The sequence below is a fragment of the Lycorma delicatula genome, chromosome 1, assembly GCF_047948215.1.
Source record: "Lycorma delicatula isolate Av1 chromosome 1, ASM4794821v1, whole genome shotgun sequence".
Lineage (NCBI taxonomy): Eukaryota > Metazoa > Arthropoda > Insecta > Hemiptera > Fulgoridae > Lycorma > Lycorma delicatula.
The window spans coordinates 257,693,480-257,920,604 of record NC_134455.1 but is presented as its reverse complement, the minus strand read 5'-3'; the positions used below and the strand labels follow the sequence as shown (position 1 = coordinate 257,920,604).

Genomic DNA, 227,125 nt, shown 5'->3' with positions numbered 1-227,125 from the left:
AAAACAAAGTAGATTGAAAATCTACATGATAGATTCAAAATGACAGTTGCATCATACAATATATCGCCACATAGATAGGCATATCAAAAGAATGAGTAGGACACATTTATTGCGTAATTGACTACTGTAAAATCTGTTCATAGTAGTGGATACCATGCAAACTCGCAGAAAAGAAAAAATGTTGTGATGGTAGACAAAACTTGGATACATCATTATAATTCAGAAGGAAAATAGAATAGCACGTAATACCAGCCCTATTGTTCACCATAATAAAAAAATTCAAAACAAAACCCTCTGCAAAAAAGTCCTCTTGTGGGACAGCGTGGTGGGATTCCAAATACATGTACCTGGAAGGTGGGTTGACTGTATATCTGTATGATGCATAGAGAGATGTTGGATGATCCATTAACTACTGGATATAAACATAATCAATTTTTTCTAAATAATCCCTTTAGTATCCATTATTAAGTATATAAAACTATAAATACTTTCATAACAAAAAAAATCAATTATTGCTCAGGAATAAAATGGTTCGTTTACATGCACATTTGGCAAAAGCATACAAAAAATGTTTTCTGAAGAATATACTTGTAGTACAACATATGAACAATTTATATTACAACCTTTTTAAAGTGAAAGTAATACAGTTGTAAATTATTTTAATTTGGTTTTTGTATAAAATTTTTTTTTTTTTTGCTCTTTGTTAAATTCTTGAAAACATTTTCAAAGTGTTTACTTCACATTTTATACCAGAAAAAATTACATCTTCATTAAGATTTTTTCACATTCTCTGAAATAACATATCCTATTTGATCATAACAAACACCTGGCCAACGTTATTGACTAGACCACCCTTGGTGGTGAAGGAAAATTATATTTTTTTCTTTATTCTCAGCAATGCTTTGTGGTATTTTTATTTTTTCACTCATCAGTGATTTACTATAATAGAATCGACAGCATTTGTAGACACAGTGGCCACCAACACTTTTTTCCACCCACTCTTAATTCTATAACTTCTAATTCCCATTGTCATGGGAATCAACGCCACCCATACTTTTAGTATATTCTGCTGTCATTAATGTCTGAACAGTAATTGTCCTTTTCTTTCTTTTGGCTGTATCTTTTCATATTTGATAATAGACATATGCCATTCTGTTTTTTCATTTTTTTAACCTCCAGTTAAACAAATAACCTTTGGTTATTCTGGTTTACTGGCAGCTGTCATACTGCATTATCATTCCTTCTACTAGCTGCAAAATTTGTTTTTCCAGTCAAATGTACCTCTATTCATTTTCTGTAATTCTTTACAAGTGTTTAGTGGGCATTTCCTATTTTCTCTGACAATGCCAGTTACAAGCCAGTTTTTTTTAGCTTTATAGTTTTTTTGGTTACTCCATGCATCTGGACTTTTGAACATCAGTATTCTTTTTCAGTATGCAAATGAAACAAACGTACCTGCTATATCAGTTGTACTTGTTGAAGGGGTCTCAGTTAGCAAATTTTCATCAATATCTTAATCAGTAAGTTCATCAACTTTAAGTGGAATATAAGTTGCGTCGATGGCAGTTGCTTGTGAATTATTATCTCCATCTTGCAAAATGCAATGCAATTCTTCAAATGTCAATGGTTTTTCAAAATGCCACATTTTAACAGATTCTTGCACTTCAATAAAATTAATACTTTTAAATATAATTGCACAGGTATCGTAAAGTAAACGCTAATTCACTAACTTATAAAATTAACTGAGCACATAGTTGAAGAAACTGAACATTTTATAAAATGATTTCTATAAAAATAGTACAATCCAAACCAGATGTAATGACTAAAGAAAAGGTTGATTCAATACAATAAAATGGTAGCCAAAACAAAAGTTTTTGTTTTGTAAACAAAACAAACAATTCAAACCTCTATAAGCCAAAGGTGTATCATCGCATCATAACAACCAGTCTGCATTGTCTGTTTTCAAAATAAATAATTTTCATGAATTGATAAATAAAAGCATTCTTGAAATAAGCAAATAAAATAGAAATGTTATTTTTAAAAAGCATATTGCGATCATTATATTACAAGAGGAGTTACACGATCTCATAAAGTACTGCAAGTTAATGTTCAAATAAACTCGCTAATTAAAAATCTATTACCATATAATTTTTTGGGGATTACAACACCTAAGAAAATAAAGGCAAAGTTCCAAAAGTCTTTTTTTCACTTATACAATTAAAGAGGGATATTAAGAGAGTTTTAATTTCACCACAGATGATTAACACAGAAGGATGCAGTGAGGTCATGGATCAATGAAAGACCACCTCCAACATTCTTCATTGATGGAATGATGAAATTGGTTCACCACTGGGAGAAATGTGTAGCTGAAAATGCTGACTATATGGAAAACTACATGTAAAATTTTATAGGAAATAAATTTTATTTTTATGCAATTTTTGATTGATTTGAAAGTTAATGAGCAACTATGCATTATATTTCAGCCATCTCTCACATAATAGGTTTTAAATACAGAAGTACTACAGTTAATACAATAATGAAGTTGCAACTACTGTTTTACACAGATTTTAGAATTATAGTAACTCAATATTTCTAAATAATCACTCGCATTAATATTAATACAAAAAATCAAATATGAAAATATTTGCACAGATTTATAGAAATTATAATTTTTTTAAAATCTGTTACTGTATCCAAAAATTTACATCTCTACTAATTTCTTATCATTCCCTATTAACCCTTTTAATGCCAATGTCTGATTTTTCAGACGTTTACTTTATTTTCAAGAAATGCCAGCATCTGGAAACTCGGACAGTTTTGTAAACTGTGCAAGAAATGGCAACATCCGATTAATTGGAAATCTCAAAAATCGAAGTTTGTAAATAGTTGAATATAATTTTCCCAAATGATTTTTAATTGATAAAATCGGTTGTTCATATGAGCAACATGTGCCCAGTGTGAAATCGATGTATTGAAAGTTTTATTGTTCATAGTTACAAAATACTGATTTCATATGTAACCTCAGTGTCATTTGTTATAGTGTGTCACGTTCTGAAATGTTTAATTCTTATGTTCACTGTTTGATTATTGTGTATCTGTGTTTTTTTATTATAAAACAAAAAGTGCAGTGTCACTTGTTGAGTGTTGATGCAATGAGAAGGAAATTAGAATTGGAATATTTGAGCGACGATTTTGTAAGTGATGTGGGTATAGAAAGTAGTAGAACTTCTTGTATTAATACAATCGAGGACGATACCGATAGATGTTTCTGATAATTTCATCATCGGATACTGATGAAGTCAGGCCTACCAGACTTCTATGCCTATGAGTTGACCCCGTTTCTCTTTACAAATGCCTGCTAATTCAGAGAGTGAATCTGAAGACGGGACGGGTTGGAATACTGTTCAAGAAGTCTAGAAGAATTGTGTTCATGTACACAGTTTTAATTTTGAAGAGGTACTTTTCTTTTTCTGTTTAGCCTGCAGAACCACAGTGGGCTTGAAGAGTTACTTGGTCTCAAGGACTGCCCCACGTAATTCTACATCAGCTGCTTACTTTCAATTGTTTTTTACAACAGCCTGCATGAAATGTTAGTAAAATTTACAAACAATTTATCACTACAAATTGGGACAGATTAAAATCACATAGCTGTGCAAAGCAATGGAAACCAGTTAGTATTATAGAGATACAAGCATTCATTGCAGTATTGATAAATATGGGTATAAAAAAATAACCTACCATTTACAGTTATTGGTGGACAAGTTCCAGCCAATACATACCATGGTTTGCAGAAATGTTTACATGCAATCAGTTCCAGGCTATTTTGCAGTTTTTTATATGACAGACAACACCACACTTGCTAAACCAGGACAGTTGAACTATGTGCATGATTTTCACCAAGTGAACAGACTTTAATTTCTTTTTTTACTCCATCCCAAAACTTATCAGTTGATGAGAGTATGGTGAGCACTAAAACGCATTCACAACGTAGACAATATCTGCCAAAAAAGCACCACAGATGGGGTGTAAAGTTGTGGATACTATGTGATGCTGGTTATGGATTGTATTAACTTTTTTTTTTATAAAGGCTCAAATGGTGATGAAAAGAGAGTTAGAAAAAAGAAAGGATTACGCTACACTGTTGTAGTGAAGCTATTACAGATGGGTGGTTACTAAAAAAAGGATTTCATGTATTTACAGACAATTTTTTCACATCCATGAATCTAGCAAAAGCCTTATACGCCCAATGTACTTTCTTGACTGATACACTTCACTCAAGGTGGAAAGGTATGCCAGAGGAAATGAAACCAAAGTTTGATGATGTGGTAAAGAAATACCTGAGAAACAATTTCATGTTAATGCTCGATTATAGAGAAAAACAGTCACGGAAAAAACAAGTTATTTTACTTTTAAAAAATTCTGTGGTTGTTAATGAAGGGAAAAGGAGGAGTAGCAGTATGTCCATTACTAATAAACCAAATATAATGAGACAATATTATGTTGTTATGGGAGGTGTGGACACAGAGTAGATGCATCAATGCCTAAATGACAGTAAGGCAATAAAATTTTTGAAGAAGGTAACCTTCAACATCTTGAGTAGGATGATCCTCAACACATATATATTATATAAACTGAATACAAATAAGCAGTTATCTAGGCTTCAATAAACAGTGGCTTTAGTGGAAGAACTGTCCAAAGATGTTACACCTTCAGGAAAGCAGACCAACATTGTATACCTCTACAGATATTCTTAGGAATCTGCCAAGTGGTAGCTGTGTGGTGATGCTACCCCACAAGAATTTTTTGAAAAATTACCAAACAGGATGGAGAAAAACTGATGTGTTTGTAGTAAAACAAGCACTCAAACTGGGGATAAACGCAAAAAATCTTGATATATTTTTAAAAAATGCGAGAGAGGTGTCATACTATGTGCTATTCTTTGCATACCTGTTAACTGATTATGTTTTTTAAATCCAAGTGTATATATTTTCTTTTGTTAGTAAGCTACTTTTAGAGATTTTTATTTTTTTCTGAATAATGTGTCTGAAATATGTGTTGGAACTATTAAAATTAGTGTTAGTATGATTTGGTCTTGTAATGGTGAAAGGGGGAAAACAGCATTACAGATTAAATGAAAAAGTACCATAAAAAGTTTATTTTTCATTATAACTAAACAAAATTTTATTCTTTTGCACAAAGATTTCAAGTTTTCAAGGATTTCAATATGGTGTGACTTGTATGCAACTGGCTATTTTTTGGGTGTGTGATTTTTCCCTGCTAACTAAAAAATGTTGAACTAATATTATGTAAGTATCTTTTCTAACTCATAATCAGGGTTTTTACTGTATGGTTGTAAGAAGTAATGCACGTTGTAGAGTAGTTAATTCTGAATAAAATGGTAAAAAAGATTATGTAATTTGGTAAATAAATAACAAAAATATAATCTTTTTTCTAAACTGTTACCAGTTGACTAAAATAAAACTGGCATTTCTTAAGAGTCCAGAGAGGAACATGTCTGGCATTTCTTCATACACCTATGACAGAATGCCTAGTACTGAAAGGTTTAATTGAAATGTAAATAACAATTATTTATATTTTAGTGCTAAGGTGGACTTGTTGCCTTCCTATCTTAGATAAATTTCAAACTTATTTAAACGATTATTTTTGTGACCTGTTCTAAAGTTAGTTTTATACTTAAACAGATTCCAAAAATATAATTTATGTATTGTTAGACTACTACTTTCCTTAAAGACTAATTATAATTTTGTGTAGTACAAATAAATATGATAAATTGCAGTCAACTTTTGCAATAGTCTGCCTCTGTGGGGTGTGAATTCTAGATTAAAATCTGGAATTTACTACTGGGTATATTATCTAGAATTTACAGAGCAGTGTAAAATTTATAGCTTACAAATTTAAGAATGTTACATATATATTTTACATGAAGATCCTTTTTTAAACATTTATCAGCTAATAAGTCAAGGTATTTTTTTTTATGTTGCTTACTTATTCTAAAACTGAATAGTTTTACTATCAACATTGATAAGGTGGGATTTTAATTTCTTGTTTAGATGGGGTTGTCTTGCATTCATTGGGAAATTAATAAATTTAGTTTTATTTATATTTAGAATATAATATTTGCGCCTTATTTTAATCACACAGAGGCCATTTTCAGCTGCTTTAGAAACTTTTTCACCAAGATTCTTGAAAAAATAGAATACTTCAATCATCAACAAAGAAGATATTAATTATAATTAATTTCACTTATATTAAACAAAATAAAATTGGTAATATTGCAATATCTTGTAGTAAATCAATTTCTGAATAGGATTCATTTTACTTAGTTAATTTTTAATAATCAGAATTTGGATGTATTTTCTAAATAGTCTTTCAAAAAGATTAACAAATTCCCCTGAATCCAGTTAAGTTAAGTTTCAGTTGGGAAATTAATTTGATGTGTGGATTTGTATTGAAGGCTTTGGCAATATTAATAATTTATATAAATTATTGATGCTGTTATAAATCTTTATAACTTCCATATTATGTCGGTTGATAATATAGTTGTATAAAAATTATAATTACCTTTTTGTTCCGTTCCACGTTAAGACCTTTGGTGCTGCAATCTAGTGGCTGCTAGTGCTCACTGGAAAGTGAAGCTCATACTAGCATTCTATGTTAGAATCCCGCGCGGTGCGATCGCATTTTTTATTTTGTCCGGATGGTCATCAGTGTTACTCATAGTTACTAGCATTCGGCGCTCGAATCTGATCCAAGGCGGTCACGTCATACTTTTAGTCTAGATGGACTCTATTCTATGTGCAGCGGAATGTTAGCTTTAATGTTTTGTTTAATTTTATATTTTTTATTTTTGTATGTCAAGTTATACGTTATGATGCAATTCATTTCATTAACTGTCAAGATGACAATTTATTAAATCATTATTCAACAAATAAAAAGGCATTGTCTTCATTTATCGTTCCTATGAAAATACAGTCCAACCTCGCTCTAAAATCTACCACTTTTAAAACCATGTTTTCTTTTTAGCCTATTATTTGAAAAGTAATGTAGATTTAGCTTTCTTTAAATAATCAATTCCTGTGCACCAGCTAAAATGTTTTTGGTCGCTGCCTTTACATTTGCATGCCTATACATTTGTTGCTGGCATCATTTTTCTTGGAACTACTTTCACTGATGCTAGAATTTCCTCATTTACTTTCAATCAACATACAGTACTCTGTTATTATGCTCCACTTTTGTGAACGTTGGAAATAGGTTTGATTTTACAAATGTTCGTTACATCTTTTTGCACAAGTGATTTTCTGAACCAACCAGTAACACACTGGTAATCATTAATAGATGAAGAGTTATACATAGCTATGCAGTTTAATATGTAGTCCATTTCCTCACCCAACTTGCAAAATCATTTGTCTTATCTATCGCTTTGGTGATTGGATTGTTTAATATTCTTGGCATCTGCTTTTCATTCCATACATTTCAATCTTCCAAATTCATATATTTTTTAATATTAAACATCTTTGGTATTGAATTTATTATGTCTTAAAATGAATTTTATCCCTTAAATCTGATTATTTCCAAAATACATATCAAACTATAGACACATCATATGGATTAAATTTTTTTATCTAGAATCAGTAAGCAATTTCTTTTATAAAAATAGATAAATTTTATATTGTGCTTTGAGGTGATTGGCACACAGAAGGCTGACTATCCCATAAACAGGTTTCAGCTTCTAAAGATGTTTGCAACTTGTGGATAAGGGTTATTTTTCTAATCTCAGAAAGTTTCAGTTGTAACTATTGCACCTTCTTTCAGAAAAAAAATATATTTATGATAGATTAGGAAGGCATTAATTTATTTATAAAACATTTGTTAATAATTTATAATTTAAGTGTTTCTCAACATTTCAGTATTTGTGACCCAATTTTCAAAACCTAATAAACTTAAATGACATTTGGAAACGCTTCATAGGGAGTATGTTAACAAACCCTGAGAATTTTTTGAATTAAAATTATATGAAAAGCAAACATCATTTAAAAAAACACTTTGCGAATGAAAAACCCTTATTTTCTGTCTTACAAAGTTTCATATAAAATAGTCAGATGTAAAAAACCTCACACCATTGGTGAAGAACTTATTTTGCCAACTGCAATTGAGATTGTAGAAATTACGTTTGGAAATAATTTTGCCAAACCTGTATCAGATATATCATTTGATATGAGCAACATTTGTTGTTGCCCATCGAATTAGTGATATAACTGATCACAAAGATTGATATACCTGATTAAGATATACAGCATCAACTTTTCATGAAGTTGTGTGACAAATTGTTTTCAATTTAGCTTGATGAGGTAACAGTTAGCAATAAAGATTCTCATTTCATTGCCTATGTTCAATTTTGTGATGGTATATAAGCAGTAGAAAAACTACTTTTCTGCAAACCAATAGAACTTAAAGCAACAGCACTCATTATTTGCTATTCTAAATAATTTTATAAACGAGGCAAAACATAGAGTGGAAAAATTCATCAGAATATGCACCAATGGTGTTCGTTTAGTGTCTGGAAGATTCCAGACACAAGTATACAAGCAGTTGTGAAACAAAAATCTTCACAGTGCGTCTGGACACATTGCATGATCCACACAGAAGATCTGGCTTCCAAAGAAATGAGTCCTGATCTAAATATTGTGCTAACAACAGTTTTAACCATAGTAAAAATTAAGACCCCTGATATCAAGAATCTTTTCTGCACTTTGCAAAGGCATGGGTTCAGTACATTCAGCATTACTATTATATTGTAAGGCAAGATGGTTATCACATGGGAAATTTTTGCAACATGTTTTTGAATTAGGAGATGAAATTGCCATTTTTGTAGAAGAGGAAAACCAATCGGAAGCCGAGAAGTTTCAAGTTGGTTTATTTATGATGGAATTGAGCTACTTGGTATATTATAGAAATTAAATACCTTGAATCTTCAACTCCAAGGAGCAAAAATACACATATTTTGCATATGAGTGATAGTTTAGTTAGATAGAAGTTAATTCCTTTTTGTAGAAAATGAAATTGTGGAGCAGAAATTTAAAGCTAAAAAACCTAGAAATATTTCTGAATGTGTTAAAACTTACAAAGCTGAAGAACATGTGAAAGTTGTTTTTGTAACCGTTGAAAATCATTTAGGCATGCTGGCAAAAAATAATAAGAATTTAAAAAAGTATTTTCTTGCTGACGATAACTAGTTAGCAGCAAGTTACGAGTATGTGAAGCATCCATTTCAAAATACTCTTGAAGGGCTTTCAACTGCTGAAGAAGAAATCTTGATAGACTTCATGCAAGTGGTATAATCAAAAGATAATTTAGTAATAGATCACTCTTTGAATTTTGGGCAGATGATTGAATTTTCTGCACTGAAAACAAAAACATTTCATATACTATTACCATTTTCAACATCATACCTTTGCGAAACCAGATTTTCTGTGGTGGCTTCTTTGAAGACAAAATATAGATCTCGGCTAAATGTAGAAAAAGAACTCAGAGTGTCTGTTTCTAATAGTAAATCTTCCTTTGTAAAACTTTGCTCTGTAAGACAGGACCAAGGAAGTCACGTATAATTATTAAACTTGTTTTAGTTTAGTATTGTTAAGTTAATAATTAAATACATTTTGCAGTATTGATATAATTCTATTTATAAATGTAAAGTGTATTTTATTATTTATTATGTCACTTTTGTTTTGCTTTCCTTTCAGTAAATTAATAAATTTTTTTTTTTATTTTCTTTTCGATATGCTCGCGCCCCCCATTTAGTGTTATCACAGCCCTCCAAAGGTGAGAAACACTGACTTAAGCTGTTAATTAATAACTAAGCTTTTACCAAAGGATATTTTAGCTTTATTAATTCTCAGCAATAACTTATTGTGAAATGGAAATATTGTAATTGTAACAATAAAGATATTGTAGTTACTTTACAAGATGCTATCCAAAAGTATGTGAAATTTTAATGTAGGTGCTAGATAATGCAATGTGCACTTGTTACTCAATTGACTGAGTGGATTTCTGTTTCTGTTTTTCATAATGCTGTGCATATGTAATTTTTCGATTCTACAGTGAAGTGGAAATGAATGATATTAAAGAGTTATGAATTTGTAGCAAATGTTAGTTCTAACTTGGGTAGACAGCCTCAGAAATTTACCAAATTCTTAAGCAAGCAAAATTTGTTCCAAGACTGCTCAGTATTGAACAAAAACAGCACACAGTTTAATACACTGAGCTGAAAGAGCAATGGAAAATCCAGTATCAGTGCAGTCAAAAAAAGCAAGTAAGATTCAAAACAACATCAAGCACCAATGTTGATTTTTTTGTTATTCCAAATGAAACTGTGATTGGACAGTTTTACTATAATAGTTTTGAGACAGCTTAAGGAAAACAACCAGTACAAATATCCTGATAAATAGTGCAAAAAATCGTAGTTGTACCATTACAGTGTGGCTGTCCACAGGCGATAAATTTTTAGAGTCTACTAATATGACAGTCATCCCATACCCTCCTTTCTGATTAGATTTTGCTCCATGTAAATTTTTAACAGTTTCCAAAGATGCAGCTGAAGATTAAGGAATGAGTTTCAAGACCACTGAAGAGATCCAGGATATTAATAACAGTATGTTTATTTCAAATTATTTGATAAAAAGAAGGTAAAATAAAATTCTACTATACTTTAATAAAATACTACCATACTTATGGCATGACCTGAAGCTATATTGTAAGAGATAATTAACGCCTTTAAGTGAGATGAATTCCCAGAAGTGTTTCCAATTGTAGAAAAGCTGGTGAGATCGTGCTCTCCATGGAGAAGGGGATGGAAGCCAACAAATTTAAGGCTAATTTGTTTTAGTTAATTAAATTTTAATTTTTTTTAAAAATAATGTAGAAAAGTAACAATGGTCAACATAAAATTTGGAACTGAAAAGGGAGGGAGTAGGTGTTCTATGTAGTATTTTATAGGCTGAATCTGAATATGTATTACAAAACAACCCATCATGTAACGTTCTTAAGTTACAACCCCTTAAATTTATTTGTTCCATCATTTGTGGAACAAACAATACAAATAAGTTAGTATGTCTGTATGCTTACTTATTGACATCTGATTTATATTGTGATGCATCCCATAGACTATATTTGATACATAACAGTCGAATGATGTCATTACATGTCAAGCCAAACAAGTATAGACACGTCAGTGAGTCAAGTAATGACTAATTCAACGTGATGAAATTTTCTTCAATAGAGTTCAGCTCTTGGTATGACCTGCTGTGTTCTTTAGTTGTGGTAGTGGTTTTATCATACATGTATTATAAAGATTGTTTCATAAGTGATGTCATAAATTTAGTGAAAAATTTTTATGACTGAACAACTTTTGGTATTATTTTACTGAACATCAAGATTTGTTAAGTTGTGTGTGTATGTGTGATTCGCACTGTTTTATTGCATTCCATGGTGAAACAATTTTATTAAGTATTTATAAGTTAAAACTTAATTATTTTTATAATTAAGTAAGTATTTCTGTAATATTAAGTTTAAGTTTAAAAATGTTTAATTTTACAATGAATAAGAATCGGGCTTGTAAGAATTTTCCAAATATTTTTTGTTACATTTGCAGAGAATTCGCCATGAAAACTAATATCGAATCTACTGAAAACTGACATTATTCTGACTGTCCCTTGGAAGACCAAGATAAATCCTGGGCTCCACATGTAACATACATCAAATGCTATGTTAAACTAACCTAGTGGTTAAAAGGAGAAAAAAACACTTGCCTTTTGGTATACCTATGATTTGGCAAGAGCCTTCTAACCATTTTGATGAATGCTATTTTTCCTTCACAAATTTTACTGGTTTCATTTCAAACAATAAAAGCAGTACTGCATACCCAAATATTTGTTCAACTATGAGACCATTGTTTCATGGTGTTGATTAACTGATTCAAATTGTTCCAACTTCTTGGAAAGAAATTTCTGATTCCCGAGGAGAATCAAATACTGAACCTCACCTCATCACACAAGCAGAACTGAGCAACCTAATTCATGACTTGTATTTGTCGAAACAACATACAGAACACCTAGGTTTACATCTTAAAGAATGGAACTTATTAAACCAAGGATACCAAAATTTCAGTATACAGAAATCGAAACAAAAATTTACTGAAATACTTTAGAAGTGATGGTTTAATTTGATCCTGCCATGATGTTAGGGGGGTTCAATGTCAACTGGACATTGAATATGTTATTCATTTATTTATAGACTCATCAAAAAGACGCTTAAAGGCAGTATTGTTGCATAACTCAAATAAGTTTTCTTTTATTCCGGTAACACATGCTGTAGGAATGAAAGAAACATAAAGTATGTCAAATATTTTAAAAGCTATTAAGTATTAAGTACTCTAGCGAATCATTACTGAAAGTGATTGGGCTTCTTCTTGGTCTCCAGAGTGGCTTTACAAAATACATGAGTTTCTTGTGTTTGTGGGATAGTTGAGCTACAGATAAACATTATGCAGTTAAAGGCTGGCCAAAAAGAAATCAATTTACCCCAGGAAAGGAAAATGTTATCAATATTCCCCTTGTCAAAGCAGATAGTATTATTTTACCACTTCTACACATAAAATTAGGCTTGATGAATAATTTTTTAAAAGCATTAGATAAAGATAGAAACGGCTTTAAATATTTAGCTGAGTTTTATTCACAATCAAGTGAAACCAAATTAAAAGAAGGAATATTCATTGGGCTACAAATAAGAAAATTAATTCATGAGAATACATTTGACAGCAAACTGAATTCTGTAAAACTAGCAGCATGGAAGTCATTCAAAGATGTCCTTACTGATTTTCTGGGGAAAAAAAAGCTGAAAACCATGATCAGCTTATAAATGAACTCTTAGTATAAAATCACAAAAATTAAGCTGCAGAATGTTATTGAAAATTCATTTTTTACATTCTAATTTTGATTTTTTCCCTTTAAACATGGGTTGTACATTAGTAACAAACAAGACGAAAGGTTCCACCAAGATGTATTGCAGATGGAATAGCATTATCAAGGCAGATGGAATGAATCCATGATGAGCGACTACAGCTGGATGGTAAAAAGAGAGGACTTCACTGAACACAAAAGAAAAATAAGAAAAAATAAATTAAGGTAGACATAAATGTTTGCAAAATAAGGTAGGAATTTTAATTGTAATTATTATATTATTTATTTTTTATTCTATTATTTAAGAAGTTTCTCAGTATTTTAAAGGTCATTACTAAAAATCTGAGGCTGATGAAGAAAAACTGATTTCATTTTACGATTCAACATAAAAAAATACATTCTAATTCACTTACTTTTATCTCTGTTCCACATTATTATTTTTTTTGTGACATTCTTTATAAATGTACAATTTTATTTATTTATTGATTGTACATACTATTGGCCACATCAGTCCAAATTTATTAACTATAAGGTAGCAAATTTGAACAAGAAAAAATAAATTTTTACAATCATTTATTTTATAATGTGCTAAAAACTAATAAAAATTATTCATTAGACAGTACCATATGTTTTATTAAAATTTATGAACTCATTATTCATGATGACATTAAAAATTCAAATAAAAATACCTTTAGCTCATTTTAGGTCGTCAATAACGTCGCCAATAACCTAACACATCTTACATTGACTCTATAGTGAATAACCTCAACTATAATTTTACATAATAGATTTAAACTGTTGCTAGTGATTACTTTAAAGCATACCATGAAGATTCTTTTCTATAACTCTTCAATGAATATCAATAATAATTTTGAATTATTATTATTATCTAGTTTGTGAAGGAGCCGATAAAAAAACATAAATTGTTTGGGAAGTAATCAGCAGGTGCTGATTATTACTGCTAATTAAGTTGCATCAAGTTTCAAACCTTCCTTGAACACAAATAAATTGTTTTAAAAATGTATTTTTCAATAATTTAAAAAAATGGATCAAGGTTTTATCTAATGCCTGTTGTCTGTTTTCTTGCAAATTCTACTAGAAACATACTACTTCACAGGCATTATTTATCTACCATTAGTTGTGATTTACATTAAAGCATGTCCAATGGCTCACTCGACCACAGTGAGATATTTGTAAACAAGTTAATATAGGTTATTGAAGAAAGGTAAAATTATGGTCGCACAGTTTTGAAATAGTACTAAAACAAATGAAATATGTCATTCTGTTCACAATGAAGTGCCTAAGATACTGAATAAAGTAAAATTCTTAAAACAGTTGGAAAATAGTTTCATAACTTTTTTAGCTTCAATCAGAAAAGCTGTGAAATTCTGGCTACCAAGGTCTTTGCCCTAAACAGACTATTTAGGAGGAAAAGTAAGTAAAATATGAAGTATACAAATTAAGCATTATTCACTGTGAGTAAAATTTTGAGATACTGGACTCCATGGTAACTATCTTCCCACCTACTTGATTAATTAATTGTAATCAAATTTAAATGCCATGTCATCAATGACCCTTATTTAGAAGTAATCATAAAAGTTGGTTCCAATGTAAAGATATCAAGCAAAGCAATGAAAAACAATTAAGCATCCCTCATCACTTGAATGAAAATTCCAAAAAACATACAGTGACATACTAATGTAATTGAATCACCGAATTGCTATTAGAGTATGTCTGAGTCCAGAAAAAACAGCAAAAACAGGTATTTTTGTCCCATCCCTTTATGAGGGGTTTGAATTGAGCCAAACATATCAGAAAGTTTCTTAACTATCTTAGTGGCATTAAATTGTGTAAAAATTTATCTACATGTTGGATAAGATTTTGAAGTACCAGATTCATAAAGTTCTTTGCCTACTCTCTTAACCAAAATTAAATGACTAATGCTCTGTATACAGAAATCATCACACTAAATTGGTCCATCCAGTTGGGAGATATTAAACAAAAAACATGTATGTATCATTGCAGAATTTTTCAGTGCTAAAACTGTGATATTTTGATTAGATGGGGGTCATGAAAAATTAAGATCTGCTAAATTTGACTAGATTACCATACTTTTCCTTATTTAGTAAATTATAACTATAGTTGGAAAATAACAGTTACAAGACACTAATAATTATTTTAAAATGTTTAATGTAATTTAGTTTTTATAGAAAATGTTATTTTAGACATACAGATGTATTTTTTTAACAATTTCCTGATGACTTGATACAAAATAAAACATTGTTTCACCTCTGTGACAAGTTAAAATGTAATTATAACCACTTACTTATGGTTAGGGAGGAAATTAAGTGAAATAAAAACATTTTTTCATACAAACTGCTTCGACTTTTTATAAAGATTTCTGTAATAGCACACATACCAATGTCTCTATGAACTTTGGCCCCAGATAAAAGGGTTTATACAGTCAGATAATGTTCTGTGGACTTCAAAAAATTGACTTGTTCTATTTCTGGTATTATAATTATGAACAACTTCTTAAATATGTTTACTTTCAATTGAGTGTCATAAATAAATATTGAAGAAACTGTCATTAATTTTAGATTTTAAAAATAATGTATAGCTTTCATGTTTCTTGACTGTTTATTTGTGTTCTTTTGTAGACCAAAAATAACATATTTAGAGATTGATCTCAAAACATTATTTAGTATTGTATTTAAAAGATTGGTTCACAATATTATCATCTGATCAACACCAACCCTTTAAGTTAAAAAACAAAAACACTATTCTTATCCCAATCTGTACGATATAAATTTTGATTAAAGAAAATACATACATCATGAGACAGACAGAAGGCAACACTTCACAACACATATTTATTTATATTTATGGAAAGCCTTTTTGTTGTATTTCTATGTAAGGAATCCATTCTCAAAGTTTTTGACACCTTTTCAGGTTCACCTTGTGTACACAAACAACACACATTACATATATAACATGAAATCCTGATTAAGAAAAACACTTTTTGATCATTAGAATACTTAAAAAAAATCCCCCTTTTTTTAAATCTGTTGCTGTATAAAAAATATCATCACTGGTTTGAGTATAAATTGTAACTGGAATCAAAGACTGAGATCTAACAACCAAAAGGTCTTTTAATTGACAAGATCTGTTTTATTATACTGTTACGTGGTTCATTTTGTAATATTGAATAAAATAAGTGGATACTATATTAAAATTATGTATGTGTGACTTTTCCTTTGCATTATAATGCCATTAAAAGAACATGAAACAAATATCAGTACCTGATTAAAGTAGCTCTTTCAAATTATTTGATGGTTTCATCAGCTAAAATATTAGATTCCAGTAGTTAACCATAAAGACCACAAAGATCCAAAATCTTGTGTTGTCCATCATGACTGAATTAAAGTAATTTGAAAGAACAATTTCACTGAAGAAGGCAATAAATATATATATATTTTAATATTGTTTTAATCACATAATAGCAGTAAGACATTCCAGAAAATGTTATATTATATAAAAGCTAAATGACATCAAGATGTGCCACTTATAAGGAATGTGGCTTACAGCATGAATGGCAAATGTTTGTATTCTAACTAAAATTAAAATCATCATTTTGATTTCTGATTCCCATGTGTATATGTGTGTGTGTGTAATATATATATATATATTTCTAAAATCAATCTTTCAAGACCCATATCACTCTGCACTAATAATATAAATTCAAATATATATAATTCAACTTAATCCAGCCAAGTACAGATATAAGACAACTCTTACCTTATTTCTATATTTACAATTATTCACAAAAGTACTTTCATGGAATTCGTGCATTATCAGTCATGTGATATTTATAAAATTACATATTAAACGATAAAAGATTAAAATTGCGATCATATATACCAGAGTATATGAAGTCATTAAATAAAATTTATTAAAAACAAACATTTAAACATGTATGTGGCCAGCCAAATACTGCAGTACTGAACTATTTAAATAAATATCTTATGAATTTTTGATTGATTTCATAAGATATTTATTTAAATAGTTCAGTACTGCAGTATTTGGTTGGCCACATACATGTTTAAATGTTTGTTTTTAATAAATTTTATTTAATGACTTCATATACTCTTGTATATGATTGCAATTTTAATTGTTTAATATGTAATTTTATAAATATCATACAACTTATGACGCGGGATTGCGCAAAAGTACTTTTGTGAAAAATTATAAATATAGAAATAAGATAAGAGTTGTCTTATATCTGTACTTGAGTGGATTAATTTGAATTTATATATATATTCCTAATTTGTATTTTATAATATCATAGGGCATTAAATAATTATAGTGTTGCATACGTGATATAATAATACTGTCACAGTACTGATATAATTATGCTAATATAGGAAAAAGTAAAGCCCCCCCAACTAAACCAAAATACAAGTAAACTTAAATCAATCATCTAAAAGAGGTATTTCACACATTGTACTTAATTTATTCCTAAAGTACAAAATGTGTTTTAATTTATATAATATAATAATGTATTTTAATTTTAATTTATAAATTAATGACATAGCATACAAACTAAATGCAAACTATAATCATTGTAATTCTTATTCATATTATTAGAAATATTAATACTATTCATAATTGCAGAAGATTGCTCTTTATCTCAAACTCCTAGGACAGTTGGAGTTTGAGCTTTTATTTCATAAGTAAACAATCTTCATAATCAGTTTTCTTAAAAAGATTTTATATGAAAAAAAAAAACAGGAAAACATAAATGATAATACATAGCAATTTATTTTTTTATATCATCCAGTAATTTCTATCTAGTTCGTATACCATGTAAATAACTTAAATAAGTTTTTAAAGTAATGGTAAATATTAAACAATGCAAGCAGTTCAAAATTTAAATAATGCAGTATATATTTAATATCAATATTTATTTTAACAAATTAAATTATAAGAAAGTATTTTATAATAAAATGTAGTTAACAATATTATCATAATTAATGATTAATATAATGAGCTATTAAAAATGAAAAATAGCATGGTTTTAAAACTACGAAACTTCATGTTTGGATATAATATACAAGAATTTACAATCATTTATGTATAAAATATTATAATTATGTACAACATTATAAAAAATGCAGTTCATTTACTGATAATTTTTTGCATATTACACTAACTGAATAAATAATCAAATTAATCATACTTTTAGAAATTAGTTTTAGCAAATTATGTTTATAATGAATATATATTGTAACAGATTTCTTCCAATTAAGAGAAAGAAAGAGAAAATAATACTGAAAAGGAGAATTTAGAAGGAACTGAAAGGGATTCGTTTCTTAGAAAGTCAGGTCCGTTTAACAATTTGATCTTTGTAATAAAGACAACGGACCTTCAAAAGCTCATGTTCGACCAGGATTACCGGACTTGCCTGTGTAAGAACTTATAGAAAAATATAAAGGCACAGACAATGAAAGTTATTATGCTTCAAAAAATAAATGAACAAGTCGGGTACTGGTTTTGCAGGCCATGAGGATATAAATACTTACAGAGACCAGCGGACATAGTAGTAGTTCTGCCAGGCTCTGTTTAGTACAGTTGTGATAACAAGCAATAACAGTAAGCATGTAGTGCTTACTGTAAAGTAAACATACTTTTCACTTGTATAGTGAAAAGTATGTTATGGGTATACCTGTGTAGACATTGGGCGAGTACAAGAAGTTGTTCGGAGAGTTATTGGTAAACAGTAGTGAAAGTGACAGTATAATATTCATTCATAAACTGTAGAGTAGTTCTTTTATAAACAGTAAAAGTAATAATTCTTGCAAAAATTGAATTGTATGAACTTTAAAATTTTCTACTTTTATCCTGTTGTTAAAGCAATATTAGGTTCTAGCAATCATTATAATGTTTTTAGTAAATTGGACTGTATTCTGGTTTTATAATTTAATTGTCATTAAATAAATCTTGTCTTTTTATCTTAATTACTATTCTGTATGTTATATCTATTTATTGCCATTATTATCATAATTTATTTATTTATTTTCTATGTTTTTGCATTACAGACTGTATTTATAAGAAATTTTTAGTTTGTTAGTCTCTCAGTATCCTTGTCCAACCATGAACACACAACAGTATTCTATGTGATAAATTACAAATTTCTACACAGCGTTAAGACAAAGAAGGAATTTTTTGTTTTAAGAGTAATTTGATTATAAAGTAAGTCAGATGTTGAGTCCTGACAATATCACTTTACTCTTTTTTCTTCTACACTTACTAGCACTGAAATAAAGTTTTTTAACTTTCAAACAGGATGAAGATTGTAAGACATAACTTAAAAGTTAGAAATGGTAAAGGTGGAAAGCATTAATCAAGGTGAAAATTCAGGTGAAACAAAGGAGAAAAGTGCATTAATCAGTCAAACAACTGAAGACAAAAAAAAATTAAATTGCTGTTATCATTTAGAGAACAAAAACTGATGAAATTTATCATAAGACAACAAATATGTTAAAAAATGTCTTGATACAAAATAAATTTTTTTTTTTTTTTTTTTAATTAAGCTAAGACAGTCTTGCTTTAAGTACAGGCCTCATTTGAATAATTACATTTGTAATTATGAATAAAATGTCTAATTCAGATACATATGAATACTGCCTCCATCATACATCTAATTTGAAAGTTCAAAAACGTTATTCGAATTGTCTCGACAGAAATGATATAAAATTCAATTGCAGTAAAATAATTATTTTCTTCAAGATTAAAGAATCTCCTAGTGTGTTTTGCTATATTTCATTATTGGAATTTTTTAAAATTATTATTGTAATGTGGTTTGCCATGTTTCTGTCTATAATAATTGGCAGTTAACAATTTTTGATAAAACTATTCATTTTAATCAGTCTTTATTCATTGTTCTTACTGGTATAAAGAGTTAATTTATGACCTCCCTTTTCAGTTTCATCTGGTTTTGAGAGGAATGTATTGTTTTAATGCCTGATAGAAACTTTTTTTATATATCTCTCATTCAATAATACATGGTCATACTTCAGTTAAAAACAACTTTAAAAAGATTCATTTCAATATTTAATGGTAGAAATATGTAGTTATGAAATTGAAAAGTTCCAATATTGAAACATCAAGATTAACAGGATACATTTTATTAATATTCTGATTATTATTTATATACATGTTTGTAAATAATACACCGTGTATTTTTCAACCAACAGATTCATTTTTATACATTTACGCACACTTTATTTATTCTTGTGTACAAACACATTCTCAAAGTGTGACTTTTTGTAGCACATTTTCAAATTTAAATTGCACTTTGTATTCATTTCCATTTATCAAAAAGGCAATTGCTATTACTGTAATGTATAAATTTATATTTGCTCATACTGTGCTTGTTTATGTGTTATCAATTACACGTATTATTTCTACTCTGATAATTTCCACTATGTTATAATTACACACTATATATACATATCTTGTAGTACATGACTAGATTATTCTTAGATAGTGTTTTGTATTAACTTTAATTTATCATAAATAAAGTTAGATTGGCAAAGAGTTAGAATAGAGACATGGGGAGACAGAAGAGAAAGGTGATTAATCAACTTTTTCCAAACGGTCAGCTAGATAAGGTTCTGTTACAGAACAAAGATGTTTGCTATAAAAATATTTTGGAGCTTCTTGATAATGATGAAAATTTATCTCAAGCTTCAGTGCTGACAGGCATCTCTAAACAATTTGTACAGAGCAAAAAGAGGACATGTTGATGAAGGAGAATATAGATAAATGATTTTTCTGAGTATTCAACATTTTTTCAGTGACAATGTTCAGTTTCGCAGATATTTGTAAAGTAAATAGCCAAACATTAATCTGCCCATTAGTATTAGTTTTTGAGAATAACAAATTTATATTTTGAAAATAAAATCACTTTTAACATGGAATATAGATTATTATGATGGATATTTTTTGTTACAACATGGTCAGCAATAAATGTAAAACGTTTTTTAATGTACATATATAAATTTTTCAGTCTTTATTGCAAATTAAAATAAGTTACTTCTTGTGTAACTTATTAATAATGAACAAGTAAAAGAAAATCATTTAAGTTAATAAATAAATAAATAACAAGGTTATGTATTTTATGTTCAAATTTCTTAATAATATGGTTGTAGATAACTTAATATGAATCATAAGTCATTTCTGAAGATAACAGAGCCAATATCAAGCATAACAATCCTATCAGGTTTACTAAAAAAAGTGAGGAATGGATTGATTGGTTTTACATTGTCTTTTTTACTGAGCTAAATATACTGTTGCATATAAGAATTTCCTGCTCCTCAAAATTCAGGTGATATTTACCCCTACAAGTGTTACCTTCACTTTGATCAATGCCGGGGCTGTTATGAGAACATTGTAATTCTAAGAAAAAAAATTTCTGGTGTGTCTTGTACCTTTACATCTGTCACAGCACCATACAAAAAACTGGGATAGATAGTGTAAAGCAAAGTTAATGTAACCAATCTCTTGTGAAACAGTGTTATGCATTGTTTGAATTCGGCAAGGAAAATTAAAACAGTTATGATATTAAAAAAGAAAACAGATGACATTTTTTAAACACTGCGAATTACCAAAAACAAGACATCATTGGGTAGTGTCCCTGCAGGAAAATGTCTGACACATTTGGCATAGATATCTGGAAAAATTCTGAAAGGATGGCAAACATTACAAATGATGGTGGGCAGCTTAAATTGTCAGAGGAACTCTACTTCAATCAGATTTGATTATACTGATCTTTAATAAATTAGTAGATTTTAGGTGTTCAAAATGTTTTAGTGAAAAAATTATTAGGTATGTAAAGAATGGGATGGTTTAATGATAAAATTAATAGACAGGAAACTGAAAGCTTTAATAAAATTTAGAGAAAATAAATGTAATATAATGCAGTAGAGTATAAGTAAAAAGAAAATAGAACAGTCGGAAATAAAATGTGTTAAAAATTCAAATTGTGAACAAAAAATTGTAAAATGTCAAGATGATAGAAGAGACTGTGGAAAATAAACTATAATGGTAGAATCAAAACAAAACTTACTTACCTTTTGTATGCATGTCATGTCTAGTCATACTGTTGTTATGCTATTAGACACAAGGGACTGCATCAGTTATAATGCATAGTCTTTATTCACAAAATAACATTAGGTTTGACACCATCCAAATTACCTAAGATCTAGCAATCAACAAATAAGTACAGTTATAACATTCCTAGTCAGTTATTGTAAAAACAAAGTTAACTACAGTAGTTCTATACGATTTCTATGGATATTCTCCAACTGTGTTGGAGAATTATTATATTTCTTAATTCACAAGAAGTGAAAATTTTGAATTTCAGTGTTAAATTAATTCTTTCAGCTAAGTTGGACTTATGGTCTTCCAAAATTAACTTAATTTCTTAATTAAATATTCATTTCTTTATAAATCAGAAGTTTGGGCTTTCCTGTTTAGATAACAAATTGAACAGAAAGATATTATTTTGGCCTTGCTCAACCTTGAATTACTTTCTGAGAATGGAGACTTCAGTGGAACCAATTAAATACTTTACATTACTCAATACTTAGAAGGACCATTGATTTAAGGTTCTAATTTTTAATTTTCCTGATTAGACTGCAAAAGTTATTCTGTAAAAATCTTATTTCATTATAAATTGCTCCATAATGCAAACTGGGTTTTTTTTTTTAAACGACCTTGATTTTAATTAGCAAGTATACTATAGCTAGGGATAATTTTATTGGATTCAATTGTTTTGGAAAGGCCTAGTAGGGGATAGGTTTGCAAGCATTCCACGGCATCCAATTTTAGACTTTCTGTACAGTTTTGAAGATAAGTTACAGCATTATCAGTGACTTGGATCAGAAGAGTATCTGTATTTTTGAACAGGCACTGACAAATTGAAATTTTTTTGCCAGTTTAGTAGTAATTTTAAGAAAAATTAAAATTTACATACTCAATAGATGTTTTGTTAGTATACACAATTTAAAACGATAGAGCATTTTTTAATATTATTCAGTATATAATTTAGAGAAAGACATTTCAACAAATCAATAAGTATCCATCTCCTGGCTCATCTTACTTGAACCTTTGTAATGGAACTCTGAACCAATACATCTTTACTACTTTAGCATTAATGTGATATTGATGAATAAGTTTCTTATTTATCAGTTATAATATAATTTGTTATCGAGTTCATTATGAGTTTCATTATAAGTTTTTTAAATTTGAATATTTTTACTGAACTGATATAATGTAAGTTTGGATATATTCAAAGAATATGAATCCTATTTTGTTTAATATTTTTTATTTTATTCTTTGAAACTCATTCTTCTGTGAAAAGAAAAATCTAAAGTAAAATACATAAATAAATATTTAAATATGTATTATCTTAAGCGGGGATAGCAAAGCAGTTTTGATTCTCATCGGCAAAATTATATAATTGATAAATGTTTCTACTACTGTTTTTAGAATTATTCCAATAAAGGCATTACAGATAAATAAAATCCATATTTTTATGTTTTTCTCTATGCGATAAATTTTTTTACATTACTTTACGTGCTGATTACAGATGTGTAATTATTAATTTTTTATTATTTTCAGCAAAAAAAAATAATAAAATCAGTAGCGTCATATACTTGCATTAAAATTTCCTAGATGACATTCTTCTTTTATGGTTAGTCTTTGTGATCCTAAATTAATGGAACATTAATTTGCTGGCATATTATATTAACTTTTTTCATACTTTTCAATCACTGATATATCTTTGCAAAAGCATTCACCATGTTCCATCACTTACTGCTCCAAGGTTTGATATAAAAAAATCCAGATATGAGAAAGTAGGAAATGATTTTTTGCCGAAGTGACATATAACAAATCACTGCTCTTTTTATACACTAAAAAACCCTGACATTTTTGTGATTTATTGATACCTAGAAAAAGTTTTGCAGATATCCAGATGTGAAGTTTAGCTTTACTCACTATACAAAAAGCAAGTTCTGAAGTTAAGCTGATTTACTGTTTCATGTTGAGTCTCAATTCCATTTACAAATAAAATAACAGTATATCAAAAATGCATCCTTAGCAATTACCTTTAAGCCTCCTCACCATAACACAAAAATTTCTAGAACTTATTTCTTCAATAACTGTTTTCATAAGACGTCTCATATTAACACGAACAATTGGTACAAAGGAATTTTTTATCATTATAATAAAAATACTTTAAAACTACACTCGCATAAATCTATACAAGATACTCCTCAGATTTATGAATTAAACCTAATTGTAAGTTATGTCATCAATATCCCTTTAAAAAAAGTATTATCTCTGACAATTATCAAATATTGAAATTTTTGTATCTTTTTAAACTAAATTACACCTTGCAATCCATACTTTTTTTTGAAATCATTTAATTTACCTTATGATATGAGACGGGTCACTGGACTGTATTCCAAAGTCTAAATCAGTAACTCTTCTTTCATAATTCCTACTTCCAGATCACTATTTTTGAATGAGAAGTTTTCTGGAAGCTTGGGAACTTCCAAGGGGCTACATTAATGAGGTACAGATGGGAATGGGGGATATAATACTACATGCTTAGATTTCATAGAAATTTTATTTACATTATAAGAAAAAATAAGCAATTAGTTGGTAATGTGATCTTTTAGTTCATGTCAGACCACAGGAATACCACAAGGAAAAGCTTTTCATCCCGTTTAGCCATCCTTTTAAATAATTGCACAGTTACAGCATACTGTTATTGAAAAGGTTTTTAAATTAAAGTTATCTTTTTAATACCTTTCCCTTTTAAGGCATTAAAGGTATTCTTTCACTGTTACTTTAGATAAATTAACACACAAACAAACACCCGACAAAATTGACATCATTACTCAAAATCATTAATCTGAATTCCACTTCATTACAATATCACTTTAGGTTGTATAAGATTGTGTGAAAAGTAGCAACAAAATAAAAGGATATGCTTGTTTTTAATGTACAACATTTTCATGTATGCTTTATTAAAATGTCATAGTGTGATATTTATGGTATCACTTATAATAAACTTACACTATTAACTTATTTATAATGCTTATAAATGATTTAAAACAATAAATGATAATAAGAAGTTTATAAAATTAACTAGCAATATAATACAGAAAATCATTCTTATATATCCTACTATCAGAAACTTAAATTTTGAAGTTACTACAAAATTAAGGGGGATGTAAAAATGCTGATTTTAGATTTATTTCACAATTAAATAACACATTAATTCATATCATATATGTTAACAAATTTCTGTTAAAAACAAAAATTATGTTTATCAATATTATCTAAAAAAATTATATGTTATCTCTCATTAAAATAATTTATGTTTATTTAAGCTTTTTACAGCATAATAAAGAAGTCTAATCTAGCTTTGTTTTTTTGTAAACTAAATTACAATTTTGAAGCATGCTGTACCTTTTGTAACAATTTTTTTTTCTTGACTCATTTTCTAGTAAAGAAAACAGATCTTAAAGTCATAAATGTATGTTATTCATAACTCTCAGATGAAAAATATTGAAGGTAAAAAATAGAGTTGCAAATCTATCAGAAAACATGCAGACAGTTCATATAAGACCTACACCTATGACAACAAGTTGTTTGATCCTGTATCAAAAGAGTTAATGGTAGTTTTCTTTACGATAAATTCTGGTTAACATGGAAGTAGAAAGGGAATCTGAGTTAATGGAAATTTCTTTGGATATATATATATATATATCCAAGAAATCATTTACATTTAACCTTACCACTTAAAATTCTGTTACTGCACATATACTGGTATTTGGAGTACAGTGTTCCTTCAATATTTTGATAATGCATGAATTAACTTTTTTTTTTGTTAGAATTTAAGTGCTTAGTTAAGTTGATAAAAAAGTTTATTTAACTTAAATTCAAAAAAATAAAAGTAAAAAAAATATTTTAAAATAAAAAAAAACCACTCAAAATCCAAATTACAAAACATTAAAATATAAAATGAAGTATTTCAATATATATATATATATATATATATATACAGTACAGAGCTAACAATTAACAATTAGAAAAGCAAATTGTTCAGTTATAAACAAAGTATTGTTTTACGAATAGAAAAAAGTTAAGAAATTGATATCATCTACATCAGCATTGTTGCTGATAGTTTCATAGACAACAATATGTTGGCTGTGATTTTTGAGGGCATTTCTGCACACATACTGCAAGTGATGTCAGTTTTAATATTTTTATGACTTCTTCCACATAAATATATATTTTTATTGGCAGACAGTATTCTGAGATTCATGTTCTTAGAATTTAGAAAGGAAGATATGTCTTTAAAACGGTACCAGAGTTAAGATCTTTTTTCAAATGTTCTTCTAGAGAGTTCATTCCACAATCATAATCATATTTTCTTGTCGTGCAACCTTTTATGATTAACAGCAAAAAAAAAATGTTTTTACGAATTTATTTTGGCTATGATTCCACCTTCTTGATTTTCTTGTCATTGAACAAAACTGATCCACAGTATCAACTCTACTTTTATTCTTATCTAAAGTTGGGATTAGTTTTTTACTTTTTGAGTACACCTCATTTGTATTATGAAACGGTGATAGTAATAATATTAACTCTTTTTTTTTGTGATGTGAAACAAGTCTTATTATATTGAAATCCAATTATCACTGATCCAACTTCATGTGATTTGTCACAAAATTCAGGTGTTTCCTCTTTTATCTTTTTCAGTGTATACAAAAGAATGTCATAAATATTTTAGCTAATGGGAAGCGGCTATAATAAATATTTTTATATTGCTATGGAATTCTTTAATTAGTTTTTCACAAAAACCAATATGCTTTGCTTGTCTAATTGATGTAAAGTCCTCATTTTGTTTACCAATATTTTATATTGAGGATACACAAAATTTTACTATCATAATTATGTAAAGTTTTATCCCAAATTTTGTGGCAAATTCTGAATAAGTCCTCAATGACTATGAAAAGTAAATAACATTTCATCTATGCTAATGAATTCTTAAAGGCTGTAGCTATTTTAGTAGTTAGTAAGAAATTTTAAACGGAACACATGAAGGGGATAATTATCAGTCAGTCAGGTTCAGATTGTGTTACCACACATCATCAAAAAAAGAAATAATGTACCACTAAAATTCTCTCAAAGGATAGTCATTTGTCCTGTCAGTAGCTCAAAGTTCTAACACATCTGTTTTATAAACAAAAATTAAAAGCAACTTACCAAGAAGAGCTATGATTACAAAATATCATGCCTTTTGTAACAGTCCGCTAACATGTCAAGTGGACTATATTTTGGTTGTATAAATATTTGGAAACTTCCAAGTCTTCAATCATATTAAGGGGGTATAATTAAAAAAAAAATTCAAAACTAGAAATGTGTTAGCTTGCTGAGAAAAATCCTTTTGGACCAGGAAATATTTTAACAAGATTTTTGGAGTGAGTTTTTTATGTTTTCTGAAGCTACAATTTTAAGTTTTGAACCTTGCCAGTGATATATCTGAAGTAATCTCACTCAATATATTTTCTCATTGTCGTTGTAACTGATTGTTTGGACTCACTACTACAAATGACAGTGAATTATTATTTTTTTTGAAGTAAATATCATCGAAACATCATCTCATCTCGTCTCCTAATCATTTACCTCTTCTAAAGTTGACCGATATCTTAATTTTCCAAATTTCTATTAATCTTGATAAAATTAAATAAAAATATAAATGGCTTTTTATTACAAATTAAATTTTAACATTTCTTATAAAAACCTAATTAAAAGAAATCTTATATCACAAACTGAAATATTATTTTCAAATAAAAAATGACTTAGTAATAAAATAAACAATAAATAAATACATATGAATAACATAATAATGCATTAATCGTTTTAAGATAAAATTAACTTGAGATAATAAATGGTAAAACATAGAAATTCAGAGATTATGTGCAAGGTGAAATACAGACTGCTAGGAACAGTGTAACTTTGGTACAGCTTATTTTACAAATGCGTACTGCCCAAACAAAGGCATGCAGGCAGCACAAAAATGCCAGCTTTCAAAAAATTTTAATAAAAGAATAAATAGTCTGCTTGGTCACAAATTTAATCCTGATTTGGTTGAATAAGAAGATATTTAATTATGCAACCTAAACATATAAGTGTTACAAAGTTTAATATACATTTTGTTGTTAATATACATTAAGAACACTTGTTGTTGTTAATATACATTGTTTTTGCAATATTTTGTTCTATTTATGCACTATATAAATAACTAGCCAGTCTGCCTACCCCGAACCTGGACCCTCAGGGGCCTGGTGACCCCAAACCACAGAGCTCGGGCCACAGAGCTCGCTTCGCTTATCATTCCCATGTTGCCAGGGGGACCAGCACCCAATACATCAGCAGAGCTTGCTTCGGTTCCCATTCCTATCTACCCGAAGGGCTCCACCACTTGGACCCCTGCACTGTTCATTATTCTCATGATTGTGAGAATAATACTGATAAATAGCATTTAAAGTATTCAGGCTTTATAAGAAGCCTGAAAAAGAAACTAAATTACAAAAAAAAAGAATAATAGTAACTATGGTAACTAAAGTACACACACCTTGACGATGAAAGATTCATAACTTATTTCTCTGCCATGGTGGCAGAAATATGATAATGAAGTAAAAGATTAATATTTTTTTCCTTAATGAATAACTTTAATTCACAACTTCACCCTCCTTGGGGGTGGAGAAATAATATTTTTAAACACCTTGACCTTCAAAGTAGCTAGGGCCTCAGTCTATGACTTAAAACAACCTTTCCTGGGATGACATGAATGTATCCTGAAAATTTGAAAGCAATCAGTCAATTGGTCCTTGTGTGATGCGAAATTTAAACACATTAATTTCCTTTGATTGCCTTTATAAAATATATGTTTTCATTATTGAACTTTCACATCTAGAATCTAATCATAGATAGTTAACAATAATTGCAGGAGAGATGACAGCACCAAAACAAAATTTATGATGTCTGTTGTTTTGACTGCAGCAATTTCAACTGCTGTAAATTGTTCTTTGTAATCATGTGAATGGTACATAAATATATTTTCTATCTGATCAACCACCTTACACATCAAAATGTTTAAGATAAGATTCACTCAATAAGATAAGATTCATCAAGATGTGTGAGTAAGACAATATGGACCATAACAGTGGGGCTAAAACAGAAGCAAACTATATTGTAACCAAAATCCTTTAGTGCAGCATTCATTAGTCAGCATGCTAGATTTTTAGGGATTACCCTAAAAAAAAAAAAAATCAGTCTTGTTTAATATCATTGTTAAACCACAATTGTTGGCTGAAAATGGAGTACCCTATTATCAAAGAAAACGTTTAGCATTAAAAAAACAATTTTTTTCTTTAAATAAAGATTAAATTGCATTAAGTAGTATATCATATTTACATAAAGATACATTTATTATTTTAAAATATAGAAAGAATCTTTCCTAAAATATAACATACATGAGTCTAGAGGTTTTTTGTATTAAATAAAACTATTAAATTAAAGGGTTTAATTAAAATGCAGTTAATAAAAATAAAATAAAAAAATGTAAGAAGTACAGTCACGTGGCACTGTTTTATCTTATTTAATGTTTTTATGATTCAACAAGGCCACCTGATTTGTCTTTGACTATAATCTTTATATGTATTATTTTTTTTATAAGATACTTTCAATTTCAATTTTAATTTTTTTTTACTTGAAGTTTTCATCACATAAACTTGCAGCTTGTTTGTCTGTTAACTCAGATTTTACCATATTTATATAATTACAGGTATTATCTATATTTACAAAGTCATTCATAATTACTTTTATGTGAAAATATAAACTAATATATATATAAATATAAAATACATTTTTTTTTTTAATTTTGCTAAATGGCAGATACATGAGTAGTGTATCTATCAAAACAACAGTAAGCAACAAAACCAAATATAATAATAAAAATAACAAAAATAAATTTATGATTTATAATATTTCTTGCTACAACAAAGTAGCAGTTTTTAAATAGCAGGGTGAATAAACTGAGTTAATTTTAATGGCATATTCAAAAAGAGTATAGCGTTTAAAATAAAATTTTGAACAAGAATTTATGTAAGCTTAACTCAAGGTCTTACTGTTTTTCTTTTTAAATAATAAATCATAAATTTCATTATAATCACTGTCAAATATATTCATAATATAAACTATTTTACAAATTATATAAATATTTATTTACATTAATCAAACTATTACAAAAAATGAAAAACTGTTTTTAAAAGTGAACCTTATCATTATAAGTAATTACAGAAAATAAACATAATTTCAAATAAGAATTTCAGCTAATGTAAACTAATGTAAATTAGTACTCAACTAATGATTTTCACTAATGGCTAGTGACAGCCTTTATTTTTATATAGTGTTCTTTCTTCTATCAACTTCTAAAAAATAACTTAAGGTACTGACAGAGCTTCTATTATGTAAAATGATTATATTTGGAATATAGTCCATACCTTCAAGAATAAGATAAAACATAATAATACTGAATGTAACAATTCATATTCTTTGTTTTTATGAATGAATCTTTTTAATTTATAAAGAAATAAATCACATAAAAGCTAAGTAAATAACTTAAGACATATTCCACACATGTGCAGAGTGACATTTGATTATGATAAAATAAAAGTTTTCAATTCTTCCTCATTTATATGAGTTTTGGGATTACATTACATTTAATGTGTACAATCAAATATTAGGCTACAAATTCTAAGTGGATTCAGACTCTTAGGTTACAGATTCTAAGTAAACAAGTGATATTTTGCAGCCATCAAAGTACTTTCACAGTGCTTAAAATAATTCATTGTTGGCAGAAAAGTATAACTTACAAAAAAACGTTCCACATGAAATCTACAGATCTCTTACAAACTGCCTTACTTAAAAGCTACTTCTCATTTAATTAATATTACAGAAATCATTCTTTTATCCTTACATTTATCACATTATATAAAATATAATTATTAAACTTTACAGTGAATATGCATTTTCAAGATAATTAACAACCAGTACTGAAGATATTTTCTTGTATAACTACAAATTTCACCTGAGATATGATTTGATTAAAATCTACAAATAAATCTCAAACATTAACAGGTCTCTTGCATGAGCAATATTACATTTTATAGCCGACACTTTAATGAAAAAACAATCAACAAATTGAATAACTCACGAATGTGAATGAGTAATGCAATTACTGTAATGTTTTAAAATATAGATAATTTGTTTTAAAGTCTACAAAAAGAAGTTAAAATCAAAATAAATTCAATTTTGATTGCTAAATTTAAATTAAATAAACGACTTTTGCACCACTGGTAGGTATATAGAAAAATTCAATTTCTAATTAAAAAGTAATAATCAAGTCAGTAAATGCAAAAATGAATCACGTTATATTTAACGTAATCCAAGTATAAATCACATGTCTGGTAATATAGATTCCTCAAGCTCAATCGTTGGTCTGCTAGGTTTAATATCATCAGCTTGTGCATCTCTGGTATCTATCTCTTCCAGAGGACAACTAGCTGTGTTTTCATCATCAAAGTCATCCCAGTCTTGAACGAGTTCATCTTTTGGTTGTTTTTTTGAAGATGACAATAACAATGATGGAGCAGCAGTGTTAACTATAACTGTACTAGAGTTCAAACACTCCACATTATCACCGCCACTGCTAACAGCTTGTACAACACTTTGAACACCTTTGATGGTCGATGACTGTGATGTTACGTTAAAATTTGACTGCTGAATCACAGAAGGTTGTATAATGATACTATCTCGCTCACAAACTTCCATTGGCTAAAAATAAATATGAAATACTATCAGATACATAAAATCTAAACACAAGAATTGATGTAAAAGGAAAAACCTTATATCTATGTTTGTACACATGTACATGTTTTGCTATAATTATTTTCTATGGTTATTAGAGCCTGTAGCATTTGCTTTGGCTCAAAGCAAAACTGCAGTCTAAAACGGTCAGTATTTAGATTTAATACACTTGAATCAAATCATACAGATTCATCTGTTGACTATTTAACCTTTGTCAGATCATGCTATGTGTTGATAGGCAGGTCTTTCCCTTTGACTTAAATGATGGGGGTCAGGTAAATTGTTGGATTCTTGTTTATTGCTCTAAGTTCTTAGTAAGGTTGTATAGTAAAACATACAACAGCCAGTGATTAGTTTTTCTACAGATTTTTTACTAAATTTTAAGAAATTATTTTTTCATATTAATTTTAAATATTTAATTTTATATTTTAACTATTAATAAAATCTTATTTACTTTTCAATTTCTGCACTAATTTCATTTGAAATATTAATATTGGTATATTAAATTAATTTATACCTCTCATAAAAATTCCTTTCTTCTCTCTCTTTTTCATTTGCTTTCTCTGTAACTTCACATTTATTGTCTTTATTTCTGGGACTAATTTAAATATTATGTAGTGTAGAATCATCACAATAATTACACATATTGTGGCAAAAACGTTTAAACAATTATTTTTCCAAACCAATAATTATGCCAGTTTTCCATTTTTGAAAGTTAACATTATATATTTTTTATATAATTTTGACTTCCGCCATTTCACTTCCTGGCCTTGGTTTCTTTATTACCTGGCCTTTCTGTGTTATATATGAATTAGCAATTGCACAACAATTTTTTTTTATAAGAAAATACTCTAAAAAACATTATTTTTTAAATGATCTTTTAATATATTATCTTCTTTAGAACAGATTTCTGATTTTTAGTTCATTTTTAGATGTAATTAACTAAGTTTTATTTATTTTAAAAATCGGTTGCTTAAAGAAAAGAAAGGTTATCACATTTTTTGAGATAACTAAAACAGTCAATATAATGCAGATCAGATTTGGTCTAGTGGAAAAGACAAAGCTGTGGGGGTTATTGTGAGAAACAGATCACATAGATCCATGTAATCCCTCTCTTGGGGTGGAGATTCTGATCAGTGAAAACATTTTTTTCATTTACTATAACTTCCCATTCATAAAAAATATATGCACACATCTAGGATAGTCAATTGTATGCATGGAACAACCATCAAGGTAACGTATGTAACTAAACAAATTATACAAAGTCTGGCCCTTCATAAAAAAAAAAGTCCGGACAAAGCTATCATTGCAGAGGGTGTTAGTCTAGACCAGATGACACTTAAAACCTGTCGACTTGAGAAATTTATGAATATCAAAGTAATTTTTTTTGTGATGCTGCAAAATTCAAGTTCAAGTCCAATTAATAAGATGATTCCTTAAATAAATAAATAAATATACAGGAAGAAAGATATTTATTATTATTTTTAAGTAAATGTTCATTATTTCAAAAAAAGAAAGGAAAGGTAACAAGTTAAACTTAATATGCAGTCATGTATATATTACAGTAGTCTTTTCTATAAGAAAACTAATTTATATGTTAAGTAGAATGTTATATCAAGTAAAAATTCTGTAACACTTTGAAACTTGTAAACTACATACGGCTTGAAAACCTGGATATATTTTACCTTTTATAAAAATATCACTGTTTTAGAGTTACAGGATTGCAGAGTATTTACTTGGAGCATAAAAGAGAATTATCATTTAAAAAAACCATATTTACTCAACAGTAAAATTATCCCACCTTGAAAATCCAATTACAATTCAATAAAAAAAATTACAATTTTGTCAGCAATCTAAAATAATATACCTAATGTAATTTACATAATTTAATACTTGTTAGTCACACTAAAAATCAGTACAAAAAAATTAAACTTCATGTAATATGTTATATAATTTATATATATATATATATATATATATATTTGTTTTATCACATCAGAAAACTCAGTCAACTATATAGTTTTATGAACTATAGGAATTACAGAAAAACAGTAAAAGAGAAACTACAACTAATTTACCAATGATAAAAAGTGTGAAAGAGATAATATGGTAAAACAGTTAGCAGTCCCAGTTTAATTAATATAAAATGCTCACTGTTAAAAGGCAATCTCTTATACTAAGGTAATTTAAACATTAAGTTTAAATGTGTATAAGTATAAATATAGTTTTTTATTAAATCACATTAACCCTTAAATCAGCAACTGTCAAAGAACAGGATGGTAATTCTTGCTTAGTAGTATCACTTCATCAAGTTTGCTACAAGTTTTTTGAATTAAGGAAATTTAATTTAAATTCCATCACAGATTTTTTTACAATATTTTTATAAAAATAATAGATTCATTTTTATGTGTAGTTTGGCAAAATATAACATTAAAAAAAAAAAGAACAAAAAGGATCTGTTTTTTCCCTTTGAGGAAACAACTCATTAAGAGCACATTTCTCTGTTACACTGCTAAGGTATAAGTGATGTTGGTATATACCATGTAAAAGGTACTTTTGGAAAACAAGAACCCACCTATATCAATTCATCATTTGAAAACAGACTCAGTTCATAAAATGTATACTTCCCTCATGTTTTGGCAAATGCTAGATGTCATAATAAGAACAGTAAACTGTCTTTATATTTCATTTTCTGTGTATATGAGAAACAAGTTTGTTACTTGTTTTCTAATAAGATACATAAAACTGACAGAAAATCATAGTCATATAATACATGTGGAGTGTACATTCAAAATGCATGAGTGTTGGAGTAGTGAGAAAATGTGCAAGATGCTGCAAGTAGTGGGTGGTCATCTATGACAGTTTGATAAGATGGACAATTAGTTTTTCTTATTAGATTCTTGTAAAAAGCCTCAGAGCAGTCTCTTACTATAAGATCTTGAAGAAATTGAATTGCATTTAGAACAGAAGAAGACAAAATCTTAGTCACGGCTGCTTTGCAGCAATACTTGATGCAAATCAAGTATAATCTTTATGCTGCTTTGCAGCAATGCTTGGTTGCACACCTGTTTGAACACAACATATTTAATTATTTGATGGGAAACAAATGGACCATTAACCATACAAACCGAACTTAGTATTCAGTGATCTTAATTGTTTCTGTAGTCTACGAAAACTTATTCTTTGACAGGTGGCTTCTTTCTAAGATGAAGAAATGTAAAAATTGGTATTCCATAACAATTAAAAACTTTTGTAACTAGCTATGTAGAAAAATCGTGCAAGGTATGGCAGATATTTTTATGCTCCATAAAAATAAATTTATTAAAAATGATTCATTTTCATATATTATTCAAATTTAACTATCATACTGTGTTCATCTATTAACATAATTTTTTCCTTTCTATTACTGAACTGTTTTTTATTTTAAAGTAAAAAATCTTAGTGATTTTATATTATTTTTAAATAGTCTTTTTTTTTGTAGAAATGTGTGAAACTAACATTATATTTCTCAGTAGAAAATATTTTTCTGTCAAAAACTATACATGAAATCTGAAAACATTTTTTTTTGTTTTTACTTTTCTAAAACATTTTAAAATAATAAAATTGAGCTGAGCTTCATAACTAATTGCATATATGCAAGTATATAGTCATTCATTTTCAAATAAATGTTTAAAAAATTATTACTTTAAATACATCTAGCAGATATTCATTAAATATAGTATAGTAATTATCACCTCAGTACTACTTTTATTTCTAAAGTGATTTTAAACACAAGTAAAAAAAAGATGCTGATGACACGTCCTTTATAATAATCATATTCATCTGATGTATGACAAACAGAATACATTAAACAACTACAGTTATAACCTAAATTTCTAATGGATAATAACAGAGTATACTTTCAGATGAAAGAGTTAACAGAAACTATATTATAAATTTCATCTTTTGACTTTCCCCTCCTTAGGTATATGGGTTAGATACAACTGTCTAAACAGTGTTGAACAAATACACTATTACAATCTATAATTTACTGTTTCCAAATAAATCCAAGCGATAAATTAAAATGCTAATAAATCTAATTATACAACAAACATAAAATACTACCTGGGGAGAAGTATTATTTGTTACATTCTTATCTGCATTACTTGCAGCAAATTGTATAGTTTCAACAGATCTTGATAAGAGCTGATCATCATTCGTTACAATACTAATTGTTTCTTCTTGCTGTTGTACAGTATGATTATCTTGTTGAAGTTCCTCCTCCTGAAGACAAGAATTTTCAGCTGCCTCCATCGAAATGTTACCTTCTATTTCTCTTGCTTCCTAAAAGTAAAAAATATATCAAATTGTAACAGATTATTCAACAATTTTATTTGAGTATGTCTCAGGAATTAGCATTTTATAAAACAAAGAGATAGGATGCAAAGATGAAATTCAAATTTGATATGCTAGCATATATCAACTGAAATAATAATCCTCCAAGTTGGATACAGATCTTAGAGAGTCTGGAAAGCAATTCAGGTATGTAAAAAAATACTTTTGAAAAAAAACTAATAAATTGTTATGATAATATAACTTCATGTTAATTATGCAGCATGGATTGTGACTATGGTGCGACTAATGCATGGGTTAATATTTTTGACAAATGATATGTATATTTTTGTAATATCTAGTAGTATTATAGGTACTTAATTTAATAATTCCTAGATAACTACTTATTATGATGACGTCTAATAAACTTTTAATAAAGTCTGGTTCTACACTTATTTTTATAAATGGTTTTTAAGAAAGATTTATTTTTGAATATACCTTGAGCTCAATCTTCAATAATGCTCAATTATTCTACATGCTGATAAATTCCGTTTTTTGAGTTTCCATCCACTATCATGAAAAGCAATCAGAGTTATGACTCTTGATCATATTTTAATGTGACAAATGTAATTTTCCTTAATTATATATATATATATATATATATATATATATAGTGTTCTTAGCAAAGTAAAATAAATAAATACTTAAAAAAGTTTAAATTCTAGAATGGGTGATATATTATAATCACTTAAACATGACTAAACAAGAGAATCAAAATACTATTTGTGTTTACTCGAACTTATGGAAAATTCATGTTACCAGGAAAGAAGACAATAACGTCATCATAGTTATACATTATCATGTTTATTTTTGTATTTGCGTTTTCAATAAGTCATTCAAGAGACAATTTTATGGGGATTTGTTCGAATTGTTCTGTCAGATTATTTTACCTGTGAACAACTCAAACCTGTTGTTTAGAGGTATTGATTTTTAATCTCTTTCTGGAAACTGAGAATGACACTGAATCAGAAAGGCAAAAATTACAGTGCAATGAAAACCTGTTATAAAAAAAATACTTTAACGGTCTACACCTTTTGAGATATAAAAGAGGCATACTTTCTTTTTTATAAAAAAAAAGAAGTAGGTTTATCAACGTAGAAAAATTTTACAAGGATAAAGAATGAAGTCATATTTATTTGTAGATTTAAACTACAACATAAATAATTTAAAAAAAAATGAATATAGAAAAACCATTATTTTTCAAGAATTAAATTAAAATGACCTATATATTGACATCCACTGCTTTCTAAGATCTTACCTCATTAACTTTATATTTTAATTCCATTCTCTTAGCGTGGGTGTGCTTATAAGGGGTTATCAAAAGGTAGTCAGATTAATTTCTATGTAATTTTCAATATGGTGTTCAACATTAAATCTGACTTTGTCTTCATTTTAATGCAATTCTTATTAAAGTGTAGAAAACTAATTTCTGTCAAATAAATGTGTAGTAGACAATGAGCATGACTCACAGCTATACATTACTTTATTTACAGACCTCGTAGTTGCAATCTCATAATGTAATCAATTAACAGTTTGATGAGACTAGCTTTTTTGGCAGCCAAAGTGGCAAAACTGTAAAGTTACTAGTAAACACATGGTTATATGAACAGCTTATTTAGGTATTAATATTTTTAGTCTACTGTTACCACGTGAGATGTAAACAAATTTTTTGTAAAACAAGTTTTTGTTGTGCGTTACAAAAATGAACAATACTAATTATGAGTGACGTTGTGCAATCAAGTTTTGTATTAAATTCAGTGAGAATGCTACTGAAACTTTTTCAAAATTGAAAAGGGCATATGGAGATGACGCTCTGTGATGAGCCTAAGTTTTAAGGTTGTTTAAAGCATTTTCAGATGGCCAGGAATCACTTGTGGAGGATCCACGCTCTGGAAGACTGTTAACGTTAAAAAGTGACGACAATGTAGAGTGAATCACATACTTGAATTACAACCAGCGATTAACTGTCAGTATGACTGTAGAACAATTGAATTTGAACCATACCACAGTCTATAAAATTCTGACAAACAAATTGGACATAAAAAAAGTTTGTGCAAGATAGGTTCAAAAAAACCTCACTGTTGAACAGAAAAACAACAGGGTGGAAGTGTGCTACGATCTTCTAAGGCGAATTGAAACTAATTCTGATTTTCTAGAAAATGTTATTATTGATGATGAATTTTGCATATTTGAGTATGACTCAGAAACAAAACGCCAGAGCAACGAATGGCACACTTCAAACTCACCATGTCCCAAAAAAAATTGAGCAAATCAAAAATCAAAACCACGCTAATTTGTCTCTTCAATAGTAATGGCATTGTCGATAAGGTGTTTTTGCCTACAGGGCAGACTGTAAATCAATATGTTTACCGAGAAATTCTTGAAAGCCTGCGGAAAAGAGTTGCCCATGTAAGACCAGCCATCAAAGACAACTGGATGCTGCATCATGACAATGCATCTTGTCACACTGCACTCGCAATTAAAGAGTTTTTGACAAAGAAAAACATTCTTGTAGTTCCTCAACCACCTTATTCATCTTACTTGAGTCCCTGCAACTTTTTCCTGTTCCTGACTTTAAAAAACACTCAAAGGGTACCATTTTGTAACAGTATAAAAAAAAAAGTGTAACCGACCATTTGAAGATAGTTTCTGAGTTCCAACACTGCTATGAAAAGTGAAAAAACCGTTTAAAAAAGTGTGGCTTCTCAAGGGAAATGTTTCAAATGTGATAGAGTCCATGTATAATTGGATTTAAATAAAAAGTTTTTCTGAACCAGTCTCATTACTTTATTTAAAGACCTTGTATATATTTTACAAATTTTTTTAATTATTTCTTTTTGTTTTGATTTTTAGTTTTGTTTCTTTTAGCTCTATCAATGTTGTCATCAGATGCACTGACTACCATATTTTCTGAGTGACATTGAAATCAAGAATATATTTCGCAACCTATATATACATCTGTAAGTAAGTTAAGCGTTGACTTCTTAACACATTGATTGCCAACACCATGATTTAACAGGATTATGCTTTACGTATTTTCATAAAAAATAACATTTGGTGACTAGTTTTCAAATCCAACAGTCTGTACCACAGCATTCTTTGCAACTCTAGTTAGAACTACCCTAAACAAGTTCTATACAATACATCAATGTTAGACTACTATAACTGAAAAACAGTATGTCTATAAAAATATGTCGTGATCTGTTTGGAACAATAATGTGTTTTATGTGTACGAATAAAATAAATAAATTTTTGTACTTTATTATTCAGCCTTTATCACAACTTTCAACAACAGATATGTATCATAGTACATATACATCATAACTAATGATTACGTGTTTTTAAAATGTATAGTTTACAACATGATGGAAGAACGTAGTTGCCAGACAAAATAAAATCTATATTTATAAACATTATTTTTTATCTGTTCAGGAACCTACTGGAGACTGTGAAAGAATAAAAATTAAAACCGATAAATATTAACAGTTTGTTTAGCAGAAGTTGAATATATACCTGGATATCTGTCCTTCATGACCAAAACCCACAAAATTATTGCTACTGTATTTCATATGGCTATGATGTAAAGAGACAAATTTAGTCATAATATCTATCCTTTCTGATATTGTAATGAAAATTGAACGCTTAGAGCTTAGGGGAAAACACACAGACGTGAACAAAAATCATACCTGAACCGAGTTATTTTCTATATCTTCATTTTGTTGTGATGATTCATCAGCATAAGTATGATCACTGGAAGGAACATCAGGTGAAATCATGTTATTACATTGCTGTTGCTGCTGATGCCGATTACAAAGAGCTATAGGTACGACTTCGGCAGCTGTTGTTACAACTGGTTGAGATCGAGTTGTAAATACCTGACTAATACTACTTGCATTTGCAATCATTTCTGGAATTATATATTCCTGTACTTCACCTGAAGTTCCATCAGTTATAACAGTTTCAGCCATCACCACAGGATTTCCGCTTTGATCAAACAATAATTCAGAATTGCTGTCAAGAAATATAACAGTCTGATCTGATATTATATTTGATTCATTCAAATTTAATGAAGTAGCAATGCCAGATGCCACATTACTTAAAGCTTCAGATTCAGAAGATGGTAATAAAGGTACAGCTGGTGACTCTGCAAGTATCGTCATACCAGGTGGCAATAGCACAGTTTGTTGTCCTTTCAAATTATTCTGTAAGTTATCAATAACAGGAACTTGAATTACTTGTAGCAAGTTCTGTTGAGGTGTTGGATCTTCTTCATCATAGAGCTTACGAGATTCATCTTTATGTGCAGTACGAATATGAGCTTTAAGATTAATATTTCTATTAAATACTTTATCACAATAATCACACTGGTATTCTTTATTAGGATTATCACTATGTAGACTCGTCTGCATATGGCCCTGAAGGGCACCGTGACTTCTAAATCCTGCATTACACACCTGTACAGAGAAACACACAAAAATCATTTTGTTAGACGTAAGAAATTGAACATTCTATTGCCGTAAGTAAATTAAAGGTCATTCCATAAACTATCAAAAGAAGAGTACATATATATATATGTATATTTATATATATATATTAAGCAATACTGACGTTGGTTGATTGATTGTTTAAAATATTAGACATAAAAAAAACCAACATATCTTCTCTGAAAATGATGCTTATATGTGACCTCACTTCACTAGTTGGGAGGTTAGATCTTCATTACCCCTACAGCCTGTACTCTTTGCAGTGGATAAATAATAAATACCATCTAATCACCAAAATGATAGTCTGGCATATTGTTCAGTAGTTTGAAACAGGCTTGGCTTTGAAACCAGTGTGCTCATAGAAGGAATTAATTACTAACCAGGAATTATAGTTCTTCACTGAGGGACTTCAAAAGCAGGTGGGGGGGGGGGGGAGTTCTATTACAGTGAAATTAAATTAAGTGAAGGGAGGTGATTATGTGAAGCAATGTAGATTTATAATTTACGGAAAACATTTTTTCCCAGTTTCTTGTAGTTTTACCACTCAAAAGTATCTATATCAAACTAATATCTAAAGAATAATATCTACATCTAAAAGAATATTATACTTTCAATCCAGTAATACGTTATAAAAAACTTTATTAGTAAATTTTTACAGGCTATCATAGAGAAGAAAAAAGAGAACTACTGATAGAAAAAATAAAAAACTGAGATCTGTAGTGAAGCATGTTTTTTACTATACACCTCCAGAACATTACAACTAAAAATAATTGTGCACACCTTGGACCACAAAATAATACATTAACATTTATTACACATTTTCAAAATACCACAGAATGAAATGTTAAAATATTTATGCAAGACATGCTAAAAAATAAAAATTGAAAACATCCTTTCTTTGCTATATAGTATATATTTTACAAATACAATATCCACATTTTAACTAGAGACATTCTTCTACTGAATAGAAGAAAAATGTCAAAGTATAAAACAAGTTTTAGACTGAAGTTTTGCTGTATATAAACTAAAATATAAAAAATATACAAAAAACAATCGGACATCTATAGCTCTTGATTTACTCTATAAAAAAAATGACTGGAAGTTTACAAGACAAAAATTCTGATAAACAAAAGAACAAATCTTTTGTTTTGTTTTAGTTTAAAAAGCAAAAATCCTATGCGACCTCATGCTAAATAAAGAATTTTTACATGAAGATTCTAGACAAGTATTTTTTCATAGACTTTAGACTTCATATATAATACCACATTCTCATGTCTGTAGTGTTTCATAAAAAATATGTAAAAGTAACCAGGAAAAGGAACTTTCATCTAAGTGAATAACAATACATGACATTTTTATTATTGATTATATCCGAAGAGAACTAATTCTAATTATTGTTCAGTACAATTTCAACAAAATTTGGGAAATTATTTATCAAGCTTTTGATTTCTATCATCAAATTCTGCCATTAAAAATTTATGTTACTATCCCATGCTAGATTGCGACTCCTCTATCAGAGTACAAGAACGTCATTTCACACCATGTGTTTACAAAGAAATGACAATCAGGGATTTTTAAATTTGAGCTTGTACAAACTGATTGGTTTTCATAATACTGTTACAAAGTTTGAATATGCTTATCAATATGTAAGTATTGTGGTAACATAATGCAGACCTACAAGTTCTGTAATTTTATTACTTATTTGGTAAGTATAATTCCATTTTATTAATGTATCAAGTTTACGACTATTATATTTGAAAAATAAAATCACCTTCAATGTCATATAGGTTAATAACAGTTGGCTTAGTGTTATTTAAATCTTATGTGCCTTATGCTTTTCTGAAAGTACTTAGGGATAATCTAGAAACAAACATACTATAGTTTGGAAGTACTGAGATTACTTAATGAAAGGACATATTGACAGTGATGTGGAAGTATTGAAACCTATAAACCAACCTTGTAACTACATTTCGGCCTGGAGGTCAGACTGTTAACTATTTATGATCATTAACAGACTTCCCTCACTTTTTAAATAAATATCTCCTTAAATACTTGAATAATAAAACTTTTACATTAAAAAAAAAAAAAATCACTCACTGTCAAATAAATTTATAATATAAATATTTTCTTATTCAAACTTGTCGCTGCATTATTTCTTTTACTATATGAAAATTGAATTTTCTTAATGACATATATCTAACTCATTAAAAACAGGCCTACAACATATATCACAAATCACAGTCTCTAATAATTTGTGTTTTTAGCTTTCTTTGTGTTTTGTTAATTTAGACATGCAGTTTTAAATTTCATGACATACTTCTAAATTTTCCATATGATTACTATCAAAATTGTTACTAAAATTTATTGATATTATTTTCCACATACAAGATAAATGAATTATTAAAAAAAAAAAATGAAAATGACACCTTGGAACACTGATTCTAGCTAATAATTGTTATCTAGTTTACTTGTTTAAATTAAAAATGATAAATTTATTTGTTCCTACCAAATTTTGTCTTATTTTATAATTTTCAATGAATTAAAATGTAAAAACTATTTATAAATATTAGAATTCTACATTTATTATTTTTCTTTTCAGATTGTCATTTCTGTACCACCTAAACAAACTTAATTTTTCATTTGGCGCTTTAATCTTCTGCCACCTCTGTCATCATTTTTTTTTATCTTTCTCAGTGTTCTTCTTTAAATCTTTTAACTCATGTAACCTTTTCTTGATAATTTCCCATCTAAAATCTCTTCTTCTCTTATTGCGATTTCTTAGAAATCCTTTCGAATCTCTAAAGACAATTGTTTTACTTTTAAGATAATTTTAAATTTATGCACATATATGTAATTTCCTTTTAGTTATATGAATAAAATAATTTAATTAGCTGTCACAGTTAACTATTTAAGGGTTATGCCAACTTATAATTAATTAATGGATTAAACGTAAGAAAATATTACTGCAGACCACAGAATTTTAAGAATTATGAGGACAATGCCTACAACAGTAGTTAACTAGTTGTTAACCTTCTTCATCTTCCCCTTATCCAGAATCCTCAATTGGGAAATGGATTATAGATCTCCATCTTGTTCTATCCCTCCACCATTACTCTTCCATAACCCTTCCTACCTCTACACCATTATTCATAATAATATCTTTAATTTTATCTAGCCACTTCTTCATGGTTTATTTCCAAGTTTGTTCCCATTTATCATCCAATTCAACATTTTAATGCGTTCTTTCTTTCATGAGAAGTTAGAAGCATTTCAAAGCACTTGGAATATCAGAAATGAATATACTGTACAGAAGAGATGCTAGATTAGGAAAGGAATCAGACTGGGCAGTATCTTGAGACACTAAGAGATATCAATCGATAAAGAATAATTGCACAATCAGGTAATATGAAGATGATAAAAATTTGAGCTTGGAAAGAAGAGGCCATTTATCGAAACCCTACCAGCATGAATAACATCTAGAAAAATGTTGACACCACAGTATTTCTTTTTCAGAGTGATAAGAAAGTCGATACACTGAAGTTGGTGAGTGTTAGAATACTACAACAGCAACTGAATTGGTGGTTTGGGAGAATGCTGATATAAACTAATGAAAGAAGTCTATGAAGTAAAGGTTTCCCAAAGCTTTTAGAGCAGAGTGGCTTTTAAGAAGATATGAAAAAGAATTATTAGATGGTTTTTTGGGCTTATGGATCTCATTTTTACATAGAACTTCCACTGAATTAGTTTGACATTTTAGATAACAGAGCAAAAAAGGGAGGAAATGGACAGAAGTTAACATAAATGAAAGTCATTACTCCAGTAAAAAGAAGAATCCAATATTTCCTGGAGCTGAATTGGCATACCGCACAACCTTGGGACTGTCTAGTGGCCATTCATGGAGTTTGTAGGCTCCAACATCTGCAGGTATATTTGTATATAGAGCTGCTGGGTGAGAATATTCCATTATTATTCATGATGAGGACCTCTTGGAAGTCATTGAGCATGTGATATAGCTACATCAACTGTTGACAACAACGGACATGTAATACTTTTTGTGCAGCAGTTAATTCTAGGATGATTTGCTGTTTATTTGAGTTAAAATACAAATTTTCACAGTATAAAATTTGCTGCATACATCTGTTTTGACAAATTCAAGTGTTGAGAATGCTGCTGCACTGATCAACGTTTGGATTTCTTTACAGGCAGTTCTACAAAGCTCAACATTTTCAAGTGACCAAATGGTGTTTTGAAGAGTACAGACTTTATTATCCTTCACAGATACAGTCTCACACCCAACTGATTTGACTGATATTGACAGTTGCTGTCCCTGAACCGTGGCTTAGCTAATTTTCAGTTATAACTGTAATTGTTGTTAAACTAATGATATAAAAAATTTACATGACTGTAATCCTGAAATTTATAAATGTTTTATCACATAATCTTTTATACTTAAAATTCATGTATATTTATATATGAATTTTTACATTATACATTATAATATTTATCATGTGTAACATGATAAATAATACGAATTATTATCCGCATTGTAGTTATAAATTTTATTGCAATACAGATAGGAAACTTACATGTACATAATTTTTCAACATAGTCCCCTTGCATTTCAACGCACTTGGTCCATCGTTGCACAAGCTTCCTGATGCCCTCATAAAATAAGTTTTTCGGTTGAGCTGCGAGCCAGGAATGCACCGCTTCTTTCACTGTTTCGTCTGAGGTAAATCGATGGCCCCTTAATACCTCTTTGAGTGGTAGTCAGAAGGGGCAACATCAGAGGACTACACAGAGGACGAGCCAGTACTTCAAAGTTGAGTTTCTGGAGAGTTTCTGAAACGCTCCAGAAACTCAACAGCAGTATGTGGATGGGCATTGTCGTGCAACAAAACACCTTTCGACAGCAGTCCTCAGAGTTTGCTTTGAATTGCAGGCTTCAGCTTGGCAGTAAGAATCTCACTGTAACGCACACTGTTTATTATCATGCCCCTCTCCATAATGTTCCAGTACTGCGCCTTGTGAGTACCAAAAAACCAAGCATCAGTTTTCCTTGGATGGTTGGGTCTTGAACCTTTTTTTGCAGGGTGAATTTGGATGTTTCCATTCTATACTCTGCAGTTTACTCTCCGGCTAGTAATGATGGATCCATGTTTCGTCTAATCATGATCTCATGTTTCAATTCTATCTAAGAAGATGTTCGTTACCATAGCGATCCAAATGTTTTTGGCAGACGTCCAAGCGTGTTTATTTATGCAACTGTGAGAATATTTTTGGGACCCATCTTGCACAGACTTTATGAAACCCAAGTCTGTTGTGGATGATTTTTGTAGGCAAACCGTGACTAATTTGCAGACGATGTGCCACTTCATCAATAGTTACTTGTCGGTCTAAGAAAACCATGTCATGTGCACTCTCAACGTTTTCCTCATTAGTGGTGGTAAACGGTAGTCAGGCTACTTCGTCTTGCATAACACTTGTGCGACCATTTTTGAATTTTTCAATCCATTCGTATACACTCTGTTGCGGCAACACACTGTTCCCGTATTGTACCGAAAGTCTTTGCTGAATTTCAGTCCCTGACACACCTTCCAACCACAAAAAACAGATCACTGAACGTTGCTCTTCTTTGGTGCAAACAGAAAGTGGAGCAGCCATGGTTAATGGCAGGGCAGCGATAATGGAACTAACCTAGCAGCATCAAACCTGCACACACATAACAACAATTAAACCACACCTGCGTCATCTACGCAACACGACAGTACTACTAACATAAATAAAAATATAACTAAAATGCGGATAATAATTGACTCACCCTCGTATGATTTAAAAAAAAAATTTGTTTTACCAAAAGGAAAATGAAGGGGAATTACTACTTTTTCACAGAAGATATCTTATTTATATTTATACATAGAATCCAAACAATAATAGACATATTTTTTGTTACACTATGTAACAAAATGTAATCATTAAAAATAATTAATTAAAAGAAATTATATTAAGCATTTAAAACAAATTGGTTCCAACAGGTCTCCCAAGTTACCAACGCAAAGGTTAATTTTGAGTGCAGCACTATGCCTGCATAGGTATTATTAATGCTAATGAACAAAGCAATAGAGGACACAAAAAACACACTCCAGTATCATTTACATTAATCAAACTGCATATTAACAATAAAAATAAAGAATAAAAAGGAAATCTGTAAAGAAACATGAAATAATTAGAATAATATGATTTAAATGAATATAAATACCTTGCAGACATAATCTTTTCCAATGCCAACATGGTTATTCCGATGTTTAATGAGTAAGCTGTCACTAAGAGCTGAAATAAGAAAATAACATTTAAAAATGTTGAAATTTTATTTTATTAACTCTTATTACAATAAAAAAAGTATCATTTTTATTAGTGTGAATTCTATATATATATATATATATATATTTATATATATTCATATATTTTATCATGAAAGTATTCCAAAGCAAAAATTTAAGCTAAGTAATTTGCCATATAATGCAGAGGAATATTTTATTAACAAAAAAAATCTTCCTTGTACTTTAAGTAATAAATGACAGATACCTGATTAACTTGCATAACTGTTACAGATCTCTACAACTTTTCATCACATCCCAAATATTGCATGTACTGTAATATAATTAAATTCACCAACAAATGTTCAAAAAGCTAAGCAATCTTGAATGAAGTGTTTTATCAAGATCATTACTATTTCAACAATTAACAAAGGAAAAAAGTCTATTTTGGCAGCATTTACAATTTTGGAAAAAATAGAAGTAAATTCTAAAGAATGATAATTTAATCAATTAAAATAACTTTTAATCATGAAAAAATCTGAAATAATGGTGCAGCAATTCTTTGCTAATCTGTACTGCTGTATAATCAAAAGCAGTTACATGTGAAAGTATGTAAGATATCATAACTATACAATGGTTGCAAGCTAGCTGGCTCAAAACAGTTAAAATCCAAAACTGGTATAACCATTGTCAACAATAAGTACCATGCCAAACTTCCTAAGCAAAGTAAGGAATGAATGAAGTGGTTTCCTATTGCCTTCCTTACCAAATACTGCTGCAAATAAACATGTCAAGCTCAGTGAGTGCAGATGACTCTTCACCCTAGAAGTGACACTTTCACTCTACTGTAAGGACTTACTATATAATGAATAATACTAACAGACAAAACAACTCCGACTAGTGCCACTTTCTTTCTTTTTCCTGTTTAGCCTCCGGTAATTACCTTTCACAGATAATACTTCAGAGGATGAATGAGGATGATCTGTATGAGTGTAAATGAAGTGTAGTCTTGTACAGTCTCAGTTCGACCATTCCTGAGATGTGTGGTTAATTAAAACCCAACCATTAAAGAACACCGGTATCCATGATTTAGTATTCAAATCTGTGTAAAAATCCAACTAGTGCCACTTGGACATCAGATACTTTACATACATAAGTTACAAGAAGCAGCTATTTAATGACCTCTGTTTGTTATAAAAATTACCTCTTTGTGTTACAATAATGATAAAACAATTATTTATTCAGATTGCCTCAAATCAGTACAAACAAAAACACTTATCAGTAAAATAAATGTTAGCCTAAAAAATGACCTATCTATTGTTTGAATTGCAACACTAGCTAAATAAAAGTTTTTGTTAGCTAATTAATTCGATTAATAAGTTAACATAGTATGATTTCTTTTTCTCAAAATAGTCATTTAAATTTCAGTTTTATTTTAGAATAACATCAAACTGTTTCATAATTTCAAGTTTTCTTACCAATAAGAACAGATTTTTAAAAATAATTTTTTTTTTAATTTAAGATGTAAGATTGCTATTTAGTAAATTTCATGTTCTGATTTATTATTCTTTTTAGTACTGTAAGTGCCATGCATTCAAAATTGTGATCTTATTGAAATACAAAAAAAAGAAAATGCCAAGACCATCATATAGAATATTTTAAAATTAAAAAAATCAACTATGTTTTATCACATTTCAAATTGGACTCCATGTGGTTTTATGCACCTGTTTGGGTTTGACATGACAGTCTCTTCAGTGTTTAATACCAAAATGTACAGAGGTCAAAACTAAAATAATTTAGTTTTTAATCAATAGAGTACACTAGTTTGCATACATAATTTAAATTGAATGAAAACCATCTTTTTTAATACATCTTTATATTGTGTTATAAGCCATATAGCATGTAGTTAATTACTCTGTACTAATAAAAAAAGTGTTTTTTAAGGTTTTAAACTTTTTTAGTAAATATTCTAAATATAAGTTTAAAATATTCATAAACACTCTTTGTTGCTGAAAAACTCCCAGTTATTCAGCAAAAAAGAAGTGCCAATATATTTTTAAATGAGCCAATTGATAAGTGGAAGTAATAGGGTCAAAGTAAAATTAAATTGATGCAGGTATTAATCTCCATCATAATCAGTAATTAAAAAAAAATTTTAAAATATGATAAAAATCAGTGACATATCAAAGCTTAAACGTGAGAGAAAAAAGCTTTCAAAATTTGCTATCCATAACAAAATCATGAATATTCATTTAAACATGTATGTATGATCAATGCTGTTAAATGGTTGAAGGGATCTGACATGATCTCAAGTCGTTTATGAAACTGACATAACATCAAATGCTATGTCATCATATGGGAAAAAAACAACTTCCCAAGTTCAGGCTTACAAGGAAAAGTGAAGCAGTTGTTTTCTTACTGAGCGAAATATATACACTCATATCAGTATTCCATGTTCACAAAAATTATCAAACTACAAGTAAGAACATCTTCACTCAGTTTACCACAGGATCGGACCACCGGTAAGTGAACATCAATACTCTCATAGAAAGTAACTCTGACTAGTTCCTATTATAATTTTGTTGCTTTAAAAGTATCACAGTGGTAAGAAAAAACGGGACAGTATGTATAAAGCAGCAAATTAATACACTCCTTTCAGTTGTGAAACAATCCATTATATTACTGCTTCATACACTAACAGCATAAAATAAAACTATCATTATTATTCTTAACACTCTTTAATTATGATTAATTATTCTTAACTACTCCTCTATGAATCATGAGACCTTGCCGTTGGTGAGGGGGCTTGAGTGCTCAAGGATGCAGAGTAGCTGGACCGAAGGTGCAACCATATCGGAGAGGTATCTGTTGAGAGCCAGACTAAGGAATGATTCCTGAAAGAGGGCAGCAGCTCTTTCAGCAGTTGTTAGGGGCGTGAGTCAGAATGATTTAAACGGCCATATCAACATCACTCAGTACTCTGAGTACTGCGCAGCTGAAAGCAATGGAAAACTACAGCTGCTTTTTTCCAAGAAAATGTGGCTCTGCATTTTCATATAGCAATGATGGAGGCGCCTTCCTTGGTAAAATATTCTGAAGGTAAACTAGTCTCCCTTTCGGATCTCCGGGTGGGGACTACTAAGGAAGGGGTCACCAGAAAATTAAAAAATAACATTCTACGAGTCGGAGCGTGGATTGTTAGAGGTTTATAAAAGGTTGGTAGGCTAGAAAATTTAAAAAGGGAAATGGATAGGATAAATGTAGATGTAGTAGGAATTAGTGAGGTTCGGTGGGAAGAGGAAGGCAACTTTTGATCTGATCAGGTGATTTTAGATTAATTAACTCAGCTTCAAATAATGGGCAGGCAGGAGTAGGGTTCATAATGAACAAGAAGATAGGGAAGAGAGTAGAGTATTTCAAAACGCATAGTGATAGAATCGTTGTAATAAGGATAAAATCAAAACCTAAACCGACAACGATTGTTAACGTCTATATGCCTACAAGCGCCCATCATCGTATACACACTCTACCTCTTTGAGGTTTGTGTGTATACGAAGAGATTGATGAAGCAATTAAACACGTAAAAGGAAATGAAAATTTAATAATAGTTGGAGATTGGAATGCAAGCATTGGAAAAGGCAAGGAAGGAAATAGGGTAGGTGAATACGGGCTGGGCAAAAGGAATGAAAGAGGGGACCGAGTTATAGAGTTTTGCACAAAGTATAATTTAGTAATTGCCAACACTCAATTTAAAAATCATAATAGAAGAATATACACTTGGAAAAAGCCAGGCAATACTGCAAGGTATCAGACAGATTATAACATGGTTAAGCAAAAATTAAGAAATCAACTCATCGACTGCAAAATTTACCCTGGAGCAGTCATTGATAGCGACCATAATTTAGTGATAATGAAACGTAGATTGGGGTTTAAAAGCCTGAAGAAAAAGGTGTCAGATGAATTGGTGGAATTTAGAGAAGCTTGAGGAAGAGGAGTTAAAGAAGATATTGAGGAGGAAATCACAAGAGGTCTGAGTAAAAAAGATAAGGTAGAAAATGCAGAAGAATAATGAGAGAATGTTAAAAAGGAAATTCTTAAATCAGCAGAAGCGAACTTAGATGGAACAAAGAGAACTGGTAGAAACCCTTGGGTTTCAGATGATATATTGCAGCTGATGGATGAACGTAGAAAATATAAGAATGCTAGTGATGAAGAAAGTAAAAGGAACTATCGGCAATTAAGAAATATTATAAACAGGAAGTGCAAACTAGCAAAAGAAGAGTGGATTAAAGAAAAGTGTTCAGACGTGGAAAGAGAAATGAACATTGGTAAAATAGATGAAGCATACAGGAAAGTTAAGGAAAATTTTGGGATACATAAATTAAAATCCATTATGTGTTAAACAAAGATGATACTCCGATTTGTAATACGAAAGGTAAAGTCGATAGGTGGGTGGAATATATTGAAGATTTATACGGAAGAAATGAATTAGAAAATAGTGTTATAGAGGAAGAAGAGGATGAAATGGGAGAAACAATACTGAGATCTGAATTTAAGAGAGCATTAAAAGATTTGAATGGCAGAAAGGCTCCTGGAATAAACGGAATACCTGTAGAATTACTGCGCAGTGTAGGTGAGGAAGCGATTGATAGATTATACAAACTGGTGTGTAATATTTATGAAAAAGGGGAATTTCCATCAGACTTCAAAAAAAGTGTTATAGTCATGATACCAAAGAAAGCAGGGGCAGATAAATCTTAAGAATACAGAACAATTAGTTTAACTAGTCATGCATCAAAAATCTTAACTAGAATTCTATACAGAAGAATTGAGAGGAGAGTGGAAGAAGTGTTAGAAGACCAATTTGGTTTCAGGAAAAGTTTAGGAAAAGGTTTAGGGACAAGGGAAGCAATTTTAGGCCTCAGATTAATAATAGAAGGAAGATTAAAGAAAAACAAACCAACATACTTGGCGTTTATAGACCTAGAAAAGGCATTCGATAACGTAGACTGGAATAAAATGTTCAGCATTTTAAAAAAAATTAGGGTTCAAATACAGAGATAGAAGAACAATTGCTAACATGTACAGGAACCAAACAGCAACAGTAATAATTGAAGAACATAAGAAAGGGAGTCCGACAAGAATGTTCCCTATCTCCGTTACTTTTTAATCTTTACATGGAACTAGCAGTTAATGATGTTAAAGAACAATTTAGATTCGGAGTAACAATACAAGGTGAAAAGATAAAGATGCTACGATTTGCTGATGATATAGTAATACTAGGCGAGAATAAAAAGGATTTAGAAGAAACAACGAACGGCATAGATGAAGTTCTACGCAAGAACTATCGCATGAAAATAAACATGAACAAAACAAAAGTAATGAAATGTAGTAGAATTAACATTGATGGACCACTGAATGTGAAAATAGGAGGAGAAAAGATTATGGAGGTAGAAGAATTTTGTTATTTGGGAAGTAGAATTACTAAAGATGGACGAAGCAGGAGCGATATAAAATGCCGAATAGCATAAGCGAAACGAGCCTGCAGTAAGAAATATAATTTGTTTACATCAAAAATTAATTTAAATGTCAGAAAAAGATTTTTGAAAGTATATGTTTCGAGTGTCGCTTTATATGGAAGTGAAACTTGGACAATCGGAGTATCTGAGAAGAAAAGATTAGAGAAGTTTTTGAAACGTGGTGCTATAGGAGAATGTTAAAAATCAGATGGGTGGATAAAGTGACAAATGAAGAGGTATTGCGGCAAATAGATGAAGAAAGAAACATTTGGAAAAATATAGTTAAAAGAAGAGACAGACTTATAGGCCACATACTAAGGCATCCTGAAATAGTCGCTTTAATATTGGAAGGACAGGTAGAAGGAAAAAATTGTGTAGGCAGGCCATGTTTGGAATATGCAAAACAAATTGTTAGGGATGTAGGATGTAGAGGGTATACTGAAATGAAACAACTAGTACTAGATAGGGAATCTTGGAGAGCTGCATCAAACCAGTCAAATGACTGAAGACAAAAAAAAAACACTTTCAATTACTTCCAAATCTGAATTAAAAAATCTGAATGAGAAGATCTATATATATAAAAAAATATGACAAATTTGTAGTTTAAACAACTAAATAATATATTAGGTATTATATATATATATATATATATATATATATATATATATATATATATATACACAAATGGGATATGTCCAAAGGAGTGCAGCTGTCATTGTTTCACACACATGCAGTGAGTAGCTACATCTATTGGCTTGCTACAGAAGCGATTACACAATTGTAAGTCTTTTTTTTTTTTTTACAGTTTCCTGAGGATGTTTAATATGCCTATAACTACAGAAAGTGCCGCTGACTGTGAAATATGATTATAATTTATTTCTTAAATGCAAGAGGTACAAAAGCAGCTGAAATTCATCGACAGAATACTGTAGCATACAGAGATAACGTATGTCCGACGGAATAGAGAGAAAATGGGTTAGGTCATTTAAAGAGGGCCAAATGTACATGCTGTGGTACAGATAAGGAACCGTCTGTCATTATTAATGACTAGATGCAGAGTTAATGAAAAAGTCTGTGAAAATAGATGGTTTATGATTTCATCACTATGTAATGAATTTCTTTCAATTAAAAAAATGAAAGTTTTTAATGATCACTCGAAACGACAAGTGTCTTAATGAAGGAGGAAGTTATGCAGATTTAGGCTTTCATGTGAATAAGAATCTTTTTAAAAAAAATTTTCTTGGTATTTTTTGTATCAAAATGGTGCTTAATTAAAAACATGGCTTGCATATATATATATATATAAAATATTTCAATATCAATAGAACCATTGTTATTGTTTTCAAAGATATATTAACGTGATTACTGTTAATGCCTGTGTAAAATTGTGTTATATTTTACATAATTCAACTGACAACATTCAGCAAGTTATCAATTATCAATCAATCTTACCTACTTCTTTACACATCTCAATTCCACCCCGAGAGGAGAAGATCCCGCCTCATAGCGTGTCAGGTCACTACACCACCCCCTCTGTTCCTTGCCAGTAATGGCTTTAACGGAGGACATCTTCTTGCCCTCAAACTGATCACATTCCACAGTGTTCAGCCCGGCCACGGTGAGATGCCACCGATGCAGATGCCCCGAGGGACATCTACATCGGTAATCCGCCACGAGAGATAGTAATGAGTTTTGCCTTCCGAAGAAGACAGCTGACACCTAACACTACCATGCTGCCCTCAGGAACTAAGCAAAAGCCTACTCGTTGAGAAGAAGACCCTGCGCATACCACAATCAGCTCTAACTACACTACACCCATAGTGCATAATGCATCAAGCATGCCACGACAGCATATCTATCAGCAAATTCGGTCACCACAAACAGATCGTAAGAATTTAAGCGACTGGAGCACAGCCAACACAATAAACCTAGTCCCAGAGGTCCTCAAGTCTGGTCCGTCGGGAGCTGAGTATAACCTCTAATCTCCCACTACAACTCCAGTTTAGAGGGCCGCTCGGAATACACCCACGTCGATCGCAACCTACTTCTTTACACAGTTATTTTGTTTTATTATCATAACACATGCACACAAATGTGTATAATAATTAAATTACAACCAGAAATAATTACAGCTGATATGAGCCAGGTTGGTTTCTATCTTCTTTTTATTAATTCTAATTGGTACAAAAGGAGTTTTAGTAATGTAATAATTTATTTTATAACTCACCAATATATTCACATTGATCGCATTTTGGAAAATTTATATTTCTAGGTGGTTGAATATTATGTTTAGTGTACAAATGATAAAGATGCAGATTTCTTTTGCTAGATTTATAACCACAATGTTCACATATCCTGGCATCAATTCTTTCCATATGCACATCCTGAAGATGCCTTCTATATAAGTAATATGTATCAAAATTTAGTGGTTCATTATTACTGCCACATGTGTGACAAAACCAAGGCCCTGTTGTATTTTCTGCCCCGCTTGAAGGTGTTGATACAATTAAATTATCCTCTTGTTGATTATTTTGATTACTCAAGTCTGATTTCATGACAACATATGATACCTTTGATTTTGCAGAAATTGCATTTTTGTTTAATGAAGATGTTGTTGCAGGTAATGTAGCTTTAGGTAACCCAATTTTATTATTAGGAGTCATTATTTTTAGTCTAATATTTTTATTGTTTTTAACTAGTTCCGGATATTTTTTTATAACTTCACAAATAATCTTAGCATGATTAGTAGGATTGGTTGCATCAGATTTATTTGTTCCAGGGGTGGGTGTAGTCATCACTTTAGCTGTTATTCCTCCAACATTAGGTAAATTATTTTGTGTTAATAATTGTTTGTCAGATTTTTTATTAGTATTCTCCTTTCCTTCTGATGATAAAGAAAATCTAACTTTCTTTGACTGATTTGTTGATGGTGTTAAATCTGATGTTAATGGTTTTAAAATTGGCTTTGGTGTAGTTACAGTTGTGGTACTGACAGTAACCAATGGGTTTGCAGTGCTAACTGCACTATTACTAGGCACTTCATTAGATTGAACAGAATCATTAGTTTTGTTTAGTCCATGACTTTCACTGCTTTCAGATCTAACAACTCTGACATCTTGACAGTTGGCGTCTTCCTCATCCTCATCATAGTCATCATCATCATCATGATTATGAACAGACTCAAAATGCCCATCATCATAATCATCATCATCATCATCATCATCACTTGGGAGATTAAAGCAACTTTCAGAGTCAGTATTTGGTTTCAGACGTTTTAACTGAAAAAAAAAGATTAAATTATTTAATTGCCCAGTTGAAGACAATCTTAAATTACTTTATTATATTAAAAATATTTTTTCTAACAATTATTTACTGTTGAGGAAATGTTATTCTTCCTCACAAAATAATTGAAATTTTAATATATGTTGAAAGCAATATTTACTAAATTACAAAATCTAAAAAATCAATATCACAAAAATTGATCCTTCTTTTAAGTTATTGCACATTATAGTCCAATTTTGAAAAGCCTATTCTAAAAAAGCATTTCTGTTACCTTAAATTGTCTGAAAGTTTTTGTGAAAAAGTAGATTAAATGATTAAAAGACATGATTTTCATCTTTTTATAAAGTAAACATTTTTCAAATAGTAAATGTAAAAATCTCACTCGGTTTATTAAAATCTAGGATTCGTCATTTAAAAGACTGAATTTATAAATCAGGAGGCATGTTTATAACAAACAAGCGGGGTTAAAAAAATTCAAACTTTAACTTTTTCTTCTCAGCTACACAATGCACCATCACTGAGTTTTCCAGGTACAAAAAGCAGACTACAACATAAAAAGTTCCAGAAAAAATCTACTATCAATAGTCATACATATATATATCACTATATTTTGAGGAAACCTCAAAATCTGGAAACATCCTGACTACGGAGAATGACAACTAGATCATGTCTTTATGGACAAACACCACAAAGAGATCTGAAACATCAAAGTCCTCCAAGGATTAGACATAGATCACGACATAGTCAAAATTAAAATCACTCCCCACAGGAAGCAACAAAAAACCAAGCCCCTAAAACTAAAAGAAAAACAGACCCTACCCAACTAATCAAGAATGAAAATTAACAAAAAGCAACTGAAAAAATAATCATCATGGACCAACTCGAAGACTTAGTAAATAACCTTAAAAAAATTGTGAAATAATCGGCCCAATAAAACCCTGTAAACAGCATCAATGGTGTAACAGTAAATGTGACAAAACAGTGAAGAACAGACAGCAAGCAAAACTATTACACTGATCCCAAAAATCAGGAACAATCTTCCAAAAACTAGAACCCTAGTGAAAATAAAAACACAACACCATAAAGACAGACTAAAGTCAATAGAAGAATAATTAAAAAAATGCAGTAGAGACTACCACAAAACTTTAAAAAAATAAGTCCAAAAATATGAACCCCCAACCCTACTAATGAATACTGAAAACCAAAATATGGCCCATAACAATAAAGATTATGTGAAAATCCTAGCTAAATATTGTAATTAACTCCTAAATTGCAAAGAACCGACACCAGCACTCCTAACAAAGAATTAAAACCCATCACTGATACTATGCATAAGAGGAGGTTATCATTCTTTGGAGACATTACAAGGATACAAAATTGAGATTCTGAAAAAGTTGGTGTAGTACGATCTCAATTTGAAAAATAGCAAGACAGGATGCAGATGTATCAGAGATATCTAAAGAGAGGATCCAAAGGAAATTGGCCTTACATTAGAAGACACCACAGACAAGATAAAATTAAATGAAAAAAATCAAGGACAGAAACACTCACAAGAAATAAACTCACAACATGAACATTTTCAACATCAGAATGGGCACGGAGATCGGAATGTATGAAAAAGTTCTTGGAGGACTGCAAGGCCCAAACAACAGTCTCTTCAAACAGACTTGGATAATGGACTGACTAAAGTGATCCCATGTAGTCATAAGAGATGAAAAAAGATATATATATATATATATATATTTTTTTTTTAAATCAATTCTTTTAAGAACTGTATTCCTCTGTACTATATATAAACTGTTTCATGTTAAACTTAGTAATATAATGCAATCAATAAAATTCAACAAAATATGTCTTAAATTAAATGTGATACCTAAATAAGCTAGGCTCAATATAAAAAATTACCAATTAATAAATGTATAAATAAAACAAAAGAATTTGCTGAAAAATTTATGGTAAAATAAGAAATAAGATAGGCATATTACAGAAAAATGTAATAAATATTGAATTATACAATACACATTTAAACTTTGTAAAAATTTTGGGTAATCTTATATTTGATAATGTATGTAATTTGATTAGGAACAATACTGAAACATACAAAAATAAGCTTAAAGACAATAAATATAATAAAATTGACAATTTAATAAAAATTATAAGAGTAATGATAACCATAATTATAATCTTAATAATAGTAAAGGCTGGGTTATTTTACATTACAGGAAAATTTGTTGGGTGATAAATGTTTATGATAACTAGACAATATGCATGCAAATTTGGGTTCATTTCCTGATAAATGTATTGATTTGATAAATTTAATGAATATGGTCCATGGTAATGATGAGCAGTTTATTGTAGCTAATATGAACAAGTTTAATCTGACAAAAGATAATAAGAATGATATTGTTAAGAATATTGTGGTAGATTCCGAAATAAATATAAATAAAGCAAATCCTAATGATAAACAAATTTTATGTAAAAGCATTAGTAATAAAATTAATGGTATAAAATGTGGCAATATAAATTACAAACCTTTTACTAATTATAATTAAAAAATTTACAACCCGAAAAATAAAATAATAATATAATTTTGAAATCAGATAAAACTAAAACGCCGGTCATAATGTATTCTAATAAATATAAAAATATGATGAAACAATATATAATGCAGAATGATTTCAAGGAAATAAAGGACCCAACAAAAAATTTCTAAAACTTTAATAATAAAAATAATTTAACATATCACACTAGGTTGTACCCTTACAAACCAAATGCACCTATATTAACTGGACTACCAAAAATACACAAACCGGGTATACATATGCACCTTTAATTAACTTCAAAACTGCTCCTTCTTATATTGTCTCTAAAGTAATTGTTAAATACTTACTTACTTATGAATACTTGGATATGAATTAGTAAATAAATTAAAAGACTTAAAAATTAGTGATAAAAATAGGATGGTTAGCTATGATATTAGTAATATGTGTCTTATTATACCCATAGAAAAACTATTAATATAACAAAAATAAATTAATGCAAAATCATGAAGATCCCTTATTTATTGAAAATATTATTGTTATTATAAGAAATATATGCAAATTTTTTAACAAACAGAATTATTTTAAATTTGATGACAAATATTACACCCAGGAAACACTCTAACGATGGCTTTTCCTTTGCGATCCATTTTATCTGAGGTTTATTTACAGGAATTTGAAAGTAAAGTTGTTTACGGAATAACTCATATGCATGATATTTTATTATGGATTTGATATGTTGACGATATTTTTGTAGTCTATAATCCAGTTATATGTAACTAGCATTTAATAATTTTGAACAAATTAAATTCCTACTATAGAGGATTGAAATTTACCTTTGAAATTGATAATAATAGAAAAATAAATTATTTAGATGTTAATATTGAAATTAATAATAAAAATAATAATGTATAACTTCAGTATAGAGGAAACCCACATCTAACAAAACCAGTACACATATGTTTTCAAATCACCTGTGGTCACACAAACATGATAAATAAAGTAATTAATTATACAAAGTATAATGAAAATAAAAATAAGTTAAACAAAGAAATAGGTATTTTATAATACCATGTATAATGGTAATGATAATTCTTTAGCAGAAAATATATATAATAAAAAAATGTCAAAAATTAAAAATAATACACAATAACATTAAACAGCACACAAAAATTGATAATGTATATTTAAAATATGTATATACTGATAAAACAGTTGAACATATTACAAAGATTTAAGATAATAATAAATTTAAACCTGCATGACAGACAAATAACCACATAATAAAACACCTAATAAGTAATAAACATAATGATTGTGACCACATTTATATAGGAAAGACCACTAGATCCTTTAAGGCTAGATTCTTGGAACAATTTAAAAATTATAAAAAAGGTAAACTGGGTTTCTCTAATGTATATGATCATCTGATTAAGAATAAACTTACAATATCTGATATTAGGACAAATTTAAAATGACTGGAAATTAAAAATATAATATGAATGGAAATATTAAGGGATTAGATATTTTAGAAAGATACTATATACTTTTATGTATAAACATAAAAATAAATTTAATATGATCAACTCTCAGACAGAATATGAGGATGACAGTATTTTGAAAGCTGCAGTAGATGGCACCACCATCTCTTTTGATACCAATATATAATTTAATATATTTCTATCAGTATAGTAAAGTAAGTTCAGTTAAATGGACAAGCATAATTGATTTACTTAAAATTATTTTTATTTGATTTAAATTTGAATTTTAAATTTTAATTAGATGCCTTTATGCCTTGACGTAATATTTTTACATATCTAAAAAATTTTACAATTTAATTTGTAATGTTAATTTTAATTAATTTTTCATATTTTTAAATTTTGTTTTAATTTAACTGAATAAAAGTTTAAATTCTTAAAATAAAAATATAAAAGGTTCTAAATTTTAAATAAAATAAATAAATTCATAATAAGTTATTATATTTTATGAAGTTTGTAATGTAATTTGAGAATATATGAATATGTAATGCAGCTGATGATGCGAGTAAATCATGAAAGTTCTCTTCTATATATAGTGGAATAAGGTAAATCATCCTACTTTATTTATTCTACACTTTGGTTGATCTAATAATATATATATATAGTGGTATAATGTTGAAGTGGCAAACTATCTTTAAAATACTGATTCTATTTTTTTTAAACATAACTCAAAAGAAACTACAACATAAAAGAATGTTTTCAATAAAAATTGTCTAACAAAGAAAAAAAAATAATTGTTTTATATTTTTAAAAGCAAAATAACAAAACTTTTTTTCTTTTTCTTTAATGGTTACTTCATAAACCAAACTCCTATGTCAACCATCTTATTACACCATCTCATCAAGGATGATGTGATAAAACTTTTAAAGCAATTTATAGAAGGCTTGTGAATAATCATTGTTCTCTGTGTAATGAAATTATCAACAAGAAACTAAACTAACTCCAAAAAATTGTGGCAATAAATATTTGCAGCCATTTTTGTTAACATTTTTTTGGTGATTGAGCATGATGCTGTTTCAAGCAGTTGGCTTTCTGTTTCCAGAGTTATAAAACACCAATGTTTCATCCAGTAAGAATCAAATCAAAATGAACCTTTTTCAGCATAAGACATCAAAAATGGACTCTTAATAATATTTGTGGGAAGTTCTGTTAAAAAATGTAGTATATTACATGAACAATGCCTGTTAAAATCTTTGTAAACAATTTTCTGAAGAATTTGCTACAACAATCAGAAATCAATTCCTAACTGAAAATTGTGATTCAATGATTAGTTTATTCCAGCAGAATACTTTAAGATGGTGATGAAGGACTTTTGCTCAGAAATTTTTTATCATTCACATTCATCCAACCATTTTGAAACTTTTCAAACCCCCTTTTCTTTTAATGCATTTCTTTCATTTAGTGCAATAACACCATATAAAGTTTTTGTTCTGGATTTGCCAGAAATCCAGAACAAAAACATAAATAAACAATCTAAACTAATATGATATAGATTTTCACTTAATATCACATTTTTGAAGTCCAAAAAATATACTATTGCCTAAATTGAGTCAGTTCCAACAATGATCATCTTACTCATCTTAAAATTTAACAACTCATGTCAATGACCATAGTTAGATGTGGGAATCAGTTGATTACACAAACATTAACCTTGAGTCTCCAGCAGGTGTGTCAACCTTTGTAAGAGAAATTAACTGAATATTTATTACCTTTGAGATAGCGCTTGTACAAGTGAGAGGTGGTTTCAGTACTAAAATGTTTTCTATATAGAAGGTTCTTTTCAAGATAAACAGCAATAAAATTAAAAATACAATGTAACAAGTTTGTTTAAATTCACACAAATTTCTTTCAGACCCTATTTCTTCTATGAACACAATTCTTACCAACTTTTATTCTTCATATTCTTTAAATTCACAAGAAAAGTGATGCCTGTATATAGTAACCATTTTATTCACATATTTATTTTATAATTTTGTTTATTATAAAAATGTTATGGTGTTATAAAATCCTGTATAAAGATGATTATTATTTATAATAATAATAATGAAAATTATTACACGTAATAATTAACAAGAAAATAGAATTTTGTAATATCTTGCATATGCAACAGAATTATTTAACCATAATAAAAGTAAAATAAAACATGGTTCTGTTTTAATTTCTTTAAGTAGTTCTACATGTTTATTATTCAGTACGTTATGTCTGACTTCATTAGTTTTGGATATATCCAATTACACACAGATAGGCGATATGTATAAAATCATACTGAGTAGTATATCTATTCTTCTCTGACATGAGGCATGCAATGTGTTATGTATTGATCATATTAAAAAATGTTTCTTAATAAAAATACAACTATTATTGGTTTCAACATGTAATTAAATAAATACAAAAACCCAGGAAAATACTTTATAATTAAACAAGCCCTCATTAAGTTAACTTTTTTATATTACCTTATTTGCAAAGGTAATTAAGAATATTATCTGTTAACATTTTAACAAGAGTAAACATTTAATTTAAATTTAAAGTAAAAATTTAATGTTAATTTTAACAGTAGTAATACCATCCTCCCCGCATAAGGTAAGGCCCTTAATATTTTTTTAAAGAACTTCTTAATTACATCTGATAACATCTTTAATCAGAATTCATTTATTTATCATTTTAATATCAGAAATGAAGATGAAATAATAATAGAATTTTTAGATAACTAAAATATTGTTGTTAATTACATAGTAAAACGAAGTTACATAGTGGAAAAGAAGAGACGATTAGGATGTAAAAATGTATATACACCCTACATTTGAACATCTTTGTAAAGATAGGATATAAATGACCTCTACAAGAAGAAAAAGGCAATATAAGTATTAATAAATGGTTTGTTTAACTAAAATACATAAAAAATCGAATGATGTAATCAATTTTTTCAAAATTAAATCAACATACCACAAAAAAAAGTAAATTTGTAGAGTGAATGATTCTTAATTTTTAATTTATAAGCATCAAAGAATTTTATTTTACAACCACATTAAATCCATATAAACTAATGAGGTCAGACTCTTTTTTTCAGAAGTCCGTAAACCCCAATTTGGGTATATCTGCACTCAAGTGAAAAAAAAGAAAAGAAAAAGCTTAGTACACTTACTTTTTCTGCGAAAGATAAAGAAGACTCAGACTGTCCATCTTGACTATCCTGACTCTGATTATCACCTTCTTGTTGGTCTGATGATGGTCTTTTTAAAGCTAATGGTTTCACCATCAATTCAGAATCATATGATATATTATCAAATGAAGGGCTGTACAACATAATAGGTGAAGATTTAACATCACTTTCTTCTGGCCACTCAAATCTTGTAGGTTTTGCAGTTTCAGTTTTAATTTGTCGAGATGAAGATTGCCTAAAAAAATCAATTGATTTTTAAAAATTATTTATAAAAGAAATATGAATTTTTATATAAACAAAAAAGTATATTTAAAAATCTGATGTGGACACATAACTTCCTTGTATGCCTATTAAATTACATATACACATTTTTTTTTTAATGAAAAGTACATAAAATTTTATTTCATTAATTACTTCTGATATTTATTCATAATTTTTTTTTTTTTATTATTGAATTATTATTTATCATAAAATTTCTGTTACAATCCGAGGTTAATTATTATTAATAAATCAATATAATTAAATTTAAAAAAAAAGTTAAAAAAAGGAGATGAAGTCTGATTCGAATCGATGTACCTTCCCCTTATAAGCTCCAAATAATTCATTAATTAAAATTTCATTTGGCTATAACTCTGGAACCAATGAAAATAAGTACTACTTATGATATATCATTGAAAAGCTCTCAATGGGGGCTTATTACTGCAATTTAGAAAAAGTCCAAAATCCAAATTGTTTTTGATTTTGAGCTTTTTTGGGCACTTTTGGTTCAGTCAATTGTAATCAAAACGAGAAGTAGGTGCACAACTAGATCTTACAACAGTCATAAATCCAAAATTTCAACATCCTATGGCTAATTGTTTTTGAGTTATGCAAGATACGTAAATACGTACGTGCAGACGTCACGCTGAAACTAGTCAAAAATGGATATTTACATTGAAATATAAAATTTTTCGTGATCACAATATTTCCTTTACTTCAAACTAGAAGTAAAAACTAAAGCTGCACAACCAATTGTATTCTAAATAAATAAATGTTATTTAATAATACTTATAATAATTTTTTTTAACACATCAGCAGGTTATATATAAAAATACTCAATGACATGTATGATTTTCATCCCTAGAATTTAAATAGATAAGACAAAAATGAACAATATTGATTATCTGAACAATTCAATTATTGATAAAAAAAACAAACACTGTGCAGAATATTCTATTTTAAATATAATTAAAAATAAAGTAATTGCAAAATGTTAAGAAAACTTACATTTTTGTAAAAATATGTCATGCGAGTTCATCTACATTTATTTTAATTAAGTGGAAACAATACTCAGAGCTAATATCTAATCCTGAACACGCACATAGCGAGCTGAGTGGGGAACTATAACCATGCCGAATTTTCGGGCAATAGAGGCTGCAGCTCCCATTGCCCGACAATTATTAGACTTTCATTTAGGCGTTAAAGCTAGTAAGTTGGGACCAAAAAATCCATTTTAAATTTTCATAACGTAAACATCTCAAAAGTATTTTCATAAAATTTCAGATAAATCGGTACAAAATCATCTCCCTAGTCATTAATCCCCTCCTACATACTTAAACGTGTCATTTCTCAATGTGTGAGGGCCACACTCACTCTGACGCAATACTAATAAAAATAATTGATTACTGGGGATTTCCTGTAAGCCAGAAATGCAACAGTTGCTTATCGCATTCCAAACATATGCGTAGGCAGCTAGATGGCATTCTAAGAATCTACCGTAAGCATAAAGATAATAGGACAGAAAATAATAACAACATGAGCGTGGTGCTCACACATTGAACAACAGCAGGTTAATCTTAAAAATGTGTTATTAATTTGTTGGGCAGATAGTAACTTTACTTAACTAATAAGTAATTAATGGCACAAGCCATTTTATTAATGAGTATTTAATGGGTCAATAATAGGGGTTTTAAGTTAAATTATTTTCTAAGCTTTGTGATAAAAAATCAGTCAGAATCTTTTGAGCTTTGGAAGAGTGAATGTCTAAAAGGGAATGCACGCAATAGACTGTTGTTTTGGTCATTAATCATTATTCATATTAATTTATATATAATTTACACCAGTCAAAGCGAAAAGTGACACCTTCAATTACATAATTGTTTACTAAAAAGAATAATAAAATATATGAAACCTGCAGTGCCACAAAAAATATTACTAGTGAGATAATGTATGAGTAAGAATTTAAAAAGTGACAGTGAAACTGGAGATGTACATCACCAGAAATTTGAATTTGTTGCTAATGATCAATTTCAACATGACTTATTTGATATAGCAATGACATTACAGAATATTTTACACAGGAGTAAATATTTAAAATTGAAAATTTTGACATCTGTTTTGTTGTCTGAAAATCGTTTGTTTATACTGTTATGCAAATGAATAGATTTCAACCAAACTGGATTCAGACATACCCCTGGCTAACCTAATCTAAAAAAAGAAGATAGAGGTGTTTTGCAAAGTTTGTGTCCTGTTTGCAGATGAGGGACTTGGAAAAGGAGGTTACAAGATCTCAGGTCAGTTAATTTCAAGTCCTTTCAAGAACTGCAAAAAGGCTGCAGAAAAATTGAATGTTCACAATAATCACCAATATCATTGATATAGTACTGTCAAGTCTGAAAATTTTGTACGCGTTATGAGTGGAAAAAATCAAAATTTATAAGTCAACTTGATTCTTTGAAGGCACAAGAAAAACTTGAAAATAGAGCAGCAATAATCCCTATAATAAAAACAATTTTATTTAGTAGTGAACAAGAATTAACCCTGCAAGGAGATAAGCAGACCTCTTAGCTTAGAGAAACCTGCTGTGAATGGCAGAAAAGTCTTTTGTGATTTTGGGCTAACTGTGGTGATATGAACTTGAAAAATCATCTTTTAAATTCTAAAAAGAATGCTTCTTACATAAGTCCTGACATTTGAAACGAGATCATTGACACAAGTGCTCAAATAATACAAGAAAAGCTTATAAATAAAATAAATTGTGCTGAATGTTTTTCTATTTTAGGTGATGAAACGATGGATGTTTCAAATACTGTGAAATTGTGTTTATGTGCCAGATACTTTTATTTTGAATCACAAAAAGCTAAACTGTGGGAAAAGCTTTTATGTTTAGTTCTGCTTTACGATGTAGGTGCGGAAAATATGACCAGTGATTTTAAAAAATCTGGTATTACCGGGGTTAACATGGGACATTGCATCGGCCGAGGTTATGATGGTGATAGGACATTTTCTGGGCATGATAGTGGTGTTCATACCTGAATTAAAAAGGATTATCCTAAAGTCATATGTGTGCACTGTGCTAGTCATTGTCTTAATTTAGCCATTATGTATGTTATGAAAATTCTTGTGATTAAAAACAGTGATACTTGTTACAGAAATAATAATTTTTTTGTAGTAATTCACATGCAATCAATGTGCTAAATAAAAGTGAGTGTATACAAACCAGAAGAGAAATAAAAAAAAAATGACTTATAGGCTTGTGTGAAACTAGATTTATTGAGCATCATAAGAGTATTGATGTGTTCGTCGAATTATTTGAAGTGCGAGTCTAGAAAAAATCTCACAAGAATCAAAAGCAATCACATCGCCTAAAGCTTATGCTTTTCTTGCAGCAATAGAAAAAAAATTAATTTATTGTTTCATTACTGGTTTGTGAAAAACGTATTAATGTTACATTACGATTGTCAATACTACTTTGAAACAAGACTATAGACTTGAATAATGCTATTTGCTTGTCAAATCAACACTATCATTACTGCAAGGAATGAGAGATAATGCAAAAAATATTTTTGTAACTGCTGAACAATTGTTGCGCAAGATTTTTAAGGCTGAAATAAAAACTTGCAAATAAACAAGGACATAGAGAAAATCACAATACTACGACAACAGAATTATACTACCAAGTTTCTTATTTATTCCCTGTATCAATACACTGAAGGAGCATTTGGAAAGTAAATTCAATGACAATGCTATCTTCTTAAAAAGTTTTAAATTCTTTTGCCAGGTTCAGCTAGTCTTAGAAAAGTGGATGAACTAAAAATCTTCGTGATGTATTATGACAATAAATTTTCTGAATCTGTCCTCCAAGCGGAGTATCTTATTTGATGCAAGGAGATAAAGTCATTAAATATAAAATGCGATCTAGAAGTGATTGAAGTATTGGAACACTGCAATGAAGAATATTTGTTGAATATCCATTATCTCTTGCAAGTTTTAGCAACTCTTCTTGTAATAACATGTACTAATGAGCGCGTGCTCTCCACAATGAAGAGTCAAAACGATTGCTTATATAAGTAAGGGGATGGAAGATTAAGTTCGTTAGTTTCTTTTGTCAGTGCATAGAGATATTTCTGTTAATCATGATGAAGTTTTAGATATTATGAGAAAGAAAAATCAAAGACTAGCTTTCAAATAATTCATAACTTTTACTGGAGTTTAAATGTGCGTGTGTTAAGTATATGTAAAAGTATATGTTAAGTAGATTATGAAAAAAATTATATATTAACATTATGATTCTTATTTATGTAGTAAATGTTTAAATCTAAGCATATGTTTTGTATTTTTCAAATGCAATAAAGTACAAAAAAACCGTTTCAATTTAAGGTGATTTTCATTATTATTACTATTTTAACATAAGTCCCCTTAGCTCCCTCCAAAAAACATCCTAGCTATGTGCCAGCTAAATTACCTAAATCATCGACCACATGAACATAGTTCTCACCACTTCATTTTTAGATTACTAAAAAAAAGCACATATTTTTAATTTTTATTACCTGAATTACAGTCAGAACCACGCAATAAAAGCAACATACTATGGTCATTAAATTGATATTTGATATAAATCAAACCAGAAGTAGGTATGGTTAAAACAAGATACCCAACTTAAAAGTATCAATAGATAATGAAGAATGTGAATTTAATAAAAACCTAATGCAACTAATTTTTTGTAATATCTAAGATCTTTAAAAATTTAAGAGGATACAACAGAAATATGATACAATATATTTTTCCATTACTAAAAATAAAATTAATAAAATCTGCAGTAGAATATTGTATATATCAGACTGAAAATTAGATTAATCTTCTATTAAATTCTACAATCAGTAAAGCCTAGACAATACTAGAGAACTAGAATTATTGTAACAAGACCGGTATAGCAGGCCTAAGTAACAGATTCCTATCAATTATTATGAAAGTAATAGAAAAGAAGATAATTGGAGAAATCCAGAAAGGGACAAAAAGGAGAACCCTTTTTGTAAAGAATAGGTCTGTTTTACAATCATCCTTTACTATACTGCCTGCTGACAAACAATAAACACCTGTGGTACAGTAAGAGACCAGGTTTAGGATTCATAGGAACAAAAGCCTCGATTAACTGTTCTCATGCTATGATCTGGATCCAGTCCTGCAGATAGAAAAAGAGAGGCTAAAGTATAAATAGCTTTGGAAGACCAGCTAAAAATTAGTTCTATCCAGTGAGATGTTATGACATCAGTCCTGAGGGGAGGCTGCAATCTGTGAGCCTGCGAGACTTTATGATGTCATTCCAGCGAGGAGAGTTGTGTGTTTAGCAGAATTCTGTGAATCAGTCCAGTGAGACGTTACAATGTTGGTCCAGCAAGGAGAGTCAGAGATAATCAGTGAGACGAGAATGCGAGATGTCATTCAATCAAGGAGTCTTGAATCAAGTTCAATATGATTAAGGTGATGCCACAAGTAATTTCAGTAAACAAGAAATACTATCAAAGAGTTACAGTAAAACTAAAGGAATATAAGTGAAAAAAATAATGCAATAAAATTCATTCATAAATTGTTACAGTAGACAAGCAAAGGTATTTGCAAGTGAACTTTATATGATTGTTAATACAAGAGTAGTGGTTTAAAAGAGTTAAGACTATTACTTTGTTTTGTTAATGGGTCTGAATTCTAGTTTTCTATTTACGAGGTGTGATCAAAAAATACGGTGAATAATTTTTAATTAAAAAAAGTAATAAGGTTACATAGAATTCGATTTAATCTCCTTCAAAGTACTGTCCGTAGCTAGCAATGCACTTATCCCAACGTTGACTCCATGACTGGAGGCGTCTTTTGGAAGGGCTTTCAGCTGCTCGGTCATGGCCCTCTCAATGTCAGCAATGGTGTCAAAACGTTTTCCTTTAAGCACAGTTTTAATTTTTGGGAAGAGCCAAAAGTCGCATGGTGCTAAATCCGGTGAGTATGGCGGATGTGGAGAAAAATAGGAACACTTTTTTCTGCCAAAAACTCGCGAATGAGAAGTGAGGTGTGACACGGCGCGTTGTCGTGGTGAAGAAGGAAGCCATTGATCCATTTTTCTGGTTGCTTTCTTCGTACGTCGTTTCGCAAACGTTGCAGTACCCCCTTATAAAATTCAGAGTTTACAGTTCCCCTTGGAATGAACTCTGATCGCACTACCCTCACTATAGAAAAAAACAACGAGCATGACCTTGATGTTGGATTTTAACTGATGTGCCTTTTTAGGGTGAGGAGATGAACTGGTTTTCCATTGGGAACGCTGCATTTTGGTTTCAGGGTCATAGCCATAGACCCAAATTTCATCTCCAGTTACAATTTTGGCCATGAAGTCCGGATCTGCATGAAGACGACCCTTCAACTCCATGCAAATTGACACACGATTTTCCTTCTGTTCATCACTCAAAAGTCTGGGAATAAATTTTGCACTCACTCGTCTCATTTGCAATTCATTAGTTAAAATGCTTTGAACGGATCCGTACAAAATGTTAAGGTCTTTCGATAGCTCTCGAATAGTCATTCGCCTGTTTGAACGAACCATTGTTTCCACTTTTTGCACATTTTCAGCTGTTTTTGAGGTTACTGGACGTCCCACACGCTGCTCGTCTTCAACAGACTCATTTCCGTTTTTAGATCGGTCATACCACTTGTACACAATCTTCAAAGTTACCACATTATCGCTGTACACCGATTCTAACATTTCGTGAGCTACTTTAGCAGTCTTTTGCAATTTAAAACAAAACTTAATGTTAATGCGTTTTTCAAAATCCATGTTGCGAGACAGACACGATAAACACAACCTCACTCTAGTGGCTCTGGCAGCTGACTGGCAAGCTCGAACATGTTACAACTTGTCCCTGCCTGTCTCAGTTGATCACGCTATTGGACAAATTACAGCATATGGATGTACAGTCGGCAGTTGCCACTATAAAAATTCATTCACCGTATTTTTTGATCACACCTTGTATGTACCTGGAATAAATTCCGAATGATTATTTATTTTGAACTCTGTCTTGTGTATAATCTGTATTTATTATTTACTATTGACATTTAATATTTTGACTGTTTGATTTGTTATAGTTTATTATTACTATCAGTACTATTATCTTGATTATTAATATGGTAGTAATTACTAGGATTAATATTATTGTATTTATCACCATTATTATTAATATTGATTTGTCTAGTTGTAATCATGAAGATTTTAAACCAATAAAATATAATTATAAAAACATTCTAAATTGTCAGTCTTTCAATATCCTGATCGAGCTGCAAACCACGCAAAAATATATAGATGTATATACAAAACCTGAAAGGATGAAGGATCTGTTATTTATGTTATGCTATATTTATGTTGCTCACTGTGTGTGTGTGTGTGTGTGTGTGTGTATGTATACAGTGAGCAACATAAAACCGAACCCATAACGTTAACTGCTGCAGAATCGGTAGATTATGTTGGAATGAAATTTTATGAATGATACAGATAAATTAAATAAGAAAAACATAAAACATAATTTAAATGTTGCAATTATTTACCTTACTGTAACAAAAGATGCTCAAATAACCACCCTGGGCATCGATGCACTTTTGTGCTCAACTGATCATATTGAGAGTTGTCTGACGCAAAACATTGTCAATTGCGTTGACTTCTCATTGAATGTTCACCTTTTGATCAATATTGTACGGATTAGATGCATCAACTCTCTTCTTTAAGTAGCCCCAAAGGAAAAAATCGCAGAGAGACAACTCTATCTGTCCACCAACATTTTCAAGAAACCAGCTGCAATAATCAAGTCTTTCGGTTTGTCTGTCTCCTTCAGTTGTTGCATAGTTGTAACACAGTATGGTTCCAATTTTAATTCATGAAGAATTTTATGACAAGATGTGTATTTAACACCAGACTGTTGGGATAATTTGCAGTGATTTTTTTGGACTGGCAGTAATTCTTCTATCAATACTGGCAATGGCCAGTGGAGTCCTAATGGAAGGTTGCCGATTTCAATTTGCATTTGAAACTAAACCTGTTGTATGCCATTTTTTAAACTAAATCGTCTGTTCTACTCTTTGCTGGGATACAGGCATTCGGAAATTTTTCTACGAATACTTGTGATTTTTCAAACAATCAAGAACGAATACAGGCCTCAACTATAGCTATCCTCTCCTGGATTGAATACGGCATTTTACACAAACACAACTACACTCACAATACTGCACAGCAACAAAATATATACTGCACTGACATGTAACCACCTTACAAACAGCAGCAACAATCAGTAATAACATATACAACCACTAGTCGTGCTAGTTGTGTGAGAGTCTTTGATAAATAATGTTGGGTAGCAGTTTCATTATGAGTTTGGTTTTATGTTGTTCATTCTGTATATATATATATGTAGGTGTGTGTGTGTGTGTTTTCAGTACCATATGTTATTTACTATATACTTCTTATAATATATTTTTGTACTGTCTTGTTTTCTTCTTTTTGACAACTGTATATCTTTAGCCTAAATACAGCCTGATGTTAATACATTTATTAATATTTTTGTATTGTTCTCTCTTGTTCGTAACTTGACACAAACATGTTCATGTCATCTCATTTATTGTAAAATACTACACAACAATGCAAAGAATATAAAAATATAATATAACTAAATTTGTAAAAGTAAACAAAGAAATATTAAATAAGCATTTGAACAAGTGAATCAGTGAATTTTATTTAACGTAAAGTTACTCTATGGATTACAGTATTTAGAATAGTGGGTATGATCGCAGACACTATTCCACTCACATTTTTTGTGAACATTTTGGTCCTCTTCCACGGATTTGAAGATTTATTTATGATAGTGTTCATTATGTGTTCTTCAAATTACAATTGCACTTAATCTTCAATTGGATCCAGAGTAATACATAAAAAAGGATTTGATTAACTGAAGTCTTATATTGGAATTGAGGTTACAACATTTTATCTATCCAGTATTTACATAATATTATTTTATTTATTTTTTTATTTAATTTATATTATTAAGAACTTCATTTATAATGGATAAAGAACAATTATTAAAACAGACATGGACTGTTAAATCCATTGTTACACCAATTAACACATTCATTGATAATTTCGATGTCACAATGGATGATACTTACGCCCTTCAAATCAAATTGAGAAATCTTCTTGATTTACAGAATAAATATGAAATTACACAATCTCGCCTTGAAATGGAATTTGATGATGACGATGATCTCTCATCACATCGAATCCAGGTTGAAGGAAAGTTTTGTTCCATTGCATGTAGATTACAATATCTAATAAAAAATAATACTCAAAGAACAGTAATTCGAGAAGCCAATGTAAACACAGCAATCACTACAATTGCAGCCAATTAATATACCAATATTTAAGAGCAATGTATTAGATTGGCAGCATTAGTATAGCATTTTCAATGATCTGGTCATAACAGAAATGACTTTTGACTAACTTACAAAAATTGCATTACCTACATTCTTCTTTCAAGGCTGATGCACTGGCAGTTAAGAATTTGCCCATTACAAATGAAAATTATATTATAGCACTAGAGTTATTAAAAAAGCGATTTGACATAAAGTATGTAATCGCTTTTCATAATGCTGAATTAATATTAAAATTAAATTCTTTAAAGGGAGAACCTTTGGACACATCCAGAATTATTATTGAAGTCTCTACTTATGTAAATGCTTTAGAAGTATTCCAGATTCCAGTTAACATATATGAATTCATTGTAATCCAATTCTTAACTACAAAATTAGATAACAACACTTTTAAAAATGAAAAGAGAAACTGTTGACAGTTTCCCACCTTTCAAAATTTCCTATTATTTCTCGATTCAAGGGGTCAAATTCTTGAAAACATCAATCCAAGTACTTCAATTCAACAAGATAGTATAACAAACATTGTCGCTAAACAATCCAACAAAATCTGTTAATAAAGGATTCACTTCAAATATTAATAAATAATATTGGAAATACTCATAAATGTTATTCAAAATCTAATTATAAGAAATGTTAACTTTGTAATTATAATCATCATTTGTATGCTTGTAAGGATTTTTAAAATTTAATCAATGATGATCAAGGAGATCTTTTGAGACATAACCATTGTTGTTGTACGGGACATTCGGTCACCAAATGTCATTCTTCTAATACATGTAATCACTGTTATCAGAAATATAACACCTTGTTCATATGGATGAATTTATTGAATCTAAATTTAATGACAATGTCTGATAATAATAACCATTCTTCACTTAAATTACAATTAGACAAAAACATAATTTTGTCTACGGCAATATGTAATGCCAAAAATGTTCACTGTGATGTTTGAACATGTCGGATCTTGTCAGATTCAGGAAGTCAAGTGAATTTCTGTACATATAAATTTGCCCAAAGCTTAGGACTTCCGTTTGCAAAAATTAATCTTCCCATTACAGGAAATAATAATTCACTTTCTCAATCTCAATACAGTGTTGTAATTACATTGCACTCTTTATATATGGATTTTTCATTTTCAGCTACAATCACAATCTCTACATTTTGGTAATGAGATAAATAGTCTAAAGAACAATCAAACTATTGTTAAACAAAATAAGCTTATCTTTCTTGATTTTTGAATCAATTGGGTTTTCTACGTGTAGGAGGTAGGCTACAACATTCTCTGTTATATTACCATGCAAAGCATCCTACTATTATACATCCAGATGCTAATATCACCAGATTAATTATTGCTGTTGAACATATAAGATTTTTACATTCTGACATTCAGTTAACACATCGCTCATTGTGTCAAACGTACTGGATACTAAATGCTAAAAGAGATATTTCATCAGGTATTCATAAATGTTTAACTTGCTGTAAGCTTACTGCATCAATACAAATTCAACAACTTGGTCAACTACCAACTTATAGAGTGACTCCCTCTGACCTGTCTTTGCTTGTGCAGTAGATTATGGTGGTCCGATTATAATACGTTATGGGAGGAAGAGATCTAAGTCCTTGGGTAAGGCTTATATTGCTCTTTTCATTTGCCTTGCTACTAGGCCATACATTTAGAATTGGTGACCGATTTCATTTCACAAGCATTTATTGCAGCCTTAAAGAGATTTATATCTTGTAGAGCTATTCCTGCTCAAATCTTTTCTGACAATGCCTCACTTTCGCTGCACTAAAAATATCCTCTACAATCTACATCAACTCTTTAAATCAGATATACATTAATTTTCAACTAAACAAGACAAACAGTGGTCATATGTACCACCCGCTTCTCCCCATTTTGATGGTTCATGGAAGAGCGCAATAAAGAGTATTAAATTTCATTTACGTTGTCTAATACGACAGACAATTCTGAATTTTGAGGATTTAATGTATAATTCTAACTAAAATTGAAGCTGTTTCAATTCGCGTCCTATGTTCACTGTTTCCACAGATCATAAGGATCCAGAACCTCTCTCTCCAGGACATTTTCTAATTGGATGCCGTCTTACATCTTTGCCTGAACCCAGTTATCAGAAGGTTGACATTAATTGTTTAGGCCGTTAGCAACTTATCCAAAAATTTATTCACAATTTGAAACAGATGGCCTAAAGATTACCTGCATTATCTACAACAACACAATAAATGACATTTTCCCTCCCATAATCTTTTGGTAGGAGATCTAGTTTTGATCACCAAGGATTCTGCTCCCATGCTTCCAAAGCATGGGATTGTCACTCAGCTTCATCCAGGTCCTAACAAGTTGGTACGGGTTGTGGATTTAAATACTGCTAAAGGGCAAATAAGAAGACCTAACATAAACTACGTTTATTCCAATTTCTAACGATTAAGTTATTTAATATTTATTTAGATATGTAATAACATATTTTTAAGGACATAATAAAATTTATTATATTTTATTTAACTTGATACTTTTTGCAATTAACTGTTATTGTAACTTCAGTTCTTTGTGATCTCTTAATGTATTATGTTTCGATAATTGTATGTTATGTATAATGCGTACTTATGTTAATGTAATTCTAACATCATTGTCATATTGCTCTCACACTTTAATTCTTTACAGACTATTATTTTTACTGCATTACAGGTACATACATACTACACACACACACATATGCAAACAATACATACAAACACATCCAACATGTACATACGCAAACATACCATGTATACATTACAAGTAGATTGTATTCATAATGCACTGAGATGATTTATTCATCAAGTCATGTGAACTGTTTCATTCCATGACAATACTTGTACACTTTTATATTCAATGGTATCACAAGTATTCTGACCATAGAATACACTTTTGCTCCAATGGAATCTCACGAACAACAATTTTAAAAGAAATCCTAGAACCATGTGATCCTAGGTACAGATTGTCAATGACATCACAATTTGTCTGGCTATTGAATTCATCTTCACTCTAGTTGAGCCCCAGTTACAACACTTTAGAAGAGGTCCCAGATTTATGCATCCACAGTGATGTTGGGCACAGAATATCCATTGCCATCATGATTATTCTGTCCACTGGATGCACTACATGATATATATTTTTATTACAAGATTACATCTATTTAGTCTTGGAACAGGTGCCAAAGACATCTACTCGTACACTTCTATATTCATCAATGGCACCATGATTCGTCTGGTCATTGAATTCATCTTCACTCTAGTTGAACCCCAGGAACAACACTTTAGAAGTCCCACATTTATGCATGCATGGTGTTGTTGGGCACAAAATATCCAATGACATCATGATTGTTCTGGCCATTGGATGCACAAACAACAAAACACTTAAAGACATATTCTATATTTATTGAGGATATAATCATAGATACATCTCTGCAGTTGTGTATCTAAATGATCTGACTATAGAGAGGTGTGATACAATATGGTTTTTTTTTTCAAAAAAACAATTTTTATGTAGTGGAGTATTATTATTATTTATTATTAATATAATATTATTATAAAATATGTTATTATTGTTTAAATTGGTCTAGCATTCATTTGTATTACAATGACTCTGTGCAACAGAGTTAATGGTGTCTTATTTATTTTGTAACGTATGATTAATATTTATTATTGTACAATTACATGTTCTTTGCACAATTGTAATTTATGTATTACTAACATATATCAATGTAATATTATATTATTTATTTTCATGTAAAAGTTTGAGATTACAGATCGAAACTGTTATGTTATCATTGTGTTATTACTTACGATATTTTACTATAATATTAAGAAAAAAAAAATCATATTGATTTTTTTGTGGGCAGTATGTTCAGTACCATACATTAACTACGTATTTCTTATGATATATTTTTATACTGTCTTGTTTTCTTCTTTCTGACAACTGTATATGTAGTTAGCCTAGATAGAGTTGTAGTTAATATTTACATTTATTAATATTATTGTACTGTTCATTCTTGCTCATAACTTGACACAAACATGTTCATCTCATCTCATTTATTATAAAATACTTCATAACAATATTATTATAATGTAAATATATATTTTAATGTTACATATTATTACATGTTACATGTTATGTTATATTATTTTAATGTAAATATAAAAATATAATATAACTAAATGTAAAAGTAAACAAAGAAACATTAAATAATCATTTGAACAACTGAATTAGTGAATTTTATTTAACGTAAAGTTATTCTATGGTTTACAGTATTTAGAATAATGGGCATGATTGCGGACAATATTCGACTCACATTTTTTGTGAACATATGTGTGTGAAGTATATATATATTTTTGAGTGGTCATTAATGAAATATATTTTTAATTTAAGCGAGAGACTGTTTTTTTTGGTAATATTGAAAATTAATAGTCGATTACATACAGTGTGTTAAAAGCAAGGTTGTCTTATTCACAAAACAGCATACGAATTAAAACTAAATAATGTGTGTTGTCACTGCATGTTATCTCTCTGCAGCAGTCTGATTATGTTAATCTTTAAATATATCAGATGTGATGTCTGTAAAATTTAGCTATGAATTCATTCCTCTTTAAAAAATGGCCAAGATAAAACCAAGTTAGTTCACAGAAATTTTACTGGTTATTCTAGTTAAACAGAAAACCAACACCAGAAATCTTGCCTGTAAAATCTTATTATTTTCTTAGAATATTATTTTTATTAATACTTCGAATATTAAGTGGACTAGAGTATTAAGTAAATATGTGTACATATTTTTTACATCATCTTATAACATTCCACTTCCCTATTTTTTAAATTAAAAATTTGTTCACTAGTTCTACAACCTAATAATAAAAGTAACAAACAATTTACTAATAATTTAAGTTATCTCAACAAAGGCAATAAATAATTTTCATTGCAGTCTAGTATATTTCTAAGCTAAATTATACTGTCTAATTGATTTAATAATAAGTTTAAATTACTGAATTACAAACTTACATTGCATCAGATTGATAAAATTCATCTGGAAGGTGACTTGGTGTTGTACGCTTTTTCCAAAATGGTAATCTATTAACATGGGCAGAAAATTTAACTTCAGTAAAGAAGCAATTATAAATAAGCACTATGAATTTTCAACATTATGGATATATTATAAACATTATGACACAAACAAACAAATAATAAGTTATCAACAGAAAAAAAATTAAATTGATTCTGATGTCATGTGGAGAACAAGTTTAATCCTTATAGTACTAATAACTATTACATTGGCAGTTCCCATAATTTAATAATAATAAGATCTAAAGTAAGAGCTGTGAGTTATAAATAGTGATTGGCAACACTGATTGCCAATAAACTCCCAACCCATGTTTACACATGTGCAGTAGCTTTAAGTGGTCTGTTGGGCATGTAACCACCACATTGTCATCAGTTTACTGTTGTTTGCCTTTGCGAGACAGTGTGTTAGAATGAGTGCAGCAATAACAAGTTCGCCAGCTATGGAGTTCAATCAGTGATTAGATTTCTATATGCAAAAAGACATAATGCTGCTGAAATTTACCATCAATCAGGCAGTTATCTTTTATCCACGGTTTAGCACATCTATCAATTGTTATCTTCTTCAATCTATTGAATGGATAAAAGTTTCTGTCTGAATGAAATATTTTATTACTTAATCTCTTATCAAATTATGTAATACTGAAGAGCACTAATCTTTATTAGTGGTCAAACAAAAAAAAAGTCTGTAGATATCTGTGGGAACATTATTTGATTGCAAACCATTTCATATTCTAAAATTCTCCAATGAATTTAATTCTCTCCAGTAGTAATCTATTTTAAGATTAATAAAAGTTTCTAACCTAATGCACTCAAAAAAAAAGTGCTGATTGCTATAAAAAAAGGATAATCAGTTTTTGGTAGATCTTTGGTTTCATTTTTTCCCTTCACTTTGTAAAAGTCATTAACATATACCAATGAAACACCAGCAATTCTTCTTGTTTAAGTTAGCAAGCAGTTTACTTTATATAGTTTACATTATAATGACACTTCTACCTGATGTAATACATCTAGAAAATGCAAATGCTGTTGTAGATGTGTTATAGAATAATCAAATTTAAAATGTATTTGGTAGATGTACTGAAACATCAGACTTTAGAACTGGATTAGAATGATACTATGCTTTGGCAGAATTCCTATCACATACTTTATGCATAAAATTAATTTTATAAATATATAAAAACAAAATTACTAAAAGTACAACATATCAATTACAATCTTCCAGATGTATAAAAAAATTATCATTTAACAGGAGGTTGCTGAGATACTTATAAAAAAAATAATAAAATATCATAATATTTAAACATTTAATATCATAATGAATCAACTAAAATATATTTTTATAACCAAAATGTCCAATCAATTATTTAAAATAGAATCTCTTCACAAGTTTCTTTTCAATCATTAAAATTTGTAGATATCATGTAAGTCGGAGGGTATTGAGGTACCATAATGCAATGTATGCATTATGGTACCTAAACAAACTAAGTTATAAATACAGCTACAGCAGTATATCAGTACAATATTTTCATTTACGGAGAAAAATTAACAGAACTGACTCTAATATTCATTACTTTACAATCGACTAAAAGTGACTTACTTTTTTCCAGGCAATGTAGTGGAACTTGTTGTAGTGGAGGGTGATGACACTATCTTTTTAAGAAAATTTTTTGAAACTGGAGTAGGCTGTGAGCCTACAGATCCTGCAGAGCTGCCATCATGTTTCACCTAATTGATATAAGGCATGCAGTATGTTATACAGATATCAAAAGATTATAAAAATATTTTAATAAAATGTTTTGCTAAATATCTTAAGTGTATCAGTTCAGAAAAGATAATAGATACTACAAATTTAAATGAAACAATCCATAAAGCACAAATTTAATATTGTAAAATTTTACGAAAGTTATTATTTTGTTAGAGTTTCTATACAGTCAAGCTTAACACTAATAATTTCACTGAATTCTACTGCATCTACTGAAATATTATAATATGATTAAAATAGATTAATTTTTTTATTTATGACATCCAATTTTTCATTGCATCTACCATTTTAAAATATTTTAAACATTTGTTAAAAACATTTTTAAAATTTTAATAGCACAATACAGCAATGATGATACCTGACAATCAATTACCCAAAACTAACTTTACACAGCACAAATTGCAGAGAATTAAGTGTTTATTTAACTAAAGTTTCTAACATTTTTTGGATATTACCTATAATAGCAGTTGACAGTTATTATTATTTTTATAAGAATACATGTTGTTACTGTAATTGTTAAGCAACTGCTTTAGCCAAGTAAATAATAAATGATTAAAAAAATCTCAGATATTAGTTTTTACTTTCTTAAAAATGTAATTTCTGTAACCTTGAGTTTGCATAGGTTAATTCCTTTGCTTTTAATAAGTGAATCATCAGAAATATGGCCATCATTAAATTCAGCATTAACAGAAAAGATTACGGGTCAAGTTCGAAAAATGAACATTCCCAATTCAAAAGAATCCAGATTAATGAAAATAGTAAGTTGCAAAATGGAATTCATTTATGCTAGCTTAACTAAGTGGAAATTAATAATAAATACTGAAGATTTACATAACAAAATAAATTTCCATAATCATAGAAAATGTATCAGAGAAAATATAACATCAATATCCCAGAAAGAGTTATGGATGATGTGTCACAATATACAGATATTCAGAATAGACTTCATCAGTTCAAAAAATTAAAATGTATTAGAAACTAAGATGATAAAATAATCTCTTCAGAGCGAATGAATTAACTTTTCTTTTCTTTTCAAAGACAATGACTAAAAGCTAATTAAAGACAATGACATAACTACATTATAGAAAACATTAGCTTTAGCTATGATTTGTCTTTCACTGGTCTTAAACAGACAATTAAATATACAATAAAGTTGTCAAGCTGAGTTGAAGACTGTGTAGTGTCGCTCAACACAACTTTAACCTGAGTACATATGAAACTACGAAAAGAAAAATTTATAGAACACCAGAGAGATTTAAAGTAAAATTGGTAAAGGAAATGTATGTATACATATAAGTTTGACAGAAAACATAAAACTACAAGCTAATTAAAGACAATGACATAACTACATTATAGAAAACATTAGCTTTAGCTATGATTTGTCTTTCACTGGTCTTAAACAGACAATTAAATATACAATAAAGTTGTCAAGCTGAGTTGAAGACTGTGTAGTGTCGCTCAACACAACTTTAACCTGAGTACATATGAAACTACGAAAAGAAAAATTTATAGAACACCAGAGAGATTTAAAGTAAAATTGGTAAAGGAAATGTATGTATACATATAAGTTTGACAGAAAACATAAAACTACTCAGGAAAAATGTGGTAGAATCATTTAGTGGTTAACATGAACAAGTCTGAGTAATGAAAACTGTAAATAAGCAGAAGAAAGACATAAAAATGACAACCAATCTGGTTAAAAGTGGAATATGTGATAGAAGTTGTTTTGGCAAAACTGATCTATTTTACTAATTTAAAAACATTTATGAAGTTGTGAAAATTAATAATAGATACAACATTCTATAAATTAATTAAATATAAATTATAATTATCTATGTAATTACTAACTGAAGTTCGAAGTCACTGGAAGATATTGAATCACATTACCACCATACTGCATTTTTCAAAAGAAATTCAATAAACATGAGATTGGTAAAATATGTTTTTTCCTGCAGTTTTCATCCAGAAATTTATGGAGTATTTATATGGGTCTGATAATAATGCACCTAAAAGCAGAATAAAAGTCCGACTTCTTTTGATTGAAAACTTTGGCCAAAATTTCAGAACAATACTTTTAATGTCATGTAATTTATAATGGTAATGTAATAGTTACATTGCAATATTGTGTAATAATATAATATTGTATTCTGTTAAGTATTATAGAAGTAATTTAATATCATGTATTTTGTAATGATATTATAAATTAAAATTATTTTTTTATTTATATACTGATATAGGATAATTTTGACAAATTTGATTTAATCTAAAATTAACTAATTTTTTTTTCAGTTGTAACAAATCAAAATCATATAGTTAAATTATGTTTGAACAACAATGCAACAAATCTTAATAAGGTTTTAGTTTATTTACATGCATTATCTTCAGAAAAAAATGTAAGGATATAAATATCCTTAAAAACACAACTGTTTTTTTAAAATAAATTATTAAGATTAGAAAACAATTTTTGGATTTATTAGTGATGTCAGTTTAGTTTGGGTAGGTTTTTAAAATATTAAAGCATAAAAAATGACATTGCATTCTTGCTTGTACAGGTGTCATCATTCATAAATAACTATAGTCCTATCAAGATATATTCAAACGAAAATACATGTCAGCAATGTAGGAATTTTGCTGGTGAAACCAGTCTCTGTATCAAAAGGAAAGGGTTTAAGTCCAAGGGAAATTTAAAAGTAACTTTACTTAACTTCACTTTAAAGAAGCTTATTTAATTTTATCATAAAGAAAGAAAAACATGATCACTGCTGTATGATCATACTTAATATCATAAATTGCTAACTGCAAAAGCAGTAGTCCAAAACAATGATGCAGTTATGAAGTTGAAATCGAAGTTAAGAGAGAGGAAAATATTGGAAAATATGATGTATCATATTTAAGGTAATACTATATGGCGAAACAATACTATCCATTTAGAAGCTATACTATGGATAGCATAGCTTTTAAATGCTATACTGTGGATAGTATAGCTTTTAAATGTATAGTATTGTAATAGATTTAGCTTAAATAATGAAACCTGAAATACTATTAATTAAATATACAACAAAGTAATGTTGTATACAACATTAAACACTGGACCTGCAACAGCATATTTTTTTTTGAACTTATGCAGATTTGTATAATTGTCACACTTGCCTATATTTTGCTGAAAATCGTCAAGACTAGGCCACCCTAGTCTTGACCTAAAAATAAAAACTAAAAAATTGATAAAAACAATTAAAAATAAGACCTCAGTATCTGGTAAATAAATAGATAAACTAAGGCAACATTCAGCACCCCCTAAAAAAAATTTGAAGAATTTTAACAAAGACGTTCTGACAAACCCTTATTGTTTAAAAATGTTAGATTTAATCAAAATTATAAGTATATAAGATTGCAACAATTTTTATTTAGCCCCTTTATTATTATTTTTTAACAATGGATGGCTTGATCTTCCTCTACTATAACAATAATTTTTAACTTCTTTTTCTTTCAATATGTTCTCATAAAAAATTGTCTACATAAGGTTTAGAACTGATCTAGTTTACAATTATTTTTTTGAATGAAAAATATTTATTGGGATTTAAAATAAAGGTTCAGGAAAGTACAGGAGGAAAAGAAGCTTATACAATGTATAGCTTTTAAATGGATAATGAAAACAGAAATACTATTAATTAAATATACAACAAACTAAAATTAACTTACCTGAGCATTTAAAAGTTTAACTAAAATGGTCATATTAAGCAGTTTTGCAGTATTTAAGAGACTCTGATGATTTTCAAACCGGAAATCTAACCTGCCAGTATACATGAAATCAATAATTGGTAGAACAGTACTGTGTTTAAGTACTGGAGGCAGAACAAGTGTATTGTCTGGTGTCATTGTAAGATTTTGAAAATAATCAGTACATGTTACGAGCACCAGTCTATGCACCTAGAAAAAAAGTTAGTTATAAATAATATCCTGAACTAGAAAATGATCGGTTAGTCATGCTTAGAAAAGAAGTGATACAAGACAAGCCTACAATTTATAATCAATACTTGTAATAAATAAATAAAATTTTAATGATTAACACCCTACATGTATGTATAAATATAATCTTATACAATAATATTAACACACTTATAAAATAATAAAAATGATTACTTTTTAATTTTAAATAGCTGAAAATGTGATTTCAAATGATTACATATTATGCATTACAATTTTGAAACAATATAATTTAGTAGTTTATAATTTTTAAATAATGCTTTAAGAAATGATTGTTTATGTTTATACTTACATTTTTATGTAATATAAAGTGTCATACCTGAGAAAATTCTCCTTCATAAAAAGCAAACTAATTTATTTCAAATAAGGTATTTCTTATTTGTAATAAGGTTGGGTGAGCGAAGCAAGCCCTGACTGGCTAGTGCATAATAAATGCCATAACAATAACAACTGTAGGTAACATAACATGAGTTACACAGAAACTCCCTAAACCTCCCTCTCCAAATATAGCAGAGCTATAAATAAACATTCCATGACAAGCTTACTAAGGAAGTGATAAGAAATTTAGTATTCTGTTGCCTTCTTTACTGAGTTGAACATACAGTTTTGTATCACCATACTATCCCTCCAAAATTCATGTGATATTCAACTCTAAAAATGATACCTTTTTTCACTGTGGCTGACTTTATAAAGATCACTCATCACCATTTATAAAATTATGAGCCATTTATTATTTTTATTTTTCAATATACATAATTTTTAGAAATAAATTATTCTAATCCAAATCATTCATAATTTCACCACTAGTTTGAACTTCTACATGGACAAAAATTCAATGAAATGTACATGATGAAGGTAGTAGTCACCTTCTGGGATTATTTTCTCCTGTAACATATATGATTATTTAGAATGGAAACAAGGTATCCAGTAAAATATCACAAAACAAGACAGCTATTTATGTCTTAATCAAATATGATAATGTTTGTATAAATTATTTTTCAGTGTTTAAATAAAATGAAGGTTATCAGACTACTGATTCTTGTTATCACAATAAAATTTAATTTTTTTCTATACTGCACCAAAATTAATATACAGATAAATTACTTACTCTAATTTCCCCTCCATCATGAAACTGAAGTGTAATATCACATTTTTCACCTTTCTCGTATAACATTTGTAACCGATGAAGAAAGAAACTACCCCAATTATCAACTTTAAGCTGTTTACATCCTATTCCACTATTATCTTGACTGGTAGCCATTCTTTACTGCTAATTGTGTATTCAGCATTCCTGCAACATTAAAAAATAAAATATACAACTCCAGTATTCTTATTAATTGCTATTAAGAAAAAAAGCCCATGTAAAGATCTATTTCTTGCCTCCATAAACTGTAATACAGTAACCAACAACTGACCTGATCCAGCAAAGGTATTTTCTCAATAGTTTATTGATTTGCTAGACCTATCTCAAATCTTGTGGTGTTATTCTTCAAGTAGGAAGGAAAACTGAAATTTAAATAAACCCCCAGCTCTAATCTGCTGGGATTGTCTTTTGTCTCATCTGCTTTTGCAGAGTCCTTTTTTTCTCTTAATAAGTCAAACATGGGCTACCATGGCATGTAGCAGGGGTCCCAGGTCTGACCAGATCCCTGCTATTGGCAAGTCATCAGTAAAGTGGTTTTGCTTTGGATAGCTGAATGACTGCATCAGGGTAGGGTTAGCAAACTCCTGCAATTTATGGTGGGATTTGGCCTGAGTCCATTCCCAAAGAAAATCTGTTGTACTTCCTTAAGTCAGAAAACCGAACTGAACATTTTGATTTACTTAAGAATTATTGTGATTGCAGACTTTGAATGACAGATCTAATTACTGCTTTTAATAGGGTTAAAAGGGCTTCAACCCTTCACAATATAATTCAGATTTTACAACAACAAAAAAATTACAACAGCAGAAATTTACATAATCACCCTAGACAATTAACTGTAAACTATTCAATCTAACCCTGAGTGTGTTAAACATTGTTCACTTGTTTGATAATCAAACATTCATTAAGGTATCTTCTGAACTCCTGATCCAAGGTAACTGTAATTTTGCATTGTAGTTCCACATATCACAAACTGAGAAAAAATCTTTTACAAATTATCTCTTTCATTCTCAGTCAATATTATTCAACAACTCTCATTAACCACGCACAGGTGCAACAGATAAAGAAGGTTAATATGGTCTTAAGAGCAATAATGACAAACTTAAAATAGCCTGTTCTAAGGTGAGTTTCTTTGAAAATCTGTTCATGGCAGGCAACTAGAAGGGTGATCAGTATATCATCTTAGAAATAAAGGCTCTACTAAAAAAACAAAATAAAGAAAAGTAAATCACTTGTAACTTGCTTATTAAATATAATTTTACATAAATTACAATTTGTAAATTTTTTAATAAAAAAAAAAAATGGAATAAAATCTATTGAAAATTGCATACAATACATAATTAACAACATGTGTTTAGCAACACATGAAAATGTAATGAAATGCAGTGGTTTTATTGACATTGTGGTTCATTTAATAAGGGGGGTAAAATTACATTTATTAGGATGTGTCTTAACTGTTTATATAACAGATTACAGAAATTATTGCAACAAATAAAATTAGTATTTGCTACATAAAATTAAGCAATATTATTTTCATATTATTAAGACAAACTGATGACCGACAAATTACAATTTAACATATTTTATGTAATTATGACAGTTCACATTATATTAAAAAAATATACTATAAACTGAAAGTAGGTCTTGCTAATGCTAAGATGCATCCAAAATGTAATAAATCAAATTACATTTACTCTAATAAATAAATTATATTTCTTATATATTAAATTATAAATAATTTAATTAGAGAATAATACAAAATTAATTAAACGATAGTAAATTTAGAATGACAAATTTTTGAAAATTCAAAATGTACTATACTGCATACCACTAGACTATGAAGCATGCCAAAATAATGATACTTTATGTTCATAAAATAACAAATAACCTAACCCAACTATTGAAAACTAAGATTATCATAACCTAAAATAAAATACTTATGATGATTTAAATAATAATTTTGTACATTAACTCTTGAGCAATTCTGTAAAATGACAGTACCTAGCCTTAATTGCAGAAAAAACATAGTACACTTCAGCATGAAAAAAATAACATGTACAGGATATTATATATTATGAACAGTAATGACCACAGTTTGAATACCATTCTATTATCTAGTCTGCAATTTTACTTATTATACAATTTCGTGTTAAATGGTCTCTTTTCAAAAAAAAAAAAAAAAAAATACAATGAAAATACATAAAATGGTTATGTACCACAAACTATATAATTATTAAATTATTATCTAAAAAGCAGTCGATAACATTATGTATTCATTTGTATTTCCCCGATCAACGGTGTGGGTACATTAATTAATGATGAGTAAAGACTAAAATTGACATAACTAGCAGTAAACTGCTCAAGTGCCAGAAATTAACAATACATAAAATACACGACCAGTTTACACAAATACTTTTTATTATCATACAATTTTTTGAATAGTTACAAAACAAGTGAATATTATTTACATGGGATATATTTGGTATATAAAAATGACAATAAAATAAATTAATAGTCTCAAACAAGGTCATAAAATTTCGGTAACATCGAGTTGTCAACTTAGCGTCATACAATGACATGTCTTCAAAACAATTCTAATTTCAGTATATCAATAAAAGTAATCATATCGCTTAGGATAGTATAAATGTTTTTCAAATATACGAACCATGATTAACCTTGCATAAAATAATCCAAAACGTCGACCTAGCTCCATCTCTGAGACCTAAAAACCAATTTATTGAACAACTAGTAGTTAAAATATCTAATAGATGGAAGCACCAGTCATTAACTAAACTGTTTACATTAATGCTACTTAATATAACCCCAACTGTAATATACAAAATAGGGAAACACATAAGCAATGAATTTCATCTCGTAGCGTTACAGTCAATTAACAGTATATTTATTCAATCTTGAAAATTCGTTCCACAACAACCTCAGACAACCATATTGAGAGACACGGCGTCACTGGAACATACAGCTGTTACCAACCACTGTACAAGCAAATTTCTTTCTTATTACAGCCGTGCATCTATAACTCCAAAATCACATTTTTCAAACCAAATTGTGGTATTTCAGTATGTAACAGGTTCTTGCAATTGACAATAAAGCATCTGATGATATTCAGGTCTCTCAGGAAATATATCCATCAATACTTCTTAAAAATGGGATCAGTAAAATTAAATAATTTATGCCAGAAACCATAACGATTTTTTTTTATCAATAATTCTAAAAAAAAAAATATTTAGCAGCAATATGATGGATGGATACCATAACGAAAGCTTCGTATAACTTATTTCGATGACAGGAAAATATGTACATTTATAAAATTGGGTACAGATAAATTTATTTTAGGATTAAACGTCAACAACTGCTGTGTAATTTAAGATTAGTATATGTTTTAATATTTTATATTAATATAAACTTGTGTAAAAATATTTAATTTATACAATGTCGAATGGTTTTTATTAGCAACAATTTGCCAAAAAAATTATTTATAGTTTTTACTAGGGTTAAAGAACTTACCACTCGGATTTCTTAATAATTTTTCAGAAAATGTTATGTTGGTAGTAATATATATCAATGAAATTAAGGATCCATTGCGGACTTTGGATGCAGACGACAGTCTGTGAGCTGTCTGTGGAGGCAGTGTAATTAAACTTTAAAATGAAGAAGTTCAGTGCTATAATCACTTTGTTTTATGTTTTATTCTGTATCTTCTTCAAAATAATTGGTAAGTCTATTTTATGAGTTTATTTTTGACTAATTGAGTTAAATAAAAAATGCAATAATAAACTCACATTGTATTACACAGTACTTTTTTCTGTATGCAATTGAATATTTAACATTACAGCCGAGTGCCACTTAGTTTTATGTCTCCTCAGTTTTATTTGCATATTTATTATTTATATTATATTTTATTTTCAAATCGCAAAATTAATAAAATTTTTCAGTGTAGTTTTTTATCTAAAATTACGAAATTCGATTTACGTTTAAATAGTTCCCCACTTAGATATTTCTGTGGTTCTTATTCATGTTGAAGTGTTTAATTTATATGGTGTTATTCTGTTAAATCGTAATAATCTATTTTTAAAGACCAAGATTTGTTCTACATATAGCTTAGTAAAATCACCTTTTTAACTAGCTTTATACTATTCCCCATTTACACGGATTACGGTTTATTTAATATGATTCCAGGAATTTAATCGAAGCCGAATGAAAAATTTCCATAGAAATTTATAAAGTGCTTCATTACATGTGTTTTAATTTGAAAATTATAATTATCTATTCTGTAATTTTTTGTTTTGAATATCGAATGAAATTTAACAGTAATCTTTGTCTCCTATATCCATTTTACCATAGTTTTTGCCGACCTATATGATGTTCTAAGATTCTCAAATCCATTTTTAATTTTTATGGAACACAAACTGAAAAGGATCTTCTCATTTCATTAGTTTCATTACCTGGACTGAAGACAAGGGCTTTCTTACCATTGCATGCAGAGGTTACATAAACTTACTTCAAGACAGGCATTCTTGTAAAGAATATTTTAAGCAAAAGATTTTTTATAGTAAAGTTGTAGGTATGCTCATTGTAGAAATAATTGTTATGCAGTTATGTAAGTTGGTAACAATATTTTTTTCTGATATACTTATTTAGCTTTAGTTTATATTTCACCAGAAAGAATAACTTGCGCCAATAAAATGAACAACATGCTAAAATTTATTTTCACTATTTTATTTACTGCATAACTACATTATGTAACATCATCTAGTATAACATGTTTTATGGATGTTCTTGAATTTCAATTTTTATGTTACTAAACTATAGAGTATAGAATATAATTCAATATAAATGAATTTATCAAACACTGAATGTAAAAATAGTAAAATGTAAAAGAAAAATTGAAATGGGTATTCAGAGAAAACAAGTCAGTAATAACATCACTACACGTATTGATTGTAACTCTCGGTGATAATACTTACTATAATGTGATAAACATTGCTTGTAGGTACACTAGTGGTGATTAAAATAAAAGTAAGTAGAAATAGATTATGTAAGTAAAATAGCCATAAAAAAATTATATTACTTATGGTCATATCATTTTTAGACTTGTGAAGCAGATTTGAAAGATTCATTTTTGCACTTAATTTTAGGAAAACTTGTGTAAAAATACTTCTTTACGAGAAACAATTAAAACGGGGAAAAAGAGCAAAATGTTAACATGTAATAATTTTATGAATGAACAGATGCTTGTAAAAAAGATAAATACAGATTTGCTTTTAAATATAAAATTTGAGAATTTATAAAAAAATTCCATTAAATAAAAAAAGTTGGATATAATTTATGTAATATATATACAAAATAAAATAAAATGTCATAATTACAATGTGATACTCATAGGAAAACAACCCAATTATTTTTGTTAAAGAGGTTTTCAGAATATTACAGAGTACATGAAAACAGAACTACAAAATTTTCAAATATAGCTGATCTTGGATTTGCAAAAAAGATAATATAACCAGTATAGAAAATATAAGGGCATTCATAGAAATAAACCTAAGTAAAAAAAAATTGATTACTTAAATTTTTCAAATCTGTTTTTAATTTAATAATTATACTCATATGTTCTGATAAAATATAGATTTCTGCGAAAATATTTGATATGGAAAAAAGAGAAAAAAAGTATTAATTAAATTATAATTTATTTTTATAAATAATTAAGGGGTTTTTTACGTTCATAATCGCCAGGCACTCTACTTTTCTACTTTTAGATGAATGTGCTTAACATTTAACAATGAAATTAGTTTGCTTAAATGTAGACCACCAAAAAGAGATTAATGCAAAGTAGATTTGAAAAAAATAACAGTGAGATCTGATCAAGTTGTTTTTGTTTATCATTCTTTGATGATTTCTAGAAAATGAATATTTTAATTATGCTATAATGTTTTGTATGTCATGTTGAAAATAAGAGCAGATGATTTTTTTTCTTGCTAAGTATGATCAATATTTACATAGTAAAGTGGTTGCATTTTTATCTTTATTTTTACAAATTCGTTTCTTTTAAACTTGTTTTAATTTACTTTGATTTTCCTTTATTTTAATTCTGATCTTAAATTTTTCAAAATGTTGTGTTTTTTATTACTAGCTTTATTTATTCTGTACATCATCAAATGATGAATTTCTTTTTCCTCTTTTTCGCATCTTTCCCCTTTCAAGATCAAGAAAAATTTTTCTGCAAATTGTTATGGAAGATCCATATAGTTAAGTAAGTTTGAAGTTTAATCTGTGATCATAATGAATGAACGGATGCTAAAGTTTGGTCCTTCAGTTGTGATTTTGAAATTTTTTCAGCTTTATTTGGATATGAAGTGGAAATATGAAATTGTTGTTTATTAAGCTTCGCTTCCCTAAGGTTGGTTCAAAGATAAATTCTGAAATATTTTCATAGACTGTGTAGTTAGCATAAATCCAAACTTTTAGTTTTTATTCAGTATGTACGAAACATTCACAGGAATTAAGGAACCAATGTTCATAAGAATCAATGTTATTGTTTCACTTTTTAGGGAGGATTAAAAGGAAAACTGCAATTTGTTTTTATATATTGTTGAAATTACTTTTAGAAAAGGAAAACTGACTTGTGTAACAGATTGTTGTCATAAAATTGATTAAATTAGTCATAAACTGATGTAAGCACTAACTTTTATCTTATTTTGAGCAGAGTTTTGAAATAATAAAATTTTATTACCAGATAAACAGGCAAACAACTTAATAATTCTTGTAGATTTACATATACTAAATTTTACAGATTTATACATATTGATTTGTACTTCTTGATACATATTTATTTTCATATTTACGTGTATTGATTTACAAATTTATACAAATCTTTATAGATTTACAGATTTACACATATTTTATTTATTTACTTCAAATTATTGCTCACATCAGCTCATAAAAGAATTTGCTTTCATAAGATACAAAATTATTTTTTTTGTCTGAATCATACGAAAAGATACAACTCTTCAAAAACAGAGTTTCTCTTTCATGATTACTACTATAGCATACAGCTCTCTGTATGCTAGTAGATACAATACCAGTTATCAAACATCATAATTATGCATATTATAGGAAATGTGACAAGTTAAACATGACATCAAGAGTGGGATATTCATATTAAATAACGATATTCCCGTACCATGTTTATTAGGAGATTGAAGAGAGAAGGTATATTTTCTATTTGTTGCCTTCCTTAATAGACCAAATATAATGTTGGCCATTTACTTCACCATTACTCGCAGAAGAACAACTGTTAAACTTGTACCTGAGGAACAAGATATGCAAAGTTCGTCTGACATATGTCATAGACATATACATAACATTACAGGTATAATGTAGAAAAATATGACTACATAACATAATAATATAAACATAACATCATAGTCATAACAAATACTTGAACAAATAGTGTAAAGAAAAAAATTAATGTAGAACATCCCATTGTGTAACAATAAAAATTATACACAACCCCAAATAAATACAAAAGATCCTTTTTTCGTTTATTTATTTTTATAAAAAAAATAATGCATTGTTATTTATCTTTATAAATACAATAATTCCTTTATAATTTCATTACTGAAATTAAATTCGGGCGAATCTTAAACCACGGGAAACGGCTCATTTCACAGATCGGGGGATAACGCAGATTTTCTCTGAATCGCTTACTTACTTTCAAAATAACCATTTAAATCCCCTTCAAAAAAAAGCCAACTCGTGGTATCGTATAACGGAAACAATTAGCGGTTCTCCAAATATGTAATTTTGTATTTCTCAGCTGTTTATGTAGAAATGGAATTTTTTTCTCTTCGTTTAAAACTTCTCGGTAATAAAAGTGACAAATTCTCAACACACTCAGTATCAATTTATTGATAATTAATTAATTAATTCTTTATTTAGGAAACTTTTGGTGTATGACAAAACCATATTTAGTAAATGTATCAACAAAATTAAATTCGAATGAAAGGACAAACGTTATTTAGTTTTGGAAGCGAGATTAGTTGGGACGAGGCGGGAGTAGTGGTGCCGGTGAAAACCAAATTTCACATTGCGTTCACGGATTCTGGTGGTGCCGGTGACTTGGCGCAGACACTCGTCGAAGTGGTTGACAAAGTGAGAAAAATCAGTGGTGGACGCTTTGGGATGCTGCTGGTCGAGGTATACGGTGTAAACACTGTCACTTATATGAAGAAAATCCTTGAGTGTGAGGACAGAAGGACAGGTGAAACGTATCATTTACTATCGTCTGCTGGTAGAGTTCCCAATGCGTGGAAGATTGAAGAGCCTGTGGATTCGAATCATAGGACCGAGACGCTTGTCATTAAGACACCCGTGACTACCTCATATGCAATTTTGCTGAGGACACTCAAAACTGATATAATATAATTTACATCAGTGCTACAGAAATTCTCTCAATCCGAAAGGCTGGGAATGCCATGGAGATACGGGTTAAAGAAGAAAAGGACGCTATTCGAACCTTCAAACACTCGGTGACATCTGCCTTCAAAGAGAGTAATGTCACATCTAAAACAAAGATGGCAACATTACGTATACGCGATCTTGAGGAAGATATTGACTCCGAGGATGTACTGTGGGTGCTTGGAAGAATTATAGAGTTGCCTAGTATGGAAGCTGCTGGCATCAGGAGGGTTTCGGGAAGACTAAGATTGCCACACGTCAGCTCCCTGCGGCTTTGGCCGCTGACATAATGAATAAAGGTAGAGTTAAGATAGGGCTTATATCTTCCCGGATAGATACTACTGGGGCCCCATTGAAATGCTGTAGGTGCTTAAACAAAAAAAAAACCTGTTTTAACTGTGGTGAAGAGGAATACTCTGGTCTCTTTTCACGAACAGAGTATTTGCGTTGTATAAAGTCTTTTTCAGTGCTATTTTTGAGCTGGTGGTCGAGTGTGTACCTTCCCCAGTTTCACAATCTTGCTGTTTGAGAACTGTTACAACGGTTTTGCGCCTTTATTGTTTAGACGATTCATCTCCGTCTTGTGGGGATTCAAGAGTGTTTTGGTATACGTTTTGTTCGAACACCCGCCTCATCGCGGCGGAAAGAGTGGGAACGACTCCTGGTCGTAAGTCCCTGTTACGAGCAAAGGGGCCTTTACCTTTAGTCCTGCTCGCGCTTTTTTAGAGGGAGGCCGTAATACGTAACTGAATTTTTATCTTTGATTTCACGCATTTGATCCAGGCAGCGAAGAGGCGCAAAGAGTGACGGGAGAATACAGAAATCCAGCTGCCCGTGACTTGCTGCCGGTATTCGTCACGCTTGTGGGCTTTTGCCAAACACCTTTTGGATAGAAGGAATACAGTGAGCATTTCTGTTCGTATACTGTTAGGTTAGGGAATCTCGGACCATGAACGAATTAGGAGAGGTAGGCAAAAGACCTGGCCGGATGAGGGAGCCGGAGATTATTCCTTCGATCTCTTCAAATACTGGTTCGGAAATGGATGTAGGGGTGACCACCAGGGAAGGTGTAAACCCAATCGTTGAAGAGAGTTTTCACAAGCCGGGGGCAGAGCTGGCAGCTCTGCCCCATGCAAACCCCCAAGAATACCAGTATAGCTACTAAGGGGAGATTATTGCTTCGTCTGGAATTTTTCCGAGCAGCAAGGTCAATTTAATGCCCAGGGTGCTTATGTAGTCCAGGTTGCTAGGTGAGGCTGTACAGAGCCGGCGCCTCGATGTTGTCCTTCTGCAGCACCCGTATGTAATTATGAGTGATCTGCCAGGCTTTCATAGATGGAAAACGTTTTATATAGGACATAATTGTATGTCTGCTATTCTGTGCAGGAAGTCGCTTGATAGTGTCTTTATACGGCAGGTTTCTGACACGCATCATGTTGTGGTCAAGCTTGCCGTTCAGACAGAATTTTACAGTTGTTAGTTCATATTTCCAATACAGGTATCCCACTGAGAAACATTTAGCGAGGTGGAATATATTCCTTCGTATTGTGAGTAATGGTCCAATCCTTATTGGTGCCGGCGTTAATGCGAAATCGCTTTTATGGCACGGGGAATCATTGATCATGGCGGATACTTAATTGAAAGTTTCGTCACACAGCATAATTTTCAGGTTTTTAATGTTGCAGACCAGTTGGCTACATATGTCGGTATGGTTAACGGACGAAGGGGGTCTTCTTAGGTACAAGTATTGACATTACCATTGGTAGGAACACCCCTGGCAGGATCCTTAACTGGTCTGTGGTCGACTGCTGCTCTAGCGACTGTCAGTTGATACTTTTTGAGATGGCAAATGAGCTGCGCGATGGACATGAGGGACACTTTTCTGTTTACCAGGAACGCTTCCTGCATAGGAAGGCGGACTGAAAATTGCTCCGCGGCTGAAATTGTTGTACAATAGTGTTCTTGTTTCTGGCTAAATTTATTTTTTCTTAAAAAATTAAGTAACTAATGGGAAGCAATAGAATGGTTTTTTTTAAAATTTAATACGTTTTAATTGGATAACAGTAGCCTAAATTTTAGATCAGTAATATAATAAAATTCAATATATTTTACGTCGATTATGATGAATGCGGATGCGTAAAATTTTATAAGATAGGAATTTACTTGCTAGGAAATCTTCGGCTGGTTACCTTTGAATCGCATAGTGGAAAATAATACTGTAGGTATTATACATTTTAACATTATGTAGGCTATGTATAACAAATAGAATACCTCACGGTAAGCAAATCAAAAGCATAGCAGCCGAATGTATTCACTATTCTAGTTTTTGCAACCTTGTTGATATTGCTCGAGCAAGTTTTTAAATTTTCTGTGCCGGAATGAAACGGAGTGGCAGTTAATCGAAAACAGTAAGTAATTTTCTTAACTGCATAATAAACAGGAATTGTATTAATAAAGGAAGCACTCGTTTATTATACAGCCTAGGCTACTTATTAATAACGTTCGATACGAACTATTTAAGAAATAACACAACAACAGACAAATACCGGCTTAATAAAAAATGGAATAATATTGTATTAAATGATCATTAACTACTTCTGTATATTTATAAATTTTTTATATTATCAATTGTAACCGATGTTGGGTCCCTGTAATCCTTGTAATTTACTAGGTATGTACGTACAGTTAATCAGTTACAGTCTTAAATGCCTTATTTGTTTCGTCACTGCTAAAACATTGTATTTAAGCAAGAGAGCCTTTAAATCTCTTATTTGTATCTTCACTGTTAAATGTTGTACAAGCAATTGCAAAAAATATCGTGGTAGTTGCTATCCGCGCGTTAATTCTAGAACCCCCTTAGAAATGAGCGACTTCATTCAGTTCTCACTATGGAAAATCAAAATACTTTCGTTATGCTGCTCGTTTAAAGAACGTTTGGATGTAATTCGTTTCAGGTTTTTTTTTTAATGACTAGAAGGTATAAAACATTCTAAAGTTAAAATAGTTTAAACTAGTTTATATTTATTTATTTAATTACATGGTTGGGCTAATTTCGGGTCTGTTCCGGTTGTTCTTCACTTTCGTACTTATCACTACCATCATTTTTTTCATTTTTGTTTCCCAATTTAATGACGAAAACTGTCAACAATGTCAGACGTACCGCACCAGAAATCATTAGTTTTTATTACGTGACTTAAGTATCCGATGCAGTTATCAGTTGTTATCGACTCAAGTGCTATTTCACTAACTTGCATAAGAGCATCCAATAATTTTACCCGTTTATATTATTTCTTTCTTTACTGGCACTTCTATTACTAGCGCATATTTAGAAGGCAACTTGTCAACTTTTATACCGAGGTAAGAACGTTGTCAAGCTCTAAAACTGACTCTTGGCAAATTTCCCACACGTTTTCTTGTAACCATTTTTCAATATTTATGCCATTTATTTCTCCATGGTAGACTCCAAAAGTCGTACGGGCTTTGAATATAAGCTTGCTTATACCCATGTTCAACATAAGCTTGGTTATACTTATTTATTTTTCTTCGAACAAAATTGTAAGAAAGATAAATAATTAGTTTTAATCAGTTTAAAAACAGACTTTTATCTGTTTTCAAGTGTATTTTTTTAATTTCCTTTGGTAGTTTAAATGCGGTGCTGATAAAAATAATTTTTTTTTTCTCTTGTAATGATAGTATTTTTTTCTGAAAATTTGTTAATCAAAGCTACATTGTGTGTACCTAATTTTATTATTTCATTTGAGACATTTTTGACTTGCAATTGGTAAAAAGGAACAGGTATGAATCTGTTTCTATTCCCAATACACCGGATTATTAGTCTTTCGGTCCATTCTAGTTAACTTGAATTATACACTCATCATTTTTGCCAGCCTATCACCTACCCATCTTTCGTACATTATTTTTCTATTTTTTTACGTAAGTGCTTTATTTATGTTAATTAACTATGCCACCATATAATAATTTCAGGTCTTTCAATTTATATCTTCTTTTTGCTTTAGAATTTTTTCAATTTAAACCCCATTAACAAAATTAATTTTAGAATTAATTTGAAATGCCATGGAGTAACAATTCAGTAAAAATTCTATCCCGTGGGAAGCTTTTTTTTTCTTTCGTTGTAGGGATTTTCTTTTGGACTGTGTAAAAATCCTTAATTGTCTTTATAATTGTACAACTGTCAAATTCCCCATGGTTATTACAGTTTGCTGTGGTCCTGTTTTTCTGTCTTTCACTGAAGTATTTAAATATTGGTTGAGACAAGTCTAAACGTTTTATACTTTCTGGGGATCTTCTTAATTGTAGATACGAGAACTGCTTCTCTGTAGCCCTTTTACAAGATATAGTTATGCCCCCTTGTCTTGATTCTTCATCACTTTTTAATAATTGACAAAATAATTTCATTTCCTTTAGAATGAATTACTTTTTTGAAAAGATATGTTCAGTTACAATTGTTAAAAATTAAAGTTTAAAACTGTGAAAATAAATGCTAGTACAATCTTATCGTTTCAAAAATTTATTGGAAGAAAAATAAATAATTAGTGTTTAAATTAGTTTAAGAACAAACTTTCATGTGTTTTCAAGTGTATTTTTTTAATTTCCCATGGTGGTTAAATATGTAATGCGTGACGTATTATACCATGTTAGTCACTAGTTTAGAACATTTTTTGGGGTGGGGGAACGATTGTCAAAATAATTTATTTTGCAGATATTATTTTTTAATAGTTAATAGTGCTTAAGAAAAATAAGACCTTAATTTAGGTAAAATCTCGACATGCTGAGGGTGACCTTGCTCTACATCCTTGCTCCCTTGATGTTTAAAGTTTAAAATTTAATGATATCAATGCCCCATATACAGAAGTAATCTGACAAAGTTTAGTCAAAATCGGTCCAGTAGTTTTGAAGATATAAGATGTGAGACACTGATCACACGCATGTACATATAAACATCCATAAAATTTCCATCCCCTTTTTTGGGTTCCTTAGCTGTCAAAATATCAAGATCCGGTGAAAACCGCATATGTCCAAATTGGACCGATTACAGTACTTTCCCTTCTACAGCGTAGCTCTGCTATAGCACTAGATGGGAAAGTAAAAGATTTGGCAGTAATGTAGAGCAGACCTTTTGGTAGTAAGGCATATGATTTTCAAGTTAATTAAATGGTTCAGTGATGTATACGAGGTGTGGCTATTAAATAACGAGACTAATGTTGTAAATACTATATCACTAGTAGGTGGCATCTTTGCATATGCTATCAATTTCCATTGGGGTAATGACCATAGCTATTGATGCCCACTACTTTAATTCATAATAAGGAGCCAGCTGAAGTTGTTCAATCCCATCTTTTGCCAAGAATCTCTGGATAAGTTGTGATTCATGTCAGCATGAAGGAAATTCTGACAGTGTTTTATGATTATCAAGGTAAGATTCATTGTGAGTACACTCCTGAAGGACAAATTGTCAGTAACAAGTACTACATAACTTATCTTCATCAGCTAAGAGATACTGTTTGATGCAAGAGACCACAGGTTTGGGGAAATAGTTCTCTGTAATTGTTGGCTGTAAAAAGGAAAGAGATTGGAAGACAAAGAAGAGATCAAAAGAAGTGCAACGAGAGGACTTGCGGTACTCAGTAATGATTACTTACAAAATTGCTTCTAATAATGGAAATGTCCCTGGGATAAGTGTGTTACATCAGAAAAGTACTAAGCATTGAACTAAATAGGTTAAGTATTTTTTTTTATGAACCAAGATCGGATATGTTTTGATCACATTTATACGTGTCATATGTATTTATAAGTTTATCCATGATTAACAATAAATTTATTGTTAATTAAACTCATAATACTGCAAGTTCACCTGCTAAAATCTTTTTTTAAGAATTTTCCGTTTCATTTACTATTTGTGTCTGTTTTAGATGCTGTAGAAGAGAACTGCACAGACTTCCAAGGGAACACAATATCACACGGGCTTTTGTACGTTCCAGGGCCGAATGTCTGTTCTCTATGTGTTTGTTACCATAATGAGCCCATGTGGTGCAAGACAATCTACTGTGATGGCCCACCTTATGTGAGCACATTGTATCCAGTTGGCTGATTGATTGATTTGATTACACTTGCATTATTAACATTTCTTACACACTTCCATAAATCTGACTTTTTTCAGCTGATTACATTTAATACATCAAATTTATTTTTATAGACATTATTAGAGCCTATTTATCAGACAGGGTTGCCAATTTTCATGTATTGGAAAGTCCAATTAAAAGTTTTAGTGCATTACTTTTAAAAGGTAATTACTTTTATTGGTAATTGTTGTAAAGCTAAAGTTGAAATTTTTTCAATCTCCAACTCATTGATCTTCTTGTTTTCATCCAAGAAAACCCCGTTCCAACAGGTAAAGAACAGAGGGCTGTTGTTCAGTGTGTTTTAATTCATATGGCACGTGTATTTTTACTGGTCTAACCCCCAGATCTCAATCTGGCTGAAGGCCCAATACCTTTACCTCTTGTTAAAGGCAAGGATATTATTGAAAGATAGAATAAGACTAATAAAATGTAGTCATAGACAAAGTGAGCTGAAGGTGGTTTGCATCTGCCTTTGTCAACCAAGAAAATTAAGCTTGCAAATGATTTTTTTCAGTTTTTCTTTCTTCCTTAACATAGACTGGTAGTGTTTATATTATGAATTTTAATGTTGATAAAATTTATTATAAAGTATAAGTATTTGAAAAGATTATTTTAAAAAATCATTTGCAACTACAATTTTTTTATCATGTACTAGTTCAGTGTTTTGTTCCCTAAAAGTACTAGAAGTCTTCAAAGATTTTTGGAGGACTGTAGATACGCTGAAATTCTACAGACCTAAGGATTCCAAGAAGCTCACTTGTAAACATATTTAGTGATTGATATTATTTCTCTAAATTTGTACAAGTAATTCAAGAAAGACTTTATAAATTTAGTATGTATTGATACATTTATAAATTTATTATACATTTTATATAAAAACACTAAACATTTTTTTAAAGCTTTTAGTCTGTTCAGACTGTGCTCTGTCTACAACACCTTAATGTCCTTACTTCCTTAAATATCGTTAAAAAAAATTTCTGTATTTTTAATTTGCTGCAGAAAATATTCTATTGTCTAATTAATTTAGCAATTATTCTTATAAATTCAATTTACTAAATAATTAAAATATCTAACAAAAATCACTTTGTTGTAAGAACTCATTACTATGAAGTTTTATTTTCAATTATCCCTTCTTACATGTTCATATTTCTATCATTGATTACAAAAAAAAATACTTTGGGCACTTTTCCTTCTTTGATTGTGATTAGTTCTGTAACATCTATTACACGGTTACTTTTATTTTATATTGTAGTGTTACTTGTCATCTACCCTAGTGTTTTGCTATACTGAAATAATTACTCTCCTTACAAAGATTAATATTTTCTCTAACCTTCCTGATAAAGAAAGGTGTACACTTTTTCTTGACTGTTTGGATTTCAATTATGGAAATGATATAAATAAAATTTTTCAAAGACATTTTTTAATTTAAGAAAGAAAATATGATTTTAGATTTCGTGATGTAACCTCTGTTTGACTCCTACTTGGGAAAAACTGTCGATGCTTCAAAATTTTTCATTTAGTCATTCACTAATTCATATGCAATTTTAGACCATTTTTTTGTTGCTTCCACAATAGTATACTGTAATTTTAGTTGACCCATCATATCACTGTCACATCTATTTCGTATATGGAGCCACTTTTGCTGTGTGCCAGCTTTTCAGTGTCTATTGAGTTTTGCTATTTATGAGTATTGATTTAAATTGACCAACTAATCAAATATGTGTCAAATATGATATTTTCTTGTAAGGTTTATGTGTCATACAAACACTTATTATTTGCTTATTTTAATTTATTAATGAAGCAGAAAATACAATCTGGAGATATGATTTCAAACATCTGTATAACAAAATTTATTATGTAAATACAATTTTGCCCATCATGAGTGAAGAAGTACAGGAAACTCTTTATATGTCAGTAGAAGTATCTTTTGGTTGATCTTGTTATGAATCTTGAAGTACAAGACTCATTTAGTTCATTTTCCCTGTAACCATCCTTTGCCCAACAGCAACATACTTTCATTTTTTCAATAAGCCTCCTTCACGTCCACCATTACCACAACACTTTGTAAAAGTATCTGGAATTGCTGATTTACTAGCAGATACTAACACATAAACAGATTAGATGTTGATATCAAATAATGAGTTCTTCGAAATAGTAATTGGTGCAACCATTAAAATATTTGAATCTTCAACCATGGCACTGTAAGAAATAGGATTTCTTGTGGAAAAATATTATGGAATTGTTTTTAGTTTACTGCATGTTAATATTATTATTTTTAGTACTTTAGTTTCAATTAAATAATTTTATAGCTTCAATATAATCTTTGGAGGGGTCAGAAAGTGGCATATATTCATGCCCTGTGCTACCTCAACATAGGTTTTGATTGTGAATACTTCACATTAACTGATATGAAATTAACATAACTTTTTTATGAGGTTTCAAGTACATTAAAACTAAATTATGAAGTTTCAAGTTCATAAAATTCTTAAAACCAGATGTTTTAGTAGAAAAATCTGAAGTTATGTAAAAAGGATTTAAAATATCTGGGGCAATAGGATGTAATGTTATAGGAAAGAAGTATGAATAAAGGTGTTAAATAAAAAGCTCTGTAGAATTTAATTTATAAGAGGTTGTAAAGTAAAACAAATTGAATGAAATTTAATTCAAGGAATTAAAGATACTGTAAGTTTAAAACTTTGGTCATTGGTCACTAAAAAAAAAAACAAACAGCATGGATTGAAATGGTACCAATATTTTTAAACTTCAGTACTTCAGCTGCTAGTACTTTTTTCATACTTTGTATGCTTCAATCTTCAGAATGTTGCCCACCAAGTTAATCTTGATGATGCCAAATCATCAGGTTTTAAGAAATACAGTTTGGCACTTAATTCAGGATCCAAGTTTGTATTAATTTAAAGTTCATTAAGTAAGCTCAGTTTTTTTCTTGGCATGTAATTAGAATTTATATATTGATAGTTTTATAAACCCCCAATCAGCATGAAAAGTAATTTTACTAGTATTTCATTAAAATTAATAATTAAATACAGTTTACTCTCACAAAAACATTGTCTTCATTTGGATTATTTGGGTATAACTCTTAAGTAAAATCAACCTGCTTAAACATATTAATACACTCTGTGTTGGGTGCCTGGTAGCATAGAAAATTAATAAGCCTTCTCTTGAAAGAAGTAGACAGTTAGAGCTCAGACCAGACCAGTTATATTTTAACTCTTTAACAATTCTTCAGCATTATTCATCAGCCATGGGATAACTGGACTCTAATAAACAGTAGATTGTGGCCTGGTGATTTTGAGATGTAACAAGCTACACTTGCATGAATAAGGATGCAGTTAACTGCAGGATATAAATCAACAAAATATGAAAAATATCTGAGACTTCTAATTTTTACAGAAATAAATCACTTTATATGCCCATTATCTTCTCATATTAATGAGAAAAGAATAATATTAGTCAATCATTGGGAAATTTCAGATAGATTAAAGATTTTTTAGATGACATTATCAAAAGATTTTAATGAATTTTCATGAAAATAGTTTCAAAATTAGCAACCTACTTATTAATTTATGTTTACTTTGGCAACCCTAATCAATTATTTTGATTGGCTGATTCTTCATTAAAGTATGGTAGTATTATTGATTTTTATTTTAGAGTCTGTATTGTTGGTATTAGTTGAATTTTTAGTTACTATTTTTGATTTTTATCACAGTTTAGTTCTTTGTAATAATAGTAGATAATATTTTGTTTGACTGGACGCATGCCTAACATGCAGTCTGGTATTCTTTTTATCTCATAGTACTTCTAAACTTCTAACTGGAACTGTAATGACTGAAATTTTAATTAATAAAAGTGTTAATGCTTAAGCAATAAATAAATTCTTTCCTGTCACAGTTTATCTAATTACTTTAGGAAATACGTTTTTTTCCTTTTCATGAAAATTTAGCTAAAAACATGCTAAACTGAAATATTTAATGAATGTATATTGAAAATATCTACTGTTATTTTGTGTAACTGAATTAAAACAGTAATATTTTTAGATTTGCTCATGATAACGAATTTTTTTCAGCACAATTTCAGTTTATTTTATTTAAAATTAAAAGTTTCTGTAAAACCCTTTTTAATCGTTTGACTGCCTTATGCCATACTGGTGAGTATAGCACAGTCACAGGCCTCTAACATTAATTACATCCGTTTAAGTAACCACATGGATTCATTTTTCTTGTAATTAGTGAATTTTTGTTGTTGTTTGATGCATGTTCATGACTGCTTGCTAACAACTGTAATATATAATAGTTGTTTCAAAGTACTTGTGCAAAATTGTCTGAAAGTAGTTTTTTGGTAATAATTTGTATTTAGTCATTGTCAATTACACATTGAGAATGGAGTCTTCAGTTCAGCCGACTAATAAATGCAGTGACGGATAGATGGTTCTGCCAGAAGAGTAGACACAGTTTTTGGAAAAAAAACTGCGTCCTTTATGATTAACATTTCTGTGTAATCTAGTTGATACTGATGGATGTAGATGAGTTAATTGTTGGAATAAATTTACATTTTTGTAAACAAAGGTTACATGTTTGTATATGTTTCTAATCTGTAAAATAAATTTATTTAATAGTTTTCTGTTAAATGTTAAGTATCCATTATTAGTCCATTTTTTATAGCCTAATGCAAATAAAATGCTTTCAAAATGATAATGCTAATTTAAAATAATGAATTAAAAAGAATAATGAATATTCTTAATAATGAGATTAATTATTTCTAAAAACAAACTGGCTGTTTTAAATGATAAGTAAATTATTTCCACTTAGTTGAGAAAAAACAGTCTATTTTTAAAAGTGGAACATTTTTCAGTAGTATTTTTTATTGCCTGCAAACAGTTGTACAAAGAATGATGAACATATTTTTTGTGATATAAAAAGTAATAATAGAGTTCAGATATCCATTATTGACTCACTATTTCTGTAAATGTACAAAATATATTTTGTACTAAATCATATTATATCATTAATAAATACGTTAAAGTTAAATATCAATATGTAACATTTGTGTTTTTAAAAATAATAAACACACATAATATACAAGTTTCTTTGATATACACCCAAATACTAATTGTTTAGTATAATTATTATTACATATTCATTGTAATAATTGATGTAAGTTATGTATACATACTAACATAATAAGGCTATGTGTTCATCAAATGAGTGCCATACATGGACTGACTAAAATATGTTACAATTAAAACAAAGAGTGCTGCTGCATTGCATTCCAAAACATTGTGATTTTCTGGAAATTAGTGATAGGGAATTACCAACTTACTGTCCTATGACTCCTCCTTTCCCAAATAAAACCTCTGGAGGCTGGTGATTAGCAGGCACAAGTGTTGCCCTTTAAATATTTTAAAATACAATACAATAATTAAAATCAAATATAATGTTATAATCCAAATAGAAAATTCATCTGTAACAATATTATTTTTCTTAATTATTGATAAATTATTTAAATTCACCTTTTCTAATTCTAATGTCTTTAGATCAGTTAATAAATTTGTATACTGCGCCTTTTAAAATTAAGTTCATTCAGATAAAATAAATGTTGGATGCCTGTAACTTTTACTTATATACTGCAGTGGGCTATCCCTATACAAAATTTTAATATTTGGATTTATTAAATATATTCCTTCTAAAACTTTAGTTGCAGTTTCTTTATGATTCGTAATTATTATTTTCTCTGAATTTGGCATTGTAGCTAAGAATTATTGTAATTATGATATCCATTTGATTAAATTCTTTTTTATTTCTAATGATATAATGAATATATTTACAATTATTTGTATTACTATTTTCTATGATACCTTTTTCACATTTCATTTTTTCATGCGTTATTAATTCAATTGAACACAAGTATTTGTTATGCATATTATTTTTACCTTTATCATTTAGACTTATAATTCTTGATTTTTCTGACTTTAACAAATATTTAATTTTTGGCATAATAGTTACATATTCTAAATTTCTTTTAGTAGGAGTAGATATCAACTTATATAATTTATAATTAGCTTGTTCTGCTATTGGAAATTCAAAAAAATACATATTATTATTACTAATTTTACAATTAGCTTTTAACAAATCTTCAAATTCTTTTATATTATTTAATTTAGATTCTAATGGTAATTGATTATTATAATATTTACATATTTTCATTATTGCATTATAAAATTCCTTATTGGGTATAATGCATAGGTGTAGTGGTCCTAACTTAAAAATTGTCAAACTTTTTTCTATATCCTGTACTAAATTTAATACAATATTTTAAAATATGTTCAATTGGCTGAGAAAGTCTCTCATCTTTTCTGATTTTACAAAATCATTTACATTTTTATTCGTCAATAACAACTTGTTCTTTATCTCATTAAAATTATCTCCAATTACCTTGTGGTCTTATTAAACTCTTTTATACTATCTACATTTACAGTATATTGATTACACAGGCCTAAATGTAAAAGAAGAGCAGTCCATTTTCCTTCATACCTCCTTTCCATTTCTTTCATCTCCTGATGAAATCTCTCGCCCATCTGTTCTCTAATGGCACCCAGATTTTCAGGAAAATAGTCCACATGTGAATTTAGGGTGTGTTCAAGCTCATGGAACTGCCTAAATTTTTGTACTTCTGTAGCATGTTCTCCATGATTGCTTTGAAGTTTGGATCTTTGTTATTGCCGAGAAACTTGATAACTACATCTTTAAGGCTCTCCAGGCTTCTTTTTCTCCAGCTTCCATTTGTTTTACAAAATTATCATATTTATGAAGTTTTGTATGAAGTATTCATTTTTATAAATACTTCATTTTTATGAAGTATTGTCAGGACGGGTAAAGACACCCTCTTTCAGTTTGGTGGTTGATAAGATTGAAAATTTGTCACAGATATACGTCTGTGACATTAAAATTAAAAAAATTTATCTTCTTTTGGTAAAGCTTTGACAAATTGCTTCATCAAGCATAACTTGATGTGCAAAGGTTGAAGGAGAACTTTATTCAGATATATGACAGCTTTTCAGAAAACATTTTTGGTTCCAGGTTCTAATTAACCTCTTTTTGGCCAATCTTTCCTTAAACAATAATTTTCTCTTCTCTGCTATGCCATTCACACAAAAAACAAGGAAACTTTGTGTATCTTCCTTGCTGTCCTAGGAGCGTCGATGTTATTTTGAAATCGCCGCACGTAATCCACTTATGAATGTCGTATTTAATTTTATCGTGTACGAATTTCAAATTATCGTAACCCTCTTTTTAAATGTATAGAATGTCCGACTGGTATTGACGGACACGTATTCCCATTGTGAAGGACAACTTAGAGGATTCTTTTGGACGAATCTATGAACAGTCGCCAATCGATACTTTCGTACGTAAAGTTTGATCGAGTCAAACGTCCACGTACATCGTGCAGAAGACTAATTCTCCTTCTTCCGAAAAGTATGAAAGAAAATCCTTTTCTCTCTACCTGAACCTGGAAGGTGCCAGCTGCTAGCAGATTCTTCTCTTTAAGCCTCGAACCAAGCAATTCTGAGTTTTCTTTGGTCAGATGTTAGTCTCAAACCAAATCGTTTAGTTGAGACTCCGAATAAAGCTCCGGTGCACAGCTATCTCCGGGTTCGTGCTCCTCGATGTTATCTTCATTTAAATCACTTGTGGAACCGTCTATTTTAGGTAAATATTCAGTTGGAATTGGCACTGGAAATCTGGACCTGAGGAACCGAGCGTAAAGCAGATGGCATATTTGGATAGACGATTCTTTTTTTATTCTCAAATTGAAACCGTGAACACCAGTCGAGCAAAACTAACAATCACTGGTGCGATTTCGTGGCTCTAGCCGCACCATTGTAACTCCAAACATGAACGCTTCTTGTTCACCTTTTCACCACCATCTTAAGTTCTTCAACACATGTAAAACTACATCTCGGGTGACCAGGTTTTGTCTTGATCTCCTATTTTTCACTCCGAAATACGGAGGTACACTTGTCCAACGGAACTTATATTTCTTTTTTGCCTTTCCACCATTAACTCACCACAAATGTAACAAAAAGAATCTGCAGAATTTTTGCAGCCTCATGAAGCCATTTTGAAAACGGAAGTTTGCCTTATGGCCTGAAAATATGTTTAGTTTTTCGGATTTTTTCCATCACGGAGGATGGAAAAATTTGATTTACGCACGCTGGTGGTTGGAACAGCACTGATAGTAGTTGCACGGTGCATAAGTAGCGCGGATAGCTGCCAATAAACACGTTAGATCTCGTTACAAACTGTCGACTCCATGCATTCACTGAGCAATGGAGAGCCAACTCTACCACCGTCTCGTCGTCATCTTCAACCATATCCGCTCTACCCGCTCTCCTCTTCAGACCACTCAACTGTTTACCTACAAGAATGCATAGTATAAGCCAAAAAAGTGATTATATTATATTCTATTAATTTATTATAAAAAGAAATTTATGTCTATTTTACTGTATCATATTTCCCAATTTTTCATCTTTTTATAAATTGTTCGATTTGCGAAAAATCCTGACGTGATAGAAAAAATTAATTTTCGGATTTAGCGCTAAAAAATACGTAGTGATCAATTATAAAAAAATAAGACATTCCACAACCCACTTTGCAGGCTTGTGTTATTTATTTGATCAGTTATCTCGTTTTGTTTTTACTTTATTCAATATTTCATCATTAGCGCTCAAATTGTCAAATGTTAATTTCAAACAATTAATAATTGCTCAACACTATCTTTCGTTTTCCAGATATATGTTAAGAATTTTTCTTAACTACTATCATTACACAATTCATTACTGTTAAAAAATTCAAATACATGTTCATATACATTATTTTAAATACATTCACTTAAATACGCGTATTATTTAATTTTCTAAATTACAACAACGTTTATTCAAATTAATAGTAATGTACAAATTATATGATATGAATTTTCTTTATACAATTCAGCTAACTTAATATTATTAACATTTTAATATACTTTTATATACACCGTTTAATATGTTATATACCGTTTAATATGTTCACACAAATTTTATTTAATATTTCTAAATCATAAAACAACTTATTCTAATAGTAGTCCAGGCGGTATCTGTTTTGAGTTGGACTTTTTCTACAAGATTGCTAATTTTTGCTTTAATGCAAAAAAATTGCAAGTATGTTTGAAAAATTTTCTAGGCACTCCTAATTAACCGATTAAAATTTTCAAAATGCATTTGAAAATTTGAATGCTCATGTTTCTTATGTGTGATTAAATTTTCAAGTATCCACAGGCTAATTAGGTTCTACACAATTTGGAAAAATCGCATTTTTTTCAAATCTGGATTGCAAAATTATTGTGAAAAAACTGTCAGACCTATTTTTTTTTTAAATTTGGCGTGTTGCTTTATAATTTTTGAAGGTCTTGTGTAAAATATAAGTACTAGAAAAAAATTCCCAAAAAATCATCTTTTTTTTCATTCTTTGGATAGTTGGTATTTTTGCATCAATAATAACGTATTTTTCGATTTGCAACCGATGATATTGTGTGTAAAATTTAATAACAGAACTTTTTTCTCTATCTTTTCTCTAAAATGAACAGTTATCAAGTTATCTAAGGAAATAGGAGAAAAAAAAGAATATTTTTGCGATTTTTTTTTTTCATTTCATGTAATAAAACTTTAAGCACAGCTTTTTCAGCTGGCGCATAACGAAATAATCATTTCTGATGATATCCCGGAGGCATTAAAGCAAACATTAGCGATCATATAGAAAAAGTGCAAATATCCCCACTTTAAAACAGATAGTGTCTGGGCTATGATAACATTACACAAAAATATAAATACTCCTGCTTTTTAAGAAAGGGATATGATTTAAATAGAATTTACCTAAACAGGATTTAGAGATAAGGATTAACATCGGGAATATTTCGTCGTAATATTTTAATTATTTATGTAATTTCCTTCATTAAATTATTTTATTCTGCTTTATAATATTTTAATATACAACTGCTGGTATTTAATCATGTAGTTGCGTGTTTTAGCTATTTCATTGTGTATTAATATCACCTTGGCAGTATTATCATCTCGCGTATTTTTATTTATTTATTTTTTTTATAAGTGAACTATGTAATTAATATATTGTAAAGTAGATATTCAAGTAACAGTCGAACGTATTCTGTTTTATATATAATTTCATTCATAAAAATACTATTTTTCAAAAGCTGTAATTCATTCACAAAATTATTTTCAAAATACAAACTATATTTTATATTTGGAACTTAATATTTTCAACAAATTAATAGTATCAACAAAATTATTTTCGCTATTTCCTAATTATATCTTCTAATTTTAGGCGCCAGTTAAATTAATAATTTTGAACTTGGTCTTTATTTAAAATTGGTCAGTTAAATGTTTCATTAAAATCTGGTTCATTAATTAAAATATTTTTTAGTATATCCTGCTGCTCTATATTGCCTTGACCATGACCATTTCAATGTCATTGACAATTATTACTTCCTTTTAAGAAGTAAAGGAAGTACTGTGATCGCGAAAAATTTCGGTTTTCAGATTTCAACGGAAATATTCATTTTGACCATCCCTGAATCCATTTTGAGTAGTTTCGGCGTGACGTCTGTACGTATGTATGTATCTCGCATAACTCAAAAACGATTAGCCGTATAATGTTGAAATTTTGGATTTAGGACTGTTGTAACATCTAGTTATGCACCTCCCCCTTTTAATTGCAATCGACTGACCTAAAAGTGTCCAAAAAAAGCTCAAAATCCCAAAAATTTGGATTTTGGACTTTTTCTTAATTGCAGTAATAAGCCCTCATTGAGAGCTTTTCAACGACGTATCATAAGTGGTACTTATTTTCATTGGTTCCAGAGTTATAGCCAAATAAGATTTTAATTAATGAAATATTTGGGAAGGCACATCGGTTCGAATCAGACTTAAATCGATTAACAAATACTCGAGATATGGGGAAAATTGATGTAATTTTGTGTCATAATTATTAGGTCTATTATTGTGAGAAAATTATTACAATTTGATACTAATTTACAATACTAGAATTTAAAAAAATAAAAACAATTAATATTTCATTTAATTGAACATGAAGTGAACATAAAAATTGACACATAACTACATCAGTTTTCTGCCATAACTCGGCTATCTGTTAACCGATTTAAAAAAATAAAATGTCATGTTCGAAATAAAAGACTTAATATTTTAGTAAAACATACATTTTGATAAAACTAATATTATGGAGATAAAACTGATTGAAAAATAAACATGGCCGCCATTTTGTAATTTGCGAAGGTATTTAAGATTTTTTGCTGATTTTAAAACTTAATTACCAAGACGCTTACAAAATATTTATGTGATTCGTCCATCCGAACTTGAGATATAAATTTTTATATGAAAATAATAAAATTGCGGACAGGGGTAGAACGAAGGAGAAATTGTCATTTTTCCTAAGAATTTTTTTTGTTTAGTTTTACAAGTAGAATCCGAAAAAATATAACCAGCCCACGATTTTAGAAACACTCTGTATATTAATTTATTAATAATTATTAACCTCCGATTGTAAAATAACTTTACGATAAATAATATTTCAATAATAACAAAAAAAGGAAAATATGAAAAAATATGTACTTTTCATTTAAAAACAATATGTGTATATATAATTTAATAGACGTACAAGTAAGTCATGTGTCGTCCACATCAGATTTTTACATCTGTTTTCTTCATTTAAAAAATTAATTAATTATACTAATAATTTTTCTAAATAAACGTAATATTTTTCTTCATATATAATATATAATATTTTTAATTAACCCTTACAGTAATACATTCCTATTATTATGAAGATGTATTATCATGATTATATATAATATATTTTCATATTAAAACATATTTAAATAATTCATGTAATTCCTATACTAAAAATCTTTTCTTTTTTCAAATAATTCAGTAATATTTTTTTCCCAATAAAATAACGTTGAATATGTAACTAATAATATATTTTCTTACTATACGTTAATCATTCTGTGTTAAAATATTTTCTAACATATTATATTTTATTTTTAACTATAACCAACTATTCATTATTTGATTCACTAGTTATTATGTATACGTAGCCTATTAATTTTATTTCAAAACACTGTTCTCTTCCTTGCCATTAAAAATATGTATTTTATTTTTCAATAATTTGTTCATATAACACTGATAAACATAATTTTTGTTTCCTAACATGCAATACATGATTTTAATTTGTTTTATGCTGAAAACGAATATGAACTCAGAATCTTTCTATCACCCACCATTTTTGAAAAATTTTGAAATTTTTAAAGGATTGGTTTTTCATTTTTCAACGTATAGTTAGCATTTTAAGCTCCTATATTGTATTTGTTAGCTCATTTTCTATTTTTTAACTTTGCTAACATAATTTGTTTGCTATAAATAAACGATACTAGACAAAGAATTAAATCATAACATAGTCACATATTATAACATCATATCTAATACTGAAGAGTTATGGACAAGATCAATCGTGTCTGTGCAGGTCAAAACATGTAGCTGAAAACACAGCTGTTGTTTGTACTAAGCACTGGCTTTAGGAATGAATTAATTTAGTTCAGTATTATTGCTGTCTTAAGTTTGTTAACAATGCAGTGTCATAATGCCTCGAAATTTTGTAAATGATGTGGATGCCTTTTGTTATGTATGTGGTGAGTTGTTTGATCGTAAAATCAAATAGAAAAAATTACTCCTTTAATTAAAAAAGCGTATCGTTTGTATTTTCAGTGTAAAATTGGTGATCAGGCTAAGACGTGGGCCCCTCATATAGTATGCACTAATTGTTCTGTATATTTAAGAGGATGGCTGAAAGGTACATGGAAAATGGCTTGATTGGGGATTTAAATTTATCAAAAAATCAAGCTGAACTGTTATGATCAAGACTGCAGGATTGGAATTTAGTTCAAAAAAATACAAAAATTTTGGGCTTTCGAAGCCGACAAAAAGAACTTTCTAAGTACTTTATTGATGAAAATAATTTGTTTCATTGCACAAATATTATGCATTAGCTTATGGTGCACTTAGGACAAGTTCATAAACCTGAGGACTGGTGCCTTTCATTCATTCAAGTATAGTTTAAAAGTGGTTCTACTACACAACGGTAATAAATATCCTTCGATACCAATCAGTTATGGTATTAATTTGAAAGTGAAATACGATGTGATGAAAGATGTGCTTGAAAAAAAAATTATAAAACGCATAGCTGGAAAATATGTGGTTATTTGACAGTTATAAATATTTTGTTAGGTATGCAGTTAGGCTATACTAAGTACATGTGTTTTCTTTGCGAATGGGTCAGCCGAGCTAGGGATAACCATTATGTTACCAAAGAGTGGAAGAAATGAGACAACTTAACTCCAAATGGGAAAAATATTATTCATGAGTCCTTAATTGAACCCAAAAAAATATTTTTATCCTCTCTCCATACCAAGCTAGGATAATGAAACACTTTTTAAAAGCAATGAAGAAGGATAGTCCCGTATTTTTGTATATCAGGCAAAAATTTCCGAATGAAAGTGAAGGAAAAATAAAGAAGGAATATTTGTTGGTCCTGAAGTAAGAGAATTGGTCAATGATTACGTATTTAACTCATGCAAAATACTGTAGAAAGTGCAGCTTGGGTTTCATTTAAAGACGGTGCAAAAATTTTCTCGGCAAACAGAAATCCGATAATTACCACGATATTGTTAATCAACTTCTTACTTCATACAGAGCTATGGGATATAAAAATACATTCCATATATATTTATAACCGTATTGTTACTTTTATTTTTATTCATTTTCTTGTTTTTCGACGATTTGCTAGTTTTAGCATTTTTTAAATATTTTTATTCGCCACCTTATCTTCACTAACACTCTTCATATATAACATCATTACTTTCATTATCAATAACCTTATTACATTTATATTTCTTCTTATTCTTGATGCTTTTAAAACTTTTATTTTTACTATTATTATTATTATTACTATCAATATTTTTTCTTTTTTTTAACCTCCGGGACCACCGTTAGGTATTACTTCAGAGGATGAGATGAATGACAATTTTTGTAGCTATTTTACATCACAGTCCATTTCAATATTGTCTTCACAATTATTTAGCAATAAATTAGTATTATTATTATTTATAGCATTATTATCGATATATAGGTAGGTTAGAAAATTTAAAGAGGGAAATTGATAAGATAAATGTAGATGTAGTAGGAATTAGCGAGATTCGGTGGGAAGAGGAAAACGACTTTTGGTCAGGTGATTTTAGAATAATTAACTCAGCTTCAAATAATGGGCAGGCAGGAGTAGGTTTCGTAATGAACAAGAAGATAGGAAAGAGAGTAGAGTATTTTAAAATGCATAGCGATAGAATCGTAATAAGGATAAAATCGAAACCTAAACCGACAACGATTGTTAACGTCTATATGTCTACAAGCGCCCATGATGATGATGAGGTAGAGTGTGTGTACGAATAAATTGACGAAGCAGTTAAACACATAAAAGGAGATGAACATTTATAATAATTGGAGAATGCAAGCATTGGAAAAGGCAAGGAAAGAAATATAGTGGGTGAACACGGCCTGGGCAGAAGGATTGAAAGAGGGGACCGACTTATAGAATTTTGCACTAAGTATAATTTAGTAATTGCCAACACCCAGTTTAAAAATCATAATAGAAGAATATACACATGGAAAAAGCCAGGCGATACTGCAAGGTATCAGACAGATTATAACATGGTTAAGCAAAAATTTAGAAATCAACTCATCGACTGCAAAACTTACCCTGGAGCAGACATTGATAGCGACCATAATTTAGTGATAATGAAACGTAGATTGGGGTTTAAAAGGTGTCAGATGAATCTATGGAATTTAGAGAAGCTTGAGGAAGAGGAGGTAAAGAAGATTTGAGGAGGAAATCACAAGAGGTCTGAGTAAAAAAGATAAGGTAGAAAATGTAGAAGAATAATGAGAGAATGTTAAAAAGGAAATTCTTAAATCAGCAGAACCGAACTTAGATGGAACAAAGAGAACTGGTAGAAAACCTTGGGTTTCAGATGATATATTGCAGCTGATGGATGAACGTAGAAAATATAAGAATGCTAGTGATGAAGAAAGTAAAAGGAACTATCGGCAATTAAGAAATATTATAAACAGGAAGTGCAAACTAGCAAAAGAAGAGTGGATTAAAGAAAAGTGTTCAGAAGTGGAAAGAGAAATGAACATTGGTAAAATAGATGGAGCATACAGGAAAGTTAAGGAAAATTTTGGGGAACATAAATTAAAATCCAACAATGTGTTAAACAAAGATGATACTCCGATTTGTAATACGAAAGGTAAAGTCGATAGGTTGGTGGAATATATTGAAGATTTATACGGAAAAAATGAATTAGAAAATGGTGTTATAGAAGAAGAAGAGGATGAAATGGGAGAAACAATACTGAGATCTGAATTTAAGAGACCATTAAAAGATTTGAATGGCAGAAAGACTCCTGGAATAGACGGAATACCTGTAGAATTACTGTGCAGTGCAAGTGAGGAAGCGATTGATAGATTATACACACTGGTGTGTAATATTTATGGAAAAAGGGAAGTTCCGTCAGACTTTAAAAAAAGTGTTATAGTCATGATACCAAAGAAAGCAAGAGCAGATAAATATGAAGAATACACAACAATTAGCTTAACTAGTCTTGCATCAAAAATCTTAACTAGAATTCTATACAGAAGAATCGAGAGGAGAGTGGAAGAAGTGTTAGGAGAAGACCAATTTGGTTTCAGGAAAAGTATAGGGACAAGGGAAGCAATTTTAGGGCTCAGATTAATAGTAGAAGGAAGATTAAAGAGAAACAAACCAACATAATTGGCATTTATAGACCCAGAAAAGGCATTCGATAACGTAGACTGAATAAAATGTTCAGCATTTAAAAAAAAACTTAGGGTTCAAATACAGAGATAGAAGAACGATAGTATTTACAGGAACCAAACAGCAACAGTAATATTTGAAGAACATAAGAAAGAAGCCGTAATAAGAAAGGAGTCCGACAAGGATGTTCCCTATCTCCGTTACTTTTTAATCTTTACATGGAACTAGCAGTTAATGATGTTAAAGAACAATTTATATTCGGAGTAATAGTACAAGGTGAAAAGATAAAGATGCTACGATTTGCTGATGATATAGTAATTCTAGCCGAGAGTAAAAAGGATTTAGAAGAAACAATGGACGGCATGGTGAAGTCCTACGCAAGAACTACCGCGTGAAAATAAACAAGAACAAAACGAAAGTAATGAAATTTAGTATAAATAACAAAGATGGACCTCTGAATGTGAAAATAGGAGGAGAAAAGATGATGGAGGTAGAAGAAATTTGTTATTTGGGAAGTAGAATTACTAAAGATAGACGAAGCAGGAGCGGCATAAAATGCCGAATAGCACAGGCGAAACGAGCCTTCAGTCAGAAATATAATTTGTTTACATCAAAAATTAATTTAAATGTCAGGAAAAGATTTTTTAAAGTATACGTTTGGAGCGTCACTTTATATGGAAGTGAAACTTGGACGATCGCAGTATCTGAGAAGAAAAGATTAGAAACTTTTGAAATGCGGTGCTGTAGGAGAATGTTAAAAATCAGATGGGTGGATAAAGTGACAAATGAAGAGGTATTGCGGCAAATAGATGAAGAAAGAAGCATTTGGAAAAATATAGTTAAAAGAAAAGACAGACTTATAGACCACATATTAATGCATCCTGGAATAGTCGCTTTAATATTGGAAGGACAGGTAGAAGAAAAAAATTGTGTAGGCAGGCAACGTTTGGTATATGTAAAACAAATTGTTAGGGATGTAGGAGATATACCGAAATGAAACGACTAGCACTAGATAGGGAATCCTGGAGAGCTGCATTAAACCAGTTAAATGACTGAAGACAAAAAAAAAAATCGATATATATTTTTTCAATAATATACTTACCATGCTCATTTATTTTCGGCAACATGGTTTTAGTATCATTACATTTATATTCGTCATCAATAATATTTGGCGATATAAGTTCGCTATTTACTCTATCATCCGAATTATTTGGCAACATAGTAACTATTTACATATTTCTTCACAATAATATCATGGTTATTAATAATAATAATAATATTTGACAGTACACATTCACTATTTACACAGGTCTTCCTATTATTAAAATTATCAATATTAATATGTTCGTCATTATTTATTCCAATAATATTTTCATTAATTTCTTCATTAACCTTACCAATTTTTGGCTGCTCACAATTAGGATTTATTTTTATTTTATCTTCTTTAATTTTCGGTAATTGAGTACTATTAATATTAGTTATTGGCTTAACATAAAAGGTTTTTTTTTTAACTTTTAATTTCTTGTCTTAAGACGTGGGATTTATTATTGAATAGCAGGCTTCGCTATTAATCTTGACCGGGCATTCTGTAATATGTCCATTCTTATTTCTGTAACCTAATATTCTTTCGCCGTCTTTAACGTTCACAATAGGAATTTTAATATTACACCTTGTATTTGCGTTTACGTTGTATATAATTCTATTATTTGCTTCAGAATCTATTAATTATGATTCTACATTTTTATTTGTTAAATTATTAATATTTGCATAATTTTGTGTTTTATTATTTTTAATGCTATTATTGAAAAAAAAAAACTGTTTAGCTTCCCTACTGTATTATTTATATTTTTAATTATATTAGCACTATTATATATATTCCACTTACAATAACAATCTGTTGGTTTATACCCCTTATTAAACGTAAAAATTTTAAAGCAGCGTACTCGGTTAAATATGGTTTCATCTTAAAATTTGTTCCGTGGCCGCATCCCGTAAAAAATGATCGGTTTCCATTTCTTCATTTAAAACAGCATATACTCCGATTTTTCGACGGATTCGTATTCGTCATCGTTTACATCTCTTACAATAAATTCGTTTTGCGAATTAAAATCATCTTGTTCATTTTCAAAATTACAGTAAAAATTATCTGTTTCAAATTCCTCATCTAATTCGTTTTGTAAATTAAAACAATCTAATTCATTATCAGAATCGATTTCATTTTGCTAATAAAAATTATTGATTTAAAATTCTCCATAGGGTCCTATTATTTGGCTTGATTTAGAGAATTTATTTGGAGATTTTACGGAATTTTGGAAGAAAGGTCGTTGATTATAATCGGGTTGTGGATAATTGAACTGTTGTCTAGCTGGAAAAGAAAAGTTTTCGGGAATATAGTTCTGGTAATGATTGGGGTATTGGTTAGAATATTGCGCCGTTTGATTTTGAATGAATTTAAAATTACTGGGATTTTTGGCAGAAGCTACTTATTTAACATTACCGTTACTGTAAATATTATTATTTACAAAATTTAATTTACTTGTTTTAAACTGGATGTAGTTGGCAGATGCATTCAACGCTTCTTCTGAATAATTGTTTAATAAAATTTGTTTATATCGTTCCATTTATGAACGTTATTACCTTTATTGATTTTAAACCTGGTATCTTAATCTTTTCCAAAATATTAAAAATTAGATATTAATTTTGAAAATCATCAGGGTTATCCCTGACATAAAATTTAGTAATTAATCCATCACATAAGGTAATAAATTGGTTTGGCAGTAATCGATTTGCTGAAAAATAAGGAATCCTGTCTAAATTTTTTCTTCCTAATTTTGTTGTTGCCATTTTAAATACAAATTAAAAAATCTTTACAAGTTTTTTTTTTGTCTTCAGTCATTTGACTGGTTTGATGCAGCTCTCCAAGATTCCCTATCTAGTGCTAGTCGTTTCATTTCAGTATACCCTCTACATCCTACATCCCTAACAATTTGTTTTACATATTCCAAACGTGGTCTGCCTACACAATCTTTTCCTTCTACCTGTCCTTCCAGTATTAAAGCGACTATTCCAAGATGCCTTAGTATGTGGTCTATAAGTCTGTCTTTTCTTTTAACTATATTTTTCCAAATGCTTCTTTCTTCATCTATTTGCCGCAATACCTCTTCATTTGTCACTTTATCCACCCATCTGATTTTTAATATTCTCCTATAGCACCACATTTCAAAAGCTTCTAATCTTTTCTTCTCAGATACTCCGATTGTCCAAGTTTCACTTTACAAGTATACAAAATAAAATAATTATAAATATTAATTCTTACTTGCACTAAATATTATTTCTCTTACTTATCGTACTAAATTAGTTACTTATTTATCATGTGTTGCCTTGGAAGTTGGTCGTTGCCTTGTATTTGATTGGTGTCCACGATAATGGGTCTATTTCTCTGATAATTGATTAGGTGTTGCCTTCGTTGATTGGCCGTGCTGTCTTCGATAATTGATTCGGTTGCCTTCGTAGATTGTCAGGAACTGCGTACATGAAGTTCTGGAACTACGTACACAAAGTTGACGTATATGAAGTCTTGTCGACTGATATAACGGTTGATCGATGTCTTTTCGCCTGCGTTGTCTTGACGTTCTTCTTCTTCTTAAATTCGAAGTCAAGATTATATGCACTAATTTCTGTGAAGATTGTCCGAATTATTCTGGTTACTTCTCGTGTAGTTACGATGAAAATTATATACTCTAATTTTCTGAAGTGTCTTAAATGGTTTGAAAATCAAATAAGTCAGTTATATTCATTAATTGTTTCCAAGGTGTCATACCGACTGCGTCAGTTAACTTTCAAGATTTAACGATTGTGTTTTTAAAACTAATTTTAAGTTATGCATACACGCTAACTTTACAATAATAAGACGATGTGTTCATTGATGGTTTGGCACGAACCTAAGGACTTCACCGACTGCTACTTTTGTATGAGAAATATATTTGGATTTTCATTCAAAAATAGAAAATTCATAAAATATGCAGATGTATTCTCATCTCTGAAGCTGGTACCACACGAAGGGGGGGTTACCCGCACCTGTACCACCATCTAATCCGACATTGCTAGAACAATTTGAAAATGAAGCAGATGATGTAGAAGATATTGTAGAATTTCTTCTTGTATCTGATGAGAAATCTTCTCATTCAATTGAACAACATGAACTTAATAATTTAGTTCGCGATTTAAAGCTACAAAAGCAGCAAGCTGAACTTCTGGGGTCTAGACTGCAACAGTATAATCTTTTACTGGAAAAAACACAAAAGTTACTATGTTTAAACACAAAATAAAACTTTTTCAACTTGTTTTACTATGAAAAATTCATTGTGCGTTTGTACTGATGTCGATGGCCTGATGAAAGAGCTTGGAATCCAGCATCTTCCTGAAGAATGGGGGCGTCTTTTTATTGACTTCTAAAGTTTGCATGAAAGCAGTTTTATTGCATAATGGTTACAAACAGCCAGCCATTCCATTAGCTCATGCAGTCGACATGAAAGAAACATGAAACTATGGTATCAATATTGGAAGCAATAAAATTCAAAGAGCATATGTGGCAAGTTTGCAATAATTTGAAAGTTGTTGCGTTACTTCATGGTTTACTAGGTGAGTTTACGAAATAGTGTTATTTTCTTTGTCTTTGGGATAGTCGTGATACAAAAAGTCATCAGCAATTAAAGAACTGGCCATTGCGGGAGAAAGTTGTGGCTGGTGAAAAAAATGTAAAGCATTTATCATTAAATGAGAGTGCTTAAAATGTATCATTAATTAATCATACTGCCGCCACTTCACGTAAAACTCGGACTTATGAAAATTTTTTTAAAGACCCTAAACAAAGATGGACCAGGATTTAATCATTTAAAAATAAGTTTTCCTAGATTGAGTGATGGTAAGCTCAAAGAGGGTATATTTATCGGTCCGCAAATCAAGAAACTGCTTAAAGATTCAACTTTTGATGATAAATTTAGCAAATGTGAACTAGCTGCATGGAAGTCCTTCAAAGACGTTGTTGGTGGTTTTTTAGGCAACAGAAAAGATGAAAACTATGGTTTTTTTGGTTAATAGGCTGTTAGATAACCACAAACGTTCAGGATGTCATTAAAAATTCTTTTCTTACACTCCCACCTAGATTTTTCCCCGAAAATTTGGGCTCTGCCTGCGATGAGTAAGGAAAGCATTTCTATCAGGATATTCTGACCATCGACCAGTGGCATCAAGGAAGGTGGGATCCTGGAATGATGGGTGACTGTTGTCGGCGTTTGTTTTAACAAACTGATCAAACATCGTACAAACGAAAAGTTTTCAACATATTTGAACAATTTTTGTGGACAACACATGACTTCCTTCTACGCTTATTAAATTAGATATACACTTTTTTTTTAAATGAACAGTACACAAAATTTTATTTCATTAATAACTTCTGATACGAGTTTTTTTTCATATTTTTTTTTTGTTATTGAATTATTGTTTATCGTAAAACTTTTTTTACAATCTGAGGTTAATAGTTATTAATAAATCAATATATTTAAATAAAAAAAAAGGAGATGAAGTTTGATTCGAACCGAACCAAATATTTCATGGGCCGGCCTCCGTGGCGCGAGTGGTAGTGTCTCGGCCTTTCATTCGGAGGTTCCGGGTTCGAATCCCAGTCAGGCATGGCATTTTCACACACGCTACAAATCATTCATCTCATCCTCTGAAGAATGCCTAACAGTGGATCCGGAGGTTAAAAAAAAATTCATTAATTAAAATTTTATTTGGCTGTAACTCTGGAACCAATGAAAATAAGTACCACTTATATGATAACGTCGTTGAAAAGCTCTCAATGAGGGCTTATTACTTGCAGTTAAGAAAGTCCAAAATCCAAATTTTTGGTTCAGTCGATTAAATCAAAACGGGAGGTGCACATCTAGATGTTGCAACAGTCTTTAATCCAAAATTTCAACATCATACGGCTAATCGTTTTTGAGTTATGCGAAACACATACTTATATGCAGACATCACGCCGAAACTGGTCAAAATGGATTCAGGGATGTCAAAATTGATTTCCGTTGAAATCTGAAAATCGAATTTTTTTGCTATCACAGTACTTACTTTACTTCGTACAAGGAAGTAAAAATTAAAGGTAAAACATTTTAAAATGATTTAAACTTAAAAAGTGTTATTTTAAAGATATTTTCAATGATTTTGACTTTTAGAAACCGTTATTTTAAAGTTGTATTAATGTATTCAATTTATCTGTGTTTGAAGAAATAAAAATTTAGTTGATTTAACCATATTTTAAATGAATGCATATAAGTAACAATTTTTACTTCCCTTTACGAAGTAAAGGAAGTATTGTGATCGCAAAAATATTCGATTTTCTGATTTCAACGGAAATCCATTTTGACCAGTTTCGGCGTGACGTCTGCATATAAATATGTATTTCGCATAACTCAAAAACGATTAGCCGTATGATGTTGAAATTTTGGATTTAGGACTGTTGTAACATCTAGTTGTGCACCTCCCCTTTTGATTTCAATCGACTGAACCAAAAGTGGCCAAAAAATTCAAAAATCCCCAAAAATTTGGATTTTGGACTTTTTCTTAAGTGCAGTAATATGCCCTCATTGAGAGCTTTTCAACGACGTTATCATATAAGTGGTACTTATTTTCATTGGTTCCAGAGTTATAGCCAAATAAAATTTTAATTAATGAAATGTTTGGATTTTAGATGGGGAAGGCACATTGGTTCAAATCAGACTTCATTTCCCTTTTTTTAACTTTTTTTTATTTTAAATGTGATTCATTAATAATTTATTAATCGCTAATTGTAAAAAAAGTTTTACAATGAATAATTCAATAACAAAAAAAAAAAAAAATGAAAGAAATATCAGAAGTTTTTAATGAAACAAAATGTTATGTTCTTTTAATTAAAAAAAAAAGTGTAAATGTAGTTTAATAGGCATACAAGGAAGCCATGTGTTACAAATATTGATTTCATAGTGATTATGCATGTATTGGTAAATAAATTGTACGTATCAAAAAAACATGTCGTATTACACAAATTCTGATAACAGTTTTGAATTCAGCAACCAAAAATTAGTTAAAATCACCATCTACAATTCTAGATACACAAAAAAAAATTTTTTAGTTGACTTATGAATTGGGCTTACCTGATATGAGAATTATTCATGTCTATTAAGTTATCATCAGAATTTTGTAACATGGTAGTTAAATTCTTTTAGAACTTTTTAAAAAATTTTAAAAGTTAAAAATTTTTAAGAAATTTAAATCATTCTATTTGTTGTCTTTTTTGGATTTGTTAAAAATACTCTCTCCCTATAAAATAATTACTTCATTGTCTAAATCATGTAAATAGAAAATTTAATAAAGCCATCATGAGCATAAAATTGTATTATGCCTCATTGTTAAAGTTGCAGTCAGTTTACTGTAAGGTGTGCATTTATCTGAAAACTCATGTCACATATGTCTTTTAGATAAATTGGTGATGGCTATAAAAAATGTGCAATGTGCATGTATCAACTTTTGCATGAAGGTCAGATAATTAACAATTGAGATTTTAAATTCTTTATTATAGTTTTTGAAGTTCGAATATTAGACATTACGCTTTGAAAATGTAATATCAGTTGATGGTGACAAGTGTTTGGATTTTTCGGTATCACCAATAGGTATTGCTTCAGAGGATGAGATGATTGAAAATTTTTGTAGCGAGTGAAAATGCCATGCCTGACCGAGATTCGAACCCAGGACCTCCAGATGAGACACTACCACTCATTCCACGGAGACCGGCAAGTGTTTGGATTTATAGCACACTAACCTCAGGAACTGTAAAAGCCATTCATGGAATCACTGCCTAGTCATCAATGATTAGTCAATTTTTATGTTAATATTAATATTATTATATTGGTTCACTTTATAAACACAAAGAAATATGCTTCTGTACAATATTTTCAGAGATATTTGTCAGTTCCATCATCAATGGTGTTGCAGTGGTACTGTTATTGGCTATAATCTTGTACTAGTCGGAAAACCCATTTATTATCTTATCAGGTAGTACATTTAATCTATCTGGTGTTAAATAATAAACAATTCAGAACAATTATGTCACTTACTACTGGAAAATGTTAAAATGAATTAAGTTTTACTGGCATTTTTTACAGAGTGTAAGGGTACCCTTTTGTAAAGACAAAGTACGCTGTGTAGTTTTATTATAGTTTAATGAATAAAAAAACATTAGATTCACTATATGTGATTGAGGGAAATATTTTTTTCATTGTGACCATGATAGTTATTTTTCAACTCTGCTTTTCTATTCACTCAGCTACCTCTTTTCATCAATGACTGATCTTAAAAGAAAAAACAAAAGAAGAATTCAAAAAAGTTAAAACCTTTTCTTCTCAAATATAGGAATAAGATTGTAGAAAAGAGAAAAAAACTTAAAAATTAAACTGAAAACAGAAATTTGTAAAGAAAAATAAACTGAAAAAGTAGAGTTGTCAGGAGAAACGAAGATTGTAAAAGGAAGAACTTAATAAAAGGAGATCAAGCTGTGTAGTTTTATTATAGTTTAATGAATAAAAAAACATTAGATTCACTATATGTGATTGAGGGAAATATTTTTTTCATTGTGACCATGATAGTTATTTTTCAACTCTGCTTTTCTATTCACTCAGCTACCTCTTTTCATCAATGACTGATCTTAAAAGAAAAAACAAAAGAAGAATTCAAAAAAGTTAAAACCTTTTCTTCTCAAATATAGGAATAAGATTGTAGAAAAGAGAAAAAAACTTAAAAATTAAACTGAAAACAGAAATTTGTAAAGAAAAATAAACTGAAAAAGTAGAGTTGTCAGGAGAAACGAAGATTGTAAAAGGAAGAACTTAATAAAAGGAGATCAATCATATTAATATTGCCAGGTTCGATGCATGCTCGACAGGGACTTATATACATTAGTGTGGTAAAAATAAACTTTTAGTGATGAACTAATTAAGGACATAATGAAGCTTTGAGAAAATTTTTTTTAGCCTGTAATTTAAAAAAAAACTGAAGGGTCCTAAGTGCCAGTAGTGATGTTTTTTTGTGCTAAGCAAATTGTCTAGAATTAAAAGTCCTACAATATTTATCTGAAATATTTTTTGATGTGGGGCTTTGTTGCCATTTTGAAAAGTGATTGCAAAAGTATGACTTTTTCAGAGTTAAAATGAGGGTAAAACTTCAAAGTGCTAGAATGACACTGGAGCTGCAGTTGTTAAACGTCATGTAAAACACTTAGTCAAGAATTTCATCTAATTTTCAGACAAAAAAATAGAAGGGTTACCTAGGATTTGTAGTTTTTGAGTTATTACAAAAAAAATTTTTACTGTTTAACTCTTAATAAAAATAACCCCATCTAGCCCTTAAAATTTCAGTTCTTAAATTACATGCCTAAATAAAAATATTTTCCCAAAGTTTGTGTCTCTAATTAGTCCCTTACTGCATTGCTATTTTATGTAATTTTACTATACTGCTTGTTAAATTTAAGAATGTTTGAATTGGAAGACAGTTCAAGATACATCGTCAGTAACTTGAACAATATTTTTGACTCTATGTTCATTTTATTGTCCTGAAAGACACTGAATATTTTAATAAAAATTAGACTAATATTTTTAAAAAGTAGTAGTTATAGTAATACGAGTACTATTTATCAAAATTGTTGTTATTTTCATATTTTAATCCATATTTCTAAAATAAACTGCATATGGTAAGAGTTCATATGAGAATTTTGAATACCATAATATTATTTTTTAATATATATTTTCTAGCTAATTTAATCATTAAAACAGTCAGTGTGATACTTTATTAACCTTTATAAATTTGATATTCCTCTAATTCTTTCAGTGTTTGCAAAGAGAACACATAAAAAACAAATAAAATCAGAAAAGAGAGATTTACCTTCCTTCAGAAAAAGAATTCAAAGAATTACATCTTATTTTTCACCTTAGATTGCTACTTCTCTTACAGATTTTTACTTCAAATCTTTTGTTGCTTCTTTTAGTTATATTAGATGAAGAGCAAAGACAATAAGCTAACCCTTGTCTCATAGTTCTCTTAATTAGATTTTTTTTACTCCTTTACAGCTTCTAGATTTCTATGATGTTTGAAAATAATTCTTCTTTCTCTTTATTTCTGCTAGATTTTTCTTAAAAACTTTGATTCAAAACATTTGATTCCATTTCATATTTAACTCCATATGTAAAAAGCATTATAATTAAACAAAGGTACATAAATAGTTTTGTTTGTTTTTCAACCAACCTTCCAAGATATGAGAGCTGACTAATAATTAATTACCTTTCTATTAAACATACACTTTCAGAAACTATTTAGTATTAAACATTTTATTCTTTTTTAAATTTATCTTAATATTTTAGATTCATAAAGTGCCAAAGAGATAGCAGAGTATATTTTTCCTTTGTTTGTTTTGGAATTGCCTGAATCATCTTAAATGGTACTGATAATTGATTTATAAAAATATGAGCATCATATGAGGATTACTAACTACAACTGTTATGAAGTATAAAAATATCACCACTTTTGGAAGGAAATGACTGAATCATATAAATCTTTTTAAATTAAGTTACGTATTTATAAAATGACCAAAGCTGTTATTTTAATTATTAAACTTATCACTAACATTAAAAAAATGTGAATGTAGCTCTTTGATTTCAACATATTGACAATACTTTAAGTTTATAGAGGCAAATATTACAATATTCTTGTTAAGATAGACTTGAGAATATTATATGTACTGCTATTATGTGAAAGGTGATATAATTATTTTATGTGAATATTAATTAATCCCCTAGAAGTCTTGTAATATCACTGATTGTACGATCTACATAAAAGGTAGGTAATAGTCAATCAAAAGGTAGGTACCACTTTATCAATTAATATAGGGAAAATATTTTTTATTACTCACTGGTTAAATTCATTTTGAAATGCTGTATTTTCCATGTGCTATGATATTTTTTTTTGGCATGTACATATAGTTTTATTATTAATTATAAAATGTCTGCTTGAATAATTTTATTGAATTTTTTTTTACTATTTTCCCAAATTTTATTTAATTTTCTAATTCTGTTTAAAATTACTTTTTCTTACAGAAAAAATGCAAGAGATTTTTGACAGGTGAACATTGCTGTGAATTTGAGTGCCTTGAACCAATTGAATTCCCAATGACACGCCATAGAAGTGGTTCAACAACATTTTTTGATAATTTCAATTATACTTATCTGCTATGTAGCATATTTACATCATTTATTGTATTAGGATTACGATTTCACTAGCTACATTCATCCTACATTACGTATAATTATTTTAATTATCATAAATATATCATTGTGATTACCTTTAATTTTTCATTTAAACATAATGTGCAAGATAAATGTAGCTCATATAACACAGATGCTTAATATAAATTATTTTGTAATTTAGTTATTTAAATTTTATGTTTTAGTAAATGATTACAGTGAGATAATTGAATTGTTTTGTAAGCTGATTGACAAATGGTTATGTCCCAGAATTCTTTCTACTATCTAATAACATTAGCTGTCAGAGATGTATAATATGTATATATTGAAAAATAATGGAAACCAATGGCTGAAGTAAATATTTTACTAAGAACTACACAGAGACATCATTCTCATTCTGCATTAATATCAAATTTCTTTATCAGTATTTATTTAGTGAAATATCTGTTATATTGAGATGATTATCTATTATCATGTCACTGTGTTTAAAAAAGGAGTAAACATTTATTGGTTTATCATAAGAACTAGTAGTGAATTAAATCTTGTTTGAATAAGTTCTGTATTTTGTCCCAGTGGGTTCAGATTATGTTGGTGATATGTGTGCTACATAATGCATAATGCTTTTGTGTACATAAAAAGTCTGTAAATAAAATAATGAGACTGGTTCAGAAAAACTTTTTATTTACAAACCAATTATACATGTACTCTATCTCACCTTCAAAATAGTTCCTTTGGGAAGTCATGCTACACTTCAAACAGTTTTCCCACTCTTCATAACAGTGTAGGAACTCAGAAATCGGAATATCTTTCAATTGATCAGTTACATTTTTTTTTTAATGTTTTCTACTGTTCCAAAATGGTGTTCTTTGAGTTGTTTTTTTAAAGTCGGGAACAGGAAAAAGTCCCAGGGACTCAAGTCAGGTGAATAAGGTGGTTGAGGAACTACAGGAATAATTTTATCTTTGCCAAAAACTCATTAATTGAGAATGCAGTGTGATAAGGTGCACTGTAATGACGCAGCATCCAGTTGTCTTTGATGGTTGGCTGCAAGCAACTCTTTTCCACAGTCTTTCAAGAATTCCTCGGTAAACAAATTGATTTACAGTCTGTCCTGTAGGCAAAAACTCCTTATGGACAATGCCATTACTATCGAAAAAATAAATTAGCATGGTTTTGATTTGGTTCATGTTTCTGCATAATGACAATGCACCTGTACACATCAGTGTCAGGTATCCATACACACCATGTATCACACATCCGTGCACCTGTACACACCAGTGTCTGGTATCAGTGTCACGCTGCACTCTCAATTAATGAGTTTTTGGCAAAGAAAAACATTATTCCTGTAGTTCCTCAACCATCTTATTCACCTGACTTGAGTCCTTGTGACTTTTTCCTGTTCCCGACTTTAAAAAACACCTCAAAGGACATCATTTTGGAACAGTAGAAAACATTTAAAAAATGTAACTGACCATCTGAAGGATATTTTGGTTTCTGATTTCCAACAGTTCTATGAAGAGTGGAAAACTGTTTGAAGCATTGTGTGGCTTTCCAAGGGAACTATTTTGAAGGTGATAAGAGTCTATGTATAAATTGGATTGTAAATAAAAAGTTTTTCTGAATGGTCTCATTACTTTATTTACAGACCTCGTATTATTACTTAAATTCATTCATGTGCATAAAATCATTCTATTTATATAATATTAAATATACATAATATTATAATATACATTTATGTAAAGGGATATTTATAGATTTAACTAAATTGCTTTAATTTAATTGCACAAAAGAAATAATATTTTTAATAATAAATTTATTATAATTATCATCTAGGTATCTTGCACTTAATTATTACTAGTAATTAATTTACAATATCCAAATACAATCAGTTATCAATCAACTTCATTGTATTATCGATACAGTTTTCACAATTTTTAACTAATTTTTATTATGGCAATCCTTTTCTCTGTTTTATGTACAACTCAAAATAATGTATAAAAAAATTATGTAAAATTGTTTCATTTTAATGAAAAATTACTGTGTATTTCATTCAGATTTATTCTATTGTGACATTTTCTATGGAGAAATATGCTTGGGAGATGGCTAATTTTTTAATTATGTGCAAATTATTATTTTTGAGTCTTGTGTATTTAAAAAAAAACAAAAAGACAATGTATTTTATTACTACTTTTAAAGCTTTTCAGAATTTTTGTATTAATCTTTATTGATTTTTTTTAAAAAGAATACAAGACTTATGCGGGACTAAAGCTATTGTTACAAAATTTTGTTTACTGATTGTAAGATTTAACTTTATTTACTGTCATTATAATTTTTTACTCTTATTAACTTTTGTTTTGTTATAAAAGAAAGTTGGTTATCACATAATGTACCTATTATATTACAATATATTATTTGTATCTAAGTCATAATTTTTTCTTGATTCTATTTGTTGATACTGATCTTCAGTAACTTTTTGAATGATTCAACAATTCTTAGAATATATGTTTTATAGGTTTAATTAACTTTTGATGCCAAAAGGTTTGCTTCCTTTAATGCCATTATTATAACTCTCACTTTATTACGTTCAGTTTGTTATGGTGGCCAACCATCTTTTATTTACTCCCTTAGTGGGCTTCAAGTATGGTCTCTGCTTTTATGGCAGTATCTATGACATAAAACACATATTAGAACCTACTTACTAATTAGTCTTATGATAATATCTTTCAATCAAGTTTTCTGGCATGTGATTTAAACTCTGAGGGCATATAGAAAATACATTTGTGTACTAATAATTGATTACAGCATAATTTCTAATGCATAACTCATGGTTTGTAATCCCATCTTGTGTTTGCTCTTTGAGGACAACTGTATAGGATTTATTGATTTATGTTTCTCTGTATACTGGTCCTGTATGAATGTAATACAGATCTTTATTCATATTTGGAGCTTTAATTGTTGCTACTTATAGCCTATTTCTGTTCTACTGTCATTGAAAACAAATAATTCAACATTTAAGTCATGAATCTGTTCACATAATATGAATAAATATATCTGATATTTCTGAGAAGATATTGTTTGTTATCAAGCATTATGAATATGTTTTTTTTTTTATTGTTATTTCACCACCTAAACTCAAAGCTTATGTGTGAGTATGGTATGGATCTATCTCTATAGCATATGAAACTAACAGCAAACCTGATTGACATTTCAACCATGGACCTTCAGTTGATTCTGGTTTTGATTTCCTGCAAGGGTCTGACATTCTTTCATCTTTCATCATACTCACCTTTATAATAAAATCAAAAAGAATATCTGTAGCTGGCTATATGCCTGATGAGAATAAAACATAATATACTAAAATTTAACATTTGTAAGAAACAAATGACAATTTTTTTTTTCTTAATGTTGTTTTTACTATTGCCCTGGAGGCTCATTCCTGTCCATTATTTTTATTTACAATTTTCCTGATTTGTACAATAGCTTAATATTGTGACTGAGACCGTCTTCCACTTATACTGTTTTGTTAGCATTCTTCATTGTTTGATAATAATTTTCATTTTTTATTTTTAAAATTTATTAAATATGTTAGTTTTTGATTGTACTTTTAAAAGCTAAAGATTTTTAAATTTCATTCATTTTACTCCCAAGCATTTCTTTTTTATTTTGTTAGAAACTTCATGATTAAGTACTAGTATGTAAGCACTATTGTTATATGATATAAATAATAAGAGTATCTCATAGTCTTCATTGCCAATAATAACAATAATAAAGATTATTATGAATAACATTTTTAGACTAATATTATAAGGTATAGTGAACAGTAGATGATTAGTACATTATATTTTAATAAAAATTTGGTACAGTTCAGTAAATGAACGCTATATTTTACACTTTGTATTTTTAAAATGCATAATATTCTTATATTTTGTGTATTTTAAATATTGTAAAAATAATAACTGTATGTGTAGAATTTTGATTATTTACTCTTTTGTTGCATTTTTATATGGACATTTTTTCATGGAGAACGGTGTCTTGAGAAGTTATTGATGGAAAAATTGGTTCACTTTTGCTGTTTATTTCAAAGCTTTTTTTCTTAAATCTACACCTCTGGTTTGGTTTTTGTGTTACATTTTTAAAATAATCATAGTTTTTCAATAGAAATTATTAAATGCAAGTTCATAATTTACTAATGGAAAAAAAAATTATTAAAAATTTTGTAATTTAAAATTTTTAAGTTATGGCTATTTTGGTGTTTAAAAGGTTTTTTGAAATATAATCTTTTAGTTAGAATCTGCTTCCCTTCCAATATTGATCAAGAGCTTGATCTAGCTAAGGATTAGGCTCAGCTTAAGCCCATTTTAAAAATGGTATAGCCTGGATACATTGAGCAGTTTATAGTTTACAAAAAATTTATTTTTAAGGTAAGCAGTAAACTTTTTTTGTATATAACTTTAGCTTTTAAACTTTTATAAGATTTGAAAGCTAAAGCTTTTTGGGCTACAACAAAATATATGATCCAAAAAGATTAGGTATGCAAAATGGGTAACTGATATTAAAGGTGATAAAATTCATATTGAAATTTCACAAAATTTATTGATTACTACTATATGGATGGAATAGTCACCATGAAAGCATTAATGTTAATGGTTGGTAGTCTTATATTTTTCAGCAAAACAAAAAAAAATAATGTTTCTGAATCTAAAATCCTACACAGTATTATCAACTTAAAGCTAAAGGTTTAAAGCAACATGTATGCATATTAGTGAAAATACTGTGACTATAAAAACCACAGTTAAGAATTGGAGTGTAATGTATGTTACAGAACCTTGGTCTTGTAATTAAACATTGAAAAATCTTTCAGAACTGAAATGTTCTGCACTCTAGATCCATATCTCGACTTAGTCACCTTATACTTCCAGTTCTTTGATATTTTTAAGAACTACTTTTTGGGTAAAATTTCAGAGGATGAGGCGACTTTAGACCGTATACTAAAAAATTCATAAACTTCATACTGGAAAAGAATCATTAAGTAGTGTTTAAAATTTAAACATTGAAGTAGATGCCATGATTATAGTTATTGTGTAAAAAAAACTCAATAAAATTTTTCCTGAAATTTTTACTAATTTCATACCAATTTAAAAAGTCAGTGTAATTTTTTGTCTTGTAGCATACTGAATGACATTCATGGTTTAAAGTGTCAGAGTGCTGCAGTAAATTCCATTCTCTCATTTGTCTATTAACTTTTCAAATGGCCAGTACAACTTTGTGTAGATATATATATATATATATGCCCTTCACTGACAATTTTTATCAATTTAATTTTAAACATCTTACATTTTATTAAGCACTAAGATGTTTGATATTTAAAATGTAGATAATTTTGTAAATTAAGTAATGAATTTGATATTGCACAATCCATATAGATATGAAAAGATAATTGCCATTAATTTACATTATTACATTCATATTGTTTTATTTCAGTTTGACGAACATTACAAAATTATAATAGTGGTTATAAAAACTAGTATAAACTTCACCGGTGATAATTTTTTTTATTTTAAAAATACATTTAGATTTCCAAATTATAGTTTTTACTTTGAGAGATATTAGGTGCTTAGTTTTCAACATGTAGACTGCTATTTTAAAATAATACTGTTAAGATAATTTTATTGAGAAATTTCCTCTGTCTTATTTAAGAACAGAAATTGTGTATTTACAGTAATCTACAGAATTTCAGTTTAGGAGTTATGTGTCATGAAATTTTTAGGAAATTTTTGATTCCACTGAGTAAAAAAGACATAATTGAACTCCAGTTGCATGAGCATGAGTAAAACTTAATCAACTTGATAATTGTAAATGATCAGAAGTTTGCAAAATACAAATTAATAAATAACACTGTGGGATTAATAGTTGTATCAAATTTTTTTTTCTTATTTTTATTGTGATATTAAATAAATTTCATACTTTTGCAGTTGTCTGGATTCCTTGCTAGAATTCCCTGCTAGTATCATGATTTTTTTGCCAAAATTGACCTATATTGCCGACAGTAAAAGGTAAAAATATACTGTTCAGAGCTAATCTTTAATATACAAAAAATAAATAATTTGTTATGATTTATTTAGGATATTTAATAAATTTTTTCTTTACTCAGTAGTTTAATGATTTTGCAAGGAAAAATTATTAGTTAGTGTTTATAGCTGTCAAATATATTGTGGGTTTGTTAAATGGTTATATTTTATTCACACAACTAGTCATCAGTTTTTGTATTTATGCAAGAAATATTTTATTATTATAGAATTGTTTTGGTCTACTATTCAAAGTTCTTTTTGAATATTTCATTTAATTGAATACAAGAAAAAAATATATAATTATCACTTACGCACATTATTTAAAACAAAAAAGTCATAAAGTGACTAGCATTTACACAGTATATTTGTTTTATATTCTGCTGCTATATTATTAAAAATTTATATGTTATCCTGTCATCACATCCGTGCACCTACTTCTTAGTTACTGTAGATTGCTTGTTGTTATGTATCAATGAATATGTATTATAATGTAAATTATTATTTTTAACTGTAAGCATTATTATTTGATATTGTACAATTTTTTGTCTCGGGTCTTTCTAATCGAAAATTGGTTGTGAATTTAATAGATCATCTAGTATATTAATTAATTAGAATTTTATTACACTGTTTATTATAAAACGATGTCTAAATATAATTATAATATGATAAATATAGTTTGTAGTTTATGACAGTAATATTCTCTGTTATTTAAATTGTACAGAAAATGTTGAACCTTTATGAAAATATCTATTACAACATTTATAATTAAATTATTATAATTGTCTTGTGATTAATTCATTCCATCACATCAACATATAATAATGTCAAAAAAATATTGTCACGTCTTAGTTTTTGAAGTAGATTTAACTGATACTGTATCTTTTGTTTTGTATGTATTATGAATCAATTTTTCTATATTTAATTAATTTTTAAGTAGGTTTTAGCCTAAGCTAGTATAAGCTTTTATCAATCTTTTAATTATATGTTTATGTAGTTGTCTGCACTACTTTATTAACCATGAATATTTTTGTTTGACTTAGTGAAATTAATTTTTTTTCCCCTTTTTAAAGACGATCCATAACAATTCTCTTGTGGAATTGACCTTGTTTTGGGTGATTTTGTAAAAATGTTTACTATGAATTACGTGTGTGGTTTTTTTTGTTAAGATTTGAATCTGATTAGAATCTATTAGTTTAGTTTTAGATCATAAGAGTTCCTTACAATTTGGACAAATGTTCAAGTACATCTGTCCAAAATTAAAATTAAGATTTTGTTTATTCTATTTTGACCCTGCTGCAGTGGTGTGGTTGATTCAGAACTTAAACCAATTCTATTAAAACTTAATAAAAGCTAGTGCCAACTCTAGTAAAATCTAGGCTAACTTGATTTAAACATGACATTTTTATATTTAATTTTTATTTTAATTTAAAATATTAATTTTATGAAATGAATATATCACATTTAGTGTTTTAATTTTATTATGAACTAAGAGCGTCTAATTAATTTAGTTAAGTGGTAATTAACTGGTTTGTGATGTACATTATATGTGATGAAAAGAAGCTGCCTATGTTTGTGTCTTCTTAATGGATAATAATTAGTCAGATTTGAATTATTTTTATTATTAATGTTATTACTTCATTGTAGATGTTTGTTAATGTAATGATTATTATAAATGAATAAATACTTGATATTTTTGCAAATTTTGCTATTAGAATTGAATATTTTTGAATGGAAATGCTAAGAGAAAATACTTTTTTTTATCATTTATTGGTTTGAAATTTATTATTGAAATAATTACACTGATGTATAAATATATACAAGTGAATTTTCACATTCATAATTAATAATTATTGTAACTCAAGAAATTTTTAAAAGAAGCTCTTTCTTCTGAAATTGAGGTGTCATGATGTAAGTTTTTCTTTTAAACAGAAACCCTTAGATTAATCTTAAAATTTGTACTTTGATAAATACATTTTGACCAATTATAGTCAGATAAATAATATATTTTAAATTCAATAACTCTTTACATTGTCTGTAGTTTTTAAATATTATATATATAAAATATGCATATTTGGTACTAGAAAGCAACGTATCAGTTTCACTTTGTACTAATAATAGTGTTTATTTTATTTACTCAACATAAACTTTTGAATTATGTTAGTTATTTCTGCTGTATTACTGTACAAGATAGATATTAATATAGATAAAATTAATATTAATAGATTAATATTAATATAGATATTAATTTTATTAATATCTACGTTTGAATCTATTCACATTTATCTATTTGTTGTTGTAAACACTGAAATATTGATATTTACTTTTGCTCCTGGACAGTCTGTTATTAATGTGAATTGAAGTGTATTGTGTAAACTAAATTCCAGCAAATATTAATTTTCATGGAGGTAGATCAGCAATAGATATTCTATTGTAATAAAAATACAATACTTGTAAAATTAATTTACATATACTTTCTTAATTATGTTAGGTTAGATTTTGTATTAAACTGCATTTTTTTAATTGGATTTAGCAGTTTCAGATTTTTGCAGTAACAAATATATGTTTTTGCTTCTGCAAAAACATGTAATATTAATGCATGTTATTAATTAGAACAGCCTCTTTTTCTCTTTTTTAGTCATGAATAGAACCATAGAGAAGTTAAAGCAGACGTAAAAAAAAACACAGTGTATAATTAGACTTACCTAGTTAAATACTATTGTCACCACTCCTTATTTCTAAATATTTTTTCAACAAAAATATGTGTATTTAGACTATTAGATAATAATTTTTATAAAAATATATTTGCTAAGCAAAAAATTACTAATTAATTATCCTTTCTTCACCTATTAAAGAGAAACCAATGCTTGTTTTTTAAAATGACTTTCTTATTCAATAATTTGTTTGAGATTTATTGAAAAGTAACATTTTTAGAACTGGGCTAGCCCAGTATTAATGTTGTGCTTCTTAAAAAGACATGTTACTAGATTTATTTTTTTATTTTATGTTGAAAATATATGTATTTTGTTTGGCAATTATTATGTTACAATATATTTAAAATCTAAACTAATTGTTTATCATTAATACTACTAAAAATAAAATGAATTGGTTAAAACAGCACATAACAGGTAATATAAAATCTTTTATCATTTGCTTGGAGATTCTATATATTTGTTTTTCTCATATTTTTTATTATTTATGTAGCTGCTCAAAAAATTACCGTTCCATTAAAAAAAAATAAAACTGAATACCCTAACATACAATATAAGTAAACAAAAGGTTTTAAAAATGGAGAAAATTTTTCATTTTAACAGTAAAGTAAATTAAATGAGTAATTGCTTACAGTCTATATCACAGTCTAAAAATAATAGTGAACAGAGCAATACTCTGTTAGATAATATTCCCTACTATATTAATACACTATGTAGTTAAAGGTACTTACCTCATGTACTAAACTGAAGTTTAATTAAATCAGCATAATATTTATCAGTCTACCTAGAAATTAAGATTATTTACTATAATTCTAATGGATGTGATTGTACTTTAATGAAGAAGATGAACTTGTTTTATTCATATCTTTGTAGTATTGCTAAAAAAAATAAACAAAAATAAATAATAAAGGTACTGATTTAGTTAAATCTTTAGCAAGAACATTCGTTCGAAATAAAACCTGAAATAACCACCATTTTTTCAGATGAAAAGTGGTGTGTTATAAAAAGTTAGTTAAGAAAAAATTATTGTGAACAAAATTTCCTTTAAAAATTGGTAATATGCATAACTAACAGTTTACATGTTCAAATGAGTTTAATGTGACTATAACAAAACATTCCATTAAGCTGTGAAACATGGTAGACATGTCACAGCATAAATATTTTGCTTCAGATTTTATGTTCTGCAGCTTTTTATTTACAGTTTTGTTTAGTTAGTTTTAAGAATTTCAAGCAAGATACTATGAAAGCTGTGATTAGTTTGATGTTTACTTATTTTATTCTTTGCGCTTTTGTTATAATGTGGTGGTAATAGCGTAAAAGTTTTTAGAAAAATAATTTTTTTCTATTAGTTTAAAGCTTAGAAAGATGTGTTTATGAATTCATACAAGGTTTGGTGAAGATTGTCAGCTTCATTTGCTGAATTGTTAATATAGTGTTACCTAGTACATAGCTCCTTGTTCAAAGAAAGCGCTAAGGTATATCAAACCAGGATAATTTATGGCTAGTGCTTGTTGCTCTTTTACATCTGCCTTAACCTCCTGAGGTCTATTTTAAGTACATTTAATAAAATATTTTACAATTTAAGAAACCAATATTAATTAAATGAATGATAACCCTGCTGAGATTTAATAATAATTCGCGAGGTATATTTACCTTAATATATTCTAATTTAATATACTATGTTTTTGTCATTTATATAGAGTTTTTAATAGATAAAATATATTGCATTTTATGTAAATCTACTAATCCTTTCCCTTATATTACTTTCTTAACAACAATTGTTATAGTGACATCAGTATGCCATTGTAAGACATTTTTTGTAAAATACAAATTTAACTTTATTACAGCTAATGAATTATTATTATTATAATTATTTATGTAGTTAGTAATGTATTATAATGATATTGTTAACTAGTGTAATTGATAAGTGTAAATACATATAACCAGGTATTAGCTCAATATTTTTATCATCCTTCAGTTATAATTAAATACTAATTGTAAATATATAATACTGCTCATGAAGTCTTGATGTGTCATCATTTACATGATGTACACTCTTTAAGCACATTTTACAAAATACAGTCATGTAGGTTGTGATAATAATTAATAGCACTCTATTAAATCTTACATATTCAAAATTAGATGCTAAAATATTGTGTTGAGTATTTACCTGCTACTAACATCCTGGTTGTCTTATGTGGTGTAAACTCAGTTAAATAAATAAATTATTTTCAATTTCCTATCTCAATGAATAAATGAATCCATTTAATTGTAATATGTTTTTTTATGTGTGTATGACCTAGAAATAGATGGGATATCTTGCTCATTTATAATTTTATCATCTATATTATTGAACAACGTGTTCAATTTTATGAGTTTTTCTTTGTCATCAAAAAAATGATTAAGTTGTAGTGTTACATGAATTACACAACCATCAAGAAAAAATATTATAATTTGCTTTACTGTTGGGTTTTTGCTCATTTGTCATAAATACTTGTACTTATATTTCTTGCAACAATTATTAAACAGTTATGTATTACGAAGTGTATTCAAAGTATTTTATGAACATCATTAAAATTCATTTGTTGCACAATGTTGATTTGGTAAAAATTATGTCAACATGATTTGTGGTTTTTAAATATAAATAGTCTTATTGTTTTTAACACAGCACATTCAGTACTCAATATTTTTGTACTCCATAAAAACATAAAATAAAAAATAATTCAAGTAGTATGTTACAACTAGGATAATGTTATATATTCACTGACTTTATTCCTTATATGGTGGATTATTGGAATGGACTTACCTTTTCTTTTTTTTTTTTTTTTTTCTTTTTCTCCCCTGGGCCCGACTGGCCTGGACCGACTGTGTGGTATTACGCCACCCAGGGGAGCGTCTGTTTTACTCTAATGAGCCTCCCCATCTACCGGCATGGCAGGTCGGCTCACCGGTCAACTCTTTTGAGAAATATTGATAGTTGCCTAATTTAGTCATCCACTCCATACCTGGATAGCCGAGGAGTGGAGACGGGTCTTTTGCTTTCACTTGCAGAAATTCCACCCTTTTGGAGTCCCCAGCAGATCACTGGAGCCGACACACCTGAGCATGCCGGCCCTCACCACTGGAGCTATCCACCCCTCCCTACCATTAGTACCCAAGTCTTCTCTCGTCGGCCTCCTTACTAGATATTACTTCCCTTACATAAAGACTGACCTTCTTCCAATTTGTTTCCCTCTGTAGCATATATTCCGTAATTTCGACGGGCGATTTACCAATTATTCCGCTGTTTATGCGTAGCGATCTCTACTTCTCACACGAATAAAATGTGTGCTCCGCTGTATCTATTTCGGAACAGTACATACACGTTGGTTCCCGCCTTCTGTTCAAATTGAATAGATGATGGCAAAAACTTCCATGCCCAGTAAAGTACTGCGACAAGTAATAATCTACTTCACCGAAGCCTCTATTGTACCATTTTTTAAAATCTGGTGTCAATTGTTTGGTGCGCTTAGCTACCCCTTCCTCATTCCACCTAACTTGCCAGCGGTCTAAAAGTCTGTCTTGTGCCTCTTTAATACCGACTCCTTGTGATCTCTCTGTGCGGTTTAGAGCCATCAATTCTATCGATGGATTTTTCGATAAGACACACAACGCCTCATAGTAGACTGTTCTGTAGGCCTATACCACCCCCAGCAACAGCCTCCTGTGGACCTGAACTAGTCTCCCAAGATTTCTCCTTATTTCTAAAGCGGGTGACCAAACCGGTACCGCATAAAACATAGATGAGACCACAGCCGAAGCGATTAAATTCCTTTTGGAGGATTTTGGTGCCTTCTTCGTTGACACTATAGCGTTTAAACTCTTTGTCATTGATTCTGCCTTGTTGCAGACGTTAATTATATGCTGTGTGAATTTACAGCTTTTTTCTAAGGTGACTCCTAAGTATTTTAGGCTGTTCACCTCTGATATTTTTAAGCCATCTACCATATGGACTTACCTGCGTGTTTATCATTTAACTTTTAAAATATTAAAATAATTGCAAAATATTAAAGTAATATTAATGGAAGATGAAAAATGTTACCAAAATTAAAAGCTATGGAAGTTAGTTACAATTTGAAACTGTACTAAACGTTTTTCTAGGAAACTGGGTATAAATTCATGAATGGAAGATGTTAATTAAGAGGGCATGCAGGTATTAAATAAGCGACTTATGAGTGAGGGTTCACACTTTAATGTTTATCTGAAAAAGAAACAACTCTTCTTGAAAAAGAAACAACTGAAAAAGATACTCATATGCTTACCATAAGATAAAGCAAAATTTATAAGAAACTACTTTTAATTAATATTTCATTCTGTCCTAATATTATAAGTAGTTTCATTGTGTTTAAAACATTCCCTTTAGTTTCATTTGGTTATTGTAATGTTCTAGGAAAATTCTAGGATGTGGCAGTTTTGGTATATTAGTGTAACATCAATACTGTTTGATACCTTAATTCACTTTTGCTTCAGTATTAATAGAAAATTATTTGTATAGAAATGAAGTTACATATAACTTAAATTATAAATAAATGATTAATTATTTAATTAAAAGATATTAAATTTCTATTATCTTAATACAAATGACAAGATATATATATATATATACAGAAATAAATAATGCAATCTGTAATGTAAGCTTATATAATTACTACATTTTTAATAAATTTTTGTTATAGATAATGTATAGTAAATAATGTTAATGAACAAGTTTTAATCTATGGAGAGATAAAAATAACTAAAGTAGACATTCTATGTAAGCAATGATTGGTGTGTTATTTACTGTCAAAGGGTGATGAGACGCAAAAATCACTAAAAAAGCTGCTTACAAAAATACTTGAATATCCCCAAGTATTTATGTATAATGAATTAAGAATTATGTGATCTCTGAATAAGTTTTGGATGTTACCATCCTAATTCCAAGAGATCAAACACTTTCATATCACTCACAGGAGCAGTGATTAAGAAATGTCTGATGAAGAAATTTAATTCTTAGAAAAATTCTTTTGTTTTACTGTTAGGTTGCAGTTTTGTCTACCAAATTAATAAAAAAAAACAATTACTTTTATGGTACTAATTGCTTGATAAAATGGTTTAAAAATTTTGAATATGTTTGTCATTGTTATTTTATGAAAACTTTCAGTTTTCTTCAATTTTGGATGTGTTATAAAAAAGTACACGGATCGTCATAATTTGGCAATTCATGCTAAATTTTTAGTTCACTATATATATTCTAATGCAGTTCAGTTATTTAATCAGTTACTTTTAATAGATATTGTGTGAAATTGCATTTTATTGAAGTTCTTAGCAATAAGTGATATGAACAAATTTTCTAAAGATTGATTTTTCAGTGAGTATTGCACTTACTTTTTACTTGCTTTTCTTTAACTCGCAATGTATTTTTTTCATGTGTGTCCTCAAATCTTGCATCCTTAATTTAACATACTTCCTGACATTGCCTATTGATAAAACTTTGCACAGTTACTAAGGTCGGGTGACAATACAATATTCTACCATTACTTTTGCAAACACCCTCCTGTACAGGGGTAAATTAAGGGTGCGGGTTTAATAATTTAACATACTTTCTGACATTGGCTATTAATGAAATTTTGCTTAGTTACTAAAGGTCGGGTGACAATACAGTATTCTATCATTACTTTTGCAAACAACCTACTGTATGGGGATAAATTAAGGGTGCGGGTGTAAAGAAATTGCAAAATCTGCACAACTTCTATACTTGCTACACTTGAAAATTTGTTTGATATTTATAAATATATTAAAAATGTCAATATATGATGTTATCTTTTGAAATTCAAATTAACCTACTAATTAAACTCATGCAGTATATGATAATAATTTGATTAAATTATGATTAAAAAGTATAAAGCAAGTTTTTTAAAATTTGAAAATTGTTTTTCATATTAGTAAATATGTATCTTAGTTTACAAAGTTATTTTTTTAAATGAATAAAGCTAGTATGTTTATAAATAAAATTAACTGAGTTTTGTAAATGTGATTGGTCAAATATTACTTTAGTATTTAAAAGAATGCATGAGTAATGGTTTTCAGTCTTCCAAATTCCAAATTGTTAATGCATATTAATGTTTGTCTTTCACTTGAAAGATGAATTGATCTGATTTCTATCATTTCTTTTGCAAGATCTTGACTAATTTCTAATATGTTAGCCCAATTTCTCTACTTGGGAATATTTTTGTGCAACATTTATTAAAAAATGTCTTATAATTTTCTAAGTTTCTACTGTCCCATTCATTCAATATGCAGTATTATTTTATAAAACCAAAAAAGGCCTTAAAGATATGGTACACCTTAAGAGTACCATACGTATACTATGAATATCTCATATATACATATGAATACCATACGTCTGAATATCTCTTGTACTTAATCATTGTCAATAGAAATTTCATGTTATCTTATTCATCATATAGGTGTTTAAGAATGAGTTTGGCAGTTTTCATTCTAATTGTGTAGGATAACAACTTACGATTTTTTTTTAGAAGAATCTCCATGCATGGTAATCTTGCTTTCCTTATGACAAAGAGTGCATCATTGCAATGCACTTTTTACAATTTTTCACTACAGGAGTTATATTCTTTTTTGAGACTAAAAATGTATCTTATCAAACACATAAATTCTATATAACTGACATTTTTTTGTTGATATTTGTAAAAATTAGGAAAAAATATTTACATAACATATTAGGCTTAAAGAACTGTTTAGGTTTTAATCTAGGTTTTATCATTTCAAATTAATGAAGCTATAAACAAACTAAAAGTTACAGACAACTCAGTTTACAGATATAAACTATCTACCATATTACTAGTGCATTATGTATTTACTGTAATGGCCTTTTGCTACAACACATTATAGAGCTGTCATAAGTTAACATTTTTAAAAAAAATTATTTTAAGCTGAGATATAAATAAATAATCAGTAGAAAGGAATCAGATTTAATACATTTAAAATACTTCACTATTAAAAAGGTGTTTTGAACAATTGATGTATACTTTTATAATACATTAGAATCAGTTTTATAATGCATTATAAAAATACATTAGAATCAGTTAAAATCACCTATTCAATAACATTTTTGTAAATTTTAAATTGTAAAAATCATTACAAAAATATTTTATTTTTCCTAACAAAAGCTACTTTCATATGCGTGAAATGTCAGTTACTTATTAGAACTAACTATCTAATATTAAAATTTCAATAAGATTTTCAAATGTCCTATACTGGTTATGTTTATAGTAAAGACTAACTGACTAATTGTAAAAAAATTTCAAGTCTGTTATTATTAAAAAAAAAACTTTTGTCGAGTTAATGACCTCGCATTAACATTCATCTTCCCCTCAAATAAATAAATAAACTATAGCAGGCTCTTACAATCTAAATCCTGCTCAGCAATAAGTTGTACTGTTGTACAGTTTAAAAATGTACTATTTACATAACTGTTGGTGTGGTATTGGTCTTATAAATTGGTGAATGCTGATATAACTATACTACATTATTATTATTACTTCTGTTTTAATATATGTATTCTTACACCTTAGGGGAAACTCCTAGTTAATATTTGTTCAGTTTTCTAAATTAAAATATGAGTATATATTCTCTATTTTTAATATCATTTCAAAGGCATAGCAACAAATGACCCTAATGTTGCTTGTCAGACATAAATACTTTTAGTCTTTTATTTTCTTTTTAATATTTCTATTGTTATTTGAGACAGAAAAAATTATTTTATTCATTTTGTTTGGCAAATCTGAAAAAGAATTACTATTACTCTTGGCATTGTGAACTTTTAAGCTGCTCCTGTGAGTGCTAATTCTAGATTTTTTCATTTTTCTTTGTACCTACAAGCCTTAATTTGAGTTTTGGTTTATTAGAGTTTTGTTGTTCAAATTCTCGGATTACATTTTAATTCAAATAGACTCATATTTGGTACTTGTTTAAAGATTTTATATTGCATTCCCAAATAATAGTAATATTATTATTATAGAAGATTTAATATTGAAAATTCAAAAATAAGAATTACATAGAAGATTCCATGTTGTATAATTAAATCAATTTAAAAATGAAGATACTATAATGCACTGATACATTCATATTATTCAGCAACAGTATAATAAAAAATTATTTTTTAAAGATTCCCTTAGCATTAAGAGTGAATTTTCAGTGTATTGTAATTTAATGCATAAATCTACTTTATGATGTGCAATTTCTGCCTTAACATACCATTTATTTTTAATAAAATTACACGTAATAATGAATAATTCAGGTTTTCTTAATATTTTCTTTAAATAAAATTTGGTTTACAGTTTGTTTCCTTTTCCAACTCAGTAATATTCTGCTTAACATACTTTGCACATGAACAGTATTTACCCGGTTCATTAACAAACCATATTCTTGGTAATAACGTAAAATTTAAATGCATATTTACTTGGTTAAATCCTCTGCTTTTCTGAATTAAGCATGTTATTTAAATTTATAATTGATTACAATAAACTACTTAATCTAGAGCAATATAATAGCTTAAAGCTTATATTTATACTTCTATATTGTATACTTTTGAACAAACTAAAAGACTTTTATTAAAAAAGTCTTTTAGTTTGTTTAGAACTAAACGACTTCTAAAAGTCTTTTAGAACAATAAAATTATCATTTTATTGTTCCATCCTGAGCATCCCATACTGATTAACGGCTCTCTTACCATGTATACAGTAAATTCAAACTTGTGTCATATTTATTGTTTGAGAAGTATTTTGTAGTAGAGAATGGTACTTCAGATACCTCAGATATGGTATGTACAACATAGCTTTTAAAATATTTCTTATGTTACATAAAATTTATACCTCATTATGTTGCCCAAATAGGCGATTACTTTTTAAGTCAATAGGCATGTCAAAGAGGATTTCTATGAGCAAAAAACTGATGTAAAAATTAGATGTAATAATTCTTAGAAAGAAGGTTTTCAATAATTAAATATAGTATTGATTTAATAATGTTTGTAACATTAGATTATGGGAAAATTTGGATAAAAAAATATTTTGCTGCACATCATAAAGTGCTTCATTTCTAAATGATCTTACTGAACTAACATTTATAAAGTGATATTAGTTGTGTTTATAAGTAAAAAATGTTTATTTTCTTAAAGTTTTTAAATGTAGCATAATTTGTATTATTACTTTCATTACACAAGTTTGTAATACTGCATATGTAGGCTAACTTCTTTTTTTTTCTTCTTTTAGAAACAATAACAGCAACAGATCTTATTTAAAAATTATTTTACATACATTTATGTACAATCCCACATTTTATCACCATGTTGATTGCCATGGGTGTTTTAGTGAAACAATCCTCAGTCGTATATCTTCTGTAATGAAGTATGTATATATATTGTTTAGTATTTCAAATGATGGAAATTTATCAAATTTTAGTAAATTCTTAAACAGTATTTTAAGAATATCTAAATACTGTAATAAAAATTAGGGAATGCCACTATTATAATTAGACTAACTTTAGTGTAAAATTTGATTCGATAATTTTTTAACAGTTTAGACCAATTCTTATTTACTTAAATGTGCAGAAACAATGTTTTATTTCTCTTCATTTTCATGGCAGAGATTTTCCAATTATTTCATGGCAATCAGCATGACCAAAAGATTAGATGAACAGTATCACTGTTCATCTGATTTAGGTATTATTTTAAGATTTTTGTTTTGTTACTCTGTACTATGTTAAATGTGTAAATAGTATTGCATAGGTATTGCGAATTGTTGATAAATGAATGTGCTTAAAAGGTATGACAATATGGAACATGGACCATAGATATAATTTAACATGAATATGTTCATAATTTTTTCTATTCATACTTATTAAAGAATTTAATCTACACTTACCAACTAAAAAAAATTTACATTTATCTTCACTTCTTTATATTTGTTGTTAAATAAATCGTCTTATTATTAAAATGTTTTGTTTTTTTTTTGTTTACATTATCCAAAAGTTTATTTTGCTTGAATGAAATTGACTTTAAAATTCCAAAATTATGGACTCAAATGTATGACAAGGATGATAAAGTCAATTGTTTTTTATGGTTTCTAACAGACTGTTCTCTTCTATCTGGTGCAACAAAAATTGATATCCTGTGAAAATATGCAGAATTGTAAAAATTAGGAAATTATTGCAAAATACTTAGTAAAAATTCTGATATAAAACAGTTGAGAGATTGCAAGAAAAAACAGCACAAGTATGCAATAGAATAATCCTGGGCCATGAGTAAACTATTCCTATCACAGATAGCATGTTGTGGGTCAATTTTCTCCTTTCTTAACTTTCCCTTTTGTATTTTCTCCTTCTAACTTTGGAAATTATGTCACATGCTGTCCTAACTCCATAGGGATTTTCTGGCAATGAATAGATCAGCTGTTTCTTTATAGTGACTCTGCAGAATAAACCTCAGTGTCAAATTATCCTTTGATTAAAGAAGTAATGTGTGAAGCAATTTTCTGACAGGCAATCTTGATTGTAATTATCTTATTGGCTGTATAATTATTTGCTGTCCTGAGACATCTACGTTGCCACATAGTTATGTACTCGTATAAATTAAGCAGTAGTGTTACAGCATATCTGCCTGTAATCCATGATCAGGATTTGAATTTCCCTCAGGCTAGATATTTTCTACATGCCACAAAATTGATCTTTTTTCATACAAAATGATTAGATTTTCAGTGTGAATTATAACCATAAATATTTTATCAGCTGCATGCTGTTTTTTCCCCACATAAAACCATACACATCACTCATGGCTTTATGGTTATGATATTCATGGCTCAAGCAACTAAGTAATTGTTGCTTAAATTGCATATCTTATTAGTAAAACACCAGCAGGTAAGATATTACATCTTAATGAAATGGAAGGAAAAAAGGTTTTTTGTAAAGATTTATTATGTATACGAGATTACAAGTTATGTTTTAATTTTTGAAATGAGTGCAAATAATTCAACTTAGCTTTTGAAGAGTACAAAAAGGGGCTGTCAGATTGACACCCATAAATATGAATCGAGCAGAGACTGACAAAAAAAGTCAGATTTAAAATAATGTTACCAAAAGTTGATATTTTCATATTGCCAAGTAATTTAAGTTTAATTTGATTGTATAATGTTTTTCATGTTATTTTTTTAAGCAAAATTGAAAAAATATGTTAAAATAATTGTCTTGTTTATTCATTTGTGTTTGGGAGCATTATTAACCTGAAATTTAATCTAAATTTGTAATTATTAAATGAAATTCAATTACCATAAGGTAGTGTTTGCAAATGTAAGAAACATGTAAACAAATGTAAGTCTGCGAAGAGCAGAACTCACTGTTAACAAACAGAGATGATATCAATTTCCTTTTCTTTCCTTTATAGCAAAGATGAATTTAAAGGAATTATTCCAGTGAAAGAAACTTGATTTAAGTATGCTGTAAGAAATTATGTAATCTTCTGCAGAGTAGTATTTCATTTTTATGCACTACAACATAAGTATTATGAAACTGTGTTGAAAACAGTATAGTTTTTATGTTAAATAATAGGGGATATATAGATACTTATCAAGAGTTTGTGCTCTAATAAGATACACTTAAAAATAGTTCTGTTTTAAAAATTTCCACCACTACTGATCAAAAGTTATGGATGACATCTATCTATAATTTTATAAAAGAGAATCAATGTTGCCATAAACTTCTAATGCATAGTACTAAAGTGACAGTTCAATTCTTCCATTCTTAATCACATCTATTCATCTATGTATGTTATTACCAAAATAGAAAGTAACATGAATTCCATTATTATTTACTATTGGATAAATTTATTTTACAAAATAAATTACTTTTATTACATTTTTTTCTTTATAATTCTTGAATCAAATTTGACTTTAGAAATAACCATTTTGTCTTCATTACATTTTGGATGTAGTCCTGTTCTCATGTGTATTTTCAAAATGAGAAAAAAATTTGGTTCATTTTCATTTACCTACTTCCAAATTTCCCAAGATGATTCTTAAATCTAGTTTTTTACTGTTATTTAGGCTGAACAATTTTTTTTTAAATTTGTGAATGAATTACCATTTTCTTTTCTTTATTTGAGATTTGCTATTAATTATGGGTAAAAATTGTAATTCAATCTTTTTTTTTATAAATCAAATTAAAACAGTTCAAAACAATAATAAAAAATAAATGTTAACCTAGCAATGTGCATCCTAGTAGCAGGATATTTTTTGTTTATAAAACCGCTCCCAACTTCACAGATGAATCTGAGGTACACCATATACAATCTAAAATCTTCATTCCAACTGGATTGGTAATTTTAAACTTGCCAGGCTGCATTACAGGTTGGTTAACACCTAATTCATTGTCAGTATTACAGATTACTGACAACTTAACACCTTGCATTACAGATTTAATGAAATAACCTTCGAAGCAGTTTCCAAAAACAAACTTCTAAATGATATTAATTTTTTTGTTATTAAAAGAATGGTGGGGGTTGTTTATTTTCTCATATGTTTTTGTGTGAATTTCGTAACAATACAATTTGTAGTTATTATACAATTATGAATAGGAATAAACAAAGAATATTACCAACCGTAAAAGAGTTTTCAAAGAATCTAAAAAATTAATTGACTATTTTATATAACCAACATTGCTCTTTCAATGAGCTTTTAAATACTAATGAAAAACATTTTCTGTTTTTTCATTTAATGTGTAAGAAAGATGCAGTACCATATAATTTCGATTACTTGTAATTAAGAATATATTTTTTAATAAATATTTCTGAATTTTGTAACTTTGCTTCAATCAAAAGTTTTAACCAAGAATGCCTTATGTTTGTGGTAAAAAAAACATTCAGGATGTTCCATTTTAAAAATAATATTTTTTTTACTAGTTAAGTTAACAGCTTAAGAGTATTAATTTTTAACTAATGAATTACAAAGTAAATAAAAATACAATTTTTAATGTGGAATGTCAGCAGCATTTTTCACAATGACGTAAATCAGTGTTTCTCAACCTGTGGGGCATGCCCCTCTAGGGGGGGGGTGATAACACTAAATGGGAGGTGCGAGCATATCGAAAAGAAAATATCAAAAATCTATTAATTTACTGGAAATAAAGCAAAACAAAATATAATCGCTTGGGCCTGTCTTATGACGCAAAGTTTTTTGAAGGAAGGTTTAATACTAGAAATAGACACTCTTGAGTTCTTTTTCTATATTTAGCTGAGATCTATATTTTGTCTTGCCACCACATAAAAACTTTACGAAACACCAGTTTCGCAAAGGTATGATGTTGAAATTGGATAATAGATGTTTAAATGATAATAGTATACAAAATTCTCTTCATTTCAGGGCAGAAAACTCCATCATCCACCCCTGTCAAAAATTCCAATCAGTGATTTATTAATAAATTGTGTTTTCAGCAAGAAAATGCTTTTTAAAATTCTTTGCCAGCATGGCTAATGATTTTCAATGGTTAGAAAAACAACTTTCACATGTTGCTCTTCAGTCTTGTAAGTTTTAAAACACATTCATCCATATTTGCAAATATTTCTAAGTCTTTTTGTTTAAATTTCAGCTCTACAATTCCAATTTTCTTCTAAAAGCATTAACTCTTATCACTCGTGTATTTGCTCTTTGGAGTTGAAGATTCAAGGTATTTAATTTCTCAAATATGTCAACCAAGTATCTCACAATTCCATCACAAATAAACCATCTTGAAACTTCTCGGCTTCCAGTCGGTTTTCCTCTTTCCAACAAAAATTTTCCACATGATAACCATCTTGCCTTGCAATAAAATATTAACGCTGAATGTACTGCACCCATGTCTTTACAAAGTGCAGAAATATACTTGACTTTTATGTATTTACTATGGTTACAACAGTCATGAACACAATATTCAGACCAGGGCTCATTTCTTTAGAAGCCGGAGCTTCTCTGTGGATCATGCATTGTGTCCAGCCACACTGTGGAGATTTTTGTTTCACAAGTGCTTGTATAGTTTGGAATCTTCCAGACATTGAACGAGCACCATCAGTGCATATTCAGATTCAATTTTTCCACTCTATGTTTGCCTTGTTCATAAAATCATTTAAGATAGCAAATAATGAGTGCTGTTGCTTTAAGTTCTATTGGTTTACAGAAAAATAGTTCTATTACTGACATGCAATCACAAAATCAAACATAGGCAGTTAAATGAGCATCTTTATTGCAATCTGTTGCCTCATCAAGCTTAATTGAACAACTTCATAAAAAGCTGATACAACAGTATCATAAAACAGGCAACAGTATCATTTGACAGAGGTATGAACTGCAATTGTTCGTTAAATCAAAATAAGCTCTTCACCAATGGTGTGAGGCTTTTTATATCTGGCTATTTTATATGAAGTTTTGTAACAGGCAAGTAAAGCTTCTTCCTATGATTATGATTTTGATTTTAATTTAAAGAATTCTCGGGGTTTGTTAACTTATTCACTATGACGCGTTTCCAAATATCGTTTTAAGTTTATTAGGTGGTATGTTATCTGCTGCCAAACGTTTTGAGTAAATGACACATGAACGTTTTTTTCTTTTTCATTTACTTCTGCACTGGCAAACCCAAAATTAACTATTCTTGAGAATATTTTCTTGATTTTATTTTCGAAACGACGCTGACCTGTGTACTAGTTGATGCTTCACTATCTTCTAATGCTCGCTTACGCCCTTCTAAAAATTTATCCATGATTCCGTACAAATCTACTGCAGTGAATATTTAATACCATGAATTGTAATTAACACGCAAATTACAACATAGACATTCACGATATAAGACTTGACTTAACTGAGATTAGCTGGAATTGAACGAGGTGCAGCATTTATAAATGTTTGCGCAGACGTTCTAGAATGTTTGAGACAAAATCGGAACTTCTCGCGAAGCCACGAGAATGTCTGATATGGTAGACATTAAGACAGAGCAACAGAGCGGCATCGATTCTGGTTTTATCAATGCATCGATCGGTGTTGCAAAGTATCAGTGCATTTACTTATTCTTGGTAATTTGTAAGGTTTGTAATTAAGGTCGTAGTGTAGCTTTAGCGTCAAAATACTCGAATACATTATTATTGTATACACCGTTATTGTATGAGAAGGGGGACGATGAAAATTATGAATGAAAATTGGGTCGCTAATACTAAAAGGTCGAGAAACGCTGACGTAAATAAAGTAATAATAACTGTATCTCATCATCATCTTTATTGTATGTAAGATACCAATACATTTTCAAAAATATTTCTCATCGCCTAAAAATTTTCTATTTTTATTAAATTAGGGAAAAAAATTAAAAAAATTGTCCTTTGTTCTTTGTCCTTATTTACAGTGAATTAATGAAATGTTCAATATAATCAGAACTAAACAAATATTTTATAACATGTTTTGCTTTTCAACTGGATCCATTATGTTGTAGCGCAGTGTCATTACTATAATGACTAGGCACAATCAATTTATTATTTTTATTTATAATAGAAATTGTTCAGTATTTTTTAAATTAAATAAAATAGCCAAAATAATTATTTTATTCATGATCAAATTCAGGAAATTCATCCTCTAAGATATCCCATTCAGATTCATCAGTTTCATTCATGTCTAAATTTGATACTCCTATTTCCAGCACTGCTGGATTTGGATCGATTCCACGCTTTTCTTCTTCATCTAAAATTTTAAGATCGGCTTCCGATTCAATTTCCGCTTTGATTGAGGTACTTCCATAATTTTCTTCTGTTTCTTCTTTTTTTTCAGAAACTTTATCATCTTGTTCTATAGCACTGAAATCGCTTTTATTCTCATCTTCTTCGTTTAAAACGGAAGCTCTGGTTTTCAGTTCTGATGTATTTATCTCAAAATTATTTACGTTATCATCTTGTTCTATAGCACTGAAATCGATTTTATTCTCATCTTCTTCGTTTAAAACGGAAGTTCTGGTTTTCAGTTCTGATGTATTTATCTCAAAATTATTTACGTTATCATCTTGTTCTATAGCACTGAAATCGATTTTATTCTCATCTTCTTCGTTTAAAACGGAAGTTCTGGTTTTCAGTTCTGATGTATTTATCTCAAAATTATTTACGTTATCTTGTTCTATAGCACTGATATCGATTTTATTCTCATCTTCTTCGTTTAAAACGGAAGCTCTGGTTTTCAGTTCTGATGTATTTATCTCAAAATTATTTACGTTATCATCTTGTTCTATAGCACTGAAATCGATTTTATTCTCATCTTCTTCGTTTAAAACGGAAGCTCTGGTTTTCAGTTCTGATGTATTTATCTTAAAATTATTTATGTCCAGATTCTCTGGAAAGGGAACGATATTCACTTGTGATTCTCTTTTCAGATCTTCATCTTCATTTTCATTTATTTGTGTTTCAGAATCAACCTCGTCTAAATTTCCGCTTGCTAAAGACGGTATTGTCGGTAACGAAACTGTGCTTTTGGTAGAAATTAATAATTTTGATGAAGCGTCTTGTGAAAAAGTGAACTGATTCGACTGTCTAGGAAATAGTGAATAATGTGAATAATCATAGAGAAAGCTCTGAGTTTCAGAGTGTGGATGCTCGTACAATTTTAAACATATTTCAGATTCACTTTTCTGTAAATAAAATTAGAAAATAAAATAAAAATGTTTTTCTTGTCTTTATTAATAAAATATAATTATATTATAATTTATTTATTATATATAACATATATCTTTATAAATAAAACGTAATATTATTAATATATTACTAGTGTAAAAATAAATGGATCTACGAACAAATGTGCTCATACCAGAGCAGTTTTCTTGATATATGAAATGGCTCATTATTACTTAACTGTATCAGAAACTTAAACAGAATTATTTATAAAGATATTTTTTATAATTATAAATATAAGTAACTTTAGACTCCATCCCCTTTTCCTGTAAATTCAATTAAGTTTGACACAATATTTAATAAAATGAAGTGTAACTGATAAAGATAAAGATAAACTAACGATTACATCTAAAGAAATAATAAAATTATTAAGGGAATGAGCAGTGAAATCACACTATTGATTTCTCACATAGCCGACACTTATATATTATAAGTATATTATATTTCCTATTCTTTTAAAAATAGTTACAGTTTTATCTAATTAAGCAAGGGTGTATATTTTTTACCACTAAACTGTCAATCTGTACTACTTACATTTTAAAACTAATACATACAGATTCATGTAGATTATGAACTGTGACACCAAACTTGCTTGCAGTAAAATTTAAAAAAATACTTAATGAGATTAATTCCGAGTTTTGGGGATTTTGTGAATTATCTACATGCAATACATACAAACTGAAAATCTAGAAAAACTGTAAATTTCATGATAGTATTTTCAATAAAGAAAAGAAACAAATTTCCTTAATTAATTTTTCCACTCGGTAATTAGAAATTATAGTTTTTTACTACATAATTTGTAACTATTATTTCGTAGTAGTAACCTTGATATGGTGTTTGCAAAACTCTTATTTGAGGTTATAAAATAAGATTTTCTACCTTCGATGGTGTATTACTAACCGAGAAAATTTTAACAAATAATTATCCTCTCCATTCTCTTGATTTGTTAATTGTGTGCAAAAAAAGTTATAGTAAATCTTAAGTGATGGGTGTTAAAGAAAGAGGCCGTGTTTTTCTTGTAATGAGAAAAATAGAAAATTCTTTTCGCCTTAAAAGATTTTTTTTTAGTATTACGAATTTTCCAATTTAAATATCCTAATTATACACATCCACTGCGATGCATGTGGAAATCAATGAACTAACTTTCAAAAATTTACTTAGAGGTATGTCATTGTAGAAGACAACTCTGATAATCAGAATATTTTGTTATTTAATACGTGAACAAATCTGGAGACCAACTGGACTCCAAACTTGGGCAGTTTTGATAACAATTTTTGAGGGGGTTATTTGAAAATTTTCATAAAAAATTATTCCTGTATTAGGGTTTTTATTAATATTGTCGTCCAGAAAAGCTTTGGATTTTAGTGAAATTTAAGTGATAAATTCATTTTGAACGAGTTCAGGTGGTCAAAACACTAATTAATCGACAAATTGTTATAAAAAATTATGCAATAAGAGATCAAAATACAAATATAGATAACTTTGAAAAAAATTTGGGACGCAAATCCCTACTGCATTTGCAGTTATACATAGGGAAACTTCACGATATGTAAAGATTTCTTCTGGTACAACCTTGACCTTTGAGGTTATTAAACTTGAGATTTGATCGTTGATCTCTCATCTGACCTTAACATGAATCCTGACATGCAAATCACGTGCTAAATGAAGTCTTATTTGTTATTCTACTGTAAGGGATTACAAAAAAAAAAATACTCTACATTCATTCTAGTTTTATCGGGCACGGTCGAGAGTTACAGCGTTCAAGTCCTAGTAAAGATATTTTTACACGGATTTGAATACTAGATCGTGGATACCGGTGTTCTTTGGTGGTTGGGTTTCAATTAACCACACATCTCAGGAATGGTCGAACTGAGAATGTACAAGACTAACACTTCATTTACACTCATACATATCATCCTCATTCATCCTCTGAAGAATTATCTAAACGGTAGTTACCGGAGGCTAAACAGGAAAAAGAAAGAAAGTTTTATCGGTCACGGGGCACACACTACCAAAGTATTGTAGATCTACAGCCAGAAAGCACCGTATTATTTTTATTAGTTTCATCGGTTCAATTTTAATTTTCAAATTCACTACATAGATTTTAACTGAATCGTATTGTGTCGAACAGTCGATCACATACAGCGGGTTAACACTCTAAATAGGAAAAATTGTACGCATGTATAATAAGACTTCTCTGACAAACACCCTCAGAATTTTACTTTATACGACCTTTAGATCTATATACGTATAAACTATACATATAATCTTTATATCCTTTAGATCTTTATAAACTAGTTTATATTTCTCAATTTACAAGAATCCAATTTCACAATGTTTTTAAAAGCTTTTAAAGCATGTATTTTTAAAGCAGGAGGGCACTATCCCATTAAAGATTTTTAAGCATAGGCAAGAGCCCATTTAAACATTTAAGCATGCTTTTAAAAGCAGTAGGGCACACGTGCTACCCGCATAATTTTTATTTATGATAAGCGAAATTGGCCGTAATTGTACGATTAATATATCATAGTTTCTAACTCTTTTTAACATTAATACCAGTCTGGTTTTCACAATATCTTTTTTGTAGTCTTCGGCGAATCTCAAGCATTCTTAACAGAATGTATAGTCGCAGATTACCAATTGCGACTCGATTTGATTATTGTCGGTAATCCAAACGATATTTTCTGTAGCTTTTACGTCACCAGTCACTTATTAAAAGACTGTTTTCATAATTGTCACATGTACAAATTTTTAATTTGTACATGATGATCATCATCATGGGCGTTTAGGTTGTATCTGGTTTTATTAAATAGAAAAGCAGTCGCATTGCTGTTTTTTGACTATTTTCACGTACGGTTTTGTGTGAAAGGTTACCTTCGGGCAGGTGACTTTCTTCTTGTTGTCAATTCGATGTTTGAAATTTCTTCCAATATTTTTTTCTTTTTAATATCCATTCCAAATTAAAACAGTTAGTAATGTAAAAAACAATTTCGTAAACAAAATGGCATGATATCTACATAGAAAAGGAACACTTTTATTAAATTAAATATTTAATTTTCATCCGCTTACCTTTCAAAACTGACCTTTTCATCTCCTAAAGTATCCTGATGTATCAATCTGATGGATTTTTCGTTACAAACGCTCGTAGTATTTTCTGCAGGAGCTATGTTACTTTGATGTGTGCGTCTCCAAAACAAAGTAAAAAATAATAAAGCAATAAAATATTCATCGTATTTTCTTTATTTATAGAGAAAAAACTTTTTTACCGTAAATTGAATTCAGTAATATATAGTTTTTATCCGTCAATTCTATTTCACTTTTAATAACTTTTATCATCCATGGGCAAATAAAATCGTTCACAGTGATTCTTCGATTAATTCGCCCGGATTTATCACAGATGGAAATTTTTGTACAATATGATCTAATATTCCGTTGTTATAATATCTTATATTACGTTAGATTATGCTCCAATTACGTTCACGGGAGCTATATATAAATTATGAAGGCTTTTCTGTTTTTTACTGACGATTCGACTCAATTTGGCCCAAAACCGAATAGTCGACCTAATATTAATGTCCTTATGTGAAAAATCCATCCAGACGGTGACGTTTACCTGACGTTTACCAGACGGTTCGCATTGTGCTGAAATTTTAATGGATAAGCAAGTAATCCTTTAAAAATTTTTATTATACAGTGCATACATTCGGTTATCTTTCATTTCGTACCAGCCGATAGTAAGTTTAATTTTTATTTGCCGCAGTGTAGTTACTGTTTTTACATTTCCTCTCAAATGTTTTTAAAACCGAAATTGAATTTGTATTTGGATTTGTCATTATGTATTTGAATTCAAACCTATTTTCCCTATGAAAATTCTAGCGGAGGAAAGATCTGCATTAGGGAGCCTTTTCCGTCGATGAATAAAGAAATTGACAATTTTGTATCTGCACCAAATCTACACCAGAAAAATAATAAAATATTAATTGAAATCATTTAATCAACCTGGAGAATAGTATATTCATAATTTTCGTTGGGTTGATGTCCCGCAAAATTGTTCGTGAAATATCCCAATATTTCATTCATTAGGAGATAGCATGTACCGTAACGAGCTCCTCGTAAATCCACTTCTTAAATGAGGAATTTTCACTTGTTTTACGAAATTCACATAGTTTGCAGTTTAACAGTGCACTTATTTCGGAATAATTTGTTATTTTTTAAATTCCTTATTTTTTATTTTCGCACAGATTTTTCTTTGAGTCGCTATCAACGACAGTTTATCTGGCGTCTCGTTAGATTTTCAATTTCATTTATTTTGTGATAGCAAAAATTGGCAGCTTTTTCCAAAAGATTCAAATTCAATACCAAAATGCATTCCTAAGCCCTTTTGGCAAGCATTACACTATACTTGCGCGGTAGTTTTATCTTTTCCTTCCAGGCCCGCAATAATTCTTACTGTGTAAATGCGCCTCGAATTTTAGTAGATACAAGTTTTGTTGATGAAGCCTGTTATTCTACGTTCTTTTGTTTATTTAAAATTTTTCTTTACAACTAACGTTCTTTTTTCCAGTCGCTATCCAAACTGGTCTAAAAAAATAATATACTAAAAGATATTTTATATTTCTCTAACCAGTTTTCAAGCTATTGCCACGCGCGCGCGCGTGCGTGTAGGCATGGATATAGATAGGTATAGATTGGTGTAGATTTTCCATAGGCGTGTGTGTGTGTGTGTGTGTGTGTGTGTGTGTGTGTGTGTGTGTGTGTGTGTGTGTGCGTGTGTGTGTGCGCGTGTGTGTGTGCGTGTGTGTGTGTGTGTGTGCGTGTGTGTAATATATATATATATTGTCGCCGAATGGCTTCGACAGTACGTGGCACTTACTAACATTATGGTAGCCCTGAAAAGGGCCGTTTTTGTCGTGAATTGGCTTCGACAGCTCGTTGTAATTACTAACCTTATGGTGGCCCCCAGAAGGGCTGTTGTCGTCGAATGGCTTCGACGACTCGTTCTTGTAGTGGCCCTGAAAAGGGCCGTTTTATGCGTTAGCTCTGAGATGAGCTGTTCGGTCCGGATGCTGGTCTCCGGCGAAGTCGGGGTTGTGGCTTGTCCATTGAAGTCAGACCGGGCTTTCTCTCAGCGGCAGTTGGGTCCCCACTACAGCGTGACAGTGGTGGTCCCCAGAGGCCCGCAGTGTCGGGTCGGCGTCGGTCGTCCTTCGCCGGCGCGGCCGAGGCGGTTCTCCCCTAGCGATTTCACGCTGGGCCGGCTTCTGCTGCTGAGTCCGCCGGCCAGGGCGATTGAAACCCAGCGAGCTGGAGCTGGAACTGGAGCGGGAAGGTAGCGTCCGAGTTCAGCGGCTCCCTCGCCGGGTCAGCCAGGCCTGCTGCTCCGGCGGGGATGTTGGCATCCGCCGGAAGGTCCCACGTTGAGGCGGCCAGGGATCTACTATCTTCTTCCATCTTCTTCTTCTTCAATCTTCTTCTTCTTGGTCTTCTTCAGGTGGTGGTCGACGATGAATTGAAAATTCATTCTCGTGCACACTTTTATTGGTGCCTGAGAGTGGTGGGGCCGCAGCGGTGCTGTGGTGGGAGAGAACTGCGCGGTCATCTGCAGTAGTGATCAGCGCGTCCATATACTGTGTGTCACTTACATCTGAGTTGCCACCGTGTTCACCCACCGATATTAAATTAGGCATATGTGTGGTAACAAACTCCCCCTTTAGGCGGTCGCATACTGATCCAGATCTGATGGATCTTGCTGTAGTTGAGTGTCAGGCCGTGGTGGGCAGGTTTCAGCCTGGAGACGTGTACCTTTAGTTGAGTGTCTTTCCGATCAATTTCATAAACTTGCCCTGTTCGTTGAAGGACAATGTACGGGCCTTCCCATGGAGCCTCGAATCCTGCATATCGACCATCACGAGCAGGACCGGCATACTGTCTGACGAATACTTGGTCGTCCACCTCGAATGTCGGTTGATCTTCTCTGTTCCTGGTGAACATTTTTTTTACAGTATACCTCCTGGTGTACTGCCGCCTGCTCCTTTCTTTCCTCAATGGGCTGAGGCGGTTCTTCTGCTTTTGAGTGCTGCCAGTCCCCGGGTTTCTTTAACTGTCTCCCAATGAGCAGTTCGTTTGGTGGTATGCCGATCGCAGCGTTAGCTCGATTTCTTAATGCGAACAGCATTCGTGGCACACTCTTATCTCACGTTAGGTGTTTGACATCCTGCTCGAGGGCTATTCTCAGTGTTTTCTTCACCTCCTCATTACGATGCTCCGCAAGATTCAACCGTGGATGGTATACGGGTGTAGTCCAGTGTGCAATGTGTCGTTGGCGACATAACTTCTTTCATTTCCGGCTTGTGAGCGCAGTCACGTTGTGTCAGGACGGCCACAGGATAGCCCCAGCGGGAAAACACTATGCTTATTTAAACAGCTGAAGATGGTGTCCGTGTCAGCTCGAGGAACGGGCCAGTTCCCCACGTCAGGTGGTAAAGTTGTAGGCGCTCAAGAACCAAGTCTAGGTGGTTAAGTATTCTTCCCAGCTACTGCTGTAAACAATAACGTCGTCCAGGTAGACCAGGCCAGTGAGCAATTAATTCATAAAGATCCGCTGGTAACGTATCATTTTATCATTTAATAAATACATTTGTTTTCATATTATACTTTTTATTGCTCACTGCAAATGTCCCGCCTTTTTTTATTTCGTATATGTACTGATACAATTTGCTTTTCATAATTTAACTGTTGCAAATAATATTTAAAAATGGCCTGAGTATCGGTAGTCTGTTTACTTGATGATTCTGGAATCTTCGTTGGTTTTTTCGGGAATTTGAGTAGTTAACTGTGTATGGGTGTCTTTCGTAGTTTCTATCGTTGACAATATCAGACAAGATCGGTTCTGAAATCACTAGATCTTGAAATATTGCGCCATTATCCAGAGCCTACGAAAAAGCATCGTCAGAATTTAATGTTTGCAGGCTTGATTCAGTATCGTTTACCTTTTTTGATTTTTGTTTTTTGTGTAGTATCCATACCGATTATGAACTTTAAATTAAGAGGTTTCTTATAATATGAGTTTACCACTTTTGTCGAATAATTATGTGTAGTTTTATTATGATTTTGGAATCGTTTTATTCTATTATTTTTTCGTGTTGAACGTTAGGGATTCGTCTACATTAATTCATTTCCAGAGTTTTTAAACTGCAAAAAAGTGTTATTTATATTACATTTAAAATGTAATTGACTGTCATCGAGAAAAAATATATAAAGCATATGTTATAACTGTTAATTATAACATGACTGCATGATTACAAAGTTGTAATTATATTTTTTTAAATATTTATATAAGAACTTTCCAGAAGTTAATATATAAAACTTAATCGATGGGGTAAAATCACATTATAATGTACTCTTCAGAGGATGTAAATTCATAACGCACTTTTAGGTTACAACAAACCTGATACTTCTAATCAAATGTGACAGTAAATTCAATTTAAACAAATTGATCTATTTATTTCATCTATTATGAAATAAAAATCAATTGTTACTTTTTTGGATTTTAGCAAAGTCATAGAAGATTGAAAACTAAAAGTTTATAACATTTATTTGCATAATGTCAGTAAATCAGTCTGTACTAGAAGTATTTAATTAAAAGCATAAAAATTATACTAGTTATTTATTTCAGTTTGTCATCAATGCTCGAATTTCAGTCATCCGTAGAATTGCTATTATTTTCGTAGTCAAATCACACACAATTCGTTCTCATTTCCGACGAGAGGGTTCGTAAACAAAAATTTCTTTAACGATTTTTTAATCAAATCATCTGGTACTTCTGACCAAGTCACAATAATCCACGCAAAAATCTGTATCAAAGACGGTTTCTTAGTTATACCAAATGACGTCTTGTAAGCCGTTGGCCATCCAGTTAGTGAAGTGTTTGGTTTTAAAGTATCGGTTTACGCAGATATCTAGGAACTGAAGAATAGTTTGTCATTCCACCAGGAATAAAATAACCTGATCACAGTTCCTAGCAATCAGTCTTCGCTTTACATTATCGGCCATGTGACTCCTAAAACTGGCATGAGATGACATTTCTTCGTATCTTTTGAAGGAAGCAGAATCAGTTAGATCCAATTGTCCAAGATGTCTAAGTCTATTGATCAACAAACTTCTTTGCTCGATAATTTATTTTCATACTTATTCCAATGTTAATTATTTTTTATTTGAGGATAAATTTTCTAACAGAACAAATTATCTTAATTCTTATTCAATGATTTTACATATGAATTGTTAAAAAAATTTACAGTACAAAGAGAAATTTTCTGATTTGATGGACAATTTCTCTTATTTTTTTCATGATCAGACAAAAAGTTACTTAAGATAAACTGAATAAAAGCAATTTTGTGCATAAGCTAACAGATATATATACATGAGGTGCGACAATAAAGTAATGAGACTGATTTTTCTTTGCAAGATGTGGCAACCCTGCAGCTTGCGTAGGCACACCATCTTTGACCTTGGTCTATAAGCTACTTCTAGTCCAAGCGGCACATTGATGCAACTGCTCAGTCGTGAGTTGTGCTGTAATAAGTGAACACGTGTTTGTGCCTCTCGTCACAGAAATGAAACTGCAAAATATTGCGCAACGGTATGCCATTTCTTTTTGCGTTAAATTAGGTGAAGACGCGACGACAACTTATGGTAAGCTTCAGAAGGCTTTTGGAGAGGAGGTTATGTCAAGAGCTCAAGTTTTTCGGTGGCATAAAATTTTTAGAGAAGGCAGAACGAATGTTGAAGATGAAGACCGCAGTGGACGATCATCAACCTCACGGACAGATGTCAACTTGACCAGGGTGCGTGAAATCGTACGATCTGATGAAAATGATTGCAGAAGAACTCAACATCAATCGAGAAACGGTTCGTCTAATATTAACTGAAGATCTTGGTATGAGAAAGATTTGTGCAAAAATGGTCCCCAAAAATCTCACACAACAACAGCGAGAAACACGGAAAAATGTGGTAGCCGACCTGTTAGAGCAAACTGAAATCAATCCAGATTTGTTGAGCAGTGTTATCACTGGTGATGAAGGTTGGTTTTTTCAATACGATCCAGAGACAAAACGCCAAAGTTCGCAACGGTGCTCAAAGGGATCACCCAGACCAAAAAAAGCTCGCATGTAAAAGACAAAAGTGAAATGCATGCTTGTGTGCTTCTTCGATTCCAAGGGAATTGTTCATAAAGAGTGGGTGCCTCCTGGACAAACAGTTAACCAATATTTATACAAAGAAATTTTAGAAAGACTTCGTAAACGAGTTCTTCGTGTCCGTGCCAACATTGCTGATAATTGGATTCTGCATCACGATAATGCGCCATCCCATACTGCTCTGTCAGTACAGACATTTTTAACCTCAAAACAAATTTCAGTACTACCACAGCCACCTTATTCACCAGATATCGCTCCGTGCGACTTTTTTCTATTTCCAAGAGTCAAAATGGCGGTCAAGGGACACCATTTTCAAACAACACAGATGTCCAAAAAGCTGTGATGAGGGTCTTGGAGGATATTACAGAAGATGAGTTCCAGAAATGTTACCATCAATGGCAGAAGCGCTGGAATAAGTGTGTGCAATCAGAGGGGAATTACTTTGAAGGAGACAACACTAAACATGACTAAAACGGTAAGCAACATTTTTTTTCACATCAGTCTCATTACTTTATTGTCGCACCTCGTATATACATATTAGTAGAAGAGTAAAAAACAAAACAAGTATATTACCTTTGATATTTCTCCATAGATATAATCTGTTGAAAAATAAACAAAAAAAGATTATTATATGTAACAATTAAATTAAAATTAATGCAGTCAGATTAATTAAACTAAAATTAAAAGGTGAAGTCAGTTGAATTTCACAAGTTATTTGTACAGCTCTAAACTTAACCAAAACCATTGATAAAAATTTTCTTTTTGAATAGTGAATTACTTACAAATATAGATATCAACAATTAAAATTTCAGTTTTAGATCTAAACACTAAAATTATGTTTACAAATTTATAAATACTAATAATATTAATAGTAATTTATAAATATTATATAATACTTACAATAAATGCTAATTATATTACTGTTAGTATTATAAATACTAATTATTATTTAAAAATTCTTTTAAATATGATTATTACCAAATAAAAATTATATTAAGATTTATGTAAAAATCTTAATAGCAATTTTTACAATTTCCATTTTATCTTGAAAAACATCAGTAGAGTTAAATCTGATATTTTTTGTACATAAATTGTCTTACTGTTAAGAAGTGATAACAATGCATAGTTTCTTAATCAAAATAGATACATTAATATTTGTTTACTTAATATTTCTGTCTTTCTTCTGGCTCTGACAAATGTAAGAATTGTATAAATTAAGTTTCCACTTACCTACAATTTAAAAAGTGTAAATCCTAGTACTTTCGGAGCTGTTACTTCATCTTCAGGAATTTTCAGGGATGTTAATTTAAATTCAATTTAAACTGTTTTAAATTAAACTGTTATGTTTATAATAGTTATTGGTGTACAAATTAATTTTTTCTTGACTTTTATAAATAACAGTTTAATTTAAAAAGAATTATTAATTTGAATTTAAATTAAAATCCCTGAAGATGAAGTAACAGTTCCTGAAGATGAAGTGTGCTAGGATTTACACTTTTTAAATTGTTGGCAAGTGAAAATTTAATTTATACAATTGAATTAATACAACAGTGCCAAATACTTAGTAAATTAAATCTAAATGTAAAGAAACTTAGAACAAAAGGTAAAAGCCAAATTATTTTTTAAGAGTAACACTCATATGTGTACAATTAAAACCTTCTGTTTACAAAGTGGAATTGTCACTTGAATGTGAGGTTCTTTTATTAGGTTGGCATGTTTATGTGTATCAGTAAAGTAAGAAAAATAACAGGGAACCATATCAATTCTTATTTTACACCATTTCTGTTTTAAGATGCTTTTTCTTCTTCATGATATTGTGAATAACTTGTGTTTCATATCAGGTTGCCTACTAGCTTACAGTTATGGCATTTATCAAACACCTATCAAGTAAAGAATATATAATATAGGTGTGAACCAATACTTATTGCTGTTTGAGGTATAGTTTTAACTATAAATTAAAGAAAACAGAATTGCAGTATAAGTGAATAATTTCATTTTAGATAATACTGCATGTTCACTGTAAGCAGTTTAACAGTAATATATTATGTTCCTCTGGTGATTTCAAACTTAAGACAACTATGATAAAATAAATGTTAGTGTATAAACAAAATACTAGTTTGTTGGGGCCCAGGGTCAATTTAATCAGCTATGGTAGCTATGTTTCAGTTTAAAGAGCTTGTAAAATTGCTATTGAAGTATGTAAAACTATTCATCAACATGACTTTTTGGCACTTAAATATTTTTAACTTTAATTTAGGTAATACCTATTATCAGAAAAGGAGCATTAAGTCCTTTCCTTTCCCATCCAAAGTAGCTAAAATTAGGGCTTCCTTCTCAAACAGTAGTTAACTATGAACACTGTCAATCTCCTTGCATAATTTTTCAAGTAGGTCTGATGCAACGGATTTGATCTAATTTACTACTTTAATAGAAGCCAAAATTTCAAGACATCTTTAAAATTATTTTAATACTAACAACCATTTTAATCCTAATATTTACTCCCGCTGAGTGTTGCAAGTAGCTCATGATGCATTCCTTATTTTATTTTAAGAGTATTTCTTAAAGAAAACTGCTTTTTATCCACGTGTAGCTTCAGAGTGGCGCATGAAATGTTGTAACATTTGATTTTGTTAAATATTTATTTGAATTGCAATAGAGAAAAGTAAAACACAACATGTTTACTATACACCTGGAGATTATGCTTCGCTTTCACATGCACAATATGACCACTATCACATCTAGTAACTTCCTCACCAAACTCCTATATGTTGTTACAACTTGACACATATCCTTGGTTATCTCATTGCATGCTTCAATGATCAGCACTCCCGGTTCCATCACTATACGAGGATGTTTAGGGAAAATCTTTTTCCATATAAATCACCAAAGAAAATCACATTGATTCAAATCAGGACTGTTTGAGGGCCACTACTACTGTCTGTCCATACGCAAAAAGATTAGAAGATTGATTTGAAATGATATTTGCATTAAAAGTTTCATGCAGAAAGTCTAAAACAATATTAGTTGTGTGTTGTCTGCCTAAATTTTGCATGAAACACCAGTTTTCTAATTAAAACATTTGCAAGAAACTGAAGAACAAAATTATTAAGCAGTATGTTTACATAACGTTCACTGTTCACTGTCTGTTCAAAAATGAATGGCCCTATTAGCCTAGTTTTAGGTAACGGCCCGTACCATAATTCTTTAAGTGTGATGCTTCTTTTCATGAGACACGTGTGGATTTTTGAAAGCCCAAAAAATGCACATTTTATTTATTATCAATCCCATCTAGGTGAAAATGGCCTCATCTGAAAACCAAACATTGTTCAATAATACGTCTTGGTTCACAGCCCATTCAGCGAATGCTGCCATTCTTTGATGTTTGTTATCAACTGTTAATTTAGGCAACACTATTATTTTGTATGCTTACAAATGCAAATCAGTTTTTAAAATTTGCTGCACATTCCTCCTAGAAATCCCAAGTTGTGTTGCTGCTTTTGTTGTCGATTTACCAATGCTGCTTTGACAGCTTCGATTCTGTGGAGAATGAACATTGGCAGGTTGTTCATGCACCACACTTATTTGTTTTATTAAAAAACAACACAGTCTTTACGTGCTGTTCAATAGTCAGTCTTTTTTTGTTAGCAATCTTGGAACGACAGTCAAACAGTGCACTCAGAAAGAGAAGAACTAATATTCATGAATTGCTGTCACTTCTGCCAACATAAAACATATTAATTATTAACTTGAACAATTAGTGCCAAAACAAATGTTGGATCATTTTGTCCGCCAAATTTAATCCTTCAAAATCTATTTTATTTTAAAAAATATCTAATCTTGAATAAGAGCTCTTAATTGTTTCACAGCACAATATATCTTCATGTTGCCCTTGGTTCAAAATGTAGTCCACAAATACAAGCAACTGAAAACAAATCTCATTCATCATTAGATTTTGTCTCGGTAGCAGTAAGGAAAATCTGCTTGCCTAAATTTTTGAACATTATCTCCTCCTCATTCCAACATACAACTGACTCTGCATGCAACTGTGTAATTGAAAGCTGAATTGCTAAAATATCTTTTCATCTCTATCACCAATATTAGTCTAATCACATCTTTTATCGTTGAGGTTACATGAATGATTCTCCATTTGTATACAGTTTATAAACTTATTTATAGATCAAATATTTAATTGATCTCAGTGTACATAATTGAAGTTTAAACTCTTTAGAGTAGATGGTATTTGATATCAGGGTATAATATGTCAAAGTAATCTGATCAGGTGCATCATCTTTTTTAAAAGTGTTTTTTAAAAAACGCATTGCAGCTCTGTATTTCTGATAAATCCAAATTTTTAGGTTTTCAGAACCATATTTTCTTAAGTCTTTCAATTTTTGTGTGCTCTAAAAATCGAAGTTTAAGGTCATCATCAATTTTCACTGATACTAAAGTAAATACTAATACTAAGTAATAAATGCAATGAAAAAGATAAAAAAGTGATTAAAATTTAAAATAAAAATAAAGAAACAATATCAATTGATATCACTATGAAGAATTTTTGTCAGGGTTTTAAAATAACAATAAAAAATGAGAATATAAAAATACAAATAACTACTATTTTCATCTAGGTAATCTCAATAGAAAGCTTCAATTTGTTTTTTTTTTTAATTTAAACTTGCAATTTAGACTACCCGCAATGACTAAGTGCATGCATCTTTATATAAGTTTTATAGTTAGAATTTATCTCAAGAAAAATTAAGACACCATGAACCTTAAGCATACTGAAGAATTACCCCACCCCATGAACATAATTTTAAGTGCACAGATAATAGTTTTAATGTTTATAATTAAAGACACACAATTTTTAACAATTTACAAGTACAACAAATTATTTGGTATCAGTCTGCTATCATTCAACTAAGTAGTTTCTGCTGATCATTGATAAAGTTACATTACTACCTATCAGTTTCCTGTTTATTGTGTACATTTTTTAAAAACCTCTTTTATAATGAACCAATCTGACATATATTCATTTTAGAACTCTTTTGGGACCAGATTTTTAATTTAAGTTGTCAGTTTTTTAATTGTTTCAGGAGTAGTTTTGTAAAGAAGACCCTTTCAGGTACAAATATTACAATGGTGATATTCATAGTAAGAATACTATGAATAGTATTCAATAGTTCTATTCATTCGAAAAGATTTCTCTAAGAGATTGTTAATTTCTTAATTTTACATAAGGTCATGAATGTTTTTTTCTACCACTTGTTTATCTGGTTGAACTTCTTGTACAATTTTTGTATTTGTGTACCTTAAATTATTTTTAAAAATCAGCTAATAGATTTAATAGTTTCTACTGTCACTTGTCCTACTTCACATAAAAATGATTTATAAAAATCATAGATAGAAATTTCAAATTTACCACAAACTTATATTCCTGTTTTTCTCTTCTACCTTACATGTATTATTTTACAATCTTACTCAGGTTTGTAATATAACCACCCTTACTTACAAATTACTTTTTTAACGCATATTCATGATATTCTCCATTTAAGATAAAAGTAAAAAATCTATTTTTAGGGATCAAATTTAGTGACCAAGCATATTTTAAAATATTTATTATTATCTTAATAAATTACCTTTAAATTTCTATTTGTATGTATATTGCTATAATTAAGAACTTTAGATTTTACATATCACAACAATGAATATTGAAACTGTACAAATATTGAGTCTTTGTACTACAATCTGATTTTTTTAAACATATTTATAATTTTCTACAAATTCTGGTTGTATTAATTTCTTTAACACAACTACGATTCATAATGAACAGCTTTCAAAATATCTAATAATGAAACAACAAAATTCAAGTCTCCTAATGTAATCTTTTACAGAATAATGGAATATCACTTTCTTTAACTCTTCAAACAATGGGATGTAGTATAAGCAAAGTGGCTGGGCTAAATGAATTCCCTTTATAAAATTCAATAACAAAATACTAAAAATAAAAATACCATTAGCCAAATTTGAAATACACTTTATTTTAAATTGGTATCAGAACTTTAGGATAAATTATTTCGCTGTCTGGATTTATTTAATGCCAACAGTTATTGCTAATAAGTTATTCATTAATAAGTTGATTTATAGAGAATGAAGAGTGGAAACAGGTGATTTAATTTGTAACAATCTTCAAAAATTAAAAAAAGGCTAATTATTAAAAAAATTATAATTTCTTTTTTTTAATCATTTTTTGTAAAAACTAGTTCAATATTATTCTCTACTATAATAGTATAAAGTAATACAAATTACTATTACCAGGTTTAACAGAGGAGGTTCTAGAAATCGATAATTTCTTTCTTACCAGATATCCCCTGAAGACTGCCTAGACAGGTGAAAATTAATAAATTAACATAAAATAATTTTAAGTATAAAATTATTAAAAAGTAACACTTAAAGTTATTTAATAATTGATAAAATATAAATGTAAAATTATTCCAAAATCATATAAATTTAGATGATTCTTACATAAATAATTTTGAATGACAAATTAAATGTACCTGGATAATATAAAAAATGTTAACTATTTATGGTTGTAAGTACACTCAATAAGTTTATGGAGTGAGAATAAATAATACATCCAATGTTCAGAGGATGATTACAGTTTTCTGAAGTGAAAGACATTTTAATTTTATCTGGTTATGTAAGGTTATCCACATGGGTATAAATTTTCTGATTGGTTTCACAGTTTTTGAACAGAAAATGCAAGTGTGTGTGAACATGGTACATATATTTTTTTATGTATATGTGATACAGGCTGTAATCAAACATTTGTAGGTAAAGCACCTTGGGTAATACTATGAATTTGGCATTAAGCAGCTCTATGTTATGTTTGCTATGAAGTGTGAGTGAGGAGTGAACTGGTCTATTGCTTCTTTCTGGATTATCTGACTTTACTGTTGCTTAACATGACAACACACCAATTTCAAATTCATTGGCCAGTTTCTCACTAATAAAGTGATGGACCTGTGAGTTAAACTAAAGAGAAAACGCTTTATAAGGGACAGTTAATTATAAGAGACAGTATAAGGGACAAGATTTAGTCTTGTAAGGTCAATTTCTACTTCCTAACTTACAACATTTTTTCAGTAGAGTAGTAGTAAGGTGATAAGTGATCTTATTCACAACTCCTATTAATCCATGTTGAAACTAACATTAAAATTAATATTTTTAGGGTATGCAAAGATTATCTAGGATTTCTTGAAAATAGCCATCACCTCTATTTAGTAATAAGAAAACTGGACTATACATGTGTGTGTATTACTGTACTAAAGTTACAAATAATAAAAATAAATTGAATTGCACTGAGAAATAACTTGGCTGTCACAACTGTTCATAATTATAATTCCTTTCTGAAATGAATTTCCACTTACTTCTCTTTTTACCAAAATCATAATCAGAGAAGCATCTACTAAAAATTATAAACTTTAATTTTATGAAGCATCTGAAAGAATTTATGAAGAGAAGAAAGAACTGGTATTCTGCTTAAAAATAATTAAGATTATGCAAAAATAATATAATTCCTACTCTATGTATGTGAAATAAACATAAAAATCTTACCTGATAAAAACAATAGTCTAACAAGATAACAGTACTCAAAATAAGAACTACTGAAGTATGTGAATTAAATAATACCAATATGTATCTATGTGTAACCAATAATCCAGGAAATTCAAACAATTTACCTAAATCACCTGCACTATAAGCAACCAAAAGAAGTTCAAGAAAAGGATGTACTATACAGATTTGACAAAATATATGGGGAACCTATTTATTCAGTAGTGAATATTTTTAAATTTATACAGATTTACTCATCATTCCTACCTGAATTTTCCTTGCAGATAATTGTGCTGTAATTTCATCTATTCCATACTTTTCATAAATCAAATTACATCCTTCTGCTGCAACATCAACTATTTCTTCTACAATTTCTCTGACATCTATATAAAGTTATAGATTAAATTAGGTTAAATATTTATTTTAGCTATTTAAAACTGTGCATATAAACTTATATTAATTAAATTTTTCAGCCTGAAAAATTTTTAAAGTTTATATTTTTTATTTTTATAATATATTTCAAAACTTATAATTTTCATGCTCTTGAAAACATATTCAGTGTATTGTTGAAATTCTCACTCTGGCATTCGATAATTTATTACAGTATTTTTTTTTTAATTAGGAATGCACACATATTGAAACTAAAAAGTGTATTAAATTTAATTATGTTGGTCACACTTTTGTGTGACACACACTAAATTTAATACACTTTATTTAGCACATTTTAGTGTGTTAAAGTGTAGTCTTTTTTACTAAGTTTGTTGTCAACATTGGCAGTTACACTAAATTTTTGTGACAATATCAGAACAATATAGTAAAGAACAAAATGATCCAAATCGAACAACTTTTTACTGTAGTCTAAATATCAGCTGATGCCAGCTGGAGATCATAAATGATCATAAGAGAAACTTAAAAGATTAAGTTCCACATTTTTTTAACTTTGTTAGAGTACTATTTTATGGGATCACTATAGTAATCAGAGTTCATTTGCCATTGTTTTTTGTGCAGTTTGTTTCTGTCAATTTACTAAGATGTCTAGTAATTATAAAATATGTAATAAATCAGTTTTGATACATAAGAGTTTCATGCAATGATTGAAGACTATGTTTTCACCCCACTTTTGTCAACATGACTAAGGAGGAGCTGGATTATAATTTTACTGAAAATCGTATCAGGTGCTGCACACCTTACATTACGTCGATGAAATTGTATGCAAACTACTACTTATGCAGAGGAAGGGAGAGCCAATCTATCTCAAGTTTATCTTCATGCTAGAAGAAACAAAAGAAGATAGATGAATGGAGAAAGAAATGAATACATCCTTTGAATACTTGCAAGGTGTGAAATTATTTTGGACGAACAAGCTCAGAAAATAAAATATTTTACAACTCAGATTTATAATCTTAAGCAGGAGAAAATCAATCTTAAAAATAAAATAAAAATATTGTCCAGGAAGAGTTGTGCTCGGTAACTCAGCAGCATGGCAGGCTAAGAATGAGAAGAAATATACCTTACCTGTGAATTCAAAATTTAAAAATTCTTATTGGAAAAATTCTCAGCTCCTGTGAAGGTGATTACTACAATGGATGATTTATCTAATTTATATGCTCATTGTCAGTCTTAACATGGAAACTGATAATAAATAGGCCATAATTTAATTTATTTTTATTATTAGGTATTTCTTTTCTGAAATCTGAACAGCAATAATTTAAATAGTTAATTTTCATTTGCTAATGAAAGTGACTATAATGCACCATATAAATTTTTTCAAGAGAACCTTTTTCAGTTTTGATTTATGTTAATTCATTAAATAAATTGCCTGTTGCTATAATACTCGTATTATCTGAAATATGGGCAAAATAATGTGAACAGATTTAATATAAATGGTTACTGTCAGTTTCTAAAACCAATGAAAATTATTGATCCAGCAGAATATTAGTTTTCATGTTTAAACTTTACTCAGCCTTAGTACAGTGGGTTTCTATGAATACAGGAGATGTGATGATCAAGGTCAATGTCTCCTTATCTCAAACTCTCTCTTTTTCTGTTTCAACAAACAAACATTCCTTTAAAGATTACATTCCTCTGTGCTGATTAGTTTCCTTCCAGAATTAAATAATTATTATTATTATAGTCACATGAGAATAACTAACTAGTTGTAAGCGATATAAATATTTGCATCTTAAAAGATTTACCTCAAGCTTTAGAATACCGAACTATTATCGCTAGCTTTGGATTGAACAAATTTGTAAATACTCCAACACAAGAATATGGAAATAGTTCAAGTTGTTTGGATCACATGCATTTTAGAATAAAAGTAAATAACTTTAGTTACAAATCTGATTATTTCTTCAGGACAAGTCATGACAATCATTGGAATTTTAAAAATATGACATTCATTTCTTCTAGTAGATGATACTAGAAAAGTACTAAAGAAAATCAATTATGATTTGTTAAAGATGGTGCTTTTTCGTTTTATCCAACCCAAAAATTCTTGCCCAAATCAACTCAAAATCATTCAAAAATAATTATTATGTTGAAAAAAAACAATTTTTAGGTGAGAGAAAAAAGGTAAAAAGGTTTAGCCAAGATTAGCAAGCGAAGTGAGTGTAGGTTAAGTTTTTTTAATATATCTACAAAAATTTTAACAAAATGCAATAGCATTATTGCTTACAATTATAGATATAAATTAACAAAACTCAACCTATGCTCGCTTTGCTCGCTAACCTCAACTAATTAACAGTAATGTTTTGATTATTTAAATAATAAATAATTGCAATAATTACAGAATTTATTATTTAAATACTAAAAACATTACTATGTTAATTAGTCAAGGTTAGAGAGTGAAGCGAGCATTAGGTTGTTTGGTTAAATACTTGTCCAAATCAATTAAAAATCACTCAACAATAATTATTATCTTTAAAAAAAAAACAATTCTTTGGTGAAAAAAAGTAAAAAAAAAAAAAAATTGGATGGTAAAGAATTTTTGAGTGGCATAAAATGAAAAAGTACAAAAGGTGAATTTAAGTGTATTTGATTGGCATTGTATTTATCCTGACAATACAAGATATTGCTTTTCAGTTATTTGTTAATATTCTTAAGAGATCATTAGAAGAGGCTACAAAAATTAATCAGTTAAAAAAAAAAACAAAATATGTTAAAACCTTGGATGACAGACAATTTGTGTAGCAGGCAACAATGCAGAAATAAATTGTTGCATTTATTGTTATTGTTAAAATTGTTGTTCAATTATTTATTGAGTAATTTTAAAACTAGTGAACATCTAAAAAAGGATATTGACAGTATTCAAACTTATTAAAAAAAATAAATAAATAAAAAATAAGTAATGCAAAGAAACAATGGCAGTAATTAATAGTGTATTAAAGAAGAAGGGGCAAATAAATTAAATTTTGGTAGGAGAAGTTTGTTATATAAGTTCTCTTTTGTTATAGAGGGACCAAAGATGATTGCAGAAGAATTCAATTACTTCTTTATAAATATCACAAATAATATTTGAAGTAAATATCACAAAAGAAAAAATTACTCTTTCTTAGTATTGGAAAAAAAAACAGGTAATAAACTACTTTTTCCAAAAACTCTTACATGTAATGTTCTATTTTTCTCCCAAATGTGCAGAAGAAGCATTCTTTGATGTTGAAGAAGCACAAAAAGCATTTGATGTTGTAGACAATGGTATTTTACTGCCTTATTTGTTGGAAGCAGGTTTTAGAGGAATAACTTTGAATGATTTAGAAGTTACTTAACTGAAAATTTTTAATGTGTAGAAATCAAAGATCCAGTACAGTACTTGTGAAGTTCCACAAGGGTCTGTCCTAGGACCTGTTCTTTTTCTAGTTTTTGTTAATTTATGTCCAGTTCTTTCAAGGATTCTTTTAATCTGTTTTGCTGTTGATATGAATCTGTGCTATAATTCTGAACAATAATTATAATTTCTAAACAAGACATATAACATTATCTTTATTCATTAAAAATGGTTTACTTTTAATAAATTAACTCTAAGCTAAAACTGAATACATTTATATTTTTTTGAGGGATGGGTCTTTGTTGAAGGATTGTGTTACAGGTGTGTCAGTTGTCTTCTATTAGTATAAATTCTAAATTTAATAAATGCACAGCTATACATTTTAAGCCCAATAATATCAAATAGTTAGGTAGTACATTGATAAAAATTGGTCTTTGAAATTAAATGTAAAAGACATGAACAATTACATGATTTCAATTTTAAGGAATTTCTATTTGAAAAGTAACTGTCTACCTTGTGTATTAATAACTTCTATGACTTTTCAATTTTTCACTCAAACCTTCAGTATGGGATTTGCTGCTGGGAAGTGACTATTACTCCAATGTCAAATAAATTATCATTGTTAAAAAAGAAGTAGTGGGGCTAATAGTTGCTGTTAAAAGATCTGCACATGTATTCCTTTTCTTTTTACAATGTATTCTTTATACAATATTCTTCCTTTTAGACAATTATATGTATATAAAGTACTGAAAACCTTTACATATCAGGATTGGGCATTTAGTGGGCAATTTAAATGCACATTCTAGTACATTAAGTTTACAAAACCATGTCACTCAAATTCAAGTCATAATGAGCCATTCAAGGGTTTTCACACCTGTTATTTTTGTTATCAATGCAAAAATTAAAATTTTAAATGAGATACCTAACCACTTTTCCATTTATTGAATAAAAATTTAATTTCTTCTATTTTACATTTATTTACTATGTATATTACAATATTTTTTACTTTATCATTTAACATTTGCACCATTTCTAATTGTAACATTGTACTTCAAATTTTTACTTTACTATTGTTAATTATGTTGTAACATTTGTATTTTACTATTACATACTTAAATATTTGTAATTAATTGAGTTATGAACACACACACACACACACACACACACACACACACACACACACACACACACACACACTAACATTAGTGTTATAATGAAATTAATGTTTTTTACCTCTATAAAATGATCGAGCTTTTAATTGGCCTTCAAGGATGTTAGCAATAAAATTAATTGTGTGTTCTGGTTGATACTGAATGACCTGTGTAGTATATAAAAAAATTAATTTAATGACATTCTCATTTCATATAGCTACTGAGAGAAAATATAAAGGATTACTTCTACATTGTAAAGTATTTGTAACATTTTTTATTACAGCAGATAATTCCAGTTTTGTATTCAAGCTTCTCTGAACTTTTCATCACCCATAAATTCATTTTCTAAACTTCTTTTGTATTTGTATTTTAATGGTACAAAGGGAGTTCTCTAACCATCAAAGATATGGTTATTGATTTTACCTTTGAATAATATTAATGAAAAACCTTTGCGTCAATGAAAATCAACAGACTCTACACGTATATTTTCTGTGTATGCAGTAGAAATTTTGTTCTGAATAAAGTTTCCTAAAGTCTTTGTTTTTGCTTTCTATTTTTCTTTTTTTGTAATGAATGTTAAATTTTTTTAAACTTACAAAACAAATCAAACTGTACTTTTTTTTTGTCTTCAGTCATTTGACTGGTTTGATGCAGCTCTCCAAGATTCTCTATCTAGTGCCAGTAATTTCATTTCGGTATACCCCTTACATCCTACATCCCTAACAATTTGTTTTACATATTCTAAATGTTTCATACCTGCACTATTTTTCCCATCTCCATGTCCCTAGAATGTTAAAGCGACTATTCCAGGATGGCTTATAAGTCTGTCTCTTCTTTTAATTATATTTTACCAAATGCTTCTCTCTTCATTAATCTGCTGCAACATCTCTTCATTTGTCACTTTATCCACCCATTTATTTTTAACATTCTTCTAGAGCACCACATTTTCAAAGCTTCTAATCTTTTCTTCTCAGGTACTCCAACTTCCATATAAAGCTACACTCCAAACATATACTTTCAAAAATGTTTTCCTGACATTTAAATTAATTTTTGATGTAAACAGATTATATTTTTGACTGAAAGTTCATTTCGCCTGTGCTATTCAGCATTTTACATCGCTCCTACTTCATCCATCTTTAGTAATTCTACTTCCCAAATAACAAAATTCTTCTACCTCCATAGTCGTTTCTCGTCCTGTTTTATATTCAGTAGTCCATCTACAACATTTCATAACTTTTGTTCTGTTCTTGTTTAATTTCATGTGGTAGTTCTTGCTTAGGATATCATCCATGGCATTCACTTTTTCATCTAAATCTTTTTTACTCTCAGTAAGAATTACTATATCATTGGCAAATTGTAACATCTATCTTTTCACCTTGCACTGTTACTCTGGATCTAAATTGTTCTTTAACATCATTAATTGATAGTTCTATGTAAAGATTAAAAATTAATGGGGATATGGAACATCCTTGTCAGAGTTCCTTTTTTATTTTATTATACCTTTTTTCTTATGTTCTTCGATAATTACTGTTACAATTAGGTTTCTGTAAATGTTAGCAATTTTTCTATCTATATCTGAACCCTAAATTTTATAAATTACTGACCATTTTATTCCTGTCTATGTTACCAAATGCCTTTTCTAACTTCATAAATGCCAAGTATGTTGGTTTGTTTTTCTTTAATCTTCCTTCTACTATTAGAATGCTAAAATTGCTTCCCTTGTCTCTATACTTTTCCTGAAATCAAATTGGTCTTCTAGCACTTCTTCCACTCCCCTCTCAATTCTTCTGTACAGAATTGTAGTAAAGATTTTTGATATATGACTACTTAAGCTAATTATTCTGTATTCTTCACATTTACCTACTTCTGATGGAACTACCCCTTTTTTGTAAATATTACACACCAGTTTGTATAATCTATCTACCGCTTCCTCACCTGCACTGTAAAGTAATTCTGCAGGTATCCCATCTATCCCAGGAGCCTTTCTGCTAATCAAAACTTTTAATGCTCTCTTAAATTCAGATCTCAGTATTGTTTCTCCCTTTTCAACCTCTTCAGTCTCTTCTATAACACCAGTTTCTAATTCATTTCCTCCGTGTAACAATATATTCCACCCCATCTTACCTTTTTTACTCAGACCTCTTGCGATGTTCTCAAAATTCTTTACCTCCTCTTCCTCAAGCTTCTCTAAATTCCACAGATTCATTTGATACCTTTTCTTTAGGTTTTTAAACTACAATCTACATTTTCTTATCACTAAATTATGGTCGCTATCAATGTCTGCTCCAGGATTAGCTTTGCAGTCAATGAGTTGATTTCTAAACCTTTGTTTAACCACGATATAATCTATCTGACAGCTTGCACTATTGCCTGGATTTTTCCATATGTGTATTCTTCTATTATGATTATTAAACTGGATGTTGGCAATTACTAATTTATACTTTGTGCAAACTCAATAAGTCGGTCTCCTCTTTCATTCCTTTTGCTCAGCTCATATTCACACACAATATTTCTTTCCTTTCTTTTTTCAATGCTTGCATTCCAACCTCCAACTATTATTAAATTTTCATCCCCTTTTATGTGTTTTACTTTTTTCAATTTCTTCATATACACACTACCTCATCATCATGGGTACTTGTAGGCATATAGAGGTTAACAATCATTGTTGACTTAGGTTTCGATTTTATCCTTATTACAATGATAGAATCATTGTAATAAGGATATAAGTAGAGTATTGAAATACTCTACTCTCTCCCCTATCTTCTTGTTCATTATGAAATCTACTCCTGCCTGCCCTTATTTGAAGCAGAGTCAATTATTCTAAAACCACCTGACAAAGTCATTTTTCTCTTCTCATCGAACCTCGCTAATTCCTATTACATCTAGATTTAATCGATCTATTTCCCTCTTTAAATTTTCTAACCTACCAAACTTTTTAGACTTCTAACATTCCACACTCAGATTTATTTTTTAATTTTCTGGTTACCCCTTCCTTAGTAGTCCTCACCCACAGATCTGAATGGGGCACTATTTTACAGAGGAAGATGCCTCAATCTTTGTAACAGGAAAATGCAGAGAGCTACATTTTCTTGCAAAAAAAAAAACAGCTGTAGTTTTCCATTGCTTTCAGCTGCACAATACTCAGAAGACTGAGTAAAATGATGATATGGCTGTTAAGTCCTCCTGACCTATTCCCATACAACTACTGAAAGAGCTGCTGCCCTCTTTCAGAAATCATTCCTTAGTCTGGTTCTCAACAGATACCTCTCTGATAAAGTTGCACCTTCAGTCCAGTTACTCTGTATCACTGAGGACTCTATCCCCCTCACCATCAGCAAGGTCTCATGATTCATAGAGGGAGCAAACTGTACTTACAGAAATAAACATAGTGTTTAGGTTTCTGTTAAGTTTCCTATTAAAACAAACATATATATATGCCTATATAGTACAATGATGAATTCCTTAATGTTCCTTGTTAAGTAATTGTAGTGCACAGTTGTATTTTTGCTAAGAACAACGGCATTTGTGTTGAAATATATCAACAGATAAAAGTGACCTCACTTAGTTCCTACCCACAACTTAAGTAGGTACAAATTTTGCAGATTGATTTAACATTTCACCTCTGTTTTTTTAGAAACGAAAATTATACTTAGTTGTTTTATTATCCGCATTCAGTAGTAAATATTTGCATTGAATATCGCTAATAATCTTATATCGGCATATTTTGTATACCTTCAGTATCTGACTGGGTAATAGCTTACAAAAATGTACAACTTTTTTCTTGCTAGCTTTGTTTGTATTCTTTGAAAATACATAAGTATAATACATTAAGAAAATCTGAAGAATATTTCAGATTTTCTTAATGTATTATACTATATTATATTAACTTTACCGTTATACTGCGTGCTTCACATGAATATGTCTTCAGTTTAATAACGTATGTGAACAATGAAGTTATTGTTTTCTAAGAGCACAAGAACCCACGGGATGGTATAGTGGTGAATGCGTCTTCGTAAATCAGTTGATTTCGAAGTCGAGATTTCCAAGTTCAAATCCTAGTAAATGCAGTTTTTTACGGATTTGAATACTAAATCGTGGATACCGGTGTTCTTTGGTGGTTGGGTTTCAGTTAACCACAGATCTCAAAAATGGTCGACCTGAGACTGTACAAGATTATACTTCACTTCTACTCTCATACAATGAGAATAATACTCTCATACAATCATAATCATTAATCCTCTAAAGTAATACCTGACTGTGATTCCCGGACGCTAAACAGGAAAAAAAATGATCACAAGATGAATTAAAATACTTCATCAGAGAATAAAATCTTAACGGTTTCTCGGTTGGTTATTAATATTTAAACAAAAAAAAAACATTTAAACGAAAATTTCTGATTTAGGCTAATTCAAAATCTGAATATTAAGAACAATATTTACTAGGAATGAAAGAACGAAAGAAATGTTTGCTTTCGATTCATCACAGTGATTATTCATTAATACGTTTAAAGAAGCCCTTTTTTAAGTATTGTTGCCGTAACAAATTTTATTGACTTTAGCTCTTCAAACTCAATCTTTCGTATCGTTTGTTTTATATACTTTCGCTGCAGGTATTGTGTTTTCCAGACAACTTTAGTACAGACAATGCAACCCCAAGAGTTGGGAGCAAATGCTCAGTGTGCTAAATAAACATGTTAATATCTCCGTGGAGAAATTTAAACTTCATAACTAATTCTTGTACTATGAGTTTAACCAAAGTTAGTGATTATGTGTTTGAATTTTTTTTCAACGAGGTATTAGCAATTAAAAATTATTTTCTACATTTCTTACACTTCAAACTTTAGTAATGTTTAAGCTCAAACTAATTTAGTAGTTTATAATAATAGTAAATATAATTCACTAATGCAATTACCTGGCAGATCAACTGAAAAGGCTTAACGACCAACTAACAACACAGAAGTTACACTAACAACACAGAGGATTATAAATCACAGATTAATTTTAAAGTTACAATGAGCATCAATCGATCAGTGACTAGATAATTATCTATTATTATTGTTATTATTATAATTAACAGTGAATTAAGTTTTAGAATTGTTTACATTACCTTTCGTGCTATGTCCTTTATTAAACTGTGTAAACCTGAAGGTATAATTAGTGCTGCTTCGTTATTTAAATTGCATGGGTAAATATGATCAAATCGTTGGAACATATCTAAATATAACCTTCACAAAAATAAAAGGAGGTTTAATTTTTATAATGTATTGCTTTTATTCCTTTAATTGTACGTACGAGTATGATATAGGTAGACCAGATTAAGTTTATGAAGCTCGTTGTTTTTTCATACAATGCTTAGTTTAATTTTTCTTTTTCTTTTTTATTATGATTTTCACATGATTAATTAATTCAGAGACTAAACCTATATCGCGTGTGCAGATCATAAAGTACTATAAAGCAAAATTTTACATAAACTCCGTAAACGATAAACGCCTCCTACCTTTGGTGTTCAATTAGATTTTAATTCTACCATGAAAGATGATAACAACATTAGTTTTAGTGATGAGCTAATGTTGGTTGGCTAGAAGTAAAATTGTTTATTTTATTATCATTAACTTTGACAGTAAATTTGTATTAAGAACGCATGATTTAAATTGTATGGAAGATTATGGGTTACCTTACCTTACCTTACCTTAAAAAAATATTAAGAATCTAAAAAAATAATTATACGCTCACAAAAAAGTCATATGTTGACGGTTTTTAAGAGAGTAATGAGATTTCACGTTCTGAGTCAAAAAGTTTAGATCTGCAGAAGAATTGATGATGACACATTTTCTTTCCATTATTAATTGGTCCGTGGTTACCACGTATGCAGAACAAAATAGTTAAAGACGATATGCAATGATTCTCTCTTAGTTGAAACATCTAGTGACATGGCTTCTATGATCTCAAGATAATTGTTGATAAACAAAAAATTAAAGGTGCTTACTGTCCTCCAAAACCAGTAAGTGGTGGCAAACCCCCTAAATCCTAAAAAGTTAAGAATGAGGTGTTAAAATCTTATACTTAATGTGAGATGTTACACTTGATCTTCGTGGCTGTTGCTGGATCAGCTATCGGGTGTCGCCCCTGGCGATTGGGTACATTCGCCAACTATGGTTGGAGGGCAATGGAGAAATAAAATACCCAGATGGACAAAAAGGCAGCGAAAATGCTCAATGGTTCTGTAGGCAGAAGAAGAAAACATTCCCAACGGTGGAGGGGGCATTTGAGACTAGAGAGATAACCCGAATAAAATTCAGGATAGATAGATCTCTGTAAGCTGGAAAGAAAATGATCTATTTAGGAGAAGGAAACTCTTATAAGAAAATCTCCTGGTTGAGTGTTGGCCATTGGGTTAACAGCCCTATCCTGTGAAAAGTATTTTGTAACTAAACCCAGAAAAAAAGCCTCGGATTGATAGGAATGTTGGAATAAACATTGGAAATGAATATTGCAAAAGATTTAAGGACACGGACATAAAACTGGCTACGTGGCTACACGTGAGGCCGATGTTATAAACAGGAAAGATGTATGAAATCGCCAGGGAAGTTTCAAAGATTCAAGTGGAGGTAGTCGCCTTTCAGCAAATAAGATAGTCAGGACAGGGCATACAGGACAAGAAGGAATTTACACTGGTACACAGTGGATCAGACACAAGAGTGAGGAGAAATGGAGTCAGATTTATGATTGCACGTGGGTGGAGAGATAGTATCCTTGGCTGGAATTCAATCAATGACAGACTATGTACAATGAAATTGAAAGGAAAGTTCAGAAACATTTCACTAATGTCAGCGTAAGCTCTAACAGAAGATCATCCCGATGAAGAGAAGGATAATTTCTATGACATGCTGGCTAGGGAATCTGGAAATATACCAAAATATGATGTCGTTGTGCTACTTGGTGACTAATGTAAAGATTGGAAAAGAAGTCTTAACAAGACAGGTGGCTGGTGATGATACTCTTCATGAGATATCAAGCAACAGTGGAAGGAGATTGATACAGTATGCAGTGGAAAATAACATGATTATTTAAAGTTCTTTTTTCCATATAAAGCAATTCACAAGTGAACATGGATATCTCTTGCAATGAATGTTTTGAATCAGATTGATACATGTGATTGTATCAAAAGACATTCATCATCCAATATATATGTATGATCAATGCGTGGTCTGAATTGTGACTCTGACCATTTTATGGTGAGAACACTTATGAGAGAAAAATTTTCACATGTGTTAATCGCAAGAGGAGAAAAAAAGAGGAAATGGAATGCGAAAAAGATGAAGAGTAATGAAAACGTGAACGTATTTGAGGAAAATATGGAGAAGGGACTACCTCCATGCCTTTGCGCGGTTTTGGATGATGAAAATATTGATAAGGCCTGGGACAAGATGAAGAATTGCATGATGCAGGTGGTATAGGATGAATTGGGAGAAAGAAAGGAAGAGAGAAATAACAAATGTTTGATGAAGAATGCAGAGAGGCAATAAACAGAAAAAAAACGAAAGCAAGAGCAGGTATGTTGTGCAGGGATACACAGCAAAGGAGAGATATCTATAAAGATTTAAGAGTTGCTTGTAACACCTGCAGAAAGAGAAAAAGAGAATGGTAGCAATAGTACGTCAAAGGCATAGAGGAGATGGCTATGCGAAACAACAGTGGAGAGATGGACAGGAGGATTAAAGTATTGCAGCGGGGTTACCAAGCTAGATTTAATCTGTGTGAAGATAAGAATGGACAGGTGTTTGGTGAGGACCCACCATATTGGTCTAGTGGTGAACACGTCTTCGCAAATCAGCTGATTTCGAAGTCAAGAGTTCCAACATTCAAGTCCTAGTAAAGAGAGTTGCTTTTATACAGATTTGAATACTAGTTCGTGGATACCGGTGCTCTTTGGTGGTTGGGTTTCAATTAACCACACATCTCAGAAATGATCAACCTGAGACTGTACAAGACAACACTTCACTTACACTCTTATCCTCATTCATCCTCCTCTGAAGATTACTTCAGTTATTAACCCGACGGTGATTCCCGTGGGAGGGGGGGGGAAACAGGGGGGAAAAAGGTATTTGGTGAGAAGGATAGGATATATTGGAAAGGTGGGCTGAATTTTATGAAGAAAAGCTCAACAACGAAGGTGAAGCGGTGCATGAAATAGATAGCATAGTGTCGGTAGAGCTCATTGTAGAATCTCCTAGCATCTAGGAGGTGAAGAAGCAATAGTGAGAATGAAATGTAATAAAGCGCCAGAGTTGATTCCATTCCAGCAGAAATCTTCAAACACGGAGGTCAGAGACTGAGACAGTCAATACACGAACTTGTGACCTGGATATGGGAACAAGAAAAGTTGCTGAGTGATTGGAAAATGGGTATTATTTGTCCCATTTTTAAAAAAGAAGATGGATTAAATTGTGATTATTACACAGGTATAACACTGTTAAATATTGCGTACAAGATATTCTCCTCAGTTATTTTTGTGATGCGACAGTTGATGGAGAGGTGCTACGAGTACAATGTTGAACTGCATTGCATATTTGTTGATTTTTGGCACTCTTTTGATAACATCAGTAGAAAATGTTTGCCTGAGCTAATGCTCAAAAATAGGATACCAAGTAAATTGGTAAAGCTTGTTATCATGATTATGGAAAATTCCACGGCTTGTGTGAAGGTAGGAAATAAAGTGAGTAGATCTTTTGAAGTGAAAAATTGAGTGAGACAGGGTGATGCATTGGTTGCAGTAATTTTCAATCTGGCCATTGATAAGGTTTTAAAAATTCAAGCGAATGGAAATATTTTCCATAAAATGAAACAGGTGTGTGTTTATGTTGATGATGTGGTTATCATCTTAAGAAATGACCATAATAGAAATGTTTAAGATATTGCAGGATGAGGGTAAGAATGGGTCTGGAAATTAATATGGAAAAGACAAAATACTTTACAATGGCAACAGAAGGAAGGTAGATAAGTAGTTCGAGAAATATAATTTGGCGATGTGACACTTGAAGCAGTAAAGGAGTTTAAATATTTAGGAACTAACTTGAATAACGAGAATACATTATAGGTTGAAATAGAAAGCCGAATTGAAGCTGGAAATAAAGGTATTTTGCTAACCTTAAACTGTTCAGGTCAAAGTTTTTAACACGCAATACAGAGTGCTAATAAAGCCTGTAGTAACTTACGGGTCTAATCAATATATTATTTTAAAAAAGTTATTCATATTTTAAAATTTATGTAATACTTCCATTTGTTTTTATGTTTTTTCTTTGTCTTTATTAACCCCCGATCGTAGCGAAGCGTAAAAAGGAGGGAGGTTGTGTTTCACCTGTGCAGTGTATGTTCGCGATTTTCTCGGTACCTATTGCAGCTATCGACTTGGTTCTTTTACAGAACTATCTGTCATATTCCCTCAAAGATTTTGAGCCATAGATTTCATAAAATTTTAACATTTTTAATTTTATTATTGTTTTTACATTTTTTACTTCATTTTTTGAAAAGTCGGGGTTTTTTAAAATTTGTAATTTTATACTTATTGATTTTATAATTCTAATTAATTTTGTAATTTTGTATTCTAACTGATTTTTATAATTAAAAATAAAATAATAGGTAAAATAAAGCATTTTGCTATTATTTTATCTTTTTTGTTATTATTCCACAAAAACTGGACAAAGAAGATTTGTCCAGAACTTTGATAACAGAAAAAATGTATTAAATTTAGAATGCCATTTAATTTAGAAATTAAACAAAGAAAAATACTGGGCTAAGTTAAAATGTTTTCCGTACGTAAAATTTATATTTAACTTATAAAATGTTTCCCTGAAAAAAATATTAAAGATATGGAAAAATCGCTTACCCATTGTACCAAAAGAGAAAAATCCATTTACCAAAAGAAAAAAAAATTCGTGACTTCCCACGGTTTTCTGCAAATGTAAATGACACGTTTCTTGATTTTGAACAAGTTCCTAATGAAAAATATGTTATACATAATAGGCTTTAATTTGGTACTATGTTTTTTAACGTTATATGATTCAAATTCTTGCACCTTCTTTCATTAGCCGATTAAAGTGCAATTTTTACTTGCTTTTAGTGAAATTTTTTAAAAATTTGTTTGATCGACTGACTTATTTGTAAAATAATCTGAAATACTTCTCATACCTAATACTGCTTTTGCTAACTCAGCTTCCGCCTTAGAATTACCGTAGTTAGCTGTGTCTCTTGTTCGTGTAAAGTATATATTTTCAGGTAGTTATATCTCCAGATCGCCAAGTCAGAATGCGTTATTAATTTGAACTCATTTAACGAGTGGAGGCCGGTAGATGGTATCGACGAGGAGTTGTTAGCGTTAAAATTTGACTATACTATCAGCCTAGCTAACTATTTATCTAGTATCGGCTCAACCTGATACTAAATCAGGTTGGGCTTTGAGCTCATTTCCCGCATGGGAAGGCAAGCGATAACACCCTGCGCTACTCTTGCATAAGGTTTAGAATGTAATACCGTTTTTATCGCATGCTTGAATAAATTAATAATATTTCAAAAATATGTTATTGTTTTATGTTAAGTAATTAAGCGACTGTAGAAAATTAGTCCTTACTAGTTTCTTATGCGAATCAGTTTCTTTTCATTTAGTTTAATGTGCGACTCAGAAAAAGCATTTATTTACCTTAAAAACAGCTTATATTGATATATTACATGTTAACAATGAAGAGTATTTGTATATATTATTTTATCCTAAAGTATAATAATGTAAATTCTTTTCTTTTATGGTAATTAACAACGTTTTTTTAGTGTGGGATTGTGAAAAAAGAATGTCTTACTCATCTTTTGTTCTGTAACTGGAAGTTGTATTATATATATTATCCTTTTTTACAGGCTGATTATTCCTTTTCATTTATTTCTTTATATAACTAATTCCGATAAAATAAATTCCGTGCTTGTAATAAAAAATATGTCGTTTTTTTAATACAGGAAAACAATAAAATGAATTCAATTGTTTTTGTTAAATTTTTTTCGACCACCAGCATAATGATTGACTGGAGCCGTCTGTTATCACCTGACATTAATGTACAATTTACTTAAAATATAATTTCTGAAAATGTACTCGTATCACGTCTTATTGAAAAAAAATCTTTATATAATAAATGTGGAAAAATAATCTATTTTTTACATTTTAATACATAATAGTCTCCTTTAGTTAATACTGTTTCGAATATACTCTTATATGGTCTGTACATTTACTAACCTTCCGTTATTACGGTATTCTGAATTTATCAACTTTAAAGTTAAGAACATAACAAAAATGCAGTAACAAGCTGTCGGATAAAACACGCTGTATAAATAATGTAAGAGCACACAAAAAAATCGTTTAATCTAGTTTCTGATAACGGTAAAATAAATATAACTATTATGGAGGGCCGAAAAAATGGAGATTATGTCAGGTAGCAAGAGGGAAATAATAGATGTTTTATAAAAGCTTTAAATTTCTTAAAGCCCTTTCAGGGTCAGTAGTTTATTAAAATATAAATTGAATATAATCTATTCCCCTTCTTTTTTTAAATATCGTTAATATAATGTACTTATCAAAGAGATTATAGATTAGCGGATAAAAAAATTACACTTCGACAAATAACTTGAGAATAATTATCTTTTGTAACTTATAAGAGAGTTTTTTAAATAAAAAATTTAAGTTACTCGAAATCCTATAGGTTCTTTTCTAGTTTACACAGAATTGAAGCAGAGTGAATTATTTTTTTTGGGTTAATTCTGCACTTATATTTAAAATTTATGCTCTACAGAATTACGTACTTCTTAAAAATTAGAATACTGAGATCATAACTGCTTTCTTTGGAGAAACAAAAAATTGTTGCTAATTAAGATTTGTACACTAAATGAAGCGATAATTGTAAGAATATATTATAAACATGACAGTCTCGTTTAACACTTATTTAGTACAAACAACATGAAGAATTGTTAAAATGTTTTTATAATATCAGTAATAGTAATAGCCGTTCGGTCATAATTTCTTTTCAAACACTATTTTGTAAAGGTAACCAAGACTTAACCTTTTGGAAAATGCGCATTTTAAAGTAAGTACAAGTAAGAATTTAAAAATAATTGAAAATAGTAACCATTTGTAATAAAATTTGAGATTGAAATTTTTTAAACAGGAAAGAAAATAACCTAATTGTAAAATACTAATTATAAATTAAAATAAAACATATATAAATAAGGGTTCAACCCATTAACCTCTATATTCATTGAAAACGGATAATTTTTGCGGCAGTTATCTTTAGGTAAAATATAAGTTCCAGGGGTTCTTGATAAATTGATAACACTGATAAATATAATTTTTGTTTCCTAATATGTGATACGAGATTTTAATCTGTTTTTGATGCTGAAAACGGAATATGAACTCAGAATCTTTCTATCACCCACCACTTTTGAAAAAAAATTAATTTTAATTAAAGGATTTTTTTTTAAATTTTAGCTCATTTTTTATTGTTTAACTTTGTTCACATAATCTGTAAGGTATAAATAAACAATACTAGACAAAGAATTAAATCAAATCATAGTCACATATTATGACATCATATCTAATACTGAAGAGTGAGCCTTCATGGACAACATTAATCGTGTCTGTGCGGGTGAAAAACTGCAGCTGAAAACACAGCTGTTTTTTTGTATTAAGCACTGGATTTAAGAATGAATTAATTTTGCTCAGTCTTTTACTGTCTTAGGTTTGTTAACAGTGCAGTGTCATAACGACTCGAAATCATGTAATTGATGTGGATGTCTTTTGTTATGTATGTGGTGAGTTTAACATAAAATCAAATAGAAAAAAAAATTTCACGTTTAATTAAAAAAGCATATCATTTTACTTTCATTATAAAATTAGTGATCAGGATAAGACGTGGGCTCCTCATTTTGTATGCACTAATTGTTCTGTGTATTTAAGAGGATGGTTGAAAGGTACACGGAAGGCTTTGTTGTAGCTATGGTTTAGCGTGAACCAAAGGATTATTTAACCCATTGTTACATTTGTTTAACAAGTGTGTCTGGAATTTCTAAAAAATCTAATCATACTGTAAAATATCCTTCATCCAATTTGCAACCTCACAGTGAAATTATTCCAGTTCCTGAGCTACCTGTGAATGTATGTTTCAAAAGCAGTGATGAAGAATCAGGCAGTACTGAAGTAGACAACAATGATAATGATTTTGATTTTGAATTATCTTCCAATAAGACAAATCTTATATCACAAGGTGAATTAAATGGCTTGATTAGGGATTTAAATTTATCAAAAAATCAAGCTGAACTGTTATGTCAAGACTGCAGGATTGGAATTTAGTTCAAAAAAATACAAAAATTTCGGGCTTTCGAAGCCGACAAAAAGAACTTTCTCAGTACAAATTATTTTCATTGAAAATATCGATTATCTAATATATGTTTAGCAAAGTTCGAATTTTCTGGTTTATTGCTTTCAATATTATCCATGTGTTCTTTTGCACGTATAGAGAATTTACGATTGGTCACATCGATGTATATCATATCATTATATATTATAATATCAATGTTATTTTATAGCAATAATCAACTACAATTTATTTCAGTCATGGTCCCAGAAGATGGCTGTTTTAATGCATTTTTAAATAGAGCCATAAATTACCTTAAAGATCAATGACCAACCGACATACATGCAATCCAATTACTTTTATGAAAATTTTAGATTTTTCTTATAATTATTATAATATATCTAATTTAGAAAAATGTCGCATTTACTGTAATCATAAAAATCTAATTAATGAACAAAACGTTTTTAAAGAAGATAAATTGTTTAAACGCGCCCTGAATATAGATATAAAGAGATAATAATTTAAATAAATAAAATATTCTTACAACATGGTTCCCGTTAATTTCATTTTATTCCATTAGATAACACTGTACATTTCGATTCTGTATACTGATAACTGGCAAACAGTCATGACTGCTTAATCATTTTAATTTTTTTACCTTTTATTTTATTATATTATTTTATTCTCTTGACGATGGTCTAATGACTGAAAGATTTAGAGAATCACATTTAATTTACTGGTCAGGTGAATATTCACTTTCTTAATAATTATTAATAAGTTATTGGGATTGTTGATTTTGCAGTGAAAAGTAATTTTTGCAATGGTATTTTTATTTCGATAATTAAACGTTTATTATTTAATATATAAATCTAGATTATACATAATAGATTAATTTACAACTTACGAAACCTTAAAGGCATTTGACAAAAGCCTAATCTATTGCAGTATTTTTTTCATTAATTATCATATTACTGTTGTATAAGTTAATTATTTTTAATACATCTTGAAAAACTGAAAAACTTACCGCATTGAGGTTGAAAATTGTTGCTTTTCACCCGACAATTTTCCTCATACGTAAATCTTTAATACAGAAATCACTACTCACTGAACATTATAAAAATACACTGTAAGATACGAAGAATGACTATTTTTTTCAAATATGTTATTTCCTTTCGTGTTTTCACAATATTTTTTCATTGTTTGTAAATGAAATTGAATACATACCTAATTACCTTTTTACTTAATAATTAACATAATTTTAAATTTAAAACTTAAAAATTTAAGTGTAACATATTATTTTATAAAGAATAAATAAACATTCTTAGGATACGAAAATAAGGACTTTATTTTAAACGCACTCATGGAAACGAGATAAATTGCAAAGAAGTTAGGAAATAATACACAAAGGACCTGATAAATAAAAAGTAAATACTTATATCTCGATATTTTTAAATTTAAAGTGATAAAATTTCAATCGGAGAGCATTAAAGTAATTAGGCAATTTTCAGTTTTGAGAATTCACTTTTTGTCAGTGATTACTTCTGAACATAAAAATTTTTCCAATGTTCACTCCTATCGGCGTGAATAAAGTTAAGGCAATCCTTCCAGCTATGAATAAATTCTTCAAAATTTAATATGTATATATCCCTTCCCTCAATCTGTTTACTTATACTCGTACTTCTTCCTGCATTAATTCAAGACTATGACTACTTTCATCCACATCGGAGTGGTAAAACGTAAAGTACGAAGTATACGCTAAGTTTCTCTGGCTGTGAAACAATTGTTACGGTTCGAATCTGAAAATAATGTTTTATTTTTGTTTTTTTTTCTTTTGTGTAATAGTTTTTAACCTGAAACTAGAGGAGGTGTACTTACTCGAGGAGACAAGCTGGAGATGATTTCAAACAGAACGCGATGATCGTTTAGTGTTTTTAAGATGTTTCGTGTTTAATATTTCCATTTATTATATAAGGGATTTTTTTTTTATTGTTTGATGATTTTCCACCCGGCTACAATTTTTTTATTCTTCGGAATTATAAAATTAAATTTCTTGCGAAACATTTTTTACTTCTAGTACGTATTAATAATTTTTATCACGACCTCAGTTACGGTAGGGAGGATGACTTGAGTCCTCCGGTTCCCGAGTTTCCCATTTTCACCGACTGAGTAACTTGCTTTATAAAAATATATCGGGTCCGTTCAAAATATACTGAATACCACAGAAAATAGTACTTCTGAAAATAGTATACAATGGTAATGTAATAGATAATAGTATACATTCGATGGCTAATTCACATTATCGTCAGTCATGTTCTTTACATTATAGACGAGAGAAGAGTGCATGCAAATTTCCGCTACTCAACCAATTCATATATGATTCATTGCTTTTCTTCGTTGTAAGATGTTTGATGAACCATCGAAATATTACCAACGTTTTAAGTCAACACACAATAATTAATGAATACTCATCAGGCAATATTCAAACGTTGCTCGTCCTTTCCCAACACAACACTTAACTTAAAAATAAAGACTTAATTTAAAAGTAAAGAGTTGCCTTTTAAATATTTACTCCAAATCGAGCAAATACTTAAAAAGACATTACAATTAAGGCAATATTTTTAAACGAAGTCAACACTTTAAAGCGACTACTCTTTATTCATCAGACTCAAAAGATTATACATTATATAAACAATAAAACAATAATGATTAAGATTTAAAATTCTGCTTTTAGTTTTTCAAATATCCTTTATGTTTTTCTGTTTGAGATTCTTGCGATGTTTTTCCAAAATCAAACGTTTAATTGAAGCTAATTGCAAACGTTTGACGTGCTGTATATTGTTTTGATCAATTATTAAAATTTAGAATAATTATTATTATTTTGAAAATGCCAAAACATTTTCACTTCCAAATCTTTAAGAGCTTCCTCAGCTATAGAAATTCCTTTATTTTCTTCATCATCATCTTCGACAGGGTTTTTTTTAATTATATCTCTTTATGAAATTATTACAGAAACCATTGTGTGCCGAATGGCGTAAAAATTTTAAACTCTATAGAAGGATGTTAAATAATATTACAAAATTTTTAAAAACTTGCTTTATACTAGATAGTCATACTTTAATCAAATTATTATCATACACTGCAAGAGTTTAGTTAGTAGGTTAATTTGGATTTCAAAAGATAACATCGTATATTGAAGTTTCTAATATATTTATAAAATATCAAACAAATTTTCAATCAAACAATTATTATACAAAGTAACAAAGCAGAGAAATTTTTGATTATTTAAATACAATTGTAAATTAACAAAACATTTTTTGTCGATATCGGATTTGTCGTCTGCGACCCCAAAAAGCCCGTATAGCTGTTTTGCAGATTTTGAAATTTTTTACACCCGCAACCTTAATTTTCCCGCTTAATTTACTCATGTACGGGGGAGGGGATATTTACAAAAGTAATGGTAGAATATTGTATTTTCACTCGACCTTAGTAACTGTGCAAAATTTCATCCATGGGCAATGTCAGTAAGTATGTTAAATTAAGTATGCAAGATTTGAGGACAAACATGAAAAAACAAATGAAAATTGAAAAAAACATTGTGAGTTAAAATAAAGCAAATAAAAAGATGAATGAAAAGGTGAACTCGCTTATCTGATCAGAATATCACTACAGAAGTTATAGACGGTGTGCGTGGTGATCAAGTCCGTTTCGTGCTGCAAATAATTTACAACAGCAATCAAGATTTTTTCCTTACATGGATATGTATTTATAAATTGAAGGATCCAGGGGAAAAACATGTCAAGTTCAAAAATTCCGATTTTCTGTTGTTACTGCCATCTGGTGGCTTTACCTTTGTTCTTCCTACCAGTATTTTAAGCAGGGGAAAAACTTGTTATATCAAAAAGTACTGATGATGTAAAAATATTTGTCCATAGGAAGAACATGCCAAGTCCATCTGAAAAAGGTAAAGAATGTGTCAAGTCGATTGCCTTCAGTAACACTTTGTTTAGCTAACCAGTATTTACAGCAAAGCAGCTGTTATAATAAAACTATAAATCAGCTATTACTGAGGTTTGCTCTAATGTTTGTTTAGAAATGTGTCTGTGTGATGGGTTATTGTAAAAAAGTTTTTTTTAAGTTTTTGTCAAAAATGGAAGGTGATTCAGACAGTAGTTCAGAAGAGCAGAGACTAACCTTTGTAAATACAAAAAAACGAAAGTCATTTGTTAGAATAAGAGATGTATATAAAAACTTACAATTTCATGAAATTGGTAATCCTTGTACCTGTAAGTCCAAATGCTGTCATTTAATTAATGCAAACAGAAAAGCACCAATAATTAGTCGAATGAACAAGGTCTATACAAAGGATGAGATTAATATTTATTTATGTGGACTCATAACTATAACACCTGTCCAGCATCACAGACCCAAGCTGGATGCAGAAGAGGCCAATCTCAGGGATGCATCATTCTCATATCATGTACCAAGACAATAAAGTGGAATAACCCGCTGTGTGCAGGAATGCAATTCTGTCATTTCATGGCATTGAAAGAGATAAGCTGAATTTCTTGTAAAATCTCATAAGATAACACATCAGACAGCTCGAGATCAGAGTTAAACATGAGAACAGAAAACAGGATATCTGATGATGTAAAGGAGAATATTCATGAACATATAACTTCACTTAAAGGCAGGGAGAATCACTACAGTATAAAAGATTCTAAATTATCTACCTGCAGAATTAGGTATTTACAAGGTTTTCAAAATTTTTCAAGAAAAATATTCTGAATTCACGTTATGAAACTTATAGTTTGATTTCTAATTCCGATTTTAATATATCTTTCAGGTAACCAAGGTCTAATACCTATTCTACATGTGATACCATCTCAGCAGACATTGAAACAAATGAAGATATGATTTCTAAGGAAAAATCTGGAAAAGAAGGAAGAGCTGCATGGAGATATAAACAAACTCTATCAAAATAAGAAACTTCATCTTTTAAATGCTAACATGTGGTATAAAATAAAAAAAATCCGCCAAGAAGAAAAGCTGTAGAGAAAACTCTACTACTGATTGCATAGTGTTGAGCTACATAAGAAACTGTTATCTACCCAACATAACCAATGATGTTTACTATAAACACCAGTTGTCTGTGTTTATGTTTCACATACGTGTGTTTTCATCATCAAACTGTTACTTCAACTTCTATCCAGAGACAGTTGGGAAGAAAGGTTCAGATGAGATTGCCTCTTTTGTTCATCATTTTTACGTGAAAATATTACTGAATTAAAGGTTTTTGTGATTCCTATGGTGGGCAAAAAAAAACACAACAGTAATGAGATTATTTCGTCACATTCTTTAAATGAACACAAATTGAAAAAGTGAACTGCTGGTTCCCTGTAAGGGGACATTCAACAACAAGTGTGACAAAAACTATGGACAATAGTGCAGAATACTCATTCATAGTGTGTAGCATCATGAAGCACAGACACCTGATGACTGAGTAGACTATGTTTCTTCTTGCAGAGTTAAATCTTCATCAATAATGTTATTTTGGTTGAACAACCTATGATAAAAAACTGGACAAACTTTTTAGATGGATCATACAGGAAGAAGTTTCATTTCCTGCCAGGAAAGTAAGAGCTGTTCAAGTTACAGAAAATCATTCAGCATTGTTGGACTACAAGCTTGCCTTCAGCGGACCATGGATTGCATCACCATTCATTATTATAAAAGGAAAAGAAGGGGCTCCATAGTAACACAAGGGAAAGAAATGTTCCTGCTCAATCTTTTGTTGGTAAGTGTTATTAATATAATTACAAACTCCATAATAATTAACCTAACTAATTATGCTGCCTGTGTGATAAAACCTAACCTCAGTTGTTGACTCTTTTTTTAATGTAATTGCGCATAAGTTTATCTTCGTATTTTGTCTGTTTTCTTTGCAGGTGTTTTGCCAATAAAGCAGACTAAATATGATGATCTTCAGATTTTAAAAAATCTCTGCACCAATCCAGCTGCTAAAAGTTATTATAGAAGTCTGCCTCATTTATAATAAATTTTAATTCCTGGAATTTCATATTTTTCATTTTTGTTGCTTTCTGTCTTAGAAATTTTATAATATTTAAATTTCATTTTTTCTTTTTGAAAAGTTTACAAAATTAGTATTTCTCTAAAAATTAATTGCTCTATGTAAAACTAATTGATATGATAATTAGTCCATACAATTTCTTTTATAAATTTTTCAATATGCTGTACTGTTTTGTATTTTTCAATGACATTGTGTGTATTGTATTATTTTTTTTCATATAGAATAAGTTGTAGTTATTACACTTTTATTTACTTAAAAAATTTAGGGAGAAACATGTTAAATTCAGGACTAGACATGTTTTCCCCTGAATATCTTGCATCTGTCCTTCATTTTATACAATAATTTAATAATGTATTTTTAATAAGCTAAAATAGAATTGATATATAGTTCAACAACAAAAATATAGCAGAATTTGATATCATTTATTTGGTATAACAGTTTATACATCTTTAACAATGCAATTAAAATTGATGCAGTGTAAAATTATTAAAATGTTACTAGAACATTTTTCCCCTGTACCCTTTAATATTATTAAGTATTATTTTAGTTAAAATCATAAACGTTGATTAACTTAGACTAAATTATACGTTCACAAAACCTTTCTGAATTGCACCTGTTATTTGAAACTATTCACTCTACTTTTATTAAACAAAAAAGAAAGTATAGTACTTCAGCACCAGTTAATGTTCTATACATCACTTTCAATTTATCATAAGATTAAAACGTACAAAACTTACAGTCAAAATTAATTTTGTTTGTAATATATGGATTAACATTTTAGTCATCCTAATATATTTTTTACGTACGCCGTACTTTCTTATCTTACGGTAGGTAATGTTTATGGTTTAGCTGTAATAGGTCAAACTGATACTTATTTTGCTATATTAGGCTAAGCGAACAGTGAACACCGATTATCTGGTTTTTGATTGCTTGCGTAAAAAACGCTGGTCACAGATTCCTGATTCACGCCGGTGAGTGCTTACAGTAATTAAAATCTGGATGCGTCAGTGTTACCGGTTAGTTTTGGATTTTATTCAAACAGAAGAACTGCAGCATCAGCGATGAAGATGTATTTCCTATGAGTGCTTTTACTTAAGTTGCATTTTTTATAGAACATACTGTTAATGAGATCAATAAATGTAGAGAAACGTACAGCGACTCTTATCATCTTTTTACAAAATCTAAAAGGACAGAGAATTTTTTTAACAATATGCGAATGTGAGGAAATGCTTAATTACATTAAATTCAAAGTAGACGTCATCTATAAAAACAGTGGTGCACCTTACATAAACAAACAATTTTACCCAAAGAAAGACTTGTAACTACTGGGAGGTACATACTTCCTGTATTTTAACTTGCTTTACTAAGTATTATTAATAAGTGTTAATAAAACAATCCTTGTTAAAGTTAACCAATAGTTCTTATTAAAAATTTACGAAAGAGATATAATTAAAATTACTATTCCAGGCTCTGGTATTGTTTATAATTTTTAGAACTTGTTCTAAAAATTATAGTGCTCCGATTCATGTTGGTAAAATAGATGTGTATTATAATTCAAAATATTATTTTATTTATTGGGTAGAATGAATTTGTTTGAAACGTTATTTTTATTAAAAAAGATAAGATTTGTTTTTTGTTGCTCTTTTTTATTTCCTTATTGACATAATAAAAATAATTAATCTGTATGTATAAAATAACATGTCATGAGTCACTCATAATCAACGCCCAGCAAAAGTTAATGATGATAAATTAATGAAAATTTGTATGCATGTTCTTCTTTCGGTGTAAGTGCACTAGAAAGGATTTTTTGAAATTCCGAGTTTAAAAAGTTAAAATAGAGTAACAATGAAATTTACTAATTTTTAATTGCTCAGTAACAGATGTAGATATCAACTTGATCTTTCGTGTGTGTAATCTTCATGTGAATATCTAAAAACCAATTTCTAGATTTTCCGAAATTCGATCTTGAAAGGAGTGAAGAAAGGTAAAAATGCTCCGAACAATTATTGAAAATTTTCCACCTTACCGACTGTACTAAATGGGGTATTCAGTACATTTGAGTTTGTAAATGCTCTTCAGATAAGTATCTAAATACCGTTTTCAGCTTTTTTTGAATTTCAATTTTTTTAAGGGGTGCAACGGTGTAGAGCGCGGCGGGTCAAGCCACTGTCACTGTTACTGTACGTGCGACGCGACTGGCTGCATGTGCCTCCGGTTAATTGACTAAAAAATGTATAATTAAAAAAAATTAACCGCGACGGGAAACGCAAGTAACCATATAGAGCGGGCGAAGCCACAACGGGGATGCTAGTTGTAATATAAAAACGCTCTAACTCGTATTAACATTTAAATAAAAAATTAAGAAATTTTTTAATACGGGTCGGTTTGGTTTTTATTCGATTGTGATTTCTGACTTAAAATGGGTACTTAGTTCTTAAAAATTCACTTCTATTTTTATTTTTTTATGTGTAATTTAAATGTTTATTATTTTTCAAGAATTATTACACTAATTTTTTTGTAAAGAAAGCGTACCCTGTGTGTTTTTATCTAAGTGTATTTAAGGTATTAAGATATATTGTATATACAAAAATAATATGTAGCATGTGCGTAGTTACCTAAGTGTATTTAAGGTATGTACATGTACTGTACATATATATATATATATATTAAACATATATATATATAATATGTAACGTGTAACATTATTGCATGTAATATAACAGTATATAGTAATGAGAGTAGTAAAAAGAGTATATAGTAATAAGAGAGTAGATAGTTTTTTCAATTTTTTTTTTTCCAGAGTTTATTATAAAATATTCAGTTCACAGTAAAATCGAGAATAGTTCTTTTATTACTTGTGTTCGTATGAGTGATAATTATTTATTCTTTATATAAAGTTGTCAAGCCAATGATAAAGCAATGTATAAGATTATTATTTTTTTACCTTATTATTCTTAGCTTATGTTTTCTTTCGTATGTATATTGCCCTTTGTAGTTTCTGGGATCTTAGTTTCTTGAGTATTCAGAGGTTGTTTCAGGATATTAAATTTACTACTATAATACTTAAAGGAAGTATTCTTTCTTAATGATATAACCAATATTTGTTTACATAAGTACCTTGTTATAACCAGAAAGAAACATCTTTTCTTTGGTTGCAACAGCCAGCTTCATGGTTCCTTTGGCAGAGTGCTTCGAAAAAATTGGTGTTTGTCTTCCTAATTTTAACTATTATGTATATAATTCAATGTTGTTGCTGATGGTATTTCATTAAAAAAAAGAAGCCATCTGTTATAAGTGATTGGGTAACTCAGTATAATTTTTTGATAATTATAATGGCTTGTTTTGATAATTTTACCAAGGTCTTAGTTCTGGACCTTTATCTCTATTATTGGTGTAATTGTTTTTGGCTGTGATGTCAGGCATCGACTGCTTTTGTCACTTCTGGCCCTATGAGAATGTAATTTTATAGAGTATGAAAAATACCATTCTTGAGCAGGATTCAAACCCAGGACCTGTTGGATGAAAGGCTGAGATGCTACTGCTCTACCATGGAGATCGGAATTATTATTATTAAGGCTGTTGTAACTAGGTAAATAAATAAATTATTATAATATATGGATTTTATATTCTCTATTGCATTAATGTTATTAATTCTGTGTTTTATACAATTGTTTATTATTTTTTATTCAACATGTTGTGGTTTTAAACTATTCTGTTGCACTTTCTTCATCTCTAGGTCATTCTAGGTTCTCAGAATTCTATTTCAGGTAGGCTGTGGATGGCTTTCTTGAAAATATATTATTATTATTATTAATAACAACCTTCGGCAATTTTTTCACCTACCCACCTTGGCAGCAAGAAGAGATTCCTTTGATATATTATTCTTCTATAAATATCTTCATGGATTCGTTCAATCATTTGAACCTGCTACCTTGCGGGTACCTAGGATGGGGGCTAGTAGGGTTTGACTGTGTTGCTCTGCATTTCGCCTTGTTAATAAATTTATTACTACTGCTGTTAAATAATGAAAAGATATCAATTTTTTTAATCATCAGTTTTTTGCCTTACTGTTAAACAAGTTGTGATGATGAATTATGGATATTCTAATAAACAATTAAATTATCAAAATTGCTATAATTAAGTAATTTTTTGTATTTTTGACATAGGTCTTCATTATTTATGACCTGAGATATTTACATAATTTGATAAAATTTGTTTGTTTTCTTTTATTATTACTCTGAATTTTATGTATAGGGTATATTTGTAATTTTAAAATTCTGTAATTTTTTTTATTATTACAATATTATTTATTGCAGTTATATCAATGCATTCATCTGTTCTACTTGTTTCTGTATAATCAATAAATAATTAAATTTTAATTATTACTATTATTATTGTTGTATATTCTGATTTTCTTTTTATTCCAGGAGAACCTTTGCATTCATATGCATTCTGTACATTTCATCAGATATAGTAGAATCTTTCTTGGCATTTAGTAATGGAGGATTGTTCAAGGTAGTTTCTTATGCATAACAAAGATTAACATACCAAAGACTATATTTAAAGTTAAAATATATGTTTGATTAATTATTTCATTTATTAAGATAGAACTAACAGATTTTTAGAGATGGAAAAACCAGTTTTAGAAAATGAAAAAAATTTGGAGGTAAGATTTCCATTTCTTTTTGAACTTAAGGTACATTACAAATGGAAGAAATATTTTTTTTCTTTTTTTTCACTTTCCTGTCAGGATTGACAGTTATCTGTTAGAAGATAGTTGCTGTGCATTTATCTTAATAAATTACATGATTATTAATCACATAATTTGGCACTAGTGTAAAAAAATGTTTAGCCATCGTTCCATATAATGTTTAACTTCAAAATTTAAGAAATGTACCAAAATACAAATTTTAATATAATTTTCTCATTTGAGATCTTTGAAAAGTTAAATGCATTTACGTGGCTGCAAGAATTCACTATTAAAATTATCTTTTAAATAATATGGATAGGGAATATTATCAATAATAAATAAATTATATGTAGTATAGTATTGCAGAGACTAAGTTCAAATAAGCTTTATTATATTCTATAATACTGTAGAAAAAAAATTAACATTACTATTTTTATTAATGTGTAACATATAGAAAATACCTTCTATTGTGCATGGTTTAGACTGTGGCTGGGAATAGGTTCTTCTTCCAGCTCAGCTATTAGCAGATGTATATTTGTTGACTTTTATTCACTCTAACAGCCGAAGTAGTACTTACTCTTCTTGAACATGAGATGATAAAAGTCCTTGTGCTGTATTCTTAAAGTAAACTACTTTGCAGAGTCCAGAAATTATTTTGTAAATTAACGTTTGCCATTAATAATCAGCATATGAAATAAAAACCAATGTGAATGACCTTAAAAACCTTTGTGTAATTAAATAAAGATTGTATTTTGTAATATACTGTTTATCGTTAATCATTATAAATTTTCTCTTTTGGTGTGTTTTATTTACCAATTCTTGTTTATATGCTTTTACATTACTTTTATTCAAATCATATATTTTGATTACAAATTATTCTACCCTTGTGTGTTTGACACTGTTTAAATTTATTTTTACGTTTCTTAAGAATAGTTATCTGTTTTAAAAAACGTTATAATAAATTGAAAGATTTATTATGGTTGTTTTATTTAGTTCACTGAATATTGTTTATTATCACATAATGAATAATACTTTTCATGTTATTTATTATGAGCTGTTGCTTTGCACAAAACAATAGTAGATTTTTATTACAAAATAAGTTACTACAGGATTCTAGTTTTTATTTTGAAGGGGCTTGGGTGATTATAATTCTATGAATTCCCTTGATTTCTTTTAAATAATCCATATCAAATCAATGTTATTGTTGTCTTTAGTTTAGTCCTGTTACAGTACTTCCACTTGACGGTTTGCTAAACAAAAAAATCAAGAAAGGAAATAGAACCATCATTGCTCATCCTGACTGAAGAAAAGGGCTCTTCAAAGATGTATTATTAATTTTTAGAGCAGAGGATAAAAATACTAAGAGGATGAAATACCAAATATCACTTAATAGAAAAAAAAAAACAAGAAGTCCAATTATGTTGTTCATAAAAGGGGACTAATGAAATGGCTAGATGATCATTAAGTGATTTACAATCTGCCAAAAACTGAAGAATGACTTTTGGAAATTGTTAAAAATTTCAGAAGAGAAAAAATTTGTCTTAATGAATTTTAATGGAGCTCGATCACTTTCCTTTACAGCCTTCTTACCACCTTCATCTTGATCCCAGTGGGCTGCAATAAATGGGAGAGTGGCTTAAAAAAGATTCGGTTTGTCCTTACAAGAATAAAGGGACTTGCTTTTTGAAAATTACAGTGTTGAAAAGTAGACGAATATTGCAAACCCAAGTTGTCTAAAATTCGCTACCTATTAAAATCTGAAACCTGCAATAGTGCTTAAAAATTATTATTTTTTTATAACTTCAATTTTCCCACTTTTTATTTCATATTCATAAATTACTAATAGAGTCTATTGTAACCCGTAAAAGAGCAAGTCTACCTACACTGTACTACAACTACCAATGAATTTTGAAAACACTAGAAAATTCTTCCAGGATAATGGTTTTACGCCTATTACACTACTGTATAACTACGTGTGATTACAATGATCAAGCCTTAAATGCTGAAGTTACTGAATATGGTTGTCATTAAAATGCCTTTGAGGTCAATAGATGACATGTTTGTGAACGTTTACATGTGGGATATTGTAAAAGACAAAGCACACATCATGAAACCAAAAATTTTGGAACAAATAGAAAAAGTAGTTCAATAAGTTTTAGAAAAAAATTAATTTTAGGTCATAAATTTTGTAAAGCAGTTGTCAGTGTTTCATAGTGCTTGTAGCAATCCACAAGAATCCAGTGAAAAGAGAGTTTAAGAGCAGTTATTAGTTGAACTGGCATAGTTGGCATTCATATACCATGTTGGTGGGTAAACTGACCATTGTAGAGAGCAAGCCCTAATAAAGAAGTGGCTGGGCTGCTAGCTACCATACTTGCTACAGCAACCAGTTGGTGTATATCACAACAGATGGAGCCAGACCTGGTACATTTATGATAGTATTTATCAAAAAAAGGAGAAGGAAAAAAGATGTTGCGGCAAAGGGACAATTGACCAACAGAAACAGTTTCTAATTGAGGTACATCTTGATAGTTATCATCTTTTTCAGGTTTGTTAATTATTTAATAATAATCACAGTAATTAAAAATATGTTTCAGCTTGTAATCGGATGGGCAATACCTGTTGATGTTCCAATGGCTGTCATTTATGTTCAAAATGTACAGTTTCAATATAATACTGTTGACAATGCATCTAAATATGCAGTAGTGTTTCAGGAAGAGCGTCAATTAAAAAATCCCATTACAAGAAATCATCTGATGCATGTGTTAGATCCATACTTAAACAGGTAAAATAAAAAATTCATTAAATTATTATTACATAATTTTTGCTATAATCTCATTTTCCAAAGTGTTCTTACATTGCTGAATAAAATTACAAATATGTCAATTTATTAATATGGTTTATGATTTATGTGCACCATATGTTTATGTTTTAGCAGATGTTCAGCTACGTTAGATATGCTTTGTTTCTTGTTCTTGTATGCATTATAATGCTCTCTGAACCTTTTTTTGAAAGATCTTTTGATTTTACTAATGCACATACCACTACAATCATTACATTTAATCTTATATATTCCACTTAAATTTTCTCCATTGTTATTATTGTTATCTCTTAAATATTTTAAAATGTGGTTATTAGGTTTGTATGTTTTTTATACTTATCCTTATTGTAAACATTAATAATTTTTTCTGTGATCTTATTCATATATGTGTATTATATGAAATAGCTATTGAGTTCTTTACTATTATTCTGTTATAACAGTGTAAAACTATGTGATGATGGGTTGTTTGTTTTTTATAAATTCTTTCAGTAATTCGATTATCAAAGCCATTGGAAACTGCTGTTTATTTTATCATATTTATTTTTTATTTTTTGAGTTTATCTGGGTTATTTTTTGTATATTGCAATGCTCTAAAAATTAAATTTTTATATGTGCAGATTTTTTGTGACCATGGATGATGAGATTCTTTATGTATTGTGATGTGATTTGTCATTGGTTTCCTATAAATGGCTGTTTATATAATGTTGTTTCCATTTATTTCAATTTCAATGTCTAAAATGTGTATTTTCCTGTTAATTTCCATTTCAAACATGATTTTAAGACATCATTATGATTATTAAGTATATTTAAAATAGTCATATGTTCATCATTTGTAGTTGGATTGTATATGATCAATATATCATCCACATACTTAATCCACAATAATATTTGTTGCTTTTTCATGTTCTTAATATCATTAATTATGATGTTTTCAAAATGTTGTAAGAAAATTTTAAACATGATTGCAGATATAAGTGAACCCATGGGTAACCATTTTGTCTGTAGATAACAGTTTTCCTCATATTCAAAATAATTTTGATTGAAAATAATAGTCTAACATACTGCTCACTGACAAACTTGCCTGTGTATTAGGCATGTGTATTAGCATTAATAATATTAATGCTAATAATTTATCACATTAACAAAACTTAATTCAATTTCCAGTTTGCAAATTACATGATTGTTCAATGCTCTTTTTTTTGTCTTCAGTCATTTGACTGGTTTGATGCAGCTCTCCAAGATTCCCTATCTAGTGCTAGTCGTTTCATTTCAGTATACCCTCTACATCCTACATCCCTAACAATTTGTTTTACATGTTCCAAACATGGCCTGCCTACACAATTTTTCCCTTCTACCTGTCCTTCCAATATTAAAGCGACTATTCCAGGATGCCTTAGTATGTGGCCTATAAGTCTGTCTCTTCTTTTAACTATATTTTTCCAAATGCTTCTTTCTTCATCTATTTGCCGCAATACCTCTTCATTTTTCACTTTATCCACCCATCTGATTTTTAACTTTCTCCTATAGCACCACATTTCAAAAGCTTCTAATCTTTTCTTCTCAGATACTCCGATAGTCCAAGTTTCACTTCCATAAAAAGCGACACTCCAAACATACACTTTCAAAAGTATTTTCCTGACATTTAAATTAATTTTTGATGTAAACAAATTATATTTCTTAGTGAAGGCTCGTTTAGCTTGTGCTATTCGGCATTTTATATCGCTCTTGCTTCGTCCATCTTTAGTAATTCTACTTCCCAAATAACAAAATTCTTCTACGTCCATAATCTTTTCTCTTCCTATTTTCACATTCAGTGGTCCATCTTTATTATTTCTACTATATTTCATTACTTTTGTTTTGTTCTTGTTTATTTTCATGCGATAGTTCTTGCGTAGGACTTCATCTAAGCCGTTCATTATTTCTTCTAAATCCTTTTTACTCTCGGCTAGAATTACTATATCATCAGCAAATCGTAGCATCTTTATCTTTTCACCTTGTACTGTTACTCCGAATCTAAATTGTTCTTTAACATCATTAACTGCTAGTTCCATGTAAAGATTAAAAAGTAACGGAGATAGGGAACATCCTTGTCGGACTCCCTTTCTTATTACGGCTTCTTTCTTATGTTCTTCAATTGTTACTGTTGCTGTTTGGTTCCTGTACATGTTAGCAATTGTTCTTCTATCTCTGTATTTGAACCCTATTTTTTTTTAAATGCTGAACATTTTATTCCAGTCTACGTTGTCGAATGCCTTTTCTAGGTCTATAAACGCCAAGTATGTTGGTTTGTTTTTCTTTAATCTTCCTTCTACTATTAATCTGAGGCCTAAAATTGCTTCCCTTGTCCCTATACTTTTCCTGAAACCAAATTGGTCTTCTCCTAACACTTCCTCCACTCTCCTCTCGATTCTTCTGTATAGAATTCTAGTTAATATTTTTGATGCATGACTAGTTAAACTAATTGTTCTGTATTCTTCACATTTATCTGCCCCTGCTTTCTTTGGTATCATTACTATAACACTTTTTTTGAAGTCTGACGGAAATTCCCCTTTTTCATAAATATTACACACCAGTTTGCATAATCTATCAATCGCTTCCTCACCTGCACTGCGCAGTAATTCTACAGGTATTCCGTCTATTCCAGGAGCCTTTCTGCCATTTAAATCTTTTAATGCTCTCTTAAATTCATATCTCAGTATTGTTTCTCCCATTTCATCCTCCTCAACTTCCTCTTCTTCCTCTATAACACCATTTTCTAATTCATTTCCTCCATATAACTCTTCATTATATTCCACCCATCTATCGACTTTACCTTTCTTATTACATATCGGTGTACCATCTTTGTTTAACACATTATTGGATTTTAATTTATGTACCCCAAAATTTTCCTTAACTTTCCTGTATGCTCCGTCTATTTTACCAATGTTCATTTCTCTTTCCACTTCTGAACACTTTTCTTTAATCCACTCTTCTTTCGCCAGTTTGCACTTCCTGTTTATAGCATTTCTTAATTGCCGATAGTTCCTTTTACTTTCTTCATCACTAGCATTCTTATATTTTCTACGTTCATCCATCAGCTGCAATATATCATCTGAAACCCAAGGTTTTCTACCAGTTCTCTTTATTCCGCCTAAGTTTGCTTCTGCTGATTTAAGAATTTCCTTTTTAACATTCTCCCATTTTTCTTCTACATTTTCTACCTTATCTTTTTTACTTAGACCTCTTGCGATGTCCTCCTCAAAAATCTTCTTTACCTCCTCTTCCACCAATTCATCTTTTCACCTTTTCTTCAGGTTTTTAAACCCCAATCTACATTTCATTATCACCAAATTATGGTCGCTATCAATGTCTGCTCCAGGGTAAGTTTTGCAGTCAACGAGTTGATTTCTAAATCTTTGCTTAACCATGATATAATCTACCTGATACCTTGCAGTATCGCCTGGCTTTTTCCAAGTGTATATTCTTCTATTATGATTTTTAAATTGGGTGTTGGCAATTACTAAATTATACTTCGTGCAAAACTCTATAAGTCAGTCCCCTCTTTCATTCCTTTTGCCCAGCCCGTATTCACCCACTATATTTCCTTCCTTGCCTTTTCCAATGCTTGCATTCCAATCTCCAACTATTATTAAATTTTCATCTCCTTTTACGTGTTTAATTGCTTCATCAATCTCTTCGTATACACACTCTACCTCATCATCATCATGGGCGCTTGTAGGCATATAGACGTTAACAATCGTTGTCGGTTTAGGTTTTGATTTTATCCTTATTTCAATGATTCTATCGCTATGCGTTTTGAAATACTCTACTCTCTTCCCTATCTTCTTGTTCATTATGAAACCTACTCCTGCCTGCCCATTATTTGAAGCTGAGTTAATTACTCTAAAATCACCTTACCAAAAGTCACCTTCCTCTTCCCACCGAACCTCACTAATTCCTACTATATCCACAGTTACCCTATCCATTTCCCTTTTTAAATTTTCTAGCCTACCAACCTTTTTTAAGCTTCTAACATTCCACGCTCCGACTCGTAGAATGTTATTTTTTAGTTTTCTGGTGACCCCTTCCTTAGTAGTCCCCACCCGGAGATCCGAACGGGGGACTAGTTTACCTCCGGAATATTTTACCAAGGAAGGCGCCTCCATCATTGCTATATGAAAATGCAGAGAGCCACATTTTCTTTGAAAAGTCAGCTGTATTATTCCATTGCTTTCAGCTGCGCAGTACTCAGAGGACTGAGTGATGTTGATATGGCCTTCTTTTGCCTGTTTAGCCTCCGGTAACTACCGTTTAGATAATACTTCAGAGGATGAATGAGGATGATATGTATGAGTGTGAATGAAGTGTAGTCTTGTACATTCTCAGTTCGACCGTACCTGAGATGTGTGGTTAATTGAAACCCAACCACCAAAGAACACCGGTATCCACGATCTAGTATTCAAGTCCGTGTAAAAACAGCTGGCTTTACTAGGACTTGAACGCTGGAACTTTCGACTTCCAAATCACCTGATTTGGGAAGACGTGTTAACCACTAGACCAACCCGGTGGGTTGATGTTGATATGGCCGTTTAAGTCATTGTGACTCACGCCCCTAACAACTACTGAAAGAGCTGCTGCCCTCTTTCAGGAATCATTCCTTAGTCTGGCTCTCAACAGATACCTCTCCGATATGGTTGCACCTTCGGTCCAGCTACTCTGTATCCCTGAGCATTCAAGCCCCCTCACCAACGGCAAGGTCTCATGATTCATAGAGGAGGGTTCAATGCTCATTCTGACATAATTACTACAATTTATTCTAAATTTTACTGTACTAACTTCATCCTTTACTTCTCTTGGCATTCCATTAAATAATTTGCTTAAATAGTCTTGCTTTGACTAAAGTAATGCCAATTTCTCCGTTTTGGGGAGAGGAACAGTTAGGAATCTTGGTGCTGATTCCAGTACTCTCCCTGATCATATGCTGCGGCAGTTGGGCGTAGTTGTAGAGATAGTAAAGACAAACTAGAGAAACTAACCTTCAACATAGACTTACACAAGTAATTGCAAAAATCTGCTGATAGCTAGATTTTTTAATATTGTTATGTGGAACATCAATGGTCTAGTTAGTTGGGAAGAAGAATTGGAATCTCTGGCACTTACCAAATCCTTGGACAGATCAGATTATCTTCGGCTTCAGAAATTCTCTATCTGTACGACAAATCATCCAGATGGCAGAGCAAATGCAAATACAGAGATGTTAATTAAAAGTTCCTTGAGGCATTACCACTGGCTGGATTATGCACAGATTATAAACAAGCGACCTCGGTTGATATTCTGGACTGGCTGGGGCCTGTCAAATTATCTGCAGTGTACTGTCCTTGTCATCTTATAGGAGCGAGTTATTTTTGGAATTCTTTACAACCTTAGGTCTCCACTTTATCACAGGAGGGGACTGGAACATAAAACATTCTCTATGTGGCTCTCGGCTGGCAAAAACTAGGGGAAGAATGTTGAGAAGTTGTATTCTCAATCTAAATCTCAATGTTGTCTCAGGGTTACAGCCTACATGCTGGCTATAGACCCAACTAAAATACAAAACTTGGTAGACTTCTATTTCGCTGCCACTCTCTATACACTTCACTTAAAAATAGTTACAACTCAACATCAGAGCATTCACCTGTTCTACTCATTTTAAGAACAATATTGATAAGAAAGAGGAAATTGTCTATTGTTCATAACAAAAGGACATATTGAGACTCATAATGAGACTGGATTGAAGAAGAGCTGTAATATTTTGCAACGTTCCTCAGTGATGCAAGAGGGAGCATGTTGATTGATACCTTACTGGAAATATGAGGTGAGAGGAGACATGGACTATACTATTCAAGAGAGGTGATGGACCTAATTAATACAAAGAGATGACTCAGAAGGAAGTGGCAATGCTACAGAAGATCTGAGGACAATATCCCTCAACAGGGCTATACGCAGATTGGAAAGACTGCTGAAAACCATTAAGAATGAGTCAGTCAAAGACTATATTGACAATCTTTTCCACTTGGATAGAAATTGATGCACTGTGTGGAAGCCACAAGGAGTTTTCAGTGATCTACGCTGTTGCTCCCTACATTAAAGAAAGCATCTGATGGGTCATGGGTCAGGAGCGATAGGAAAAACCAACGATTTCCTGTCCATCTTAGCAAGACATTTCTGCCACATTATAAAGGGAATCCAAATTATAGGGAAATAATTGACTTCTTGGACAGCCCAATGCCTTTAAGCCTTCAATTAGGTCCATTTAAATGAAGGAGCTACTGTGGGTAGTCAAAAAAGGGGAATGGTCAAAGAAAGCTCCAGGTTTTGACTTGGTGACTCATAAAATGCTGGTTATGAACCCATTCAAGGCCAAGTATATTACACACATTTTTAGTGGCATTCTTTGAACATCATACTTATTCAAACATTTGAGTGGAAGGTGTTTCAAGTAGTGATGATTCCAAAACCAGATAAACCTGCACATGACATGTTTTGCTACAAAACAATAAGTCTTCTGTCGAAGTTGTTTGAGAAATTGTTTCTTCAATGGCTGTGGCCAACATTTGAGCGGGAAAACGTTATTTCAAATCATCAATTTTTATTCAGAAGTAAGCATTCTACCATTGAGGAAATCCTCAGGGCTGTCAGTGTCATCACAAAGTGCCTAGAAAATAGGAGGTTCTGTTCAGCAGCCTTCTTGGATATTCAGCAAGCCTATGACAAGGTCTGGCTGCTTGATCTGCTCCATAGGCTGAAATGCAGCCTTTTTCAACCCTTGCACCTAGTTTTGCAGAACTACTTCAAAGGGCGTTTTTCCCAGGTCAGATGCAACAATGAGTTATCTGGATTCTTTGGCATTAAATCAGGGATACCACAAGCTCCATCTTAGGACCAGTCTTGCACTCAATTTTCACTGTGGACCTTCCATCTAAAGATCATGCCACTGTTGCCTTGTTTGCTGATGATATTGTAATTCTTGTTGTTGACATAGACCTACAGTTAGTATAAGCAAAGCTCCAATCAGTATTATACTTTATCGGTCTATGATTAACAAAATGGAGAATAAAGGTGAATCAGAATAAGTAAAGTCATATTACGTTTGCGATGAAGTGACTGTCCCTGAGTACACCTAGACGACATTTTTATTCCATACTCTGACCATATACAGTACCTTGGGCTCCACCTTGATTGTCATTTGACATCAGTAGTACTATGTGAGAGAGAAAAAAGGATACAGTTAAACACATGGTATGAGAAGCTTTGTTGGTTGTTAGATAGGAAATTCACACGTTTTGCTTCTCAAAAAATTTTTTATTATGTGAGATGATTCTAAAATCGATTTGGATATGGCATAAAGATATGGGTATGACTAGCAAGAGTAAAATTGAGATTATATAACATTTCCAGAATAAGTTAGTGAGGCACACTGCAGATATACTGTGTTTCGCATGGAATGAAGAAATTTGTGATTATGTAGAATTACCTTATGTTCAGGAAGAGGTCAAACGGTTCGGTTCAAATTATAGACAGCAGTTAGATAATCATGTGAAATTTCTAGCAGTTAATCTCCTAGACAACAATGAAGATGTCTGGCAACTGAAACACTTACATGTGTTTCAGAACAATTTCAGATCAAGATTTTCAAATCAAGATGAGCATCTTTTTCTGCCTTGGTGAGGAGCCTAGCCTCTCTTCATTTGTCTCCTTGAGCTTGTTACGTTACTGTTTTTTTTGTCTTTGCCTATTGTTGGATGATATTATAAATTTTTCTGTTTTTTTTTTTTTTTTCATTAGACCTTTGTGAACTCTTGTAATTACGTTATCTTATTCAGTGCGAGTATGTTTGTACATATGAACTTTATATATGTATGTATGTACTTTATTATTTATATTTCTATCTTTATGTATATGTATGTTTTATTGAGGGTGTTCTTTGGAAACCCCTCATCATGTGCTTTTTGAAACAATTTACTTGTGGTTCCTTACTCAAAACCAATTATATAAATAAACAAATTGCAACATAAAAAATAGTTGATGAGTTGCTAAATACCAGACTTTCTAAATGATTAAAATACATCAGCTTTAAAAAAGAATAAGTAAATAATTTCCAAATATTCTCTTCATTACATTAATTATTATTTTCTTTGCTGACGCAATGAACTACTGCATGGTAAATGAAATACTGCGAGCATGTTCTGATTAAATAGTTTTCTCTTAAAACTAACTTACTTTTCCTCAGCCTTTAATTAGTTTTTTCTTCCGAGTTGACTGTGAAGTAGACTCAGTACTTTCCTTATCACTAATAGGTCCTGAAAAAAGGAAAACTTCAGGACCTTGTTAACATGCTACCGTAATTTTTCATTGATGGGTTGTTTTTGCATGAGTAAGATCAAAAGAAGCAAGTTCTATGGAATTATCTTCTAATGCATTTCTTTCATCTGCTTAAATTTCTTTTCATGCTTTTTCATTTTCTTAAAATATAGTAAGTAGTATTTTAAATGAAACTGGTTAACTCAAATTTTTAATAAAAATTTATAGTATTCTGATAAAAATATGTGATTATTATTACACAATCATATGTGTTTTTGCATGCTAAAATAGGCAATTTTGTAAAATAATCCTTATGAGTTTTACATCCCTTATCCTATTCATTTTTTTTTCCATCTATTTTTATTATGTATTTTATAATTGTAGAAATCTAAAACCTAACTTCCCAGGACTATTATTACTGATCATTTGTTACTACTCCCAGTTCACATTCATGATTACTACAATGCATTCATGAGTAAATGATGTTTAGGAGTTAAAATTTTTTTATCTTGTTTAATTTGTGATAACTTGTGTAGCTATTTTATAGTCTTGTTTTTATGAGAAACAGCATTAGGTTACTAAATTTTCTAACAAAAATATTTTTATTTTATTCAACATTCTTATCAAAATTGATTTAATTGCAATATTAGCTTATCGTAATGAACAACAAATTCATTTTCCTATATTCCCTTCTTCTCTTTTATATTTGCTTCTTCATTATTTAAAACTAACAAGATGGTGCTCAGAAGTAGCATCAAAACACAATGCTAAAATACATCACAGTTCTTAAATTTCTTTTATACAAATTACTAATAAAAATTACTCTATCTGTTTAGGCCTACAGCATAAAAATTCACTTAATTGTAATCGATGTTTTTATATGAGCCTACTTTACATTATGTATAAATTACGGTAATTGCGTGAAGAACTGATAAAATTACTTTACTTATCTTTCATTCATATAAAGATGTTCATTAGGGCACTATTATCTAATCAGTGTTTACATATTTCTTACACAGTATAGTACTTATTACGTCGTTTTCTTTTCAGTTCTGAAACTCAGTAATGAACTTTGTGTCGTGTGAGTCAGTTGTTCCTACTAGTGTCATACATATTACTGTATATTACTGCACTTACGGAGAAAAAATGTCTAGAAAACGTGGAAGTTATAAAAATTTAGAATTTACAAAAACGTTTGAGATTCTTCAACGCCTGCGTAAGAGTGAAAGTGCCATTAAACTATCACAGGAGTTCGGAATACCTCGTATGTCAGTAAACGATATTACAAAAAATGCTGATAAAATAGAAGAATTTATGAGTAAAATGGAAGTTACTGAAGGTGATCTAACAACCAGAACGAGAATGAAAACAGCAGAAAATGCTGAAATTGATGAGACAGTGTACATTTGGTTCGCACAGCATCGTAGTCAAGGCCTACCTTTACGCGGCTCATTAATTTTTGAGGCAGCTCTTCAAATGAATGAACGATTAAATGGCGAACCAAATTTTAAAGCCAGTTAGGGTTGGCTAAATAAATTTAAAACAAGGCACGGAATTCGTCAGCTTGCAATTAAGGGCGAAAAATTAAGTTCTGACAGTCAGGTTGTATCTGACTATTATGATAAATTTAGTTCAAAAATTAGAATTCTTAATTTAAGTCGTGCGCAGGTGCATAACTGCGACGAAACGGGATTGTCCTGGACGACGCTTCCTAAGAAAACCTTAGCATCTTCTTCCGAGAGCTCTGCAGCGGATATAAATAAGGAAAGAACGTATCTGTATTCTTGTATATTCTAACGCAAGTGATTGACCCGAGAGTTTTTAAACATATAAATTGTGACTTATTACTCTTGAAATATTTTTCGCAACCGGAGTGCTTGGATGACGCAAGACATTTTTAGCCAGTGGTTTTATGACTGTTTTGTGCCCGAAGTCCAGCGAAATGTTAGAAAAAATAATTTACCAGAAAAGTCATTACCTGTGATGGACAACGCTCCTTGCCATCCGGTCGACAAACTGGAAGCACTAGATGGTAATATAATCGCCGTATTTTTTCCAGCAAACACAAGCTGGAAGAAATATTTATTATTTATTTATTCCAGCCCCAAGGGGTCGTAGTAAGTAGAAGATACTTAGAGGTAGAAGATTTTTGGAAACAGTACACCATAAAGGATGCAATATATAAAATATTGATGGCGTTTGGCAAGACATCCTGGAAAAGATATTGAAGTTGAGCTGAAATAAACTGTAGCCTGACCAGCTACCAGAACCAGAAACTGAAGAAGAAAGTACAGACAAAAATTTGAAATTGAAAGAAATTTGTGACAGCATCCCTGGTTTAAATGATGTTACAAATGAAGAGAGAAGAATGGGTAAAATTAGATGATACAGATTTAGGCTATGAAATATTAAATGACGGAGAAATTGTTAATCATATTAAAAATAAAGAAAATTTAAAGGAAGGTGCCGAAGATGAAAAATTCAATGATAATCCAGAGAGTAAAATGAGCTGCAAAGAAGTTGTGGAGATGCTGATGAAATGCATCGAGTGGTATTCCAATCAAAGGGAGGCACAGGTGGCGAAGTTAATTGCTACGCGACAAGTTGGTCAATTCGCATTAGAAAAATAAAGGAACCTCAAAGTGCAAAGCAAAAATTACAGACTTCTTTAGAAAGAAAAATGAAGCGTAAATATATAAACATAAATTTAAATGCAGTACCTTTTAGGTAATAGATTTTATAGATTTAAGTGCTTAAATAACAAAATATAGGTTTACAATTTTCTGTAGTTACTGTGTGTTAGTCTTTGACTTACGTATTATAGTGTTATATGTGTAGTGACTTTTTTTAAGTACAGTACAGTACAGCATATACGTAATTTTTATAAAAAATTGTGTTAGTGAATGGTTTACTCATGTATGTTAACTACATGTTGCTGTATGATAAAGTACTAAATGTTCAGTAGAATACTGTAGTTAAATTTTGTTTGCAGTCTTTTTATGAGTTATGACACGTTCAGTATTGGTGTGGGGGGCGATAACAATTAGGTCAATTAATTAATTAATTAATTAACAGCATTCATTTTTATGTAATCCAAATTTTGTTAACTATTCAGTAATTCGTCGAAAACTATTCAGTTTTCGTTAATACTTCTCCCCGTCGGTCCCAAAGGTGACGAATTGTCGGGGTCCTATTATAGTAGAGACCAATTCTACATTCATAAAAATAAAATTTTAATGAGCAAAGTAAAAAAAAAAACAGTAATAAGAATTATAAAATAATAAGTATAAGCTACATTATTTTTGGAAGGGTAAAACATTTAAAATAAATATGACATTAAAATACATTAATAAAATACTGTACATATACATCTGAAAAAACTGTAAACAGATACAGAACTTTTATTGTAGATTTTCAGTAATTCTTTTTTTACAAGCACAGATGTAACAGTAAATTAGCAGAAAATATTATGGTCATTTCGTCTGATTCAGTTACTACTATTTTTTTTTGCCATATTTTAGAGAAAAATTGTTATTGGCAAAGTTCCAGGCCTTTCATTAATAAAATTTGATGAGGAACATTCCATTCCTTTCTCCCAAAATAATAAAGCAAATAAAGTTTAAGATATGAGAAATGAGTATAAGAGAAATGGTTGGATCATAACCTAATGTTAAAAGGAGGAGGGCCCTCACCCACATTATTTTTCCTTATTGATATTAAGGTTCATGTATAATTGATTATTAAGCCATTAATTATAATCCAAAAACATATTGTGAGGTTGATTGCTAACGAGTGAAGGTTAGATTCATCATTACTTATTTTCAGGAAATTAAAACATTACCTATAAGACAATTGTACATCTTTAGATTAATGGATAACTTCTATTTAAGAACAGGAGATTAAAATATTGTTCAGCCTAGTAGAAGTAAAGGAAAAATTATTATTCCCTTTCAAAAAAGTGATAACTTCAAAAGATCATGTGATTTTATGGCTCCTAAGATTTATAACTTAATATCTGATGATACAGGGAAGCAGAAACTTATTTTACAAGAAAAAGATTCCTTTTGATTAAAATATTTGATATGGATGATCCAGAATGTTTCTTCCTGTCCATTAACCAATTGCCATTCTTATGAGGTTTGATTCATTGTGTTTTTATTGCAGGATTACTTGAGTTATTTGCCAAATATATGTTAATCATTCTAGCTTTTCATGTTGTTCAATTTATGCGATATACAATTGATGTGACGATATTGATTGTGATATGATGTTTGTCTTCTACAATGGAACGGTTGATTGTTTGAATTTGATTAGAGTAATGAGGGTTTGTATACCAATTGAATGGAATTCTATGTTTCTTTAATGGGAAATATGTTGTTATATGATAAGTTTATGGTGAATACTACTTGCCGCCTCTTTTAAGTTAGCATTAAATTAATGTTTTATTTTTGCTCTTATTATGCTAATTCATTATATTGTTGGTAATCGCTGAAACAGGCTAGCCTGTTGGAAATTAGACTTCTAATTTCCAGTAATTTGGTATGTTTTTTTCTGAACTATATTACTGAGAAATCAAATTTAATTTTGATTGTAAAATAGAATAATAATTAGAATTTATAATATTTGATTTAATTCGGAATAAAATTATTATTTATTTCATAATTACATTAATAAGATCTTACTTTTCAAGTATATCTAGTAGAAATACTGTAATATGTATAAAAATACCGAAATATACTGCATAAGAAGAAATACTACACATTAATAAAGCAGAAAATAATGAGATATAAGTTATATACTTTTTAATTTATGTTAAAATATTATTTTATACTATTAAATATAATTATTTAATGATAATTTTTTGTTTTCTTTAGTAATATTCAAAATATAAGTTCATGAACATTACAGTATTAATATTAATACAAATAATAATGTATATGTTAGTTTTATAAATAGTTTTGTGTATTAAAACAAAGGCAAATTTGTAATTATCCACTTATAATATGTGGAAAAAATATTAATTTAAATAAAAGATCAAAATTGAAGAAATTGTGGACTGGAGGTGTCTGCCAATTAATTTCTATTTACTTAATACTTTATTTGCAGGTTCATCTGTTGTTATTAATGTAATCAACAAAGTACAGTGAATACATTGTTTAAATTATTGGCATAAAAGTATAAATAATATGTGTTGATTTTTCAAAAATTTCAAATCACTAATTGTGTAAATAATATTATTTTGTAAGAAAAATTCTCTGTTAATCACAAATACAATTTCTTTTCTGTGTTTTTTTAATACCATCCACTGGTGAGTTAGTACTGAGTATATGATACTAAGTATACATAAGTCAAAACTAAATAATCTAATATTTTAATTCAAAATCTGTTTCTATCAAACTTAATTATAATAGGAAAGGAAAGAAGTTCTATAGAGTAAAAATTTTTCAATTAAAAATTGTTTTAAACTTCTTAAAATCTTTTCTACCATCACAGAACTGATTTCACTCTATGATTTCTATCCCAAAGTAATTTATCCATGAACTTTAACCTTAAATAAGATGACTTATATTCAATTAATATAATGATATGGGAAACCACAAATTTAACTTGCATTAATTTTTTCACAATTATGAGGATCTAAATTCCTTTTGAAATCTGTCTGTTGATATTTGTTTATTGCTTTTTAAATAAATAATGAAGAGACTGTTATTAATTAGAGATTGTTAAAAGATTCTGTTACTCCAAGTAGTATATAATACTGTGTGCAAGATGTGTGAGAGATTATCATTCTGTAACATCATTTTGCTGTACAATTATTTCATTATAAAACTATGAATTTTGCTACTAATATATATTCTATAATTTTATTATTATATTGAACATTGTTGTAAGTCTTTAGGACTTCTAGCTGAATGATACTTGTATCATTTTCAATTATCACATCACCATATTGTTTTTGGACCTACAAGGGTTATTGTAGTGGACTAGATTTATTCCATGACACATTTAAGCTACGTGTAGTAATAATTGTTCAATCATTACACTGAGAAAATAAACAGTTTATAAATAATAATTTAGTTTTAAGATTCAAAATAATAATTTTATATTCCTATATTTAGAATTTATAGTCTTATAGGTTTTCTAATAATATTACTATTTTCAAGTATGTCCTATTTACTGTTACTATTATATTATATATAGTGTATATACAGTTTGTTTTATATATAGTGTTCATTTAATGCAAATTTTGTAATTATTATAATTGAATATTTTTTAATAAATTTAAAAGTAATATTAGTATTAATACATGCATCAGTTTCTATAAGCCATGCCTGTTACTTTTTAAATATCTCATAGCATTATTTACTTTTATTTTTGTTTATCTGTTAACTATATTTTATGTAATTTTGTGTACTGTATTTTTATTTTTTTTTATTTTATTACTTTTAAGACCATAATGGATCACTTTAGTTCATTTTTTTTTTTTTTTTTTGCAAGTTCTTTCTTTTCTTGCTGATTTGTTGTTTTTCAGCTTTTCTTTTTTCCCAGTAATTTCTAAGGGTTTCAGATCTTCTTGCCCTTTCTTGTTCAGAGTACACCCAGCTTATTGTTTTCTTGGGTTTTGATAGGAATCTTGTTTCTTTATTTTTTAATTTCTCATGGTTTCCGGTTTTCGTTTTTAGGTTTTAACGGGTTAAGTCTAATTCCTCCATGTCTTTCTGTAGTTCATATAACCAGTTCGGTCTGCTTTTCTTGTTCCAGAAAAGTTTGATTATCCGTCTGATAAGTCTGGTCTCTTCCATTCTGAAAATATGTCCTAGAAAGGAAATTCTCTTCTTTCTAAATTTATTAGTTATCAGGATGATAGTTTTGTAAATCTCTTCGTTTGGAATAAATCCCCAAATCCCGTCTTTTTTAATGATTTTCTCGATGCTTCGTCGTAGAATCTGTCTTTCAATCTTTTCCAGTTTGTCGGTAAACCTTGTCTGGTACGGTCCAAATATGGTTTCGCATCCGTAAAGTATTTCTGGTTGGGTAACTGAGTTATAATGTCTTATTTTTGTGTTTATGGACATGCATTTTTTGTTATAGATGTTTTGTGTTTTTATTGTGGCTTTGATGAGTTTATTTATTCTTTCATTCCAGTTTGGATTTTCTTGGAGGTTGTGCGTGATGTTTTCCCCCAAATATTTAAAGTTTTCTACTAGTTCTATGTCATTATTGTTTATTTTTACTTTGCTTATGCATAGTGGGTCTCTCATCATAATTTTGGTTTTTTCGTATGAAATTTTTAGACCAATTTTTCCTGTAATCTCTTCCAGTCTTGACAGTTGGTATCTGTCCTCTTCTATATTTAGGGATAGTAGGGCTAAATCGTCTGCAAAGCCTAGGCAATTTACTGAGATACCTTTTCCAATTTTAACGTTGTCTTTATTTAATTTTTTCCAATCCCATATTATAAATTCAAGGGCACAGTTGAATAAAACCGGTGACAGTCCATCTCCTTGTCTCAGTCCTGTTTTGATGTCGAATGGATCAGATATTTCTCCCCTGAATTTAACCTTGGATTTGGTATCCGTTAGTGTTAGTCCGATGATTTTGACTAGTTTTGGGTGAAGCCCTAAATTTCTCAGGATTTTTAGCAGGGATTCTCGATGTACACAATCATTTGCTTTCTTGAAATCAATAAAAGTCACTACCAGTTGTTTATTCCTTAGTTTATGATACCCTATAATTAATTTTAAATTTAGAATTTGTTCTGGGCAGCCTCGCCATGGTCTAAATCCCCCTTGGTTTTTCCCTAGTTCTTGTTCCAGTTGGTCTTTGATTCCGTTGTAAATTATTCTTGATAGAATTTTGTAAGTGCAATCTAGTAAGGAAATTCCCCTATAGTTGTCAGGGTTGGTTTTATCACCTTTTTTATGTAAAGGGTGGATTATTGCGGTTTTCCATTCTTCCGGAAATTCCTCTTTGTGCCATATTTTTACCATTTCTTTGTGGAGATTTCTGTGTACTTTTTCTGACGCGTTCTTCCATAATTCTGCAGTCAGGAAATTTTCTCCACTTGCTTTGTTGTTTTTCATTTGCTTCAGAGCTATCTTTACTTCTGCTAATGTTGGTGGAAGGATGTTTTCTCTTGGTGTTTTAATCTGGGTATTTGTGTTTATTTCCAGAAGTTCTTTTGGTTCTTCACAATTCAGAAGTTTTCTAAAGCTTTCTCTCATGATGTTGGCATTTTCTTTATCAGTGTGTGCCAGATTTCCTTCTGAATTTCTTAACATTAGTGTTGGGGCATTAAATGTAGTGTTCTTCAGTTTAAAGTTTTTGTAATATTGTCTTGTATTATTTTTATGGAAGTCTTCCTCAATCTGTTCTAGTAATTTCTTGTGATACTCCCTCTTTTGATTTCGGATTATTTTTTGTGCGAGTTTTCTTTGCATTCTTAGTTTTTGTTGGTTCTCTTCTGTCTTTCTTGATTGGAAGATCAACCAAGCCTTGTGTCTGTTTGCCAGTGCTTGATCACAGATAATGTTCCACCACTGGTGTTTCCTTTTCTTATCTGGCGGTGCAATTTCTGATGCTATTTCTTTTAGTTTTTCCATCAGGGCTTCTAGTTTGTTTTCAGTCCCTAGTTGGGTCTGTTTTTTCGGTGTATGTGACATTTCCTGTAATTTTATTCTGGTCATATTGCTTTTTAAATCTTTTGTCCCTTGCAGATTTTCTCCGAGGTGTCATTTTGATTTTAATTTTGATTAAGTAATGATCTGAGTCTACTTCCAAACCTCTCATCACTTTTACATTGTAGATCTCTTTGTGTGAATTTTTTTCCATACAGACATGGTCGAGTTGAAACTCTCCTAGTTTCCAGTTGGGACTTTTCCAGGTTTTCATTCTTTTGGCTTTTCTAGTTAGTCTGGTGAATTTAGATAAAAGGTCGTGATTTCTACAGTAATCCACCAGTCTTTAGCCATTTGCGTTTGTTCTTTTCTGTACAGGCCATTTACTAATGATATCTTGGTATCTTTTTTCCTTTCTCAACTGTGCATTGAAATCCCCTAATAGAATTTTGGTATGCCTTTTGTTTATTTTGATAGTTATCTGGTCCAATAGGTTCCAGAAGTTTTCCACTTCCTTAGGGTTAGTCCTGTTTTTAATGTTTGTTGGTGCATGTGCGTTGATTAGTGTGTAGAATTTGTTTGCTGATTTTATCGTTAATGTTGCGATTCGGTCTGAGTACGCTTGAAAATCTATGACTGAATCGAGTATTGTATTTTTGACAATGAAACCTGTTCCAAACTGCGGGACATTTTTCATGACTTTTTGTCAAGAATTCCTTGGTAGATTCTGAACCCTTGTGATTCGTAGTGTTCTTGAGTGGTATTTCTCATTTCTTGTAATGCTAATATTACTATTTTCTGGTGTTCTAGTATGTTTGTGAGGTTTTTGAGTTTCCCTGTTTTCATTAGTGAATTAATGTTTAATGTCGCAAAGTAGTGGAACTGTTTTGTTTTAACTGTTTGTTTTTTGGGTGTATTCGGATGCTCCGATTCGTCTTCAGAAGTTTCTCTTATTTGTCCACCTCCCCAATCCGATGGTGAACTTCTCTGGTTATTACCAGAAGGGATATAGTTAGTAATAAAAGAACTTTCCATACTTGAACTTTCTAGGTTGTTTCTTTCCTGTGTTGTGGGCAAGCCCACGAGTTTACAACTTTGGAGTTTAGCCAAAGAGGTTTGATTTCGATTTAGTTCACTTATGGATATCTCCAGTTCTCCATAAGCTATCCAGACGAACCACGTGGAGGCCCGAACGATTTAAAAAAAATAAGATTTTGTATTTGGAGAAGGTTTTAAAATCGTTCCGAAATCACTTTGTCTGTACTGTATTTTATAACAATAGTTGTATTATTATATATGTCTGATTGTTTTTGGAAATAGTAAAACAGGTTTTTCCTGTTCACTTTCGTATTGTATTATACATTAAATAAATAAATAATTATTAATGAACTAAGAGACATTGAAAAATTGTTTAGCAACTGAAGTAAAATGTCAAGGATATCTATCAGACACACATTTCTATACCTCCTTGAGAGTGTAGATACAATAGCTGAATATTTGTTCTTAGGTGTTCAATACATAACAAAGCAAAGGCTGAGAAAATACTATCAAGCTTGTGCTACAAGTATATGAAGTATGCTTTTCAGACGTATCAGTTTTACTTCCTAGAAGGCTGGAATGGTCAAGTGCACAGAATCATGTGCAGATTCATCAGTTATGCAGTATAAATATAGGTTTTTTTTAATTCACTAACTTATGCTTCAATGTTTTCATCTTTAAGTTCACAATAAAGTTGCATTTAAAACTGCTTTCTTGCAATTATCAAGTTCCACAAATTTTTAAGCTTATAATTCTAACAAAAAAAAAGATCTTGCAATGAGTAGAGGCAGAGTGTATAAAATGTTTTTTTTTTTTTTTATGACAGAAAGCACTGTCATTAATTTGTTTACATTTTAAATATATTTTCCAGGTGATGGAGTGATGCATGTAAAGTACTTGAAATATAGGGGTAACAGTAAGAGGTATTTTTTAAAAGTAATTGTGTTCTCTATATAGTTAGTCCTTGAGGTGAGCAGTGTGAAAGATGTTGGGTTGAATATCTTTTTTGTATTTTTGGCAGGTTTGGCATTCTGATGTATAATATTATATTTGATTGAAAAACACAATAGAAACCACTTCTTAATTTTTCCTAGTAAGCTTTGTCCTGGATGTTTATTATTTTTGAGAATGGCTGTGCCATTTTAAGAGCTTGCAAGTTTTGTTATATGGAAGGTTGCCTATAACAATCTGATTGTAAAACTTAACATAAATTTTTTCACTGTGTCAAATAAATGGCAACATGTATTGAAGTGTAAACGTATTTCTTCATTCCACATTTTTAATTAGTTGCTATGTAATAAAATATTATTTTAGGTTAACCTTGTTGATTTGGGTATCAGGTACGAGAAATGTAATACATGTTCTCAAACTGCTGTGTACTTAATACTTACACCAAATTCAGAGGAACAGTTACAAAATGTAAAATTTCTGATATCTGTAAATGTGATATCTATTAGTGCAGGTCTTTTTTTTAGGAAAGTAGTGAATTTACTTCATTTTTATCTTCAACGTGTTGTTGCAGTGTTAAGGTCAGGATTAGTTATTTAAAAATCTTGTAGGTAATGTAAAAAAGGTAATGAAAAATTTAATTTTTAGTTTAGGCCACAAATCAGTAAAACAGTTTTCAGTAAAACCAATCTCTAAATACATTATTTTTAATAACATTTTTACATTATTTTTAATGTAACATAAATAATGTTTTTATATTATTTGCAGGGAATGTTTCTTGTACCTGATTTGTGAATCATCTGCACTGCCTCTGGTAAATAGTGGTCTTATAGGTGAACTACTACAAATAATTTTTACGTATGTACTTCAAATGTGATGTTTCACTTATTTAAAAATATTTTACTAAGAAGTTATAAAGATAAATGAAATCTAATTAAAAATCCCGAAATTATTAATGACTATTTTAGTAAATTAGTAAATGACTTATTTATAGATCATCAAATTAGTAAAACAACCAGTCACTTTATAGTTTGATTAGCACATTGTCTTTTATTGTTACAATGATTGAAGTACTTCAAATTATACAAATTACATAATAAAATAATAGGAAATTATAACACCAAAAGTAGCAGTTTTAAAATTAAGTTTATGTACAAGATATTGCAGTTTATCATTACATAGAAGATATTCTTGCTACATATTGTAGATTGTACTATTCTGTTCCTATTACTGTGAATAAATTTCAAATATCTCATGCCTTTCAAGTTCTGTTAGATGTTTGTAAGACTTAAGTTGACTTTATACAACAACAATGAATGAAGTAGAAATGACTTTCAATTGAATATTATGTTCCACTATTGTTACGTTCTTCCTTTTCCCATCACAATGATCCGAGGTTGATTAGCGCTCCGCGAAAATATGTTGGTATTTGATTACCTCCGTTCATAGTCTTATGCTACTCTCTTGTGAAAAAAAATTCAAAAAATTACATTATATTAAAGAGATTTAACAGATTCTGACAAAAAAACCGTTACGATTGGTTATTTTTTATGCCTGTAACAACAAAAAAATTGAAACAGTACAAAAATTACGATAATATTTAATTGCAGATTTTTTTGCGCATTTCTACCGCGTTTTTATAAGCGAAATTTTTTTTTTGTTTTGTATTTATGAAACATAGTTTTCTGATTCTAAAAATAATACTTTCAAGCAAATCGGTTGAAATTTGGGAAAAATTTGATGAAAAACCCGTGTCATAAGTCACAGATTAGTAATATATGTTAGTATAAGTGAAAGTAGATTCAGAAAACTACGTTTTATAAAAATCCCCACCACTGAAAAAGGTATTCAGATTGACAAAAAACAATTTTTACTGTATAGTGTTATTCATTACGAATCGTTATGTTACATGTTTACCGATATCATTTGTCATAAAAGATATTTAGAGACCTCAAGTAAAAGTGACTTATTTATGACCACAAATTCCTTCTTTTTTTGTGTGCCGTATAACATAATTTATTATGTGTTTCAATACCTCGATATGTTGCTAATATAATAAGCTATTTGTAAATAATAAATAAATCTGTAATCCTCATAGCAATTATAATACACAAGTCACACACGCACACACAAGCACATTTCTGAGAAAAAATGGTCATATTCTTTCTAGTCTAAATAAAACATTTTACATCGTATAAACGTCGTTAAAATTGTGTAATAAAACTGATTCCTTTGTGAATACAAAACAAAATAACCGACTTAGATGCCATATAAAATGATTTTGTAACAGCGTTACAACTGACGTCGTACATAGCCAGTTTAATGGCTACATGATCTGAAAAGGTTAAATTGTCATATTGCTTTATGAACTAGTTTGGATATGGGGTGATTTACTTATGCAACGGGTGAATTAAAGTGGTTTTCCAGTCTTCTGGAACCTTTTCTGTTTGCCAGATGTCTTGAGTAATTTTTGTGATTTCCTTCAGAGAATTAGGTCCTAAATTCTTCAGGAGTTCGGTTATTATTCAATCTCCTCCTGGGGCCGTATTGTTTTTGGGTTTTTGAATATGGGATAAAATTTCATCTTAAGTTGGGCCAAGGGTATCTTTCTCTGTGACACTTGGTGTGACTCCGAAATCTTTCTTTCGGTTCGGGGCAGTTTAACAGTTTCTCAAAATATTCTGCGAATTCCCGACAATTTTCTTTGTTCGTGAGAGCCAGTTTACCATTTTGTCTCTTGAAGCAGAGATTCTGTGGGGTGTACCCTTTGATTCGTGAAGCTAAATTTGTTCAGTAAATGCATTAAAATCGTTTAAAGCTTGAGACTAGCTTTAATTTCTTCTTTTTTTTGTGTCTACAATTTTTCTGAACCGATTTTTTTATTCTCTTTAAATATTCCACTTTAAAAAGAAAAGTCTACTTCTGTCTTTAATGCTGTATATCTCCCGATCTAAACAACGTATTGATATAAATAAATATGGAAATTAAAGGATTTTGATCTAGCTTTAATGACAAATTGTGAGGTCTTTAGTGTAGCGTTGCAGATTTTGGATTTTCCTCATTTCATTGAAATCTTTAATGATTGAGACTCTAACATGATCTTGGGTTAAGCTGAGAGTGGGTGATAGATGTTGCAGTCTCAATCTTTTATAGAGTTCAGTACCTCTGCACAAAATGAACAAAATCCAAAAACTGCAACGCTACATTAAAGACTCCTTTAATTTCATTTAATTGTATCAATTCGTTGCTTAGATCGGGAGACGTGCAACATTAAAAACAAAAGTAGTTTTTTCTCTTTAAAACGGAATATTTCGGTTCAGAAAAATCGTAGAGAGACATACAAAAAAAAGGGATTAAAGCTAAAGTCCTAAGATTTTAAATGATTTTAATGCAGTTTATTGAAAAAATTTCGTTTTCCCCATGCGTTCGATCAAACACTAAGAAAAACTTTCAAAGTTTTCAATCTTTTCTTCTCGCTAATTTTTTTTTAATTTGATGATTTTTAAATCTGAAGTATACTGAAGTAAAAAGTAGAGTATTCAAGCTTTAATGATTTTTTTATTCGTCTCTCTAAGTCTCTTGGCTGTAAAATTAAAGTAGTTTGAATATATTTTTTCATCATAAAATGTAGGTGTCCCTTTAATTTTTTGTATTAGTGTCGCAGGTATTTAATTTTAGTTTGAAATATCAGGAAAACATCATTTTTGCCTTTTTTTTAATCAGTTCCTTCTTAGACCGTCTGAACGCTTCAAATTTCTGTGGGCCTTCTACCGCTCTCCCTGAAGACCTCCAGTGCCCACAAGGGGGCGTTATTGCTCACTTTGAGAATGAATGGTTTAGGGTGATTACTTTACTATAGATCTTTAGTATAGAATTGACAAGACCACAGTAACGTTTTTAATAATTCTGATTAAATTTTATGAAATGAGATAATTTCTGTTACTTTCCAGGTATGTGAAAAACTTCCAAACCTGGTTTATTGAACACAAAAATAAAAATGTCTATAAAATTTCCACACTTAAATCACATTTCTAAATATTTATTCAAGTTCTTAATCGTTCCATGTAATTATTTTATACTTATATCATTTTATCACCAATAAAAACAATATTGATGCTCACTATTACATCCTCAAAGAATGTATAATACTTTTCTCATTGCTTGTAATAGTTACTGTTTCTTTAGAAGAAGTAGCTGGCTCCTCATTTTTATCTAAATACTTCATTATTCACCATATGATGAATGTGTTAGCAAGTTAGGCGCATGCTGCCTACCACCTGACATAAATATCATGTTTGAGAACATCAAAAAATTTATCTCAAAATTTTTGATGAGATTTATATTATCTGCTTGTTACAATTCCTTTTCATTTTGCAATAATCCCAGAATTCGGTGTTAAAAATTTAATTATTAAAGTAAGATTGAAACTTTTGGCGATTATATTTTATACATATTCACATTCTAAACCCTTACACCCCACCGGGTTTTAATATTTTTGTTTTCCAAAAACCTCCAGGCCATTTATGTTCATTCTTATAGTAATGCTCTCTGGATCAATTCTGTTATTTGTGAGTCTTTGATAAGTATTTTAACTCTTTCTTGTTATATGGTAGTTGTTTTTTTTTTACATGAGATGTATTCAAACCCTACATCCTTGGATTTTTTTGATGATTAAATAACATCAACATTGCCAGTTTTACTTTTTTTGATCATCCTGTAATGGTCAGAAATATGTCACATCTTTTGTATCGCTTTGAGCAGGAACTTCATTTTGCCAGATAATTATTATTTAATGAATACTTCTTTTACAATTTATACTATTGAACTTTCTTTTACAGTAAGAAAATTTGTGGATATTTTATCAAAAGAAAAGTGCATTAGCAACTTTTAGGCTTATTGTTAGTGCAAGTTATTAAAAACAGTAAATCTAAAATTACTGACATTAATTCACAACACTTCAAATAAGCCAGCCTACATAAACTCACAGCTCTTTCAGCAATGTTTCACAGACCACAGTTTCACCTATACTATCTGAAGATAATTAAACAGAATACAACACAGTAAAACCATCTAGTATGCACAAATTGATATAACAGTACTTTAATTGTCTTACTTGTACAAATAGTAAAGATAAAAAAAGCAAGATTAATGTGTATAAACAAAAATTTTGTTAAATAATAAATTAAATAAGTAAACCAACTAGCTTTCAATGGAAATACAAAACACATCTCAAGAAAAACTCACCAAGCATAAAGCCTCAAAAATGCATAAACAATTCTACTGCATGAAGTTCTGCATCATTGCAATCATTATGGCCATTGTGGACCACCAGGATGTTGCCTCAAACAAAAAATAATGAACATATGAAATTCTTTGTAATAGCAGTGTTAGCACTTGCTCACCTTCGTAGAAAGTAATTATAAATGTATTAACATAATCAAAAATAAAACCACATTTTAAAAGAAATCATGGAATACACAAATGCACAAAAATTCTTTATATAAATATACTAAATGATAAAACTGAAATTTAATACATTCTGATTGTAACCTAACTTCCTAACCCAAAGAAAATCATCAGTTGGAACCAAAGTGCAGAACCTTGATGATGCTCTAGCATCATCAAGGAATGTTACCAGAGAGTTTGAAACTACTCGTCCTCAGTAAGAAGCGTATTATTTAATATTTAATTTAGTTTTCATTATAATTATTTCATAAAATCAAACAATTTTTTGCCTTCTTTTTTGTCTCATTGTTTGTGTGTTACACCAGTTAAAACCATATAAGGATGAAGCTGCCCTGAAAAGTATTGTTAAAACTTTTTGTTGAAAGTATTTATTATAATTATACTTGTATTTAAGCAAACACAATGTTAGGTATGTAAGGTATAATGTTATGATATAAATTTATAGTCTAATACTGATCTAACTAATCTAAATATTTTTTGTGATATTTAGAACATGATATTTTCTTTTATACTTTCAGGCCATCTCCTTATTCTGATAATGTGTTAATTGATGCTTGGAAAAAAGGAAAAAATAGACGTATCGATGGAATTAATACTTGTGCTGAAGAGTTTAAACAGTGCTTATTTATTCAAGAACTAATCGAACCATTTTTAAAATATACTGTTTCATAAAGGAAGAGTGTAATAAGAACGTGACAAAACTGTTTTATAATTTTGTTAAAGGTAAATGTTAATTATACAAAAAAACAAACTTTTTGAACATATATTTGTTTTATTAATTCTACACAAAAACTTAAATGTTTTTCTCTTTTATCTGTTTTTAAGCCAGTTTCTAAACAACCAGGTTAGATGGAGTATTTTTTGCAAAGGCTAAAGACAATAAAGTTTTACTGTTATTATTAGTTTACATGAACTACCTATTTTTTAATGGCAAAATCAAGTGGAACACAATATAATATTCAAAGTTATTTGATGCAGAGTGATTCCAAATTGCACGGCAATCTCTCGGGAGGTAATTCTACAGCCAAAAATAACAAAAACTAAGATAGGTCAGAAAACGGTTCGTTAGCGATTTTCGGTTCGCGAAACGTTTAGCCCTGCTTTCTGCTCACTCTGTGAAATTAAGCCGTACACATAAAGATTCTTGGGCTACAAATCGAGGGGTAAATTTTACTGCTTCCTTATGGGTTTTGAACTAAGAAATTGAATAAAAATCGTCCCAGACCTCTATCTTACTTAGGTTTTAAGAAAAACGGGGTAAAACAAAAACATTTTGTCGGAAAATGCAACTTTTAGGTTTGGAATTAAGTAACTTTGTTAATTTAACACCAAACAAATAAAAATTTCTAGTTAACTTCGTAGAGAATTTAATTCTGAAAAAAATTATGTAAATGACGTCTATTAAATTTAAACCCAAGTTTGAGAAGTTCGACTTTAATTAGAAACAAAACACACAAACTGATTCGGAAAATGATACGATTTTAAACAGAACAATTTTCATCAATGTTTGAACAACATAATGTAAATGAAAACAAATAGAAAACTTATCAATAACAAAAAAATGAATAAAAAATACATTTAAAAAAATAAAAATCACATTCTTTTGGGTTTTTTTTCTAAAAATTACTAAATATCAAAATGGTTACTTGATAAAGCTGCTCAATACTGCAGTTGCTAAATGTGGCCGC

At 29.8% G+C, this 227,125-nt stretch overlaps 3 protein-coding genes across 3 annotated transcripts; 2 read left to right on the top strand and 1 right to left on the bottom strand.

The window, feature by feature from the left end:
* Positions 1-23,460: 23,460 nt before the first annotated feature.
* Cp190 (centrosome-associated zinc finger protein CP190) lies at positions 23,461-87,972 on the bottom strand. The gene is made up of 11 exons (XM_075376146.1): positions 87,579-87,972; positions 84,878-85,060; positions 83,485-83,712; positions 79,621-79,748; positions 77,964-78,032; positions 63,185-63,437; positions 54,910-55,960; positions 47,106-47,176; positions 40,049-40,816; positions 36,096-36,314; positions 23,461-31,958 (listed from the first exon to the last, which is right to left on the bottom strand). Exons 2-11 carry the CDS (start codon positions 85,028-85,030, stop codon positions 31,581-31,583), a joined length of 3,318 nt encoding a protein of 1,105 aa, XP_075232261.1. The 5' UTR covers positions 85,031-85,060; positions 87,579-87,972; the 3' UTR covers positions 23,461-31,580.
* Positions 87,973-88,513: 541 nt separating this feature from the next.
* On the top strand, positions 88,514-127,688 carry LOC142330686 (uncharacterized). Its single transcript, XM_075376136.1, has 3 exons — positions 88,514-88,646; positions 99,319-99,470; positions 126,674-127,688. The coding sequence occupies exons 1-3, from the start codon at positions 88,580-88,582 to the stop codon at positions 126,854-126,856; spliced, it is 402 nt and encodes a 133-aa protein (XP_075232251.1). The 5' UTR covers positions 88,514-88,579; the 3' UTR covers positions 126,857-127,688.
* Positions 127,689-186,071: 58,383 nt separating this feature from the next.
* Positions 186,072-226,124, top strand: LOC142318297 (uncharacterized). Its single transcript, XM_075354868.1, has 5 exons — positions 186,072-186,180; positions 197,962-198,049; positions 200,822-201,009; positions 220,740-220,829; positions 225,956-226,124. The coding sequence occupies exons 1-5, from the start codon at positions 186,167-186,169 to the stop codon at positions 226,107-226,109; spliced, it is 534 nt and encodes a 177-aa protein (XP_075210983.1). The 5' UTR covers positions 186,072-186,166; the 3' UTR covers positions 226,110-226,124.
* Positions 226,125-227,125: the final 1,001 nt, after the last annotated feature.

Bases quoted from the DNA above. Each gene is read 5' to 3' on its own strand.
- LOC142318297 (XM_075354868.1), top strand. The intron at 198,050-200,821 runs GTAGTTTCTTAT...AATATGTTTCAG, and splicing joins GTAATGGAGGATTGTTCAAG to CTTGTAATCGGATGGGCAAT. The intron at 220,830-225,955 runs GTATGTACTTCA...TTATACTTTCAG, and splicing joins CTACTACAAATAATTTTTAC to GCCATCTCCTTATTCTGATA.
- Cp190 (XM_075376146.1), bottom strand. From the start codon at position 85,030: ATGGCTACCAGTCAAGATAATAGTGGAATAGGATGTAAACAGCTTAAA. The intron at 63,438-77,963 runs GTAAGTTTGTAA...TGATTTTTTTAG, and splicing joins TTTTATCAATCTGATGCAAT to GCAATCTTCATCTCGACAAA. The intron at 47,177-54,909 runs GTGAGTTATAAA...TTCTTATTTCAG, and splicing joins CGATCAATGTGAATATATTG to CTCTTAGTGACAGCTTACTC.
- LOC142330686 (XM_075376136.1), top strand. From the start codon at position 88,580: ATGAAGAAGTTCAGTGCTATAATCACTTTGTTTTATGTTTTATTCTGT. The intron at 88,647-99,318 runs GTAAGTCTATTT...TGTCTGTTTTAG, and splicing joins TATCTTCTTCAAAATAATTG to ATGCTGTAGAAGAGAACTGC. The intron at 99,471-126,673 runs GTGAGCACATTG...TTTTTCTTACAG, and splicing joins ACTGTGATGGCCCACCTTAT to AAAAAATGCAAGAGATTTTT.